Source organism: Physella acuta, unplaced genomic scaffold (genome assembly GCF_028476545.2).
Source record: "Physella acuta isolate Inbredline_101_S28 unplaced genomic scaffold, ASM2847654v3 ptg000152l, whole genome shotgun sequence".
NCBI lineage: Eukaryota > Metazoa > Mollusca > Gastropoda > Physidae > Physella > Physella acuta.
In genome coordinates this window covers 1-232,124 of record NW_026731671.1, presented here as the reverse complement: position 1 = coordinate 232,124, position 232,124 = coordinate 1, and the positions used below count along the sequence as shown (strand labels likewise).

At 38.6% G+C, this 232,124-nt stretch overlaps 3 protein-coding genes and 1 long non-coding RNA gene across 10 annotated transcripts; 3 read left to right on the top strand and 1 right to left on the bottom strand.

Annotated features, from left to right (window-relative positions):
• Positions 1 to 6,664: 6,664 nt before the first annotated feature.
• Positions 6,665 to 11,172, top strand: LOC131935681 (uncharacterized). The gene is made up of 3 exons (XM_059292204.1): positions 6,665 to 6,760; positions 9,352 to 9,474; positions 9,889 to 11,172. Exons 1-3 carry the CDS (start codon positions 6,758 to 6,760, stop codon positions 11,170 to 11,172), a joined length of 1,410 nt encoding a protein of 469 aa, XP_059148187.1. The 5' UTR covers positions 6,665 to 6,757.
• Positions 11,173 to 11,225: 53 nt separating this feature from the next.
• Positions 11,226 to 28,168, top strand: LOC131935680 (uncharacterized). Of its 2 annotated transcripts, none has more exons than XM_059292203.1 (9): positions 11,226 to 12,621; positions 12,810 to 12,965; positions 13,342 to 13,592; positions 13,717 to 14,028; positions 14,134 to 14,291; positions 14,806 to 14,966; positions 21,207 to 21,425; positions 21,566 to 23,171; positions 23,666 to 28,168. In XM_059292203.1, exons 1-9 carry the CDS (start codon positions 11,226 to 11,228, stop codon positions 27,327 to 27,329), a joined length of 7,923 nt encoding a protein of 2,640 aa, XP_059148186.1. In that variant the 3' UTR covers positions 27,330 to 28,168. The 2 variants fall into 2 exon arrangements, with proteins under 2 accessions (XP_059148186.1, XP_059148185.1); XM_059292202.1 differs by having other exon boundaries at positions 12,810 to 13,031.
• A 75,979-nt stretch (positions 28,169 to 104,147) lies between these two features.
• On the bottom strand, positions 104,148 to 228,307 carry LOC131935677 (calmodulin-A). 6 transcript variants are annotated; one of them, XM_059292197.1, is made up of 7 exons: positions 228,216 to 228,307; positions 197,925 to 197,987; positions 133,273 to 133,411; positions 111,024 to 111,167; positions 106,945 to 107,063; positions 105,527 to 105,674; positions 104,148 to 104,663 (listed from the first exon to the last, which is right to left on the bottom strand). In XM_059292197.1, exons 2-7 carry the CDS (start codon positions 197,982 to 197,984, stop codon positions 104,509 to 104,511), a joined length of 765 nt encoding a protein of 254 aa, XP_059148180.1. In that variant the 5' UTR covers positions 197,985 to 197,987; positions 228,216 to 228,307; the 3' UTR covers positions 104,148 to 104,508. The 6 variants fall into 6 exon arrangements, with proteins under 6 accessions (XP_059148180.1, XP_059148178.1, XP_059148181.1 ...); XM_059292195.1 differs by lacking the exon at positions 228,216 to 228,307 and adding an exon at positions 198,585 to 198,704 and having other exon boundaries at positions 197,925 to 198,265; XM_059292198.1 differs by lacking the exons at positions 197,925 to 197,987; positions 228,216 to 228,307 and adding exons at positions 138,480 to 138,720; positions 163,445 to 163,816.
• LOC131935679 (uncharacterized) lies at positions 198,984 to 202,593 on the top strand. The gene is made up of 5 exons (XR_009385967.1): positions 198,984 to 199,130; positions 201,310 to 201,426; positions 201,594 to 201,736; positions 202,110 to 202,174; positions 202,493 to 202,593. It is a non-coding gene; the product is annotated as an uncharacterized LOC131935679 (long non-coding RNA).
• Positions 228,308 to 232,124: the final 3,817 nt, after the last annotated feature.

The window sequence follows — 232,124 nt, the reverse complement described above, 5'->3', positions numbered from 1 at the left end:
AGAGAATAGATAACTGCTTGTCTTTACAGTCTGGTTTAACTGTCTCCTACATCAATTAAGTGACGCCAAAATAAAAACTGTTAAAAGATAGGGACTTCTAGATAGCGCCAGAGGCGTAGCGAGTGAGGGGGGAGCGGGGGTGCGGACCGCACCGGGTGACACCATTTAGGAGGTGACACCCAGGCAAAAAATAGCAAAATATATAGAGACAATTTTGAGGGGGGGGGGGTGCAAATCGAAAGTTTTAGGGGGGGGGGTGCAAATCGAAAATCGAAAGTGCCGCACCGGGTGACACCCGACCTCGCTACGCCACTAGATAGCGCCACCATTCTTTCCAAACTGGGGAAAGGGGCAACAGGATGATTTTTTTTTCCACCAACGTAAATAACTATTTACTGGGGGCAGGCGCGTGTTTGCCCCGGAATGAGTCGCTACGCCTCTGTACGGTAACGGCGCCTATTTCGAAAGTAACACTGCTTCAGTGGGGATAGCATGTGATGGGCACCCACTGAGGTTTAAAGAGGCTGACCCTGAGCGACAACACAGACACACACAAACACACACACACAAACACACGCATAGACACACACGACCCAACTTTATTCGACGCAGCCAAGCGTAGCCAAGCATTAGCATTACACAGCTTGTGGCGAGCAAACAATGAATTTCTATGGCGTAGTGGTCTAGCTGTGTGGTGGATGTGTGTGTGTCATAGTATGACAACAAGCATGTCATATATGAGGTCAATTAGAATACCATATGTGACATATAGCCATTCATCAGATTGATACTATTTCACTGACTAAGACTGTGTCAGCTCTCACTCACATGATCAATTTATGCCTGGTTGTACAGCCGTCGTGAAAGTAAAAACTACACAAAGGTCACATGGCTTGGAAAAAACTGGTCAAAATCGCTCACTAGGGGGTCGGCCATAAATGACGTCACACTCGTAGGGGGGAGCGGGGTCCGTAATTTTGTGACGGTGTGTGATGACGGGGAGGGGAGTTCAGATGGTGCGACGTCACACTTTTGCATTATAACAAAGCAATGTTAGAAAACGAATTTTAGACGTTATTTTGCGTTTTAGAAAACTGTTTTAATAAACAATTGATTAAAATTAAAATACTCTGTTTCAGTGGCGTAGCGAGGTCGGGTGTCACCCGGTGCGGCACTTAATAGTGTCACCCCCCAGAGGCGTAGTGACCCTTCCCGGGGACAAACTTACAAACTTTCGATTTGCACCCCCCCCCCCTCAAACTTTCGATTTGCACCCCCCTCAATTTTTCTCTATATATTTTGCTATTTTTTGCCTTGGTGTCACCCCCCTAAATGGTGTCACCCGGTGCGGTCCGCACCCCCCCCCCCCTCGCTACGCCTCTGCTCTATTTTGACAGAGTTCAAACAAGATTTTGGAAAAATATCTGTTTTTAAAAAAAAATTCAGCTGCAATTTTTGAGGGGGGGGGGTTGTAGGCTGAGGTGTGACGTCATTTTAGAGGGGGTCTGGCTTTTTGTAACGACGTGTGACGGAGGGGAGGGGGGGGGGACGTCATTTATGGATGACCCCTAGAGCAAAACACAACAAACAATGGCGGAACCACAGGATCCGCAATCAAATCAGATTCTTATTATTGCCCTTTAGATGGTGACACTATGAAATGTATAACACGAACATCTAAAACCAACTCGACTAAATAAAAAAAAAGAACCCGACTTTCGGAAAATATTAATTTGATACTGTCAACATGGACAGTAAATGGAATGCTCTTCTTCTTCGTTCTTAATTTTAGTGTTGGAAGGGATTCCCTCCAACACATTTAAGTATACGTGTCGACTCGTTAAGCGCCATTGACTCCGATTTCAGCCTTCCATAGCCTTTGTCCAACCAAGAACTAACTTCAAGGCAGCAGTTGTTTGATTTTGGAGTTGTCTCTCCTAGAAGAGTGGCTGTCCCCAGTTAACGAGCCTCATCTGCCCGAGGGTTCGAACTCGAGACTTTTCGGTTTAGCAACCATGAGCTTTTATACCGACTTGACCACGCCGACCCGTAATTACCAACTTCTTCTTCTCCAAGCCTAGTGGAGAGTTGTTTTTATTTTTTTATTTTTTTTTTACATCCGCTGTTTGCGTTAATGTTTCTGTCAACTCTGATGATTCGACTTTATCAGACTTTCTTCTGCGGAGCCCCCCCCCCCTCCCCCGAAAAAAAAAGTCTACCGCCCCCCTCCCCCCAGAACGAAATGGAATTTATATAGAAAATATATACATTTAACAGTTTCTGCCCCCCCCCCCCGAATAAAGTCTACTCCCCCCCCCCCCCCGAAAACTTCAAGTCCCCCCCCCCCCCCCGGAGAAATACGTCTGGAAGAAACACTGGACTTTATAAAAGTGACTGTTGAAAAACTGGCGGAATCTTGGTTTTATCGATGTGGACATTGAGCTGCTGTGGTTATTAAAGAAAAAGTTTAGCATTTCCAGATCCAAGTCTTCAACCTTACCTCACAGTATACACCGAGTACAATTTTATTTCACATATTAGAAAACAATTAAAAATAATAGGATACATAAATGATAAACTTCCCCTTTAAGACCTAAAGATCTATAGGATAAATGGAGTAGAGTTTATATATTATGTTTCTTGACATCGACATATGAAGGGGTGCACAACCGTATTTATTTTCTCTAACGCAAGTCAGGTACTCACCAGAGCTGGGTGGACTCAGACATAAGTCCGGATTGAGATCCGAACTCAAGACTTTCAAATTAACATTTGACCGCTCTAGCACCCCACCACGCCCTCTCAGAGAATGAAACAAAAATCCACGATAATTGTGGCTTATTCTATAGAATCCTTGCTAAAATATTCACGTAGAACACCAACAAAATCAATACAAGAACAATACATCAGGCGCTAACCTATACAGCCATACACAATAATCCGATATGTCACTGAATCAGAAATATCTCTAAGCTTATTACTATATGTTTTGTATGTTCCATCATAGAGTCTGCCCACCCATACTCTTTTCCAGTCGGCCTCGCCCATTCAATCTGTGCATTGTTGACATTTTTAAATATTTTTTTTATACCAGGCTATGCTTTGTTAAGTGGTCGAACTTAATTTGATCAGTAGTTGTAAATGAAGTTCAATTGTTTTGAGTTGGGAACGGCAAAACCATATTAAAAAGCATCTCGTTGCAATCTCTATTTTACGAAATACAAAGTCATTTTGAGCAGTCGGATGTATAATTTATAAAATATAATAGGCTACATCATATTTAATTTTTATTGACGTATATCATACACAATAAGGGAGAGAAGAGGTCCTCAATAATTGACGTAATATACTCCAGCGGGTGGTGTGGGGTGGGGGGTGGTGGGGGCGTGGTCGGGCAGGTAAGCGATTGGTTGCTAACCAAGAATTTCCCACCTTCGAACACTCGGACAGATGAGACTCGTTAGGTGGGGTCAGCGACCCATCGAGGAAAATAAACTTCGAAACGAAACACACTTTTTAGCATCTTAGGCGAGAATATTACCCCTGGCTTCCCATCGGCAGCTCCTGCAACGCAACCGATGCTAAGAAGTACAGGCGACGCCCCTCCCCTGGGTCTATTATCTGCAGTGTGTAGAAGGAGTCCGATACATATGCAGCATATCTGGCTCCTAGCAACTCGCTGCCCGTGTCACGCGCTTGGATTTCAAAGACACAATCATCCAATAATCAGTTCTTTTGGTACCAGATAGTGTAAACATGGTACCAGATAGTTATTATTACTTGAGGGTGGGATTGGGAGGATTGTTGATACGGTCCATGTGCTTAATAAAGACTGATATCACAGTTTCGCACACATATACTTACAATCGAATTTTAGCATTTATTTTGCATTTTATACCACTTTACAAAAATAAATAAACATTGATGTGGGACGTTGTATGTGTGTCTGTGTGTGGGGGGGGGGGGGGGGGTGCGGAGGTGTGGTGCCATTTATTGGTGACTCCCTTAACATATTAATACAACTTACATTTACAAGTATCTAAATCTTAACATCAATATTGATCAAGTGTCCACTGAATGACATAGGCTATGACTATAATAACTATACAAATCTATTTCATCTTCTTATTTAAGGATTGCTTGCATTTCGAATAACAGTAATTAAGCTATGAAATTATTTTTGAGTTTTTTTTTCTCTCAAAGTATTTATTTTATATGTAGAATCTACATTATATGGAATTTTTATTCCTGTAATGCTACATAATACACCAATTCCAGTAATATAGCTTATTTCTTGACAAATTTTTTGTAAAACGGGTAATGCAATTAGGTAAAAGTAGATATAGATCTAGATCAGTGGTTCCCAACCTTTTTCGAGTGGCGACCCCCTTTTATAAAAAGTAAGTGACCCGCGACCCCCATAGAATTAAAAAGCCGAAATTAGTATGGAAATTAATAAGCACTAAAATAAAATTTTCTAGTAGACTTTCAATATGAACTACTCTTGATAACTGTTTTAATAGCATGAGTAAAATTGCATACTATTCACTAAACCTTCGTGGTTAACTTTTTAATTAAAATTTTTTTTGTTAACGCCAACCTATGTCATTATAATTATCTTAATTTTGTTTTTAATCGAAGAATAGTGTTGAAATATATATTCTCGAAAAGTAATCAATTTTACGTTTGGGTATGAATGGTGAATACTACACCAAAATTGTGTCTGCAGTTTTTCATCTTACTCGGAATCATTCTGCAAATCAAAGAATTCATCGGGAATGCTGGCAACATCAAGGGAAGAAGAGAATGGGTAATGAGTAAAAGCAGATTCTTCTTTTTTTCAGCTCAGAGAAATAGCGATGCAGTTCGTTTTCAAGAGATTCAAGATGCCCAGAAATCTCTTCTTTCAAAATTTTAATTATCTCACAATCAGATTCATCTACCACACCGCAGAGTTTTTCAAATTTACAATATTTCCAAGATTTATTTTCTTTACCGATTTTGCAGTTTTGATAAAAATACCCCGAGATTATTATGGAAAGTTATAATATTCGTTCATTTTCCCCGAAGCTTCAGGTTAAGCTTATCTTGATGTTCGAACACATCTGCTAGGTATGATACTCTCTCCAACAACTCTATGTCGTTTTAAGTATACCAAAAAGTCTTGTTTCCTTTGCACTTCCAAGAACAATTTGATTTCAGATTTCAATTCAAAAACACAATTAACAACATTTCGTTTGACAGCCAGCGTACTGTAGTGTAGAAGAGCAGAACCTCGTGATCTATATTAATGTTTTTGCTCAGTTCTCTGAAGGCTCCAGATTTTATATAATTTACGACTTATACTAGCATAGCAATGGACTCTTGATGTCGATTGATTAGGGAAGTGTTTAGGGAGCTAAATCTTTTCTGTTTTCTGAAAGCCCGATTTTGAGCTAAACATAGATGGCGCGCCATCCGTACAAACCCCCCCCCCCCCCCCACAGCCGTTCTAACCCATTTTAATCATCCAGTTTCAAAAAAGGTATTTATTTTCTCCATGCTATCTTCACAAAAGAGCAACTCTTCTTTGCTATCATCCGCATGAATATAGACACAGACCAGCAACTGCGAACACGAACTCACGTCTGTTGATTTATCAACTTGAAAAGCAAACAATTGTGAAAGCTTAATTTCAATAAAAATGTGTTATTTAACATTTACGTACATGCAGCGTTTGATGAGATTTTCTCCTATTGTTTTTTTTTTTTGCTTGGCATTTTCTATCGCGACTTCATTTGATGCTTGCACTAATGCGGGTGAAAACTTCCTGTTCGATCAAGTCTCTGACGTTTGCTACTAGATCTAGATCTAGCTTCTTACCGACGAAAGAACTCAATATATTTTTTGGTGTGTTCCGAATGACTCGTCTCAAACGAAGTTTTAGTTTTGAAGATTTCATAGATTCGTGACTGAGAACACCTTTACAACTTTGTACAGTGCGCTTTGTTTCTTCTCTATTACATTTCTAGTTATGTTAATGAAGCCGAATTTAAACAATTCTTCTAAATATTTATGTTTTGTTTCAAATTACTAAGGTTTAGTATACCAGTTGGCGACCCCCCAGAAAGACCTCCGCGACCCCCAGGGAGGTCGCGACCCCCAGGTTTTTATATTCACGTATAGATCTCTAGATCTAGATCTATACGTGAATATAAAAACTATTAGGTACGTCTAGATCTACAGTTTGTCAACTGCTTGTCTATTTATTTCCAGTGTGCCCGTTGGTATACTCTATACTGATTAAAGTAACATGGAATTCAGTCAAATAAAGTCTGTATTTTGGTTCATTTCTAAAATACATATCTTAATAAAAAATTTCCCCCATTGTTTTAAATCTTTAATAAGTTAGTTATTTTTTTAAAAAATTCGCCAATGTGATGAATCCTTGTCTAGATCTCTTTAGGATTGAATTTAAATTCATTGAAAGTTATCCAGTCCATGTTTTAATGTATCAGTTTTAAAGATTGCAACAGCAATAACAATGCTTATTAATGTGTCTAGACACTTTGAGACTTTTTGTTATTAAGTTTTGCTAACGATAATCTAAACAATTAAAATAAATATCCTAATTTACAATACTTTGTTTACTTCACTTGTTTACCCACAATCCCCTTTCGCTTTTTCTCTGCGCATAACATGGCGGCGCCATGCCTCAATATATTTACGTACAAATTATTTATTAACGCGGCGTTATTACTAATCCCGCCCCGTAGGAATGGTAAGAATGCTTGCTATAATCGATAGAGTATATTGAATTTCAAAATAATTACACTTTAATCAAGGTGAAACAATGCATATTAGGATATGAAGAAAGCGTTTAACGACACTTGAGTTTGGTGTATTCTTGTTTGGCTTGTGGTGGTCAAAAAAAAGGTGGCGTCTTCTGTTCGCCATTTCTGCATCCTCTCTTCTTTTTTTTTGGTCTAATTTCTAAACACACTGGCGATCTATTTATATTATTGTTTTTTGTGAGTACATTTTACGTAGTTTGTATCCTTTCAGTGCTCCACTAGAAATAGTTTTTAAAAGAGCGTACTATGGTGACATTTTTTTCTTAAAGAGACGTAAGAAGAACGTTGAGCCAAATTTGAATTTCGCAAATAAAAATTGTAAAATAATTAAATAAAGAAGGCTATTGTTTCAGGACTAATTTAATTAAAATAACCTTGTCCTAGAGTCTTATCTACATCTAGATCTATAACTTAAATGTTTTGTTATTGTAATAAATGTTTATTGTTGTCTAAATCTAGATCTAGATCTAGATCTAGTAGGCTAATCTAAATTCAAATTTCACTAATAGAGAAGTTAGTAGAAATAAGAAATCTAGCAGCATATTTAATTTTCTAAATTAAGAATCTGGATATCTTGTCTAAATTGTCTAGATCTAGAATCTTGAGATTCTACTTTCTAGATCTAGGCTTAGATTAGAATCTAGATCTTTTCTGGAAATGAAATTAAACTCAGGTCACAACTCTACCCCTACCCTCTAGTCCCAGCAATCATTCATCTTATGTACAAGTTTTTTTTGCTAGCATTCAGTTTTGTTTTTTGCCAGGACAAAACAGGACAAGTTCAGGTTGTTTCACAATTTACACTGTAATCTTCCTTACATTCTAACTCGTTATGTTTGTTCATTTTATTATCGTTGTGTTGCCTTTTCAAACATTATTAAAGGCCTAGATTCTAGATCTTGATTCAATTTCTTTATGATTCACATATCACTCACACTGTCTTCACTTAAACATACAAAGACTTGCACAAAGACTCTGTTTTCTTGTCTATTGTGAGGAAAACATTTAGTTTCTTTGCCCCAAAATTGTTTAGGCCCTAGAGAAGTAGCTTGGGCTGTAAATCTAGTGTTTAAAAATCAAACAGTTATAGATGGAATAATTTTTCCATGGCGATTCTTCTCTTTATCTCTTGTACTACTTAAAAAAAAACAATCCTTTTAAGTTGAAATGTCAACCTTAAAAAAAATGCTTGTTAACTAACTTTAACAATTGCCTTACTCCAGTTAACTGTTGGTCAAATAATACTACTTTAAGTCTCAAATTGAAAGGCTTCATAAGAATTATTTTTGTTTTACTGTTCAACTTATTTTTCAATAACATGCCATTTGGTTACATCTCTTATACCTCCCACTAAGCAAAGGTCGACATCTTTGCTTTGTTGGATAGGTTAGAGAATTTTTGAACTGTTTGCTGCTGTTGATGAAGTTTCACTAGAGACTGAAATGAGCAGACTTTTTACAATTGTTTATTGTGAGAGCTTGTTCATTTACCCGTCACCTTGACAGTCAGGGAGTAAGCACCTTAAAAAGTGTTACTCTTTCAGACCTTGCACTCTTCTTGGGTGGCGATGATAATCTTGCAGTAAAATGATGATAATGTGTTTACTACATTTTTGCTTGCAGGTGTATTAGAATGAATGATACTACTGTCTGTGGGAAGCAAACAGTTCCTGACAACCGCAAACGAGCGGTATCAAACCAGGCATGAATTGAATTAAAGAAGTGTGTTGTGTCTCCTCATGCAGACACACACATTATCGCAAAAATATCTAGATCTAGCTTGTATGAGTGATGTTTGAAAAGTAGTTGCTGTTTAATACATCCGTTATATTATGTCACATAAACACTTGATATGTCACATAAAAAGACTCATTAAAAGCTCCTCTCCATGGATTAAATCATTATTAAAAACTTTGATAATGGTTAATTCCATTTATATAGTTTTAACAGCTTGACAGTTTTATGCTAAATTACAATGGAATTTTGTTATTAAAATAGCCTGGTGCAGGAAGTTGTATTTCTTAATTTCAGTCAGTTTATTGTCTTGAAAATAAAAACTAATTTTGAACTCAAAAAGAAAAATTATATATAAAAAATCATGTTTAATATTATAATAAACATTTAAAAATCTTATACCACTGTTTTAATATTTATTTTCTCATAAAAAGTAGTCTTGGTGTGATTACCAGCATTTTAAAAATAAATGTTTTTTTTTTCTTTTTGAATGTTCTTTAATTATTAGATATTTGATATATTTTTTGTGAAAGCTTTAAGCATGAAAGATTTAATAGTTTAACCTTTGTTGTAGACTAAGATAAGAATTTGGTAAGTATATTGTCAAGTTGATTGCAATCGAGGTTACAATTTAAAAAATCTGTAAAACTGCATTATTAAATCATTGTTAAAAACAAAATTTGAAGATTTTTGTAAAGGGAGTTTATAGACTTAGTTTATAGTGGTATAATTTAACTAATGTTTTAGCTACTCTATTATCTAATGTATTTTAAAAATATTTTCAGACTATTGAGAAGTTGCCCTCTAAAAATTATTGTCAAAAGTGTATACTTCAAGGTGTTGAAAGTCCAGTACAGCTCTTTCAAATAAATGATGATGAAGCTTTTTTAATGTGCAAAAATGTTCAGGTGATTATTTTTATGTATGCTAAATACTGTTCATTATTAAACTTCATACTTTTTATATTTAGTATAAACATTTTCAAAAAATTAATTTTTTGTAACCAAATTTTTTTGCCAAATCTGACCATTCAAAGCAAAGTTACTGGATAAAAGAAGGAATTTTTAAAAGTGCCCTCTTATTTTTTAGTTTTTTAATTGTTATATGGTACAATGAAGCATACATTTTTATATTAACACATAATAGCATAGTTCATGAAAAAAATTCACACTGAAAGAGAGATTTTTCATAATTTTATTGTCTGGTCACATATGTTGGCATTACCTATATAATCTTTAACTTCATCTACATAGCAGCTTTTTTCTATTTTTACTGGATTGATCAAAATAAAAAGTTTTCAATTTTCAATATTATTTTTCCAGTGTACATTTATGCCATCTTCAAACTTGGAGTCTCTCTTTGTGAAAAGAGACATATCACAAATTTCTGCACCTCTAAAACTTAAAAGGAAAACTTCATCAACTACTTCAGTATCCTCTTATAGCATCTATGGCTCCTCTCAAGTACAGAGGCTAGGGCTATCAAATTCATCTCGAAGTTTAAGAGCAAGTACCCCATCTTGTAAAGCATTTTCAGCAAATAATTCACACCTGCAGAGCTCATCTGCATCCAAAATAAACAGTTTTTCTGCTCATAGACTGCTGAAATCTCCAGCACCTCTAGCAGAAGAGACAGAGAGGAAGACTTTAGTTCCACTGGGACCATTCTTAACTGGACATGCACACAGCTTTTCATCATTTCAAACAAATCAACTTGAAGACAAACGGCGACAGAAAATTCAGGTGCCAACCAATCTAGGAGAAAGTACGCCAGTTTTGTCTAATACAAAAAAGCCAACTGTTGTTAAGCAACATACATCTGGGCAACTGACATTTAATCCAGTCTTGGGAAACAAACGAAAGGGAAGCAGTTTGGATTCTGATTCAACTAGCAGCAGCGACTCAATTTGCTCGACCCCAACAACTGTTTTAAAATCTAGCTTTGCTGAAAATAATTCAGGAAGAAAAGTGCAGCGTATTATTGTTCCTCCTGATACTCTAATTAAATTGCAAAAGGGTTTGCTAAAAATTCAAATAGTGCATGACAAAAGCAACGGTTCCAAGCCTTGCATTGTGTTCAAGACTGTTGAAAATCAAACAGATTCTATTACCAAACCTACACTAAGCCCAAAGAAATCCAATAAAAGAATTGTCTCAGACTCTTCTCGTGTGACTAATTCTAAAATAGAAAGAGATAAACAAAGTGGTGATTCAATTAATGGTTTTGACATTGTCCAGGTAGGCTCTCTAAGTGACATTTTAAAAGAGGGTCTCAATAAGCCAATTGAGTTGACTGGAAAGTCAAATAAATTACACATTGATGCCATTAATTCTCGTCTCTCAGAAATTATAAGTAATCTAAATACTGGTCCATCTGTATTACCAGAAGTAGAACCCAGTTCATTCAACAAGCAAATTATTAACAGCATAAGTACAAAAGAACTACCTCCAACACTTGAACATTCATTTAGGGAGAATTCAGATTTAAATGATTCCCTAAATGATTGTTTAGAGAAATTTGGGCAAAGCAAACCTTTTACTGAGCCATTCCAAGGGAACTCTAAAGATTTAGATAATTATTTTCTTGACAACTTCTTGGATATCTAAAATTGGATTATAATACTTTTTACACTGACTTAAATTACATAAAGAAAACCACTATGCCAATCACTGGTAATTTAAATCAAGAGAATCCAGTTTTGGATGAACCTGAAGGGCAATATGTTGCCGTTGACAACACACAGGTTACTGAGACACCAGATCAAAATCAAGACTTCACAGGTGCAGAGGTTTCAAGCACTACAGTTGATCCAGATCCTATTGGAGGATCATCACTGACACATTCCACTGTAAGTGGAAGTAACATTGAACCTGTACAGTCCACTTCATTGGATATTACTTCAGATTTTTTAGATGGATTTAAGGAGACTGCCCCACTAAAAACTAATACCCCTGCACCATCATCAAGTTTTAATAAGGGTTTTCAGGATGCTTTTGCTGCATTTGCATCAGCTGCTTCTGCCTCATACAGAGATGATGAAGAGGAGGAAAGTGCTGTCGATGCACCCACTGAGGAACCAGCTACAACAGTAGCATCAAAAGTAGATGATGTCGTATCAGCTGCTGCAGATTCTGCTGGGTCTGCTGCTATTGAACCTGTTGTATCCTCTGCTATTGACTCTGGTTTAGTAACCACCTCTGGAGAATCCTTAGTCAAGTCAGGTCAAGAAGCAGATAGTATTTATGCAGCTCAAGAGCTTGCAGGATTAGAGCAACCAGCAACAGAGCAGGTAGCATCATTTGCAGGGACGGATGCAGATTCACAGATGATTGGTAGCACTCAAGCAGCAGAAGCACCCACAGAGGTGGCAGCAGCCTCTGATTCAGTCTATTTTATACAGATGACTGATGCTTCAGGGCAGGTAGTAACTTCAATAATTGATCCTAATGATATTCCATCATATGCAGATTCTGTTGTATATAAACAGTGCATGCTACCTGATGGTGAAATTGAGACGACAATTGTATACCAAGGAGGTATTCCTGTTACCCAGGAGGAACAACCCACTCAAGAACAAGTTATGGCAACAGAGGAAGCAACTGAGCAAGTTGAGCAGCAAATTATTTATGTCCATGATGCCAATGGACAGCTGACACCAATAGATTCAGCGCAGTCTGCTAATGATGTAGCACCACCTGGTAAACAATTTGTTTACATGCAGGATTCTACAGGCAGGATTATTAGAACCATTATGGATGCTAATCAAACAATGGTGCCAGGTCAGCAAGTATATTACACTCAGAGTGAAGATGGGCGAATTATTACATCTGTAATGGATTCTGCCACAGCTGGTGTTACTGAAGATGGATCACAGCAAACAGTTGATCAGCTATATCAGCAGCAGTCTGCAGATAATCTGTATCAACAGCAGTTGTTGGAAGAAACTCAGCAACTTGCAACATCTGTGGTTGGAGGCACTGCAGGATTCAATATAGACAATAGCATGAGTGGCCTCAGCATGCTTGCAGAGTTATCACATTTGACAGCTGGACAAGGTTAGTAAGCATTTTAAAGTTACATAAAACATGTTGAATTCTAATTGTTAACAGAGCAATCAATTTTTAGTTTTTAAATCTTATCTTTTAGTTCTACTTTCTTTCATAGTCTGACCTTGCAGGACAAAAAGAGCAGAAATCTTGAGTGTAATAAAAAAAATGTGCTTATTTTATATCAATTTTTCCAGCCGCTACAGGTGTTAATACTGAACTAAAGACAGCATCTAGTACTGAGAGTAATTCTATGGACATGGATGAGTTCAGACCAGTTGCCATGGTTACAAGAAGGCTTGCTGGAGATGAAGGGGATACTATCAGTTCTGAAATTGCAGGGCTTAAAGTTGGTGAGACAGATTCTAGTAGTGTGGATCAGGACCTGGGACCTTCTTTGTCACAGGAAGATGGGGCTGGTGAGCCAAAGGCTGTTACAGCAATTACAAATTAACTCCTCATAAATTTCACTTGTGTTTGCAACATTAATAACATTCCACAGAACTTGTGGCAAATTAAAATTGCTAATTTAAGAGTTAATTGTATTGCTGTAATGGCTTGTATATTGGTTCATTCATTTATTGCTCATTGATCTCCTGAAAAAAATTCTTTGCCTTTCTTTCTTCCCCATTAAAATCATTCATATATATTTAACATTACTTAAATGGTGTTCGGTGTAGTATATCAAACCTCTGTTGTACATTATATCCTTGTCTATATTGTATACAGGACAAGAAGACTCTGTTGTTGGTAAAATTTTGGCTGAAATGAAGATTGAAGGCACCAATCCATCATATTCAGTATCAAGAGACAATTTGTTTGTGCAATGGCAAAATTTAGATGCCATGTGTTGGATGGATGTTGTGCTCATAATGCTAGTCTATTCTCCTACACTGCGACCATTAGTTAATCTGGAACCTACCCATGAGTTGGCTTCAACTTTGTTAATTACACTTTTAAAAGCAAATAGGCAAGCCCAGGTAAAATGTTTTGTAAGACTTATAATTTTTTTGAATAATTTTTTTTTTTTTTAATTTTTACTATTTTTTATTAAGCACTACAATCTTGACTATTTTGTATATATAAATATTTATTTTAATACAGGTTTTGCTCCAAAATTTGCTTAAGAAAAGCAATGGAGCAGAAATTAGTGGTCTTCAAACAGGTGCTGGTAACACAGCATCACTACAGGATCCAAAGACATCAAAACTTGTTTGCAAAGAAAATATGGATGAAATTGGCAAAGCCATAAACATCCTCTATGCGATGAGGGAAAAGATATGGCAAGCACTTCAACCAAGACTGCGGTGTGAAAGGGGAAAACACAATAGCCCAGTGTTGGTGTTACCATTGCTTGTCAGAGAAAAACCAGCTATCAAACAAATGTTTACTATGAACTACAGATATGTCTTTAAGGTAACGTATTCATTTTGTGTCATCTAACCTGTTTTTTAAAGTGCCAGTTTGAAAAAAAATTCTGTTTAATGTTGTAGGTAGTGACATCTATTTATTTTTTTCCAGTGTGAAAAATGTGGCTACTCACAAGATGATAGTCATACAAAGATTCTTCCCAGTATTCCTGTGGTTCCTGCAGACTTCAATATGAAAGCCCCATGCTTTGTCAGGAATTGTTTTGAATGTCAAGCACCAAATCAAAGAATGGTCATGAAATTTGAAGGGTAAAACTAATACACTTGTACACTGTTGATCCACTGAATTGTTAAATGTTTATTTGCCTCTCCCCGAAGAAATGCCTGAATAGAAACTACATGCGGATAACTTTTAAGATTAGAAAATAAATTAGGCGGTAATGAGCATCTGTATTAAGTATGGATGACATCATTGTTTATTTTTTTCGGCATTGGCCTTTTCATTCTAATTTTACTCTAGAATCAATTGCGTCATTTTATTGTGTGTACTTTTCCGGCTATAGAACTGTACATATTTCGTTACATTTTAAAACGTTCTTGTATGTTCCATTTGACGTCACGGTCTTTCACTATGCATCTTTTCAAGTTCCTTGTGTTTTCTCTAGAGCGTTAGCGACAGATAGAATAGTAAAACTATTATAGTTAATGATAAACATATCTGGTCACATTTTTTGTTAACCAGTAATGCACTTATTTTAAGATGTATAGCAGCCAAAAATACATAGTTGTAATTTAAATAATCAATACTGTGATTATTTTTCAGGCTTCAGGACTTTGTTCAGATGCATTTTGTCAAAGGCTTGCCACACAATAGGTTTGATGAGTTAAGCTTTGACTTCAATGATGACCACTATGAGGTCACAGCAGTTGTACACTACAAAAATAATCCAGATCATTTCATTGCTTGGGTTAGGAATGCACCAGGTAATTACAGAAAGTTAATATATTGATTTGCATACATAAAAATGGTATTCAAAGATACACTGTAAATTACCCAATTATCTTGTTTTAGATACCATAAAATTGCTTCACTCAATTATATATCAAGGAAAATTTTTGATAAATGAAGACTAATATAGGATTTAGTGCTAAATGAGTTTGGTTAAGGGGACCCACGGGTCACGAAAATGATAGTTAATTCAGAAAAAATAAAAAAATCGATTATTGCATATTCTGATAGATTATTACCTTATAAATCATTTGGTGATGTTATTTTTTATATAAAATAATGTTTTGAACATGAAAATATGTCAAGAAGGGGGTAGGGGTATTTGTTTTTTATTAAAAGTTGACCAAAATACGCTAATTTGTTGAGTTAATGGTTTCGTTTTACACGATACTATAGTATCGTGTTTGGTATCGCCGGATTGCTCTTTATTTGCTCTATAAGGATTTTCCGGTGTCACTCAGTTCTAAAAATAAGCATTGACCTAAAAAAGGCCTTCTATCACGCATCCCAAGCATGCACAACTATGTACTACTTCTCTCTGATTGGACAAACTGTTGTTAGAAGCTAAACCACGTCTTTTTATTGGCCGGCGTCGGCCATACTGTTGCGTGTCTAAGTTACCTCGACCCAGAAAACACTGCACGTACGTCCACAGTGATAGCGCCTCTCTGAGTGTTTACGTTTTTCACAGATCATTTTTAACATTAAACAGATTTATTCGACATCAAAGGTAAGCCAGTTATATTTTGTATACATATGCACTATCTGTTATATTGTTTTGTGAGTTTTCAATTAGACTCTAGTCTATTTCTTTATTATTATTACTTCAATACAGTCCGTTTCTAGATCTAGACTAAATTCTACTTTCTAGATCTAGGTCAGGTCAATCTAATCTAGAGTCTAGATCTAGATTCTAGATCTAGAAATGATCTAGAAGATAGATTCTAGATTTAGTAAATCTTGATTCTGGATCTAGAATCTAGATCTCGATATCTAGATCTAGTCTAGATCTAGATTTATTGTGGACTCTAGCTAGTGATTAGTTTTTAGATCTAAGCCCGAAGCTAAAGTCTGCTAAAGTGAAAGTAAACAACACAAAAGTCTGTATTACTACTTACTTAGTATAGATCTAGTATTGGTATTAGATCTAGAGAATCTAGATTTCTAGTACTTTTGTTGTGGGATAGCCCATGTCTATCTGCATTTCTCGTGATATGAATCATAACTGATGAATTTTAATTACTAGATCTAGGTATTACTAGACATAAGAGTGTAGATTTGTTTCAATTTTATATTAATCATATGTATTATGTGCAAACAAAATTTATTTTTGAGATTATTATTCAGTCATCCTTAATTGTATAGCTGGATATTATTTAAAGTTAGCTGTTTGTAAGTCTTGTTCAGTTAGTAATTATCTTATTTCTTACTATTTCAGTGTCATGGCTCCATCTAAAGTTTCATCTAAAAACAAAGCGGCTAGGTCAAAGCTGAGGAGAAAGCGTCAGTCAGCCAAAGCGACAGAGGCCAGGCAGAGAAGAAGAGAAGAATCCATGACGACGACCGTTGCTCAAAGTCCAAGTCACAGTGATTCCCCTCTTCTTACACAGGAAAGTACTGTCTTGCCTTCTGTCTCCCCTTCTATCTCAGCTTCTAAACGCAAACTTTCTTTTTTTGATGAAAGTGAGCAGTCTCTAAATTCTGATTTGCCATCCACATATGTCTGCCTGGAGACATTACAATCATTATTTACCAACCTGCAGTGCGCCATTTGCCAGACACAGTGTCTGCAGCTGCAGCAGGACACATCAAAAAACTGGCCTTGCAGTTTATCTGCAAGTATATTGCAGAACTTGTGTGGAGATTAGGTCAGAGACCATTACATCTCCTAAGAGTGAAAAAGTGCACTCTGTAAACAGACAGGCAGTTGCTGCCTCTCTGGCGACTGGAATGGGGTATGGTGGGCTTATGAAGTTTTCAGAGCTGATGAACACTCCGGTTCTCCATCCAAAAACTTATAATCAGCACACGCGAGTAATACATAAAATGGCACTAAGTTACTCTGACAAACTGATGTCAGACAGTGCAAACATTATTCGTGCTGCATACCCCGAACAGTCTGGCAAAGATTACTTTGATATTGATGTTTCGTATGATGGAACATGGCAGACTAGAGGCCATAAGTCAAAGTATGGTGTGGGCTGTGTAATAGAAAACAGAACTGGCCTTGTTGTTGATTATGAGGTAGTCAGCAAATACTGCCACACATGCAGCACAACAGGTGCTAGACTCAGGGCAGAGAACCAAGCAAAATTTGATGTTTGGTATTTATCTGGCCTTGTTGTTGATTATGAGGTAGTCAGCAAATACTGCCACACATGCAGCACAACAGGTGCTAGACTCAGGGCAGAGAACCAAGCAAAATTTGATGCTTGGTATTTATCACACAAGCCCTCATGTGATCTCAATCATTATGGCTCCAGTGGGAGCATGGAGCAACATGCCGCTGTGAAGATGTGGGCTCGGTCAGTGGAGAAACATCAATTCAGATATCGCAGTGTTGTATCTGATGGTGATACTAACACCATAAAAGCGCTCCATGACTTGAGCCCATATAAGGACCTCACAGTAGAGAAGAGGGAGTGTCTAAATCATGTGGCCAAGCGACTAGGAACTGCTTTGAGGAATGTTGTGGAGACTAAAAGGAAGCAAAAGATAACACTTGGTGGTAATGGCAAGGGTAAGCTAACCCAGACCAAGATTGCCAAGCTGCAAAAGTATTAAACCAAGGCGTTGCGTTCCTGCTCCTCTATTACTGAGATGCGAAAAGCTATTTGGGCCACACTCCTGCACTGCACTTCTACTGATGAGGAGCCTAAGCACCAGGACTGTCCTCAAGGAGTATCTTCCTGGTGCTTTTTTCAGCGTGCTGTTGCCAAGGGTCTTCCCACTGACAAGCATGACCTGATGCTTTCTTTGTACATTTGTCCTATGGTCGAGGAAAATATAAGACCTGTTTATGAGAAAATGTCGCAAGAGGACCTCTTAAGCAGATGCTTGGATGGAAAAACACAAAATACCAATGAATCCATCCATTCAGTCATATGGAGTCGTTGCCCAAAGCATCTGTTTGTTGGTAGGCAGAGGCTAGAAATAGCGGTGTGCCTAGGGGTGGGGGAATTCAATATGGGGTCAAAGGCCTCCCACAACTTTTTACAACATATAAACCTGCACGTTGGCAACAAAACCAAAGAAATAGGAGCTAAGAGGGACATTGTTAGGGTGGGCAAGGCTCAGAGGTCTCTTTATAATAATGAAAGTGCTAGGAGGAAAATTAGGCGCGTCGCAGAGGAGCGTGAGAATAAAAGAATAGAGTTAGAGGAGGGGGTCCACAGTACATACCAGGAGGGGCTGACATTTAATTTTTTAATATACTGTTTAGTTACTTTCTTTTTTTCTAAATGGCATTTGTTTTTACTATTAGAATTAACTTTTATCTCAGTACTGTGGCAAAAATAAGTTTCGGTTAAGTTTCGGCTGATTTTTAATAGGGGGTAGGGCTTACATAAATATTTGTGAAAAATTTAATATTGTTCCATTTGAATTTTCATGTGACTTTATGAAGTCACTTATGAATAACCTACTTTATAAAAGTGTCATTTTTAGTTTTGTTATCATTTTGTTCTTTTACCATTGTAATCAATCTTATTTTGCTGTTTTTCTCAAAATAAATTTTTATTAAGCATACCTGTTGTTATGTTTCATTTTTTTCAAAATTCGTTTGTTGGATTGTTTTGAACATTTGTATGTGTGTTTACAAATGGTGTATATAAAGAATGAAGTAGCATTTATTGGTTAATAATACCACTGGACTGAGTTATGAGTTGTATAAGTGGACAACATAACAAAAAGTGTGTCATATCAAATGCGGCCTACAGTACCATCACATGGACAGGTACAGAGAAAAAACTAGCCTTATTCATCCAAACTCTAAACGTCAGTGCATAAAATACATGTATGGGCACCAAAATGCAGAAGATGAGATGTGAAACCACTAGTTATTTAACAATTTGTGACAAGATGTTGCTCATATTTTAGAACCTAGACCCCTAAACACATCCGGATTATGAGAAATAGGTGAACTAATTTGAAAAAAATAATAAATATAGCTTGTCTTAGCCTATCTTGATAAATTTAAAGTAGTTCAATTGTAAAACAACTGATTTTAGGCAAAGTAGATTCAAAAGCAGTTGACCCCCTTAATCCTCTAATTTGCACTAAGCCGACCATGTCTTATTATTAAGATCTGTGGTGGTATACGGTGCATATATTGTACTGCTTTATTTTCACTTAGCTGTTACTATTTTTTGGTGTAGTTGTGATTTAATAAGGAACATTTATTCATAGTATGTCAGTTCATACTGTTTACAGTGTTTGAGTATGAAACTATCCTCCTTTTGTCAACATTTTTAATGGTAATTTTGGATTACAATTTATGTTACGATACGGTTTAGGTCATGACTAAAAAATTGTTTCTCCATTCATTCAAAGTATATACTTTCAATAATCCAATAATCATTGACTGAAATTAGTATTAGATTATAATTTTGGTGCCCACCCCGCCAAAGGTGGATATAAAAATAGTGCCTTTTTTCATATCCTAGAAACAATTCTCAGATAATATAAGTTGTATCCTTTTCCTCTCCTATCTCATATAATCTCTTTTTAATCCTAGATATTCTGAAGGTTTCTTGTCATTTTTAGCATTATATATTATAGCTGATTATAAAAATTTGATATAAAGACTGCTGTGATGGTGAACTTGAGCACAGATTTTATCTGGGTATTTCAGTATTTAGCTTAGTCAAGGAAACTTGTTTTTATTCAAAATGGCTGTAAAAAGCATTTTTTTCCATGCTTATATGTTCATGCTCATTATGTCAAAAAGTGTATTTAATTGGGTTTTCTTATTCTTTCAATTCTTTTTATATTTCTTTAAGCAACCTTTTGCTGTCTAGATTTGCACTAACTAAGCCGACCATGTCTTACAATTTTAAGAACTGTGGTGGTATACGGTGCATATATTAAAGCCCTTTATTTTCACTTAGCTGCTGCTATTTATTGTTGCAGTTGTGATTGTTTATGGAACATTGATTCTGTTTAGATGTAAAACCAATATATTTTTAATAAAAACTTCACTAGACTTAGCGATAATCTGAAGATCTAAATTATTACGTTTTTGTTTAAGCAATCCTTTATTGTTTAAGGCATTGGTTTGAATTTTCAAAAGCCCCAAAAAAAACCCACCCATTAAAATATTTTCATTATTCACCATTTGATGATATATACTAAATGACTTACCAAATAAACCAGTATAGCATTGCAGCTTTTGCTAGAATCAGTAGTATACAGTGAGCATAATAGTACTAGGCATAATTCCAAAATCTTTACTATTAGTCTAGTTCACAATTTTAGGGCTAGGCGATATTTAATTAAACTGATGTTAGCTCCATTCTGCCTTTAGTTTGTAGTTTTTGTCAACATAAACATTTTTAGTTTGTTTTTTGTCAAAGAAAACTCAAAATCTGAATGAAAATATTATAAAATGCAGACTGCTGGACTTAGTCTTATGTTAATTTTTCTAATTTCCTTTATTGCTTCACTTAATTGTGTTTAACAATATTTTAAAGTAAGATTTGCACTAACTAAGCCGACCATTTCTTATAATTTTAAGTACTTTGGTGGTAAACGGTGCAAACATTGAACATCTTTTTTTTTCACTTAGCTGCGACCATTTATTGGTGTAGTTGTGAATAATTTAAGAACATAGATTCTGAGTCATGGCCCGTATATTTTTTTTAGTAATATCTAGATATATAAAACCATGTTACTATATTAATCTGAAAATATTTTCAAAGTGTATTTCCATTTGCAAATCATTGTCATTTTATAGACTTGGGGCTGGGTAATAAACCTTTTTTTAAATTAACAGTCTGTCATCTTAGATTTGCACTAACTAAGCCGACCATGTCTTATAACTTGAGAACTGTGGTGGTATACGGTGCAAATATTATACCACTTTTATTCATTTAGCTGCTACTAATGTTTGAAGCAGTTGTGATTATATAAGAAACAAATTACTTATGATTTTTCTTGTCATGAAATGAGTGCCTACATTGTTGATAAAATCAATACTTTTTCTCTTGCATTTTTAGGCTCAACTTGGATGGAATGCGATGACCTGAAATCTGTAATTACCAGGTACCTTCATGTGTCACCCAACATCCCTCCTGGGCAGGTGCACATGGTCATGTGGGAACGCAGACTGACAGCGCAGCACACTTTAGTGATGCGTGACACAGAGGATACAAAGCTATTGGCCTCATTGGTTCTAACTGTTCAGCAACCTAACACACACCAAAATACTGACCCAGGTATTTACAATTTTTCAACAAGGTTTGAATCAATTTAATGCTTTTGATTTGATTTTATAAGGGCTAGCCAGTCTAAAAAGTTAGTCTAAGTTAGTTACATTTTTAATTTTAAAAATTTATAATAAATTTTACTTTTTTAGCTTCACGGTCAGGTCTAGCAAACACACCATCATTTCCTTCAGCCTCTACTACCCAGACTAGTTCTCTGCTATCTGGTCAAACAGGGCCGACCTTTGCTCCATATACACCTAGAGGAAGGGGTAGAGGAAGAGGATCCAGAGGTTCTTATGGAGGAAGGGGGAGGGGAGCATCAATGGCTATGCCAGTGAGGCGCTCCACACCTACTATCACGCAAATATCAACTCCTACATCAGCTCCCACTTTACGAGCTCGTACTTCTCCACAAATTGTTCGTCTGCCTTTGTCAGCCTTACGAGGAGCTGCATCTGGTGGGGCACGCTATGTTTTAGTTAGTGGAAATTCTCAAGGTGTTGCCAACAGTGTTGGTAATGCTGGGACAGGCAGTGGAACCAGCAAAGTGGTGGTTGTCAGATCTCAAGGTGGAGCCAGCAACATCTCTGCAACTGAACTTCTTCAGCTCCTTCAGCGATCTGGGGCCATAAGTCAAGCAGGCTCTAGAATAACCACTACAATCAATACATCAACTTCTGGGGCTACATCTTCTACAGCATCATATATAATCCAGCCTGATGGGAGCATTGTTAGTACCTCAACATCTGGGGATACACAAGCACAGCCAGCCTTAGAACAACATCCAACTGAGACAGCTGAGCCTTCTGTGTCTGATGCACAGTCTTGTGTTGAGCAGATGACAGAGTCATTGTCTGCAGAGAAGAAAGAGATGCAGACAGAGGAACAAGCACAAATGATCTCTGAGCCTGAACAACAGATAAGCACATTACCTTTTACACCAAACCGGGAACTCTCAACAGCCAATGACACAATCATCGTTTCACCTGAGACAGGTTCCTCTACCATGGCATCATCATCAACTGATTTAGGCACAGAGCAGGCCATACCTGCTCAGAGAACTATAACACTCACTCCAAGCCAAGCACAAGCTAACACATACATTCAGATTCCTAGTGCTTCTGGAGGTATGATCTTGACCCAGCTGACAATGAGAGGAGGTAAAATGGTACTGGTGCCTGTAGACAAAAACACTCAAGCTCAGTTGACCAGCACATCAGTACTCAAAATGCCCAACTCTCCTTCCGGGTCACCAAAAATAGCCATCAGGGCTGGAGGAGCAAGTCCTCAGATAATATCTGCATCCTCTGCTGGTGCACTACTCTCACAGTTACAACAGCAACAGTCGCAAGGTATCATATCTCTTGCACAAGTGTCAAGCACTAACTCTACCGTTAGCACTGTGACAGGCCCTCGTGTTATTACAATGCCAGGTAATACCCCTGGGAAAAAGACCATTCAAGTAATTACTGTTCCACGTGGTGCCAACACAAGCCAAGCTGGTACTAAGACTATTCTAATGGGCTCAGCCGCAATTCACCAAACCACTGCCACAACCGTTGGTGAAAGTGCACTAGAAGATGCTTTGTCCCTGTCTGGAAGCATTAAAGATAATGTCAGCACACTTGGCAGCTCAGGTCAGTTGACATCAACACCAGCAGTCTCACTGCTGAGAGATGTTTCAGCAAGAAGTGGAGCCTCTTTGCTAACTTCCCCACCTTCTAGTCAACAGCAAAAATCTCAAGAGAGCTTCAGGTAATTTTTGTTTCATTCATCTTATCAATTTTGAAACCAATTAATCTCACATGTCAAGGATTGCACTAACTAAGCCGGCCGCTCCCTATTTTTAATTAGGGTAGAGGTGGTATATGGTGCAAATATTGTAGTGAAGTGTCAGCTTCTATCCCATGAGCTTCATTCACTAGCTGCTAAATTTCTCAAAAGTAGCAGTTTTTTATAGTGATGGGACATTTTCAGTTCTAAATTTTAGTCAGGTGTTTTGTAGCCACAGCTAAAAATGGCAATGTTATTCCTGGACCTTTTAATGTGTGCTGCATAAATAATGTCTTTCTGAAATAGAAACCAAATCCAATACTTCAGCAGTACCGTATTCAACAACTCAATTAATTTTGTATTGTTTGTAGAATTAATTTTCAGCTATTGTTTTTCTTTATTTTTAATATAAATTTGTTCCACATGGTTTATTTAAATGACTTCCACTATTTATAATTCAAATTGCTTTATTTCAGATATATACTACCTGGGTCAACTACCACACATGTTGTTCATACTGGAACTGGTGGAATTCAAAGCAGCCTAGGACAAGCAGGAAGAGCTTTCACTGCCCTATCTTCTTCAGGCACAATTATTGGTGGTCAACTTACACCATCTCCAACAACATCAGCCATTGGTACGTCACCCATGGACCAAGATTTAGCCCTAGGTGATTCAGACGACAGTAATTCTGCCTCTGGTTTGCTGATGGCTAGTCAAAGATTGAACAGAGAAATAATTGATACAACAGAATACATACCATTAGGACGTGGAAGGGCAAGAGGCCGTGGTCGAGGCAGAGGTAGAGGTAGAGGTGGAAGGACGCCCAGGGGAAGGGGGAGATCTCAGCTGTGGTCTTCTGATGCTGACTACTTAACCCCTCAGATTGGGAGTAGGAAAATATCCACCCTATCTGCAGACCTGAGACAGATAGGTGCTCACATTATTGAATCAAGCTCTGAAGCTGTTGATGGTGTTCCAGTGGTGTCTATCCCTGATTTTAACACTGATGAGCCTAATCAGCCTGAACCTGATACAGTCACTGAGCCCATGGAAACTGAACATGCTGCTAATATTCATGAATCATCTGCCACTGAGATGTCAGACCTACAGTCACAGATGACAGCGGAGGACTCCCAGCTAAACCAAAATTTAACCGATGCTACACTCAGCCCTACAGGACCTCGTGTTATCACACAGTCCATTCCTTCTATCAAGGCCAACCATGGATTTGACATTCTTACTCAAGGCATACTAGGAGGAGCAGCGAGATCACCCTCAATGCCACAGGTGAAGCAGGCTAGAAGTCTGCTAACAGGCTCACCTGTTTCTGTGACGCACTCTTCACTGTCTGCCAATTCGGGCACAACCACAGTGCTGGATGCTTCCAGCATGTCTGCAGTAGTATCTAAAGCGCAGCAGTCTCTCTCACTTGGTCAGTCTGTGAGTCAGTCTGAGATTGATACGTTAATACAAGCAGCCCAAGCTGCTGCCAAACCTGGCCTCTCTGGGTCAACAACCATCAGCTTCAAAGTCAAACCAGGAGTCAGCCTGCTGCCAATTAATGTTGGTGCTTTGGGCAGCCCTATCAAACAGGACACTAGTTTTGGTGTAGAATTTCTAAACACAGCTGAAAATATTGAAAGCAAAAGTGAACAAACAGATGAAGCAGCTCTTCAGGAAACTCAGACTATATCCCAAGAGGAAGAGATTCTAGAAAAGGAGGAACGAATTATGAGTGTTGATGAGAGCCAAGTGAGTGCAGCTGAAAGGTATAGGATGCCAAGTGAATTGTTTCAGCCTGATGAGGAGTCACCAGAAAAACCACTGAGGCTGGAGGAAGGGGTAAACAAACTTGGTGCTGAGCTACCTTCTAAGCTCTTCCAAGATTCAGAAATCAGTTCTCAGGAAGAGGAAGTAATCTTAACACCTCCACATTCACACAAAGGTGCAGCACGACACAAAACTGTCAAAGAAATTGAAATGGATAAGATGGCCATGATGCTAGTAAATGAGTCTACATCAGGCACTAAGAAGACTCAGTTGAAAGGTCAGACACTTTCTCAACCAACAACAAAGATTCATGGAGATGAGGAGTCTATAGTAGGTGATGTTGATATTGAAACATCAGATACTCATGTAGTTAAGAATAAAAGAAGTCCTGCTAAGCAAAAGATTGATCACAAGCAGAGGAATGCAAGCAGCAAGAAAGCTTCTGTTAAAAAATCTGTTGACAGTGATGCAAATGCAGAGGATACTTGCATTGCTTCTGCTCCGCTCAATGAGAATGATACAAATATTGTAACAAGCCCAAAGAAAGATCAGAATAGTTCACTGAACAAGCCTAAAAGCATTGGTGGCTTTGCCACAGATTTGCTTCTTGAAACTGAAAATGAAGAAAAACAGTTGGAAACAGAACAACAGATGGAAACTGAAGAAGAAACTGTTGTTGAAGAGGAAGCTGTGAAATCTGATACTGTTAAAGACTCTGATAACAAACTTGTTGATAATGTTGAAACAAATAAGGATGAGATCACAGAACAAGTATTGCTTAAAGATGATGTACAAACTACTGATGTTGGTGAGATTGACACTGAAAAAGTTTTAAAAGAGAAAGTTGAAAATGTACAGCCTGAAACCGTCAGGGTCCGTAGAAGACGCATTTACTACCCAGCATTTGTACCCCATAAGAAACAAAGAGTTGACTGGAAAGTAGAGGATGAAACAGAATACACTGATCATGAACTTCAAGAACAATGTTTCAACTACTGTGTCCTTTCAAACAAATCAAGAGCACCTAGCCTCAGACATCCTTCTCTAGGGCCTGTACAAGAGTTTTTTATAACGCCACCTTCCCCTTTAGCTCTTCATCGACCTAATAAAGTTATTGATAATGAACTTCTGCCTGCCGTAGTTCTACGACGAAATCCAAAACCTCTTCAGAAACCAGTAGTAGATCCTTCTAAAGAACCAACAGTGATACCATTAGTTGCTGAGGATGAAGGAGACCCAGCTTGTACCGGTGGATCAGTTGTGACCAGCCCAAATGATGGGGAAATGTTTAGTGGGGTCATTGTCAAAAAGAAACAGGAAACAGCTGACTGGAGCAGCTCTGTAGAAGAGGGGGAAGATGAAGATGGTGAAAACTCTGAGGTGGAGCATAAATATGCTCAGAGGGAGTACTGCAAACAGTTGTTGACTGTGTTGTATATGGAGGCAGGGGACTTCACTTCCTCTCTGTCTTGGAGTTCTGTAGATGATGATCAGGACACTGATCTGCTTTGTGATTCTCTGGTGAAGGAAGAAGAGAGTAACATCACAGCAGATGAGTCTGAGCAAGACATTGCTGCTCCTGACACTGAGGATACTAAACAAGTAGATGTCCCAGATGGAGGCACACTTCCTTTTGAACCTAATTTATCAGCTGATCTGTTTCAAGATGAGCAGGGGGATGAGTTACCAAAAACAGTAGATTTACCAAAAACAGATGAGTTACCTAAAGCAGAAGAAATTCTTGACAGCTGTGAAAGCGTCAAACAAACTGAAGTTCCAGACATTGACACTGGTGTTCCAACAAATGTGGAAGAGAGTGGACATGAAATAGTTTCTGAAGAAATAGATCAAACTTATAAACTGGTGGAGAACCTCCAGGACTCTGTTAAAGAAACAAAAGTAATACAGAGCATTACCACCACTGGAGAAACTACACCCCAGACACCCATTGTTAAGAAGCGAAGAGGGAGACCTAGTAAAAAACATGCTATTAAACCATTACTTGAAGAAGATCCTCTAGCTGGTGTTAGTCACATTCAGGATGTGGCATCTGATCCAAACACACAGTCATCCCGCATTAATGGCACTGACAAAACATCATCTCCTCAAGTAGGCTTGAAATCTGAGCCAACTTCTCTAACAAAAGATTCAACGGCAGCACCCTCTTTCCCATCTCCATCCAGACGGTCAAGCCGCACTCCCGTTCCATCAAAACGTGTGCTTGATTCTTGGGAAGAGAGCTCTCTTAGGACTGTGCTTAAAGCTAGGCGGACATCAATTGTGAGTTCTGATGAGGAGCATTCTGGATCAAGTAATGGTGAGATAATGGTCAAGAAAATTAAAAAACAGACAACTTTACCCTCATAGCACTATGCTATTATGTTCAGTGTTAAAATGTCGATAGTTTGTAAAGAGAAACTCCTATGCTTTATACATTTGTTTCCTGTTTTGTACTATTTCTTTCCCCTAATTCTAAGTTTTGTAAGTTGTTTTTTCTACAAAATTTTATTTTAAACTATTGTTAATCCTACCTATGTAGCGAAACACAGCACACCATCACTGGGGGCATTAAAATTTAGTTGCTCTTAATTTAGATAGTTCAGGAATAACTGCAGTTTTAGCACTGCACTTGATTAATATGAAGCCCAAAAAATCAGCAGCCACTCATTTTTTTAACATTGTAATTATGCATTCAATTTTACACATCCATGTGTATATAAGTTTATTTATATATTGAATAGTATGTCTACTAACAGCCTAACACTTGGTAATCTCACATAGTTCATTTAGAACCATTTAGTATTAACTTGATTCATGACAGGTTATTTTTTTTAAATATGCATTTAAATTATAGTAGCACAGTTCATTTTGTAATTTCAAAAGAGTTTGTTTCACTAAGAAGTATTTTTTCAATCATCTGTAAATGTGTCATTTAAATTGTCAAATGCTATGTTTTCTATTAAATATATTTTCTGAATTCATCATATTTACTTATCAGTTTGTTAATAATTTCATACCTAAGTTTTCCCATCATATTTTGACACTCATTTGATCAATTCAATTGCAATCTAACTTTGATCATTACAGTTAATATTAGGACACAATATTTTGTTGGATTTGTTTCAATATAACCAATAGTTTGGATTTTTTGCAGAGCAACATGTTAGTTGAGGTGTCGTCTCCAGACATCTCTTCCTTGATATATTAGAAACAAAATAATGGTGTTTCCTTATGTGTACATTAATTAAAATAACCATAAGCAATCATCTTTTTTTAAAATGTTCATCTCAGTGTGATTGCACCTATTTTAATTCATTTCTTTATTCTTGGTGATGAGTTTGGTACTATTATTAATATTATTATATTTTTTTTGCATGAACTTTAGTTAAAACATTGTTTTATGGTGGATTATATAACACCAGTACATTTATCAGCTGGTCATTTGACCAGAAAATGGAGAACATCTCACTAAATTATGTGCTTAAAGTTTTTTGTTACTGTTGTTTCATATTTTTAATAGTTGACCAACTATTTTGTAAATTTTCTTTAAAATGAAATATTTTAACCTTTTAATTCAATAAATAAATAGCTCAATCATAAGTCAAATGGTACGGAAAAAAACGTTTTAAAAATAATGTTTAATCATAAGCTACAACTAACAAAATATAAAATTTTGGAATAGGCATAAAAGTTTAATTTTTTTGCATCATAAAGTAAGAGCTGTGTGTAGAAAAGTGTTGTGTGTGTTCTATTTTAACTGTACATATCTAAAGATAACATACAACTGTTTCAGTGTCATTGTGGAGAAATAGTTTTTTCTTTCTTATCTAGTTGTTAATGCCTGTTCTACTTTTGTGTATACCTCCATTTCACTAATATAGGGCTATCTCGACATGGACTTTAAATGATACTTTTAAATAACTTTATAAAATAAAAAAAAGATTGCTTTTTTTCATGTGTACTTTAAAAAAATTATTTTATTTTTGTCTTGCAAAGTGGATTTTTAAAAATCGAGGTTAAAAAATAATTCTGAAGCCGTCATAGCTTAGAATTCATGTTTCCCCCATTGTTTTTGTATATAACTATCACATGTACATTGTATTTCCAGTTGTTTTTCTATAGTTCTAAAAAGTTTTTCCCCCACTATGTTGATGGGTTTCATCAATGTAACTTGTTTATATTATTGGTCGTCAATTATTTTTTTTTTGTGAATAAAGCAAAACAGTTATGTCACATGGATGGGTTTTATTTTTTAAACTCTGTTTGTTATGTTCAAGTCCTGTATTTAACCCATAACCTGAGTCATTTGTTCTTGTAAGAGTTTTTAAAATTATATTAATATCACTAGTTTACTTAAGATCAAAATAATTAATTAAAAAGCACACATTAAATATAATTGCTTTTAAATACAAAGCTGGGGGTGGGATGGTAGTAAAAATGTATTTCCTTATCATGAGTATTTACAATAGTTACTTTACTAAACTCAATAGGTCTCTTATTTTTTTCTTTGCTCTAAGCAAACTAATTTGTTGCATTGGAGCTTAAACTAATTAATAAAAAAACACATTAAGAACGAAAACAAGTAATTTATAGAGGAGAGAATGTATGCAGTTTATTGTGAATTGGTTTTAATTACAGTTCAGTTAACATTTTATTTAAAGAAGCAACATCAAACCTGATGGTTAACAAAAAATGGCGTACGCAGAAGGTGGGTCTTCTTTTGCCGCACAGGACATACCACATACACATTTCGGCTGCATAGGACAGTAAAGGCTATAAATAAAGACATTTCATCAAAATTCACATTATCACTACTATTAAACTCACATGGCCGTTCTTCTGTGGAAAAAGATGAATGGCTTTGTCACAAAATCTAATTAATTGTACTCAAGACTTTCTTCTTTATGATACAGATTTTAAAAATATGTTTGTCAAAATCGTAATACTTCAAATTGTTTCAGCATCGCCTAGCTTTATACAGCCAATATAGTGCATCTTATATAATCAATTTAACTCCAAGAGGACCGAGGAACTATTTCTATCACCTCTACCTATTTGACAGTCAGCATCTCAAGTGCGAATACAAAGGCGGTGTTTTTTTTTAAAAATTGGGCGGGTGCTGAACACAAATTTAAATTAATTGCTGCTAGTATAGATAAGAAGTTCTTATACTGCTGTTGCATCGTGGGGCTATGAAAATGAACAAGACATTTGGAAGTATGTTATTTTATGATGGGAACCAGTGGAGTCTGTCAATGTCCGAGTGTTTGTTTAGATCAATTAATTTGTGTGTGTCAATCTTTAAGAGTACATGTTTGTAAATAAATCGTATGATGTCGTAGGTCAAATGTTTGTATGAGTTCAAATGTTTTAAAGGGGGTCGTAGTGGGTCACATGTTTGTAACTGGGTCGTATGAGGTCAAGTTTTCTTAAAGGGGTCGCCGGTCAAAACTTTGTAAAGAGGTAATCTGAGTTCAAATGTCTAAACCGAAAGAAGCATTTCCAGCAACTTCCAGCCTCTCCCCCTCCACTAAATTACAACTGGGCAACCACAGATTTATCATATATATTAATGCTGCTGATTAGTAGAGATAAAAAAAAAAGATCTACATTAAATAGCAATACAAAACGATCTTTTGACCATAGACGTAGCGTCCCATTCCGGGGTGGGATATCAATTTTGCGCCCACCTCCCTTTCATAAAGACTATATAGTTAATCATGTTTGTGAAAAAGCGCCCCCCCCCCCCTTTGTGGAAAAGTTGGCGGAGATTTTTTTTAACAATCGCTATCCAGTTACAGTTTTTTTGCTGGTGTCACAGAAATGACGTAGCAAAAAAAATTAATCAGTGTGTAAAGTAAAAGCCTTGTAGCCGTCTATTTTCTTAACTTTTACTGTATATAATTCAATATTTCAGCTTAAAGTGAGCTTAATTGTTTTTCTATCCCTTTTGGAGCCCCCTAATGGTTGGCCACCCACCCACCCTCCCCTAGCTACGCCACGGCTTCTGACGATATCACTTTCTCACTCAAGTCCAACCCCCCCCCCCCCTTATATCTCAGTTACGCCTCTGTGCAGGCATTGTTGAAGAGGACTCATTTGTCAAAGGTCAAATATCAAATCAGGGGAGATAATAACCGAAAGAAAGAAAACTCTTATCATTAATGACCCAAAATTTGAAAATGTTATCGCCGTATGTGTTTGCGACGGTTTGAATTTAAATGACATTTCAAGAGAATTTAACTCTTACGGATTTAAAAATAAGGTGCTGTAAGTTTTGAGTTGTGTATTCAGTTTCTGGATTAAGTTAAACATGTGGTTCAGTGGGTAAATTTGTTATTGCAAAGATTAATTATGATTATTTATGGTAGGTAATCAACACCAGTGTTTCTTCCAGACTTTTTTCTCCGGGGGGGGGGGGGGGCACTTGAAATTTTCGGGGGGGGGGGGGCGGTAGACTTTCTTAGGGGGGGCGGACACTGTTAAAAGTATATATTTTCTATATAAATTATATAAATTTCAATTCGTTCGGGGGGGGGGGGCGGTAAAATTTTTTCCGGGGGGGGGGGGGGGGGGGGCTTAGCCCCCCCGAAGAGATGCCTGTAAGAAACTCTGATCAACACCAGAGTTTCTTCCATGCATCTCTTCGGAGGGGCGAAGCCCCCCCGAACATTTTTTACCGCCCCCCCGAACGAAATGAAATTTATATAATTTATATAGAAAATATATACTTTTAACAGTGTCCGCCACCCCCCCCCCGAAGAAGGTATACCGACCCCCCCCCCCCCCCAATGGGTTGGAAAAACAAATTAAAATCTTATTTTAGCTGCAGTTTTGCATTATAAATATAAAAAAAATATATGGGTGGGGTGTAAATTAAAAGTTGGAGGGGGGGGGGGGGGGATGCAAATCGAATGTTTGAGGGGAGGGGGTGCAAATCGTAAGTTCGAGTGGGGGTGCAAGTTGAAAATTGAAAGGTTGATCCCGAGGGGGGCGCCATATTGAAAGTTTGTCCCCGGGCGCCGGGAAGGATCGCTACGCCTCTGCTTCATTACAGTTTAAACTCAAGCTGGGTTATGGGACTGCGTGGTTGAGTTAGTATCCAGCCAACCCATCTGGGACGGATGTCCGACTCCAGGGGTGGATTGGCTGTGTCCAAAAGGCCCGGAAAATTTTAAAAAGGGCACCCAAATCAGATATAATTTTTTATTGTGCATTTTTTCTCCACCTAAGGCTAAATTCTACTCCTTGGTATGGAGGAATGGTAAAATACCAATAATTAAAAAAAAATAATCAAAACAATTATAACTTCAATAGGCCGTTTACAGCATAGTTTCTGGAAGCCTATCTGGATTTTTCCCGGTGGACCGGCGGGCTTTTTTTCTACAGGGGGTGGGGGGCGGACACTGTTAAAAGTACATATTTTGTATATAAATTCCACTTCGTTCGGGGTGAGGAGGGGGGTGGTGGTAAGCGGTAGATGCCAGGAAGAAACTCTGTGTTCGAGGAAAGTAAAGCCAGCTGGGCATAATGATCAGGAACTTCTTTCATAGGTCCATCTCACATCACAGGGGAACTCTACTTCGTTTGCCTTTTGTACCCCCAGCCTGTGGAAGATTATATATGTTAGTTAGAGGCTTAGAGTTGGATTATCTCTAGCGCCAGTTTGATAAAATGGTGCATCGGAGAACGACTAAACCAGCGGTTCTTAACCTGGGTTCGATGGAACCCCAGGTGTTCGGTTTAGGTCAAGACACGAACCCGACTCATATGATTCACTATCAGCTTTTGTCAGTGGGGATGATAGAACTCTTAAGGAGGGTTCGGAGAATGCACATATGAAATTGGTGGGAATCGGTACCTCCTAAAACGTTAAAAACCGGTGGACGGTAGACTTAGCTTCTGGACTTGAATGGTAAGATTATATGTCGACGTTGCGCCAACTTAAAATTTCGACAGCAGTTTCTTCCAGGCATCTGTTCGGATATATTCAGCTGTTTTTCGAGTCACCTATAAATATCATCGCTCTACTGCAGCTGATTTTTACCCCCACCCCCTAAAGTCACACGTCGTCACGAAAATACAAAAGCTTTCTAAAATGACGCAGCAGTCGTCCCCCCCCTCTCCGTCGAACTTCATGAAAACTCCATAATTCTGAAAAAAGTTGTATCCCCCCCCCCAATAAATGTTAACCGTAAAAAGTACACCATATATAATATCCACCCCCAATACACACATGAAGCACATCGTCACAAAAGTCTTCCCCCTACCTCTCTCGTTATTAGTCACGTGACGTAATTAATTAAATACACTAACTTTATCCCGATAATTAAACTTTAGATGTTATTTTTTTGTCTTTTCAGGTCTGCCACAAAAAATAAACTGGATATCCGTTTTTGGCGTTTCAATACCTAATAGCGCCACAGTAATGGAATCTTCCTAAAAGGGGGTGTTAGGTTACTAATATAAATCTATAAACAAATGCTTTTACTTATTTTAACGCTATTTCTATTTCTATTCCTTACCCTAACCATAACCCAAATCTTTCAGCTTTGCCCTAATTCTGACCCTAAAGCTAAATATAATATTTCAATTCAGCAATAATTTTAACAACCTAACTTCTATTTTTTTTTAGAAGAGTCCTTTGCCAGACACTTGTATTAGAAATACTCTTTATTTTCACACAAGCAGTGGAGAGTTCTCTAACTTTGTGTTGCATTATCCAAGTTTGACCAGTTCGGCAAAATGGCGGCGGTCCAGTTTCCGGTGACGTCAAGGCTCGGGTCGAGACACGAAGAGGCTGCACGAATTACCGTGTGCGTTGTGTACTCACTCGATAAGCCGGTGTTTACTTATGTGAAGAGAAAACTGACGAGGATTCAACGTCTGCCAGATCTTGTGACATATGGGGCTTTAGTGACAGATGAGCTTGTGACAGATGGAGCTTTAGTGGCAGATGGAGATTTTGTGACAGATGGCGATGTATTTCAAGATGATGATGTTGTGACAGATGTATTGGCAGGTGGGGATGTTGTGATAGATGATGATGTAATTATAGGTGGTGATGTTGTGATAGATGATGATGTAATTATAGGTGGTGATGTTGTGATAGATGATGATGTAATTATAGGTGGTGATGTGATAGATGGTGATGTAATTACAGGTTGTGATGTTGTGACCGATTGTGATGTATTTACAGGTGGTGATGTTGTGATAGATGATGATGTAATTATAGGTTGTGATGTTGTGACCGATGGGGATGTATTTACAGGTGGTGATGTTGTGACCGATGGGGATGTATTTACAGGTGGTGATGTTGTGACCGATGCATTTACATGTGTGGATGTTGTGACAGATGTATTGGCAGGTGGTGATGTTGTAACAGATGGTGATGTATTTACAGGAGGTGATGTTGTGACAGATGGTGATGTATTGTCAGGTGGTGATGTTGTGACAGGTGTATTGGCAGGTGGTGATGTGGTGACAGATGACGATATCATGACAGATGGTTGTTGTAGGACAAAAATTCCTCCAGGGCGTCGTGCTAGCAACATTGGCTACCACCAATCAAGTGGTCAACCTACAGGAGCACCTCACCGGTCCCAAGCCCGGATGGAGGAGGGTGTGTCGGAAAACTGCTTGAAGGATTCGAATCAGATGAAGTAAGTTTAGACACGGCTATAGATACGGCTATAGACACGGCTATAGACTCACGGCTGTAGATTTTAGCTGTAGACATGGCTGTAGACTCACGGCTGTAGACTCACGTCTGTAGACTCACGGCTGTAGACTCACGGCTGTAGACTCACGGCTGTAGACTCACGGCTGTAGACTCACGGCTGTAGACTCACGGCTGTAGACTCACGGCTGTAGACTCACGGCTGTAGACTCACGGCTGTAGACTCACGTCTGTAGACTCACGGCTGTAGACTCACGGCTGTAGACTCACGGCTGTAGACTCACGTCTGTAGACTCACGGCTGTAGACTCACGGCTGTAGACACACGGCTGTAGACTCACGGCTATATAGTCACGGCTATAGAGTTTGGGCTATAGACTCACGGCTATAGACAGCCACAGGGCTATAGGGCACGGGTTGATATGTTGTTAAAACAGACTGATGTTGTACCCCCCCCCCCCCCCGCTCCAAAAAGTGCTTTATTGAATATTAGGATCAGTTAATAGACACAATGGACACCAGCGAGAAAAGTCTCAAAGGTATTTGAGAGGTGTATAAATTCATTTAAAAATCTTGCACGGCGTAGTTACAATTAATATGGTTATAAAATCCTGTCTGTCTGGTTTTTTTCGGACTTTACTAAAGATTGGATGTATTTGATGCTTATAATATTTTCGGTAACTAAATAAAAATTTAAAAAAAAGCAAAAACAATTTGGTTTTCACGTGTAATGGCGACATAAACAATGGCCGCCATACATTTTATTGTACACATTGTAAGCTAAAAATAGAAAAAATAGGTCATGGTGTTTAAATTTGCATAGTTATTTAAAAACTTGATCTGCAAAGTTTTGTAAACAAAATAACTATAAAGTGGGGCTGTCAGAAATCGATCACGGAGTTCCTTTACAGCCAATCAATGTTTGTCTTACGAAAGTGAAACATCGAATTATAACTTAGGCTTGATGAAAATAAATAGAAATGTAGCCTTAAACTCAACAAATTATTTTCAAGTTCTCTGGATCTGCAACTTGTATAGCATTGATTCTAAAAATATTACATTTCTGAATTAATTTTAGGCTTAAGTTTTTAATAAAATTTTATCTTTTATTAGTTTTATGGTCCTAAATCTAAAAAAGCACATTTTTATTCCATGTCAACAACATTACGGAAGGAATCTCATCAACTCGCTGGTGTCCATTGGTTCACATATGCTTTATTTCATCACAAAGTTTTTGCAATTGTTTCTTACGAAATGTCCAATTTATTTTAAAACATTTAAAGCGCGTAATTTTGTCGTGGAATTCATTTGTCGGATCGCATGGATGGATGTAGAGTAGTATCTAGACGTATGTATAAGGAATGATAGTCTATGACATAATGTAATATGGGCAGGCATATCTCCCGGAGGTTGGGCACTGTGCCCCCCAGCCCAGAGGCGTAGCGACCCATTTTGACGCCCCTAGGGTCGGCGCCCGGGGACATATGTACCCCCGCCCCCCCCCCTCGCTACGCCTCTGCCCCACCCCCCTGAGCTCGTCCAACGCCCCATGTACAGAGGTGAAAAATGTATAATTTTAATGAAAATATTTACTTTAAGCAGTATCCCCCCACCCCCCCACCGCAAGTTTCAAAGTCTGAAAGTAATCCTGTGTATAAGCTAGTAGCGTGTACATGTTTTTGCGTGTTATACAACACACACCGATCCATTTCAGGCTGTCCTCCAGTAGCTCCGAGCCCAGCCTGGCCCAGCAGACAGCCGAGTCGTCTGCTATGACGGTCCGGGTGGTTGCAGACGGCACCAGGAAGGACTCGGTCTCGCGCATCAAGAAGAGGTCATCGGTGCCAGCAACAGTCCGGAAGCGGTCAGTGTCCTCACGTCTGCTCAGAAAACCCAGGTAAAGATAATGTCAGTGGCATTGCTGGTAGTGCTGTCTACCCATGCTGTCTGTCAGATGTGTCCTGCTGTCTGTCCTGCTGTCTGTCTTGCTGTCTGTCTTACTGTCTGTCTTAATGTCTGTCTTGCTGTCTGTCTTGCTGTCTGTCTTACTCTCTTTCCTGTTGTCTGTCAGGTCTATCCTATTGTCTGTCCTGCTGTCTGTCTTGGTGTCTGTCTTGTTGTCTGTCTTGCTGTCTGTCTTGCTGTCTGTATTCATGTCTGTCCTGCTGTATGTCTTGCTGTCTTTCTTACTCTTTTTCCTGCTGTCTGTCAGATCTATCCTATTTTCTGTACTGCTGTTTCTAACGATGCTTGTTATCACACCTGTACTGCTGTTTCTAACGATGCTTGTTATCACACCTGTACTGCTGTTTCTAACGATGCTTGTTATCACACCTGTACTGCTGTTTCTAATGATGCTTGTTATCACACCTGTACTGCTGTTTCTAACGATGCTTGTTATCACACCTGTAATGCTGTTTCTAACGATGCTTGTTATCACACCTGTACTGCTGTTTCTAACGATGCTTGTTATCACACCTGTACTGCTGTTTCTAACGATGTTTGTTATCACACCTGTACTGCTGTTTCTAACGATGCTTGTTATCACACCTGTACTGCTGTTTCTAACGATGCTTGTTATCACACCTGTACTGCTGTTTCTAACGATGCTTGTTATCACACCTGTACTGCTGTTTCTAACGATGCTTGTTATCACACCTGTACTGCTGTTTCTAACGATGTTTGTTATCACATCTGTACTGCTTGTTACGCTTAGTGAGAGGGTTTCACTTGATTCGATTCCATACCACTATATTACGTTGCACTACCATGTAGAGGGATTGTATCCACAGACAGGCTTCATACACTTGCTCACCGAGACAATACAAGTGACGACCAATCAATGAGATGAACGCAGATTTCGTGTTCTTAGATTTATTATCATACTTGACTCACGTACATCTTTTCGCCACGACTATCAAGAGAAGACTGCCTCACACACACCACCCAGCAACCAGTCTCTACACAAAATCGTCACTTTCGCACTATACGCGTCATCATTCCATGCGTTCAACATACCTTTCGCACCAACATTCACTCGCACCGATCTACACTTAGAACATGCATCATAACACTGCTGTTAACAAAGTTTGTATTCATTATTGATGTTTACACATTTTATTCTGCTTTTTGTAATTATGTTTATACTGACATTTAATGTGAATGTTATAAATTTTAGTGGTTCAAGATATATACATAAGTATATACTCATATAAATACATATAAGCATACACATAAGCATGCGAATATACAAACACACAAGCACAAATAAATAAATGTTAGCGAACTCCCACACCCCCAGCCCTCCTTGGCCACCTAGAATAAAATTGTCACACATCATACAACGAGCACTATTGACGCCATTACGCTGGCTAGCGAAGCCTGTAACTGTAATGTATACCAGTAGTGCTATTCACCTTATGAGGCGTCTTCAGATTTTTCCACCTCTCCCATCATGACACTTAAGAAGTGAAGAGGCAGTCGTGTAATAAAAGAAACTATTCAAAAGTTCTCCAAAATGGTCATATATCCAATTGTCTTGTCAAACTTCATTAAGCTACGTAAAAAAAATGTACCCTACATTTATAAGAGTTTAAAACGGTAAAGTAAATTGAAACATTCACTTTCTTTCTTACGATGGCAAAGTGTGTCCTTATTCATTGAAAAAATGTGAACATTCATTTATTATTTATTTTTTAAATGGGTCCGTTGGAAAGTGTGTGTATTATATATAGGCATATATGTTTATGCATTACACACACACACATATATATATATATATATATATATATAAAATGCAGAGAATCCATGTAATTCTGTTTAAACGGTGATAGGGCTTTAAGCCTAATCCACTTTAGTACCGGGAACAAGCAGTATAATGGTATTTTAGTATTCTACTGGCAAGTGATCTGCTCACGTGAAGGGTTACTTTATGATGTTTAAGTAAAAGCTCAGTAATTACAACACGAATAAAAACAAGGTTATGGTTACCCGGTGTACCGGATCCCAGCATTTTCTTAAAATGAAAGAATTAAACTATTATGTATTATGGAATGACTCAACAAGGATATATATGAGTAGGGGCGGACTGGCTGTGAATTTTTATGCATACATTTCACGCTTTTGACATCAAGGAAGTGAAACGGTAACAGGAAAGTACGCACCCACCCGACACTGGGTTTAGTTTAACAACAAAGACCTTTTTTTTTTATTAAAACGTAAGCACTTTTTTCAACCAGAATTTTTTTCTCCGGGGGGGGGGGGGGGGGGGGGGGGGGCACTTGAAATTTTCGTGTAGGGGCGGACTACAATATTTCCTGTATACTTCGTATACGAGAAAGTAAAAAGGAGGCTAAAGAATTATTTAAATTCTTTCAATATTCTTTGTGCCTTGAAGTTTTGTACCAAATGTTGCCCTTATATAAATCAGGCTTTTACACGCAATGCAATTACGAGGTGGAAGGTTGGGGTGTATGCTACAAAACTTCCTTAAAGACATTGGTTTAATATACTTGTTCTATTTTTTGAGTGTCTACTTGCGATTGGTAATATATCAGTAAATTGCCATATGCTTTGTAATATATCAGTGAATTTCCGGTTGCTTGGTAATATATCAGTGAATTGCAGTATGCTTGGTAATATATCAGTTAATTGCCGAATACTTGGTAATTTATCAGTGAATTGCCATATACTTGGTAATATGTCAGCGAATTTCTATATGCTTGGTAATATATCAGTGAATTTCTCTATGCTTTGTAATATATCCTCGAATTGCCGTATGCTTGGTAATATATCAATCAATTGCCGTATTCTTGGTAATATATCAGTGCATTGCCGCATGCTTGGAAATATATCAGTGAATTTCTATATGCTTGGTAATAAATCAGTGAATTTCTGTATGTTTTGTTATATATCAGTGAATTTCTGTATGCTTGGTAATATATCAGTGAAATGCCATATGCTTGGTAATAAATCAATGAATTGCCATATACATGGTAATATGTTAGTGAATTTCCGTATGCTTGGATATATATTAGTGAATTTCCTTATGCTTTGTGATATATAAGTGAATTTCCTTATGCTTTGTGATATATAAGTGAATTGCCGTATGCTTGGTAATATATCAGTGAATTACCTTATGCTTGTTGATATATCAGTGAATTGCCGTATGCTTAGTAATAAATCAGTGAAATGCCATATGCTTGATAATATATTAGCGAATTGGCATATGTTTGGTAATATATCAGTGAATTGCCATATGCAGATGTATTGAAGTGAAAGCAGCGAATTAAAGAAAATAGTTTATGTGTATGTGAATAATACTTGGAGGTACCCGTCTTAATAACGGAGACACACAGAGTACCCATTTTAATATCGGAGACACACAGAGGTAAACGTTTTTAGAATCTTTGCTACACAGATTTCACCATAACATCGGAGAAAAGACATTGAATCATATTGGACATTTCTTGTAGCTTGAAGGAGATGGGAAACTGTTGCAAACAGTGAGTAGTTTACATTTGGCAAATTTATTTCAAACTAGCGTACCCGTTGCCGCGGTCTCCAAAGAAAGTCTGAAGTAATATTTTAAGAGGGTTTCTCATTGCGTTACCAATCCTATATTCTTGGACGTGTGACCTTGTTTTCTAACACTGAGTTATTTAAATGTTAACAATACATGTGTTGTATTTCTTGGATTATATTTGTCGCGACACGGGCTTGCCAACGCTACCACCCAGCACACACCGGGGCGTGCTGTATGAAAGCCTTGAGTGTACGTTAATCACTCACTGTAATTGTGAGGTAGAAAACACTTCGGCGAAAGTCCAGATGTCAGGTGCGTAGAGGTGCGCTCTCGTGAGCCCCCGGTTACACTACCGCATTGGCGCTGCGTCGGTTTAATCATCGAATGTCGTGCGCCACCGTGTCAGTATTGTAGGGTGCTTTTAAAACAAATGTGCTTACAGGATAGCCCGGAGCGCCAAATAGCACCTTGCTGGGGCAATGGCGGACGCGTCTGATTCCATGTAGTGAACGACTATAAAACCATATCTTATCCATATATTTTATTGCACTCTTTCAAACTAACGTAAGCGGAATAACGTTCACGGAAAAGTCCGGGGTACTCTGGAACGCGTCTGATTCCATTTAGTGAGCGACTATAGCAACCCATTGTATCCATATTCTATCGCACTCTTTAAAACGAAAGTAGGCGCCATAGTGCTCACGGGTGGGCCTGAGGCGCCAATTCACTACCTATCGGGGCGCCGGAGGACGCGCCTGATTCGATATAGTTAACGATTATTGTTGCTCATCGTGTCTTTCATGTAAAGCCTTTAAAATAAAGAACGTGGGTGCCATAGTGCTCAGAGGGGATCCGGGGCGCTTCGGATCAGGAAATCGCCGGGGCAAAGGCGGCTGCACCTGTTGCAATTTTACCTATAAATATAGTAGTTCCTCTTACCCGCTATGCAGCACGCCCAATTAACGGATACCAAGTGCTAAGATTCCCGCTCTGGAACTCTGGGCGCCAAATCGTGTTTAGACAACAATCGCTCCAATCGGGGCGCCACACATAAGAATTTTTTTTCCCCGCAGAAACCTTCTCGTAAGTAATCTTGTCAAATCTAAAAAAATCATGGCACTCGGATAAACGGTGTCAAACCGCATCCGACTTTTATTTTTTATAAACCGTGAATAGAAAAAAAAATCGCACCCTTCCAGGGCGCCGCCCTTGCGAAATAAAAAAAAACAACCTTTTTAGAAGAAACCTCTCCGAGAGTATTCTCATTACCTCCCCAAAAATTCATGGTGATCGGACAAAAGGTGTCAAACCGCAATCTACTTTTATATTTATATACCGCATATAGAGAAGAATCGAATCGCGAACTACTGGGGCGCCGCCCTTGCAAAATTTAAATTCACCCCTTTCAACAGAAACCATTGCAGGAGTATTTTTAACAGCTTCCCAAAGTTTCATGCCGATAGGATGAAAGGTGTAGTAATGCATAAAGGACAAACACACAAACTCACAAACAAATTCACAAACACACCCACATACTTTCATATATATATATATATAAATATTTATATATATATATATATTTATATATATATATATATATATATATATATATATATATATATATATATATATATATATATATATATATACTACATTTTAAATTAATCCATTTCCTAATTATAGTACACTAGCCGTCCCGGCCAGGCCCTGCTCTGGCTTCTGTGAAAAACCTTTCTGTTAAAGACCATTACGTGTATGTTTAGTTATCATCATAAACCCGGCATTGCCCACCCAAACTACAACCAACCAAAACCAAAATAACAAAACGCAAATAAAAGCTAACACAATTACAAATACAAACGAAAACAAAAACCTAACAACAAACCAACCACAACCACAAACACCAATACGAACACAAAGAAAAAAACAAACGTAAAAGCAAACGAAAACAAACCAAATCCAAACGCAAAACCAACCACAAACCCAAAGAAAAAAACACAAAAGCAAAAAGCAAATGAAAACAAACCAAATCCAAACGCAAAACCAACCACAAACACAAATACAAACACAAACCCAAAGAAAATAAAACACAAACGAAAACGAAAAAATAAAGAACAAAAACGAACCAAATCAAAACGCAACCACTAACGCAAACCCAACCTAAACACAAAGAAAACACTAACGCGAACATAAACGCAAAGTGCTCACGGGGCTGAATCGCCTGCTTCAGCTTAATAAACGACTATAGTACCCCAACTTATTCATAGTCTTTTGCACTCACTTTAATGAACGTAGGCGCGAAACCGAACACGGGAGGCCCGGGACCCCAAATAGCACCCTGTCTGGGCGCCAGAGGACGCACCATGACGTCACCGCCTGATTGAACTTAGTAAACGACTATAGTACATAACTTATCGATAGTCTTTTGAACTCACGCGAACGTAGATACCCTAGCGTACACCGGAAGGCCCGGGGCGCCAAATAGCACCCTGTCGGGGTGCCGGAGGACGCCCGGATTTGATTCACTTAAAGACTATAGTAACCTTTCTTATCCATAGTCTATCGCACTGTTCAAAACAAAAATTATGCAGCATAGCGCTCACATGATAGCCCAGGGTGCCAAATCGAACCGCGCAGGGGCGCCGGCGGACGCGCCTGTTTCAAAGTAGTGAACGAAAATGATAATACTCCAAGCTTATCCGTAAATGGAAAGAAATAAACATATAGGATTCGTAGGACCTGGCTCATTGAATGTTATTGATTTTTAAAAAAAATAATTATTCAACAGTGTGTTCAGTGTATAGAATAAATAAAAGGCAGTGTTAAAAATACCTAACGACATTGCACTTAATCAATCCCCGCTAATTGTGTAATTATTTTTTTTTTCTTAACACCAAAACAAAGTAATAATAAAAAGTAAATTCTTTCTTCTTAATGATTTTTTTTTAAAGGGAAGTAACTGTGCAGTCAATACATCTCCGACACAATTTTAGAAATTTTATAAGCGTCGATACACTTTTTAAAAATTTTATGTCGTGCACATCATTGAAAATTATTCTTCCAAGTACATGGAATGAAAAGTGCTTTTAACGTAGTTCGATAGTAATTTTTTAACTCATAAATTTAGACAACTGCGCACGATAATCGATCTAACACTTAAATCCGTAGAAATGCCAACGACAAACGTGTCACATACAGAACTGAGCTTTATATATTAGATAGATTAATTATAATTTATCATAATCGAGTTTAATTTTTGAAACATGTTTATCTCATTTATAGCCGTCGAAAAAATGTGAAAAGTGTAACTACATATCTGGCAAACTCGTTAAAAATAATATGAAACACGGAAGCTTGATATGTAGTGGTTCATCGTGTTTGTTTTATTCTTATGTTTTTTTTTGGTATTTGTATTATTAATTTTGAAGAACTTTATTTTTTAATCATTTTAGTAATAATTAAGAGAAAAAAAATAATTTTAATTTGCTTATTACAAAACTATTTAAATTAGCTTGATAGGCATTTTTTATTATTATTTAAAGAGGAGCAATAAGCCATGGAAGTGGTTTGAAGGTTTGCCTAATTTATACAGTACAGCCTATGTAGTTTTCTTTTCTATCTTCGCAACAGTGTGTGTCAGTTACTGTAGAACTGTAGAAACACTGTAATAGATCTTTTTAAAAATACAAAACCACTAGCCTATGAAGGTGAAATAAAAAGCTTTTTTTTTGTCGGATTTTGGCCCTCTTAACTGCCTGCCCCTCATCCCTCCCTTGTATTACGGGGTCTAGTGGTATAGTAGTTCCGAATCTGCCCCTGTGACACACGGAGCCTGAGTTCTAATATTGCACACAGTTCCGCACGAGATTACTCCAAATACTATTGGTTGAAATGATTTGAAGACCCTAGGCTTTCAAACGAATGCCAGTGTTATAACTGGGTTCTATATGTGTACCACAGTTATGCAGTGAGAGGGTAGAGCTACCTGATCCACTATTATATTTCAATACCACTACCATTTGATTATGTTTAGCTATGTAATAGTGCATCTTGAGACACGACGACATCAACGCTTACAAATGATTTGACAGAATGACATTGTTTGCTAATTCCATTTATTACACTATAGAAATAGACATCGGACGACTTGAACAAACGATACTAAGACTTGACAACCTAACCCTAACATAACACGAACAAGACTAACTGAAGCTTCTTCCCCGGCAACAACGAACTCACACTAAAACGTCACTTTCTTGCGTACCGCGTCACACTTTCACTCGTTCAATATTATCGCTTCGCACCAGCATTCATGCGCACCAATTTCCCTAGTCGTTCATGCATCATAACAGCCAGGTTACGTTAAGTGTATGTGTGTGTGCCTGTAAGTAATCTGTTTACAGTATCGTTTGGTACTTTTTCAGCTTAGCCAATCATGTAAAGAAACGCCCTCTAAAAATAGCTATTTCTTTAGGCGAATCTTTGTTAAATAGGCGCATTTAAAATTGTACACATTTTTCTTATGTATATTTTTGTGGAAAGGGTGTTATGGTAGTCCGGTGACCCCATTGATTCAACGCGCGGGCGCCCCTACCCCGCAGTTCTACACCAGATGCCTCAAAAAGCTGAACTACCGCCTATTTTGGTTGAACGCTTTTGAATAGTTAAAAAATGCTCGAGTGACAGCCAATTTAGGTTAAACTTAGAGTGCACGTTTGAAATATAGTGTCATCTAGCTAGGATATCAGCAATGTTAACCGTAGCCAAATAATATATTTTTGAAAATCTGTAACTTATTCAATGAATCACGTGTTTTATTCAAATAATTATTTAAAAAATCCTATAATCCTTTGTAAATTAGGGTAAATTATTTGTTAAAGCAAATATGTCACTTATTAGTGTATTACTTTTTCTTTATGCTGATTTATGAGTGATCTAGTAATCATCTTGAGTATATCTATAATATAACGCTGCTGGTAGTGAGTCAGTCATTCCGTCATCGCTATAGATTTTGGAACCATAAAGGTTAACACATGACATGTCGTGCTTTTTACTTGCATCTCAGTGTCTTATTATAAGTGATAGAGAAGGATTTGTTTATATAACGGCTTAAATTTATTATATAGTTGCCACCGTTTTTACAAGCTTTTATTTAACTCACTTCCTCTGTCGTCAGTCTGTCTAGACGGAAACGCAGGAGTGAAAATTCGGACAGTTCTACTTGACCGATACGATTCACAGTTGGCACGTGGGTCAAGACATGAAGACAATGCAATCTGAAACTAAATTTGACTTAATTGGATGCCTAATTAATTTTTTATGAATTAATAAAAATTTGGACCGAATTAGTAGGCATGTCTAGCCAACCACACCACACGCGTCATCACCTTCAATAGCTGCGCCATCACGTAATGGCTGCGTTCAAAAACCATTGCGCGCCTACTGAACGTGATGTTCAGTAGGCGCGCAATGGTTTTTAGTCATGTAACTCTATTGTAAATAAAACATGTAAAGTACTGAAAAAAAAATTCATAAAAAACGTTTTAATAACAAGCTTTTATGTAACGATGCACTAAAAAGTAGAAAATAAATTATAGACTACTATTTAAATAACTATAAAGAAAAGCGTGGGTGTCTTCCTTAACATTAGTAAAGGTATCCAATAGATACTAAAGTGACCCACGCTTTTCTTTATAGTTATTTAAATAGTAGTCTATAATTTATTTTCTACTTTTTAGTGCATCGTTACATAAAAGCTTGTTATTAAAACGTTTTTTATGAATTTTTTTTTTACAAGCTTTTATTTAACTCACTTCCTCTGTCTGTCGTCAGTCTAGATGGAAACGCAGGAGTGAAAATTCGGAAACTTCTACTTGACCGATACGATTCACATTTGGCACGTGGGTCAAGACATGAAGACAATGCAATCTGAAACTAAATTTGACTTAATTGGATGCCTAATTGATTTTTTATTAATTAATTAAAATTTTGACCGAATTAGTAGGCATATCTAGCCAACCACACCACACGCGTCATCACCTTCAATAGCTGCGCCATCACGTAATGGCTGCGTTCAAAAACCATTGCGCGCCTACTGAACGTGATGTTCAGTAGGCGCGCAATGGTTTTTAGTCATGTAACTCTATTGTAAATAAAACATGTAAAGTACTGAAAAAAAAATTCATAAAAAACGTTTTAATAACAAGCTTTTATGTAACAATGCACTAAAAAGTAGAAAATAAATTATAGACTACTATTTAAATAACTATAAAGAAAAGCGTGGGTGTCTTCCTTAACATTAGTAAAGGTATCCAATAGATACTAAAGTGACCCACGCTTTTCTTTATAGTTATTTAAATAGTAGTCTATAATTTATTTTCTACTTTTTAGTGCATTGTTACATAAAAGCTTGTTATTAAAACGTTTTTTATGAATTTTTTTACTCTTTCGCATAACGTTAAGAAAATATTAAAAACACGCACATTACTAAAACATATTAAACGGATCAATGTCAAATATCATTTTCGTTTAGATTCCTAGAAAAAGTGGATACATTTTAATAATAATAAGGTCGAAAAAACGAATTAATTAAACTGTTTTGTAAGTTTACTAGGGAGGTAATTTAAAAATAAATTCAACTCACGCTAATAAAATAAAATAGGAATGCAAAATCTACGGACCTCCATGAGGGAATTATTGTTGCAATCACATAATTAGCAAAATGTAAATGCAAATTTCATATTTGTTTAGTGTGTTCCGAATGACACATCTCAAAATGACGTTTAAGTTTTGAAAGTTTCATAGACTCATGACTTAAAACAACTTTGTACAGTACGCATTGTTTTTCTCTTTTGAATTTACTGTGATATTAGTAAAGCCGAATTTAAGATATTCTTCTAATTATTTTTTTTTTCATTGCTAGGGTTTAGTCTACCAGTTCGCTACCCCCAAGAAAACCCTTCGCGACCCCCTGGGGGTTGTGACCCCCAGTTTGGGAACCCATGATCTATATAAACAACCTTCCTCCAACGTATCGATATCCTTTTTACACCCCACACCGTCTTTCAGTTCCGCTCTAAAGAGGTTTTGTAAACAAATATCCTTCTCATCTAAAGTGAGACCCTCCAATTTCCTAGAATAGGTCGAACAGGTTAAGGTGACTTCCGTGTCTAGGAATAACCTGGTAGTGTCAGGTTGGTAGTCAGGTGTTCTAGACGCCCACCTGAGTTCACTGTGACCTGCTTTTGGCTGGAGGTGAGGCACACACTTCTGTACACACCTGTACACACCTCCCACACATACACACAAATGCACACAAATGTACACATAAATACATACATATGTACACATTAAATACATACATACGTATACACAAATAAACACACATACACAATACACACATATACACACACACGCATACATACACACATACATACACATACATACTCATACAAGTACATACATACAGACACACATACAAATACATGCATACACAGAAAGACACACATATATACACAAGTACTTACACACAAATATATGTATACATATTATTACATATTCATATACACAAATACAGAAATACACTCAAACACAAATACACACCAAGACATGATGCTCTAGTAGGAAGCGAGATACAAATACATACACATACAAATACACACAAACACACACAAACATACACAGACAACCATATACACACATCAATATACATATACAGCCACAAAAACACACTATATGCTCTTGCAGGATGTTCGACGTGTTAGCTGACGTCTCACCACAGGTCACTGTGACCTGGTAACGTGACACGACAATCTCTATAACTCAGTTTTAAAAAAAAGATATTCGTGTCTATCAGAGGCTGACTTATAGCGATAACACAATAAGTAGTTTTATTAACTTTTTCACAACCGCCCTAGTTCAAAAGTTTGATCCAGTAACATTATTGATAAAAAACAACAACAGCTAATAAAATTTTAAAAACACATCGATTGCTACTTTTTAATTAGCAATACCCACTGTTATTCTTACAGATTGTATCTACGATAACAATATTTCAAATTGAGCCTAAGTATACAACTAAAGCGATATACAAAAGCTAGTTCTAACCTTAACCCAAAACAAAGTCATAAGGCCGCAAGTAGCCAAAGTTGATCAGAAATGCGAATAAGTGGGTACGGCTTATCACAAAGAGTCAGGTCATGGGAAAATAACAACAGGAAATCTCGCAAACACAGAAGACAACAGCACAATCTCAGTATCATGATGTGTTTACACCTAGTATGTAAACAACCAGTGGCGTATGCAGGGGTGGGGTTAAACGGGCGTTATAACCCCCCCCCCCCCCCTGGACTCATCTGTAAAACTTTTTTTTCCTAATACCACTCTAACTTATTTAAATCTTTTTCTGAATCAGTATATATGTATAACTGTATATGCTATGGTCACACAGAATTAGTTATCCCCCTCCCCCTCCCACCACACCACCAAAACGGGACAGGCCGTAATCGTGTAGTGTAGAGCGACAGTAATGTTAGACCTAGTAAAAGAATAGACCTAAAGTGACCGGACAGTGGTTAATGAAGTTGAACCACCCTTTCACCCCCACTCCCGTACTGATCTGTTAAGTACATTTGGGAAAATGCGTAATGAGGTGCCCAAAGTACCATGCCGCCAGATTCCGCAATGCAGGGTGGGGGGGGGGGGCTGTGGCAGCCCGTTTAGGTGCTAAAAATCCAACAAAACACAAACGCAAACGCTTTATCAAATGGTTTTATAACAAAAGAAAACGGCAGCGTATTCCAACAATAATTCTCTAACGTACGTCCGCGCAATTTGCATTCACATTTTTATTTTACTTATTAAATAGCAATATTTAGCGTTAGTTTTATTTTATTTTTAAAGTACTTCCCGTGGCATAATTATCAAACATTTTAACTAATTAAGTTTTTTTCGACTCTTCTGTTATTAAAATGTATCTATTTATTTTAGGAATATTAGGAACATATTTTTTGAGATTAATCCTTTTAATGTGTTTTAGAAATGTGCGTTTATTTAATACGAGAAAAATGGCCCGTTGAGGAAGGATACAACGGGCGCTAGGCTGATAGTGCTGTCTCTTTTCTCTAAACTAAAACCACCCCCCCCCCCACACACACACCCCCCACCCCCGACCCCCCCCCCCCAAAAAAAAACATGTCTACCGTCCCATTCAACGAAATATAATTATATACTTTTTCCAGTGTCCGCCCCCTCTCCGAAAATTCTACCCCCGCCACCGAAAATTTCAAGTACCCCCCACCCCTCTCCGGGGAGGAAAAAGTCTAAATTAAAACCACCCCCCCACCCCCCCCCCCCCCCCCCACCCCCCTCCTAAAAAAACATGTCTACCGTCCCATTCAACGAAATATAATTATATACTTTTTCCAGTGTCCGCCCCCTCCCCGAAAATTCTACCCCCGCCCCCGAAAATTTCAAGTACCCCCCACCCCTCTCCGTGGAGGAAAAAGTCTGAAAGAAACACTGGTGTCGCGCATAGCCACTACGCGAAGAATTGCATTAAAGAAATTGCAAGAAAACCACTTTTTAGATTAGACACATTAATTAGGCGGTAATTTTATTATAGAGTATCGATGAGGAAATTTCTTTTGAGTTGGGGAGGGGGGGGGGGGGCTCAGACGTTCTTACGCGGGGGTGGGGCTTCGCCCCTACCCGAAGAATTGTATGAAAGAAACTCTTCACGCAAACCACTTAGATTAGACCAAATTGCCTTTGTATTGAATGTTTACTCGATAATCAATGACGTCATATTACTGTGTGTGCACTCTCCGGCTTGACTCTGTGCTAAATGTGGCGACGTCATACTTCGTTTTTCGAATTACTATGCAGGTTTTTAATTTGCTTGTGTTTTCTCTAGAGCGTTCTTGTCAGACAGAGCGTTCTTGTCACATACACAGACAGCGAAACTATTAGTATTAATTTTCTTCATGTTCTTTTGTTGACGTAAAAAAAGAATTAAAACTTTGCCATAAATTAAAAAATTTAAGTCGTTACATAAATAGAACCCACTCCATTACGTGTAATAAGATAATGCAATGCAAGTAAAATCACGGCATGTGTTGATGTTTACGTTTATGGTTGTAGAATCTATCTATGAAGGACGGGCGGCCTGACATACTACCACCAGCTTTATATTATATATGTTTTTGATAGGACCATGGCTTGTGTGGCCCTTACCATCTCAGTTCTTTTGTTTTTTGACTATGCTTAGTATGTTCTCAAATGAACCATACCCATTGTTGATCTTTTGACGAGCCTCTTCATTTATAATATAATCTCTGTGTTATACATTATATATGTATATATTTTATATATTTTATATGTATTATATGTATATATATATATATATATATATATATATATATATATATATATATATATATATATATATATATATATATATATATATATATATATATATATATATATATATATATATATATATATATATATATATATATATATATATAAGCTGCATACCCGTGCTCCGCCACGGTAAATCTTTTTTAAATATACCAACTTGGTAACAGAACAAAACTAAACACAACACAAACACAACACAAACACAACACAAAGACAACACAAAGACAACACAAACACAACACAAAGGCAACACAAAGACAACACAAAGACAACACAAAGACAACACAACACAACACAACACAAACACAACACAAACACAACACAAACACAAACACAACACCAACACAACACCAACACAACACAACACAATCACAAAAGAAAACACAAACACAATGCAAACAAATACAACACAAACACAAAGGAAAACACAAATGCAACACAAATAACACAAAAAAAAACACTCATTAATTTGCATTCACAGTTTGCTAATTCTATTATTGCAACACTAATTTTCTCATGGTGGTCCGAGAATTGGCATTCACATTTTGCTAATTCTATTATTGCAACACTGATTCCCACATGGAGGTACGCAGAATTTGCATTCACATTTTGCTAATTCTATTATTTCAACACTAATTCTTTCTAGGATTTCCGTAGATTTTGCATTCACATTTTGCATTTTTTTTAAATTACTTACCTTGGAAAATGACAAAACAGTTTAATTAATTCGTTTTTTCGAACCTATTATTATTAAAATGTATCCACTTTTTCTAGGAATCTAAACGAAAATGATATAAGACATTGATCCGCTTAATACGTTTTTGCGTTGTGCGAAAGAGTAAAAACAGTGGCAACTATAAAATAAATTTAATCCGTTATATAAACAAACCCTACTCTATCACTTATAATAAGACAATGCGATGCACTGAAAAGCACTGCATGGTGCGATGTCTCCTTTTACGATTCCAAAATCTATAGCGCTGACGGACTGACACACTACCTAGCCGCTTATATTATACAAGCTGCATACCCGTGCTCCGCCACGGTAAATCTTTTTTAAATGTACCAACTTGGGAACAGAACAAAACAAAGAAAAGAAAAACAAAACACAAACACAAACACAAACACAACCACAACCACAACACAACCACAACACAACCACAACATAACACAACACAACACAACACAACACAACAAAACAAAACAAAACACATCCACAACACAACCACAACACAACCACAACCACAACCACGACACAACCACGACACAACCTTAACACAACCACAACCACAACCAAAGGCGTAGCGACCCTTATGGGCGCCCGGGGACAAACTTTTCGATTTGCACCCCCCCCCCCCTCAAGATTTCGATTTCCACCCCCCCTCAAACTTTCGATTTGCACCCCCCTCAAGATTTTCATATGCACCCCCCCTCAAACTTTCGATTTGCACCCCCCCCCCCCCCCCTCAAGATTTCGATTTGCACCCTCCCTCAAACTTTCGATTTGCACCCCCTTCAAGAATTTCATTTGCACCCCCCCTCAACCTTTCAATTTATTTTTCCAACCCAATTTGGCGCCCCCTAAGGTCGGCGCCCCGGGACATATGTCAACCCTCGCTACGCTACTGACCCAAACACAACCACAACCACAACACAACCACAACACAACACCAACACAACCACAACCACAACACAACCACAACACAACCACAACACAACCACAACACAACCACAACACAACCACAACACAACCACAACACGACCACAACACAACCACAACACATCCACAACACAACCACAACAAAACCACAACACAACCACAACACAACCACAACACAACCACAACACAACCACAACACAACCACAACACAACCACAACACAACCACAACACAACCACAACACAACCACAACACAACCACAACACAACCACAACACAACAACGCTTTCCTAGGCGTCCACGCCCAAAGAGAGCCTTTCCAGCATAAAAAATTTAAGTCACATAAATAGATCCTACTCTATAACTTACAATAAAACAATGCGATGCAAATAAATGTACGGCAAGTGGTGTTTACTTTTATGGTTCTAAGAAAACACATTGGCAATGTAATTAGAATCACCACCGAAAAACACGCTTTCCGAGGCGTCCGCGCCCAGAGAGAGCCTTTCCAGCATTCTCTATATTAAAATTATAAAATTTCACCATCTGTTAACACCGAAAAACAAAAACAAAAAATAGTGATTTTGAGAGATCATAGACTAATTCAGAAAATAATATAAATAATCTTAACATTTTTCTATTTTTATTATGAACCTTAACATATAATAATCAATGTGGTAGTAATAAAAAAAATTAACTTCAATTAGTGATGAGTTAAATTTATTTTTAATTTACCTCCCTTGCAAAAAAAAAAAAAAGTTGAATTAATTCGTTTTTCGACCTACTGTTATGAAAATGTATCCACTTTATCTAGGAATATAAACGAAAATGATATTTGACATTGATCCTTTTAATATGTTTTAGCAATGTGCGTGTATTTAATATTTTCTTTACGTTATGCAAAAGAGTAAAAACAGTGGCGACTATAAAATAACTTTATGTCGTTATATAAACAAACCCTACTACTCATAATAAGACACTGCGATGCACTGAAAAGCACTGCATGGTGCGATGTTTGCTTTTAGGGTTCCAAAATATATAGCGATGACAGAAGGAAGGACTGACACACTACTTGGCCGCTTATATTATATATATATATAAGCGGCCAAGTATATATATATATATATATATATATATATATATATATATATATATATAATTATAAAATATAATATAATATAAGCGGCCAAGTAGTGTGTCAGTCCTTCCTTCTGTCATCGCTACCATAACCTTAACCCTTTTACTAATCACTACACTTCCTAAACTAATCCTGTTCCCCACTAAAAACCTTATAAAACTGTATTCATAGTTGCAAATCGCATTTTGTTTTGAACTGTATTTTTTAAAAAAATAATTATTATTAAACGAAGTACTAGGTAGATATTTAGTTAAGAAAGAAACACTGAAATAATTGATTAATTATTTTATTATTCAATTCATTTATTAAAATTTTAACCACCAGGTAAAAAAAAACATCTCACTCTAATTTGACTTCACAAAATTCTTACCCTTGTCAATATAAAACAAAATTTAAACACGTTAATTAACGTCCAGTGTTTCTTTCAGACATGCTTCTTCAGGGGAAGGGGTGGGGACCGGGGGCTGGCGTACACTGGTTGAAGTATATACTTTGTATATATATTATATCTCAGTCGCCCCCCCCCCACTTGAACAGATGACTGAAAGAAACTCTAGTTGCGTCACTTCTCGACCCCCACACTTCCTTACCCGAAGCTAATAGTAACATGAAATAATAAAAGAAATATATTCATTTAAGCAATAAAACTTGAACTAATTAATCCACAGTTCAAGTGGATTGTTATCTATAAGAGATGGCGATGTCTTCCTACAATCCCGCACAGAAGGCGTGGACAATTTTGGACTGGTCGAACCGGATCAGCAGAGTTGGGATCAGCTCTTGGGATCGATACCGGCTGAAGAAAAAAAAACAGCGCTAATTCGACGACAACACTTGGTAGTAACGATACCTGTTTGCGTTGTAGGAAATGTAAGTAAAAAAAATCAACAATTACATTTACAACTGAAATATATTATCCCTCTGTGGAAAAACAAACAAAAAGAAATGTATATATTCTTATTATAGTAGAGAGAGTAGTAGCACAGTTTCCCTTCCAAACCTGACGGTCTGTGGGGCAAGTTAAGTAGAGTTCACTTGTTTCTGTGACCTCGGCATATGAAGAGATAGTGTGGTCAGCACTATGCCCATCCGCCTTTACTCTCCCTAACGTGAGTTAGGTACCCATCAGAGTTGGGTGGACTCAGGGACGGTCTACTGACTTGAACCCGGATTCGAACTCGAGACTTACGGGTTAGCATTCCAGCTCTCTACCGCTAGACCACTCCGTCCCATATATATATATTCTTCTTATGCGGAGCATAAAACTTAAGAATAAACCGTGAGTGATCTCCCCTAAACTTTGTCGAATATTCTTATATAACATTACGGGGGCTGGAAACTCGTGATATAAACAATATTTTAAATCCATTTTAAATTACTTAAACTTTTAAAAATAGAATAGAATCTCGTAGAAAATGAACCGCATGTGATCTCCCCTAAACTTTCTCGAATATTCTTATATGAAACAACAGGGGATGGCTACTTGGGATATAGACATGATTTTTAATCCATTTTAAATACTTTAACTTTTTAAAATAGAATAAAATCTCGTAGAAAAAAGAATTGCACACCAAATGAACGCCAAATAAAATGTGCATAATAGTACGGAAGATTATTAGTACTTTATAAATTCACTTGCGTTTTTTGAGAAGTCGGAAATATCGAAAATTACTACTTCCGTTCAACGAAATATACTCGTGAAATTTAATTTATTTATCTGAAATAGTAGTCAAGTTATAGTCTATTGAAAAATTGAAAGTAGAAAAGTTCCACTTCCCGTTAATCGGGAAATCGCTGAAAAGTTGATACGGATCTATGATTTTGATATAATACTTATATAGGAAATTTCATCAACCTAGCTGTAACGTTACTCAAATTATCGTGTTTACAAACCACACACACACAGACACACACACATCCACACACATATACACAAACATAGACATACGGACAAGATTGCAAATTATGTTTTTTCGACTCAGAGAGCTGTAAAACGTCGATATTTGCAAAAATCTCATTTTTTTTGCACGATTACAAGACTTTCATTCATCTATCTGAAACAGTACTAAAGTTATAGGCTTTTGAAAAATTGAAAGTAGAATAATTTCACTTCTGTTTATTAGAAATTGCTGAAAAGTTGAAACAAAACTACAAATATGATATGATACTTTTATATAAAATTACATCAACCTTTTTGTAACGGTACTCAAGTTATCGTGTTTACAGACACGCATACACGCACACACACAGACATACGGACAGAATTGCAAAGCCCAGTTTTTCCGACTCGATTACGCATAGAACGCTGAAATTTTGATAAATCTGCATTTTAAAAATTCCCCTATATTCCGTATATGATGTACTGAGATGTAATACGGTGAAAACTGTCAAAATTTCATGTGATTTTTGTGCACGATTACAATACTTCATCTATACTCTGTATACGAGAAAGAAAAAATAAACCGGGAGTGATCTCCCCTAAACTTTCTCGAATATTCTTATATAACACTACGGGGAATGGCAACTCGGGATATAGACAATATTTTAAACCATTTTTAATTACTTAAACTTTTTAAAATAGAATAAAATCTCGTAGAAAAAAAGAATTACACACCAAGTGAACGCCAAACAAAATGTGCATAATAGTGCGGGATATTATTAGTACTTTATTAATTCACATGTGTTTTTTGAGAAATCGGAAATAGCGTAAACTACTACTTCCGGTCAACGGAAATAATTCAAAATTCGATAGAAAGCAGAGAATTATATCGTTTACTTGTATGTGAAATTTCTTTTATCTATCTAAAAAAGTACTCAAGTTATGGGCTTTTGAAAATTCAAAGTAGAAAAAATTCCACTTCCGGTTATCGGAAATTGCTGTAAAATTGATACGGATCTTCAAATTTGATATAATACTTAATCTATATCTGAAATTTCATCAACCTAGCTGTAACGTACTCAAGTTATCGTGTTTACAGACACACATCCGGCTATCCACATATCCGCACAGAATTGCAAAGTCCAGTTTATCCGACTCGATTACGCGTAAAACGCCGAAATTGTAATAAATCTGGATTTAGAATTTTCGCCCGATCAAAATAAGTCCCCTATACTCCGTTAATGATAAAGTACTGAGAAGTAAAACGGTGGAAACTTTCAAAATTTACTGTGATTTTTGTGCACGATTACAATACTTTATCTATATTCTGTATTATACGAGAAATTAAAAACAAACAAAAACAAAACTATAAAATATTCTTTTCTGCAGAGTTTAGGATTAAAAAAATACACCACTTATTAAAAGGTATTATAATTGTACAATAGTACATTAAAAACATATTTAAAAAACAGCTACAAACTCCTGATTACCCTATTGGCAAACAAATGCGCGTTCTAGATTATCTTTACCCTTGGCGTGCCCAAATAAATACTATACTAATTAAAATACACTTGAACCCCCCCCCCCCCCCCCCTTCCTCAATCCAGAGCACTTTTAACCACTATCTTTTCCCCAATCCAGGAGAACCCGGTTACATTCACCAGCGTTGACGTCATTCAGCAGACCCTGAACCGGCTCTATCCCGAGGTCGTCCTGAGAAAACAAGCCCTGATGAGTCACGTCATCGACCGCCAGTCCACCTGCGACGTCAATGGTAAATACCACGTAATAAGTCTCGTGCTGTGTTGGGTTAGGTTTGCACGTTGACGTATCGCACACATGGTGTGTAGGCCAACCTTAATGGACCAATGATGTGTCGCGTGTTTTGAAGTTTTCATTGACCCTGATCTGGCGGGTGAAATACAAATACAAGCTGGTATTTTAAGCTTAGCCGGTAATCATAAAGCTCGACACACTTTTATGAAAGCCTCATTATCAGGGTTTTTCCATCCAACATTTTCTCCCTAGGAGGAGGAAAAGGGGAGGGGAGGGGGGGGGGGGGACAGCACTTAGGGGAGGGGGCAGTGGCGCAAGGACGTACGGTTGAAGGGTAAAAGAGTGTATTTTCCCAAGAAATATTTTAGTTTTTCATTTCGTTTACAGTGGGGGAGAAATATTCCACTAAATATTACATCCTGTATCTTGACCCTAATTGCGTAGCCCTAATCTCTCTCTCTCTCTCTCTCTCTCTCTCTCTTTATATATATATATATATATATATATATATATATATATATATATATATAAAACATTGTGTGTGTGTGTTTGTATGTCTGCTTGTCTTTTGTGCATTACTATACATTTCATCTGATCGCCATGAAACTCTGGGAAGTTGTTGAGAATACTCCTGGCGAGGTATATGCGAAATTTGTTTGTTTTTTCAAATACGATTCCTCTCTGTATACGGTATATAAAAATAAAAGTTGATTGCGGTTTGACGCCATTCATCCAATCGCTATGAACCTTTGGGGAGTTGATGAGAATATTATAGACAGCGTCCAAAGTTCCAGTGCGGCTATCGTAGCACTTGGTATCAGTAGATCGGGCATTCTGCATAGCGGGTAAGGGGTACTACTATATTCAGCGGTAAAACTACAACAGACGCAGCCGCCGGCGTCCCGATGATCGCGTGTCTTAGAGCGCCCTGGGCTCCCATGTGAGCTGTATGGCGCCTACGTTCGTTTTAAAAATAAAGTCTATATACTATAGACATGATGGTCAACCATAATCGTTGACTATATTAAATTGAATCCCGACCATAGCCACAACAATAATCTTAACATAGACATACTTGTTAGAATGACAACCACGTAAAGACCCGGACGGTCCCTGGGGCAAGTGAAGTAGATTTAACGTGTTTCTGTGACCTCGGAATATGAAGGGATAGTGTACTCTGGGACGTTTTACGGAATTGAACCCAGATTCGAACTCGAGACTTTCGGGTTGACAGTCTAAAATTATACCATGCAGTCCCATCTAACAACAATGACTCGATAGTAAAACAAGATATCTGTAAATTAAAGTTCCTCTTTAGACCTAACACTCCATGTGGCAGATGAAGTAGAGTTCATATATTTCTTGACCTCGCATATAAAGGGGTGGTGTGTTCAGCACTATGCTCAACCGCCTTTACTTTCCCTAACGTGAGTCAGGTGCATATCAGAGTTGGGTAGACTCAGGGACGTCCTACAGTCACAAGTCCGAACCGAGTTTCAAAACACTCTACCCTTCGACCACGCCACCCCATCTCACACATATGACTCAAGAGTAAAACAATAACTGGACGATACTCAATATTCTTGCCACTTGTTGTGAACACACGGACCCGCCTTTACGGGTGATCCAGTGCGTAGTGCAACATATAAGACGAAACAACCACAGACGGGGTACAATTGACGACTAAATGATACAAAGGGTCGTAAAAAATTAAAGTTTATTAATATCTACATTATCTACAAAACTACAGGCTATTCTAAATACAAATACATAAGCTAGTACACAAACTAAGAGACATTGGCTATCTAAAAGTACAGAACTAGCCTACACTAATCTTGTGGGAGAACTGGACTAAACTGAGACAATCTCACACGTTCTCACACAAATTATATATCCTCACAGAATACAGGTACAAACCGGACTGTCACAACTCACAACACGAGGATTGAACAAGGACGAACGGGACAGGGTACAAATTATAAACAGCATTCGCCCCCATTTATCCCCCTTCACCACACCACTCCAACTCTGTAGTACCCATCAGTCCAAGTTAGAAAAGAATTTCTTGTCTAAGGGGTCGTCCATAAATGACGTCACACTCGTAGGGGGAGGGGGTCCGTAATTTTGTGACGGTGTGTGATGAGGGGGAGGGAGGGGGGTTCAGATGATGCGACGTCACACTTTTGCATTATAAAAAAGCAATGTTAGAAAATGAATTTTAGACGTTATTTCGCGTTTTAGAATGCAATATGAATTGATTAAAATACTCTATTTTGACAAGTTTACACAATATTTTGGGCAAATCGATCTTTTAAGAAAAATTCAACTCTGTTTTTGAGGGGGGTTGAAGGCTGAGGTGTGACGTCATTTTAGGGGGGGGGGGTCTGGGGGTGTGACGGAGGGGAGGGGGGGAGTTAAAAATCGTCAAATAAGCGTGACGTCATTTATGGATGACCGCTAATATATAAAGTTCAGTTTTGTATGTTTGTGGCGAACCGCGGATACTAAAGGAATATAAGAATATAATGGAGTTCATCCTCATACGTCTAAAGTGCTCATCGTCTAAATTCATGATTTAAAAATTTTTATATTGAAGGTGTTGTAAAATTTTTTTCATTTTTCAAACTTTGAGTGATATATGTCGGCATGTCCATAAAAAAAAAGGTATCACAATTCACAAACATTTTAATTGAGTCTGAAACTTATTTACATTTAGTTCTTTAGCCCTTATTACTTCCGTTGATCAATTAGGAAAACACAATTACATCCCTTTATAAAAAAACATTACATCGGGGGGTAAATGTACTTTTTACTTTGTTTTGGTGTTGGGAAAAAAAATCCTAATATATAAAAGCCCATGTGCGCAATTCTCTTTCTGTCTCTCTCTCTCTCTCTCTCTCTCTTTCTCTCTCTCTCTCTGTCCACAAAAATATTTTCACAGGCTATCATATCAGTACCTTCAGTGATATATGGAGAACTTGATACGGACTTTTGTTGAAAATAATATGGTAGATGTTTGAAATGTATAAACAAAATTTTATTTAAAGAAGAAAAAAAAAAATAAAGGCATATTCGAAGGTAGAAAAACAGTTTTAATTATGCAATCGGAAAAGTGTTTATAGTTGTGACAAGAACGCGATTAAGATACAATGAAGTCACAAATGTTTACACTAAAGAAAGTACACACAATTTTTTCTTTTCTTGCACAGTTTTTAGTAATCATGAAATGCCATGTTATCTTTTAGCAGTTTAAGTGGAATTTTTATAATGCAAAAATTATACAAAATAAGAAACATTTCTGTGTAATAGATTAAAATGTTGTTAATTGTGCCAAAGTGGTTTTTTTTCTTTCGGAAAATGTGACTAACGAACAATTGTTGTTTAACTGAAACATTTTATAAGTAGTACTGTTTAAATTTTGTGTATTTCTATTTGGAACCTTGTGTGTGTGTGTTTTATTCACATTTTATACATTGTAAGTACTTTTTACTTTTGTTTATTTCTTCTTGTAAGTGTTGCCAGGCCCCGTGTGGTACGCACAACTATGTCAGAAAAAATACATTAAACGGCTATTTTAGCCTATGTTTGGCTTGGCAGGACATGCGCCAAAAACTCTAGAGATTTTCGAAGAAAAAGGTTTTTCTTTAGCTACCCTTACAGCTGACGAACTAAAAAGAGAGATATGTATGTTATGTAGCATATTACCAGCTGAATTTGAAGGTCTGTATAACTACGGGACACTGCGTAAATGGTAGGTCACCATTAGATCAAAAGAAACTATATGAGAAAATGCACCTAAAAGAATTTCACAGAGATTTGCCACCTGGGGTAACATCCAGAGACATAGTGCAGAAAATATCAATAATCTACGCCGATAAATCTGGGCTAAGGGGCATTCTGAAATGGCTGCCTTCCAAGACAAGCGACGATGATATAATGGCAATTCTGAAAACTATAAGCAGTCAGGACTCAACACCAACATTTAAGAGAATATTATGTTTTAGTATGGGTTTCCGTTTGGGGTTGGGTTTGTGTTTGCGTTTGGATTTGGATTTGGGTTTGTTTTCGTTTCTTTTTTCTTTTCGTTTGTGTTTGTGTTTTCTTTGTGTTTGTATTTGTGTTACGGGTTGGGTTTGGGTTTTCGTTTGTGTTTGTATATATATATTTTATATGCTGATTACTAAACACACATGTTATTGTCCTTTACAGATATGTTTTTCACAGAGGCCAGTGCAGGGCCTGGCCGGGACGGCTAGTTTATTATAAAACACTAAAAAAAAAACAATCAAACAAAAGGTTATCATATCAATACATGCTGATGTTTTCCAGGTATTTCTACCACACGTAAGATGTCGATCAACTCCTGCATCAGCACAATGAAGGCGGACAAAACAGATTATAACAAGCAGCTAAGGGGAGTGCATCGTGTAGGTTCCTTCGCCGAGGATGGTGAGTGATTCTTTCCCCTGCATAGCGTTAAGAACTAAAGTCGCTTTTTACTTATCGCCGCTCTCGATTATTTCTTTACATGTCGAGGTTACAGAAACAGGTGAACTCTACTTCACTCCATAGAGAGTCAGGTTAGAGGGAACTTAACTTGCTTAAAGCAGCTAAGAGTTTAAAAAAAGCTGAATATATTATTATTAGTAATAATAGTTACTAGTTATAACTTTTCAGAAACTCTGAAAATCGGAGTTCTATAGCGTATTTTCAGAAACTTTGAACATTTTGCTATACATTTATTTCTAGAAACTCCGAAAGTCTGCTTTAAACATATTTCCTGCTAAAATAAATAGTCGTTTGTTTATTTTCAGAAACGCTGAAAGTTCTGTTCGCTAAATCCGATGCCATCTCCTGTATACTGGAAGCCATGAAAACATTTCAAGACGACGTAGACCTACAGAAGAGCGCCTGCTGCTCGCTTTTAAAGATGGCGTCTGCCTCAGGTACTTACATCTGTTCAGCTGTCGCGTCCACCGTGGTATCCAGCCAGGTGTGGTTCCCATCGTGAAATAACTTTGTCCGATTTAAAACGTAGATTTCTTTCAACTTTGAAACGCAGATTTTTTTTTCAACTTTGGAGCGATTTCCGGTAAACGAAAGTGGTTCTTTTATGCTAAAGATTTCTCCAAATCTTCTGAATTTGATTATTTTATATCATATTCTCATGAAAAATTTAAAATACATTTTTTAATTTATTTGTTTTCTCGAAAAACGAGCGTTTTTATCACGCACATTCCTACCATTTTTATAGCCCAATTCCAATAAAAGTACAAATATCTGCTATAAAAACCCTTTACTGTTATATTATACTCTTTTATGTTACAATTAGGGGAGATCACTCCCGATTTTTAAATTTGTAAAGTACCTCTGAGTAGTTTCCTTTCATTTTATTCCAAAAGAAAATTCAAATAATTTTTGTTTGGTACTTGTCACTCCGATTAGTATAACGATCAAAATAATATTTTTACATCACTGACAATTTTACTGTTCAGTCTTGAACAAAGCGGAAATAATTGTAATACTGACATTTGAACCGCCCTCCCCATTTCCCAGAATCCAACTGTGTTCACATCATCCAGAACGATGGTGTCGGTGTTTTGACGTCCACTTTCAGACACCACATGGAGGCGGCTGACGTCATGCGTCCATTGGTCAAATCTTTGTCTTACATATCGACTTCCGGTAGGTCTAACATTTTCTGTGTACACTTCGCTTCACTAGTAAAAAATAAATAATTAATTAAGTTGTTTTAAAATAAGTAACCAAAATTGAAATAAAATTATAAACTGCAAATCAATTTTACAAAAATTGTTAAAAAAGGTTCTATTTTCTAAAACAATAAATTTGCTACATCTTTAACCCCCCCCTCTCTCCAACTGAACAGTGGACTTGTCCGCGTCACTGATAGCCCGAGGTCTACACTCGGATGTGCTGACCGCCATGTCCCGCCATGCAAGTGACCGAGAGATTGTTAGAGACAGCTGTTACATCATCGGGAATCTCCTCATTACAGGCGAGTTATGGAAACTGTATTTATTTCGTGCGGCGTCAAAACGGCCAATGACAAAACGGCCCCGTCAAAACGAACCCGACAAAACGGTTCCGTCAAAACGACCCCGTCAAATCGGCCCCGTCAAAAGGGCCAGCAACATATGGACCCCGTCATATAGGCTCCCGACAAATAGGCTACCGTCATTTAGGCTACCGACAAATAGGCTCCCGTTATATAGGCTCCCGACAAAAGGGCTCCAGTCAATAAGGCTCCTGACAAATAGGCTCCCGTCATTTTGGCTCCCGACATATAGGCTCCCGTCATTTAGTTTTTTCCACAAAACGGCCCCCGTCATTACGACTCCCGATAAATAGGCTCCCGCCATTTAGTTTCTCCACAAAACGGCCCCCGTCATTACGACTCCCGACAAATAGGCTAGCGTCATTTTGGCTCACGACAAAAAGGCTCCTGTCAATTTGGCTCCAGACAAAAGGACCACTGACACAGTGGCGTAGCTACCGTAAAGCTAGCGTAAGCAAGGCATAGAGGCCCAAGGCACATAGGGACCCTTTTCCCTCACAAAAAATTAAAACTTTTACAATGGAATTTTAATATTTGTTACAGATAAATAATTTTTAAAAAGAAAAAGGTTAAAAGTTTCAAAAAGCCCCCCCCCCCCCCACCGTTTCGGCAGTGGGATTCAGTGTGTGTGTGTGTGGGTCAAACAGAGCCCAATCGTTATAATAACACTACAGGCGATATCACTTTGTCGTGCAAGACATTGAGAGAATCAGCCTATAAATAAACTTTTTTGCAGTAGTAGGCAAACATAATAATATAGTATAAATACATAATCAGACCATATAAAATACAAAATGTTGCCTTCAGAATATTTATATATTAAAAAATATCCATCGCAAGTAGAAGTTGATCTCTTTGTTTAACTCCTCTGTAGCCTAACGCAGAGGCGTAGCGAAGGCGGGGCGGGGGGTGCGGATCGCAACGGATGACATCGTTTAGGAGGTGACACCAAAGGCAAAAAATTGCAAAATGTATAGAATGAAATGCCATTTTTCCAGATCCATTAGTTAAAGTTAGTCTTCTAAGTACAAATCGAAAATTATATCAAGAGGGGGGGGGGGGGACACCACGACGTAAACGTAAACTATAAAGAAAACAATGCTACATCCAACTGTATAACTGTATTATAAACAGACTGTAGATAAACATCGTTACTATTAAGTCTGCAGTGATTAAAGCTTAAACACGTACGTGTACCAGTATGTGGCATATATATAAATTTTAGGCCTATGTAGGCCGACACACACACACACACACACACACACACATATATATATATATATATATATATATATATATATATATATATATATATATATATATATATATATATATATATGCTTTGTTTCCTGGGAGGGGGTGACAATACGAAGAGCCGCACCGGGTGACACCCGACCTAGCGACGCCACTGGCCTAACGGCTGATAATTTTTGCATTGGGGCCCAAAAATCCTAGCTACGCCACTGCACTGACAATACCGTTTCGGTAGAGACTAAGTCTCCCGGTCATTGAATATGACACCTGCCAGTGGGACCCCTTCATCAATATTCTTTAGAGTTAGCTTATCAAACACTCTTATGTAATACAACGTATGCATCTCTAATTCGGCAGGCCTTATTTTTATATTAGTTTATCCATTATAAAATATAGTAAGTTTTAATTTAGGGGTCATCTATCTATGACATCCATAATTGAGTCGGTTATAGGCTGTTCCAACTCAGTGTGTGGGGAGAAGGGTCCACACTGTGCCTTCCTAACTGCAGTATGCTTGTAGGTTATCAATACAAAATGCTGTTATCATGTAAACATCATGTATATCATACATTTACACTTCTGTGCTCGCTTTTAAGCAACAGATCTTTTCTGTTGTAAATTGGGGTAATTCATAAATGACGTCACGCTTTTTTGGACGATTTTTACCTCCCCCCCCCTTCCCGTCCGTCACTCGTCGTCACAAAAAGCCAGACCCCCCCCTAAAATGACGTCACACCTCAACCTACAACCCCCCCTCAAAATTGCAGTTGAATTTTTTTAAAACATCGATATTTTTCCAAAATCTTGTCTAAACTATTACAATTTATTAAAACAGTTATCTAAAACGCGACCTGAACACCCCCCCCCTCCCCCTCATCACACATCGTCACAAAATTACGGACCCCCCTCCCCCCTACGAGTGTGACGTCATGTATGGATGACCCCATTAAACATTATCAAAACTTTAGAATTGGTGGAATTTAGCTGTTAAGGGCTCGATTTGTTTGTAAATTAATGTTGGTTCATGAAAAACAATTTCATTCGGGCATTTAAAAGAGGTTATAGTGGTATTGGAGGTAGGACACAATGGTTACTTTTATGCCAATAGTGGTCATGCCATTCATTGGTCTGGAGCCAATATGTCGGGAGTCATTTTGTCAAAAGCCAATATGTCGGGAGCCCAATTGCCGGGAGCCAATATGTCGGGAGCCCATTTGTCGGTAGCCAATATGTCATGAGCCCATTTTCCGGGAGCCCATTTGTCTTGAGCCCTTATGTCAGGAGCCAATATGTCGGGAGCCGCTTTGTCGGGAGCCAATATGTCCTGAGCCTATTTGTCAGGGGTTAATATGTCGGGAGTCCATTTGTCGGGAGTTTAAATATCGGGAGCCCATTTGTCGGGAGCCTATATGTCGCAAGTCAATATGACGGGAGCCCATTTGACGGGAGCCAATAAGTCGGGGCCCTTTTAACGGGGCTATTTTGACTGGGTTGTTTTGTCGGGGGTCGATTTGACGGGGTCAAACTAACGGGGCCGTTTTGACGGGGCCGATTTGTCCCGGGCCGTTTCGACAGGGCACCATTTATTTATACTATCGATATTTCCGCTTGGATTAAAAAATTGAACTGTCACCTCGCTTTGTCAATTTTTGTATGAATAAATCATAAATGTTAAAAAAAAGCTGCCTTTTTGTGTAATAGTTACCTATTAGAACCTGACGGTGTTGTGGAGCAGGTGAGGTAGAGTTCACCTGTTTCTGTGACCTCGGCACATGAAGATATATTATAGTTAACAATTTGGCCAGCCGCCTTAATTTTTTCTAACGTTAACTGGGTGGACTCAGGGACGGTCTACAAGCTTGAGCCCAAGATTACAACTCGATTTTAAAAATGTTCATGCGTGTTTCCCCCCCCCCCCCCCTAAATTCACAGTAGAGATAGCTCAACAGTTAATGCTAATAGGCGGTGTTCACACAATTTTAAACATGATGGAAAAATACCCAGATGATCACGCAATCTTAGCCAATTCCTGCCGATCTCTAGGGAGCTTCGCTATCTATGGTAAGTTTAAATTTTTTTTTTACTTGAGACTCATAGAGACAGTGAATTTTGCTACCTAGGGAAATAGTTTTTTTTTTTTAATTTTTACTTCAGCCTCACATAGACTGGTAAATTTTTTTTAAAATTTTTATTTGAGACTCATATGGAAAGTAAATGTTTCTACCCTATGTAAAGGGTTTTTAATTCTAACTTGATAATCACACAGACAGTGAGTTTCGTTATCTATGGTAATTGTTTTTAAAAAAAAACATTTAACCTGAAAATCATATATAAAGCAAGTTTTGCTACCTATGGTAAAGTTTAACAAAAAATAATTAACTTGAGCCTCAAATGGAAAAACAGTTTCATTATCTATGTTAAATAAATTTTTTTTTTTTTTTTACTTCAGACGCATATAAAAATTAGCTTTTCTATTCAGGTTTTAGTATTAAGTTTGTCTTTTATTTTCCCGCGCTAGATGAGACCTGTTTAGACGTGGCACTGGCAGGATCCACAGCTGCAGTTATCAAGGCAATGATCTCACAGGTAGCCAATGCCACGGTGCTAGAAAGTGGCATGTGGGCGTTGGCTACTTTAACCGCATCAGGTCAGTTACGCTACGATTTTTAAAATTATTTTTGCATGTGTAAAAAAAATTGCTATCAAATGACAAGGTAAAAAAAAAGGATTTAGTTCATTTAAGATAGTTTTCTAAAAAAAATCCCCACCATTTTGTTCAAAAACAAATGTGGTAGTATTGATATTGGAAATTCGTTTTCTAAATCGTAAAACAAACTTCATTGATTGAGTATATATATATATATATATATATATATATATATATATATATATATATATATATATATATATATATACATATTATTATTATAAGTATAATTATTTGTTATTAATTTTTATCAAATGCGCTTAGACCCGTTTGAAAAGAGGGATATGCATTTAACTCCTATTTTCAATACATGAAATTTGATTTTTTTCAACATTTATCTGGAAGAATTTGGTAACTTAAAATGTTATTTTATCATTACTATACTGTAACTGCTTCAATTTCGATCTGGTTTTCTTAACGGTGAGGTCTTTATACGTCCGAAACTACCGTTCCGGGCGCCCATCTTGTTTTTTAAAACACAATGTAGAATTTAGTGTCAAGGTTGGGTCATAAGAGAATTAACGATTAAATGCATTCGACACTTAGATTATATATTATTGGTCCATATGGGTGACCAGAAAGATGCGCAACGGAAAAAAGCGCAACGGAAAAAAGCGCAAAAAATTGCGCAACGGAAAAAAGCGCAAACTGTAAAATTCAGCTTTACTTAAGCCTTTTTTTTTGCAAAAGCATGGATAATTGATTATTCACTATACATTAATTAGATTAGACCGTTTTGCTGGTGGTAAAATTCATTGTACTTGTAAAAATGAATTTAAAAAGGGGCATAACAGATGAAAAGTATACGTAAGCCTTTTAGCTGGTGATATAGCTTGTTCTCATAAAGTTGAATTAAAAAAAGGGACATAACTCATCTTTCAAACGAAAAATTTACTTAAGCCCCTTTGCATGTGGCCTCATCAAACGCTAGCTCGTGTCCAGTTCTTGAGTTCGAGAGTCCCTGAGCCCATCAAGCACTGCTTTGTCACTGACTCGAGACTGTCTACGATGACTCGAGACTTTCTACGATGACTCGAGACTGTCTACGATGACTCGAGACTGTCTACGATGACTCGAGACTGTCTACGATGACTCGAGACTGTCTACGAGTCCACCTAGCTCTGATATTGGCTGAAGTGGTCTTTTGGTGATCAGCACACTGTTGTGTCAGAGGCGTAGCGACCCTTCCCGGCGCCCGGGGCGAACTTTCAATTTGGCGCCCCCCCCGCTTATATATATATATATATATATATATATATATATATATATATATATATATATATATATCCATGTGTGTGTGTATAATCGTGTGTGTTTAAGTGTGTGTGTGTGTATAAGCGTGTATGTGTATGTGTGTGTGTGCAGAGTTTCTTCCAGGCATCTCTTAGGGGGGGGGGGCTTCGCCCCCCCCCCCGAATTTTTTTTACCGCCCCCCCGAACGAAATGAAATTTATATAATTTATATAGAAAATATACACTTTTAACAGTGTCCGCCCCCCGAAGAAAGTCTACCGCCCCCCCCCCCCCGAAAATTTCAAGTGCCCTCCCCGGAGAAAAAAGTCTGGAAGAAACACTGTGTGTGTGTGTGTGTTAGCGTGTGTGCGACAGTCCGGATCAGGTTTAATAATTACAGTGTATGATTTTCGTTCCTTAAAACTTTACGCAAAATTAAATTCCCATTCAGATGCGTTTACCTTTTACAAAAGATTAGAAATGTCAGAAAAAAATATGCCTGATCTGAGTTAGAGGGTGGTTTGTAGCAAGTGCTAATTTATTTAGACCAGCTTTTATGTTCTATTTTTGGAACGATCTCTTTTGTGATGTGGTAGATAGTTGGATTATAAGTGTGTTAGAATAAGGACAAACAAGTGACATACAAGAGCAACTTTTCAGAAACATGTATTGTTCGTATTGGAATGCGACATGGGTATTTCGTTGACTGGTTAATGGTATAACAAAACAAGCTAGAGGAAACAAACTGGAATCCAACGGATGCAGCTCGAAGTCTTGAATTTCGCAGAAGTGCGCTGCCTTCTCGCACACAGTCAACAACAATTGCAGAACGAATTGTACCGATTAAAGAAGCAGTAATAACCAGTTTAATGATAGTGGCACCGCCCATGACGTTCTAATTATAATCAGCAGCAATAAAACGCGTTTTAACACTCTAAGCCAATGTAGAATTTAAGTACATTGTCAAAAAAATTCATTCATGATCTATAACTAAATGTGAAGTCTCTTTTACTGTATGGCTCGCAGCTAGATTACAGACAATGGAGAATGAAATAAGAACATGGAGAAAGTGGTAGTTAATGGCACAATATCAGAAAGACAGTAAATAACATCACTAAGTAGGTGCTGATGTAAAGTCCACGAGAAAGAGGAAGAGAAGGTTACAAAAAATGTCAGAAAAAAAATCGTTTGAACTAGAGAATGGGGAGGTTCGATTATTAGGGTTCTATCTTTAGAAAAATCAAGTGAGTTGACGAAGTGTTGTCCAAGTGTTCGGTATGTAAGTCTCAGAGCTTCGGCGGATATCAAGACACACACCCGACTCATATGATTCACGATAAGATTTTGTCAATGTGGATGATAAAACTATTAAGAAGAATTCAGTGAAGGCGCATATGAAACTGGTAGTGTTCGGTACCTCCAAAAAGATTAAGAACCACAGCTTTAGAGTGTAGTTTGTATAAGATGCAAGCTTATTTGGTCTACTTTTGGATGTGTCTTTAGAACAATTTCGATAATAGTGTATTATAGTTTTAAATTATCAGTTAGGTTGAACAAAGTGACAAAGCATCACCTTTTGTCGTGTTGTGCCATTTTTACATCGTTTAGTAAGTCTAGTGGCCTTAACTATATGAAAATTGCAGTATTAGGACTTGTAATGAAACAAGCAATAAAAATGATCTATTCTGTACAATATACTTATGTTTTTAGCTCTTAAAATTTAGGCAAGAATATCGTCTTCCGCCCACCCGCTCCGAAAGTATGCTATTTTACTGATCGGATAGCGATTCAAGAATCCGTGATATTGATTTCTCTCTAATACAGTGATCCAGGCAAGATGTAATGCAATCAAGTAAAAGTATCTGATCTCTAACGTCGCGTCATTTCTTAACAACACTGGCTTGTGAAATTGTACACGACGCGTTAATACAATTGGTTTCTTTTCTAAGTGTGAAATGAGTTATCTACTTACCAATCCAGTACAAATACTTTTCGATTTTTGTTTTCGAAAAAAGCCCCACCCCCCCATGCATATTTCCTAACCATATTGGACAAAGCAAAGTTTGTAGAGCGGGTTTTAATGTAACCAACTTTCTAACTTTTAAAAAAATGTTACACAATTGTACAATGCACTTAAGTACAATTAGTTTCTTAAAGAAGTTCTAAAGGTTGTTTACTCAAAATCCAGTGTAATTTTGCGATTTTAGTAAGACTAAAAGCGCCCCCCCCTGCAACATCTTGATAAGTCACTAACGTATTTTGCGGTTAAACAATCGTACAATACGTTTTAATACAATTGATTGTTTTAATAAGTGGTAACGCTTATTGACCCACCAATCTAGTGTAAATTCTTCTGATTTTAGTCTCAAAAAAGCGCCCCCCCCCACACACTTTATCTAGGAAAAGCTGGAAAGCGGTTTTGCCGGTCACTGCTTCTTAAGAGTATATGTTTTACAGTTAATAATCAAGGTAGAAAACAGTTAACTCAGTATGTAAAGGCGCTTAGCCATTACATTTCTTAACTTAGACTGTTTATAATTCAAAACTGCAGCATAAAACCAGCTTTAAATTTTTTTTCCACCTTTTTTGGCGCCCCCCTAGGGTCGGCGCCCAGGGCGGCCGCCCCCCGCCCCCCCCCCCCCCCTAGCTACGCCTCTGTGTTGTGTAAAAACTAGATGATTCATTTAATTATGTAACCTTACACATCACAAGACCCGATGAACTGCTCTAATGTAATCCACCCGATAAAAAAAGAAATTAGCTGTTGAGTAATGTTGTAAGGTTAGTGGGTTTGTGTAGAGTCCGGGATTGTGCAAGGGTTGAGCGGAAAGGGGGCTAATATCAGACAAACCCTTAAGTCCAGATACTTATGCATCTACGTATAAATATTATGTATCTATGGATAAAAAAAGTAAAGTTCCCTTTTCGAACCTGACGGTCTAAGTGAAGTAGAGTTTGCCTGTTTCTGTGGGAAGCCGGATGTTTTCCCGAAAGACACTTGCCCGAATGCCGTTTGCCCGAAGGCCGATTTCCCGAATGGACATTTTCCCGAATGCGACAAACGTGCGAATGGACACTTGCCCGAATGCGACAAATGCCCGAATGGACACTTGCCCGAATGCGACAAATGCCCGAAGGCCACTTACCCGAAGGCCGTTTGCCCGAAAAATGTTAATATTAGGTAATAAAATATATTAACAAATAGACATTCTTAATCAATTCAATTTTGAAATTCTGATAATAAACACAATTCTAAGCACAAAAACAACGTTGTTTATAATTTTTAAATTAAGCTTTTATTTTTTTTTAAAAACTGAGAAATTGCTGTAAAAATAAATCTTCATTCTTAAATAAATGCAAGGTGATGTTGGCGGCGGTGTCTTAACATTCTTTCGATGTAAGTTTTAAACACCTTATTTAGCCGATTAGTTGCTGTGGTTATATAGCTTTTATGACACGATGCTGTCGGCGCGGCGTATTGCAACATTGAACAGAGGCGCGTTTGTTTGATTTAGGGGTCATCCATTTAAGACGTCCACAAAAATGTGTGATTTTAGAACCCTCCTCCCCACGTCCACTCACTTTCGACGAACCCCCCCCCCCCATTGTGGACGTCCACAAAAATTTAATAGACCTCTAAATACATTCTGCAAAATTACTAATTCCATTACATGCAACGTGTACATTAACTAATAATGTAATATAGGGATTTGATACTTTCGGTAACTTCTATTACTAGGCCTAAGTAATAATTTTGAGTAAAACTTTCCCAAGATGTCTATAAGTCTACGGCGTGTTAACCTACCGTGTTGATGTGCTAAGACTATCTAAAATTGTTTTTTTATTGAAAGAGTGATCGCGCTTGGACGCTGTGTACCCTGTCTCCAATGTAAAGGCTTTTTTACCCACTATTTGTTATGAAGAGTCAGAGATTGTAGGCAGTCATGCATCTTTTTTTTAAATTGAAGATGCTGTAGACCGAACTTTTTACTGTCATTTGTGGCTGTCTAGCTATCAACGACTAAATGGGTTCGGGTAAATTCGGCGAATCAACGTGACGTCATTATATTACTTTTACTCAACTTTACGCTGTATGTGTTTCCATAACAAACCGCCCCTCCCCCTTTTTTGTGGTGGCGCTGATCGTTAGTCCTACACATCTGACCAAGCGAGCACACTAGACACGCGCTGATATTTAAATATCTAATAGGACTGGTAAGTAGGTCACCAACCAGTTCTATGGCTCATGCAGGTTTTATTGAGCCGTAGAACTGGTTGGTGACCTACTTACCAGCCCTAATGCAACGTGGTTGTTTTGAGTTTTTTACTTGAAAAAAAAATGACTAGATCTAATCATATTAGGCGTTGACAAAATAATGATGTAGGACTACTATGATTTAGTTACAAATGTTTGAACTCTTTAAAAATAAACTTGAAATACGATGAATTGTTTTATAATATTGCCGCGGCCACTGCCCCATCCCCTCCCGCTTGTAAAATAAAAATCACGTTTTTTCTTATGCGGGTGGCAAACTGCTACATTACTGATACATTTACCACGAGAACTGCCGCTTTAATGTATAATCTACATTTTATATACATTTTTAAAATTTCTTTTTTAAATTATCAAATTTAAGTATTTTGTGATTTAATTCCCATGTGGAAATCCACATTGACCCGACCCCCCCTCAAACAAGTCCACAAAAGTCGATTTTTTGCGAACCCCCCCGCCCTCCCGTGTGGACGTCAAAAATGGATGACCCCTTATCTTGTAATGCTTAACTTGTGTGGTGATCATTTAACAAAAGAATGAGGCGCGGTCTAGACTAGCAATTTAAAACTTAAGGTAGTCAATTATGTTTAATATCCATTTAATGCACCTTGTTTAGACAATGTGTTGAAGCGATTACTTAATAAAGAAAGAAAAATCTATCTATATATATAATTCTCTTCTGGGAGCCGTTAGAAAACAAGCTGCAAGCGCCTCCTTACAGTCCCCTCTCTTTCTCTCTATCACTATCACTACCACCCCCAACCCACCCCCACATGGTCTGGTGAGTTGTGGTCACGCTAAATAAATTGTTTGCAAATCGTAGAGCCGGGTTTAGTGACGGCTATTAGGGGCGGATAATTTAGTTTGAAACTATTTTAAACTTACAGGAAGTAACTAAGAGGAGGCTGCTTTTACGGGGGGGGGGGGGGGGGTGTAGGGTCGGGGTTAGGGGAAAGGGGGGGGTGTAGGGTCGGGGTTAGGGGAAAGGGGGGGTTAGTGTTTTAAAGCAAATATTTTCAGTGGCAGCATTGGTACTGTCGAATTCACAATTTATGAATTACTGAAAAAGTAGAAAATAAAACTACTAAATAAATAGCGGCGTATGATACGCCGCGGGTCGGCTCGTATATATAATTCTCTTCTGGGAGCCGTTAGAAAACAAGCTGCAAGCGCCTCCTTGCAGTCCCCTCTCTTTCTCTCTATAACTATCACTACCACCCCCACCCCACCCCCACATGGTCTGGTGAGTTGTGGTCACGCTAAATTAAATGTTTACAAATCGTAGAGCCGGGTTTCGTGACGGCTATTAGGGGCAGATAATTTAGTTTGAAACGATTTTAAAACTTACATGAGGTAACTAAGAGGAGGCTGCTTTCACGGGGGGGGGGGGGGGGGGGGGGGGTTGTAGGGTCGGGGTTAGGGGAAAGGCGGGGTTAGTGTTTTAAAGCAAATATTTTCAGTGGCAGCATTGGTACTGTCGAATTCACAAATTATGAATTACTGAAAAGTAGAAAATAAAACAACTAAATAGCGGCGTATGATACGCCGCGGGTCGGCTCGTTCATTTTAAAATACTGAGATAAACGAAAATGGTCTTTTGTCTTGTTTCATAAATGGAAGAGAAAATATATTTGTACACTTTTTGTACAGCAAATACATATTTATTTAGAATGCATGTGTGGTAATATATCATATTATTTTATTCTTTTCTTTTTGTTTAGATATGCATTGTTTATCAAATTTGCAAATTTAAATTAATTACAAATGATTATTTGGTAATATATAATGTTAACATTTTTCGGGCCAACGACCTTCGGGCAAGTGGCTTTCGGGCATTTGTCGCATTCGGGCAAGTGTTCATTCGGAAAATGGGACATTTGGGCAAACGCCATCCGTGCCAGTGTCTCTCGGAATTTGTCGTAGACACGTTTCTGTGACCTTGGATAGTGTGGTCAGCCCTTTGCCCAGCCGCCTTTACTTTCGCTAAGGTGAGTTAGGTACCCATCAGAGCTGGGTAGACTCAGTGACGTTCTACTTGAACTGGGACTCGAACTCGACACTTTAGGGTTAGCAGTCTAGCGCTCTACCGCTAGGCCAAGCCGTCCCACATGCATAGATATGTCATGATTTTCTAATATTTACTTCCAGAAACAACCTGCCTTGAGCTAGTCAAGACGGACGGGGTGGAGATTGTGCTCCGGACCCTCACGGGGTACCCGAGGGTGGAGCACGTGCAGGAGTACGGCACGCGAGTCTTGTGTAACCTGAGCATGCGCGGTACGCCAACAGAAACATTCACCTTACTTTACTGCTGCCCTTTCACGTCTATAGGTGTTGATCACCAAAACTACTTCAGAGTAACCACTCTACATTACTGCTGTTATAACTGGGTTCTAATGTCCCGCAGCTATGCAGTGAGAAGTTTGAACTACTCGATCCAATAGAATACCCAGATACCACTATCATTTCATTATATCTTGCCATTCAGCAGTTCATCTTGAAACGACATTAACGTATAAAAATGATTCGACAGGACGACCTTGTTTACTGTTTCTATTTATTGCACTATAATATATACATCGGACGACTTGAATAAACGATACTAGACTGGACCACATTACAACATCCTCCTAACACAACAAGAACAAGACTACTTGAAGCTTCTTCCCCGGCAACAACGATCCTACCCTAAAACGTCACATTCATGCGTACCGCGTCACCATTCCATGCGTTCATTATCTTTCGCACCAATATTTGTTCGCACTAATATTACCTGTTTAAACACACATCATAACAACTGCTATAATGCCAGTAATCCTCCCCTCATGAAAACTAACCAACCCCCCCTCTATCTCAATCACCCTCCATTCCTATATCCTACTAGCCGTCGGTACCCGTTACACGTGAATTATACGCCTATGTATTTAATGTTGTACTTGTTTGAGAAAGATATTTTATAAAAAAGTTATTGGTCAAAACGCCATGTGCTTTACTACACGTTGAACGATACTGGTGACAAAGCAAAAAAATAACCAAATAGCTAAAAATCCAACACATTTAAAATAACATAGGCTACCAATACCTATTAAAAAAATTAAAACCAAATTATATACATTATTAGTCAACACAACACCATATTAAATGCACACACTGATTAAGAGATTTAAATGATTTTGTTAAAAACCGGGCTGTTTTGGAAGATGACGCCATTAGTTTTGTGTACTTTCTGTAATTTAAACATGTGACATGAGACGTTATTATTTTTTGCGTTCTTGTCAAAACAATAAACACTTTTCCGGTTGCATAATCAAAAATGTTTTTCTATATTTGAATATGACTTTATTTTTAATTTTCTTCTTTAAATACAATTTATTCTATACATTTAAAACATCTAACATATTATTTTCAACAAAAGTCCGTATCAAGTTCTCCATATATCGCTGAAGAAAACTAATATTATAGTCTCTGAAATATTTTGCGGACAGAGAGAGAAAGAGAGAATTGCGCACATGGGCTTTTATATATTAGGATAAACCCATAGCTTCTTTTAAGCATCTCTTCCAATAGGCAGTGGTTTGTCGATGTATGGTACATCTCAATTTCAACAAAAATTCAAAACAATACCCTTTTGTCACACATAGTCACAAAAAGACGTAGCCCCCCTCCCCACCCATCCACTTTCCTAAAAAAAACGTCACAAACTAGTTCATCGCATTCATTGTTATAATCAAAATTTAGATGCTAAATTCTCATCTAACGTATCACTGGAGTAAGTACACGTTTCCCCTTTGGCGCATGACTTCATACTTTGGCTGTTTTTTTTTCACATTTAGTCATCATCAATATCATCTTATCCCATTCGTGCCCAAGACACATGTGTTAGATGGAGTAGAGTTCAGCTGTTTCAGAGAACTCGGAACATGAGGGGATATAGTGGTCAGCACTATGCCCAGCCGCCTTTAGGTCCCTCAGGGACATCCTACTTACTTGAACCCGGATTCATACTCGAGACTTTCGGGTTAATCAGTCTAGCTCTCTACCGCTAGGCCACGCCGTCCCATTTTCACATTTAGTATTTTCTTGTATCTGACGTCACAGATTCCACAGTGACGTCAGTGAGCAACATCCGGGTGCTGGCAGCCCTGCACCACGTCCTGCTCCATTTTCCCGAGAACGTCGAGTTGCTGGAGGTCGCCATCTTGACCATCAGCTCTCTCGTTGTGGGTTTAGGTAGGTTAGGGTTAACTTTAGGATGGTTAGGGATAACTTTAGGTAGGTTGGGGTTAACTTTAGGTAGGTTAGGTTTACAATAACATGTTTAATGCGTTTAAAAAAGGCATTAGTTAAATGAATTAAAATGAGTTTACAAAGGATTTAGAAAATTCTGATGTAATGACGTAATCAGAATGTTTAACACAGGTTGCCACTCGGAGAAGACAATGAAAGCTGCAGCTGACGTCATCGGTGTTCGTGACGTAGTCAAGGTTATGACTGACCTGCTGGACAACGCCACGATACAGGAACACGGGTGTAAGATTCTAGGCAACATGGCGGTGGAAGGTCAGTCTCACGGTTCAAAGGTTAAAGGTCATCGCGAACATAACATAAATGTATAAGCTAGTGTATATTTAGGCTATATGTTATGTATAATGAATATTGTCTTTTAAAAGATGAGCTGAAAAAACAGATTGAAGATGGAGGCGCCTCACGTGCAATAGTGGCGGCCATGTTGACCTTGAACACAAACGCAGACGTACAGGAGGTTGGTTGTCTGGCGTTGATGAACTTGACCGCTGATAGTAAGTCAAGGTCAAACTTAGCCATGTTTGTGTGATTGGTGTGGGTAGACTAGATTACATTTTTGTTGGATGGGCTGAATTATTTCATTTTTACTTTCTCGTATATACGAAGTATAGAGAAAGTCTTGTAATCGTGCAAAAAAAAATCGAGATTTTTGCAAATCTCGACGTTTTACATTTCACAGATACGGAAAAACATAATTTTGCAATCTTGTCCGTATGTCTGTGTGTCTGTCTGTGTGTGTGTGTGTGTGTGTCCGTGTGTAAACACGATAACTTGAGTACCGTTACAGCTAGGTTGATGAAATTTCATATATAAGTATTTTATCAAAATCGTAGATCCGTATCAACTTTTGAACGATTTTCAATAACCGGAAGTGGTACTTTTTCTACTTTGAATTTTTAAAAAGCCTATAACTTGAGTACTATTTCAGATAGATAAATGAAATTTGATATGTAAGTAAAAAAAACAATTCTCTACCTTCTGTCAAATTTTGAGTAATTTCCGTTGACCGGAAGTACTTATTTACGCTATTTCCGATTTCTCAAAAAACGCATGTAAATTTATAAAGTACTAATAATATTGCGCACTATTATGCACATCTTTATTTAGCGTTCACTTGGTGTGCATTTCTTTTTTCTACGAGATTATATTCTATTTTTAAAAATTTGAGTATTTAAAAAATTCATAAAAACGTTTTAATAACAAGCTTTTATGTAATGATGCACTAAAAAGTAGAAAATAAATTATACACTACTATTTAAAATACTATAAAGAAAAGCGTGGGTCACTTTAGTACTTTAGTACCTATTGGATACCTTTACTAATATTTGAGAAGAGACCCACGCTTTTCTTTATAGTAATTTAAATAGTAGTGTATAATTTATTTTCTACTTTTTAGTGCATCATTACATAAAAGCTTCTTATTAAAACGTTTTTTATGAATTTTTTTTTCAGTACTTTACATGTTTTATTTACAATAGTGTGACATGACTAAAAACCATTACGCGTCTATTGAACGTGATGGCGCGCCTACTGAAGGTGATGGCGCAGCTATTGAACGTGATGACGCGTGTGGTGTGGTTGGATAGACATGCCTATTGATTCGGTCCAAATTTTAATTAATTCATAAAAAATTAATTAGGCATCCAATTAAGTCAAATTTAGTTTCAGTTTGCATTGTCTTCATGTCTTGACCCACGTGCCAAGTGTGAATCGTATCGGTCAAGTAGACGTTTCCGAATTTTCACTCCTACGTTTCTATCTAGACTGACGACAGACTGACGACAGAGGAAGTGAGTTAAATAAAAGCTTGTAAAAATGGATTAAAAATCATGCCTAGAAGTCTATATCCCGAGTTGCCATCCCCCGTAGTGTTATATTAGAATATTCGAGAAAGTTTAGGGGAGATCACTCCCGGTTTATTTACTTTCTCGTATATACGAAGTATAGAGAAAGTCTTGTAATCGTGCAAAAAAAAAAATCGAGATTTTTACAAATCTCGACGTTTTACACCTCACTGATACTGAAAAACATAATTTTGCAATCTTGTCCGTATGTCTGTGTGTCTGTGTGTGTGTGTCTGTCTGTCTGTCTGTGTGTAAACACGATAACTTGAGTACCGTTACAGCTAGGTTGATGAAATTTCATATATAAGTATTTTATCAAAATCGTAGATTCGTATCAACTTTTGAGCGATTTCCGATAACCGGAAGTGGTACTTTTTCTACTTTCACATGTAAGTAAAAGATCTAATTCTCTACCTTCTGTCAAATTTTGAGTAATTTCCGTTGACCGGAAGTACTAATTTACGCTATTTCCGATTTCTCAAAAAACGCATGTAAATTTATAAAGTTTTAATAATATTGCGCACTATTATGCACATCTTTATTTGGCGTTCACTTGGTGCGCAATTCTTTTGTCTACGAGATTTTATTCTATATTTAAAACTTTAAGTATTTAAAATGGATTAACAATCATGTCTATAGCCCGAGTTCCCATCCCCTGTTGTTTGATATAAGAATATTCGAGAAAGTTTAGGGGAGATCACTCCCGGTTTATTTTTTATTGGTTGTACTAATTTTTATTGAAAGATTTTTGGATTGCCTGTAATAATTTTGAAAGGATTGTGATTTGTTATAGGCTACATGTTGAAAAAAGCATTTTGACTGGCCATAATTCTCGTTCAAATGTAGATATATTGAAGCAAATCATATTTTTATGTTCTGTGCCAGATATGTGTGTTAAGGAAATGTTTACAAATTATTTTTAATATAATTAATATGCTTACGGATAGTCCCGAGATCGAACCCCCGGGTAGATGAGGCTAGATAGCTTGGGACAGCAACCCATCTAAAAGAGACAACCCCAAAATCAAACACTGCTGCCTTGTAGTTTGTTCTTGGATAGACAAAGGCTATGGAAGCATATCCAAAAAGAAAAGCAGGCTAAAATCAGGTTCAACGGCATATACGTCGCATCAGTGCCGGCACCAGGTTATTAAGCGCCCTAGGCAAAACTTATTAAAAGCGACCCCCCCCCTTCCGCAATTTTTTTCGTGCCGTCGTGGACAAACTTTCGATTTGCACCCCCCCCTTCAAACTTTCGATTTGCACCCCCCCTCAAACTTTCGATTTGCACCCCCCCCCTCAAACTTTCGATTTGCACCCCCCCTCAAACTTTCGATTTGCACCCCCTCAAACTTTCGATTTGCAACCCCCCCCCCCCTCAAACTTTCGATTTGCACCCCCCTCAAACTTTCGATTTGCACCCCCCCCCTCAAACTTTCAATTTGTTTTTCCAACCAATTTTTGCGCCCTCCTACGGCCAGCGCCCTAGGCGACCGCCTAGTTCGCCTTATAGGTAGCGCCGGCCCTGCGTCGTATACGATGTTAAGACGAAAATCTGAATAGATAAAAGAAAGACTATAGTGCTCTATGCATTTTTTCCCCATGATCTCCCCAGATAAAGATAACAAGATTCGTATCAGAAATGCTGGAGCTGTTTCTACCATCACTACCGCCCTGAAGGAGTTTAGTCAACACGCCCCTGTCGTACTCAGTGCACTCAAAGCACTGGGTAACCTTATTAGTGTGGGTACGTAAGTACACAAACGGAACATGTTTCGTTTAGACATTTTTCTTCTTGGTGGGGGGGGGGGGGGAAATGGGCGGGGGGGGGGGAGAGATGCTTGAAAGAAACTCTGAAAAGAATGTGCGGTGATTTACATTTTAAAAAAAAAGAACATATATATTTATAGAACGTGCTTTGAAATAATATGACGATATATGTTGAGAAAAACTTGTTAACAGTATGACGATATATGTTGAGAAAAACTTGTTAACAATATGACGATATATTTTGAGAAAAACTTGTTAACAATATGACGATATATGTTGAGAAAAACTTGTTAACAATATGACGATATATGTTGAGAAAAACTTGTTAACAATATGACGATATATGTTGAGAAAAACTTGTTAACAATATGACGGAGCACAGGATGGCGGTAGAATAACTTTACCGTCACAGTAGGGAATCGTGTTCTCTACCACCCCTCCCCATTCACTACCACGAATAAAGGAAGCTTCTTATCAGATGCTGGCTTTGAAACTATTATTGGCCTAGTATCGCGTTCATGTTTTGGTATTTTATAAGACGAACTTTATGTTTTATTACTATCCCCCCCCCTCTTATGAAGCCTGTTACCTGATGATAGATTTAAAACTGATGTAATATAGTCTGAATGTTTTAATGTTTTCTGTCATAAAATAAACTGTTTTCTATCCCTTTCCCCACCCCCACACAGGAAGCATGTTATCAGATGCTAGCTTTGAAAGTATTGTAATATCGTGTGAATATTTTTATATATTTTTTTTTTATTATAACACAAACTATGTTTTTTTTTATCTGTCCCCCTCCCACCCCCACCCCCACCACCACAGAAGAAGCCTGTTATCAGTTGCTGGATGAGAAGTGCCTGCAACTCCTCGGTGCTTTGGCCAGACGACACAGACAGGAGCGCGAGGTCCTGACCTACACAGCCATCGTTTTATGTGGAATCTCCGAGCTTTCCAGTAAGAATTTTAAAAAAAAAATGGCTTCGTCCATGAGAATGACAGGATCTTAATTGGCGAGATGACGGCGTAACCGGGCGGCAGAACTCATGGATGCTAACTCCAAAAGTTCAGAGTTCGGACCTCAAAGACGAGGCTCGTTAGCGGGGGACAACAACCCAATCAGGAGAGACAACTCCAAAATCAAAACAACTGCTGCCTTGTAGTTGGTTCTTGGTTGGACAAAGGCTATGGAAACAAACCCATACAGAAAAAGCAGGCTGAAGTCTAAGCCAAAGGAAGCGTAGCATGTTGTTATGCAACACTTAACTCTGTTTGAGGATATACGCTCCAATATTTTGATTAAGAAACGAAGAAGATTGAGAGTGGTTTATTACTCCGGGGGTTATTGACAATTAAAAAAAAGGGGGGGGGGATATCCGGAGATAATTGACGGGGGGGGGGGGGGAGGTATGTCTGAGACCGCTTTTTGCTACATTAGGGTGACCTGGAACATATATTATGTTTCTCATACGATTTATCAAATTCGTTATGTCTTAGACCTGGAACACCAAGATGTAGCCCTGATTGACCACACCCTGATGGTCATTTGGTCAGCTGTGCAGGACGACCCTCAAATCCTGCTCTACGTTTGTCAGAGTTTTGAGAATCTGCTACGAAAAGGTAGATTCCGCTTCTGATTGTATTCCTTACAGTTAATTAAACTTACGTTTCTTATAATACCACATTCTGAATAATATTTAACTTAAAGATTTACATCTAAGCGCCCTTTTACTTTTCTTCAATTTAAGACATCATGTACCTACATCGATTAAAAAAATGTGTCAACTCACATTAATGTATTATCATTTTATTAGGGCATTAAACCAACTCTACTGCATCTGCTCTAAACGCGCCTCTAGTTCTTATTATATCTAATTTTTATCAGAGAAAAATCTATTATTTTAATTCTATCAATGTTAATTTATTGTCTCAAAATAAATTAAACTATTTAAATAAAAATAATTTTATAACTTCCCGTTCATAACAGACGTAGGTCGTAAATTGTTCATCGAAGGGAAGAAGATGGTGAAAATTTTGGAAGCAATGCAGAAATTTACCGACAACTGTTACATTCACTGTGCCTGTTGTAAAATAATTGCGGTAGCCTCCCTTGGTATGTGTTTCTGATTTTGTAAAAATTGTAAGATATTTGAGCGTGTTTTCATTTTAACGTATGGGGACAGTAGCGTACGCAGGGGTGGTGGTGGTGGTGGGGGGGGGGGGGGGGAAAGGGGGAGGAAGCAGGTGGAGTGGCGGTTCCCCTTTCGACCATTTTAAGGATAGTGGCGCCTTTTTCAGAGGTTAATTAAATACAATTTAAAACAAGTTCCGCAACACAAACTAAAATAAACCGGGAGTGATCTCCCCTAAACTTTCTCGAATATTTTTATATAAAATAACAGGGGATGGGAACTCGGGCTATAGACATGATTTTTAATCCATTTTAAATACTTAAAGTTTTAAAAATAGAATAAAATCTCGTAGACAAATTAATTGCACACCAAGTGAACGCGAAATAAAAAAGCGCATAATAGTGCGCAATATTATTAGTACTTTTAAAATTTACATTAGTTTTTTGAGAAATCGGAAGTAGCGTAAATTACTACTTCCGGTCAACGGAAACTACTCAAAATTTAACAGAAGGTAGAGAATTAGATCTTTTACTTACATGTGAAATTTCATTTATCTATCTGAAATAGTACTCAAGTTATAGGCTTTTGAAAAATTCAAAGTAGAAAAAGTACCACTTCCGGTTGTCGGAAATCGCTCAAAAGTTGATACGGATCTACGATTTTGATATAATACTTATATATGAAATTTCATCAACCTAGCTGTAACGGTACTCAAGTTATCGTGCTTACACACGGACACACACACAGACACACAGACACACACACACACAGACATACGGACAAGATTGCAAAATTATGTTTTTCCGTATCAGTGAGGTGTAAAACGTCGAGATTTGTAAAAATCTCGATTTTTTTTTTTGCACGATTACAATACTTTCTCTATACTACGTATATACGAGAAAGTAAAAAACAAAAAAAAAACAAAAAAAAAAAAACACCCCAAAACAACAACAGCAAACACATTGCTGCAACAATGAATTAAAAACTGTCATGTTATGTACCCTAAATAATTTTTAAAAACTGCTCACAAGCAGATCTATAGCCTACTTCTTGGCTTACTTATCGGTGCCTAGCTCAGCGTCAGGCATGTGAGAGTCAGTGCGAGGCGCTTTTTTGTCATCACAATGTCCGTTCAACTTTATCGCCTGTACATCTACTGCTTGTGTTATTCCCGCTGGATATGGACCGTCAACCTCAGTCGATCTTAATCCACAAGTGTAGCCTTTGCTTTAGTTGTCGGCTCAATTCAGCCATCCATATTTCATACGGGAGGCCTATTAACTTTGGGTTTTAGGATTAGTCTAGAAACGCAGGGTAATTGTTTACCTAAAGTGTGCCCCGTAGAATACGATTTCGCTAATCTTTGATCTGTCTATACTACATTTTCCAAAGGCATCTTGTACAGGTGCAAATATTTTAAGATGGGTTGGGTTAAAAACTCTATGAAAATATATATGGGGGGGGGGGGAGAAAGCTGAATAAATGTACAGAAAAATAAACACATTCTCACACAACGTCAATAACGTTTGTTCGAGTCAAGATGATCAGCACGTACAGGTGTACTTAATGAACGGCCTACTTAAATACCTCGGATACATTTAGTTAAAACAATATAAAAACACAGTGGATTAGAGTAAAATGCCTCCAAAAGTTGAATAAGCAAACTTAAAATTTTGAATAACTATAGTTATTTATTTTACAATCAGAATAATAGCTTTTGAAGCAGGTAAAACTCTGTGAGTATAAATTTTGGAATTACCAATAAAGAGGTGTGTAAGCAATACAGTTATCTAACCCATACCTTATCATTTTGTAAAAATAAAATCCTTAAAGAACATCTAAAGAAGTAGGTTATTAATAAACCGGGAGTAATCTCCCCTAAACTTTCTCGAATATTTTTATATAACAATTCGGGAGATTGCACATCACGAAATAGACATGATTTTTTCATCATATATATGTCGCCTTTTTCTCGACTTACCGATCCCCCTAGGCCTACTAGGCCTACTAATTACTACTTCCGGTCTACGGAAATTACTCAAAATTTGAAGGCAGAGAATTAAAACTTTTACTTACATGTGAAATTTCATTTATCTATCTGAAATAGTACTTTTGAAAAATTCAAAGTAGAAAAAGTTTCACTTCCAGTTATCGGAAATCGCTCAAAAGTTGATAAGGATCTACGATTTTGATATAATATTTATATATGAAATTTCATCAACCTAGCTGTAGCGGTACTCAAGTTATCGTGTTTACATACACACACACAGACACACAGACACACAGACATACGGACAAGATTGCAAAACTATGTTTTTCCTACTCAGGGAGCCCTAAGACGTCGAGATTTCTAATCTCGATTTTTTTTGTGCACGATTACAAGACTTTCTCTATACTTCGTATATACGAGAAAGTAAAAAGGTGGCGATGTCTTATAAAGCGTCCCAATACAATAATGAAGGACTATGCTCAGTCCCAAAATTTTAAGTAAGGTTCAGACACCCCCCTCACCCCTCAAACCACTATCTCATCATATATTAAAAAGAAATATCTAAAGAAAAATAGATCAATATAAAGATTCTCAATGTAATTTTAACAGATTTTAGCCAAATATTTACCCATATTTTTTGGCCTTAAGTTGTTAGTAACAAAATTAATAATGTTAAATTAAGTTATAGATACTTCAAATCCTCTCACACCTCTTGACGATATTCATGCAGTTATAAAATAATAATTTGTACCTAGTTTAACATTTTTTCAATAATTTCACCCCGCCCACACATATTCAAGGCCTTAAATGCCGAAAAATAATCATTCGATTGTTTTTGAACAAATCATTTGAATCGTTCAAATACCTTGTCTGTGGTAATGTCAGGGTTTTAAATTAATTATATGGGGCAGGATAAAAATCACGTCTGACGTCATCTTAACGCGAGTGCAGCGATCCCAGTATGACAGGGCTAGTTGTAAAATGTGAACCAAAAAAATTTGGTGATTAGAGAGAGACGTTAAAAAGTTGGGACCATAAAAATTAAAACAATTACGTTAGGGTAATTTTTTTTTTTAGAAATGTCGTTTTTAGAATTGAAAAGGGGTGTGTGTGTGGGTGGTAGGGTAGGTGTATGAGGGGTGTCTACATGTGGTAGAGGTGTGAGGTGTGTCTATATGTGGTAGAGGTGTGAGGGGTGTCTACATGTGGTAGGTGTATGAGAGGTGTTTACATGTGGTAGGGGTGAGAGGGGTGTCTCAATGGGGTAGGAATGTGAGGGGTTTTCCACATGTGGTAGGGGTGTGTCTACATGTGGTAGGGGTGTGAGGGGTGTCTGAATGGGGTAGGAATGTGAGGGGTGTCCACATGTGGTAGGGGTGTGCCTACAAGTGGTAGGAATGTGAGGGGTGTCCACATGCTGTAGACAATTTTACTCGGTAAAATGTTAGTTTACCTAATACAAATATCAAACTCTTTCAAATAGAGATAATACAACTCCTAAGCCTTAAATCACTGAACAATGCCGACCACCTGCAAATGGAACAAAAAAACCCCACCCAAACACATTTGAATCATTGGTTAAGCACCTGGAATTTATTGTTGTTTGCTTATGTTTTTAGCTATTGAAAGCAAAGAAATTGTAGTCAATGAGACAACTCTGGGCAGTGTGCTAAGATCTATGGAGTTATTTCCCCTGGACTTGACCCTTCAAATAGTCTGCTGTGGGGCGATGTCGTGCATGTTGGAGCAGAACCGTGAGTAGCTCTTCACAAAGAGAATCAGAAATAGATCGTTGTTCTAGAAATTGCTTCAGGCGGGAAAAGGCTCAATAAATAAACAGGGAGTGATCTCCCCTAAACTTTCTCGAATATTCTTATATAAAACAACATTGGATGGGAACTCGGGCTATAGACATGATTTTTAATCCATTTTAAATACTTAAAGTTTTAAAAATAGAATAAAATCTCGTAGACAAAAGAATTGCACACCAAGTGAACGCCAAATAAAAAAGTGCATAATAGTGCGCAATATTATTAGTACTTTAAAAATTTACATTAGTTTTTTGAGAAATCGGAAGTAGCGTAAATTACTACTTCCGGTCAACTGAATTTACTCAAAATTTAACGGAAGGTAGAGAATTAGATCTTTTACTTACATGTAAAATTTCATTTATCTATCTGAAATAGTACTCAAGTTATAGGCTTTTAAAAAAAAATCAAAGTAGAAAAAGTACCACTTCCGGTTATCGGAAATCGCTCAAAAGTTTATACGGATCTACGATTTTGATAAAATACTAATATATGAAATTTCATCAACCTAGCTGTAACGATTCTCAAGTTATCGTGTTTACACACACACACACACACACACACACACACACACACACACACACACACACACACACACACACACACACACACACACACACACACACACACACACACACACACACACACACACACACACACACACACACACACACACACACACACACACACACACACACACACACACACACACACACACACACACACACACACACACACACACACACACACACACACACACACACACACACACACACACACACACACACACACACACACACACACACACACACACACACACACACACACACACACACACACACACACACACACACACACACACACACACACACACACACACACACACACACACACACACACACACACACACACACACACACACACACACACACACACACACACACACACACACACACACACACACACACACACACACACACACACACACACCACACACACACACACACACACACACACACACACACACACACACACACACACACACACACACACACACACACACACACACACACACACACACACACACACACACACACACACACACACACACACACACACACACACACACACACACACACACACACACACACACACACACACACACACACACACACACACACACACACACACACACACACACACACACACACACACACACACACACACACACACACACACACACACACACACACACACACACACACACACACACACACACACACACACACACACACACACACACACACACACACACACACACACACACACACACACACACACACACACACACACACACACACACACACACACACACACACACACACACACACACACACACACACACACACACACACACACACACACACACACACACACACACACACCACACACACACACACACACACACACACACACACACACACACACACACACACACACACACACACACACACACACACACCACACACACACACACACACACACACACACACACACACACACACACACACACACACACACACACACACACACACACACACACACACACACACACACACACACACACACACACACACACACACACACACACACACACACACACACACACACACACACACACACACACACACACACACACACACACACACACACACACACACACACACACACACACACCACACACACACACACACACCACACACACACACACACACACACACACACACACACACACACACACACACACACACACACACACACACACACACACACACACACACACACACACACACACACACACACACACACACACACACACACACACACACACACACACACACACACACACACACACACACACACACACACACACACACACACACACACACACACACACACACACACACCACACACACACACACACACACACACACACACACACACACACACACACACACACACACACACACACACACACACACACACACACACACACACACACACACACACACACACACACACACACACACACACACACACACACACACACACACACACACACACACACACACACACACACACACACACACACACACACACACACACACACACACACACACACACACACACACACACACACACACACACACACACACACACACACACACACACACACACACACACACACACACACACACACACACACACACACACACACACACACACACACACACACACACACACACACACACACACACACACACACACACACACACACACACACACACACACACACACACACACACACACACACACACACACACACACACACACACACACACACACACACACACACACACACACACACACACACACACACACACACACACACACACACACACACACACACACACACACACACACACACACACACACACACACACACACACACACACACACACACACACACACACACACACACACACACACACACACACACACACACACACACACACACACACACACACACACACACACACACACACACACACACACACACACACACACACACACACACACACACACACACACACACACACACACACACACACACACACACACACACACACACACACACACACACACACACACACACACACACACACACACACACACACACACACACACACACACACACACACACACACACACACACACACACACACACACACACACACACACACACACACACACACACACACACACACACACACACACACACACACACACACACACACACACACACACACACACACACACACACACACACACACACACACACACACACACACACACACACACACACACACACACACACACACACACACACACACACACACACACACACACACACACACACACACACACACACACACACACACACACACACACACACACACACACACACACACACACACACACACACACACACACACACACACACACACACACACACACACACACACACACACACACACACACACACACACACACACACACACACACACACACACACACACACACACACACACACACACACACACACACACACACACACACACACACACACACACACACACACACACACACACACACACACACACACACACACACACACACACACACACACACACACACACACACACACACACACACACACACACACACACACACACACACACACACACACACACACACACACACACACACACACACACACACACACACACACACACACACACACACACACACACACACACACACACACACACACACACACACACACACACACACACACACACACACACACACACACACACACACACACACACACACACACACACACACACACACACACACACACACACACACACACACACACACACACACACACACACACACACACACACACACACACACACACACACACACACACACACACACACACACACACACACACACACACACACACACACACACACACACACACACACACACACACACACACACACACACACACACACACACACACACACACACACACACACACACACACACACACACACACACACACACACACACACACACACACACACACACACACACACACACACACACACACACACACACACACACACACACACACACACACACACACACACACACACACACACACACACACACACACACACACACACACACACACACACACACACACACACACACACACACACACACACACACACACAGAGAGAGAGAGAGAGAGAGAGAGAGAGAGAGAGAGAGAGAGAGAGAGAGAGAGAGAGAGAGAGAGAGAGAGAGACAGACAGACAGACAGACAGACAGACAAACAGACATACGGACAATATTGCAAAATTATTATTTTTCCGTATTAGTGAGATGTAAAACGTCGAGATTTGTAAAAATCTCTATTTTTTTTTGCATTATTACAAGACTTTCTCTATACTTCGTATATACGAGAAAGTAAAAATGCGCACACATATAACTGCGCTCAATTTCCGTCGCAAAATTTTTTTTGCACATTTTTTACGCGGTTTTCTAGTTGTTTTTTTTCTTTACGCAGCAATACTTTAGTCTTTAAATTTACATGTTGTCGAAATTTATTTTGAGACTTGGGAATTTGTTTTACTGGTAGATTGAACTGTTAGTCAAAGTAGCTGTCTAATTTATTGGCAGTTTTATTCAGCGCTACCAATGCTATCGTCACGTTTTTCCAACTTACTTGGTACAAGAATAATGGCATTTTAAAGTAGAGGAAACCAATTTCAATGAATAAAACTAGTTACTTTATTGGACCTGACTGTCAATGAAGTAGATAACGTAGAGTTCACCTGCTTCTGTGACCTCGGTATGTGGAGGGATAGTTGGATGATCTCTAGTCCTAGCCGTCATTACTTCCCTTGTTGGAGATCTGGGTGTACCGAATTCGAGACTTTCACGTTTTCAGTCGTGGGCTCTACCCCTGGACCACGCTGTCCCATATTTCTAAAAAACAAATGCGGTTTGATACTTTTTTTGAGCATTTTTGACTCTAATTATTTATTCCGTTGAGACAGACCAATTGAGGGAAACTTTTATAAAACTCGGAGCGGCGGCTCAACTCAAGACATCACTGACTACACATACTTCAGACCCAGGACTCGCTGTGTTGGCCATTATGGCCCTGGGCCATGTTCTACCCCTAGGTAAGGCCATAATTTTATGTAATGGATGTTAACTATAAACCAAACCATGTATCCGTGTTGCTGATTGCGACTTCTGATTTCCTTAACCCTAAGGGTTACGGCTTGGGCTAGAATTAGTCTTAAACTGCGGTTTAGGGCAAGGTTTAGTATATGTTTTAATAAAGAATTTAATCACTATGTATACCAATACTTTTTAACTTGATTTGTGTTATTTGGCTTATGCCTTCAAGAAAGAACATTTGCCCAACACAGCCCATATCAAATCTAAACATTAAAACAGTTTTTAAAAAGATAACTTGACCTTTCAGATCTCAAGACATCAGCCATTGAAGCGAAACTTGCCTTCGATATAATTTTCCACGGCATCAAAACATTCCCAGAAAAAAAAGAGATTCAGCTGATTGGATGTACCGCTCTTTCCAGATGCCCTATATCTGGTAACTCCTTTAAAAAATCGAATTTAAAAAGTAAAAGAAAGTTTACGTTATTTATACGGCCTACACATCAAATATGCCGTAAGAGTTAACAAACTTACGTTACTTATTTTAATTCAAATGTTCCTAAATTTTTATGATAAAAAGGCAAGTCTAAATCATGTTGAATTAATTTTTTTCCCCTAAAAATCATAGATGAGGCTGACATCTTAGAACTGGTCAAGTCTCTAACGTATGTTGCACGTCGGTTTGGGGAGGATCCGAACCTGAAATCTGCAATAAGGCAGGTCCAGCTCCTTTTCTTTCAACAAAGTAAGTAACCTCATCCCTTATTCCTCATACTTTCTTCTTCGTGCCCATTACACATCATAGGGCAGTTGAAGTAGAGTTCATCTGTTTCAATGACCTCGGCAAATGAGGAATTGTTTGGGGAGCACTTTGCCCAGCTGATTTGTTAACGTGAGTCAGGTACCCAATCAGAGCTGGGTAGACTCAAGGACGTCCTATAGACACACGCTCGGGATCCGAACTCCGAACTTTTCCAGTTATCGGTCATGAGCTCTACCCTCCGACCACTCCGTCTCCTCCATCCCTCTATTCGCGCCCTAAATTTTTCCCAACGAATTCAAATTACAGACACTATCTTTATGTCAGTTTATATTATTTAAAATCTCCCCTCCCCTTCATAACTTAATCTATAGGAAGGGCAGGCATAAATGTATATCCATTAAAGACAATATTTTAGCTTTCTACCGAATACATTTTCTTTATATAATAATTAGAACATATGTTAGATATTTTCGGGCTATGGGGTGCGGTGGTATAACCCACCGGAGACGGGCTAGGGGTATGTAAAGTACAGAGTTTCTTCCAGGCATCTTTTCGGGGGGAAGAAAGTCTACCGCTCCCCGGAACGAAATTGAACTTATATAGAAAATATATATTTTTAAGTCCCCCCCCCCCCCCGACAATTTTAGTCCATCCCCCCGAAAATTTCAAGTGCCCCCCCCCCCCCCCCTGAGTAGAAAGTCTGGAAGAAACACTGGTAAAGTAAAATATAAAAATGACATTTACAATGACGACTTGGGTTCAATTCCCATAACTAACGGTAGGGTTATCATCTTTTCGCTAGACCACGGCGTCTCAAACAAAACAGCTGTCCAAATTTTGTGGAAAAAAAAGTGACTTTTAAGTAAAAATTTTTTTTTTTTTTTTTACTGTTTGCAAATGCAAATTTCCACAGGTCAAGTCTCCAATGAGCTACAGACAGCCTTACACGCGTTGGGATTCAATTCCAATGAAGGACAGCCTTAGAATATACCCAACAAGGCTGAACAAAATCGAAGGAACCGAATGGAAAAAAGAAAATAATTATTAACAGTAATGCCAAAACGTGAAAAGTTCTCTAAAATGCATTGGATGTTTGTGGAAATTTTAGCAGCTTGATTATCTTCTTGTACAGATACTGCATTCTAATGACAAAACACACACTTCAATATATGGGCAATGATTCGGTGGGAATATATTTAATTAGTAATTGAGCTAAAGGGACAACTTTTCTTTGTGTACGATATTTTAGCCTCTCAACCCTCACCAAAACCTGCCTACAATGTTTTGTTTCAGTTCGATCATTTTATTTCTCTGCCCTCAATTACAATGTGTTAAAAGATATACACTTTTTGTATTACCATCTCCCTCCTTCTTAGTAATGCGTCACAAAATGTCACCGTTTCAAAGCTAAGCAAACTTACGTCACAAACGCGCTAATCTCCCCTTTCATCATTACGTCACCCACTCACTGACTCTTACTCCCATATTCCTCCCCTGAAACAAACATGCTTCCCCCCCCCTCCACCAACCAAGAATCTTATAACTGAACCCGCACTAGGTCTTATAAAATGAGGGCGACTACTATCCCGATTCATTTTCCTACGGTGTGATTGATCGCATGCACATGTTTCCTAAAACATAAAAAATACTTCAGCAGAGGCGTAGCGAGGGGGGTGGGGGGGGGGGGGTGGGGTCATATGTCCCCGGGCGCCGACCTTAGGGGGGGGCGCCAAAATGGGTTGGAAAAAACAAATTGAAAGTTTGAGGGGGGGGTGAAAATCAAAAGTTCGAGGGGGGGGGGGGGCAAATCGAAAGTTTAAGGGGGGGGGGGGGGGGGGGTGGGTTGCAAAAATCAAAAGTTCGAGGGAGGGGGGTGCAAATCGAAAGTTTGTCCCCGGGCGCCGGGAGGGGTCGCTACGCCTCTGTACTTCATCACAATATAAAAAGTTGCGAAAAGCACAGTCGCCACCGCCCTGCATTATATTTTTAGCATTTTCCTTAATATAATTAATATTGATCCTAACTGAAGTCAAAATTACATCACTAGTTGTTTGTTTAGTTTTGGCGTGACCTTGACCTAGAAGCTGCCAAGCTCAGTGCGTAAGAACTCATGGGATAGATTTATGTACCTGACGTAAAAAATAAATTGCATTTGGATCGTCTGACCTTATACTTCGATTTCCCTTTCGCGGTCAATTAGTAGCCAGAACACTTTTCGCACTATTTGCCATGTTTAGAGGTCGTTTCCAAATTAAAAAAAAATTATAATACAACCCCGCTTAATAGAGTTTATGAAAAAAAGTTAAAATTTCAGAATTGATTACCAATAGCTTTTATTAAAAAAAATAAAAAAATAAAATAAAAACCCGTTTAGGACCCACTTGACGCCATTTTGTACTCAGCAACAAAAGACAACCCAATAAGTGCTATGACGCGAAGGGACGTTTTCTCATTCACCGCGGACTGGCAACACTAACCAACGACCCCACGTGAAGGTCCATGACGTCAAACCGGAGGATTCCATTCTTGTGAAAACACCCTCGCGTCGACGTAGAGTTACCTCCCGCTGAGTTGACAGCATTCATGTTTATGTAAAGACCCGAGGTGACATTATCTGCCCCTGGCGACTAAAAATAGCCCAATCAGACATGCATATTAGGCTTTCAGCTGAAAATATATCGATTGACTAAAATATCAATACACGGGAATAGTGGCGAAGGGTTTATATTTGCCTTAGGCTACCCAGTCCTTAATGTGAGCCCCCCCCCCATCACAAACACTAATAAAAATATATTGGTGTTTCATATTAAAACGCAAATTTAAATGCTTAGTTAGAAGATTGCATACCAATGGTGTTAAAATTGTTTTATGTTATTCTGCAAAAATAAATAAATAAAACAGAATTACACATGTACACTTTTTTTTTTAGTTTTTGTATGCAAATTATTTTAGAGTGTTCTGTCACATGTTTTGCTATAAATGGGAGGGGAGATAACAACTGATTGGTACCTGACTCACGTTAGGGAAAGAGAACAGATGAACTCGACCTTAACTGCCCCAAAAGGACGCCATCTTAGAAATGGGTTAAATTAAAGTATTAATTACTCATCTTGGCAATCAATGCTTTTTGTAAAAGAAAACAAAATGGTTTTTATTTATTTATTTTTTTCATTAAAATATTATTATAATGGTATATATATATATATATATATATATATATATATATATATATATATATATATATATATGTATATATATGTATATATATGTATATATATGTACAGTGGCGTAGCCAGGATCGTCTCAAGGGGGGGGTTCCAATTTTTACCCGGGGACAAACTTTCGATTTGCACCCCCCCCTCAAACTTTCGATTTGCACCCCCCCCCCCCTCAAACATTTATTTGCACCCCCCCCCCCTCAAACTTTCGATTTCCACCCCACCTCATACTTTTTATATATATACCGAGGGGTCTATGGGGGGGGGGGGGGGTTATGACCCCCCCTAACCCCCCCCCCCTGCCTACGCCACTGTATATGTATATATATGTATATATATGTATAATTTTTTTTAGTTTATTTTTTTTCTTTTTTTTTTTTTTTCTTTTTCATCTTTTTTAATTCACAATGTTTTCTTGTTTGTGTCACATATTGTTACTCATTTTAAACCCACGTGTAATACGGCGATTTCCAGATACATTAGTCTCTGATGACAATGCGAGAATATCTCAAGAATATTAATGAATTTCTTAAGACTTTCGCTGTGAGCGCTTCGAAGAGTCTAACTAACATCAACCCATTTGCTCTAAATACATTTTTTTTGCTTGCGTCAGAGGCGTAGCGACCCCTCCCGGCGCCCCTTGACAAACTTTCAATTTGGCGCCCCCATATATTTTATTTTTTTATGTTATGATTCAAATCTGGAGCTAAAATGAGCTTTTAATTTTCTTTTCAACCCATTTTGGCGCCTTTAGGGTTGGCGCCCCTAGGGTCGGCGCCGGGGTCATATGTACCCCCCCCATCGCTACGCCTCTGGCTTAAGTCCAACATTGTTGACAACTCAACAAGTTCCCCATACAATATTTCCCTGAGCGAGTTTCTCTGTCTAGACCCCTCCTGTGTGTGCAGAAGTGACGTTTTTGAGTATGTGGTCAGTATTTTCAAGAACCACCCCACAAGGGAATGTGTCTCTTGTTCCAATTCAGGCTTTCCGGAAGATGTACCGCCTTGTTCTATTGCTGTCCTTCCTTGGTCCGAAGATTCCCCTTTGGTCTAATTAAAATGACACAAAAATGTAGCCTCCAGTGTTTCTTCCAGACTTTTTTCTCCTTGGGGGGGGGGGGGGGGGGGGCACTTAAAATTTTCGGGGGGGGGGGTGGTAGACTTTCTTCAGGGGGGGGGGCGGACACTGTTAAAAGTATATATTTTCTATATAAATTATATAAATTTCATTTCGTTCGGGGGGTGGTAGAATTTTTTCTAAGAGATGCCCAAAAGAAACTCTGGTAGCCTCCTACCGTCTGATTGTATTGTTCTGTATTTACACAAAAAGTTTTGTCTGGGCCTGCGTCTTGTTAGGGAGTTAAAAAAAACACTGTAAAATATTGTATTGCTGTTTTGGCCGCGATACTTGCTTCCGTTCATCTATTGTCTGCCAAATAAAATTTTAAAAACTTTCAAGAAATTATGGGGACAAGAGCGCCACCTGTCGTATTGTAATAGTGTGAGGTTCGCGGAATTTCTCACCCCCCCCCTCCACCCTTGTCGGGATTTGTCAACTTTGATCTTAAAAGACTATTTAACACTCTAATTAATCACTTAATTAAGTGGAATTATCATTTCTCTGTATATATTTTGCTATTTTTTGCCTCGGTGTCACACCCCTAAATGGTGTCACCCGGTGCGGTCCGCACCCCCCGCCCGCCCCTCCCCCCTCGCTACGCCTCTGGTTATCATACAATCGTACTACACTACATTTTGACACGCAGCCTACTTAAACATGGCTTTTATATTCAGTGGCGTATCTCGGTCGGGTGTCATCCTGAGCGGTAACTAATGGTGTCACCCCAACCCCTTCCAACAATTTTGCATTTTCGGGTTGGTGTCCCCCTTAGAATGGCGTCATGCTATGTGAACTGCACCCCTCTACGCCTTGTGATGTCACTGTCTATAATGTAATCTAACTTTGTATAAAATGTGGTCCCTTGTTTTTCTGACTTGAAGCTTGCACATAAATGACGGTAATAAAATTACGGTTGTTAGGAGGCGGGGTAAGGGAGAAAGAGCATTGTAGTCATTTTAGCTGGAGAAGATTAGTCTATTCATAATTTAGGTTCGACTATCCATACATTTGGGATATTCATACATTAGCTTGGACTATTCATAGATTTTGGACTATTCATACATTTGGTTGGACTATTCATACATTATTTCTGCCAGTTTTCTTCAAACTGACAGTGACTCAGTCGTTACAGAAAAGATTTTGTTTTTGACATTTAGGTTCGGTTAGGTTTGCCTGTCGCCCCTCTTGAGTCATAGGCCGCCGACAAGAGCTTTCGAGGTGCCTCTGTCCTGTGCTAGTCTCTCTCCAACTGTCCCTCGGTGTATCCAATCTTTTTGGTGTCTTCTTCCATATCAAATCGCCAGGTCTTCATTTACCGGGCGGGGGGAAGGGGGGGAGGGGGCGGACTCTATTCAAAAAATATATTTTCTATATAAATTCCATTTCGTACGGGGGAGGGGGGGGGGGAGGTGGCGAAGAGATGCCTGGAAGAAACTCTGATCTCCAGAGCCTCAAACATTAAGTTGGTCGAAGACTGCTCTTGCCTTGCCCGTCCTTATTTTTATGTCTGCTTCTGTCCCGCCCTGCTTATCAACAATACTTCCAAGGTTGGTGAATCTTTCCACTTCTTCTAGGCCTTCTTCATGCCATTGTTTGATGCATTGACTTTGAGATTCCCTCTGTGGATATTCAGGCCCAGGCATGTAGAAAAATTAGCAACCCTGTTGGTTTTATCCTGCATTTGCTGTTGTGTGTGGGAAAGAAGGGCCGGGTCGTCAGCAAAGTCCAGGTCATCCAGCTGGCTCCACAGTGTCCACTGTATACCGTTTCGCGTTTTCTCTGTTGACATCTTCATAATCCAGTCTATGGCCAGCTGGAACAGGAATTGTGAAATTTGGCAACCCGGCCTTACTCCAGTCCGTACTGGGAAGCCCTCTGTAGTCTGTTGGCCATGCACTATCCTACATTTCAGACCTTCATAATTTTTTAACATTGTATTATAGAAAATACAACCTAAGTTATTTGTAAAGTAAGCTTAATTTTTTTTTCTGGTATTTTTTGTTAACAAACATGTACAAACAATGTAAAGAGCTGGAGGCAGTTTAACTTTATTAAGTTTAGACTACCGATTACTACACCAATAAGTTTTGTTAATCTGGACTAACGTTGTTTGCAATTGTTACTTGCCACATGAACTTCATGTTAACATGATTTATGGTAAGCGGCGAATCTAGGGAGGGAGGAGGGGGGTGTCCGCCGCAGGCGGTACATATTTTCTAGATCCAAACAAAAAGGGTGCTTGAGCGCTTGTAGCACCGTAGTCTTATTATTTAACTTTTAAACATAACTTTTCTTCGGGGCTGGTATGAATAGGACTTAAAGTTGAAGAATTTAAATTGAAAAATTACTTAAAATAATTGAACACAAGCAAACATCGCACATACATTCATAACAAAGTAACAAAAATCACTTGAATAGGTAACTGAAAATTGTTTTTTTTTTTTGTCATATCCTCTTTACAACTGTTGAGAAGTAAATATATACAGTTTTCTCTGTACAAACAAAAAACAACAACAACAACAAAGAAAAAAAAAACAACAACCCACTCTAAGTTGAAAAGTTGAAAAAAAAATATTTAAACACTGGCAATAGGTATGCATCGGGTTGACTGGGGGAGGGGGGATGTAAAGTGAAGGGGAGGATGCTTAAAAAAAGGGAGCAGAGGTGAATGGAAATTTATAAACAGGGGAAAAAAAGCAATAAAATCTTTATTTTTTTTTGTTGAAAAAAAATGTGAAATACTTATGACAGATATTAAGAGATCTGGATGTATTTAAAATATAGATTACACATTTGAAATGTACATTCACTACACTAACATTAGGGCTGTTCTAACCTAATTTTTTATTTATTTTTATTTTCATCTTAAAAGTTTGTAACAGTAAGTTTCTTTACTCTCAAAACACAATGAAATGAAAATTTTAAAATATTGAATAAGTATTTTACTGCTTGAAATTTTTAAAAATTACATAATTTTAACACTAAACTGAAGGAATATAATTAGCATTAATGAGAATGCTTAAATTTTAATATGAATAAAACAGTTCCTAGACATCATTTCTGTGTAAAGAAATAACTCTGTTTCCTGGTTAAAACAATACATTTTACGAATCTGAATTTGCAAAAAAAAAAAAATACTTATGAAATAAATAAATAAATATGCATATAGAGGTTCTAACCATCAAATGTAATCTAAAATTTTTTAAAATATATTAACGATCAGATATATCAATTAATGTTAGGACAAGTATTTAATTAACAAATATAGAAAAAAAAACCCATGAAAAATAACTAGCTTTCTTCAAAATACTCTTTCATATACATAGAATTGCCATTGATTTTAAAAAAATGGACACAGTGACTGCAGAGAGTTAAATTTTAACTTAACCCCTGAATGACCAGCAAATCATTCAGTATTTTCACTTTAACCCTCTAGTGTCCATACCTAAAACTCATTCACATTAGCAAAAAAGTAACAAAATCAATGAATTTTAATAATCTCATTAACCCATTCATACCTATCCATGCTGTAGTATACACACTGTATACATTTCAACCATGAAACTGGCTGAACACTTAACTCCATATTTCAGTCACACACAAGTCTAAAAAAAATTGCTATTGTAAGAAGAAAAAAGTTTCCATGATTAATCTAAAAGGTGTTTTAATATTTTTTATATTTAAAATATGTGCCATGCAATGATACTCTTAAGTGTAAGTACTTTGAGGTTGATATGACCTTAGTAACAGCACTACACGGTTGATACAACCTTAGTGCTAGTACTGTAGGTGATACAACCTTAGTGCTAGTACTGTAGGTGATACAACCTTAGTGTTAGTACTGTAGTTGATACAACCTTAGTGCTAGTACTGAAGTTGATACAACCTTAGTGCTAGTACTGTAGTTGATACAACCTTAGTGCTAGTACTGTAGGTGATACAACCTTAGTGCTAGTACTGTAGTTGATACAACCTTAGTGCTAGTACTTTAGTTGATACAACCTTAGTGCTAGTACTGTAGTTGATACAACCTTAGTGCTAGTACTGTAGTTGATACAACCTTAGTGCTAGTACTGTAGTTGATACAACCTTAGTGCTAGTACTGTAGTTGATACAACCTTAGTACCAGCACTACCCAGTTGATACAACCTTAGTGCTAGTACCTTAGTATCAGTACCACTTAGATAATACAACCTTAAACCTAATAATATAACAGTAACATAACCAGCTTACTCCTATGTGACTAATACACAATTGGCAGTTCTTTTGTAAAATATTAGTTTCGCTTCATTTCCAGTTAATATATCTACAAACAATAACTTAACATTTCACAATCAAATATATACTAATATGTAACATTATATATTACTCTTTAATTCATTCAGAACAAAGATATACAAAGAGTGGACAGAAAACTACTAAATGTAAACACTGGGAAGTTTAAAATATTTCTAAACATAAAAAAAAACTCTGTAGAGAATTGTGACTCTATAATGAGGTTGAGATAAATTAAATCTATAATTTTTATTATTTTTTTTTTTTACAAGGAAAGACAAAATTGCAACAAATGTAATTAACGGGGTTAGAAAGACCATCATTCCATTACAGCGCCAGATTATTCACTAGGCAGTTTCTGCATCTGCTTTTAAGTCCAATCATTTTTAGGGTTATTTAGTCTACATGTAGGCCTATTGTCCATGTTGCTGATTCATTAATTGTTTTACGAATCAAATCGCTAACCTGTTGCAGGCTTAAATTCTGCCTAATTGCCTAATCTAGAACCTGTTGCAGGCTTAAATTCTGCCTAATTGCCTAATCTAGCACGTCATGGCTATATAGTACTCGCCGAATTGTTTTGACTCAGAAGTTTTAAAACTTAAAAATTTGACTATGTTACAAAATTTTGAACAGAGTATACTTTAAACTGGGTTTCAGTGCTGAAGATTTCAATGAATCCGTCCAATCACAGACGACTTTTCTGTATTGAATGGATGCAGGATTAAAAAAAAAAAAATTCCTGAAGAAATAATTCTGTAAATTATAAAATATAGGCTACATAGGCAAACAAAATATAAACGGAGATATGTATCTATATCAACACTGATAGTCTTCATACAAGAACATCCCAAAATAATCATAAACTAATTAAAATATTCTTTTATTTTTTTAAATTGATTAGATAATTTATTACATAAAGTACTATAATAAATTCAGCATCTTATATAAAAAGGCATAGTAATATTATAATGTTTTGGAAATTATTCAGTATCAATCATCAAACACAAAATGGCCTGGTAAGGAAGGGATATTGGAATCAAATTGATAATAGAAAAAAAAACTATGAACATACAATTTCTTTACAGATTTTGGTAAAAAAATGTTACATTTTACGAGAAACAATTTCTTTTTAAAATATTTTATAACCCAAAAGTAAAGGTTTCTACAGTCTAAATATTACTTGTAAAAATAAAACTAGGTACTCATCTTGCAGGGTAAAATTATATGGAATGTGTAACAATTAAATGACAATCCCATTAATTAAGTGCAAGTACAAACTCTTTGCAAAAAGGAGACAGAAATTGCCCTGTTGAACAAAAAAAAATAATTAAAGCATTGATTAGTTTATTATGGCAGCAGACATAGTGAACTATCACAACCCATAAAATTGCTAGAAAATGTTAACGCTTTATAAATTATTTAAATATAAATAGTCAAAAATAAATTGGCTCAAATTCAGTTAGTAATTTTAAAAAAAATTTACATCCAAATCCTATTTAAATTTTAGAACTAAATTCAGCGGACTAAATTCATGTTATAGTTCTGTGAGGTAATAATTTTTATAAATTCCACACAAATAATTAGCAAACTAGGAAACATTGTTAATATTACTTTCATAGGAAAACTCTAGTAAAGTGCGTTATGCAAGTTAGAATTAAAAAAAACAATCTTGATAAGTGCCTGTACAAGGTTGAAACATTGAAAAGGTAAAAAAAAATACTAGAAAATTCTCATGTTTATATGATAGTATTATCTGATGAGACACCTAAATAACATAAAGCACAATTGTAGGTACTATCTATCAAAACACACATCTTGAAGAAATGTGGACAAGTTCCATTTTAAGCTTTGAAATTGTGCAGAGAAAGTTGCGCAGCTGGACATTTATTTTACAAAGTGAAAGTGTACAAAAGAAAAATAATTAGAGAACTTCATGAGGAGTGTGTATGAGAAACTGCATACAGAAACTATAGATTAATGAGTAATGTATTGCATTAATTTGTACGAGTAGAAAAATATGCAAGAACTGTGTCAGGCTATAAAACAATGTTACGTTGAACTCGACTAGTCCACCTTGATAGCACTACTATAGTTAGAAGTTACTTAAAATGTTTAAAAGCTGCATCTGTTCAACTAGTTGCCAAGCGAATAGTCTTTGTTTACTTTATTTAAAATAAAAAACTGAACTAAAATAATTTTAAGTAGATTTAACCTATCTTCTAAAAGAAAAACAAAAACAAAAAAACTTTCAAATTAGTACCACTTTAACCCATGAAAAATAAAGTTACGTTATTTAAAAAAATAAAATTAGTCATGCCAGAACAATATGATATATTAGACATTCTTGCATATTTCTGTATAGAGTTGAGACATTTAAATGAACACAGCGAATGAGGGAAAAGAAAGTTCAGGGAACATTTGAAGGAATCGTATAAAAAATAGCTACACGGGATGAAAATTCATTGTGTTGTTAAACAAATTTCAATGAACAAACGGCTACAAAAAGTATGCATATATTTGAAAAGGTAATACTTGAATAGTTAGTTATTTAAAATACTTGTTCATCCCAGACCAGGTGACGTGTTTTCAAATGTGCGGCTCAAGTGGTTTTCACTTTCATTGCACTTTATGTTAACAGTGGGATCTGATCCATTTTTAAACATCGCCAACACATAATTTTGTGTTCAAAATCAAATTGATTAACCTGGTGTTCAAAATCAAATCAGTTTAAGTGATTTATAAAAAAAAAAATCAGTAGCAATATTGTAGGAAGAGCTAATTATTATTCTTATTTTAAAAAAAACCTGTAAAATATGCTCATTTGATAAATGTTTAACGGTTTATTGAAATAAAATTAGCTTCATGGAAAATTTGTCTGAAAATCTCATACAAAATAGTCACAGTGTATTACAAGCTAGGAACATGTAAATAAGAAAATATAGAGTATTTGTAAGAAAATTTGCACATTTTGTGTCTTTAATTCACACTACAGATTGTGGGGGTGCTATATACACAATTTATTTAATAACATTGAAAAAATAGTTTTTAATTATGATCATACAGATCAAAAAGAAATGAAAATAAAACAGTAGGAAATGAAAATTCTTAAAATGTACACAAAGTTTTCTACAAAATGTTTTCAAATATTTTGTGGTAGATAATTAAAACTTGTCTATACCATAGATTAAGAATTTAAAAATTATACTGAGTATAATGTGAAAGGGTGGGCGAGATTTATAAAAGTGGATGGTTGATCAAAATACACTTTAATTTTACTGTTAAATTTGTGATTTAATGTGAAAAACTATTCATCTTGAAAAATTCAAGTAACAGTTACAACCAGTAAATATTAAGTTAGCGGGTGACATTTTAAAAAGTTTTTAAATTTGTAGGCTGTAACTTCAGGTTGAAAACACTTTTGATTATCTAAAGGATCACACAAAATATAAAAAAACCCCATTTTTTTTTACAACAAATTGTACAAGTTTAAATTTTAAGTACTTATTTTAATTTTTCTCTTCTTTAAAATGTTAAGATTTTTTCGACACAAAACTAATATGAAAAAAAAATTAGATTTAAGACTAATCGTATATGTGGAAAAATATGTAATCTATATCAAACTAAAATCAGCAGCTTTAGTCAGCCTATAAATGTTAATGAAAATAAAATAAATTTACTCCTGGCCTCAGAAAAGCAACCATTAAAAAAAACACTTCATCTTCCACAACGTATTCACTCATAGATTTACTAATAATTTATAATCTCCATCTGTGCATATGCATTACGTAATGTCAATAAACCTGTCTCGCATTCTAAATATTTTGTTGTCTCCGCTTTACACATTCATAAACTCTGTATCACAGGTCAGGAATTCTCATTTCTTCTTGCCGTCTTTTGACTTAGAAGATTTTGGTGTTTGCTTGCTTGAAGATGAAGTGGAGGATGAGGATGTTGATGAGGAAGATGGCGCTGGCGCTGCCGCTGCACCAGAAAGACCTCCACCAAGACCTCCCAGGAGTTTCTGAAATTCTGAAAGAACATGTTTTTTTTTGTTGAATATGTTGTTAAGAAGTATTGATAATTTGTATTGAAAGAGCATCTATGTAACATAGAAGCTTAAAGAGGCGCTAAATATCAAAACATGTACTTAACCAGTGACAGGACAGAGTGGTCTAGCGGTAGAGAGCTGGACTGCTAACCCATTAGTCTCAAGTTCAAATCCGGGTTCAAGTCAGTAGACCGTCTCTGAGTCCACCCAGCTCTGATGGGTACCTAACTCATGTTAGGGAAAGTAAAGGCGGCTGGGCATAGTGCCAACCACACTATCTGTTCAAATGCCGAGGTCACAGAAACAAGTGAGCTCTACTTCACTTGCCCTATAGACCATCAGGTTTGAAAGGGAACTTTACTTACTTAACCAGTGAGCTCACCACTCATACTATTCTTTGATATGCCATGTTCACCAAACAGATGAACTTTACTTATTGACAGCCATGTTTAAAAGGATGTCTTTGCATACTTTTTTTTCTCTTACTTTTATGTGATGTTAATATACACTTTAATGTAATCAACTGGTTTAAGTTTTTCTCTAAAGTTTAGACAAAAAATTAGTCACAGTGCTGTAGTACTTTCAAACATGAAGGTCCATAATGGCAGGTGAAGTAGAGTTCACCTGTTTCAGGAACCTCAGCAGATGAAGGGATAATGTCAGCTCTATACCTAGCTTCCTTTACTTTCCCTAACGTGGGTCAGGTGCAAATCAGAGATAGGTGAACTCAGGGTAATCCAAATGACAAAACCGGGATTCGAACTCGTGACTTTTGGGTTAACAGTCATATTCTCTACCGTTCAACCACACCATAAAATTTTAAAAATGGATGAAATTTCCGTACCATCATAATCAATCAACCCATCGCCATTCAGGTCTGCCAGCTGGAACATCTCCTTCACATCCTCCTCCTCCAGGTTCTCCCCCAACCTCTTCATGATGTACCGCAACTCATGCTGGTCAATGTACCCATTGCCATCCATGTCAAACACCTGGGGAACAAAATAAAATCAAAGTTAGACATTTGCAAACCAGCAACTCATGCTGGTCTATGTACCCATTGCCATCCATGTCAAACACCTGGGGAACAAATAAAATCAAAGTTAGACATTTGCAAGCTTATGAAAAAACTGGTCAATATACCCATTGCTATCCATATCAAAGACCTGGGAAACAAAATGGGGAAATCACATCAAAGTTAGACATTTGCAAGCTTATGAAAAAACTGGTCAATATACCCATTGCCAACCATATCAAACACCTGGGGAACAAAATGGGGGAAAAAAAATCAGACATTAGCAAACTTAACTAAAAACTGGTTAGTTTAAATATTTTGATTGATGGGAACGGAGTGTGATTGAGAGAAGGATGTTGAGATTGGAGACTCAGGTTCAAGTACTTCCTGAAGCTTCATCTCCACTAAAATTACCTTTGAACTTTTTTTTTTAGTTTTTGCAAGTTCCCTTTTACCATATATACTCAACTCAACAATCTATATATATAATTCTCTTCTGGGAGCCGTTAGAAAACAAGCTGCAAGTGCCTCCTTGCAGTCCCCGCTCTTTCTCTCTATCACTATCACTACCACCCCCACCCCACCCCACATTGTCTGGTGGGCTGTGGTCAAGCTAAATGTTTACAAAGCTAAATGTTTACAAATCATAAAGCCGTAGAGCCGGGTTTCTATTAGGGGCAGATAATTTAGTTCGATTTTAAACTTACAGGAGGTAACTAAGAAATAACTAAGAGGAGGCTGCTTTCACGGGGGGGGGGGGGGGGGGGGGGGTGTAGGGTCGGGGTTAGGGGAAAGGGGGGGGGGGGGGGGTAGTGTTTTAAAGCAAATATTTTCAGTGGCAGCATTGGTACTGTCGAATTCACAAATTATGAATTACTGAAAAGTAGAAAATAAAACAACTAAATAGCGGCTTATGATACGCTGCGGGTCGGCTCGTTCTATATAATCGACCAAAATACACCATAACACACACACCATTTCTGTTTGTGCCCAAAACACATGGGGCAGATGAAGTAGAGTTCATCTGCTTCAGAGACCTCGGATAGTTTGGTCAGCACTATGCCCAGCTGCCTTTGTTTCTCTAATGTAAGTTAGGTACCCATAAGAGCTGGGTGAACTCAGTAACATTCCATTGATATGAACTTGGATTCGAACTCGAGAGTCTCGGGTTAGCAGTCTAGCCCACCATAAAAATACACCGAACCAATGTTACAAAATATCAGAAAACCAAACAGGCCTAATTCTACCTTGAATGTTTCTTTGGTTTTATCCTCTGTTTTATCCACTTCCTCTGGCACATCCACCGCCTGTGTGGACCACCGCTTCATCAAAACAAGGAACTCATCATACTCCACGTAGCCGTTTTCTAGATGGAAGAAAATACAAGTGAGAATAGTTTTTAAAATTAGAATTCAACGTACTCCTTCTTCTTCGTTCTTAATTTTTAGTGTTGGGAGGGATCGAGCCTTTTCTGCCAGAGGGTTTGAACTCGAGACTTTTTTCGAATTTATCAACCATGAGCTTTGCCGACTCGACCATGCTTCCTTCACAATTAAGGATTACGTGTCAACTGGTTATGCGCCATTGAGGCCATTGACTCCGATTTCAGCCTGCTTTTCTTTTTGGATTTGCTTCCATAGCCTTTGTCCAACCAAGAACAAACTACAAGGCAGCAGTTGTTTGATTTTGGAGTTGTCTCTCCTAGAAGAGTGGCTGTCCCCAGCTAACGAGCCTCATCAGCCCGAGGGTTCGAACTCGAGACTTTTCGGTTAAGCAACCATGAGCTTTACCGACTCGAACACGCCGCCCCCACGTACTCCTTCCAAGTAGCAATTCTAGATTGAACAAGAAAATACAAGTGAAAATTATTTTTTTACAAATCGAAAACATACATCTGGCAAATGAATAAAACATATGGCATACAAATATATAAAAAAAATCTGGCACACAAAACAAAGTATTGAGCTTCCGTTGTTGATTTTAAACGAAATGTATCGAAGTTTACAGCACAGGCTGAATTTAAAGTAGGTCGGATTAGATTAGAGCAACGGTTAAGGAGGGGTCGGCTGCCAGTGAGACAGTGTAGGCAGGACATAAATTTTGTTTCAACCGATAGAGAATACGATTTAATCGTCGGTCAAATGCGAACCATCTGGACATCGAGAAACTGAAAATGCAATTTGTTTGTCAAGTTGTTTAAGTATCAAAGTGTTTTTTTTTAAAGACAAGCTGTTTTTATATAGAAACTAAGCCAAATAATAAAAACAACAAACATACACACAAAACAAGGAGAAAACGAGATTTGAATTAGAATTTCGGTTTTTATACATAAAACAAAATCTCTGCACCCCACCCACCCCCATCTGAGTTCTGACCTTTGATTTTTGTTTTTTGTTGCGCTTATTACAAACTTGGTTTTCCATACAGCGTCTCTTTGTTTACCATTTATGCTAATGGTTTTAATGTATATGATGTACTAAAACTATAGGGTATTGCCCGATTGTAAATTTATATCTTTCATAAGTTATAAATCAAGTGGAAAAAGCAGAATTTTTCAATACAATTAGTTCCATTTCATTTTGGTGTCACCGCCTTTGCTGCTATAACGCCCCCCCCGTCTTGTGAGCTATTGCTTCTAAGATACAATTACAATTTACCCCTAAGTCTATAGTTACCCTAGACCTAAGTATATTGACTTATGATTACAATTTACCCCTAAGTCTATAGTTACCCTGGGTCTAGGACATTACCCCCCCTCCCGTCATTCTCATTCCCCCCCCCCCCCCCCCCGGAGCAATTACCCCACCCCCTTCAAGAATCCTGACTCCAACTCTGTACCTATATATTAACTAAATCCTAATTTTAAGAAAAAGACCAAAACCTAAGCATTCACCTCAGCTTAAAACTTAACAAAAAACCAAACCCAACCCTAGACATTGGTTTGAGCCTAACCCTGACCCTAACACTAATCCTAACCCAAACCCTAACCTTAACCCTAACTGTAGCTTTAGCTATAACCGGGGGGGGGGGGAGTCGACAGGGGGGGTAATTGTGAATGTTACATGGATTCCATGGGTACCTACAACTATCATACGCTTTTTGTTTTCTACGACAAGAAACCAGTGGCGTCACTCGGTCGTGTGCCACTTGGTGCAGTCCGTACCCCCCCCCCCCCCCCGCCTCCATACTGACGTCACTGGATCCGGTCCCAACTTTTTATTTTAGTAGTTAATTGTAAAAAGTATCACACATGATATATTACCCTGAGTGAATAGGCTAACAAAATGACATACCATACGAATACCATTCATTCATTGATTGGAAAATGATGTAGGCTTGCGTAGGCGAACGTTCTGAGAACGGCGTGCTATTTTAGCTCAGGAAATGACGTACATATTGTGTGTACGCACACATTTATGTAACACCTTTACCTTTAATTTAGTTATACCTTTGTAGCAGTTATAGAATATTCACTGCAGCCAGTAAATTTCTGTTTTTTTGTGCGTGTGAAATGACGGGGGTGGGGGTGATGGGGTAGACGTTCTTCGGGGTGGGGGGCAGTTTCCCCCTAAAGAGATGCCTGAAGAAACTATGCCGCTTCCTTCCCTTAAAAATTTCACGTATATTTTTTAAACAGCTTTGTTTGTATATTGGGTTTGGGAATACAACTATATAACTACTAGATCTAATTGTCATTTTTAGTAGGTTGTGAGATGCATTACCAAGGACTAAATAGCTCTTAATGTCTTCGTGAATAGGATAACACTGGCGTACTATCATTCATTAAAAAAAATCAAAGCAAAAAGTAAAAGTTCTAAGAGCAATGAGCTATTTTTAGCGCAGGAAATGACGAAATGGCGCATTTTTTTTTGTTTTATGAACGTGTTAACCACGCATTTAATGGCGGGAAAATCTTCATGTGTTTTGAAGATGGCGACAATTTGGTGCCGGTATAAGGGAAGCAACACAAGATGTATGGTTTACAACACAGACTAAGGAAATGTTTTGCTCAATGAGTAAAAATAAACCACGCGCTGCACACTGGGGGAGGGGCGGGAAGGTGTTAGAGAGGGGAAATAACAACAAGGGGCGCATAACCCGAGGATCACGTTACGTCATGCAATAAGCGAAGTGTTGATTGTGTATAAAATTACCATCTGTGCCGGGTTCTATGTTTTTGCACCATCTCTACAGTTCCAGTGGGGGTGTGGGGGGGTGTGGAGGGATAACTTTAAGTCGCAATAGAGATTTAGATACCGTGCATTCAGTTGTTTGGTATCACAATATTAATTACAAAAATCTTAACCTTTTATAATTTTTCTTTAAACCTCTAAACGTAACACACAAATCACCTTTGTGCAGTGTTTCTTCCAGACTTTTTCTCCGGGGTGCATTTGATATTTTCGGGGGGGGGGGGGGTCTTCATTCTCCGGGGGGGGGGGGCGGACACTAGTAAAAGTATATGTTTACTATATAAATTCCATCTCGGTCGGGGGGGGGGGGGGAGGAGGGGGGGGGGGCGGTACACTTTCTTCGGGAGGCTCTGCCCCCCCCCCCCGAAGAGATGTCTGGAAGAAACTCTGCCTTTGTGCTGGTATCCCCACCCAAATAATATCCCTATTTCTATCCTGATCCCCACACAGAGTTTCTATCAGGCATCTCTTCGGGGATGTAGCATGTTTTCTCTATCATTAACAGGTTTACGTCATGGTGTCACCCCCCCACTTGCCCTATCTATATCCTTATCCCTAAAACAAACAGCTTTATCTCTATCCTTATCCCTACCTAAACATAATTCTCAGCCTAACTCTTATCAAATCCTAATCAGACCTAATCTTAATCGATACTGAAAGAATTACTAAATTGAACTTCTGCAACCCGAACTACCGAAAACATTTGTCAACTCTTTGTATAATGGAGATCTTCATTTGTAATGTTCGCGACACTTTGATTTTCTAATCTAGCTAACAGAAGAGTTCGCATCTATTACTGTCAATGTCCAAGACAATCGCGACAGATGTAGTAGAGTTTATCAGTTTTAAGTACCACGGCGTATAGAGGGATAGTGAAATCAGTACTATGCCCAGCTGCCTTAGTCTTCCCCAACTTAAGTGAGGTATCGAATAGAGATGCGTAGACTCATGGACGTCCTATGGAGACGAGTCCAGATCCGAACTCGAGACGCTCGGTATAACAGTCATACGCTCTACCATCCGACCAGGTCGTCACATGTAGATCATATTCCTTTATAACCCAATTCATAGACGTAGATCATTTCACTTTCTAACCTAACTCACCAAAAGTAAACAAAAACAAAATGACTCACCATTAATATCTGCATGTTTGATCATGTCCTCTATCTCAATCTGTGAGTACTCATGTCCTAAAGTCCTCAGCACACATCCCAGCTCGTCACACGAGATTTTCCCGTCGTTATTTTTATCAAACATATCAAAAGCTTGCTTCATTTCTGTCAACAACAAAACAAAAAGCTATATAATGTTTAATTTATACGAGATATTTTGTCGTTATTTTTATCAAACATATCAAAAGCTTGCTTCATTTCTGTCGAAAACAAAACAAAAAGATAAAGACTCTTTATACTAGATCTAAATAAAATAATGTTTTTTTTACATCGAACTAACAGATAAGTGACATGCGAATCACTGGACATTGTATTCAACTGTTCGAACACAATAAACCCTACCGCCACACGTAACAAAATAATTTGGCCAGCCACCACACAATAAAATTAAAAATTACTTTAAAAAATGCCCCCTCTCTCTCCTAAAATAAAAAAAAACGGTTTTCATAACTTGAAGATTTACAATTGGAAACTTAGTCACAAATTAAAAAAAAAAACCACCACTTCACACTTGGTTTATCATCCCCCTCCACCCTAGAGGCGTAGCGAGGGGGGGGGGGGGCGGGTGGACATATGTCCCCGGGCGCCGACCTTAGGGGGGGGGGGCGCCAAACTGAAAGTTTGAGGGGGGGGGGGTGCAAATCGAAAATTTGCTCCCTAGGGGGGCGCCAAATTGAAAGTATGTCCCCGGGCGCCGGGAAGGGTCGCTACGCCTCTGCTCCACCCCTTCCTTTGGATGCGTGCGCATTACGTGTCATTATGATCCAAACTTTAAAACTAAACCCAACATTAACTTTAACGTGAAACTAAAGGAATAATAGTTCTTTTAACATTAGAGACAGCTTGATACAGTAGTTGACAGAGTTTGTATTTAAATGACGGTATTGCCCCCTAGTGACCGGGTTAGGATTACGGGTCAGGGTTAGGATTAAGGGTCAAGGTTAGGATTACCGGTGAGGGTTCGGCTATGGTTAGGCTTAGTATTTCGGGTCAGGTTTAAGATTAAGGGTCAAGGTTAGAATTACGAGCCAGAGTTTGGTTTAGGGATATGTAAAGATTAAAGCAGCAATGCTAGCAAACTCAAAAATTGACAGTCGTGTTTAGTTACGTATTGTTAAGTAAAAAAAAAATCAATACAGATACAATATGATACATGTGTTTAATATAGACATTAGTGGTACCCACTTATACAGATCTGTGACCCCCAGGGGGTCAGTAGGTGGGTGGTGGAGGGATCGTTCACTAATAAACCGAACACAGACGAGTTCCGCAGCAGAAGGCAGAGCTCACAGCGCGCACGTGCCCAGGTGAGTACATGATGAAGGGTGAGCAGTCCAAATGTCACTGCCCGATATAGCCTTGAGCGCCGAGTGTTTGTAATTTACTACCCCCTCGTCTAAACAAAAACTACCCCCCCCCCTCCACCCACCCACACCTCATCCACAATTTCCACCATCCTATTTTAAAAAAAAAATAAAGCCACAACTTTTGTAACCTTAAATGATCTGTTGGTTCACGTTGCCATGGTAATGTTTTGTCTAGATTTTACATGAATTAACAGCAATGCTGGTACTGGTACGCATGGATGGGAGTTGGGGGGGGGGGGGGGGCAGCCACTAAAGATTTATATTTTCTATATACATTTTCGGCGGCTGAGGAGGGCGGTAGGCGGTCTTTTTTGGGGGGGGGGGGGGGGGGGGGGGGAAGAGGTGCGTGTGGCGCAGGCCCTCCGAAGAATGTCTACCGCCCCCCCCCCTGTACGAAATGTAATTTATATAGAAAATATATACTTTTACCAGTGCCCCCCCCCCAGAAGAGAAGTCTGAAAGAAACACTAGGTTTATTAAATAAAGATATTTATTTTAAAAATGAAAAGCAAATAGCCCACCGTTTTTTTTTCAAGAGGCCCACAGGTATGTTTCCAGGTCAGCCGGCCCACAGGTATGTTTCCAGGTGGGCCGGCATCCCAGCCCACCCCTGTAGGTACCCTATATATATATATGCTAGACTACTCTTCGACAAAAATGAATTCAGCTCTTGTCGGTTTAAACTTTAAACAATACAAATTCGCATAACTAGAAATCGCCTACAACGAAAACCCATTCGCGAATGTACAACTAAATCATCGTTATTAAAATATCTTTATCGGAAATTTCCGCTATACTTCAAAGATGGTACAGCGAATCAATAAGATCCTATTAGTGTTTGTACTTCAATGATCAGGGTTCGAAGTCTGACGGAGCAGGAAATGAAATTTTTACACTGGAAATGATATTTTAAAATTATCTTCAGGCCGACTAGCGGAAAATTGTTTATGATACCTTAAGCTTTTTTTTTTTTAATTTTGGTTAATATTGTAAGTTATACTTCGCGGAGTATTTTAATTTCAGTGTAAAAATCTTTACTTCCAAGAAATCCATTTTATAGCTAAAAAAAATACTTAATCACGGCGTATTTGTTTTTAGCAGACACATCTAAATTCTCGAGTTAACTCGCAACTTAAGAAAGGTTCCTCTAAAGTCGACAATGGTAATCAAGAGTTTACATATACAAAATCCTCAGTGGTCAAAGTCCATTTCAGCGAAAGTACGGCTTAAACCAGCAGATAAAGGGACGTTGTCACCTACTGTCCATTCATTTAGCCGGGATTTATTTCCCTTGCGTGACAAGTGTGTCAATGAGGAGACGGGGTTGCGTGTGTTGGCAGTAATTTCACCAAGATAACTCGCAAACATGCGCAGACGGGCTCATTTTTTTTTTATCCAATCACTGATCAGTATGATAAACTGTCCTGATTTCATTCATTGTGACGAATGAGGCGAAACGCCATCTGCCATTATGCCCCATCAAATTCCACAATCCGTATAACTATATAAACCTTTGTGATACATTCTAAGCCTATCTTATATGGTTGACTAGTCCCACATCATCATAGTTTGAATACATTAAGTTAAATTAACCCTAATATAGAGTTTAACGCTGAGAATTATCTTTATTCTTAGCCATTCAATTACTGGATACTGGATAATGCTTTAATGGCATGTTGACCCGGATGTTTAATGTTGACATGGATTCAAAACGTCTATTTATAGGTTTAAATAAAAAGAAAAAAAACCAACAAAAGAAATAAAAATAAGCTAAAATTTTGGAAAAAATTATGTTTCAAAAAATCAAGAAAGACAATTTGATATGGAAAGAACTGCATTTTTATCGCCTTAAATGGTACAATTCTTTTTGCTATATCGGCCCGCCATTATAACCCGAGGTTCACTTTAGTAAGACAAACTGTACATTTTTTTTCAGTAGCCAACTTCCAGCTAATACTTTCAAACAACTTGTATATTTTAAGTCCGCATGATCCAGTTAAAAGAAGGAAAATATTAAAATTTGACTTCAATAGGCGTGGAAAGGTGGCACGGAGGGGTAGGGGGTGTTTGGGGGGTGGTGGAAAATAACCTAGTGCATGTACAGTAACCAATGGAAATAGCAAGGATGCGGCGCTTGTGAAAAGAAAAATGCCCGATACTAGAGGCGTAGCGAGGGGGGACGGGACATATGTCCCCGGGCGCCGACCTTAGGGGGGGGGCGCCTATATGGGTTGGAAAAACAAATTGAAAGTTTGAGGGGGGGGTCAAATGAAAAGTTCGAGGGGGGGGGGTGCAAATCGAATCGAAAGTTTGAGGGGGGTGCAAGTCGAAAGTTCGAGGGGGGGGGGGGGGGGGGTTGCAAATCGAAATTTTGTCCCCTGCGCCGGGAATGGTCGCTACGCCTCTGCCCCATACTCTACCAAATAAGGGTCCACCATACTTATGATTACTATGTCAAACAAGTACATTCGAAAGCCGGCAAAAAAAAATAAAATAAAATAAAATCGGCTAGGCCAAGTCCATTCACATAGGCCACAGAAACAGATCAAATCTACTCCACCTGCCCCGATTAAACCTATCAACCCATTCCCCAACTACGAACCACCAATTCTTAAAGGTTAGCCCGAGTCAGACTGAATTAAAAATAAACCCCGCCGTGAACTGTTCTGACCCGATTGGTATGCCATAAATCACAGAGTACAGTCTAGTCTGGCGCGAACTCCATAGACGTCATTACCTCCCGAGATCCTTCCAACGTCATAGGAGGTTTGATGCAGCGCGGTGCACCCCCCCCCCCCTTGTTTTTACACGGCAGTATGCTAAAGTGGCATAAGGTTTATAGAAAATAATTTTTCAGAGACGGTTTTGTTGACACAAGGCAAGGGTACGAGTTCCCTACCCTCTCACATACACATAATAAAGGCATGAGTTCCCTACCCACTTACATACACATATCAAAAGGGATGTATTCCCTCCTCTCACATACACAAAATAAAGGCATGAGTTCTCTAGCCTCACATACGCATTACAAAGGCATGTATTCCCGTCTCACATACACATAAGACATGAGTTCCCTCTCACATACACATAATAAATGGTCTCCCCTCACACATTATACACACTAACAAAACCCCTATACACACAAGTTATTAAAAAAGACGACAGAAATCTCCATCCTCTGAAAATAATCAGAACGCTAACTAGAACTATCATACATTGACATTTGTTTTCTGATGGAAGATACGAATTGTATTCAGAAATTCTTTCAGGGATATCTGAAATTCTTTCAGGCATCTCTTCGTGAAAAGGTGTGTGTGTGGGGGGATACTATTTACATAGATTATATATACTTTAACCAGTATCCCCCCCCCCCCCCGGAAATTTAAATGCGCCCCTACCCGAAAGAACAACGCCTGAAAGAAACACTAATTGTGTTCATTGTCCTTTTATAAAACACTTTACCCCACTTGCCTCCATCTCAATCACTCTCGTCCGAATATACAAACATCTACAAGCTAAACGATCTCTAGGGTCGTTAGAAATCTCAGCACCCCCCCATCCCCAACTTCCCGCCTCTTATGTAAACACACCAACTCCTGTGGGAGGGGGGTGTAGTAAATCTCCCGCCCCTCTCGTGAGTATGGATAAATAATCCACAAACAAGCACCCAACAGGACGATGGATCCATCTTCCACTAAGTGAGTTATTCATGGACGTGGTCTCGCCGGACCACGCCACAGAGCCGAGGTTTGACGAGATCTTCAAATATTTATTCCGCTCACAAGTTTGTGGCGGGGAGCAGGGCGTGGTTGTAAGAGGGTTAACAACCGCGGCGATCCTTATGTAAGTTAGGGTTGTGAAAGGGTTAACAATAGATCTAGGTATACGTGTCTGGTTATAATGAAATCGTCACTATAAATACAAATAAATATACATCTGTATACACACATTATATATATATATATGCAATAATATACATACACAATATAAATACAGGTACATGCATGTGTATGTATGGACACACATCTATACATAAATAGGCCCATACAACTATATGAACACAAACATATACACATGTGTATACACGTGCATATGTGCTGCAAGGGATGTAGTACAAAGTTCGATGTTATGATCGAAACTCATCCATTTATAAAGTCCAAAATGTAAATAATTCTAACTGCCCCCCCCCCCCCCCTGCGAATGAACGTCAAAATGGATAACCAACTTGCCCAAATGTTTAACGCTGGCGAAAAAAAAAACAAGCAAAAAAACAAAAAACATTGACAAATAATGATTGAAAGGGGCCAATTAATTATCTCCCCCTCCCCCCCCCCCCCCCCGACCGACAATGGGGCAACACCAGCGAAGTCACAATGACGTGGCACTCTGCCTGGGCCAATCAAAAGGTCCCCTGCCTGGGCCAATCAAAGAGTCCCCAAGTCCAACGTGTTGCAGATGTGTTGACTGTTTCTCTTGATGTCTCTCAGTAGTTTACTTAAGGCCCATCTTTTGTAAACACAAGCACCTATATTAGGCGGACACGTTGAGCGATGTCCAAAACTATTACGTTCAAAGAAAACAAAATTTTTTTTTCAACTTTTTAAATTGGGTTCTTGCTTGGCTAGTGAGTTGAGTACTTATAAACAAACAACCAATGATTATACTGTGAAGAACAGCGATTCTTCACATGAGCTCTATCGAACCCCAGGGGTTCGATGAGTCAGTCTCAGGGTCTTCGGCGGAGGGCCAGACACACATCCGACTAATATGATTCAAGATCGGAATTTGTTAGTGCGGACGATAGAACTGTTAAGCATATGAAATTGATGGGTTTTCATTACTGACAAAATGTTAAGAACCACTGGTGTAGAAGATCGAAGAAAATTCTAGCTAAACTTTGGTATGCTGTGAACTGTTATTGTTAATTATAGAGCTCTGTATATTGTATTGTACGGATATTCTAAGAATCGAAGGAAAATTGGCTTAGCGAAGTTAGCATTTAAAAGAATACAACCGACGTTAGATATCGTCCATAAATACATTTTTAAATTCAAAACATGATTTCAATCCTATATTGTACATTCTAATAAAAATCACTTATTAAATTAAAAACATCTTCCCGATTTCACTGCCCGACCTAGTTTTCAAATTCTACCTCCCCCAACCCCAATTTACCCCTTAGCCATAGTTTTCCCATCCCCCTCAAAGCCTTAGTTTACCCATTCTGTTGCCCCCCCCCCCCCAGCCCATGTTTCAAACTTTCCATCAATTTGACGTAAGAACCCCAAGTATAAAAAAAATCGATACACCGATGTAATATCATCTTGTCAAAAATCTCCCGTCGTTATGCATCTTGTTCCCAAATGAACGCAATTGACAAGTTTAGACATTTTGTGACGAGCAGCGCAGACGTAATTTATTTTTAAACGAATGGGCCCGTCTAATCCATGCTCGTTAACTGGAAGTTGAAAATAGCGAAATCATTAACACTGACCCAAATCCTAACCTAACGGTATAGCTAATTGTGTTAATCCCATACCAGTAGCTAACTCTTACTCTGTAATAATACACCAAATTCTTCAACTAGAACAGTGTTTCTTCCAGACTTTTTTCTCCGGGGGGGGGGGGGGGGGGGGGGGGGGGTAGCGGACTTTGTTAAAAGTATATATTTTCTATATAAATTTCATTTCGTTCGGTGGGGGGGGGGGGGGCGGTAGACTTTCTTTCGGGGGGGGGGGGGGGGGGGGGGGCAGTGGCGTAGCTACCGTAAAGCTAGCGTAAGCAAGGCATAGGGGCCCTTTTTCGAAAGTTTGAGGGGGGGGGGGTGTGCAAATCGAAAGTTTGAGGGGGGGGGCGGGTGCAAATCGAAAGTTTGTCCCCGGGAAGGGTCGCTACGCCTCTGAGGGGCTCACTAACACTTTTTGCATAGGGGCCCAAAAATCCTAGCTACGCCACTGGGGGGGGGGGGGATATGCCTGGAAGAAACTCTGTACTAGATAAACGTGATAAATACATCTCTTCTCTTAACTATCTTCTTCTTCGTTCTTAATATTAGTTTTGGAAGGTATCGAGCCTTATCTGTCAGAGGGTTCGAACTTGAGACTTTTTTCGAATTTAACAACCATGAGCTTTGCCGACTCGACCACGCTTCCAATACAAGTAAGTATACGTGTCAACTGCTTATGCGCCCTCTTAACTGTAACTTTATCCTTTTGACAGCTTCTTCTACTTCTTCTTCGTTCTTAATTTTTAGTGTTGGGAGGGATCGAGCCTTATCTGCCAGAGGGTTTGAACTCGTGACTTTTTTTTTTCGAATTATCAACCATGAGCTTTTGCCGACTCGACCATGCTCTTTTGACAGTAACGTTCACCATTTAACTGTAGCCTTAATCTTCTAACCCTAGCCTTAACCATCCAGCTTTAAACCCTTACCGTCTCCTTGATATACAAACTAACCCTAATCTTTGAGCTTTTAACCCTTTCTAATCATAATTTTCTAACTATATCGTTAACCAAATCTCTAGCAATATCTCCCTCCCTCCCCTTCCCATTCAAGACACCTGGGCCCACAAAACGGAATTCTACACAAACCGACCACCCCCCCCCTCCCCCTCCCGAATGGCCTTCAGATCTTTCTAGAAGAAAAGTTTCCGCCCCGTGTCTACGCGAACACCTGGTTCGAATCCCGCCGCTGTCATAGCAGAAACGGCCCTCGTTTGATCCACCTGGGGGGGGGGGGGGGGGGGGGGGGAGGCCAAGATCGCATCCAGACCCCGGTCATGTGACTCGCCGCCATGTTGTTGTCCCTCACGAAGATCAATATGAACATTGGCATGTATTGCGTAATACATTGACGATAGAGAGAGTAGCTAATGTATTGAAGGGGGGGAGCACCAAGCCACGATTGAACAGAACTAAACTTTGTAATACATCGACGATAGAGAGAAGCTAATGTATTGTAGAGGGAGGGGGTTGTAGAGCACCAAGCCACGATTGAACAGAGCTTAACTTTCTTCTAACTTGAGAATTGATCTGTTCAGAGTTCTTTAGCCCCCGAGCTAAAAAGTTATGGATTTTTTTAAAACATACGATTCTGTGGATTCGAGAATATTTTGTGTTTATTTTAAGCTTAGATGACTAACCGCACGTTTGAAGCCAATATCTCCCACTATTTTTAGCCCAATCTCAACATTAAAATAAACGAACCGAAGAAGGCTTAGCCCAGTTTTTTTAAATATTTTTATTAAAAAAAAACATCATCCAGATAACACAAATCCAGATGGCCGAATAGCCACACGTTTAGTTAAACATGCCGAGTAGCTAGTCATCTCCGAATAGCCAACACGTTTACAAAAACATGTCGAGTAACTTGTGTCCGAATAGCGAACATGAAAAGCATGGCGAGTAGCTTGTCGTGTCCGAATAGCCAACAAGTTTAAAAAATAACAGGGCGAGTAGCACGTCACATCGTCAGGTTGTTCGGTGCAGCCGCCAGTCCATTCTAAAAATAGACCACTCAATGCACAAGTAGCCGGAAGGCGCTTGCTGGGGTCTGTGTTTGTTAGTGGGGTATCGGTAACGATAAGCTCCGGACACTTAACCCACTATGGCTTTTGGGGTCTCTGAACGTTAGGTTAAACTACACTTGCCGTAGAGGTCAAGGCAGTAGCGTAGCGAGGGGGGGGCGACATATGTCCCCGGGCGCCGACCTTAGGGGGCGCCAAAATGGGCTGGAAAAATAAATAGAAAGGTTGAGGGGGGTGCAAATCGAAAGTTTGAGGGGGGGGGGTGCAAATGGAAATCTCGAGGGAGGGGTGCAAATCGAAAGTTTGAGGGGGGGTGCAAATCAAAATCTCAAGGGGGGGGTGCAAATCGAAAAGTTTGTCCCCGGGCGGCGGGAAGGGTCGCTACGCCTCTGGGTCAAGGTCAGCAATCGCTGAATGGGTTAGCGGTGAGGATTCTTTTTCACAAACAAGCTTCACTCAACCACACTGGATATTCCAAATCCACAATGGATAAGCTAAAACTTCAGCCTAAATCCACAATTATCAGCAGCTACACCATGGCAATAAAAAAGCCCTTACTGATCAAGTCCTAGTACTAAATGATCAAGCAACATTTTTCCAATAAAACCAAAGCTATCAATGATGAAACCATAACCCTCAACAATAAAACCAAAGCTATCAATGATGAACCCATAGCCCTCACCAATAAAACCAAAGCTATCAATGATGAACCCATAGCCCACAACAATAAAACCAAAGCTATCAATGATGAACCCATAGCCCACAACAATAAAACCAAAGCTATCAATGATGAACCCATAGCCTACACCAATAAAACCAAGCTATCAATGATGAACCCATAGCCCACAACAATACGACCAAAGCTATCATTAAAACCATAGCCCACACCAATAAAACCAAAGCTATCAATGATGAAACCATAGCCCACAACAATCAAAACAAAGCTATCAATGATGAACCCAAGGCTATTAATAAACAAACCATAACAATTAGCAGGCTGTATATCTCTAGAGAATGTTTTCACTTAGAGCTAAGAAAACTGATGGTTAAGCAAAGACCAGTACTGCGGTGTCGTGGCTATAATTTAAGACCACGATCATGGAATAGTATTAAAATTTCAGACATCAAAGAAAGAAAAAAACTTTAAAAGTTTAAAATAATTAAAAAAAGGGATTCCTGAGTTTCATTCCCTTAATCCAGAATCTGAACACCCAACACGACAGTGAATGTCACGTGATTTGGTGACGTCACATGACCTCACCGCACCTAAGGGACTGGGTCATTAATAAAGCTTCTAGGTGGGGGGGGGGGGGGGGGAGCTGATAAAAAGTTTAATTATCCAGATTTATATCATTCCACGTAATTAAAATACGGACGAAGTAAGGCGATCTTTCAGTCAGACTGGTAGAGGATTTATAAGGTATATAAAGAGCATTTATAAGGTGTAGAGAGGATTTATAAGGCGTAGAGTAGAGGATTTATAAGGTATAGAAAGAGGATTTATATGGTGTAGAGAGTTTATAAGGTGTAGAATAGAGGATTTATAAGGTGTAAAGGATTTATATGGTGTTAAGGATTTATATGGTGTTAAGGATTTATATGGTGTAGAGAATTTATAAGGTGTAGAGGATTTATAAAGTGTAGAGGATTTATAAGGTATAGAGAGGATAACCCCTCATATCTCGAGAATATAGAAGCATAACGCTAGTTAAAGTTTTTAGGATGGTCAAGAAAGGGTTGAAAGACAAAACGAACGTAACTTGTAACTCGACCTATTACTTAAACTCTTGTGTTTTTATTATAAATTGATACATTTTTTTTAGAGTTAAGCATTGACAGATACAACATTTCTAAAGATACTTAACACTCGTTAAAAAATATTCCGGGAATTCCCAGAACTATTTCTATTTCTTAACCAGACGTCTCGTTCTTGTCCATTTTTTTTTTTAGTTTCACAAGAGTATTTTTTTCCTCGAACAATTTAGGATGAGTGGTTGTTTTCCGGTACCCACATTCTCCCCCTAGCGACCTATGGTCCGAATTATGTAAGTTCCCAAAGCGAAGGGGCGACAACTACCCGAGAAGCGCGGTAACCTATCTTTGCGCAAAACGGTGCGTCCATTTGCTGATGAGCGCGGGAATCCCCAGCGGGGGACGCGAGAGCCTACTCGGGAGCCAATCGAGTAATGCTATAACGCTCAAGTGTTGAGTTGACTAGTACCTTTAGATGACTCGAGAAAGTAATGTACAGGTTGTATTATTGATAGCCCGGTCAAAGCTATTGTGTGTGGACAGCTAAGGGGTGGGGGTGGGTGGGGGGGGGGGGGCGTGAAACAGAAAACGTGGTTGGATCAAGTTTTGTGTTCCAGACAATGCCAATGTAATTAGCGGCCATCTTGATGGTATGTTACAGGGTGGTGGTGTTTGTGGTAGCGAGGAATTAAGCGAGGCGGCGGTGGTTGTGTGGTAGATGGATGGATGTTGTCTAGGGAGGCTATTTTTAGATATATCTATTTGTTAGGGTAGGGAAAGTAACGCCGAATGTAGCAAGGAAGAGTGTCATTCCGCACGTTGGTGGTAATGTGGTGTCTTGGTGATTAGGTGTTTTGGTGATTAGGTGTTTTGGTGATTAGGTGTCGTGGTGATTAGGTGTGTTGTGGTGATTTGCTGTGTTGTGGTGATTTGCTGTGTTGTGGTGATTTGCTGTGTTGTGGTGATTTGCTGTGTTGTGGTGATTTGTTGTGTTGTGGTGATTTGCTGTGTTGTGGTGATTTGTTGTGTTGTGGTGATTTGCTGTGTTGTGGTGATTTGCTGTGTTAAGGTGATTTGCTGTGTTGTGGTGATTTGCTATGTTGTGATTTTTGGAGTCTGTGGTGTATTGGTGTTTTGGTGGTAGTGTAGTGTCTTGGAGGTAGTGTGGTGTCTTGGAGGTAGTATGGTGTCTTGGAGGTAGTATGGTGTCTTGGAGGTAGTATGGTGTCTTGGAGGTAGTATGGTGTCTTGGAGGTAGTATGGTGTCTTGGAGGTAGTATGGTGTCTTGGAGGTAGTATGGTGTCTTGGAGGTAGTATGGTGTCTTGGAGGTAGTGTGGTGTCTTGGAGTTAGTGTGGTGTCTTGGTGATGGTATGGTTTTGGTGGTGAGTGTGGGTTGTGCTACTAGAAGTCTTAATGACAGTTTGGTATCAACGTAGTAGTGTTGATTTAAACAGGATTAGATCGAAACTAAATAAAATACTAAATGAAAATAGAAACTTTAGTGGAAATAATATAGGCCAACATTTCAAATTCATCATTAAAAAAATATTTTAAGGGTCGACAACTTGTTCAACATGCTCATATTTTTCTCAGTAAATGGACGTGCCAGAACATTACGGAACAAAAATAGAATGACGATTTTATAGAAACCTCAACTTGACAGGAACGATTTTCTTGTCCTGGATGTGTCCAATATGATATGCTGCAGACCCAATGTGGCCCAGCCTCGACATCGTACAGCTGTCAGAGTTGTGGGCGGGGGACAATGGTTTTTTTTTTTAAATAGACGTGAACTTTTGTTAGGGGTGGGGTGGGGGGAGTAGGGATTGGAGTAGAAAGAGCTGTAAGGGAGGTGGATGTTATGGATGTATGGGGGTGGGTGGTGGGGTGGATGTTAACTTGTAAGGAGGTGGATTTTCTAGCTAGCTGTAAGGATGTGGATGTTCTATCTAGCTGTAAGGGAGGTGGATGTTCTAGCTAGCTGTAAGGGAGGTGGATGTTCTAGCTAGCTATAAGGGAGGTGGATGTTCTAGCTAGCTATAAGGGAGGTGGATGTTTAAGCTAGCTGTAAGGAAGTGGATGTTTTAGCCAGCTAGATAAAAGAGAGGTGGATGTTAGCTACCTAGCTGTGGTTGATGTTTAAGCTAGCTAGCTTTAAGGAGGTGGACATTCTAGCTAGCTGTAAGGTGGATGTTCTGACTGTAAGGTGGATGTTCTGACTGTAAGGTGGATGTTTTAGCTGTAAGGTGGATGTTTTAGCTGTAAGGTGGATGTTTTAGCTGTAAGGTGGATGTTTTAGCTGTAAGGTGGATGTTTTAGCTGTAAGGTGGATGTTTGGCTGTAAGTGATCTGCCAATATTAAACTGAATAAACGTAGGGTTACTACCAACACACAATAATTCACCATGGAGACAAGACATTGATAAACTCTCCTTCACCTACTAAATCCCATAACCCAAATTTTCTTTTCTTTTTCAAGAATTGATTACAGCTAATCATATCAGCCTTGACATTGAACGATTGGTGAATCAAAACACAAGCGCGTGAACCAATGAGATGGACGGTGTGGGAGGGGGGGGGGGGAAGAGTGTAGAGTGTAGGGAGAGGGAAGCTGAATGAAATTTAAAATGCCTCATCTTCTACTCTTTAGCGCATTTTTTGACGGAGGGGTTGAATTAAATATTAAAGATGAACTTTTGAACATAAGAATTTTTTAAAGATGTCCCCTGACATCAGGATCTGAATAAGTTAACGGGTGTGGATAGTGGGGGAGGGGGGGGGGTTGGAGAAGGCTGTGGTATTTAGGATTCTAAAACATTTATAATTTTTTTTTACCAAAGTGCAAGATATTTCGAGTTGGGTCGTATATTTATGTTCGCAGCTCTACACATAAAGTAAAGAGATAGGATTTAAGAATGATAGGTTCTCGTACACTCAAAACCTAACCTGCAGTCGGTCATGATTTATCACAAGAATCAGGGCTACTGTACTAAAGGTATTGAAAGGTGATGGGCATAGTGGACGGTTGTGCCCAGTACACACCAGGGCAGTCGTGCCCAGTATATAAAGGCAGATATGCCCAGTATATACCAGGAGAATTCGTGCTCAGGTAAAGACAAGGCATTTATGCCCCGATAAAGACAAGGCATCTTTGCCCAGTACAAAAAGTCAATCGTGTCTTTGGCATAGCCAACACAATGTCGAGCAAGTATTAGTTGCGTCAAGTAGGCCTACCTAGTAAAAATACTCAACAAAAAGTTTTTTTCAAGATGGCCGCCTTCGCCATGGTAACCATACTTTTTAGAAGAGTCCTTGATGCGAGCAAGTATTTTCCTTTCACCACATTAACAGATACACAAATAAACAAGGCTTATTAATTAAGTTTTTTTTCCCCGGCGCCTACACGCTTAAAAAATGAACTAGAATTTCATCAAGAGCCTCCATCTTCTAGTACGTTTTACAAACTTTAAAATTTGAGACGATCTACTTCTCAACTTGCCGACTGCTACCGAAATCAAAAGTACGAACTCCAATAAATAAATCACATTTTAACAACGCAAACACGTAGCCTGGCTTTGAGAAACCATAATCTTTTGAATGAATACAGGTCAATTAGACCCCATGAATAATTAACCCGAGTCAAACGCGATGAATTAGTTTTGTTATCGTCCTCCATCTCCGCGGAGATTGGCTGCCGCAAGTCACGGGGTACGAGATCAAACATTCAATTGGCTGGCCCGTATAACTCACGTTATCGGTATGTCCGAGGCTAGCTGCTCGTCCTTCATTTTCCTTTAATACCCCAGCTTGGCGGTCTGTGGGCTGGTGATCAGCCCACGGCCCCGGGTAAAATCGATACCGTCTAAGCGATAATCGATCCATTGAGTTAAAGGTAGGCATCCGATTTTTTTTTACGTCTGTCTTCTACGGTAGAGAGAAGAGTTGGATTTGATTTTAAAATGAGGGGAGTGTGGTGTGTGGGGAGTGTGGTGTGTGGGGAGTGTGGTGAGTGGGAGAGTGTGGAGAGTGGGAGAGTGTGGTGAGTGGGAGAGTGTGGTGAGTGGGAGAGTGTGGTGAGTGGGAGAGTGTGGTGAGTGGGAGAGCGGTGAGTGGGAGAGTGTGGTGAGTGGGAGAGTGTGGTGAGTGGGAGAGTGTGGTGAGTGGGAGAGTGTGGTGAGTGGGAGAGTGTGGTGAGTGGGAGAGTGGTGAGTGGGAGAGTGTGGTGAGTGGTAGAGTGTGAAGAGTGGGCGAGTGTGGTGTGTGGGAGAGTGTGGTGTGTGGGAGAGTGTGGTGTGTGGGAGAGTGTGGTGTGTGGGAGAGTGTGGTGTGTGGGAGAGTGTGGTGTGTGGGAGAGTGTGGTGTGTGGGAGAGTGTGGTGTGTGGGAGAGTGTGGTGTGTGGGAGAGTGTGGTGTGTGAGAGAGTGTGGTGTGTGGGAGAGTGTGGTGTGTGGGAGAGTGGTGTGTGGGAGAGTATAGTGTGTGGGTGAGTGTGGTGTGTGGGAGAGTGTGGTGTGTGGGAGAGTGTGGTGTGTGGAAGAGTGCGGTGGAAGAGTGCGGTGTGTGGGGGGAGGGAGTGCTGTGTGAGGGCGAGTTTGGCGTGAGGGAGAGTCCGATGTGTGTGGGTGTGGGGGGAGTCCTGTGGGGGGGGGGAGTCCTGTGGGGGGTGGGATCGTGTGTGTGGGGGAGTCCCGTGTGTGGGAGTCTGATGTGTGTGGAGTGAGGACGGCGAGGCCTTAAGGTAGAGCTCTAGACTGCTCACAACGTCCTTGAGTCAACCCGGCTCTGATGGGTACCTAACTCACGTTCGGGAAAGTAAAGGCGACTGAGCATAGTGCTGAAACAGATAAACTCTACTTCACTTGCCCCATGGACCGTCGGGTCAGAAAACGGAACTTAATTTTCTATTTTTAAAAATATTTATAAGCTGCCAATTCGTACATTTTTTTAATACAACCATTTAACATCAAACGCAAAATGCCGTAGACTAGAAGCAAAATACGTCACATGTGTGAGAATGTTCTAGCACGTAGCACTGTAGTAACGATTCACACGAGAATAGGCTATCGGGTTACGCAAAGAAAGTGTTGACAACTTGTATGGAAAGCCGATTTGGCCAGATATTGACAGGTTGTGAGTGGCAAAAGTTTTGATGCTTTGTATGGAAGACCGATTTGGCCAGATATTGACAGGTTGTGAGAGGCTAAAGAAGTACTGATTGGATGCGAACTGACAGACAGATGAATGAAGAGAGAACTTCAGAGACTACGAATATATTTTCTGTTCCGTTGTTGTGACGGGATACATGGACGTACGAAGGAGAAATAAATTTACCTAGACATAAAATATAGAACAGATGACGAGACTGAATCTAGCACTGAAAAATGTCTTCACACACTTAGAAAGGGGTCGTAGCCGGGGAAGGCCCATAGTTTGGTGACGATGTAGGGGGAGAAGGGAAGACGTAGAGTTCATTATGTTGACGGGAAATAAATCTGCGAATTCGCTATAGGGCTGGTAAGTAGGTCACCAACCAGTTCTATGGCTCATGCAGGTTTTATTGAGCCGTAGAGCTGGTTGGTGACCTACTTACAAGCCCTATATGGGAGGAGCGAGGACTGACATTTTGTGACATGGTCATGATCTAGAGGATGGGAGAGGAAAGCAGCTAAAATAACGATATCCTGTACAGATCACCTCCCCCCCTCCTTCCCGTGCATGTAACGATGTCATTTGTAGATAACCTCCCCCCACCACCACCGTGCATGTAATGTTTATATGGATCGGAATATCTACAGTAGAAATAAAAAATATACTAGTAATCGAACCCGTTCGCGGGTAGGTTAGGTCAGGTTGACCCCGGGGATTCTAAATTTAGCTTTTACACGCGGCCGGCACGCGAGATGACGCCATGCGTGACACGTCAATTTTACGGTATCGACATTGTTTTTTCCGAGCGACTGGTTCGTCCCCGCCACGATGACATTTAAATGTCATGATAACTATCCCGTCAGGCCGCGGCGTATGCCATTTCGTTGGGGTGTTTTCCTTATTGTGTACGCGCATCCATTAAACAATAAACTACGAGTCTTATAGCGTAGGCTGGGTAAAAAAAAATAATTGCATGATTAAAAACTGAGATCAATTTCAAACCTGGGTTGTATGAAACAAATATAATTAAAGCGGTGTTATTCGCGGTCAGCATGCGGCCCGCGGTCAGCATGCGGCCCGCGGTCTGCATGCGGCCGGCGGTCAGCATGCGGCCCGCGGTCTGCATGCGGCCCGCGGTCAGCATGCGGCCCGCGGTCTGCATGCGGCCCGCGGTCAGCATGCGGCCCGCTACAGTAAAACAATCAGCTCGTTTCAAATGTTTTAATACGGATTTAATTAAACCACTGAGGAAAATACAAACAATGGGTGGCGATGTGTTCGAGGAATAGATTACACAGTTGCTAACTCGAAAGTCTCGAGTTCGGTTCCTGGCTCAAGTCAACAGGAAATCCCGGGAAGCCCCATGAATATTAAACTCAACTTAGTTATTATATTATTGAATTAAATGATTTCATTATAATCAAATGTATTCTTCATCAATATAACATCAATATATCTTTATTATTACAAAAAATTATTTCCTTTTATTATTATAAATAACTCCCTTTAGTACTTGAGCAATCATATTTATATACATTTATTTAAATATATTTTATTTATCCCACATTGATACTAGTTTAAGTCATCTCCCTTAGCCCCCCCCCCTCACCCCCATGTCTACAAATGCAGACATTTCCATTAAGATCGATGTGGGGGTGGGGGGTAGTAGGGAAGTCAAGCATCAAATCCCCCGTATTACAATATCAATAGATCTTGTACGCCGACACGCTAATAACAACTCGATACTCGTAACACTCCATAATCGATTTCTTATTTCTTTCCAAGAGAGAGAGAGAGAGTACTTATGTGGAGAGTATCCGATTACCGGTATTGTCTATGGATTCGCAGTCAAGGCGAGGTGGCACTAAGCTTTGTCTTAAAGGCGTGGATATAAATATTTATAACACTTTTTGTTGCGGTATGATGAAAGGATGGGGCTATCTAGTACAGTAAATGTTTACAAACAAAAATGGCTATTGTAGAAAGTTGAAAGCACAACTGATGTAGTGTAATATTGTAATAAAGTAAAATATAGGTGGAAAATATCTATTAAGTAGAAGTTGTGTAAATGTATGAGGTTTATTACATTTATATTCAATTAAAAATTGTAAACTGATGTAAGAAAGTGTCTGTAAACAATTGTAAGAAAGTGTCTGTAAGCAATTGTAATAAAGTGTCTGTAAGCAAGTGTTTATAATAAAGTGTCTGTAAGCAAGTGTTTATAATAAAGTGTCTGTAAGCAAGTGTTTATAATAAAGTGTCTGTAAGCAAGTGTTTATAATAAAGTGTCTGTAAGCAAGTGTTTATAATAAAGTGTCTGTAAGCAAGTGTTTATAATAAAGTGTCTGTAAGCAAGTGTTTATAATAAAGTGTCTGTAAGCAAGTGTTTATAATAAAGTGTCTGTAAGCAAGTGTTTATAAGAAAGTGTCAGCTCGCGAAGATTGCACATGCTAACGAGCGCACGTGCTGAGCATGATGAACAAACATGAGCAAACAGACAAGGAAACACACCAGGCTAGGAGCCAGCGAACTTTGGCACCAGGTACAAGTTTGCGTTGTTTTTGTGACGTATTGTTTTGGTGACGTAGGTAGAGGTTTGCGTTGTTTTGGTGACGTAGGTAGAAGTTTGCGTTGTTTTAATGACGTGTACATGACACAGAGGCGTAGCGACCCTTCCTGGCGCCCGGTGACAAACTTTCAATTTGGCACCCCCCCCCTCATATTTTGCAAGTTTATAATTCAAAACTGCAACTAAAATGAGCTTTTAATTTTTTTCAACCCATTTTGGCGCCCCTAGGGTCGGCGCCCGGGGACATATGTACCCCCCCCCCCCCCTTCGCTATGCCTCTGACATGACGACATGAGAATTGAGAACCTCGCAGCGAAGACAAGAGATGTGAATTATTGTACGTAGGTATGTGAATAATTAAGTATCAGAACACATTCCGTTTTTGTCTGCTTATCTTTAATTACATAATTTCGCATACGTGTACATATGTGCGTGTATGCATGCATGCACATGTGTCTGTGCATGCATGCGTTTGTGTGCACAAGCATAAGAAAAGTACTTGTATGTTTTAATCTTGTGTCCTATCTCTCCATCAATTTAAATTCATATTTAAGATACACGTGAACGTGTCAAGTGGATATAAAAAAAAGCTGAAAGCGTCTTGTGTTTTTTGTTGTTTACGCCGACGAAGCCACAAGGCCGAAACATACTGCACTGTTTCCTGTTACATGCATGTCTGTGTGTACTTTTATGGTCTTCGTACACTATAAAAAAATAAAAAAAAAAAACAACAACAACCTCCCCCCCCAAAAAAAAACACACACAAGGAAAAAGGGAGGCTACTAGCGAACTTGATCTATCTAGAATAGCAGAATTGCAAATTCGGACCAAATTATTCCCCTTGGTATTTCAGTACCAGCGGGGGGTACCGTCTAGCTGTACGTCACCTGCTAAATGAGTCGGGTACCGGGTGAGCACTGAGGCTACTTAATCTATGCAAATGCGATGGTTCTCAATTGGGGGAACAAGAAAGGGTAGTGGCTTGAACGATGCCAAGTTTTTTTTACATCGACTTTGGCGAGACAAATTACGGTTACATAATGTTTGTGAGTAAATAGACGTAGTAGAACCGAATAGAAGGCCAAATAAGACAAAGAAAAAAATATCACCTAATGGTGTATACTTATTACAGGAAATTATTCATAAGAAGTAATGTTCTATTTGCACAGGATACAAATGATAACCGCGCGACCCCTCCCCCACCTTTCCCAAAAGACCTAAATGTAAACTTGTCCTGTATTTTTGTACACAGTTAGTAGCTTCTCGTTCGTAAGCGATTAGCATTTTTATTTGGCACTGAAAACACAACAGCCTAATGGCGTCACAGAAGGTGGTGTGAGGGGGTGCGGCCCGAATCCGCTATTAAAATTAAAACAAAAAAGCACCCCTGGACTAAGGTCTATACAACTGACACATTTTTAAACAGGAAATCCCATTGAAATTTAATTAATTTTTTGTTTACATAATTGAGTAAACCCAGCTCTGGTGGGTAACTGCCTCATGCTGGGTATATTAAAAGTAAATTTACTTCTAGAAACTGGCTATCCGTGGTGCAGCTGAAGTAGAGTTTACCTGATTCTGTGACCTCGGCTTATTATGTGATAGTGTGGTCAGCGCCATACCCAGCCGTCTTTTGCTGTTACCTAACGTGAGCCAGGTACCAATCAGAACTGAGTGGACTCAGTAACGTCCTACGGATTCGAGCACGGGATCCGAACTCGAGACAGTCGTACTGGGCATAGCACTGAACACATTATCCCTACATTTACCGCCGTCACAGAAACATGTAAACTCTTCTTCACCTACACTATTGACTGTCAGGTTCTAAAGTATAACATTACTAACATGGACGACCGAACTAGCGTTATTATTTTGTTTCGGCAAAAAATTCCCCAACGCTTAAATCTCAGCGGAACTATTAAACCACATCGTCAGAGCAGTAAACACGCCTTTAACTGGCTGCTTCGATTCAATCAGATTCAGCCTTGACCTTGTCGCTCATGGATCGTGATGAATGTGTATGGAATTTTCAACCCATTTTTCTCTGCCCCACTCCAACCCAAGTTCAAGGTCGCTAGCAGTCAAGACTGCATACAATAAACAGCCGAGGGGGGAGGGGGGGGGGGGGTTTGAAAGACACTTTCAGTAAAACGATGACAGGAAAATACAGGAGCACATCGGGTGGTTGGTTTCTATGACTATCTGCAGTTAGGGTCAGGATTAAGGCCCAGATCACGGTTAAAGCGACGAATAGGGACAAGGTCATGGTTAGGGTGAAGGCTGGGATGTTGACAAAATATATGAAATATCGATTCTATTGCAAGTATAGCTTTAGGGGGCAGTTAAAAATTACGTTTAGGATATCGATAGCATTGCTGGTATGGCAATTAAGGCCAGATTCGGAGATTATGTTTAGGATATCGATACCACTGCTTGTAACGCTGTTCGAGTCAGTCAGAGATTAAGGTTAGGATATCGATACTATTGCTGACATCGATGTTAAGGTTAAAAGATTAGGATCAGCGTATCGATATTATTATCGGTATTGTTGTTACAGTTAGTCGGAGATTATGGTAAGGATATACACTTAGATACAATCTTCGGTATCGTTTTAAAATTCATTTATTCAGGTTTGAGTTTTATTGTAGTACAGAATTAGCTATGATAAACGCTACAGGAGTTGTTACGATTACAGAACAATTTAAATTTAATAGTTCTAGGTCTAACATGCTTGGACTGTGAGTAATCATTGTTAGATGTGCGTGTTTGTGCCTATGGATGACGTCACACGTACGAGTCTGTTCGCACGTGCGAATCTGTGTGTGTTCATATGTACTAGTACTGGTATGTTCATGTGCGTTGAAACGGGACCGTGTGTCAAAAATACGAATTGATTAGCTTAAAAATTGGGAACACACATCGCTACACCTTACTCTTACAAGATACTCTCAACCATGCCCCCCCCCCACCCCACCACCACCACGCACTTTAGCGCACTAGGAACGGAAATAAACTGAATTAATCTCGTCTTTGCAGACTCTCCCGGAAATCCCAAAAGTTATTTATAGAAAAAGTGTGTCCTACTTAATGTGTTCAATGTTGTATTCGTATGGCAAATGTTAGTCATCGTTTCAAATATTAAAATTACTCAAGAACATGAGCCAACAAAACAAAGACATTACAGTAAATACAATGGTTTTGAACTAGTTGTATTTGAGGTCATGTTTCCGTTGCTAATAGTGTTTCTTTCAGACATTTTTTTTCTCTTGGCGGGCGAGGGAAGTTAAATTTTTAAGGGGTTGGAGCGGACACTAGTTAAAAGTATACGTTTTAAAAAATATAAAAATCGTATATTTTTCTATCTCGTCCACGCGGAGGAGAGGGGGGGGGTCCTGAAGCAAACTTGTGGTTTATAAAGTATTCAGCCGAACTTTAAAGTAATGAAACAGTTTAAAAGTTGCATCAAGATGAAATCAACTGGCCCACGGTCTGAGTTGGGGAATAAAAAAAAGTCGTCTATCCCGGCCAAATTACAATAATCATAGACTGTCGTAACAGAAAGGTTCAAACACATACCTAATCGTTCTCTGTCGTTAAGACCAATAATCATAGAATGTCGTAACAGAAAGGTTCAAACACATACCTAATCGTTCTCTGTCGTTAAGACCAATAATCATAGACAGTCGTCACAGAAAGGTTCAAACACATACCTAATCGCTCTCTGTCGTTAAGACCAATAATCATAGACAGTCGTCACAGAAAGGTTCAAACACATACCTAATCGTTCTCTGTCGTTAAGACCAATAATCATAGACAGTCGTCACAGAAAGGTTCAAACACATACCTAATCGCTCTCTGTCGTTAAGACCATTAGGAACATGGCCATCGTTACCGGTTGCCATGCCTACACCATGGACGCCCTTTTCCGACTTCCGTTTGCGGAGCTTTGGGCTAAAGCGCAGTAGCTTTCTGCTTTTGGTGGACTGTAGAAGATAAAAGAAAAAATTGTGTCAGATAAAACTGTTGAAATAATTGCCAAATATATTATATCCTACAATTTACGTGTTCAATATGGCACGCCTGTGCTTCAAACTAGCCAAGGATAAGTTGATGTGCTGATAAAACATAAATACGTGATTTGATTGGGGTTATACATGGAGGTGGTGGTGGGGGGGGGGGGGGGGGAGGGGGGTCCATGACAACTGTTTTACTAACATCGTGAATGGGAACGTCAAATCAAATCAACGAATGTTGGACATTTTTCTGACCAGGCACACACAGTCGCGTAAGAGACTGTAAAGACGGCTGAAAATAAATGCTGACCATTCTTTCCCTTCATATGCCGAGGTCACAGAAACAAGTGAACTCTACTTCACCTGTCGCGTGCGGCCGACAGGTTCGAAACTCAACTTACACCCAGTTTCTTCGCTAAGATCAGGGGTCTCCAAACTTTTCAGTCCGAGGGCCGCATTAACTATCAAATTTGAGTTCGGGGGCCAGTTACTTCCAGACATGTCTTTGGTTTTTCTGGGCACAGTTCCTCAGCTATCATCAACAAACGATTTTTCCTTGGACAAAAAGATCTCCGCGGGCCGGATGAGAGGACTTCGAGGGCCGCATCCGGCCCGCGGGCCGTAGTTTGGAGACCCCTGGCTAAGATAATACAAGGACGTGAGGATGATAATCTACCTTATTAAGTACCCCCACCCCTCCCATTGTACTCGGGTTAAGAGATTCGATAGTAAACACCTTACATCATGTCGTTAGGTTAACTATGTGATATGTTATAAGCTCTAAAGTCTAAAGCTAGGGGAAGGGAAAGCATCAAGCACCAGCTTGTAAAATTACTTCCCTTGACATAGGTAAATCGACCCGTTAAAGACGTATATAAAATACTTCGATGTGTCGAGAGAAAAGAGTTCGTTCAATATATAAAAGATATAAATAATAAATCCATATAAATAGCAGCAAGCTTGATATACGTGGCTTTAGTTCAACATTAAATATAAATCAGCATGCATAACAAGAACACAGAAATTAAATGCCACCAACAAAATGGTAAGAGGGGCGCCATGCATGTGCAGGATGTTCAGAAGAAACGATACGCAGGCCTATAACTCAAGAAAAAAAAAAAAAAAAAAAAAAAAAAAAAAAAAAAAAAAAAAAAAAAAATTAGGCATATGGAGACCAAATAGAAACTTAAAAATTGGTTAAGGTTCCCTTTCAAACCTGACGGCCCTTGTGGCTTGTGAAGCAGAGTTCACCTTTTATGTCTTTGTCTTATGAATGGAAGTGTGGTCTTCATTTTCTCTAATGTGAGTTGGGTACCCATTACAGCTGAGTGAACTACGTAATGTTCTACGGACTTTGAACCCGGATTTGAATTCTAAACTTTTCGAATTAGCAGTCGTATGCTCTACGATTTGACCACGCTGTTCCCCGTGTGTTGGTAATATGAAAATTTACTAAATCCAACTGTACATACTGGTCACGGTTTAAACAACCCACTAGCAGAAATACATGAATCGACACAAACAATAGGAAAACGAAGAGTTAAAACAAAGTAGAAGAAAAAAGATTATTGTGCTGGGGGCTGTTAAATATTAAATGTATATTAAATACATTAAAAAAATAAAGGTTTAGTGAGACGTGCATTACTACAAACACCTTAGATGTGGAGACAAACAGTATACCTAATGCTATAAATTTTATTTTGGTAGTCTATAATTCAACAGTAATTAAAATTTCTAGCAAATTTAAACGTTACAAATGTCAAATTTGAACGTTACAAATGTCAAATTTGAACGTTACAATGTCAAATTTGAACGTTACAAATGTCAAATTTGAACATAACAAATGTCAAATTTGAAGGAAAATAAATTTGGGAGTGATCTCCCCTAAACTTTCTCGAATATTCTTATATAAAATAACAGGGGATGGGAACTCGGGCTATAGACATGATTTTTAATCCATTTTAAATTCTTAAAGTTTTAAAAATAGAATAAAATCTCGTAGACAAATTAATTGCACACCAAGTGAACGCCAAATAAAAAAGCGCATAATAGTGCGCAATATTATTAGTACTTTAAAAATTTACATTAGTTTTTTGAGAAATCGGAAGTAGCGTAAATTACTACTTCCGGTGAACAGAAATTACTCAAAATTTAACAGAAGGTAGAGAATTAGATCTTTTACTTACATGTGAAATTTCATTTATCTATCTGAAATAGTACTCAAGTTATAGGCTTTTGAAAAATTCAAAGTAGGAAAAGTACCACTTCCGGTTATCGGAAATCGCTCAAAAGTTGATACGGATCTACGATTTTGATAAAATACTTATATATGAAATTTCATCAACCTAGCTGTAACGGTTCTCAAGTAATCGTGTTTACACACGGACAGACAGACAGACACACACACACACAGACACACAGACATACGGACAAGATTGCAAAATTATGTTTTTCCGTATCAGTGAGGTGTAAAACGTCGAGATTTGTAAAAATCTCGATTTTTTTTTTTGCACGATTACAATACTTTCTCTATACTTCGTATATACGAGAAAGTAAAAATGAGGATATTACCTTCTAAAAACAATAAGTAAATCGCCGAGACATGAACCGAAAAGCTAGTTAAGATAAATGAATCTCACAGCCGTACACAAATCTACAGTGTACTTAGAATAAATTAGCCTCATAGGTCCAAGTCCAACGACTAAAACAAATTAATTTCTAAGCCGCAGCCTAGCCGGAATGGCTCAAGTTGCCAAAGACTAGTGGGGATAGGAATGGAAGCAGATGGTTATTTGTGTTTAGAACAAGGGGGATCTGGTGGTCCATGGAGTAGGTGAAGCAGAGTTTAACAGTAAAAAAGTTACGACTGGTTGATTTGAACGCTGTTTAATTTCCATCAGAGTTGTATCGAGTCAAGGTCACCAGATCTGTAACCTTTGGTTCAAGGTCATCGGAGCAGTAACTATTTAAGGACAATGGCGTGGTAACCTTTGAAGCTGTACAGGTTCAAATTCATCAACCAAATAAGAAAATCTCTTTAAAACGTATCTAAGTACTTTGTAGTAACATGGCGATCGATGTATAATACTTACGTCATCTGTGATCGCCTTTAACTTATCTATTCGGGATTTTTGTATGTGATTTTACCACGCCTTCTATTCGAATGCCTAAACCTATCTAAGCTAATAGTTTAAACCTACTGCATATCATTGTTAATCAACAATTAGACTCGCAAAAAAAAAAAAAAAAATTTACAACAACTTTGCGACCAAACCATTTGCTGTTTTCGTGATGTTTGATGTAAACGTAAAAAGCAAACTTTTATCTAGGAAAAAAAAATATGTTTGGAGTGGTCACATTTGGTGACCATGAGAGCGCTTCCTTCACTAGTCAAAAAGTGACCAATCCTGGCACTATTGGTACAGAGTTCACTTTGTGCTTAAGTTATTGTGTAGTAAGTGATATCGCTTAAGCTGTTTAATAGTTACACTTTTGGACCTGGCTGTCACTTGGGTAGATGAAGTAGAATTCAAGGTGTTTTTCAACTCGGCGAATGAAACGATAATGTGGTCAGTTCTATGCCCAGTCGTCTTTACTTTCCTCAACGGAAATCGAGTACCCATCAAAGCTGGGGTACTTTCAATAAAGACTTACCCCCCCTTTGCTTCTGTAGATATGTATGTAACCGAATAACTAGCGTAGTAGACACGCGAATCTAAAATTATAACCAACAAGCGTAGTTTGTTCAATCTATAAGAGATGCCACAATGATAAAATAACCTGCTAGCTAATGCCGCCACTAGGCTAGAATAGACCAGCTAGCTACTGCCGCCACTAGGCTAGAATACACCAACTAGTGCCGCCACTACCAGCCACTAGGCTAGAATAATCCACCTAGCTACTGCCGCCACTAGGCTAGAATAGACCAGCTAGCTACTGCCGCCACTAGGCTAGAATAGACCAGCTAGCTACTGCCGCCACTAGGCTATAATACACCAGCTAGCTACTGCCGCCACTAGGCTATAATACACCAGCTAGTGCCGCCACTACCAGCCACTAGGCTAGAATCCACCTAGCTACTGCCGCCACTAGGCTAGAATAATCCACCTAGCTACTGCCGCCACTAGGCTAGAATAGACCAGCTAGCTACTGCCGCCACTAGGCTAGAATAGACCAGCTAGTGCCGCCACTACCAGCCACTAGGCTAGAATAATCAGCTAGCTACTGCCGCCACTAGGCTAGAATAATCCACCTAGCTACTGCCGCCACTAGGCTAGAATAGACCAGCTAGCTACTGCCGCCACTAGGCTAGAATAGACCAGCTAGTGCCGCCACTAGGATAGAATACACCAGCTAGTGCCGCCACTACCTGCCAATAGGCTAGAATAATCTGCTAGCTACTGCCGCCAGTGGGATTTCTGAAAATTAGATTACGGACTAACATCATATCCCACGAGAATTAAACAAATCTAAACAAAGCTTAATTAATAATAAATTAAGGCTAGCTAATCGAATAGACTAATTATCAATTTGGATTAGGCTTATAAAAAATTAAAATAGTCGGGGCAAGTCACATAAGAAAGTTAATTAGGCCTAGGTCTATTAGATCGATATTTATTTTGGGTAACACAGTGGTAGGAAAGCCATTGTGCATTATTGTAATATTATCATTTTTAGGGGAAATTTTGGGTTAGGCCGACACATTTTTCATTTATTTTGCAGATATTTACGTATAATTTATATTGTTTTAAGTTCTGGACCAAATATTCGAAATCGCATTACCAAAGAGATGGAACAAAAAAAAAACGATTAAAACGAACCACACACAAAATAGGCGCTACACTTTAAAAATATGATAGGCCTAGGACCTAAACATATTTTATAAAAAGTAGGCCTCATTAGTATAAGAAGAACAATTGTGCAAACATGCCAGGAAAAAAAATAAGGCAAATGGTGCTCAAAATATTAGTAAATAAATCGATTTGTGCACATTTTGATTTCAGGTGTGTTTTATAAATTAAAAAAAAAGAAAATGTACCTCCTCTGAGTTCGCACTGAGGCAGTTCATCATTGAACGATCGAATCAGTAAATAATCCAAGAGAAATACTCAGCACAGAGAAAAAAAAAAACAACACACTACTTGCACTGTAGCACCAAGTTGATCCAAATTTGACAGCCCGGCTTACACAGGGGAAATAAGTCTGATTGACACTGTTTGACCATTCTAGTTATCTCCCCCTGTGTTCATTCAGTGCGTCACACACGACAACAATAAAAACTTTGGGAAAATAACGTTAAAGATGAACCAATAAGAAGCGAAGATACCAAGTGCTCCCCCTCCCCCTTCGAGGGCTAAAAATAATTTTTTTCCCCCTTTCTCTTTAGCAAATAACTCGTCTACGTTCCCAAGGTCAGCCGTGTTGTTTGGCCGAAGGGTCAAGGTTTTGACACTGCTGTGTCCGGCCTTGAATGAAAAGGGGAGGCGGTGAGTGTAAGGAGAATCAGCCAACCAAATCGCTCGGACGCTGGCCGAACTGCGACTGACGAGAGAGAAAACACCGCAATGTTTGCGCGTCAGTCTGGGTCAGTGTGTGCTGTGTGTGTGTGTGTGTGTGTGTGTGTGTGTCAGACGTGAACACGGCGTCCGTCATCCAACACGGACTGAATAGCCTGCCGGAAATGTTTACACGGCTCAAAAGCTACACCCCCCCCACACACACACAAACAGTATTCCTGTAGATAGATTACAACATTCATCCACAATGAACAAACAAACTTAGCGACCGGAAGTCTGTCAGAAAAAAAACAACAACAAAATAAAAAAGAAACAGACTGCAAATTTTGTTTAAAACAATTGACGTTACTCACTAATCGGTCCTCAAATTACAAATAACAAACTTAACTAAGATAATTATTTAAGTTTTAGTCTATTGTAGGTTTCGTATACCACAATCAGAGATTCTCCAAAAAAAAGTTTATTGGTGTCCCATATTATACCATAGATGTTCAACTTTAACAAGTATGGCGCCTAGTAACATAAATGATTATTATACTAGTAGATGCAGTTGGTAATTAAAAAAATGGAAGTGAAGTGGAGATTGGAGGATGCGGCGAGGGGGGGGGGGGTGGCTGAGTCAATGGAAGGTGTTAGAAACAAGCCCAGACAAACAACGTATCTACAACTGTCAAAGTTATTAACACCTGAAGCAGACAAAGCTGGACTGTGTTTTACCGTAACCGGACGAGACAGGTGTGGTGCGTGTTGGGGAGGTGTGGTGCGTGTAAGGGAGGTGGGGAGGGTGATGTAGGTGAGTACCTCTGGTAAACACAGACCACCGTAGATGCACCATCTACCACAGATTCAACCATCGGTTAGTGTAGGTAGAGTTTGGATCAATTTAAATATATTGGCACCCTAACCCTAACTACTAGACACGTATCGTTTTAGTTTAACTGCATTTTGTTATTTCGTCTGTGAGTGCGTATGTGTTAGGAGCTAAGGATGATGACCGTGCTATATAGTATCTGAACAAAGGTAAAAGTGTTTGTTTCTATCAAGTTATTCTTTAGGATACCGCGGCATTTAGACAAGACGTGTTTTCACTGTCGAGCTAAGTCCAAAATTATGTCACAAGATTGTCGTTTTGTCTAATCTTAACCACACTGTTGACTGCCGAAGAAGACCTACAGTCGAAACGTCCATTGTACCAGTAATTATCTTTAATAAGTGATGAAACTAACACTGTATGTTAATTACTAAATGCATTAACCTCACTGCAGCTACCATTTGTATTTATCCATTTCCTGTCTCTGTATATTATGCAGGCTTTAGGCAGCAGGCAGAGAAATCTTTGCCTTTACGGTACACTCAAATGATCGGCACTAACATCTAAAAGCTATAAGCATATCAAAGAGGAGGGGGGGGGGCTCAAAATAAACAGTTGTATTTCCTGTTTGGTCACATGATTAAACAGTTCCGGACATCAAATGACCGGTGCGACCGTTGCGATAGACCATATGAAAGCCACCCCTTTCTCCCCTCCTTACAAAGCTTAAATTGTCAGTTAAAAGCCCCCCCCCCCCCACCACACACACACGAACAATTTCACCCTACTTCCGGTGACGCAACTGACTTTTGACCAGCCATAAACAGAAAGGTTTTCACCTGGGGGGGGGGGGAGTCGCCTTCCCCGCCCGGATACGCCCCTAACAAACTTGTTTCGTCTAAAGAAAAGTCCCCCCCCCCCCCCTTGATGTTAAGTCGCGTGTTAAGTCTCCCATATGGAAAGTTTTATCTGGCCAAAAAAAAATCCATTACAAATGGATTCTTTGTGTGGTCAAAGGTGAAAGAAAGAAAAGGTTATGGCGTGCGGTCAGACTAGCGCGTGGTCCAGCTAATCTGACCAAAGGCTATCCACCAATAAGGTCAAGCCTGGATCTGTTACAGTCTGCTATTGTGCTGACCCGTCTATATCTGAGCCATAAAGTCAGAAGATAATGCCCCAGGTGACCTATTGACCAGCAGCCTACCTTCTGGTCGAGAAATGTGCGTCTGACCGATTGATATGTGTGGTTAAAGAAGTCTGTGGGGTTTATGGAATGGCGTGGCCTAGAGGTAGAGCGCTAGATTGCTAACCCGAAAGTCTTGAGCTCGAATCCGAGTTCAAGTCAGTAGAACGTTCCTGAGTCCACCCAGACTTGTTGGAAACCTAACTCACGTTATTGAAAGTTAAGGCGACCGGGCATAGTGCTGGCCACATTATCCCTTTACATGCCGAGGTTACAGAAACTGGTGAACTCTACTTCACTTGCTCCACTGGTTTTAACTAGTATGACAATTAGCTTCAGCATATACTGGAATAGTGTCTACCTCTTGGTCTAGTTATACTCTTACCCAAACAGACATATGAGCCTATATTATATGTATATATATTTAACCCGAATGAGAATATAGGCCTATACCTAATTTGAAGCACAATAAACTTATATCTTGTCTATTCAGAAATAATCTTGCACGATGCATGATACATTTTAAAGTAAACATTCAACGCACATATTGTCTATATTTTCTTCTTGTCAACGTTGAAACCGCGTCTTAAGTCTAGACTCGCGTCGCACACGATAACATTCCAGCCTTTAACAAATTACAACAGGGTGCATCAAACAGACATTGAAAACAAAAAACAACAACAACATACCCTATAGTTCAATAGATTCACACGCCGCTTATAAAATTTTTGCTCCGTTTCCATCAATTATTAATACAACAATTATTACCCCGCTGGTGACGCAAGTAGGCTTAGGGGTTTTAAAACATCACAAGGATAAAGAAACGCATTGAAAAACATAAAACATGACAATAAAAAAAACAAAAAACATAAAACATCACAAGAATAAAGAAACACTTTGAACATAAAACATGACAATAAAGAAACACATTGAAAAACATAAAACATCACCCGAATAAAGAAACGCATTGAAAAACATAAAACATCACCCGAAAAGCATTGAAAACCTAAACTAATACAGACACACAAAAAAAAACAAAAAAAAAAAACAACGACCAAAACTGTCTTTGTATAAATACATAAGTACGAAACGATACATTAACCTAAGACCCCCCCTTCCCTAAAATCTCCCACTGCCCTAACCCTAACCCACCATAAGTGACCAATCTACAAACTCCGTCAAATTAAATACCTAAAAATGCCGGTGAAAGTGTGTTCCATATCAGCTGCCCAAATGTACACATCGTTCGCATAATGTACTTAAATTTTAAACCTAAACCTAATCCAAATGCTGAAGGTAAGAGTATCGTTATTGGTGAAAACTTTTAGCTTAAAAAAAACTAATACTTAGCTGTAAAATTTTCGTAATATAGTTAGATAAAAATCTAAATGTTCACATATTGTCTCCCCTCACTATTACAACAAGTATAAAAGGGCGATAACTTCCACCTAGATAACAAACCCAAACATCGCATTTCTAGTGTTTACACACACGACTATGCGCCATGTCCGAATATTGACTTTAGCCGACCCGGGCGTTAATCTACTGACCTTTGACCCCGTCTACAGACCGCAGCAGAATGACCACTGAACCACACTTTTACAACACACTTCGAATCATTACATTATCAATAGCTATAAATAGACACGATCCAACACACACGAGAATTACGGCATCCATTTAAAAAAAAATCTACTGTCACAATTTTGTTTCTACATAGTGTGTACATTAACACATCGCTGAATAGCGAACACGTGATAATCTCTTATTTATATCGAAGCTATTTTTAGAACGTATTTGATGTGAGCGGGATTTTAAAAAAAAAACAACAACACGTTTTGTATGGCTGGGGAGCAAAACACACGAGCTAAAAATAGCTCTGTCACATGTGTTGGCTGAATGACGAATTGCAATGATTTTTTTTGTTATAACACATAACCAATACATGAGAGGCTCTCAATATAGTGTGATGCCGGGGGGGGGGGGGGTGTAGGTAATCGTATGACATAACTCCAACGAACAAGCTGAGTTTCAGGCATCTCTTGGGGGCCTCGATTCATGCCCCCCCCCCCCCACCAAACGGAATAGAAAACATGATTTATGTAGAAAATATACTCAAACTAGTGTTGTTCTCCCCCCCCCCCCACCCCCGCCAGAAATTTAAATGCACCCCCTCCCCCTCCCCGAAAGTTTCATATGCCCCCCCCCCCCCTCCATTCCCGGAAAAAAAATGTCTGAAAGAAACACTGCACACAAGCTGCGACAGTGCCACATGAGTCTAAAGAATATTGGATAGAATGTGCTGACAAAAGCCGTGGCGGAAACGTCAAACAGAGCCGGAAAACGCCAAACAGAGCCGGAAAACGCCTAACAGAGCCGGAAAAAGAATTTAAAAAAAAACAACAACGAAAGAGCATTATCAAATACCAGGAGAAGAAACAACCGGAAAAAACACGAATTAAGCGGACAATGCATGATACAGCCGGACAAAATCTCATACAGTCGCACAAACCAATCCAGTCTGATACACTAGCACTAAATTATATAATATCCCACGATTATTCAACCGGCGTTAAAACACACTACAAAATAATTTTTAAAACCGCCGGCTCATACCCGTTTCCATAGCAACAAGAATTGTGTAGAAGTAAAAAAAAATGTCATTAAAAATAACTATTCAAAAAACCTACTGACATTTGAGAGAGATGTTTTACACTTAACATAATAAAAATATAATTTATTGATAAACACATTGTGGACATGGTGAGCTAGTGATGTTTCAAGGTTATATGTCAGTTGTCAATGATGTATGGACCGTCGGGGTCAGTTATCAATGATGTATGGACTGTCAGGGTCAGTTATCAATGATGTATGGACTGTCAGGGTCAGTTATCAATGATGTATGGACCGTCAGGGTAAACCGTTGGCAGATAAGTCAAGCATGACGTGATCTGAGGTGTGGCGAATTAGTCTAATTAATTGACTAATCACTGGCAGTCACGTGTGAGCTGTTTTCGAGGTAGTAGCACAGTTGGGTCATTGGAGAGAGAAAAACAGGAAAGAGTGAATCGGAGGGCATTGAATTTGAGGGCATTGAATTTGAGGGCAAATCAGTAGGTCAATGGAGAGAGAAAATAAGTAGGTCAATGGAGAGAGCAATAAGTAGGTCAATGGAGAGAGCAATAAATAGGTCAATGGAGAGAGCAAATAAGTAGGTCAATGGAGAGAGCAAATAAGTAGGTCAATGGAGAGAGAAAATCAGTAGGTCAATGGAGAGAGAAAATCAGTAGGTCAATGGAGAGCGCATAAGTAGGTCAGCGAAGAGAGCGACAAGTCAGTAGGTCACTGGATTTAAAGAGAATGGGTTGTAGGTCATTATAGATGGAAAAAGACTGTCTTTTTAGTGGAGCATGAGAAACACGAACAATACTTTGAAAAGTGGGGGAAGGGGGGGGGGAGACACCATTAATTGCAAATTGTACGAGAGTCGTCGGTCTCGACTTGCACGAGTTTCTCGCGTGATTTGAGAACAACCGTTTGTATTAGCCGCTTGACCTGGCATTGTACTTGGGCAATGACGTCACCTAGACCGCCCATTCCAAGGCGGTTAAGACTTGGGTAATGGAGGGCTTAGATTCTGACAGAAATGGGCTTATGTAATGCTAGGGTGACGTGGTTATAGTAGAGGCTGGTGTAATGGGTAACAGTCAACAAAGAAGGAAACAAATAGTAGAGGTAAAAAAACACCATAGAAGTAAAAACAGAAGTAGTTGATAGACAGTCGAGGAACAACCCAATCTTGCAGAATACGGTGTATTTTTTCTTTAATTTATAGCAGTGGCGGATTTCGAGAGGGGTTGACTTGGTTATACACCGAGGGCCATCGAATTTTAACGCGTTTTTTTTTTAAATATAAAAATACAACAAAACTCTATTATATAATTCTTGTGATAATGTTAAGGGTGCTGGGTGTTTCAGTTTTCTCGGCCTTCATCCAACTAAGTTCGATCAAGCCTTTCATGAATATCGGCCTTTTCCATTATACAATTGTTAAAATATGTAAAAAAAAAAAATACATTAAACGATGGAGATGTTGACCATTGAACCCAAACTACAACTTTGCAAAGCTAACTTAAAACTTTTCTAAAAGCTAAAACCTACCTATTTTTAAAATTTTACTTTAAAATCTACTTTTAATGTAGTATGGGTTAACTACATCACACTAATTTAATCTTTTGATTAATTCCCACTTTATTCATTAGCAACGTTTCTATTCTAATTAATTGATTTTATACTTTAAAAAAAAATCACCCTTTAATGGATGTAAGGCTTTGCTAATGTATTTACGTGTGCTAAACCAGGACGAAGTATTTTGCAATGATGAATGAAAGTTAAAAAAAAGTCCGTATTTTAGCCAATGAATGCAAGCTTTTAATGCTGAAACGAGGTCGCCCCATCTCATTGGCTGGAACGTAGGATAGTTTTAACATTGAGTTAACATTTTTTTAACTCACTGGCCTAAAGAGGTCGTTTCACAGCGAATAGTTTTCAATCAAACGCTGATAAGAATCTTTGTGACGGCTATAAAACTAAGAGTAAAAACACTCAATGAGAGGTAGAGGGAGTAGAGTATAACTGAAATCGAGAAGCAATGGCGTAGCTTAACCAATCGGTGGTGGCGCAAAATGACGATTTTGGGCTGCTTTCACGTCCGCACATTTAGGAATAAATTCGATTATTCCATTACTTTAATATATCTGTTTAATTAAATGCATCACGGGGCGGGGCAACTACCACACCCCCTAGTTACGCCATCATAGCTAAACGTTTAGAAGTGAATTCAGGCTGGGTTTACTGGCTTAAATTCTAAAACTTGCAGTGACAAAGCAAAATATGTAGGATACAACGTTAATTATGCAATTTTAATGTCCAGGTCTATCGCACGCATTTGTTTAATCAGCTTAATTAATTAGTGAATAGAATAAATAAACGATGGCAAGAATTTCAGAGGAGTAGTGACCACACAAGCGACTAAACTCAAATTTTGATACCACAGAACTTATTCGATTCCATTCTAGTACTTAATCTCATAGCATCATATGCTGCAACATATACATAGTCTGAGATTACATGTAAGCTTGAGATTCTTGCATTACATCTAACGTGTAAGCTGGCGATTCGTGTGGCAAATATAACGGAAGTATTCAGGTATGCAATGCATGTTGGGATATCTAAACTCGTTCAAACAAGCGCTAATCACATTTCCCATTTCTCTGTTGAAAAGCAATTGCAATGGGATTCGAGATTTTTTTTGTTGTTGGCATAATTAAGAAGCAGCTAAATATAGAAACCTCGAAATGCCCGTATGTAATACAAGAATCGTATAGAACAAAGTACCATGCACATACATTCTAAAGCACATACATTCTAAAGCATACAACACACTACGCCAAACACCATCACTTTAACACATCCACACCTCCCTCTCCCCATGAACACAACAGCTCGAAACAATTATCCCTTCCTCCCAAATTCCCTCCCTCCCCACCCTTCCATAACCCCTCCCTTTTAAAACAGTCACATGAGCACACCAAACGTGCACCCCTTTATCCCTACCACTCTACCCCCACCCCACAGAACCCCCAGATTTAAACGTTTCTCTCTTGTAAACTCTGAATAGCCACTAGCTCAACACTAATGATGCTGAATAAGGGACATAATCACCACGTAATTGCTCTACTTGGGGTAGAGTGGGGGGTGTGAGGAGGTATGTGTGTATGGGGGAGGGGGTTAGAGCTTGTGTTTGGGGGAATAAAAGATTAACGTTTATGGTATTAATCTAGACTAGAGAGAAATCGGCAATTTTACTTTTTTCTATGCGGCAAAACTCATAAAAATACCTTGATTATTAAAAATTATTTTAACCTTCAAATAAATGCTAGCATATTTTTTGTCATTTATATCTAGCTTTACTCCTTCAACTAAAACTCTCGGCTTATATATTCAGCATTTAACTCACTGCTTACATCTTTACCTCTCTGCTTACACACCTTCAACCCACTGCCTACATCGTGAGCTCAAATGTACTCACATCAACCCTCCCTCACCAGTCACTAAATGTAGACCTCCGCTCCAGAGGAGGAGGGGGGGGGGGTAAATATACGGTGACCTACCCCCATTTACATCAAGCCAACGATCGATCTCCGCATTCGCCAGCCGCCATGATAGATAAAACGGTTTCTATAACCGTGACGTCAGCGCTGGTGAGCCACGCACTGGCGAACAGACAAACGGTTAGACAGCGATTTAAAAAAAAAATACACCACCACCATTGATCCTTGACGCGAAGAATGAGCAACCATCGCCCAGGGCGTTTTGTAACATTACCAGGTGTTGGCATATCAGATCGTAACAAAGACATGTGTACATTCGATACATCGTAACAAAGACATGTGTACATTCGATATATCGTAACAAAGAAATGTGTACATTCGATATATCGTAATAAAGACATGTGAACATTCAATATATCGTAATAAAGACATGTGAACATTCAATATATCGTAATAAAGACATGTGTACATTCAATATATATCGTGACAAAGACATGTGTACATTCGATATATCGTAACAAAGACATGTGTACATTCGATATATCTTAAAGAAATGTATACATTAGATATATCGTAACAAAGAAATGTGTACATTCGATATATCGTAACAAAGAAATGTGTACATTCAATATATATCGTAACAAAGACATGTGTACATTCGATATATCGTAACAAAGACATGTGTACATACGATATATCGTAACAAAGAAATGTGTACATTCGATATATCGTAACAAAGAAATGTTTATAGTTGACATATCAGATCCTAACAAAGAAATGTGTACATTCGATATATCGTAACAAAGAAATGTGTTGACATCTGGTAAAAAAGTGTACATTTCGCATCACTTAAAGAAATGTGAAAATTGACATATCGTTACAAAGAATTATGTCAAATTGACATATCGTATCAAAGAAATGTGTAAAATTGACACATCTCATAACAAAGATATGTAAAGGTGACATCAGATCGTAGCAAAGAAATGTATACAATTGACATATCTTAACAAAGAAATGTGTCAAATTGACATATCGTAACAAATATAACCGATGATCGCAAGGACAGCGGTGATTTAACAAAGCATTGACAACCTCAAACAAATCGTAACAAAACATTGAGAACCTCAAACAAATCGAAGGATCAATAACAACATTTGTCCTGAGCGCAGCAAAGAGAGAATTACCTGTACGTGCGGTTCAGTGACCTACGGTGGGGGTGGGGGTGTGTGTATGTCGTGGGGGTGGGGGTGGTTCAATGACTTACTTGCAGGGGGAAGAAACATGCAGTTAAGAGTGGGGAGTGTAGAAATGGGGAGTATACGGAACAATGCAGAGAGTAGAATTAGCGTGTATGTAGCATACTAGGCTGCAGAGAGTAAAATATGCGTGTAAGTAGCATAGTAGGTTAGACAGAGTAGAAATATTGTGTATGCAGCATTTTTGGCTAGAGAGAGTACCGTAAACTGTGTGTAGCATACTAGGCTGGAGAGAGTTAAAGAAGTGATAATTCGTAAAATAAATTAATTATTTGTCATTAAATTTGTACTTTTCTATTAAAGACACGCATACAGACGGCGTAAAGTTGAACATATGCAGGTAACACCATACTATTTATTAACAACAACAACAAAACACTAACATTGATGACATCACGTAAGCTAGTTATTCTTAACACCTTGGCTTTTTGTAATCAGCATAAGTAACCAGAACCCAACAGCCCCTTACATATGTACTGAATAAGTAATGAATTAAATAGCACAATGCAAGACCACATGCCTGCGTTCAGCCCGATGTAATAATTGTGCCGAACGGTGCGATATTGTGGCGCGGCCGACCCAGGCTATTTATAGCACGAGTCGATTCTAATTAATACCGGAGGGACGAGATGGATGGAGGGAAGGATGAAGTCCTCCGCCTGAGTAGAGAGTGGTTAGGGAATTCCCGGAGAGATGTCTAGAACTCGAGGGAGTTGAAAGAATTTTAAATGGCTGAAACGACAAAATGAAATTTGAAAAATTAAGATAGAAATACAATTTTTTAAATAGTAATCTGTTAAAAAGAATATAATAGAATTACGCTAACAATTATATTGCAATTAAGTGATTATGTCATTAATTGGCAACAGAATGCATTGAGGCGTTAGGGTTAGACTAGAAATAGTAGTTAGCGATAAGAATTGAAAATTTGTCCGCGGGCGCCGGGAAGGGTCGCTACGCCAACAAGTGCCGCGTCGACACAAACTTGATAATGGAGCTCAAGACTTTCAGGATAGTACGTATGTGCTCTACCAATGGACCACACCATTCCACTGTTCCATAACAAGGAAATAATCGGTCATATCGAACCTTGCATTCCAGACTGTATTCACAAGCTTTAAAATTATTTTTTTTGCATCATCCTAACCCGGAAGTGTTTGTTTTTTTAGTTGGCGTGGTCACCTTGATGACTAACTGTCACTCAACCAACAAAACACGTGACAGAGACGTACAAACACTCGAACCCCAACAACGACAACAACATCTGTGACCCCGTCATCAAACCCAGCAGCTGATGTCATTAAACCCACCAGGTCACTTTTTAATATCGCACATTAACATGTGGAATTTTTTTCCACAGCTACTATCAGAAAATGGATTCTTCTAAAAATAGGGGTGATAGGTTAGTTTATAGTTTACTATATTTGATAATGCTACTTTCGAATGTTAACATAATCTTAACCCAACCACTTGTTTTAGTTAGTTTTAATCCTACTACAAACCCCAAAGATCCTAAATTGAAATTAATTAAATTGAAGTTAATTAACACAAAATTAGCATCCTACCAATCCTATTTTTGGAAGAACTCATTGTTGTACAAAGTAGAACCGTCGAATAATAAGAAGTAAATACCACGAATTCCAAGTTCTAAAATGTCTCATTCAAGGGCTATAATTCATGTATAAAGACAAGAGTCAATGCTCCTTGAAAAATGTACTATATCTTATTTTACACTTTGGTCCGGGGTTTTAAAAAAATTGCACAGACGAATCACACTTTTACCTCTTGCATTGTTTTTTACGAAACAAAAACAGATGACACTTTATATGATGAACACACGAGTCCCCAATGTCGAGGACGTTTTTTGCTGACTGACACATCCGCTGTTTGAACTGCTCACGGACTTAAGTCGCGTGACTAGGCACAAATCACGACACACGTGTTCGAGTCGGTAAAGCTCATGGTTGCTAAACTGAAAAGCCACGAGTTCGAAACCTCGGGCAGATGAGGAGCAGATGAGGCTCGTTAGCTGGGGACAGCCACTCTTCTAGGAGAGACAACTCCAAAATCAAACAACTGCTGCCTTGTAGTTTGTTCTTGGTTGGACAAAGGCTATGGAAGCAAATCCAAAAAGAAAAGCAGGCTGAAATCGGAGTCAATGGCCTCAATGGTGCATAACCAGTTGACTCTTATACTTAATTGTGCTGGAGGGATTCCGTCCAACACTAAAAAATTAAGAACGAAGAAGAAGACGAAACACATCCTATAACTCCCGCACACCCACACACACGTGCAAAATAAATACCACTCGTTCCAATTCACTTTAACCCTTTACACTCCGCTTATTCTTTAAAAAAAAAAAAAAAAACCACGACAAAAGGTAGAGTAAGAGAGCGATATAGAGCGGCACATCAAAGATTTCAAAGCCGTTATCATTTTTAACCCACTGCACCAACATGTCCCGGGGGTAATGAAAGATGCACGCCATGACGTCATGTCAGGTGAGGCTCAGACAAGGCCCGGGGAGGGGTGAGGTCGGGGGATGAAAGGGTTAATAGATCCGCGAGGCGCAAGATAATGCTCATTATTCTGTTGCTTTCATCTCCAGTGAGTAGTGCATTGTGTGTGTTTGTGTGTGTGTGTGTGTGTGTGTGTACTCGCTCGTGAATTTTATATAAGAAAACATCGGCACTGTGCGTCTTTAGCAGACCCAGTAAGAAGAAACATATTAGGGCAGGTGAGATATGATGCAAGGACGTCAGTATTATAGACCGGGGGGGGGGGGGGGGGAGAAGAGGGGAGGTGACCTCAATATATACATATATTAAACTAACAGACATTGTTGAGAACAATGTCTGATTAACATAATTTAAAGTGAACTTTTTAATTAATTAGGTCTTGTTATATATGCGACCATTTTGTCCTCTAGTATTGTTTGGCATATTCGACAATGTGTTTGTTTGTTGGAAGTTATAGAAGGAGCTCCACTGAACATAAAAAAAAAATTACAAATGGCGTCAACGGAAAGTTGATTTGAGGTCTTTTTTGGACAGTTTTTATAGTGACACTGGCTTATAGTAAAGTGACTACTGTGGTAGTGGGTGCTTGTTTAGAGTGGCATTGAGTAGAAAGAGATTGGTGTGTGAAGTGAAACGGGTCAAAAAGGTCATTGGGTCAAGAGGATATTTGGGCCAAGAGGGTATTTGGGCCAAGAGGGTATTTGGGTCAAGAGGGTATTTGGGTCAAGAGGGTATTTGGGTCAATAGGGTATTTGGGTAAAGAGGGTATTTGGGTCAAGAGGGTATTTGGGTCAAGAGGGTATTTGGGTCAAGAGGGTATTTGGGTCAAGAGGGTATTTGGGTCAAGAGGGTATTTGGGTCAAGAGGGTATTTGGGTCAAGAGGGTATTTGGGTCAAGAGGGTATTTGGGTCAAGAGGGTATTTGGGTCAAGAGGGTATTTGGGTCAAGAGGGTATTTGGGTCAAGAGGGTATTTGGGTCAAGAGGGTATTTGGGTCAAGAGGGTATTTGGGTCAAGAGGGTATTTGAACCAAGGGGGTATTTGGACCAAGGGGGTATTTGGACCAAGGGGGTATTTGGACCAAGGGGATATTTGGACCAAAGAGGTATTTGGACCAAGGTTTTTTTTGGACAAAGTGGGTCATTGGGTCAAATTGGTAAATTTGTTCTAACTATCATAATACGTTTTTATAAGGTTGTTCTATCTATTTTTAAAACAAGACGCGTTAAAAGGTTTTTTCACTGCGACACCCCCCCCCCCTCAGTTACCGTAACTGGTGCCTCCCGACCTAGCGACGCCACTGGTTCGGACTATAATGATAGGGTTGAAGCCCCTAGCCTAGCTAGGTAGGTGTCAGCTGAAATTGTGGCTACACCGCTGCATCGTTCGTCGACAGCAATCATTTATTTGTTGTGCATTGAATTATTTTAATTTACCGACATACACAATTAACAATCATTTCATTGTATGAACAGAGATTATGAATGCAGAGAAAATAGGGGGGGGGGGGTTATATACAAAAGAGGTCATTTATAATTAAAAAATGAACATTTATATTTTCATTAAAATTGGCCGAACACATACACTGACTACATTGAGTATTATGGGAGCTTCTCAATGCAACTGCTGAATCAACGATTACAAGAATTGATTTTTTTTAAATCACACACAATCAATGAAAAAAAAAATCGATATTTCTGAAACGGTAAGAATAATTCACATTGAATATCGATAAGTCGCCGTACTTCACAAGGTTATTACAACAGTGATAGAAATACCGCTTACCCGGCTGTAAATATAAGGAGTTTTACATTATTATAGCGCTTTGACGTCATTCGCTATGCATGAATGGCCATGGACTACTATCAGTCACCCAGCCGTACATAAAGACTTTTTTGTTATCTGTTCAATAATACGACACTCATGTGGAGTGGTTTATTTTTAGATGTAAGGACAGTTTTTTTTTTCGCCAGATAAATTGGACCGGGAATTTGGGTTGAATGTAATTAATATATTTGCATAAACTACTCATTGCCAGGTTGTAATTCTGTTTTTTCGAAGTTTGGTTTCAATTTTTAAATATATTTGTTTTGTTAGTGAGCTTTTGGGTTAATTGAGACCAGTGGCGTAGCGAGGTCGGGAGTCACCCGGTGCGGCACTTAATGGTGTCACCCCCCCCCCCCAGAGGCGTAGCGACACTTCCCGGGGACAAACTTTCAAGTTTTCGATTTGCACCCCCCCCCCCCCTCAAACTTTCAATTTGCACCCCCCTCAAGTTTTTCTCTATATATTTTGCTATTTTATGCCTTGGTGTCACACCCCTAAATGGTGTCACCCGGTGCGGTCCGCCCCCCGCTACGCCCCTGATTGAGACAGTGGTCGGTAACTTAAGGCTTATGAGTCGTATGTGGACTCTTGAATGAGTACATTTCAAGCCATATTAATAAATAACAATGAAACATTGAAAAGAATGGGCATTTTAAATACAATTAGCACTTTCAACATTTTGTTTTAATGGGCAGATTTAGCGCGATTTTTGTCCTTAGATGGGATTCAACGTATGCGGCTGTAAGTTACCCTCTAATTTTCTAGGGGCCCTTGATTAAAACTTCCGGGGTCTCTGACTTAATTATTCCGGGGCCCCCCACAGTAAGCTTTCTTGAGCCACTTATCAGAGACCCTAGACTAAGATATGGGGCCTAATGTATGATAAGGACTGTTCATAACTAAAACGTTTTAGGCCCCCACCCCCCTTTACAGAATGTTGGGAATGAAATGTTGCAACCAGATCAGCCCCCCCCCCCCCCCATTCACCCATCAACTTAATCCGCCACTGGGTTAAGCTCCACCTCTAAAATTACATTGCGCTAGCCACTGGCTAGCTCAACAATTACCCTAAACCACCCCCTTCCCCCTTTCCAATTCAACCGTTAATATATTTCATATATAAGTATTAACTAACCAAGAACTGTGGCACTGATAAAAGACAATACTACATGCAGGTCACTATGTACTACCCTTAAACACAGGGGCAGATAAGTACAAAACACAAACTCAGTACTCCCACAAGTTCCATAACTGTAACCCTTTTACACTCACTACCCACAAACAAAAAAAGAAAATTACTTCAGTCACTAAGTGACAATTAAACGACCAAATACCTAACGGCACTATACATTCAACATCGGGTTAGGGAATAAAAAAAAAAAAAAACCCAAAACAACAAAAACAAACAAAACAAAGACAAACACCTCACAATTTAAAGAAATGGTAGACAGTCTGTAGTCAGGTTAGTGAGTAGCAAAAGGCAACAGTAGACGTAAGTGAATATTTAAACAAGCCGGCGAGAGGGTTTAACGGGGCGGGGCAGGCGTAGGTTCGTTAAAGTCCGGGTAATTAGCTGGTACCCACTAGGAAGACAGTCGCCTTAATTATTCAAGCCATGACCGTCCCTAATCAGACGTACCGGGGAGGGATTGGTCTATGGACTACGACCAAATGGATCTAGACTAATTGGTCGAGCTATTGTCAAAGTACAATGCATCGACCGAATGACTGGAGGGTCCGAATTTACATACGCTGACCTATTGGCTAATAGATTTGACTTCTTAGATAGACAAATTGAAGGTGCACTTTATATAATAAAACAGACCCTGGCCCTCGCCGATAAAAAAGGTCTGTTAACTATACAAAGCGCCAATTACTTGGACTATCAGCCAAATAAACGGTCGACCGACCAACTGACCAACACGTGTCCAACCCGTCGACCGACCAGCTGATCAACCCGTCGACCGACCAGCTGACAGACCCGTCGACCGACCAACGGACCAACCCGTCGACCGACCAACGGACCAACCCGTCGACCGACCAGCTGACCAACCCGTCGACCGACCAACGGACCAACCCGTCGACCGACCAACGGACCAACCCGTCGACCGACCAGCTGACCAACCCGTCGACCGACCAACTGACCAACCCGTCGACTGACCACTCGACTATAGATTAAAGAACGAAGCCAAAATTTTAATTAAAAAGGGCATCAGACGCTAAATTTGTACTCACAAACGTTCTAATAATGCTCATCTCTAAGCTCAACACTAGAATTAAACTTTATCCTAAGCTTAACATAACGAAAAAGTTCCCGACGAAAAATAAATTACCACGTAATCCCGTTGCTAAGAAAAATTACCTTTTATCCTTTAACCCTTGGTAGCTATTGATAGTCAATGAAATCGCGAAATACGTATCCACACTATAGTACACAATACCTATTGACAATGTTAAGTATTAAATGGACTAAAGTAAAATGAAACGAACAAACTGAGTAATGTAAAGCTAGATTTAGAAAAATTATCGATAAAACACTGTTAAAGTATAAAATAGGAGTCAATTTTCTCAAAAGTGTTGGCCTTTAATAGTTGTACTTTAACACATACAACTCACGTGTTTTAAAATAGTGATAACATCTTGAAATATCCCGTTAACAATACTTATTCATTTATTTTAATGTGATTCAATGTATGGAGACTTGTACTAAAATATAATGTAGCATAACAGTACATTTTTTCACTCTCACTGGAGTGTTTTGTTATAAGGTGTAGCATTATGAGTAATTGACATAGTGTTAATTTTAGAGCACACGCAATAAGGTTTCAAGCCCAAATGATAATAAATTAAGTAGGAGCATCTTAACTCTACACAGAAATATCCGTTTGCTTCATAACAAAGAACTTCTGTTATCGTTATGGTGAATAAACACAGTATAGTTTAGATTAGGGTTAGAGCTAAAAATCAACGTGAGCAGAGTAGGACTTGAGTAAGGAAAGAATAATAGTACTAGCAACATCCAAAATAGGTTCGATATGTTCTGAGAGAAGTTACTGAAGCTCTTCATTGACTCTTTGCAGTGGCGGATACTTCTGAGGGCACATTTGGCATCAGCATAGGGGCCCGCCAACTTTAATTCGCCCCTGACTATGGGTATGATAGGAAAACCCACGAAAACTCGAGTCCGAAAATCTGTACACTACTCATGAAAATAAAACATTCCTCTCATGGAGTTTTTAAAATAAAAAATTAAACTCACGTTTTAGCACCCCAAAATGAATTCAATACTGGAAAAGTACAAGGAAAATTCCACCTCTGGTCATGTTATGAAAACGATACAGTCTTCAAGAGAACAAAAAAACAACAACTTCATTTTTCAAAGAATGGAAAGGATATTTGTCGCTTACAATCTTGAATAAATAAAACCAATTTACGACTAAGGTTCGTTTCTAAAAAAAAAAGAAAAGCCAAGTATTACAGTAAAAAGAAACAACAAAAGGCTATGAAATTCTGCGATAGTAAACATTTTTCCAGCCAGTTTCAAGAGCCCGTGAATTATTTATTCCCGAGTTAATGGACGGCAGTAACAAAAACATTTATAATTTAGCTTGGATTCAGCCATTGTAGCCGGGCGGTTAAGTGTATTGACAATGTTTATTTTTAGAACTTTCAGCCGTTTACTCAGTTTTTTTTATTTCATTTGTTAAAGCAATGAAAAGATAAGAGATTCGGAGATTTAGACCAAGGGTCGACAACCGTTTTAGGGCTACAAGTTTATATTATTTCTGATAAAAAAATATTTTTAGAAGCCACACAATCGTACTATTTTTATATTTTAGATAGTATAATCCATATGTATACAGATTTTATGTTTACAATGTTATACTTGTTACCTTGTTACACATATTTATAAAAAAAAATAGAGATGTATTTATTTATTCTAAAACAGCTGGATGCAAGTCACAACGGCTCCGGAGCTGTAGATTAACAGCTCCTAATTAAGACTTAGCCCCTAAAACAAAAGAAAGTAAAAGAAAATGTTCTTAATACACAATATTTTCCAATGACGAAAACAAATTTGGCTTTGGAACCAGTGTTATTTCATGCATCTTTCCGTAGGGGTGGAATAGCTGTCCCCCGCCCTCACCAGAGCACGCCCACCACTCCCCCCCCTCGCTTTATCGGACGAATTAAGAAAAATAAATAAATAGAAAATATCTACTTTAATCATTTTCATATTTGCGCGCAAAAATGTTTCAAATTCTCACCTTACGGAAAATTAAAAATGCCCTACGGAGCGAAATGTCTGGGGAAAAAAAAACATGATTGGTGTGAGGTGGTGATTTTGTGTGGGTGTGTGGGGTTCAATCTAAGACACTGACATCCTTCACGAAACAAGACAGCACCACACCCACGGGCTTATCGTCCCGTGGGTAAACATGACCTCGTCACATCGAATACATATTTGTAAAAAAAACAACAATTCTAGCCCATTGTTTGTCGCTCCTGTCATGATATTAAATATAGAAACACCATTAGCTTTAGCTTATATTAACTTTATTTCAGTTAACAGCGGACGTCCTGGAAGTCAATCGAGGTGGAAAAAATAAAATCTAGAACAAAAAAAAAAAAAAAATAACAAAAAAACGAACCCCCCTCCCCCATAAAAAAATAAACAACAAAAAAAGACCATACATAAAAAAAAACTGCCAAACTCAACTAAAAGAACCCGTACGTTTCCCGAGTCAATATTTATCATCCGCACGTTGATCGCGGTGACATTATCAACCACACACGTACACCTCATTATCAACCATCTCTCTCTCCACACTGGCCGCCTCGGGCGTAGTACGCATGACCAAGATGGCGGCGGCAGTTCAGCACCGGAAGTTGCGGAAACGTCAAAGATGATCGTACACGCTGTTTTCTACCACCGACAACGGCACATTCACACATACACACACACAGACAAAGCCACCAGCTGTAGTCGCTTCCAGAGGTTCTATGTTACACCTGAGTTCACCTGTGTGACGTCATGAGGTCAAAAGTTTAACCCGAACAAGAATTTCTTCGTTGTGTTTTTTTGTGTGTCAAAAAATCTTTCTTAACTAATGCTAAACTCAATGGTTTCTCTAACCATAGCCCTGAACCAAACCCCAACTAGTTAACAACTATCCTTAGCCTAGCTTTAGCCATCAACCATATCATAACTCTAAACCTAACCCAAAACTACTCTAAAACTATCCTTAGCCTTGCTTTAGCCATCAACCATAACTCTAAACCTAATCCAAAACTACTCTACAACTATCCTTAGCCTTGCTTTAGCCATCAACCATAACTCTAAACCTAACCCAAAACTACTCTACAACTATCCTTAGCCTTGCTTTAGCCATCAACCATAACTCTAAACCTAACCCAAAACTACTCTACAACTATCCTTAGCCTAGCTTTAGCCATCAACCATAACTCTAAACCTAACCCAAAACTACTCTACAACTATCCTTAGCCTTGCTTTAGCCATCAAACATAACTCTAAACCTAATCCACACTCCTCTACAACTATCCTTAGCCACGAAACACCAAAGCCCTAACCTTAACCTTAGCGGTCCTATAAATAACCAAAACCATATCTCTAACAACGAGACAGCCTAATATAAAAAAGACCCCCATCTACAACTATCGAGTTCTGAGTAGACCTACAATCTTAAACCTACACACCGTAGAACCTCATCTTTCTAATATTGATCACACCATTTATAATAACAAAAAAATAGAGTATTCCAGGCGATGTATCCAATATTTGTTGCACAAATAGAAAAATAGGGCTCTAGACGAGGAATGTACTTAAAAAATCAATTGATAAAATATTGAGCTCGGCACCCAGACGCACTGTAGTGAAGATTACTCAGACAGTGTGGACGATTAAAAGTTGGGTAAAAATAAGAAAGAAAATAAGTTCCTAAAGGGGAGAAAGAATAGGCCCAAATGAAAACATAAATGGTTAATAAAAATATAAAAAAGAGCTAAAAAATTAGACTAAAAAGGAGAGAAATAAAAATGTTAAAAAAAAATAGACAAAAAAAAACCATCCACAAAAAGGATGAAGGACACGTAAGGCGATGAAATACGATGTTTATATGTGTGTGTTTGAGTGTGATGGTGTGTGTGTGCTCGCGCGCGTGTGTGTGTGTGTGTGTGTGTGCTGGTGCGTGCTTGTGCGCTGGTGTGTGTGTTTTGGTGTGTGTGTGTGTTGGTGTGTGGGTATGCTGGTGTGTGTGTGTGTGCTGGTGCGCGTGTTGTGATAGCGTGTTTGCTTTCTGATGGTAACGATGGTGATTATGTTGTATTAAGTAGAGAAAGTCGAAAAACAAAAGTAAAAAAATAGAAGGTTGTAGATTCGAACCAGCTTACACAGAAGATTGATCACACATACATTCAAACAAAACTCATTAATTCACTAATTTCATTTCACCCCCCCCCCCCCCCACCCTCTCACCGTCCCAGCATTCAAACCACCGAGGCTACCAGCGGCGCCTGATAATTACAATATTTTTTTACCCATATAAACGAAAAAAAAAAAAGCCCAGGAAAAGACAACCCTAGATAAGGGACGCAACTCAATTTAAAATTGAGAGCGGTTAAAAAAAAAAGTTAATTATTACACTTTAAAATATTTTTTTTTTGCACTGAAGATCTTTTGCATCAGACTAATAAAAGTATTAAATTAATTACTGTTGACTATTTTTTTCCTAATTTAGAATAACCTATAGTTTTTACAAGTGTATAAATATTGAAAAAGAGCACCCACTAGAAAACTAAAAATAAAAAAAGATAAAAAATAAACGTTACGAAAAAAACCCCACTTCCGTGATTTGATGATCATTAGTGCAGATAATGTACAGCTCATCTACTTCCGTTTTTAACGATAAATATAAATACGTTCATTCCAGTTAAAAAATAAAATAAAAAAATAAACGAAACAATTTCGGAGAAGGAATAACCCACGCAAAAAATGTAATCTCGATTTAAATTAAATTCACGTAAAATTGATGAGAACATAAAATCAGGTATTTCGATAGAAACAGTTATAAATAGAAATATATCATTACTTGAAAGAAATGAATGGCAGAGGTCGACGCCATCGTGGCTCGAACCATGGACAACGACCAACAACGCAGCTTCGTGTCTAACCTCCTATCACTTTGACCAGCTGGAAAGCTATCATGCAAGATGGGATCCAATACGCATAAAATGTAAGTAAAGTTTCCCTTTGAAACCTTACGGTCTATGGGGCAAGTGAAGTAGAGTTCACTTGTTTCTTTGACCTCGGCATATGAAGAGATAGTGTGGTCAGCACTATGCCCAGCCGCCTTTACTTTCCCTAACATGAGTTAGGTACCCATCAGAGCTGGGTGGACTCAGTACACATACATACATCGTAAAGAAGTGTAACCTCCAGCCCTCCACCTAAGACATCTTTAAAGTATACTCTCCCTCCTCCCTATAAGACATCTTAAAAGAAGTACACCTTCCACCCCGCATAAGACATCTTTAAAGAAGTATACCCTCCATCCCCCGTAAGACATCTTTAAAGAAGTATACCCTCCCCCCTCCACCAATAAGACATCACCTTTAATGAAGTATTTCAAAAATCCCCATACAACAAGCAATCTTTCCGTGTTTTGGTCTCACCTGTTGCATCAACACGATTTGTGTACATGCCCCACATTGACAGGTTCCCATAGCAACGGCCGAACCCAATTACAAAACAAACAAAACAACATAATAAAATGAAAAAAAAAAAAAGAACACGACAACGGTTTGTCGATTTTTATGAAAGGTCGTCTATTTTAGTCTTGTCAGGAAAATGAAATTCCAGAATTCATTAAGTAAATTGATGCGCGCGGAGGTTTAGCGACATATGCCGCCATTACTGAACAACACGGTATTAGATTATAGGCGTTAAATAATGTAAAAAAACACGATACATCTCAATGCAACATATTTAAACAAGCGTGTTATTTTCTCATTACATTTTGTTTAAAAAAAAAAATATGAGATATTAGTTAACACGGACACTTGCTGAAGAGTAAGGCTACCAATGTGTCGGGATTATTGATTGGTTTGTTGCATCACGTGGTAGGGTGCTGTCATGTTTAAAAGTACGTTTGTTAAAGGTGGAATCTTAGGAGACGGGACCTACAGAGATGGGACCTTTAGAGATGGAACCTACAGAGATGGGACCTACAGAGACGGCTACAGAGACGGGACCTACAGAGACGGCTACAGAGACGGGACCTACAGAGACGGGACCTACAGAGACGGGACCTACAGAGACGGGACCAACAGAGGTGGGACCTACAGAGGCGGGACCCAGAAGGGACCTATAAACAATGACGTAAAAGACAAATCCAAGCGATATTCACGGTTTCAAATTCCTACAACTTTTGGAAAATTAATCACATATTATCGTACAATCATGAGCACAATTATAACGTTTTGCGATCATCATCAATATTTATATAAGTTAAATGATTAATGTCTATTATTTTTACAATTTGTACATTTAAAAAATAATTACAGACCGAATACGCAATAATAATCATAAACTAATTAGAAAATACGCCCGGCCAGACAAATCGTAAATTCTATGTTTATAAATGCCATTCACATCGAAAACAAAAGGCTGATTACGAGAATACGAATCAAACCTGCTTGTGCATTAATTATCTCCCCTTACTGTACCACTTCGCACCCCAAACCAAGGGCACATAACTTAGGCGAGAATTTTTAAAAGAAATGAAAACAATAGACTTTATGTAATGGCCGTGTACGTCCTGTGTGGTAATGAAGGTGACAGACTTTGATAATGGATTGTCTTTTTTTTTGTATAATTAATCAGCAACTCGAATCTCTGGTAGATTACATTCAGTAGTACCAAAATTGAGAGGGGGGGGGGTAGGGCAAAGTATTCATACACGAAGTCTGTCACATCAAAAAGTTATTAACTGACAAGGTTTTGTTATCATAATTTTAGCACAATTGTATAAATTAAAAAAAAATTGTTGACAGTTTAAATTAAAAAGACGTACGCACTTATTAGAGAAGTGTCTTATTTTATTTTTTTACATTGCCTTTTTTCCACTTTTTTTTCACGTTTTGTAAATGTTAATTTTTTGGAAAACTTCGTAATTTCAGTCACTAAGGTTTTGTAACAAAGTGTTTATAAAGTGAAGTTCCCTTTTCGATTCTGACGGTCCATTGGGCAAGTGAAGTAGAGTTTACCGGTTTCTCTAATCTCGACATATGAAGGGATTGTGTGGTCAGCACTATGCACAGCCGTCTTTGCTTTCCCCAATGTAAGTTAGGTACCCAACAGGGCTGAGTGGACTCAGGGCAACACAAGGATAAAATTTCGCACATGCGTCCAGGTTTATAATATCTACATATTTATTCCCCTATACTCAGCTTACTTAAGGAAATATTTAACGCTTAAGTAACGCTGTCAATTAGTTTTAACACATTTTATTCTACACTAGTCATCATAATGAACATACTTAGAATATATGTGGCCGAGCGCTACAGTGTACGAGACAACCTGCCTAAAGCTCTCCCGTTCGTTTCACGAGTCGACTCAGCCTTGACGGATACCTGACTTGAATTGGGGAAGGTTAAAGCAGTTGGGAATAATGCTGATCACACTATCCCTTCATACGTCGCTGCCAGTAGAGCGAATATTCTACATCAGCCCCACCAATAAACAAAAAAGTGGTACTTTTTTTTTTACTACACTTGTTCGGAATACGTGCAACCCTTACGATCCCGGAAGCTAATGTATACCTACACAGTGTGAGAATAGTGTGAATGTAGGTACGAATAAGGTAAATATACCTAAACAGTCTGATGGTACGGTAAATATACCTAAACAGTCTGATGGTACGGTAAATATACCTAAACAGTCTGGTTGTAAGGTAAATATACCTAAACAGTCTGGTTGTACGGTAAATATACCTAAACAGTCTGGTTGTAAGGTAAATATACCTAAACAGTCTGGTTGTAGTAAGGTAAATATACCTAAACAGTCTGGTTGTACGGTAAATATACCTAGACTAGCGAAAACCCATAACAGGCAATCATTATTAGTGCTTTGTGTCTTGATGTTATTTTCTTGAGAGCATTCATCACAACCAAACCACCAGCGTGTTTTAAGCATGATGGGTAAATAGCGAACTAAACAGTTATGTGTCACTAAGCATGATAGGTAAATAGCGAACTAAACAGATATGTGTCATTAAGCATGATAGGTAAATAGCGAACTAAACAGTTATGTGTCACTAAGCATGATAGGTAAATAGCGAACTATGCTTAAAGCTATACCCGCTAAGCATGTTAGGTAATTAGCGAACTTAACCCAGCGTTGATATCGCTTAGGATGTTAGGTAATTAGCGATCTAAAGCCCAGCGTTAATGTCGCTTAGCATGGTAAGTAATTAAAGTATTAATAAAAGAGATTAATTTTCACTTATTAAACTCATTTTTTCGTAAGCCAAAGTTATCACTTAAGAACAATATATATCCCAAATAGCCGGCTTATCCACAAGGATAAACAAGTTTATTTACGATTTATATTTCGCCTATAGTCTATCCAGTCCTTTGTAAAACTAACTAGATCTAGAGTATTTCGTTGCTTTACAATACAAAAACAAAATTCCCAAACTAGATCTAAATAGCTGCTACAAAACAATATCTACACAAGCAATAATTTTATCAACACAAACCTGTATCATATATTGTTCAAGTATAAAATAAACAACAATAACCTATTTACTCATGAACGAGCTCCAGTTCTATAAATAACTCCCACAGTCACGTGTCCAGATACATGAATGAATGATTCCAAACAATTGAAGTTGAAACAACAAAAAACAGCTGAGCTCTTCACAAGCTAAAAATAACTTTACATTCCCTTTTCACTTATTTACATACATTTGAAATACACGCTTCGAATCCGCACAAAAGCAGCAAAGGGAAGCCCGGAGCGTGAAAAATATAAACAAAAAGCACTAAAACAGGGAAAGCACTCTAGCCGAACACACACACGAGTCGTCTCCCTGCCGTGAATCCCTTCCACGAGCGTACAGCCGAATGAAACACATTATTGACCGTGTGGGCCCATTGATGCCAGCCCCGACTGCTAGAACCAGAAGCGATGACAGACTGCGAACAAGCAGACGATAGGTTTTTTTTTCCTCTCTCTCACTCCTCCCCCCCCCCCCTCCACACAAGCCGTTTGAGCGCGGTTGTGTTTTTTTTTCCCTTCTTTCTTTTCGTATTTCCTTCTCGGTCGATCGTCTTATTTCTCGCGAGATCGATGTATTAGCAATACATGGTCTTTTACTCGCTTCTCTCTCTTGTAACTCCGCATGCAATTAATGAATTATTTTTTTTTAAAAATACAACCCCCCCCCCACCACCCCATCCTCATCGAATAGACGCACCATTCTTCACATCATGCTTTTAAAGCAGCATTTTTACATTTAAACGTATCCTAGATAATCTACAGGTAGCGCTATGCATCCGTATTCTATTTACTAGTATCTTTAACTTTAATGAATAGTAGCCACCACCACCCCCCCCCCCCAGCTATGCGTCCGTATTCGATTTACAAGTATCGTTAATGAATAGTAGCCACTACCCCCTCCCATCCTCATCGAATAGGCGCACCATTCTTCAACTCCACACCATGCTTTTAAAGCAGCATTATTACATGTAAAAATATCTTAGATAATCTACAGGTAGCTTAGCATCCGTATTCGATTCACTAGTATCACTGTTAACAAAAGTTACCCCCCCCCCCAGGCAATACAAGCCTTGAACTAACTGTAAGCCTATCTGGTCTATACCAGCCATTCACATTCATCTTTACCGTAACTGTAACTGCCATTTGGAGTTTAGAAAAAAAAAATCAAACGAATTCGTAACTAAATGGGACGGAGGCGCGTGGTTCAGTGGTAAACCACGATTGCTAGCTCGAAAGCTTCGAGTTCATTTCCTTCTTACCAGCCGGTAGAACGCCCACCTAGCACTGGACAATAGTAAAAACATGGGACCACAAAGCTGACCACTTTCATATGCCTAAACCGTTATATAAACCGATAGATTTGAAAAAAAGGCAAAAAAAAAAAAAAAAAAAAAAAAAAAAAAAAAAAAAAAAACCAGCAAATCCTTCTTCATAAACAAAGAAAAACAGGAAAAAGCAACTTAAAACTAAGATGAAGCCCCTTGTCACCAAACTCCAAACTAGTGTTTAGAAATCCTGACGTCCAGAGGAAGATATAAAAATTCGGGATTTTCCACATTGGGCACACTCGAAAAGAACCATTAAAGCCACAAGCGAAGTATCAGAGAATACTAGTTTTAGCACTTTAGAGCATTCAATTAACTTAATTAAAATCTTAGAATCTTTACCAGCAGGATTTAAAAAAAAAATAATTAAATTAGATTTACCTGCACTCTTAAGTTTTGATCTGTCCAACATTTAAAAAAAAAATACATTTTTCTTTAAAACAAACCAAAATTTGTTTACATAAAAATTAACGTTTTAAAATTATTTTTAATGTATTGACGCTAGTCAAGAGAATTACGATCACCTGCTTAAACCTGGTCATTAAATTTTTAAACATCTGATTACCGACGGACATCTCAACACTAATTAAGTTTAATTGGCTCCCATTTAAATTAAGCGGAGAGGTGTGCATTTATCCGTAGACCATTATAGAACTTAAAATGAATGTAATTAATAAAAAATAGAGTGCCGTTAATTTTTTAGTAACCGTGTAGAGAAAAGTTGAAGGGGAGGGGGGGCGGGGGGGTTAAGAAGATAGTTAAGAATGGTTTTCAGTTATTGAGGCCTATGTTCCACAAAGAGTTAAGAAGACTAGATCTAAATAATTGCAGCTGTATTTAAAAAAAAAACAAATTAGATATTAAAACTGTATTTAAAAATCGAACCAATTTTTTAAACTGTTTAAAAAAAGGCAATACATATTTCAAATTACGAATTTTTAAAAATTGTCACTTCAGAGAAAAAATTTGATTATATGGACATATGATTTCAATTTTTCACATCAATAGTTGCTAAAGTTTAAATCATTGTTCCCGTCAGTTTGTTTAAAATAAAAACAAACAAACCAACACAAGGAGCGGTAAAAATCTGGCACTGGCTTGCATGTGTAATGTGAACAAAATGGCATCGAGTTTGGACGGGAGGAAAAAGCCCAGACGTAGGGAAGAAAAAACCTGCAGGCAATTCTATCCTAGGCATGGGCAAGCCTGAACTATTGGGAAGGGAATATTGATGGGAAATGTGGATGTTCTCATTAAAAGAACAAAGGGAGAGAACCGAGCTAGTGTTTTTTTTCTGTTTTTTTTGGTAATGTTTTTTAAACACCGCAAACCGGAAGTGGTGGTGATAAAAAAAGGGCAAAAAAATGTAATTAAAAATGAGGGGAATTTTTTTTTTAAAGAATAATATTATCTGTGCACTTGTTTAGATTGTCAATACAAACATATGCTTTGTTAAGAAAGGATAGAAATAATTGTATGAATATATGGTGAAAAATATATATCTCGTAAAAAAAATTCCATTTATTAATGATATGATAAAAAATAAAGCTATTTATCCTTATATTTTGACACTCTTTGCATAATGCAAAGCTATGCTTTTCGTCAAAGACACGAAAAAAAAAAAACGAAAAAAAAAACCAACCCCTTAATTTTTGCTTAAGCTGCGTTATTTTATTTAGCAACAAAGAATGTTTTTAATAAGAAAAACGATACAATATACCAAAATATCTGTGGATGTCTATGTCTACGTCTACGTCTATCTCTCTCTCTCTCTCTCTCTCTCTTTCTCTCTCTCTATATATATCTATATGTATAGACTTTTTATCAATAACTGTGCATTTTGACAGGATAAAAAGTCGTAATAATTTTTTTCTGGCTACGAATAAAAATGTACTATTCTTTAACTTTTTTATTTGCTGTAAATTAGATTGTATTGATTTTGGGGGCTACGTAACACGTCCGAAATTTCATAGGCTAACAGAATGTAGCAACGCACCCTCAAAAACGAACAACGTAATCGAACAGAATTGAATACTGGTCGAAGGTCAGTATCGGGAATACGGTCTGAGCATGCGCAGTCTCTGGCTCGCGGAGGAAACCTTGACCCACATAACGTTTAGCTGGTCATGGAATGACGAAATAAAGTTTCCATCCACCCAAAGGCACCAGTGGTTCTAGACGCATTTCTCGCTTGTGATCCGGTAATTTCCGGTCAGGTCGGAGGCTTGTTGGCATGGCAGAAGGGCGAGGTTATGCTGGGGGTGGTGGTGGTGGATGGGTGGGGGGGGGGGGGGGGGTAGAGAATGGGGTAGTGAAGAAGGTAAGCGAAAAGGGGTGGGTGGGGGTTCTTGTCTTGTTCTCATCTCCCTTCAGAACGCAGACACGATTTTGGTGGACTTGGGTTATTTCCCTTTCCCAGAGACAGCTTGGGTTACTTCCCTTCTCTGGACAGCTTACGATAATGGATTGCAGGGAATAACCCAATACAATGATGGGAGGTAACTAGAGTGATTATCCTATTGATTACTTTGATTTTTTTTACCCCTCCAAGCACTCTTATTTCCCTATTTTTAAATAAAAAATGCATTGAGAAATACATTTCAGTCTGTTCAGATTCATTTAAGACGATCGACGCTACTAGTAATTGTATACAAAAACAAATTAGAAACTCTCGAATGAAGTACAATGAAGCTGGGCAGAGTGCTGACCTGACCACGCTATCACTTCATTTACCGAGGACTCTGAAGCAGATGAACTCTACTTCATCTGCGCCATGTGCTTTGGGCACGAAGGGGAAATGAATATGTTTATAAGGGTCGACATTTTGATATATTTACAGTCGTATTATTCATAGACATGCGCAGCATTATATATATATATATATATATATATATATATATATATATATATATAGGCCTATATATATATATATATTTATACATATACATATTTATATATATCCACGTGACCTTTCACTTCCGTCTTGGTCGGTGTTAGCTCCACATATGCGAGTAAAGATCTTGCTCGAAGGCCGACTCGGAAACATTAATAGCCCCGGAAAAATATGAGTTAAAACGCAGAGTTCACACAGGTAAACTCTACTTTATCTGCTCTAATGACCAAATCCCAAAGGACAGTTACTTCTCGTACAATAATGAAGTTTTAGAATAATATATGTTTACAAAGAAACAAAGAGCGGTATGAAAATCAAGGAAAAAAAGTACAATTTAAAAAAAAAAAACAATAGCCATTCGAATTACAACCTACAACCATATAATAAGACGTATGTAATACTTAAAACAACAAAATATGACACTTGCAAAATCGTTATAAAAAAAAAAAAAAAACAACAATGCTTTATTTACAAAACGATACAAGAAACTTATACAACAACAGTTACAAAACAATACCAAAAAAAATATAACGAACAAAATACGACACTAACAAAACGATATTATAAAAAAAAAATGACGTCAACGCGGACCCAGCCAGGCAAATAAAAACACAAGCAGTTTTCTCGATTTGGCTCCGGAAATATAGTTTATTCAGGAGACGGCAATACGGGTGGAGTAGGGTGGAGTGGGGGGGGGGGGGAGGGGGCAGCCCCGGGTCGAGTTTTCTGACGTGGATAAATAAGGTCAAATCAATACTCGGTAGAGTTGGGAAGAGAATCGGCAGCAACGATTAGTCTCAGTATCGATGTATTCAGAAAATCGAACTATTATTTTTATTCATATTCCGTGGTAAGTAAGAACAAGAGGATTGATTCCCTTTTATGCCCTTAAAATAGTGAGGGAGGGGGGGGGGAGGGGAAGGGAAAGTAAAACAATGTCCTTTTTATCTTACTAATGTCGAATACCTGCAACTTAATTATCGTTAAAATTTACACGATCCTACATATTCCATATAGACCTACATTATATAATATATATATATATATATATATATATATATATATATATATATATATATATATATATTATATATATATATATAGTATTGTTTAATATAACCCAGTATTTTCTAATACAAAATGTTTGCCTAAACCCTAAATTTCGATAAATATTAATGTGTGCTGCACGCTAATTTCCCCGCCCCACAATGCATCTTTCATAATATTTGCTCACGTGATGGAATTTTTATATTCATGGGCACGGGAGTGAGCGTCAAGAAAAACAACACCATTTAGACTTACATTTTTTTTTCTGGGGGCCTAGTCGGACCCAGCTCTCGTTTCTTCGTCCGCTACTGACCTCTACAAACCAAACTGAACCAAGAGGCCCCACCCCTGAGAGTGTGACCCCCCTCCCCTCCTGTACCCACCACACCCCGGGCCGAGGGTGTCCTCTCGTCTGCCGGACGTGAGGAAACCGGTGCCGGCCTGATAATGAAATCTTCTCAGGTTGGAGGTCTATGGATGCACACGAGCCGCTGTGACGTCACACGGTTCTGACGGGGGAGGGGTGGGGGATGCGAGAGGGGGGGGGGTCTAGAAATAGAACCAAAAGTGTCGCCAGGTTTTGGCTCGCTGAGGTCAGGTTTTGGGTCGAGCTAGCTCAGCTAAAATCTGAGGTCTGGTTAGCTGTGGTCACGGGGAGTGGTGGTGGGGGGGGGGGGGGGGGGGGCAACGATGCTATTTTACGCTGTCTGACCTCTCGTTAGCAATCATGTGTATACACACCAGATTTAATCTTATAACCACGACACACGGGCTAAGGACAAATTAACACATCGGCTAAGGGACAACCCGACACACGAGCTAAGGAGCAAACAGACATATGAGCTAAGAAACAGACATGAGCTAAGGAACAAACCGACAGACACATGAGCTAAGGAACAAACTGCCAGACACATGAACAAACCGACACATCAGCTAAGGAACAAACCGACACATGAGCTAAGGAACTGACACATGAGCTAAGGAACTGACACATGAGCTAAGGAACTGACACATGAGATAAGGAACTGACACATGAGCTAAGGAACAAACAGACATGAGTTAAGGAACAAACAAACATGAGCTAAGGAACAAACATGAGCTAAGGAACTGACACATGATCTTAGGAACAAACAAAAATGAGCTAAGGAAAAAAATGAGCTAAGGAAAAAACATGAGCTAAGGAAAAAAACATGAGCTAAGGAAAAAAAATGAGCTAAGGAACTGACACATGAGCTAAGGAACAAACAGACACATGAACTAAGGAACAAACAGACACATGAACTAAGGAACAAACAAACACATGAGCTAAGGAACAAACACATGAGCTAAGGGCAAACAAACACATGAGCTAAGGAACGAACAGACACATGAGCTAAGAAACAAACTGACACATGAGCTATGGAACGAGCAAACAGACAAACACATAAGCTAAGGAACAAACCGACACATGAGCTAAGGAAAAAACACATGAGCTAAGGGCAAACAGACATGAGCTAAAGAACAGACAGACACTAGAACTAAGGAACAAACAAACACATGAGCTAAGGAACGAACAGACACATGAGGTAAGAAACAAACTGACACATGAGCTAAGGAACAAACAGACACATGAGCGAAGGAACAAACAGACACATGAGCTAAGGAACAAACAGACACATGAGCTAAGGAACAAACAGACACATGAGCTAAGGAACAAACAGACACATGAGCTAAGGAACAAATAGACACATGAGCTAAGGAACAAACAGACACATGAGCTAAGGAACAAACAGACACATGAGCTAAGGAACAAACAGACACATGAGCTAAGGAACAAACAGACACATGAGCTAAGGAACAAACAGACACATGAGCTAAGGAACAAACAGACACATGAGCTAAGAAACAAACAGACACATGAGCTAAGGAACAAACAGACACATGAGCTAAGGAACAAACAGACACATGAGCTAAGGAACAAACAGACACATGAGCTAAGGAACAAACAGACACATGAGCTAAGAGACTTACACATGAGCTAAGGAACAAACAGACACATGAGCTAAGGAACAAACACATGAGCTAAGGAACGAACAGACACATGAGCTAAGAAACAAACTGACACATGAGCTATGGAACGAGCAAACAGACAAACACATGAGCTAAGGAACAAACAGAAACATGAGCTAAGGAACAAACAAACACACAAACAGACACATGAGCTAAGTAACAAACAAACACATGAGCTAAGTAACAAACAGACACGTGAGCTAAGTAATAAACAAAAACAAGAGCTAAGGAACAACCCACGGACACACAACTAGAGGACAAAATCACCTACGCACACTTTTACTTTTAGCTCCAAAAAGAAAACAAGCGAAAACAAATCTGGCTTCTAGAAATAGCCACAAAACTAAATACGACTCGCATATTTCGGCAGAGAATCCGAAAATGGAAGTTATAAAATAAAATCAATTTCTATTTTGGATTCAAGTTAAATTAGAAATTAGAAATTTTCTTTTTATTCGCCATTACATAACGTGGATAAAATTGTCTTTAATTTAGCACAAAATGTTATTTTAAAACATGCATTGTAATGGGTTCGAAGTTAAATATCATGACAATAACATTCTTTTCTTCCAAAAATAAATCTAATTAGATTTTAAAATATTTCAACATGACGACTACAGTAGTCAGACCCTCCATGGGACAAGTGAAGTAGAGTGCATGTATATTCAGTTTCTTTCAGGCATCTTTTCTGGGGGGGGGGGGGCTTCGCTCTCCCGAACGAAATGAAATTTCTATAGAAAATATATACATTTAACAGTGTCCGCCCCCCCCTCCCCCCCCCCCCCCGAAGAAAGTCTACCGCCCCTCCCCAAAATCCCCCCCCCCGGGAGAAACACTGCCTATATTTGCTTCATCGGCATAAGAATGGATAGTGGTCAGCACTATGCCCAGGCGCTCGTTTTTTTTCCTAACTTGAGCTGGGTACCCATCTACTAACTTGAACCTGGAATCGAACTCGAGACTTTCGGGTTAGCAGTCTAGCGCTCTACTGCTAGGCGAAATAAATAGATTCAGGTGAACAGGTGATACGAAAAATTGACCTATAGTTTACCTTTCAGTTGTAGACTTACCATGTGGTTGATGGCGTTAGGATAGTAAACCATGCGTGAACTACGTCACAATTGCGCTTGTTTGGAGTCTTAGAGAGTCTAGTGTTTCAAAAACAGTCATTCATTTCCGGAAGATTTTTTAACCCACTCGCTGACGTCATTAGTTTACATACCGCGGTCATTCATTCATCAGCATACGTCAGTCATCTTCAACCTACGTCATATAAAAATATACCAGAAGGCATATAGTTCAAAGTGTGATAATCGGATGGAGATATCTGTCGTTGCTGTGTCGTCTTTTTACTGTTAGCGACCAAGACACAGGGGGCAGGTGAAGTAGAGCTCATCTGCTTCAATGGCCTCGGCATACAAGAAGATAGTGTGGTTTAGCACTATGACCAGTTGTCTTTGTTTATCTATCGTGAGTCAGGTACACCTCAAGCTAGGTGGTGTCCTATTCATGCTTACGTCATTTTTACGTAATTATCTACGTCACACCTTCACCAAAACATTTACCAAAAAAACAAGTTAATAAAAAGTCTAGTGACAATTTAAGCGCAATTTCCTTAATTAATTTTTTGTGACCGAACGAAAGGATATTTTTGAAAACTTTCTTCGGCAATATTGTTCTAAATTATGGCAGGAATCGATTGGTAAATGTTTCAAGTCGCTAAGTGGTCTGGTTGCCGAGATATGGGCCAAAAACTGCATTTTTTCGAGTTTTTTTGGCTTTTCCAGGAAATCCAGGAAGGAATTCCGGGAATTTTTTTGGCCCACATTCATCCTTCGAACTTGCTTAACATATTTGCTTTGGAACTAGTCCTCGATATTGCTTCGTTGAGGAGGAGATACGACTTAAAGCTGCGGACACACATCCATCCTTGACGAGTTAATAATCGCAATTGTCAGTATGGAAATTGCGCTAAAAATTGTTAGACTCGAACCCTGCATTGATAACATTAAAAAATTCTTAAAACTCAGTCAGTGAAATAAAGATAAACACAAACTACAAAATCTCAAACAAGTGCCGACGTCCCCGCCCAAATATCCATTCCCGTCTTGTGAAATGTTTTAACAAATTATGTCGTCTGCTAGGTGAGAGATACAACACGCTGGCTCAATAATAAGCTAATTAAAGATCGCCTAGAATACCTTCCTGTCGCCATTTTGGTCGCAAAATGTAGCGTACTTTTCATTAAAAAAAACCAACATAAAAAAAAACAACTAAAATTCACTGAAATAAAATGATTTATTTTTGTTTACGTACCAAGATACCTAAGGGAAGTAACTAGAGTAATACACAATTAAGTATAAATTTGTAGAGTCGTTAGCTACAGTGGGAGTTTTCTAAAGTACAAGGATGGGATAAAATGAAACAAAAAGACACATCTGCATTGGTGATGGTCGCATGAGATGGAACAATAAAATGACATTACAGGGAACATAAAGTGACGTGACAGGGAACATAAAGTGACGTGACAGGGAACATAAAGTGACGTGACAGGGAACATAAAGTGACGTGACAGGGACCATGAAGTGACGTGACAGGGACCATGAAGTGACGTGACAGGAACCATGAAGTGACGTGACAGGAACCATGAAGTGACGTGACAGGAACCATGAAGTGACGTGACAGGAACCATGAAGTGACGTGACAGGAACCATGAAGTGACGTGACAGGAACCATGAAGTGACGTGACAGGAACCATGAAGTGACGTGACAGGAACCATGAAGTGACGTGACCGGGACCATGAAGTGACGTGACCGGGACCATGAAGTGACGTGACCGGGACCATGAAGTGACGTGACAGGGACCATGAAGTGACGTGACAGGGACCATGAAGTGACGTGACAGGGACCATGAAGTGACGTGACAGGGACCATGAAGTGACGTGACAGGGACCATGAAGTGACGTGACAGGGAACATGAAGTGACGTGACATGAAACATGAAGTGACGTGACATAAAACATGAAGTGACGTGACATGAACCATGAAGTGACGTGACAGAGAACATGAAGTGACGTGACATGAACCATGAAGTGACGTGACATGAACCATGAAGTGACGTGACATGAACCATGAAGTGACGTGACAGAGAACATGAAGTGACGTGACATGAACCATGAAGTGACGTGACATGAACCATGAAGTGACGTGACAGAGAACATGAAGTGACGTGACATGAACCATGAAGTGACGTGACATGAACCATGAAGTGACGTGACATGAACCATGAAGTGACGTGACATGAACCATGAAGTGACGTGACAGAGAACATGAAGTGACGTGACATGAACCATGAAGTGACGTGACATGAACCATGAAGTGACGTGAGAGGGAAGTGACGTGACAGGGAGCATAAGTTGAACATACAGGGAACTGCCTACCCCCTTTCACCCCCCACCCTCATACCTCACCCCTCCCCCACATTCAACGAATCCTTGGTAAACATATGAGTACAAATATTCGACGAATGAACATTATACTTAACAGAATTATGTCGATTGAATGACTTATTGTCGATGTAAAGCATAATAAAAATCATAACAATGGAGACTACGAACGAAAGTTGTGATCGATATATTGATATAGAGAGATCGATAATTTTCATTTGGGTGCTATCACGTCCTTGAGACAATCTCGTCATGTTATTTTCTACGTTTTATAATCCATATATAATCCATATATAATCCATGTATAATCCATGTATAATCCATGTATAATCCACACAGCGATAAGTGGTTCTCATCACTGGTTTAAGTACTGCTATATTGGTCCGAAAAGAAAAAAGTTAATTTTTCTTACTTTAGTGTCTGATACGTTTTCAGCAGATGCATTTTGTTTACCAAATTGTAAGTGAATATTCCGAAATATAGGAGCTTTCTACAGTATGGTAGTTAAACAGCATCCCCATATTCTTGGACCTAACCCATCCCCATAACCTCGACCCTATCCTATCACACTCATCAACTTCAGTACTGTCGCGGTGTTAAAAAATAAATCTCTGACAAGGCGATGTTTTATTAACTGGTTCACTTAATTACTTGATTACTCATTTTGGTATAAATGTATAACATTTATAAGTAGCTTACTTGAAAAGCAATTCCTGATTAAGTACACAAAAATATTAACTAAAAAGCCCAAAGGTAAAAAAAAAAACAAAACAGTTTTGAGTTCTGTTTGGCGTTTGAAGTATTTGTTTGTTTGTCTGAGTCAAATCCTACCAGTTGGCCAAATGGGTTTTTCGTGTAGCAGTGGGAAAACCCAGATTATAAAATTAAATATGAGACAAACTATAAATAACAAAATAATATTAATAATAATAAGGAACGTTTACAGATCCAAGCTTAGTGCAGATCAACCACTCACCAACCCCCCCCCTTCCCCCCGACACCCAACTACGCGTCACATCAGTTCTTCATCACTACTCCACCAAACACAACACTCCAATTTCGCTTAACCCCTACCTCATCATCTAGATCAGTGCTTACTCAGTATAGTTTTCGTAAATAAATTTTAAAAAATAAAAGAGATAAAAAGCAATACAGCATGTAAGTCTAGTGTATTTGGGTTGCCCATCCCCCTCCCTCCCTCAACATCCCCCCCCCCCCCACAGACTTTAGAAATTGCCAGCCCATCGCCTCTGATTTATGCCATTGTCAGATAAATGGTCGGACTGGCATCCCCTGGGCTATTAGGGTGAAGACCAATGTCCATTTGACTTGTTAGACCAACACTGACCGGTGACGCCTCTTCTTAATTTCAGGCGTGTGGTCAGCGGATTTATGTCAGAGTGGTGCCAGACGGGCCTGGTACTGATTTGGGTGATGTGGGGTGGGGGCCGGGAGGGTGGAGGTGTGGGTGTTGGGTGGAGGTGTGGGTGTTGGGTGGGTTGAGGTGTGGGTGTTGGGTGGGTGGAGGTGTGGGGTTTGGGTGGAGGTGTGGGGGTTGGGTGGAGGTGTGGGGGTTGGGTGGAGGTGTGGGTGTTGGGTGGAGGTGTGGGTGTTGGGTGGAGGTGTGGGTGTTGGGTGGGTGGAGGTGTGGGTGTTGGGTGGGTGGAGGTGTGGGTGTTGGGTGGGTGGAGGTGTGGGTGTTGGGTGGAGGTGTGGGTGTTGGGTGGGTGGAGGTGTGGGTGTTGGGTGGGTGGAGGTGTGGGTGTTGGGTGGGTGGAGGTGTGGGTGTTGGGTGGGTGGAGGTGTGGGTGTTGGGTGGGTGGAGGTGTGGGGTTTGGGTGGAGGTGTGGGGGTTGGGTGGAGGTGTGGGGGTTGGGTGGAGGTGTGGGGGTTGGGTGGAGGTGTGAGGGTTGGGTGGAAGTGTGGGGTTTGGGTGGAGGTGTGGGGTTTGGGTGGAGGTGTGGGGTTTGGGTGGAGGTGTGGGGTTTGGGTGGAGGTGTGGGGTTTGGGTGGAGGTGTGGGGGTTGGGTGGAGGTGTGGGGGTTGGGTGGAGGTGTGGGGGTTGGGTGGAGGTGTGAGGGTTGGGTGGAGGTGTGGGGTTTGGGTGGAGGTGTGGGGGTTGGGTGGAGGTGTGAGGGTTGGGTGGAGGTGTGGGGTTTGGGTGGAGGTGTGGGGTTTGGGTGGAGGTGTGGGGTTTGGGTGGAGGTGTGGGGGTTGGGTGGAGGTGTGGGGTTTGGGTGGAGGTGTGGGGGTTGGGTGGAGGTGTGGGGGTTGGGTGGAGGTGTGGGGGTTGGGTGGAGGTGTGGGGGTTGGGTGGAGGTGTGGGGGTTGGGTGGAGGTGTGGGGGTTGGGTGGAGGTGTGGGGGTTGGGTGGAGGTGTGGGGGTTGGGTGGAGGTGTGGGGGTTGGGTGGAGGTGTGGGGGTTGGGTGGAGGTGTGGGGGTTGGGTGGAGGTGTGGGGGTTGGGTGGAGGTGTGGGGGTTGGGTGGAGGTGTGGTGGATTGGGTGGAGGTGTGGGGAATGGGTGGAGGTGTGGGGGTTGGGTGGAGGTGTGGGGATTGGGTGGAGGTGTGGGGATTGGGTGGAGGTGTGGGGGTTGGGTGGAGGTGTGGGGGTTGGGTGGAGGTGTGGGGGTTGGGTGGAGTTGTGGAAGTTGGATGCTAGTATGGGGGTTGGTGGTTGGTATGGAATTTAGTGGTGAGGGAGTTTAGTTGTTAGGAAAAAAGAGTTTACGGTACTATTTGAGAAACAGTTCAAATCTTTATTAAAGATTGACCCTTGAGCCAATGTTTTGTAACAAACTACTACTAATCATTGAACCGATAAATTTCATAAATCACAACGACACAAAAGACGAAGAAATTTCATAACAAATCATTACTAAACAAAAGACCATCAGCAGCCGCCTAAGTGTATCAGAACAGATCAATAACTCCCAATCAATATCGATGATTTAGATCTGTATCGATCGTCGTACTGCGGATAGCCCAACTAAGAACTGATGACAGACCTAAGTGACGAGGCAGGTTAAGAAGAATTTACAATTTCTTCTATTTTAGTTTTAGACGGGGTATTGTAATGGCCGCACTATCCAGTCCACTACTTTATATTGCTCGGTCGTCTTTGTTGATCTAGCACTTGAAATGCGAGACTGAAATAAAGCGAGAGTCATCTCCCCTTAACTTTCACGTCTATTAGTGTAAAACAGTGAGGATTGGGGGTGTCAGTTCCATTGGAATCGAGCTATAGAAATCTTAGGTAAGTTTGTGACAAAACCGCTCGATTTTCGAAAAAAAAAACAGAGACAAAAAGCTATTTAAATATGTTTCTTTATGATATTATGATATAAAATTAACAAATTTTCAAGTTTTTTGACAAACCGGACATCAAGTAAAGTACCACTTCATATCCAAAGTTGATAAAAAAAGGTTGTGATCCAACATGGAATGGTGTGGTGAGCAGTAGAGAACACGTCATGATTCGATTGACCGGCTTGATGAAATATAACATAATATTTAAACTATAAAAACTGAAAAAAAACATTCAGTGTCGTTCCATACATGTTCGTAAGAAACGCATAAAGTGGATCTTCACTAAACAAGTATCGTTTAGGCGGGGCCGTACTATAAACTTTTCCAGCGATTTATTTTAAAGGTCGAACATTCGAATACGTTTCAAATACTTTAAAAAATATGTATTCTTACTTGTTTAAAAAAGAAAACAAACGTATGAACTATTATTATAGCGTTTTCTTAGGTCTGATCTTGTCTCCTACTGAGGTGCGGCATACCCAGTTTAGAACCCCAGCTACATATGATGGCCCGGATTTGTTTTAGGGTCGCAGGATACCCATTTTAGAACCCCTGCTACATATGTGATGAATGGCCCACATTTTTGGGGGGTCTCGGGATACCCATTTTAGAACCCCTGCTACATATGTGATGACCCGCATTTTTTGGGGGGTCGCGGGATACCCATTTTACACCCCTGCTACATATGTGATCGATGGTATTTTTTGGGTCGCGAGGTACCCATTTTAGAATCACCGCTACAAATGTGATGGCCCGCATTATTTTGGATATTCAAACTAATTTGTGATAAAATAATAATAAGTGTCCGTTTATTCGGACAAAGTGGTAAATTTAATTGCCATAGCTGCTGGCTGTTACTAAGAAGTGGCTAATTATACGTGCTTGTCTGATGACTCTAATTAGCTTATACCGGAGGGTAGAGAGAAATAGCTTCGGGAATATCCAGTGGGACGGGTCTGTGTAGATTGCTTTAAAAGGTTAGGAAGGAATTAAAGAACATTTTATTGCGCTGAATATAGACGACATAGAAAAGGTGGTATTTGGGATGGAGGATCGTGGTGTATTATTGGCGTGGATTGGTGTTTGGGTGATTGTGGTGTATGATTGGTGTGTGTGGGTGATTGTGGTGTATGATTGGTGTGGATGGATGTTTAGGTTAGGTGATTGTGGTGTATGATTGGTGTAGATGGGTGTGGATGGGTGTTTGATCGTGGTGCATGATTGTGTGGATGGGTGTTTGGGTTCGGTGATTGTAGTGTATAATTCATATGGATGGGTGTGGTTAGGTGATCGTGGTGTATAATTGGTCTGTATGTTTAGCTATTTACATAGCTAAAAGTAAAGATACCTATATAGTCCTAGCGATCCATTTTGCAGATGAAACAGAGTTGATATTTTTCTTGACCTCGGAATATGAAGAAATGACTTGGTCAGCACAATGCCCAGCGGCCTTAGTTTCCCTAACGTCATTTGGGTACTCAACAGAGCTGGGAGGACTTACTTAAACCCGGATTCGAACAGAGACATTTCGGTTAGTAGTCTAGCGCTCTACCGCTAGGCCAAGCCGTCCTTTAATATATATTAAAATATAATAACTGGTAAAGAAAGGAGCTTTCTGTTTCATATTGGATAGGTGTAAGGAACAATAAAGATAAGTATTTATAAGAGTTAATATAATCGAGACAAAAAATTAAGACAAGAGATAAAAGAGATAAATCGGACATAAAGTGAAACAAAAAGGTAGAAGAAGTGAGACTTTGACGAAATGAAAAAGTGAGATAGTGAAAATATAGACGGAAAATAGTGATATTTTTTCTAAAGAGAAAGAAATGAATGAAAGAATCAACCTAGAGAATGTGTGAGTGAGAGAAGATGCGAGAGGACGTGTGAGTGAGAGAAGAGGTGAGTGGACGTGCGAGTGAGTGATCCTCTCCCCAGGAATCCTAACTTGACCTCTGTATTTTGCATAACCAGCGACTCGATCAGTCTAAAGCTGACCCGCGGATCAGTTATTTCCCTTATCGTATCAATTACCGCCGACTGATTACAGAGTCTTGGCCGGGCACGGAAAGGTCAGGGGTCAAAGGGTTTGCAGTGTAGCTGGTAAACAACTGATCTTGTGACTGCAAGGAAAGTTTTTTTTTTACGTCAAGATCGGGGAAAATTACCCATTAAACAAGGGAAATTTAAAAAAAAATTATTTGCGGAATTTTTAAAAATTTCAACAAGTGAAATTTTTTTCCCACTAACTTTTTAGACAAGGTTATTAAAATATTACGCAAGAAATCTTTCATTATCATTATAATCATCATCATCATCATTATCATCACCATCACCATCATCATCACCATCATTATCATTACCATCATCATTATCCCCTTCACCATCATCATTTCTGTGACCACCTTGTGGAACACAGGGACGCAACCACACCTCTCCAATGTACTCGGTTCTGGGCGATTCCTCAGTTGGGCCCACGTCATTCCGGCTGGTGATGTTGCTAGTTGGTTTATGCAGGGAGTGTCCACACCCCCCCCCCCATTTGCTCTTTTGCATTTCAAGGCCAACAGGATCTTGTCCAGTTTTTCTCCTCTCCACAGTTCAGCATTGGTAATTTTTTTCAGGCCACCTTATGTTCAATATGCGGAGGAGGTATCCGTTAATGAAAGTCTGAAGTTTGTTGTTATTTGCTGTGGTAGGCCTACTCTCCACATCTCATAAACATAGAAAAGAATATAATTCACATTACTGATAAACAGTTGTGTTTTGGAAAGTAAGAAAGCTTTACATGTTGAAAATGAGTTCATTTTTTAAAAAAATCACTTTAAAAATACTACATAAATAGACAATTCCTTGAACGCAAAAAAAAAAAAACAAAAAAAAAAAAACTAACCTTGATACGATCACATCTTTTACTATAGAAAATAAAATACAGCACATCACGGATCATCTTAAAAAAAACAGTGAACTGTTTTTCACTCACCAAATGGATTATTCAGCGTCCCTTTTCAATGCGATTTACAACACTTCTAGAAAAATCGGAGTAATTTTACAGGGAAATCATTTTTCAACGTGAGGACGTATTAAAATAAAAAAAAAATCACGTGCAAATGGTTGACCCCAGTGCACCGGACAAACACAGCAAGGCGTTAAATGGTTCAAGTTCGTGTGGAGAAAGTTGAGGAAATAATGTTACAAAAATATTTCCAGTGCTAGCGGGCAAAAATATGGACCCGCTGTAATAATAATTTGAATGGGAATTCAACAGCAGCTGAAATGGAGTTTTAAGAAGTAGTTTACAATGGGAATTTAAGCAGAAGGTCTATCTTATGAAGCAAAACTTACTCAATTAAGGTTTGAATCATTTAAAAAAAACTACTCAGTGATTTAAAAGGTATTTTGTAAAGCCGAATAAAAAGTATTTTATAATAGGTATTTTATAAATAGGTATTTTATATCAGACATATTAAAACAACGTGTTGTAATGAACATTTATAAATATGTTGTAATGGCAATTTTTAAAAGAGCAATAAAAGGTTGAAAAAGTATGTCATAACGTGCATTTATGATTATATATATATATATATATATATATATATATATATATATATATATATATATATATATATATATATATATATATATATATATATATATATATATATATAGATATATATATATATATATATATAGATATATATATAGATATATATATAGATATATATATAGATATATATATAGATATATATATAGATATATATATAGATATATATATAGATATATATATAGTATATATATATAGATATATATATAGTATATATATAGTATATATATAGTATATATAGTATATATATATATAGTATATATATATATGTATATATATATATATATATATATATATATATATATATATATATATATATATATATATATATATATATATATATATAGTATATATAACATTTAAGCTATATTCTTCTTAAAATCGGTATCAGAATATTATTAAAAGGGGCAGTAAAAATTTTTAATTCATAGATAGAAAATTGAACTTAAACCTGCGTTTGACAACTTTAATGATACTCTGCAAAGTGTATTCAATATAATTTGAACAACGAAATAGCTTAGTTATGTCGTGTTGTATGGGTCGTTCATATGACGTCACAGTCCAGAAGGGTGGGAGAATTTGGACGATTGTGACAAGAAATGAACGGATGGGTTCAGAAGGTGTGACGTTATACCTGGATTTAATAAACTTTTGCAGCTGTTCCGAGCTCTGAAACCACGTGAACTGATTATTACATTTGAACTGTAAGATCAATGATTAAGTTACATGTAGGATATTATTTAAAATGTTCGACCTTTTACAGGTGTCGGCAACCTTTTGAGAGGAAGAGCCAAAAGTTACAATTTTAAAAATTTCTCAGTTTTTAAAGAGCCACTAACATTTTTATTTCAATATTATATTTAATTAGGATATATATATATATATATATATATATATATATATATATATATATATATATATATATATATATATATATATGTAACTAGTGTAGTTACTAAAGACGATTGATAAGAACGCAATACAGTCTGTCAACTAAGACACGATCAAGGCCAAACTGGGCTGATGCAACGGATGCAGGTGGTGTGGACTGATAACGAATATAAAGCCACTGCGTAGTTGGGAAGCGATACGACAGAAGTGCGGAGTTGATAGTTGTCACAGACTGTATAATTAGGTATGTTTATATTATTGTGTTTTACATGAAGTTGCATGAATGAAGAGTACCTGGCTAGCGGAAGGACTGTTTGAGCGATCGTCATGTGTTTTTCCATGTTTTTGGGTGAGATCGCTCATGTACGTAAGGGGAGAGAAAGTAGTGAATAAAAGGGAGAGCAAAAAGGTGAACGGGGGTTGTGTGCTAGGACTTGGGACTGGAACGATGACAGTAAATGTAAGATGTCTCCATGACTTGGAGTCGTGATTATTATTTGTACCTATATCAGTTGATCTTCAAATATGGATGTACCACGGATTTATCTGTACATAGTGTAAATAAAGTTGTCATTTGAAGTTGCCACTGTTGCTCGTGTTCCTGTATGAAAGCTAACCCACAACAACAAAGAATCCATGTTGTTACATATGGTGTCAGAAGTGGAGGCAATAAAGTGATGTTGCTACATTGTATTACTGTTACTTATGATGTCACAAGTGGTTGAAGAATTGGTGCTACATATGTCAGAAATGGAGATATTACAGTCTGTGGTCTTCCACTGTTTACCAAGTACGTCAAGTTCTTGAAAGTCATCTATCTACACTCAAGTCAGAAGGGTTGCTGTAGTCAAGTCAGACGTCTTGTTCAAGTCAAGTCATCAACGTGATAATTTTTATCACCTTATTTCGATATTGTCTCACCAATGTCGAGTAAATATCGTCTGTGTGTTTTTTCTGTTTGGATTTAGCCGATCAAGTCTTAGTGTTTTCTTTTCTACTGTTTGGATTTAGCTGTTCAAGTTTTTTCTATATGGATTAGCTGTTCAAGTTTTTCTACTGTTTGGATTTAGCAGATCAAGTTTATTTTTGTAACTGTTCCTAAAGATGTCTTATCTAAAACTGGACAAATTTCTACTCTGTAACAGGCTACTAGAACTATTTTGAATTTTTTCAACTTTTTGGAATCAACAAAGTGAACTATTTTTTGTCAACTAAGACACGATCAAGGCCAAACTGGTCTGATGCAACGGATGCAGGTGGTGTGGACTGATAACGAATATAAAGCCACTGCGTAGTTGGGAAGCGATACGACAGAAGTGCGGAGTTGATAGTTATGATGCCGGATAGAAACGATTACGAATACGAGGGATATAATAAGACTGCAGGACAGAAGAGCAGAACAGAGTTGAAGACTGAACTGTAGAGACGTGTTTTGATTTGTGAGAATAGGTTTGGAAGCCCGAACCATGGACTCGTGTATTCTGATGTGTGAGAACTAGTGAGGACAGTGGGGGTCAGTTGGTTCATTGTATTCTTGTGGAACATTGATGCATTGCTATGTGGAGCATTTCTATTGATTCATTTAATAAAGAGATAAATGTAAACCTGCACTTCCGAGTATCTGTATTGTGGTTGATGTTGTGTGCTGGTCAAAGATAGCACAAGTAAATAGACTCGGTAACATTTGACGTTGCGAGTAAATACACTCGGTAACATATATATATATATATATATATATATATATATATATATAATTTAAAAAAATATATTTAAATATGAAATTATATTTATTCATATAAAACATACACATGTTTCGCACAAAAAATATTAAAGTATTTTAGCTAGTTCTGCTAGGATAATACAATCAATTATCAAATTATATAACTAATTATTGAATAATTTTTACAATAGTTTTGCCTTGCATGCCATTTGAAAGTTTGATTAAATCTGGATCATAACTTGTTTTCAGTTTCAAGCACGCCTTTAAATTTTTATTTGTTAGTTGCATTCTTTCTTTACTTTGTATTATATTCATGCAAGAAAACGCTTGCTCGCATGAATATGTTGACCCGAAATCCGTCAGCACTCCATATGCAAACTTCTTCACCTCACTGTATCATCCTGCAAGACTATTCCATGCGTCACATACGAGTGCCTCAACTCGCGGCATTTCTTTTAGAGCTGTCCACTTGTGCAGCGTAACATGCATGTTTTACTGGACCTTCAACTATTTTTCCTTGCACTTGAGTTCTATGAATTTACCGTTCCACAAGTGTGTCGTTTTCAGATCCAGGACTTACATTTCATTGAACCAGCATCAATTCCAAACAGCTCAAAGTTAATCTCATTTGTTTTTGTGTTGAGGGAATCTACGAACGTCAGAGAACTTGCATTTGCTTTTAATTGTTCAAATCTCTCAGTGAATCCATCCTTCATTTTGTTTATTTTAATGCTGAAGTAATTCATGTTAATAGTTGCATTGGTTTCATCACGATATTTTTTTTTTCCAGATTTTTCTAAATTAAGTAATTTACCGCTCTCCGTGTCTTCAACACATTTTTTAAATTTTTTTTTCGAAAAAAAATCGGGATCAGAGTGTTTCTTCCAGGCATCACTTCGGGACCCCCCCCCCCCCTCCCCCACCCATCCCCAGAAGAAAGTCTACCGCCCCCGAACGAAAAGGAATTTATATAGAAAATATACACTTTTAATATTGTCCGCCCCCACCCAATCCCCCCGTTTTTTTTTTAGAAAAAAAGTCTGGAAGAAACACTGTTCGGGATTGACAATTTAATAGGAAGTCCATTGAAATAGGGAGTAACTAAACATTCTAATAGAAGAGCGAGTGATTATTGTTTATATTTATTATTATATAGTTTTTAGAGAAATATTTTTATGAGTTTTGAAATTAAAATAAGTATTAATATTTGTTCATGGAGCTGAAGACTCGCATCTTGCCATTTAAAGAGCCGCATGTGGCTCGCGAGCCGCAGGTTGCCGACCCGAGAGAGGGAGTAACGTAAAAAATTGGGTCCACCCACTGTCAAATTAGATTTAGTTTTTTTTTACATTTGAAACAAATATGTTGAACAACAACCCCACCTTAATAAATGATAATAGAACTGAAAACTTCCATTATTAATAAGTTTGGAATTTACTAAAGCTAACATTTTTTTTCTTTTTAACTAGAGTCAAATATGAATCATAAAGCACATATCAATTCTAAAGTTTAAATAATTTTTCGTACACTGTATTTTATTATAAATTTGTGTCTAAACAAAAATAATGATATAAGTATTTATTAAGACACTTTTAAATTTATTTCTTACATAAACGACATTTGCGAATATAATTATGTTTCTTTCCCTTGCCTATTCAGAGAATGTATATGGGAAGTAACTAACGCAGACTAACTGGTAAAGATAGCTAGAGATGGAAGCTTAATATTTGAGACAGAAATGGAAATTTAAAATTTAAAAAAAAATTTGCAATATAGTATGGGCTAGGTTGTGTGTGTGTGTGTGGGGGGGGGGGGGGGTGAGGGGGAAGGGGCAAAGTGTGACGCTGGGGAGGAGTAAAGGGAGTAAATGTCATATTTTAAAAAGGACTACACGAGAAGTTAAACACTGACACTGTGATGGTTAACGAACAAGAATCACAGCCAAGTTTACAACGTTCGCCGGATCGAAACCATACACGTATAGATTTTGTGTTTGTTTTGGTGGTGATGTAGATCCGAGCGATCGAGAAAGAAAGAACAGCTTCCTGTTTACATCATCACACGTGAGCTGGGGTTGTCTGCCCGTGGTGTGTCGGAGTGTTTGTTTACCCACGTTCCAACTATTAGGTAGCAGCCAGTGAATAGAACAAAGGGAGGTAAACATTAAACAAGGGGAAGACATCTGACAGGGGAGACAAGAAACAAGAGTAGTTTTGTTTTTTTATACAGAGCTTTAGCTATACTCACTGTTGACGAGATTCACTATGCATTACATAAATTAGTCACAGATTTTTATTCATATTAAATTACATTTTAAATTTTCTTTTTTTAATTGATTTATATAAAAAGAAATGCAATGTTATATATTTTTTACATTTTTACCTGTGTCTTATAATTTTACAAATAGTACAATATAAGTTAACAAACTATCTGTATTGGTCACACCGGATTGATTCGGTCTAAAAACGAATCTCTTCCTCTCACGACCTGTAAAAAATTTCCAGACAACCCCCCTCCCCCATAGCTACAGCTACCACAAGACAACAATCACTGTTCAAAGAATCTCTCTCTCCCCCCCCCCCCCCCCAAGACAATAGGAGTAAACTAGATCTTCAAGATCTGAGGCCGAACCGAAAGCCAAATGTAGAACCGAGAAGATTACGCATCATCCAGCACGATATTCAATAAACGCCGACCCTAAAGCCAAAAAGTAAGACCCCACCTCTCTCCGGATCCTCCCCCTCACACCCCCCCCCCCCAATAAAAAAAACCAAAATAAAATAAATATAAACGAATAAATAAATGAATAAATATGCCAAGTCTATAAAGAAGAAAATATTGCATACTGTAATCATTTTTAAAGTCGACAGAACACAAAACCAAAAACGCAATGAAGCGCAACACAACCGCAACACAAACATAACACAAACATAATTAATCTAAAAAAAAAGCTCCCTAAAAACATAAACACAACATAAACTCACTACAAACACAACACAAACACCCTACAATCACAAACACAACACAAACACCATACAAACAATACAATCAACACACGAAACACAAAACGAATTAGAAAATTGAAAAATAACTTTTAAAACAAACCCTCACAAAAGCAATTAACAAGCACGTAAGTCGATACCCGGCCACCAATATCAAATTTATTAAATATGCCTGGTTATTCTAAAACATCAATAATTTAAACTTCATTACTAGAAATATCTCATTTCACCACGTCATATGAAAGAAAAAAAAATAATTTCAACTACGCCAAAAATAAATATCGAGGACAGCGGAGACTGAAAACAGATTCAAAAGACATTTTTTTAATGCAAAGAGAAAAGCTTAATGATTGGATGGTTTTGTATCATGTGACACTTCCTTTAATAGCACTATACAGAATTCTTAATGTCCGTCATCTGAAACGGTGGTTACCATGGCGACAGGTATACGTGTGTACGTGGGAAAAGAGAAGGGTATTGGGTTGGTTTGTTAATAATATCAGTAATAGCCTCGAACTAGTTTTTTTTTTCTAAGTGTTTGAAAGCGTTTATATCGGAGATAATAATTATATTTTGAGCGTAACAGTAGTTAACGGTTTGTAATAGAGAGGGGGGGGGGGGTGGGGGTAGCTCAAGACAGTGGGTGGACCTAGATTGTGGGTGGACCTAGATTGTGGGTGGACCTAGATTGTGGGTGGACCTAGATTGTGGGTGGACCTAGATTGTGGGTGGACCTAGATTGTGGGTGGACCTAGATTGTGGGTGGACCTAGATTGTGGGTGGACCTAGATTGTGGGTGGACCTAGATTGTGGGTGGACCTAGATTGTGGGTGGACCTAGATTGTGGGTGGACCTAGAGTGTGGGTGGACCTAGATAATGGGTGGACCTATAGTGGGTGGACCTATAGTGGGTGGACCTATAGTGGATGGACCTATAGTGGGTGGACCTATAGTGGGTGGACCTATAGTGGGTGGACCTATAGTGGGTGGACCTATAGTGGGTGGACCTATAGTGGGTGGACCTATAGTGGGTGGACCTAGATAGTGGGTGGACCTAGATAGTGGGTGGACCTAGATAGTGGGTGGACCTAGATAGTGGGTGGACCTAGATAGTGGGTGGACCTAGATAGTGGGTGGACCTAGATAGTGGGTGGACCTAGATAGTGGGTAGACCTGGATAGTGGGTAGACCTGGATAGTGGGTAGACCTGGATAGTGGGTAGACCTGGATAGTGGGTGGACCTAGATAGTGGGTAGACCTGGATAGTGGGTGCATTGGATATTGGGTGAATTGGACAGTGGGTGAACCTAGATAGTGGGTGGACCTAGATAGTGGGTGGACCTAGATAGTGGGTGGACCTAGATAGTGGGTGGACCTAGATAGTGGGTGGACCTAGATAGTGGGTGGACCTAGATAGTGGGTGCATTGGATATTGGGTGAATTGGACAGTGGGTGAACCTAGATAGTGGGTGGACCTAGATAGTGGGTGGACCTAGCTATTGGGTGGACCTAGATAGTGGGTGGACCTAGATAGTGGGTGGACCTTGCCATTGAGTTGACCTAGTGGACTTGGACATTTCACTTACGACATTAGGTTACATTGACAAAATAACACGAACATCGGGCTGAGAACCACTCATGAACCGTATCCAGCTTCATAAAAATATTTCACCAGAGACAACAGCTTTTTTTTTTAAATAAGTAGAAGCTGCCTACCTTTAACCTTAAGATTTAGCAACAAACTTTTATAGTTAATTATCTGACAGACCATTCCTTTTGCTTCTTTATACCACATAATATTCCGCGAAGGAAGTGCGCCTTCCGTGGTAAACCACAGGTCTAAAGATTCGATCTTTGCGGGTCAGAGGAAGAGTAACGACCTAGTTTACGGTGACCTTTGTATGACCAGGTGCCATGTCGTGACGTAGCAGCTGCTATAATTTTCTAGAAAAATATATTTATGTCAGCTTTTATCTAAATTAGTCACGACAAACCTTTAAAAAAAACACTACGAAAAAAAATAATGTAATCGTATTATTTTTTTTAAGCGCAAAAGAGCGGCATCGCTACAGAATATTGTGTGTGGGTAGGGGAAATTGAACTGTTGGGGAATTTTTAGAAGTGTCGTTGCCATTTACGTAGTGTGTAGTATTGAATATGTTTGCCATATAAAGTAATCATAAGTAATTTGGACCCCCAATGAAGCCCGTTAACTGGAGACAGCAGCCCATCTAGGAGAGACAACTCCAAATTTAAACAAGTGCTGCATTGTAGTTTGTTCTTTGAAGCAAATCCAAGCAAGCTGAAGTCGTAGTCAACGAATGGGCCACAAAAGCGTATAACATGCTGACAGATAATGTTTAATTATGTTGGAGGGAATCCATTCTAATTTTACAATTAAGGAAGAAGAAGCTAAAGACAAGAAAAATTATATGACTAATTCCGTGAGTTCAAACATTAAAAAATATATAATTTAACACTAGTTTTGTGGTCAAGTTTACATTATCTAACGCAAGGGTTGTGTTAGCACATTAAAGTAAAGAAACAACCTACATAACATATCGCTATTCACGTTTTTATTCAAAGGAAAAATTATTGCTGTCATAGCATCCACCGAAAATAGCTCAGAAATTGGATGCAATTAAAAAAAAACAGGTTGATGTAAACACGCTCTTTACAAGATTGATTTACACCAAAAACAGACGCGTTTTAATTTTCTTTACAGATTTATTTCCCCGCGAGGTTAGGTCGATGGTAATTAGAAAAAGCTGTAGGTAGAAAAAAGAAATACAATAAGTTATTACAACTTTAATAACAGTGTATGAAGGTTACGGCTAGGCGGTGTCGCCGATAACATGTGCTTCCGCTTCTCTCATAAACTTAAAAATATAGGTTACCCCTTTCGAAATTGGTAACCCATGGATCAGGTGAAGTAGAGTTCAACTGATTCTTCTGTATATGAAGAGACAGTGTGGCTAGAACTATACCGAGACAACTAAGTAAAGTTTAACCCTTTCGAGGCTGCTAGCCCATGGATCAGGTGAAGTAGAGTTCAACTGATTGTTCTGTATATGAAGAGACAGTGTGGCTAGAACTATACCCAGACAACTATATTTTCCGTAACGTTAATCAGGTACTTATCATAACTGGGTGGACTCAAAGACGTCATACGGATCCATAACTCTTTGATATTTTGGCTAACAGTCGCACGCTCTATTCTTCAATTACCATTTATTACGCTACGACGTAGAATCGACAACTCTAAAGTTTTCTATATGGAAACCGTGCACTTGGTTCAAATGAGCCCACCCAGCATTTAAGTAAATACTATATCAGATATTTAGTCTCATGTCATATATATTTTAATTATATAAAAATAATGTTATAATGTTGATAAGATGAACGTATGGTACTTATCCCAGTCAGGTAAACTCAAATCTGTTTGATGTTTAATAAAAATGTAATAGAAAATAAATGAATTACTATGTATTCCATTGAACACTGTAACCAGTTACCAAAAGGCTATGACTCACAACAATAAATGATTTTATCATACTTGCTGGGAGCAGTTAGAGAGAAAGATGAACTCATTTTTTTTAAAGTCCATCTCGAGAAGACGAGAAGTTAATTATTTTAATGAAAAATAATTTTATAACGGTTGCTAGGCGACCACAGCGAGTCAGAAATAAACACGGTCAACTGCTGATTGGATGTAGTCTGGTGTGTAAGAAGTGCATGATGGGTAAAGTGTTATGTTATGGGGGAGTGTTATTGTCACATGGCGGGGCGGGAGAGGGGCGACAGTACATACACAACGGGGGCTGTATTGTCATATGGGGGGGGGGGTACCGTCACAAGGGGGGTAAAATCACAAGGGGGGCGGCATTACTGTCACGAGGTGGCGGAACAGTCACGGGGGGGGGGGGGGGTGAACTGTCACTAGTCGGCGGTATTGTCACGTGGTGAGGGGTGGTATAATCACAGGGGGTCGGTACTGTTGGATGGGCGGTATTGTCATATTGTGATGGGCGGTATTGTCATATTGTGATGGGCGGTATTGTCACAATGTGGGAGCGGATGATATTGTTAAAGAGGGGGGGGGTGCGATATTTTAAAACTGAGGGAGCGGTATTGTCATATTTCGGGGAGGTATTGTCTAATGGGTTGAGGTTTGTGGTATTGTAACATAGGGTCGCAATATTGTCTTCCAGATTCTACACCTAATGGTGTAGAGAGTTGCATTATGTCCCCGGTTGAAATGGAACCCATCAACCCATTATAACGCTAGTTCTTTAGTCACCATAAGGTTGTTATGCTTGGAGTGATAGAAACAGACCCCCACAGGACAGAAGCGACCACTAGTATATGGTAATCAAACCGGTATCCAAACAGGATAGCAGAGGCATAGCGACGGGGGCGGGGTACATATGTACTGGGCGCCGACCCTAGGGGCGCAAAAATAAGCTTATTTTAGCTGCTATTTTGAATTATAAATATAAAAAGTATATGGGGGGGGGGGGCGCCAAATTGAAAGTATGTCCCCGGGCGCCGGGAGGGGTCGCTACACCTCTGACAGATAGTCGGAGTTTGCCGTGTTGATGCCTGCCTGGCTAATGGGAGACAACTCATGAGCCAGTGATGTCCGAAAAAAAAATGATAAAAGCAGACCACAAACCTCAATTAAAATCATTAAAAGGTTTCAAGGATAATTTTAAGATATTTTTTTCTTTAATTGCTTGCAAATTAATCAATCGGAAACTAGGAAAAAAAATTAATTTGAAAAAAAAAAATTAATATTCGGTGTTGGCCATTATATTTGACCCAGTTCACAAGAAACAAAAGCGCACCAGCTTGTAAAGAAATGTGAAACATAGTGACATCATACATTGTTGCATCGAGGTTTTACAACCCCCCACCCCCACCTGACCTAACTTACCAGTGACGTATTTCTCATTTATCAAAATAATTAACTTCTAGAAAAGAAAGATTTCACTTTCACGCGGTTGCTATGTACTTAATCCAGAAAGCGAATCAAGTTTGATATTTCATTTGCGGAAATATAAGGTCTAAATTTGTATTCCTTTCACCCAAATTAGCAAACCGACACCAAATTTATAATTTCTCAAAATTACAATTTACGTAATAAGCGACACTCTGCTTCCTCTACTCTACTGACAATTCGATCTGTGAATATATTTCACTTTCTATTTTAACTCAAATGAGAGTAAAATTTCATTACGACACGCAGGTCCTTGTCTCGTCAGCTTAATTATATTGAACTTTTTTTTTCCAACGCTACTCAGCGAATTAGAGCCCACAAAAAGCTGAATTATTTATGAGGCCGCGCTGTAGGGTTGCGCACCGTGCGGGCTATTTTTAGAACTGAAGAGAGCGAAGCTGGCATATACAAGCATGCCTAGAGAGGTTAACAGCGTGAGGGAACATTAAAAAAAATTCACAAGTATGACATGAATAATTCATACTATTCCATTACTGAAAAACGAACTTTAAAAAATTATAATGCCTTAATTATTTAGAGTAAATGTAAAACCTAGACACTAACCCATGATTAGGAAAAGTTTAAAAGATTCTTAATTTATTATTTAAATATGATTGTTTAATTGTTAGCATTATCAGCACGTCCAAAAAATGACGGGAACTTATAAAGCTGAGTCGACTTCATAGCCATGAGCATTTTAAACCTTAAATGAATACGACCTAACGTCAATAGGTACTAATTAAATAATTTAAATACACCATAATGAATAGGGATGTTTTTCCTATATCGCTGCCTTAACCCAAAAATCCTAACCAGGTCTCAGATGATAAACCTTTAATTTGCAGCGATACAAAAAAAAAAAAAAAAAAACCTCGATACAATACTGGTTAGTCCCTGTCAAACATATTTATGGTCAAAACACAAAGTGCGGCCAAACTGGCCAATTGCCCCAGGAGAGTCCGCGAATTGACCAGCCAATTTCCGAAATCGAGAAAAATATAGGTCATTAGTTTGTCATTTGAAGGTATATTGGCTTATGTGCGCATTAATCAACTTCGGACTTTAAACGTAACATAAATTTAAAAAAAAACAAACAACGCCACGAATACATTTCAAAACATGTTATAACTAGGTAGCCTTGAAAGAGGTCAGCAGTGCATTCACCCCTTGACCTTTCTTTCAACCTAAGCAAGGTCAAGATGCGGCGTACAGACACTCGGGACAAATGCTGCATTCGTACATACACGCAAATTTAATGTGACATTTGGCTCAGCATGCAAACGGAAGTCGCATCCAGACATATGGTGTCACATCTAGACATATGGTGTCAAGTTTGACATATGGACCCATTTGGACACTGATATGGCGGAAAAGCAGCTCAAAACATGTTCTGTCGTCTGCAATTTTCGCGCCATCAAATTTCTAAAAATAGAACTGTAAAATTACATACAAACTTATGAGGCTGTAAAAAGGGGTTGTGGGCTAAGGGGGTTGTGGGCTCAGGGGGTTGTGGGCTCAGGGGGTTGTGGGCTAAGTGGGTTGTGGGGTAAGGGGGTTGTGGGCTAAGTGGGTTGTGGGGTAAGGGGGTTGTGGGCTAAGGGGGGTTGTGGGCTAAGGGGGTTGTGGGGTAAGGGGGTTGTGGGCTAAGGGGGTTGTGGGCTAAGGGGGTTGTGGGGTAAGGGGGTTGTGGGCTAAGGGGGTTGTGGGCTAAGGGGGTTGTGGGGTAAGGGGGTTGTGGGCTAAGGGGGTTGTGGGCTAAGGGGGTTGTGGGCTAAGGGGGTTGTGGGCTACACGAAAGAATAGTATGTGGCGCTTTAAATAAATGCAAACCGCACTTTTATAAAAATACATGTGGCTCTTTGATAAAATGCATGTCGCTCTTTGAAAGAATACATGCGGCTCTTTGTTAGAATACATGCGGCTCTTTGTTAGAATACATGCGGCTCTTTGTTAGAATACATGCGGCTCTTTGTTAGAATACATGCGGCTCTTTGATAGAATACATGCGGCTCTTTGATAGAATACATGTTGCTCTTTGATAGAATAAATGAGGTTCTTTGATAAAATACATGCGGCCTCTGAATTATAAATATGCTTTCTTTCTCAATGTATAAAAACTTGGTAATTCAACTGTAGGGGAAAAAATGGAAAATGTGCTTTATTTAATTTCGACAATCTAAAACGTACACACTAAAACACTGTTGGTCACTAAATATCAACGAGAGAAATTTGGTCAGATTACTTGTTGCATATTTTAGATTAGTCCGTAAAAAATAAAAGCAATCATGCGTGTTAATAATTACACAAAACGGCTCTTCCCTTTAAAAATTATATACAAAAAAACCTCTGTTGATGTACGGCTAAGCTAATTGAGCAACAACCCCATACACAAGTTCAAGTTATATTACGGTGTAAAAACATAAGTGTATACCGTCAAGTGAAAAGGTTAATAATCTAAATGATCACATCAAGTACAGTTACCGCCCCTTCTTGTCTAGTTACCTGTGTCTATCTGATTGACTTCCCCTCACGTAGTTCAAGCAGTTGAAAATTGAAAGCGGAAGGTGACCACTTATCCGCAAGCACTTAAGCCCCATTTAAAAAAAAATAAAGTTTACATTATGTAAGAAAACTTTTTAATACATGAAAAAAAAAAAAAAAATATACTGGTTGCTAAAAGCAATTGTCTAGTCTAAAAATAGCTTTTCACCGGATACTTAATCTTCAGGAATGGTGTCAAAAGCTTGTCTTGTCACGACACTGACGAGGAAGTTGATGAGAACATGATGGCCAGGTTTTTTAAAAAAACCGTTTGTAAAATTTGCCAGTTAGGAGGGGAGAAATGAAAATGGGAGAATGAATAAAAATGAAGGATAAAATTGGAAAGTTTATCTTAAAAATTTGACTACAAAATGAACATCTATAGTTTATAACTTTTTGCTTTCTTTTCAGTCAGGAGAATTATCATCCTGCTTTATGATGTTCGTAAATTACAATAGGTATTAAAAATAGAAATATATCGTGAGAATATATGGCTTGTGATAAATAATGTAACGTTTCTTCCTCGATAAAGCTGACAGCCATTATCATTAAGGATATAATTTTTTTTGCAAGATCCTCTTCATTGCTAACTAATAGGCGCATAACCAGATGACACGTATACTTAATTGTGTTGCAGGGAATACATTCCAACACTAAAATTAAGATCTAAAAAGAAGAAGAAAAAGAAGAAGCGAACAAATACAGCGAATTACGCTTGCAATTAGTACAAATGACTATTAAAAGCGCTAAAATAGTTGTAACTATTAGCTGCTTAAGTTAGAAAATAATTGGGGGGAGGGGGGTGAAAGAGAAGATAGTCTCGGGTTCAAGGTCAGCCAGCTCGGACAACAGTGAACTTGTGCTGGCTGGCCAAGGGTGAGTACGTATGCATGCACGTGAGCACATGGACACTACTGGTTATGTAATACTCCTCTATAGTAAATAGGGACGGTGTGGTCTAGTTGTAGATCGAACGCCCGCTAGCTCAAAAGTCATGAGTCTGAAACCCAGGCTGGAGGTCGTAGGTTGCCTGCCCCTTGATGGAACCTCCCCTCAGGTCCAAACCCAGGCGGTGCGATCCACTAGGGAGGAGGGGGGTAATGCCAGGTGGAAACCTACGGGTCTAGTGGCTGGTAACATGGGTGAGAGAAATGCTTGATCACTACATCTGTTTTAGTAATAGCCGGAGTCCTAAGGACCGTGTAAGAGAGAGAGAAAGAGAAAGAGAGAGAGATAGAGAAAAAAAAAGAGAGAGAGAGTCCCGTCTAGCGAGTACTAATATATATATATATATATATATATATATATATATATATATATATATATATATATATATATATATATATATATATATATATATATATATATATATATAATTTACAAGTACTAATTAGTATAATTAAAAATTCATTAGTCGTTTTCTCACTACCAGTATCTGTTAGTAATTAGTTTATCCGGCTAGGAGAAGAAGGGGGAAGGGGGAATGCCCTCATTAACTTCTACCGAAGGCCACCTTGTTACATAAGATTTAATTAAAAACAACTTTGTTCTGACCGAATGTAACAGTGAAAAATGTTATGAGAACTTCTAAAAATAGAATGACTACTTAAAAAAAAAATTCTGAAAATTCCAACGTAAGTTTAGATAATCGCTTGACGTTTTTTAAAACAGAAAATTTTGACGTGTTGTAAAAATGTTAACCAGCTTAAAATAAATTAAAAAAATCATGCTATACTTTAAAGAGCAGACTAGGTGAATGAAGTTGCGTGTTTCACAAAAGGTATTTGAAACCAACTCACTCCATTCAGCTTTCACCGTGTTTACATAGGCAGAGTGGGCATCGCCAACGCTCTCCCTCCTGAATCTATTTCAGCGACGATCGATTGGAATGTTTGAAGGTGGAGGGGGGGTAGGCCTTAGGGTGTGGGGATGGGGGTCGGGGAGACTGGGACGAGAAAAAGTAGCAAACGACAAGAGTTGAAAGATAAAAGCAGGAGCCCGACCCATGGGGAACATTCTAGACTTGTGTGCTTATAGTGTCGACTGGACTGTGATGTTAGTGATGAAGTCAGGTAGACCCCGGGGTGTGGGGAAGGGGGGGGGGGGAGAGACTGGGAGGGATAGAGAAAAAGTAACAAACTTGACAACATTTACAGATAAAAGCTAGGGGGTCGCTGTGAGCCCGAGCGACTTGGAACATTCTAGTCCTGTGTGCTTATAGTGTCAACTAGACTGTGATGCTATTTATGAACTCAGGCTTTTCCCAATAACGTTAAAATCTTTGTAAAGGTCGACACGGTGATGCACGTTACGCAATACGACAGTTAAATCCTCAACGGCCGAAAATTTAAAGCTAGCACTAATTCCTCGTCCTTGCTCTTTTGCTAAAGCCAGACCCCAACCCTAACTCTATTATTAGTAACGAGTAGGGTTTATGTACCAACAGGAAAGTAACGTTGTCAGCTCTATGCTGAAAATCAATTTAATTTGAATGATGTAATGGAAAACTAAGGCTTCAGCATTAGAAGATGTTTCTAATTTTTTTCGAAACTTGACCACCTCAATAGATGAAACGCCTCCCTGGGACTTGTTGATTTTTTATTTTCTAAGCCAGTGTTCCACACACACGCGGATTTCTAATCACACGCGGCACCTGCAGCTACTAACGCCCCCCCCCCGCCGCAGCTACTAACGCCCCCGCAGCAACTAACGCCCCCTCCTGCAGCTACTAACCCCACCCCCTTCCGTGCAACTACTAAGCAGAGTTTCTTCCAGGCATCTCTTCGGGGGGGCGAAGCCCCCCCGAAAAATTTTTACCGCCCCCCCCGAACGAAATGAAATTTATATAATTTCTATAGAAAATATATACTTTTAACAGTGTCCGCCCCCCCCCCGAAGAAAGTTTACCGCCCCCCCGAAGATTTCAAGTGCCCCCCCCGGAGAAAAAAGTCTGGAAGAAACACTGCTACTAAGGGCCCCTGCAGCTACTAACTCCCCCCCCCCCCCCCAAAGCAGTTACTAACGGCTCCTGCAGTCATTTACAGCTCGTTCACAATTGAGAAAAAGTAGGCTGATATATTTCGTTCAAAATGTTAGTCAGTGCTCTATGTAACTAGGCTGTACTTAACTCAAGCCATGACAAAATTTTGCAACATGGAATGTTTTTTTTTAAACAACGAAGGTGTTTATACACATGTCCCTATGCACCACAGAGCTTAGTGTTGGTCCGTGTAATCCATTTGATCAATGTAGGTGAGTAAAAATTTAACACGTGATTAAAACTAGGCAAATAAAAAAATAAATTAAATTTACGTAACAGGAGAGTGACGTGAGGCTAATAAATAATAAAAAAAACACGTAATGCTAAAAATAGTCAGTGATAGAAACAAAAATCACGTGACGTAAACACTGAAAATCACGTGATGGATAAAAACAAAACGTGATTATAGCAATTATACGTCGCCAAGCATAAATTCATAATTTACTTAACAAAAAAAAATAATACAAAAAATAATACAAAAACTCCAATGAATTACAGAAATGAAAAAAAATTGTGAAATAATTAGGTAAATAAACAACACCGATACAGGAACATAAGATATTGGCACACGTCTTTATAAGTTTTACTTACTGAGGAACTAGCAGCCGGGTCTGAAGGGTTCTCAAAATCTACAGTCTCCACCGGTACCATACTCTGTAGAGTTTTCATTGTGCCGAGGGGAAAAGAATAATTATTTTTTTTATAATGTTACAGCCAGCCTGATTGCGAGTGAGTACTCTAAAACACACACGTGAGTCTAACACACTGACAGACGCTTCCCGGGAGTCACAAGAGTCACACCAGTGTCACGTTGACCTGTTTGAGTCTGTGGTCGGTGGTGTCAGAAGAGAAGGTGTAACAGTTTTGGTGAATGAAATTTTCAGCAGCGCGTACGTCCAAGAGCTCGAGTTTTTGTGTTTTTATAGAGATGCCTGTTTTAACACAAATCTATGCATGAGGACTGTGTCTATTTCTTAAAGCCTCAGCTACATGCAAATACATTTAAAAATAATTTACACAAAAAATGTAAACTTCTGATTCTTATTCAAATATCTATACGCATATGTTACATTGGAATATTATCTCTACCATAAAGATCTAAACTATAAAATCTTATCTCTCTCAATAAATAAATACATTTTTAAAAAAGTTGAAAGTGAAATTGTTTTTGAGCACTAGATATATTATCTTTTAAATAGCTATCCTGATTAGTAAACAAATGACTACCATACTACGTGTAAGTGAACTTACGGTTTTCAGCCCACAAAATCACACATAGATCTATACAAACCTACATTATTAACAACAGCAGAAACACAATAAGCAAACTCGCGCCAAACTCAAAGCCCAAACAAGAATAACCCTACAAATAACACTGCGCGAAGGTCGAGGTCATGGCCTAGTTTAATAAAAGACGCGTCAAGTTTAAAACGGTGTAAAATAAAAATGTGCACACACACACCCCATGCGGATCATCTCAACGACAGAATCGTTGAGCCTCTCTCCGACTGTGTCGCTGAGAATAAAACCCTTTGGTGGTTTCTCAGTCAACACTGTCGTTGAAAATAAAACAATAATTAAACATGCTCTCCACAATTAGGAAAGCATAAACTGTAGGTGTTTTGAAGCTAATATTCCAGCCATTTTGTTTTCACGAGAGCTAGTCCAGATCTAGACTAGATCTACTTGATCAACGATTTACACTGATGTAAAACCTACGTAAATCAAATCTACAAGATCAGGATTTACATTTAGATCTAGAAATCTACATTATTGACTAGAGAGAAAAAGTTAAAAGTATGCCTAGTGCGTCAAAAGTAAATGATAGAATCTAGATCTAGAAAATCTAGATCTAGAGTCTAGTAATTTTTCAGTAGCACTAGATCTAGTCTAGATTGACTAGATAGAAAGATAATTATTTCTGTGGCATAGCTGTCCTTTAGCATTTAGGATCTAGATCTACTCAATTTTAAATCTCTTCTAAAACTTCTATTTCAAATTGTTTGTAGATCTATATCTACAAGATTAGGCTTAGGTCTAAAAATATACTAAAGTTAAAGCTACACCAGTACACATCATCCCTAAACTTAATGCCATTAATGGCTAAAATTCACTGAGCATTGTTGCACTTAAGACTTAAACTTAAGGCCTAAATACTAAATAAAATTATTACGTTAGCTTAATTTTCGTGACAGCTTTTCTCTTCTTTTTTTGCCATGCTTAATTTAAGTCACTTTCATGTGCTGGTAGCTTAAAATAAAACTTGTGTAGGAAGTTTATTTCTTTCTCCCTTTCATAATGCTGCAAATATGAGTAAGACGCTTATTATTATAATTAAATAGCTGCGATAAATAATCATTTGTATCTTTTTGGGGGTATTTCTTTTACATGAACTGTGAAATACGGTATCTCAAATTTTGTGCGTAACTCAAAGCGAAATATTACTCGCTCAACTGCTCGTATTTAAAAAATCTGGTATGTCGAGGCACTAGAATGTTGAGGTACCACAGGATCTACTATGTATTGAAAGAAAACATAAATTAATTATAGAATAATAGGCAAATATAGTAATAAAGTAGGCCTTATAGCTTTAGATTTTATTCAGCCTACTAATAAATAATTAAATAGGCCTAAAGTAGTACTAGATATTAGTTAAATCACTAGTATTGTGTAGGGTTATTTTTATAAAAAAAAACAGATCACATCTTATACATTAAGGCGGGCTCAATAAAATAAAAATAATTTATTTAGGACCTAGGCCTATCTTTTGGAGATCTAAAATTCTAAATGAAAAATAAATTATTAATTAGACCAACAATAGGCATAGTATGCTAAATCTATTTTAGTATTTAAATTTAAGGCTCGGCCATCTACTAAAAATTTTATAAATGTCATAAAATGGCCTACTTTATTATAATTACTAATTACTATTAGGCCTAAGTTTAAACTAGAGATAGCCTATTTTATTAGTAGAAAAAGTATTAGTCATAGTTAAGATGGTATAGCCTTATGTAAATTAATGTAATCAGTGTTAGATATTATGATATCGATCAAGCAATTATTATATAATATCGGAAAGGGGCCTAGCACTCTCTTAGTCATTAGTCTATTAGGTCTTGCAAGTAGTTTAGCCTATTTATATATTATAGGGCCTATAGGCTGTTATTTAAATTAGGCCAAAGGCTTATTAGGAAAAGGCTTAATAGGCTTTAGTTTTTAATTAGGCAACAAGGCAGAGGCTTAATGTTGCTTATAGATTTAATTTGAAATTATTATGATATACGCTACTCTGCGACTATCACTATAGACTGCTATAGAGTATATTATAGCCTAGGCCTATCTAAATAAAATAATTCAACTCACTTAGCTTACTATAATTTTTAAAAATGTTTAGTTAAGTATTCAGCTCTCTATGTCAGCTAAGGCCCATAATTGTAATTATCCTACTGTTAGATCTATTAATTATTTAATAATTAGTAGGCCTAATTATAGGAATTAGGTCTGATACATTAAGTCCTATACATTGGTCGTAGAGTAATACTATTGGGCTAGTAATTATATACAATATCTATACAAGCCTACTTATCGTTAATTTGGAAGTCTTTGCATTGACCTTAGTTTTCAGATGTAGCAGCCTAATTTTTATCAGATTATACCATAAAATCAAAAGTAGACTTGTAGATCTTTTTAAAACAAGGCATGAAATATTAATTTAAATAATATAAATTAAACAAATAGCCTAAATAACAACTACACAAAGTTAAAGTCATAATAACTTTTTATAAAGGTATCTTGAATTTCAACTGGAGGTAGTTTTGATAAATATTAGTATTCTGAACATTAAAATAGGTAGACTTAACATACATTTGTTCTGAAAACATATTTAGCAATTGGTTTTAAAAAATGAGGTTAGGCTAGTTGAGGATTAGATATGATATTCATTGTGTTTATCCATGTTGTAATTTCTCTTTTACAGGTTCATCCAAAAAAAGGGAATATCTGATTTTTACCAGTAATAAGACTACAGCATACTAAATGACACAAGATGTTCTTTCTCTATTACCTCTTACATTTGACATAAAAGTAGGAAAAGGTATGACAATTATTAATAAGCTGCTTTAAATTTTATAATTTGTTTTTTTATAACTTAATTGTACCATTTTTATTTCCAATAATGATAAATATAATTTAGTGTCATTTATATTTTAAAATATTTATATTATACTAGATATAATTTACTTCTATAATATTACTATCCAGGTTTAACAGTCTATGCCTACAACATAGATCTCCAGGACTAAAAGTACACAAAATGGCAATCAGTATATCACAAGTGTAATAACACATGCATCTAATCTGCTTCAGTGGCGAGAACTGGGTGAATCCTCTCAAACATTAATCAGGTAAGTTATCACAAGTTTGCTTTGGTTTATTTTGAACATGTTGATTGAGATAGATTTTTATTTGTATAAATATTGTATTTAAAAAAATATTTTACCTAGTAAAACCAAGTCAGTGGTGATGATTGATACAATATCATTATGTATTTTTTAAAAGATTTGTTTTGCAAAATATGCTGATTTGCAGGAAGGATATATATATATATATATAAATAAATATATATATATATATATATATATATATATATATATATATATATATATATATATATATATATATATATATATATATATATATATATATATAACAGTATCATTTAGTGGTTTGTCTTACAAATTTGAATTATTTACTTAATCTGTCTTAACTGCTCAACAGGAACTAGGCATACCTAATGAGCGTCAAGCTGATACAGTAGATGTACAGAAGAGTTTATACACAAGGTAAATATTGATAAATTTTAAGTTTTCTTTTTTTAAGGATACATGTAGTGTTTTGGGAGAAAGGAATTAAATTATTTAAATTAGGCCTAATAGTTTATTTCTCTAGCTTATGTTTCACTTAAAATAACTTAAATTTTTCCCCCTTTATCACTAAAGCAAAATTTTATAGATATCTATGCCATGATTCATCTCATTCAATCACTTTTTTCTTGTTTTGTTTTGATGTATTAAACTAATTTAAACTAAAGATTTTTTTTTTTTTTGCTAATTTTATTATTTCAGATGGATGATTAAGAAAATCATTTTGTTTTGTTTCAGGAAGTGAAAAGTGATGTAAAAGGCAACTAATACTTCCATCTACCATAGTTAAACAAGAATCTGCAAATGGTGATAATTGCAATAATCTTGATAGATTAATGTTTGGCTTTATAATTATATGCAATTGTTTCATAAATAAATTATTTCTCAAAATTTGATGTATTTGGTTTTCTTACTTTGTACATAAGATGCAAGTGATTGAAAGCTGAAAAGGGTTGTATGTAGTTATAGTATTCCCAGCACAAGTTGACATTAAAACAGCTGAAGCCCTTTAAAAAAAAACAAAAAAAAATAAAATAATCTAGGAATGCTGTTTCTATTAGCTGAGCATATATTTGGAAAAGAACTTAATTGTTTACCAGAGAATACTGTGACCCAGTTTGTACTCCAGGCAAAAAGTGTCTATGGTTAATATTATTAAGTTAAAGAAAAGTATCAAACAAACAGGATAATATTAATAAGCAAGACCTCCACACTAGAGAAGTATGGAATGAGTGTTGCATTGAATTCAAATCAACTTTGATGTTGCTAATTGCTACACTGGCCATAATTGGCCTACATTGATTTTTGCTGAGGTAGGCAACTGTTTTTGTTTAACTTTAGATGTCGACTAAATAAAGAAGAAAACTGACACGCCAATACCAAAATCAAGAACTTGTAAAGTTCGTGGTTGTTAAACCGAGAAGTCCTGAGTTCAATCTCCCGTGTAGATGAGGCTCTATAGTTGGGCATAGCAACCTATCTTGGGGATACAACACTTGTTCTTGGATTGACAAAAGATAAGAAAAGAAATCCAGAAATAAAAGCAGCTGAACGAAGAAGAAAAAGGCTGGATATATTCGGTATCAACTGTACAATTTTAACAGACACACATTTCAAACTACACATGCATTTCAATGACAAAGTTCAGTGAAGCCATAATGTTGAGTTTGACTGAATGAAGAACGATATTGTTATTTCAAGCAAAGTTAAGGTTTATTGTCTTAAAGACATTGTCGTGGATTGATTTAGACTAAGACTTCCCTGTTAAATAAGCCGACAACGATGGCTCTTTTTATTTCTCGTCTTTGATGTTGCTTTCAAGAACTTGTATGAGATTAGATTACCTACATACATAAGGCTACACAGTTTGGAATCTTGGCTTTCTAATAGTGGACCTGGCTACATGAAATTACCCCCACCCCGTCAATTACCCCCCCCCCCCTCCCGTATTTACCCCCGGGGCAATTACCCCTTGTCAATAACCCCCCTGGAGAATCCCCCCCCCCCCCCCCCGGCCTCAAGTTATGATCCTAACTCAAACTCTATACCTATGTATTTCCTTAATCCTAATCGATAAAAAAATGACCAAACCCTAAGCATTCACCTCAGCCTAAAACTTAACACATAACCAAAACCAACTCTAGACTTAGGTTTCAGCCTAACCTTGACCATAACACTAACCCTAATCCTAGCCTTAATCCTAACCCTGACCATAACACTAACTCTAATTCTGAATCTAACCCTAGCCCTAACCTTAGCCCTAACGCTAACCCTAACCTTAGCCCGAACGCTAACCCTAACTCTAGCCCTAACTCTAACCCTAGCCCTAACTCTAACGCTAACCCTAACCATAACCCTAACCTTAGCACAAACGCTAGCCCTAGCCCAAACTCTAACTCTAGCCCTAACGCTAACCCTAATCCTAACCCTAGCCGTAACCCTAACCATAATCTTAACCTTAGCCAGAACGCTAACCCTAACTCTAACCCTAGCCCTAACGCTAACCCAAACCCTAACCCTAGCCGTAACCCTAACCATAACCCTAACCCCAGCTGTACCTTAAGAGGTGTGTGCGTGGGGGGGGGGGGATGTCCTCCTTGGCGGGGGGTAAATGACAGGGGGTAATTGCTTCAGGGGGGAGAGAACTAATAATCGGTAAGTCCTACTATTCAATACATTTGGTTAACACAATGTCGTCACACATGTAAAACAAAATAAGCAGTGTTTTTATTATTTGTATCCTTAAAAAATGCAAAATAAATGCTACGCCATTAACTCAACCCTCTTTTTTCTCGTTACATATCGTCACATAAAGCCACCGCCCAAAATGATGGTGACGTCAATATACAATCATAAAGTGGTCACCCATTAACCACGACTCACTCTTCAGACGATTTTGCACCAAACCCCCCTTCTCTAATTGTAACAAATTTTCACAAAAAGCCAGATCTTCGCTTCCCCCCCCCCCCACCACTCTCTTTAAAAACACTACACCTCAACACATAACCCCCTCCGCCGTTGCCCTGAAACTGCATTTTTACTTTGTCGTATATACGAAGTATAGAGAAAGTCTTGTAATCGTGCAAAAAAAAGATCGAGATTTTTTACAAATCTCGACGTTTTACACCTCACTGATACGGAAAAACATAATTTTGCAATCTTGTCCGTATGTCTGTGTCTGTGTGTGTCTGTGTGTAAACACGATTACTTGAGTACCGTTACAGCTAGGTTGATGAAATTTCATATATAAGTATTTTATCAAAATCATAGATCCGTATAAACTTTTGAGTGATTTCCGATAACCGAAAGTGGTACTTTTTCTACTTTGAATTTTTCAAAAGCCTATAACTTGAGTACTATTGCAGATAGATAAATGAAATTTCACATGTAAGTAAAAGATCTAATTCTCTACCTTCTGTCAAATTTTGAGTAATTTCCGTTGACAGGAAGTGCTAATTTACGCTATTTCCGATTTCTCAAAAAAAAAAACGCACGTAAATTTATAAAGTACTAATAATGTTGCGCACTATTATGCACATCTTTATTTGACGTTCACTTGGTGTGCAATTCTTTTTTCTACGAGGTTTTATTCTATTTTAAAAAGTTTAAGTATTTAAAATGGATTAAAAATCATGTCTATATCCCGAGTTGCCATTCCCCGTAGTGTTATATTAGAATATTCGAGAAAGTTTAGGGGAGATCACTCCCGGTTTATTATAATATGTACTGACCTCGATAAACATTGAGTTAATAAATGAATTAATACCAAAAGCAATCTTTTAAAGCCCGAAATAACGGATGAAAGCAAAAATGTGTCGTCACACTTTCCGATCATCCCTTCCTATAAATGAAAAAAAAAAGCCTGAACATACTAAAGGAGAGTATGGATGTTGATGGAGGATCCCAACGTTAAAAATTAAAGCAGCGCAAAATTTCAGGAATCCATGTTACATATTATTATTTTCCGTAGGTATAACAAAGGTATTTACATTGTGTTTTATATTTTACGAGCCGCTATCATACGCCGCTATTTAGTTGTTTCATTTTCTACTTTCAGTAATTCATAATTTGTGAATTTGACAGTAACAATGCTGCCACTGAAAATATTTGCTTTAAAACACTATCAGTAGCTCGTTAAGGACGATAACCCCCCCCCCCCCCCCCTCCCCACCCTCCTTTCCCAAAAATCCTACCCCCCACCCTCCTTTCCCAAAAATCCTACCCCCCCCCCCCCTCCTCGTGAAAGCAGCCCCCTCTGAGTTACCTCCACTAAGTTTAAAATCGTTTCAAACTAAATTATCTGCCCCTAATAGCTGTCACTAAACCCGGCTCTACGATTGTAAACATTTAGCTTGAACCACAGCTCACCAGACCATGTAGGGATGGGGGTAGTAGGGATAGAGAGAAAGAGAGGGGGCTGCTAGGGGCGCTTACAGCTTGGTGTTTTCTATGGTATCCATGAAGAGAATTATTTATATAGAAGAAATATATATTAAACCAGCGTACCCGTCCCGCGCGTTGCTGCGGTCTCAGAAGACAGACTGACGCAATATTTTAAGAGGATTCCATAATTACATTAGCAATCACGTATTTTTTTACGCTTGACATTGATTTCTAAATCTAAACAATTTAAATGTAATCAAAGCCGGTGTTATATTGCTTTCATCATAGTTGTTGAGGCGCAAATTCTACCGCACACAGTAGCCCATTGTATCCATAATGTATCGCACTCTTTAAAACGAACGTAGGCGCAATAGTGTTTATGAGGGACCCACACAGGGGCGCTAGACCACACGCCAGTGGTGCAGTAGACAAAAAATTTCCCTACTGTAGGGCGCTCTTTTAAAACTCATAGTGTTCCTCCCGAAGCCAGTGGCGCATCGGGTCAAACGAATTGTCATCGAATGTCGTGTGCCACAGGGTCAATATTGTAGAGTGCCCTTTAACACAACCTTAGGATATCTCAGGGCGCCAAATCGCTTCCTGCCGGGGCGCCGGCAGACGCGCCTGATTCCATATAGTCAAAAATTATTGTTGCCCATCGTGTCTTTAGTGTATAAATTTAAAAAAATATAGTGTTCACATGGTAGCACGGGGCGCTTCGGGTTACGTAATATCCGGGGCGCCGGCGGCTGCGCCTGTTGTTGCTTTTTTACCTTAGCCCCCATGCAGTTTTAATATCGCCGCCCTGGATTTTCAGGCGCCAAGCCGTTTATTAACAAAAATCGCACCCTCCAGGGAAATGCCCATAATAAATTTTAATTTTTGTTTTCGCAGAAACCTTCTCGTGAGTGTTTTCATTAACTCTCGAAAGTTTAACGGCACTCAGATAAACGATGTCAAACAGCATCCGTTTTGTTTTTTACAAACTGTGTAGAGAAAAATTGCACCCTCCAGAAGCGCCGCCCTGTTAAAATAAAAAAAAATAACCTCCCCTGAAGTTTTATGGCGAGCGGATGAACGGGATTAAACCGCAATCTACTTTTACGTATATATACCCTATATAGGGATCTATATATAGAATCGATTAGCGCCCTGCTGGGGCACCGTGCTTGTGAAATATATCCAGTGGTATTCTTAACTTAAGTTGCATGGCCATAGGATGAAAGGTGTAGTGCTGCATAGAGGACATAAACAAACCCACAAACAAACAAGCAAAACTTCATTATATATATACATAGAGAGAAATATAAATAATTCTACATATGCATATATATATATATATATATATATATATATATATATATATATATATATATATATATATATATATATATATATATATATATATATATATATATATATATAGCTACATTTGGTGACTTCCCATTTTCCCCAATGGCGTCAAATTTTGCACATAATCCACCTATTAATTCATGTGAAAAAAAGCATCGTTTTCATCGTAAATTATTAGATTTTGGTATCAGCCTCTCTCCGGTCGTCTCTTAGCAAATCTGTTATCCAAAAATTCAACAAGCATGTATTCACCTGTACATTTTGCAGTTTTGTGTCATCTCCCCTCACCCCCCCCCCCCCCCCCCCCTGAATGATAGTTTTTAAACGTGCACAGTTAATTGTATATTTTTTTTATCTGCAGTCAGTTATTAGTACAGTTAACTCTCATTAGTCATTTATTGAACTGGCAAAATGCTTACTTCTTCTATATATTTTGCTATTTTTCGCCATGGTGTCACCCCCGAAATTTTGCCACCTTGCGCAGTCCTCAGCCCCGCCCCCCCCCCCCCCCCAACCTTGTGACGCCTCTGGTTAGGGGTACTACTTGAGTACAGTAAATATGTATATGTATATGTATATATATATATATATATATATATATATATATATATATATATATATATATATATATATATATATATATATATATATATATATATATATATATATATATATCGGGGGGGGGGGGGTATAGCCCCTTGGCACACCTTGTACCTACTCCACTACATAATCATGTTCTTAAGATTATATAGCACATTCTATGTATAAATTCGATAAAAATAGCTATTACGTATTCTGCAATTTTATATTTGTAATAACATATTGTAAACGAAATGAGTCTTAAATTCGATTAAAAAATGGGCCTTTATATTATGTATTTTTTCTATTTTGCAATCATATCATGTATTACTTGTTGTATAGCCTAGATTCTATAATAATATACTAATATATTCTATATTACATAATCCTATATTATATCGTTTAGTAATCTCTACCCTAATGTTTTCTATACCGAATAAACAATATTCTTTAATTCTAAATTGTGTATAAATTAATCATACAATCTCTAAAATTAATCATAGCTATGATCACAATTAAATTCAGCAATCCACTGTATTAATTTATATTGCTAAAAATAATTTAATTTTCAATTTTAAAGACAGAAGATACATTTTTTATAATATTAATTATTATTAGCTCTGTAAAATGAATGGTTGTTTAATTTTTCTTATATTAAATATTTTAAGCGATTAATTAATCGAAATGGTTTTATTCCGATAGCTAGTTTTTACAGTTTATAACTATAATTAGAGTCTCAACGACAGAATCAAATGAGAAAAAATCTATAGCGTTATTATATACCGACACTGTTGATAAGCCACTCAACGACAGTGTCGTTGAGAATAGTGTAGGATCGGCTGACACACAAGCTGGACGTTTAAAAATAGCGGCGATAGAGATCTTCCATTGACGTCATTCGCCGGCGCGGACTACTAAGAAGTCAGCGAAGCATGACCGAAGCTATCGCATCAAACACTTTGTTTATTTCACCTAGTGTAGACCCGAGACTAAGGAAATGAAAATAAATTTAAAAGTTTTAGAATTCAACGAAACAGAATGAATGTTAAAGGAGAGTTTATGAATTTTGTTTTCAAGTTTTCTAATACCCCCATCCCCTATCATACAACCTACTAAATGTCACAATACAACCTTCCCCCCACCTGCACTATAAAACCCTATACTATACAACCTACACCTCTTGCATTATACAACCTACACCCCTACACTATACAACCTATACCCCTGCACTATAAAACCTACACCCCTACATTATACAACCTACACCTCTTGCATTATACAACCTACACCCCTACACTATACAACCTACACCCCTGCACTATAAAACCTACACCTCTTGCATAATACAACCTACACCTCTTGCATTATACAACCTACACCTCTTGCATTATACAACCTACACCTCTTGCATTATACAACTTACACCTCTTGCATTATACAACCTACACCTCTTGCATTATACAACCTACACCTCTTGCATTATACAACCTACACCTCTTGCATTATACAACCTACACCTCTTGCATTATACAACCTACACCTCTTGCATTATACAACCTACACCTCTTGCATTATACAACCTACACCTCTTGCATTATACAACCTACACCTCTTGCATTATACAACCTACACCTCTTGCATTATACAACCTACACCTCTTGCATTATACAACCTACACCTCTTGCATTATACAACCTATACCCCTGCACTATACAACCTATACCCCTGCACTATAAAACCTACACCTCTTGCATTATACAACATACACCTCTTGCATTATACAACCTACACCCCTGGACTATACAACCTATACCCTTGCACTATACAACCTATACCCTTACACTACACAACCTACACCCCTACACTATAAAAACCTACACCCCTACATTATAAAAACCTACACCCCGTACACTATGCAACCTACACCCCTACACTATACAACCTACCCCCCTACACTATACAACCTCCCCCCTACACTATACAACCTACACCCCTACACTATACAACCTACACCTTTACACTATACAACCTACATCCCTACACTATCCAACTTACACCCCTACACTATAAAACCTACACCCCTGCACACTAAAACCTACACCATATTCCGTTAAACAACCTACTTCTGCATTACAAGTCTACCCTTCACTATTATATCCCCTACCCCACTACCTCTAACCCCCCCCCCATTCCCCACCCCACATCCCTCAAGTATAATTAATCCTACGCCAACATCTAGGCCAAAACCCAGTTTATTAAAACTCGTGTCAAGTTGAAAAGAAATTTAAATAAAAAATGTGCACATACAGACATACAGATATACAGACAGACATATGTTGACACCAGATATCGCCCAATGACGTCAACAGTCACAGACCCGCACGTACGCATTTAAAGGATTAATCAACGAACCGTGTCAGGCACGTCTTTTTAAATCTTTGCTTCTTTGACCTTAAGGAAAGCTTATAGTAAAAAAAAAATAATTGAAAAAATGATTTGAATGATTGCCTGTCAACTCCAGCAACCCCCCCCCCCCCACTTTTAAAAGAAAAAAAAAACGAACAGTCCTTTAAAACTAAATCCGTACCTTTCTCAAATCATTGCCCCTCACCTGTCACTAATGTCTAAATATCCTCTTTCCCTTCCTTCTCTAGCACTATTATATATCCCATCTATCACCAATGTCTCTTTACACCCCTAAACTCATACTGGTGCAGTCTAGTGCACAGTTCGGTGCACAATCTGATGCACAACCCGATGCACAATCCGGTGCATAATTTCCCCCACACAATCTCCCCCACACAATCTCCCATACACAATCTCCCATACACAATCTCCCATACACAATCTCCCATACACAATCTCCCATACACAATCTCCCATACACAATCTCCCATACACAATCTCCCACACACAATCTCCCACACAATCTTTCCACAACACTCACGCTTTCTTGATACAAATCTTTACATTACTTAGTCACAATCCTTTTGACCCAATCACACTCCATCGCATTAAACCTCTGCTATCGGTTTACATTACATAATCCTGATAATCAAAATGTAATCTTAACACTAACGCATAATCATAAAACTAACGCATAATCCTAACACAAACGCATAATCCTAACACAAACGAATAATCCTAGCACTATAACATAATCCTAGCACTATAACATAATCCTAGCACTATAGCATAATCCTAACACTATAGCATAATCCTAACACTATAGCATAATCCTAACACTATAGCATAATCCTAACACTATAGCATAATCCTAACACTATAACATAATCCTAACTGTATAGCTTAATCCTAACTGTATAGCTTAATCCTAACAGTATAGCTTAATTCTAACACTATAAAATAATCCCAACACTATAACATAATCCTAACACTATAGCATAATCCTAACACTATAGCATAATCCTAGCACTATAGCATAACCCTAACACTATAGCATAACCCTAACACTATAGCATAACCCTAACACTATAGCATAACCCTAACACTATAGCATAACCCTAACACTATAGCATAACCCTAACACTATAGCATAACCCTAACACTATAGCATAACCCTAACACTATAGCATAACCCTAACACTATAGCATAACCCTAACACTATAGCATAACCCTAACACTATAGCATAACCCTAACACTATAGCATAACCATAACACTATAGCATAACCCTAACACTATAGCATAACCCTAACACTATAGCATAACCCTAACACTATAGCATAACCCTAACACTATAACATAACCCTAACACTATAACATAACCCTAACACTATAGCATAAACCTAACACTATAGCATAACCCTAACACTATAGCATAACCCTAACACTATAGCATAACCCTAACACTATAGCATAACCCTAATACTATAACATAATCCCAACACTATAGCATAATCCTAGCACTATAATATAATCCAAGCACTATAACATAATCCTAGCGCTATAACATAATCCTAACGCTATAACATAATCCTAGCACTATAACATAATCCTAACGCTATAACATAATCCTAGCACTATAACATAATCCTAGCTCTATAATATAATCATAACACTATAACATAATCCCAACAGTATAACTTAATCCTAACGCTATAACATAATCCTAACACTATAACATAATCCTAACACTATAGCATAATCCTAACATAAACGCATAATCCTAGCACTATAACATAATCCTAGCACTATAACATAATCCTAACACTATAACATAATGCTAGCACTATAACATAATCCTAGCACTATAACATAATGCTAGCACTATAACATAATCCTAGCACTATTACATAATCCTAGCACTATAACATAATCCTAGCTCTATAATATAATCATAACACTATAACATAATCCCAACAGTATAACATAATCCTAACACTATAACATAATCCTAACACTATAACATAATCCTAACACTAAAACATAATCCTAACACTAAAACAATCCTAACAGTACAACATAATCCTAACACTATAGCATAATCCTACATCATCCTAACATCTATACACAATTTCTAATTGCATCCCTAGCACAATTCCAACACAATCTTAACAACACGTCCTAAAACAATCCTAACACAATCCCAACCTAAGCACAATCCTTACACAATCTGTCAACGAATAAAACATCAACGTAATCCCAGTCAAAGCAACAAGCTGAACCTCACATAAGTGAACAACGAACTGCAGAAAGAACTCGATTCACTTTTAACCTTTTTTTTCAACATGACATTTTTACGGCTTGTTCTATTTTCATCCCGGTGTATGTTCTTGTATGTGCTTGTCGTATGTTTGACAGGCTCATGGTCTGCTTCTTAATATGCAAAACACTTAAAGCAAAACGAGGCTAACGGTTTAGAAACAATGAACGAAAGAAAAAAGAAAAACTTTCAACGATGACAACTTAAGATTAGTTTGACACAAGGACTAGCAATTTTCTTCCTTAAAAAAAAATAGGACTTGAAATTTTCTATAAATAGACAGTGTTTACAAACAAGCCGAGTGGCTATTTTTAGAAACGGAATGACCCACATTGATGAGGTCACGAGGTGTATACAATGAAAGAATTTGAAACAGATGTTTAGCAGAGAAGTAAAAAAATAATATAGGCCTACATTTTAATAGAAGCAAACATAGTGAGTCAACAATAGATCTCAAAGTTCAAAACGACCGCCATGTTTGTTGTTTGTTGCAGGGATGGGGTGGGGGAGGAGGGGTGGGGGTGGGGGTGGGGGGGGTGTAGATGAGATAAGATTACAAGACAAAAACAACAAGATTTAAGCAGGTTTACTTTGTCTTAGCCGTCCTATTTGATTACTGATTTCCATCTTTACAAGAAGATGGGGAGGGGGGGGGGGGGGGGGAAATGAGGAAAGGAGAGGGGGTTTCTCAGTTGTTGACACGACACATGGGTTCAGGGGTCAGGGGTAGTGGCGTAGGCAGGGGGGGTTAGGGGGGGTCATAACCCCCCCCCCCCCTCATAGACCCCTCGGTATATATAAAAAGTATAAGGGGTATGGGTGCAAATCGAAAGTTTGAGGGGGGGGGGTGCAAACCGAAAGTTTGAAGGGGGGGGGGTGCAAATCGAAAGTTTGAGGGGGGTGCAAATCGAAAGTTTGTCCCCGGGTAAAAATTGGACCCCCCCCCCCCCCCCTTGAGACGATAGTAGTATATTAGGTCCCTTTTGGAGCGAATGGGTGAGCAGGAGCAGGAGGTGGAGCAGGAGCAGGAGCAAAGGATATATAGTAAAATACTCCCCCAGCCTGGGACAATGACATATAGTAAAATACTCCCACCACCAGGCGCAGCCTGCCGCAGCCTGGGACAATGAGATATAGTAAAATACTCCCTGGGGGAGGTGGAGGTACACCGACATATAGCAAAATACTCACCCATCTGGGTGAGGGTGGGTGAGCAGGTGGCGCAGCCTGGGACAACGAGATATAGGAAAATACTCACCCACCTGGGTGAAGGTGGGTGAGGGTGGGTGAGCAGCCTGGGACAATGAGATATAGTAAAATACTCACCCACCCTAGGGTGGGTGAGCAGGTGGGGGAGTAGGTCAGTAGGTCACCACCGGTGACCTTGTGACGTAATTAGTAACATTATGACGTAATCATTGACCTAGTTACGTAATTTTAATGTATTTTTTAATTAGTTTTAATGAGTTTTTAAATTTTTAATTAATTTTTGACCTAGTTACGTAATTTTATAATTTTAATTTTATTTTATAATTAGTTTGAATTTTTATTATCGAGTTACGTAATTTAATTACTTTGATTGTTTAATTTGTTTGTTTACTTGTTGTTTAATTTAATTACTTTGTTTATATTGTGTAATTTTTATTAACGAGTTACGTAATTTTAATTTTTAATTTTTTTTTCAAATTTTTAAATTTTTTAAAATTATTAATTTAATTTGATTATTTGTTTACTTTTTTAATTATTTTTATTTTGTTTATTTTTAATTTTATTTTATTTTATAATTAGTTAAATTATTATTAACTAGTTACGTAATTTGATTTTAATTACTTTTGTTTATTTATTTATTTGATATATTTCTTTTCTTTGTTGTTTAATGTTGTTTATTTATTTGAATGTATGTATGTTTTAAATAAAAGACTAACACTAGCATGTACTAGAACAGTCTTTGTATAGGGACCATTCGCCAACACAACGAACGTTACAAACATAGAACATCCATTAAAGATAACGATCAGCCACAGCTGTTACGTATCGACCCGCCCGCGAAGTTTTCTCACCGCTGCCCGTTTTAATGGGAATGTATTGATCGCAGCCGCTGGCCCATCACACCTAATTAAATTTTTGTTATGCTTCAACGAGTTTCCCCCGTTCGGTTGACAGCTGTGCAACAGCTGTTGTGCGACAGCTGGTGGTGTAATTAGGTTGAGCAACCGGACATTACCTTGTTGGGTTTCTAGTACGCGTATGCTACACACAACACACACACACATACACACACTAAAATTAGAACAAAAGTCTTCTTATATTTTATTTGTTTATTAACGTTTTTCCAATTCATCAAAGGCTTTTAAAATTTCATCCTGTAAACTTAATAGGCGCTCAAAGCAGACGCGACTCATACTAACACCAGAATTTGTAGGAAAATTAAGATCGGTCCCATCTATAAGCTCTCTAAGATTTAAAGTGTTTTTGTTCATGAATTGGCTAACAATCGCCAATTTAAATCCGGTGTGATTCATCGTTCGTATTTCCGTCACTTTATTGTTACTCCTGGCCACAAGTATCCAATCTTCATTAGACATCTTGAAATAATCTTTTATAATTAGTTCCAATAATTTGAAGTGTTAAACGTGTTATAATACGATCGTTAATATATTGACGACTCGCTGACGCCGAAAAGGGTTGTAATATAACTTTTAAATTTGCACCTCGAGCTTTCTTCAAAACAAAATAGGCTGCATATAGCCCACAACTGTTGGTTAGAATATCTTGTAACACTCTTGAATTGTAAACGAGTGGTCTGTTTGAATTATTTTTTATAAAAGACAAAATGGCCCGCTCCCGAGGTGGTAAGCCAAAACTATCGAAATAAGTAAATTGCGATAGTCCGTTGAAAAATAGACCAACCCAATGACTCCCTGCCTCCGAGGACGAATCTAGATTGATAATGAATGCCGCTTGCTTCGTTCTATCGAGACGCGCGGGTAACTGATCGCACGCTAAAACGGCAAAGAGAGTTGTGCGTTGCACAAATAAGTCCGCGGCCAGTATACTTTGTAGTTCTCTTGTGTTCATTTTCTTTTATAGGCCAAGTTAGGCGGTGTAATCTGTAAGCACTTGCCTCGTTTTCGAAATTTCTAACACCGAATCAAGTTCAGCATACACAATAACTTGAATCGGGTCAGCTGTAACTTGTGAAAATTTAAGTTCAATAGAAACAGGTCCGGATTTAGCCAATTCAAATTGTTCACCATCCAAAAGACTAGGGCTTAAATCAAAAGCAAACAGGGTATACCCGTTCTTAAAGTTTTTATAATCTATCCCATTACCAGCATCTTTTCCAACCATACCAAGAGCGAGGTTACTATTGAAAAACGCTCTAATGGCTTGTTTCTTATCAAAGTCCATGACCAGTGGTTTTCCCGATAACGAGCGACCATCAACGCTTACATTTAAATACGTCAAGTGAAAATGTTGAAAATTGAAGGGGTTTTTCGTGTAACTTCCATTAAAGGCGGTAGAGGCGACTAGACCGATCACTAAACGGGTCGGTGTTTGACTCATATACAAATTGTCTTGGTTGTGACTTAACATACCTTTCGGTATAGCAAAGGTTTTTATTACAACGCGTTTAAAAGGGTATTTTGCATTTGTTGTCGTTAAAGCCTTTTCGTGTGCGATAGAAATGGCGGGGTTAAGTCTGGCTTTTCTAACCACCAATGTTGCGTACGTTATAACCGCTTTATATCCCTTGTTTGGTTCTGCTGTCAAGAGAGTGAAACTGTCTTTTGCGGGTGTAAGTTTAATTTTAATGTCAACACCATTCAGCATATACCGATCTTGAGCGAAAATGTCAGAGTGTATACGTCCCATCATATTGATCTCATGACTTTCAGCAGCGGTGGTGCGGCGAATCCTATACCCTTCATTATTGTCATCTTTGAATTCCTCGAAATAACAGGCTAAGTCCCTCGCATAAAGAGCGGCCGATAGAGACCCATTCTTGGCCTCTTCCCCGTGATTTAACGTAGCTTCCAGATAGGCGCGATACGGATAGGTGTTCTCACTAGCAGTAATTAGCGTATCGTTTAGAGAAATATCCACTTGTGAAAATAAACTGTGCAAAAAATAATTGACGGGTGCGACATCCACGTCCGCTGGTATTGAATCACCATTCGCTAAGGTTACTTTAGCGCGCACATGTAAATAAGTATTAAACAAATCGAGATAGTCTTCACTGTTGCCAGAAATGGCAAATTCTATAGGTGCACCTTGTGCCAAGGACGCCAGGGGATGTATTTCAACAAATTGACCCTCCTCGACGGCAGTTTGTGTCGGGGGTGTACTAAATAAATCCAATCCAGAATGTAAGCACTCACAGGAACTCGGGTGAATAAGAGCCATGGTTAAGCAAATATATCTGAATACTTGGGATGCTTCTTCTTAACACACGTCTTCGAATGTTTGTGGTTTGGTCTGCGTGTTAGTTTTATCTGTTGTTCGAAGGGTTCACCCGGTGGTCTCGAGAACCCCCGCTTTCTTCTCAACCCGCTTCCTGATTGGTTTTGTCCTAGGTGATCAACGGCGCCTTGCAATAAACGATGTCCGGCTTCCTTGGCGTGTTCTTTAAACGATTCTCCAACGTCTCTTCCCGCTAATGCGTCGTTTGCAACTTGCAACCCGGTACTAACACCTTCTCTGAGTAAAGCCTTACCTCCCGTCTTTATCCAAGGGAGGACCATTCGACCTAGACCACTAAAGAAACTACCAATACCGTGTCCTCTCTGATTTCGTCCACCGATAAAAACGGGTAAACCATCACCGTACTGGTTACAGTAAAAATCCTCGTACAATTTAGGGTTTCGATGTAAAAGTGTGTGTTTCACCATGGTGTGAGTTATTCGAGATCGAAATGTTTACGTGTTCTAAAATGGAGTGTCAACACCGACGTTCCACTTGTGAATGAGAGCGTTTGTCCCAAGTCATCGCATAAAAGTATTTCCACAGTGTCGAATGAAAAGCGGTTCAGGGGGATGTAGTGTGGTTTGTCGTAAATACGAAAAACGGAACTTGGGTTCTTCTCAACGATCGGTACGGTTCGAAGCAAAGGGACCATGACATCACCAACCGGTCTCGTTTTTACGAGGTCACAATAGACGAATACCGTTTTTACTTCGTCTTCAGGGAGATGTTTCTCCCTAACTCTACCAGGAATATGTAAATAGCCTGTCAACCTGTCACGGATGGTACTTTCTATTCCAGCCGCAATTACTTTTACGACAACTTTCTTAAATCCCTTGTTACAGTTTGAAATTATAACTTCCACTTTTTGTTCATCAATATCTCTTTTTATTAGTTTTTTAATAGCGTTAACAAGCGGGTCTATGTAATTATTTTTGGTCTGTCGTACTCCATATATGAAAAGGTTAACGTCTTCACCTTCTGTACTGGAATGATACTGGAGCCAAATTTGATGTTCTCTAAGCATACAAAACGCGTTCGGCATTTGAATCTCGACCAGACCAACTTCGTAGTGTAAACTCACATCGATAGTCTGTGGTAATTTAACGAAAAAATGCCCAGCCTCGTTGTCTGGAAAAACATTCGGTGATGTATTGCTAGGCAGGGTCACATAAAAACTCATTGTAAAATTTTGGTCCTTGCAATGGTTGGGTTAGGTAAAATATATCCGAGACAGCTGGATAACAACACGACCCAGAGTTTTCCCTCTTTGTCGTCGACCGTTCCACGCGTCAGATTAAATAGTGAAAAAGCAATGACGACAAATATAACCAACATTTGAGAGATGAAAACGATTTCCGGTCGTGTCCTTAGTCTACCGAACCAACTCGAAATGGTTGAACCGATAGAAGACGTGGTGGATCTAGGTCTCACCTCCATCCCACCGAACGGTCTGAGCGTTTCTTCCAACACGGGTTCATCCAGATTTAGGCTTTTTACCGTTTCCTCCATCCTTAGTCTTTATATTTCGAAATGTCTCTAGCTGAAATCCAACTGTTGAATGAAGGGTTATAACCGAACCACTTGACTAAATACTCTTTACCACCGACACCCTTTCTTTCTTGTATAATTTGTTCGACGCGGTACACTTTTTTGTCCCCCACTTTCTGAAGCTCCTCTTTGTAAAACGAACCTTTCACTTCTTCACCTGAATCATCTTTCAAGACGTATGTTACAGGCGTTGTCGCGTTCACGCGGCTCACCGTAAACAGTTCTTCCGTCCACGACGGGGTATAACCCTTTTTAAACGTGTTTCGGCTTTGGCCGATCCGTACACGATCACCTTCGTTAAATACTTTTCGATAAGTAATGTCCCCATGTTCGTATAAAGTATTCCAGACTCTTTCTTGATTAGACAAATTAACATTCACAGGGGCCATACGAATACTCCTATGGTACGAGTGGTTATAGTTGGTGATCAAGTCGTCTACGACATCAATGTAACGAAGACGATTTGTTTTTGTAAAGTACCGCCACATTTTTTCTTTTAATGTTCGATTGAATCGCTCAACTATAGCCGCCTTAATATCTTCATTCTCAGTGGTAAAGAAATGAACGCCTTCATCTTTAAGAAATTTTAAAAATGTCTTGTTGACAAATTCACTACCTTTGTCTGTTTGAAAATTTATAGGTTTTCTAGTAGTAAATATTTTACGTACGGCCTCCGCTAGAGCCTTACCCGTTTTTTTCTTTATCGGAATCGCCCAGGCGAATTTGCTAAACACATCGATACAGGTCACTAGGTAAGAAGCACCACCATTGTACTTTCGTAACATGCGCATATCTATAAGATCCGCTTGAAACTGGTGATTTATCCCACCGGTGATGGTGGCGCGCCTCTGAAAGCGTCGCCGAAGAGGTTTATGTAACGTGTAGGTATCCTGATGACTTAACCATTCTTTAATTTTCTTAGTTCCAATTTCAGGGTGCTTAAACACGCCGCCGTAGGCACCTGGTCTACTAGGATCATAGTAATGTCTTTTTAGTGTTTGGTTTTTTCCCACGCGTCCCATTTGGTAGTGCTTGTTTTAGTTTTCTTACTTCTGGTACGTTTCGAGGGTGGTGTTTTTTCTACGTGTGTCTTCGTTTTCTTCGAGGGGTGAATATCAGAGTCAGGCGAGCCGGATTTCGTTTTAGTTTCAGATTCTGTTATGTCTATCGTTTCTTTTTTAGGTTCGGTTATGTTTTCTTGTGGTTTTTCAACCTCGGTCGTTGGGGTATTCACGGTGGATGGTTTCACATCGACTAATCCTAGGGACTTGTTTCTATAATCGCTAAGTCGCGTCGTGTAGAGCTGTAGTGTCTTTTGATATTGTCTCACTTTGTCGTGTGGTGACAAATCTTCCCTATTTAAGATATGTTCCATTTGCATATCCAAAAGCCGTAGACTATCGTTGAGTGTATCGGGTGGTACATATGCTTTTTGTTGCATAGACTCTAATATTCGAGGATCCATTAAAAGCATTTTCCTGGCCATCTTTAAAATCCCAAGACACCTTTAAGCACACCGAGAACTGGTCCGAGTAAAGCACCTAGGAAACCACCGGTCTGCAAAATTTGCTTTCGTCTTTTGACGGTCAATGACTTTTTGGTAAGTTGTCTCAAGTTCACTTTGTGACGACGCAAACGTCTCTTCTGACCGGGCGTGAGGGGAACGTTGCCTTTTAAGACATTGTGACAGCACTCGCATAACGTTTTTACGAGTTGTGGGGTAGCATTTTCGACAACGGCTTTCACGGCGGGTGGTTTGGCCCGAGCCAAAAACCTTAACATCTCACCTTGTTGTTTTACCGACTCAGACATGGTTGCTTTTATTTCGGGACGTAAACGACTTGCTGCTCGTAAGAAAAGATACTACTGCGTAATCTCAGATTATCCGGTGTTTCCTGTCGAAGGTCGATCAACAAATAACCATGAGGGGCCGATGTTGCGTCCTTAAAACTTTCCTGGACATACGAAACGCGACCGGGATACATTTGTTTTGCCAAATTTGTAATTTGTGAACCGTCTCTAGGGTTCTTGAACAACACTATGTAATGCGAATTGAGACTGATGGTTCTTTGTTCTTTATTTTTCCCGAATAGGTTTTGGACAATATACATGACACTAATATTACGATGGTGACTCCCTTTCGTAAACAATTTTGTAATTCGCTCATCTGTTTCCGCCATCAAATCATCGATGACGACTAGACGTCGACGTTTTCCATCCCCCATTGATCCATTTTCTAAGTCAGGAAGACCTTCCACAAACTGAACGTTCTTTATGGTATCAAACAAAGGTTGCCACTCCCCGTAACAGTAATAAATTTCCTCGGGTGCCGGATCCATCATCTCTGACACCTGGGATAAAAAGGTTTTGACAAATACTGTTTTACCACTCCCAGTTGGCCCAGCGATCAGAGCGGTAAAGGGATGTTTCCATCTCGGATCCATCGTTTTAAATGGTTGATTTTGCTTCCAGTCATACATCTTATACAGGATACCGAGTTACATAACTTTCGGGGACAAGTAACAAAACAATAACACATACTTGTCTTTTAATATAAAAGTAAGAAAGTTAGTTTCTGTGATTGTGTGTGTGTGTGTATATACGTGTAGCATACGCGTACTAGAAAACCAACAAGGTAATGTCCGGTTGCTCAACCTAATTACACCACCAGCTGTCGCACAACAGCTGTTGCACAGCTGTCAACCGAACGGGGGAAACTCGTTGAAGCATAACAAAAATTTAATTAGGTGTGATGGGCCAGCGGCTGCGATCAATACATTCCCATTAAAACGGGCAGCGGTGAGAAAACTTCGCGGGCGGGTCGATACGTAACAGCTGTGGCTGATCGTTATCTTTAATGGATGTTCTATGTTTGTAACGTTCGTTGTGTTGGCGAATGGTCCCTATACAAAGACTGTTCTAGTACATGCTAGTGTTAGTCTTTTATTTAAAACATACATACATTCAAATAAATAAACAACATTAAACAACAAAGAAAAGAAATATATCAAATAAATAAATAAACAAAAGTAATTAAAATCAAATTACGTAACTAGTTAATAATAATTTAACTAATTATAAAATAAAATAAAATTAAAAATAAACAAAATAAAAATAATTAAAAAAGTAAACAAATAATCAAATTAAATTAATAATTTTAAAAAATTTAAAAATTTGAAAAAAAATTTAAAAATTAAAATTACGTAACTCGTTAATAAAAATTACACAATATAAACAAAGTAATTAAATTAAACAACAAGTAAACAAACAAATTAAACAATCAAAGTAATTAAATTACGTAACTCGATAATAAAAATTCAAACTAATTATAAAATAAAATTAAAATTATAAAATTACGTAACTAGGTCAAAAATTAATTAAAAATTTAAAAACTCATTAAAACTAATTAAAAAATACATTAAAATTACGTAACTAGGTCAATGATTACGTCATAATGTTACTAATTACGTCACAAGGTCACCGGTGGTGACCTACTGACCTACTCCCCCACCTGCTCACCCACCCTAGGGTGGGTGAGTATTTTACTATATCTCATTGTCCCAGGCTGCTCACCCACCCTCACCCACCTTCACCCAGGTGGGTGAGTATTTTCCTATATCTCGTTGTCCCAGGCTGCGCCACCTGCTCACCCACCCTCACCCAGATGGGTGAGTATTTTGCTATATGTCGGTGTACCTCCACCTCCCCCAGGGAGTATTTTACTATATCTCATTGTCCCAGGCTGCGGCAGGCTGCGCCTGGTGGTGGGAGTATTTTACTATATGTCATTGTCCCAGGCTGGGGGAGTATTTTACTATATATCCTTTGCTCCTGCTCCTGCTCCACCTCCTGCTCCTGCTCACCCATTCGCTCCAAAAGGGACCTAATATACTACTGACGATCCTGGCTACGCCACTGGTCAGGGGTCAGTCAGCTTGGGGTCGGAAGGTGGTCGCGCCGGAGTGGTTGCCCAGAGTACACTTCTCTTGGATATCTACTCACACCATAAAAATTATTGCATGCACTTATGTTAGGCGGGTAATTTAGCTTACATTTTAAAGTCTAATTAATCCTAATTGTAATCTCCCCCTTAATCCCCTTGTCATTTCTCCTAAAATCGATCTAGATCGTCTATAATGTCAAATAATCCTGATTGTCATTATACCCAATAATATCGATTGTTTAAAATCACAACTAATGCTCATTGCCATCAATACCCAATATTATTGATTGTCTATAATCTCCAATAATCCCGATTGTTTCGCAATACCTAATAATGCAATTATCATTAAGTCCACAATAATCCTGTATGCCACTAGATTATGTACCCGTGGGCTAGCGACTACTAAACATATTTATATAGAGCTAGTTGTAATAAGCAAATAATCTAGATCGCCCCCCCCCGCCCCCCCCCCCCCCCCCCACACACACATTGGCCACAACCAAATATACAAACAATGTACATGCAGAACGATAAATACATATGCACACAACATACATATTGCGTGCACAAACATACTGACACAGACACAACACAAACACACAGACACACACAACAAACACTGATACACACAACACAAACGACCACACATAAACACAAGCAGATGCAAATACCACATTTATATCCCCACACACACCCACACCAACATCCACACCAACATCCACACCAACATCCACACAGACATCCACACAACAACACCTCGACGTACATGCCCCACGGCTACAAGCAACAGCTGTTTCCACGTGACATAAATTAGCTCACGTGATATTTTCCATCTCGTTCTCGATTCAATAGCTTAATAATTCTAATTGGTTTATGTGAAGTGCTGGGCGGGTAATCCCGTTGCTATTTATAGCAGCTATTTATTACAATGTATGATTATTATTAGAAAACATCTCAGGCAATAATAAAATTTGCATCATTAAAGTAAACAAGAAAAAAGTCGCATCGTAATAAAAGAGTGATTTGTGACAAAGAGTGATTTGTGACAAAAGAATGACTTGTGACAAAAGAGTGACGTGTGACAAGAGTGACGTGTGACAAAAGAGTGACGTGTGACAAAAGAGTGACGTGTGACAAAAGAGTGACGTGTGACAAAAGAGTGACGTGTGACAAAAGAGTGACGTGTGACAAAGAGTGACGTGTGACAAAGAGTGAGTTGTGACAAAGAGTGAGTTGTGACAAAGAGTGATTTGTGACAAAGAGTGATTTGTGACAAAATAGTGATTTGTGACAAAGCGTGATTTGTGACAAAGAGTGATTTGTGACAAAAGAGTGACGTGTGACAAAAGAGTGACGTGTGACAAAAGAGAGACTTGTGACAAATAGTAAAATGTGACCGTTATATTGACAGAAAAAGTGAACTGTGTCACAAAAACAGTGATTTGTGATTCATATCAAGATAGTCACTCAAAGAGTAACCGACAACAAATAGGACACACCCACCAAAGACAATACAACAAAGCTGACCAAAAAAAAACAAAGAAAAACAACGCATACAGCAAAACAAACTAAACAACAAACAAAGCAGACGCCACTACAAAGGAAACTAATCAAGCATACAAACAAAACTAAACACTTGAAACATTCACATCAACAAGCAGACATTGCACGGAACATACACCAGAAAAACAGACACTACAAAAGTAGACACATAAGAGGCAGACAAAAAAAAAATCATTCCTTGCTTGAAGAATTTACAACAAAAACTACTCACTGTTCCAGCATTTAAAAAAAAAAAACAACTCCACCAAGCCTAAACAGCCGTGCAATAAAATCAATCGATATATCGATAAATCAATTAACCAATCAATGTATTCCCTGATTTTTTTTTACCGCCGTCAATGATGAGCATTGATGGATAGATTGGCTGACATTTTATCGGGAGGTAATCGAAAGTCAATCGATAACTCAGCAGTAACAGAAGCTCATCCTGATAGGCAAGGTTGGGCCCTAGGGTGACAAAATACGAAACTAAAGCGCCCGGATAATGTTTAGGTTTTGGTAGACAAGATTCGAAACTACGGCGTTCCGTTAAAGATGTGGATTTAGGTAGACAAAATACGAAAGTAAGGCGCTCTAAAAAAGATTTGGCTTATAGACAAAATACGAAAGTAAGGCGAACTGAAAAAAGATTTTGTTTTGGTAGATAAAATACGAAACTAAAACAACCTGTACATGATTAAGCTTTAGGCTGACAAGAGACGACGCTAAAACGCAAGGGAGGTAATTCATGTCAATGCCTCAGGGGACATGACATGTATCGGTGGATTAAAAAACTATTTCTTACACGTTCAACTATACAAGCCTCTCCCCCCCCCCCCCCGGGCGTGTTTTAATTGACAGCGGTCCTTCGTTCAATCCAGTTAGAGAATCATAGGATCCTATTAAATACTTTTTAAGTGTTGCGTGTTAGATACCAGTTAGAGATAGTTTTTTTTCTGGTACTATATATAGCCTTTGCTATAACTATAGCATTAATCCTAATCTGGACAAGCTTTGATTGTACTCATAATCCTAACACGACCGGAATTAAAAATACAAGTATCAGTAATAGCAAAAAAAAAAAAAAAAATAACAACATACAACACTTAATATATATATAGACTATTAGAGACGTCAGGGACCCATTAAATATTATTTTAGAATCCCTGACATTAAAGTATTACACGCTGATCATTAATGATGACAAACGCGTATGTAATCACAGAAAAAGAGATTAACCCACTTCAGTCATTAACCCACTTCAGTCATTAACCCACTTCAGTCATTAACCATTAACTTTTAATCTACATAGTTAGACAGTCCTAGATCTAGTTACAAACAAAAGGTTTGAGTTGGGCTTTAAATCTTTGAGTCAGGGAACTTATGATACGATTCTAGACGGATGGATAGATCGGTGCATGACTGACGGAATGGGAAAAGGCAGAGGTGCATGTCTGGTATTTTATGAGAATAAACAGCTGGGAGCTTATGATGGGTGAGAGTAGGTGGTAAACAATGGAGGAGGTGTGGGGGTGGGGCTGGAGGTATGGTGGGTTGGAGGTGTGGCGGGTTGGAGGTAGGTTGGGTTAGAGGTAGGTGGGGTTAGAGTGTGTATGGTGGGTTGGATGTATGGTAGGTTGGAGGTAGTGTGGCATATGTAGTGTGGTATATGTAGAGGGAGGGTGGGCATATGTAGAAGGAGGGTGGGCATATGTAGAAGGAGGGTGGGCATATGTAGAAGGAGGGTGGGCATATGTAGAAGGAGGGTGGGTATATGTAGAAGGAGGGTGGACATATGCAGAGGGAGGATGGGGGTATATGCAGAGGGAGGGTGGGCATATGTAGAGGAAGGGTGGACATATGTAGAAGGAGGGTGGGCATATGTAGAAGGAGGGTGGGTATATGTAGAAGGAGGGTGGGTATATGTAGAAGGAGGGTGGGTATATGTAGAAGGAGGGTGGGCATATGTAGAAGGAGGGTGGGTATATGTAGAAGGAGGGTGGGTATATGTAGAAGGAGGGTGGGTATATGTAGAAGGAGGGTGGGTATATGTAGAAGGAGGGTGGGTATTGAGGGAGGGTGAGTGGATTGTGGTTGGGAAGGGCATGTTTGGTGTGAAAATATTTATGTGGAGAAGTATGGAACAGACACTTGATTATGTCAGCTTTGAAGTATGACAATAGTGCATGAATGACTAAATCTAAGGATAGACAGCGACGCGTATATTTAGCATTGTGATAAAATATAAGTGCATGCCTGCTGAGCTGTGAGAATAGACACAGGAGCATGTCAAACCTATTGTGAGAATAGACAGATACATGTTCCCTAAACTCGAAGAATAAACAGCTGCATGTATCAGATAAATTGTGAGAATAGGCAGGCATCCAGTTAGTAAGGAAATAACTAGCAGTCAAGTTATGTTATAACTAAAACAAAATATTTTATAATGCATTGTTATTAAAATATAAAAAAAAACAGGTACAATTATCGCCAACCGTGATATGAATCATTACGTCTAACCAATATAAACTATTTCCCTGCTAAATTATGTCCTAAAATAAAAGGTCTAAGTCACATGGTACCTTCAGTAGTTTCCAAACACAATCACACATGATTTCAACAGTAAGTTAATCTCCCAATCAGTTGAAACACGTTGTATATAATCCTTTGATTCGTTGAAAAAATTAGTTGATCTACATCGTTCATCAACCAGTTGAAAAACTCGGTAAAAAGGATTTAATCCGTTAAATAACTTGATACATAGGACCTCAATCCGTTGAAAAATTTAGTACAGTCTCTCATTCGGTTGAAAAACTTAGGACACATACACTCCAAACAGTGCTAACAAGTCATTCACACCGAACTAAGGTCAAAGGTCACCAGCATAGGTTCACACTGCTAAAGGTTATGACACTGTTCACAACACACAACCCAAATCATTTTTTTTGTGAACTGTATTCACCAACGACACATACAATCTCATGTTGATACACTAAATTAAGTTCTGTGTTTCAGATTTTTAAATGAGTTTACTTTGAGCTAATTTTAAATCTGATTGCCTTCTCATGTTGGTTAAATTTGTAAAAGGAATCGTATGGTGTATAGGGCTTACAGTCTTAATCAGAGCAATGACACGCATACATAAAAACCACTGACCTAAAATAAAATTCACGTGTGTATGAAATAGACAAGTTGCTTTTATAGTGGTAAAGTATGTGAGGGGGGGGGGGGGGGAGTTGATGATTAGGGTAGGATAAATACTGACATTAGTCAGCAATATGAAAAAATAAAAACCACATTTTAAAAAGTTAAAGTGGGATAAATGGATTGAAAACTACGTGCATACTAAGGTAGAAAATGGCAGTGGATATAAGAAATATGATTAAAAACTGAAAAATTAATAATAGATACAAGCTGTTTGTAATTATTAAAAAAACCCATTACAATATGATTGTTGAGACACATTAGACCACATTAGGAGCTTGGGAACGATATGCAAGCTGTTGGTTAAAATAAAATTGATTAGCGGGTGGGGGTCAAGACCACCCCCCGCCCCCAACCCCGGGGCTGTACACAATTAAAGCAACCTAACCCACACGGGAGGGCGTGTAATCATGTCCGTGTCTCGCCCCAGGGCAGCAGTTACGTCAGTGTCTCATCATCATTTTCAAACTACTAATTACTCTAGATCTAATTACTTATCGGGTGTTCGATTGCAATAGTATTATTACAATACGTTTTAATATAGAACAAGTATATATATATATATATATATATATATATATATATATATATATATATATATATATAAATATATATATATATATATATATATATATATATATATATATATATATATATATATATATATATATACCGTTACGTGCAGATTGCTAGTGCAATAGAACATACAAACTTACCCAACGGAAAGTCCGTAACGAAATAGATCGAACACAGCCGATATTAAGCAGCCATTGATCTCCGAGAGAGCACAGTGCAGTAGATCCCTGCCTGTGGTTTTCTAAGACCTCAACTGATCACCCACCACCATCACGAGTAGACTAGGCTAATTTTTTTTTTCTGTGTGTGCTTCAAAGTTTCGTTCAATACAAGACTCAATTCGATTATTGCTTAGAACGGAGAAGGGCGGGAAAGGGGGGATTAAGAACGATTAAATATAATGTGTATTGAGAGTATAAAGTGGGAGGCTTTAATGGAGAAAGTGTTCTACTTTTTTATTTATATACTGCAAACATGCCATGAGTATGTAAAAAATATCGAAAGAGAAATCAATAACAATAAAAAAAATGTCGATATTCTAAATTTAAATTTAGAAATTAGTAAGATGAACTTGATATGGCTAAATCCTCCACCCTACCCCATTTTCAAACCCCCGGCCAATAAAATACTCTACAGTAACATCCTTGAACGATTATATTTTTATCGAGTTTAGCTTCGATCAGTATAAAAAAAACCCATTCATGATCGATCTATCATCGATCGCAATCCATACGATCAATTTATTTCTATAGTGCTTCATTGACAGGATAAAAAAAAATGGTGGGCCGGGCCGCCGAAAAAAAGAGGTCTTTATTAAAAACTTGCAGGAAACGCACCAATATCAGCCGCACCCCCCCCCCCCCCCCCGGGTCACCCCCCCCCCCCCTACTACAACCCTACCCAAATTATGAACACGTCACATCAATAAACCTCTGTACACTGTGATTTATGGCGAATGATAAAAGCCTATTCAAGTTCTTTGCCTAATTGTTTTATAAATAGGCATATAATATATATATATATATATATATATATATATATATATATATATATATATATATATATATATATATATATATATATATATATATATACATACATATATATATATATATATATATATATATATACATACATACATACATATATATATATATATATATATATATATATATATATATATATATATATATATATATATACATACATATATATGTAAGTATGAATGTATGTATATCAAAAGAGTTAGTCTCCGGTGCGTATAACAATACGTGCAATAGAAATATTATCGAACATGTGTTACAACCCAACTATTAACCAATTTGATTGTGACAAAGCTGGCTAGATCAATAACGTATTCGACCAACCTAAAGTGTAGTTTGTGAGTCACTCAAGCTTCACGGTGTAGGTAGTGATGTCTACTTATGTTGGTTATTTATTTTTTGAGAGTAATGTTTTCATTGTTTATACTGTAGAGAGTGGGTTAAGTGCTAGTTTTGTTTCGGTTTTGATTCTGGTTTGGTTTTTGCCAGGGTTAGGTTATGGTTACTTCTTGGGTTTAACCCCTTTTTTATTTATTTGATTCTGATTTTAATTACAGTTTAATTGCGTGTTTGTTTTTTCCCCCGGGGTAATATTACAGTTTCTCTACAGATTATAGTTTCCGCCAGAGGTACCTTATGTTTTGCTTTATTTGTTGAAATTAGATTACATTATTTGGATGGGTTCAGTGTTCTCAGACTTTTTTCTCCGGAGGGGGTGGGGAGGGGGTGGGTGGGGCACTTGAAATTTCCGGGAGGGGGGAGGAGGGGGAGGAGGGCGCACTCTGTTAAAAGTATAATTTATATATTAATTCCATTTCGTTCTGGGTGGGGGGGGGGAGTGGGTAGATGCCTGGAAGAAACTCTAGTTGGGTTGGGTGACGGTTTCCATTGAGGTTAAATTTAGAACACCGTCCGGTAGAGCGCACAATTATCAATGGTAAAGCATGGAGCTGGACTCATAGACAAGCGTCAGTAAGACAGAAGCAGATCTTCCCACCTTGAATTAGACAACATCATAGAACTGACGAAACTATTTTTTTCCTTTGTCGAGGTCACACAAACAGATGAACTCTATTTTATATAACGTAAAACCTGAAATGGTTTTTAAATTTTGAATATTAACTCCCTTAAATTCGTACTTCTTGCAATTCTTTTGATCAAGTTTCCTTTGCACTGAGAAGGCAATCGTGAGATATACAAAGATGGGCGAGTCCGACATGTAGGGCGGGGTAGCTCCACGTTCACCACTGACCATTAGGTAATGGGATTGCGTGATGGAGTGCAATGGCCGTCTGACCTTCACCTTGTTATCTACCGCTTCCGGTCGGACCGCGGTGCTCTCCCCCCCCCCCCGGAACCGGAAGAGGGGAGGACTAAATAGAAAGCGGCGGCTGGGCGTTCACCTGACCGAACATATGGGGGGGGGGGGAAGGGGGGGGCGTGGGGGAGGGATATTCGGGGGGGGGGGGGGAGAGTTATGGGTTTGAAAAGATGAGAAAAGAGAGTTAATGCATTGAATTGCTCATTATTCTGTAGGTGTAACCACAATGATGTTGATTAAGCTTAGCATCTCAGGCAGGGGACGGGGTGGCCTAGCGGTAGAGAGCTAGACTGCTAACCCGTAAGTCTCCACACAGCTCTGATGGGTACCTAACTCACGACAGGGAAGGTATCGGCGGGTGAACATAGTGCTGACCACACTATCCCTTCATATTACGAGGTCACAGAAACAGGTGAACTCTACTTTACTTGCCCAATAGGCCGTCAGGTTTGGAAGGGTAACTTTACTTTTACACATCATCATACATATGATACAAAAAAAAATTCTTCTCTTCTCACAATAAAGTCATGATCTCTAAGAAGTTCGCAGCATTAGTTATGATGAAAAACAAAGTCGCAAGCATTTCGATACTCTTAACTAACAATTTACCGTGTTTCGAAAAGGAGTTCCTAACTTTCATTCCTTCTCCCCTCAAATTACACAACACACGTGCTTTCACGTGCGTGAGTACCTGTACATTACTCACTCACACGTCAAGCCAGTCGTTCTATTATTCAACACCAAAAAAAAAGTCTCTCCCGCAATTAACCTTCCCTTTAATTAGGTAACCTCATCAAGGTCTACCCTACCGTACAGGAAAAGAAGTAATTATCATAGCAACAATACCTCTAATAAGCTGTAACATATTAAAGCAGTAGAGAAGCTAATTATTATCATCTAAGGGTAATGACCAATTAGTCATTGCGCGGTCCAAATTAATTAGGTCCGTTTGTACTTTCTCTTGAGAAGACAATGGAAGAAGGTCAAATAAGAACACGGCACAGCTAGGAAATCTATTTCAAACTATTTATAGATATATAATAGCAGAGGCGTAGCGACCCTTCCCGGCGCCCGGGGACAAACTTTCGATTTGCACCCCCCTCAAACTTTCGATTTGCACCCCCCCCCCTCAAACTTTCAATTTCTTCCAAACCAATTTGGCGCGCCCCCACCTAAGGTCGGCGCCCGGGGGACATATGTCTCCCCCCCCCCCTCGCTACGCCTCTGTATAATAGCTTATAGGGCGTTCACAATATTTAATATCATCAAGTCTAGAAATTTTGCCATTTTAACTAATGATGGGGGTGGGGGGTCTTAAAATTGGAACAAAATTGCGTGACGTTATTATGGTCGACCATTATATATATGAGCACATATTTCAAAATATCATATTGAAGAAAAACTGGAGTTAAAAAGTCGAATTGCTATTGTCTTATGGGTATCGCAGTAGGACGGCATGGTCGGGCGGTAGAGCCTACGACTGCTAACCCAAGGGTCTCGAGTTCAAATCCCTGGCTAGAGACCATACGGCGGCCCTGAGTAATCCCAGCTCTAGATTGGATACCTAACTTACAATATGGAACGTAAAGACGGATGGGTATAGATCTGATAACACTAACCACTCATATCCCGAGATTAATGAAACAGATGAACTCTACTTCACCTGCCGAATGGGACATTTGTTT

Excerpts from the sequence above, each read along its gene's own strand:
- LOC131935681 (XM_059292204.1), top strand. Across the intron at positions 9,475-9,888 it reads TAATGTGCAAAAATGTTCAG|TGTACATTTATGCCATCTTC; the intron begins GTGATTATTTTT and ends TTATTTTTCCAG.
- LOC131935680 (XM_059292202.1), top strand. The coding sequence starts at position 11,226 with ATGCCAATCACTGGTAATTTAAATCAAGAGAATCCAGTTTTGGATGAA. Across the intron at positions 13,032-13,341 it reads GTCACAGGAAGATGGGGCTG|GACAAGAAGACTCTGTTGTT; the intron begins GTGAGCCAAAGG and ends TATTGTATACAG. Across the intron at positions 14,292-14,805 it reads ATGGTCATGAAATTTGAAGG|GCTTCAGGACTTTGTTCAGA; the intron begins GTAAAACTAATA and ends ATTATTTTTCAG.
- LOC131935677 (XM_059292195.1), bottom strand. The coding sequence starts at position 198,002 with ATGAAAACTCTACAGAGTATGGTACCGGTGGAGACTGTAGATTTTGAG. Across the intron at positions 111,168-133,272 it reads TAACGACAGAGAGCGATTAG|AAATGAAGCAAGCTTTTGAT; the intron begins GTATGTGTTTGA and ends TGTTGTTGACAG. Across the intron at positions 104,664-105,526 it reads TGGGTTGATTGATTATGATG|AATTTCAGAAACTCCTGGGA; the intron begins GTACGGAAATTT and ends ATGTTCTTTCAG.